Genomic DNA, 284,112 nt, shown 5'->3' with positions numbered 1-284,112 from the left:
CCCGATTTTATCTTCCCCAGTTCGCACTCACATTAGAAGGCTCTCTCAGTGGATTCTGCGTCCTTTTTCTCCCAATCTCTCAGGTTTTGTAAGGTTTCCAATGGCTTCAGATCTTTTCTGTGTGATGTATGGGCGCGAGTGCAAGTATGGAGCTCCTTACTTCTCGGCCATCTTGCCCTCTCCTCTCAAAGCAATTGCATTTTGAAAACGCTAACCTGTATGGCTTTACAGTGAAATACTAACTGCCACAATGTTTTTCACTTGTTCAGCAAGTATTTACTGTATACCTACCATATGCCAAGCAGTGCAGGACACAGGCTGAGCTGACTTAACGACACTATCAATTTTTTCAAAGTGACTTTTAAGCATCAGAGTAACATCTATGAAAAATTAAATATACAAAAAAATACAAAAAAGCAAGAAAGCTTAACCCAAACCTATTCCTCGGATGGACACGATTACGGACATGTATCCATGCATATATATATATATATATATATATATATAGTTAGAGTAAAGCAAGTGGAGGGAAGGAGGGATGGAAGAAAATAATGTCTGTTCAAATCCTCTGCCCGTGTTTAATGATTACTTTTAGAACAGTGTCAGATCTGCAGAAAATGTGAGTAGGAGTTCCCACGCACCTCACCCAGTTTCCCCCATCGATATACCTTTGACCTTCACATTTGTTACAGTTAGTGAAGCAATAATGGTAACACTATCATTAGCTACAGTCCGTCCTTTCTCCAGATTTCCTTCCTTTTTCTCTGCCAGGACTCTGCCTTGCGTTTAGTGGTCACGTCTCCTAAGGCTCCCCTGGCTGTGACAGTTTCTCAGTCTCCTTCTTTCTGAGGACCTTGACAGTTTTGAGGCCTTCTGATCAGGTATTTTGTAGACTGCCCCTCTACGGGAGCTTTTCTCAAGACTAGACTGGGGTTCCGGGTTTGGGGAGGAAGACCATAGGGGTAAAGGGTCACTTCACGACATTCTATCAAGGGTACCAAGTACCAATGTGATTTATCAGTGTTGATGTTGACCTCAAACACCTGGCTGAGGTGGTGGCCGTCAGGTTTTGCCAGGTTATTCTCTTCCTCCCCCTCCCTCCCATACCATTCTCTTCGGGAGGGAAGGACTCAGTGCAGCCCACAGGTAAGCAGGGGGGTCATGCTCCCTGCCTCATGGTGGGGTGGCTACATAAATTATTTGGAATTCTTCTACACAGTAAGAACTCTTGTCTCTACTCATCCCTCTGCCTATTTTTAACTGGGTTATTTGAATTTGTATTATTGCCTTATAAGAGTTCTTTATATATTCCGGATCTTTATTAAGTTTTGATATCACTTTTATTGTAATTTATAAGATACTTTAGAAATTTTTCAACCTTTTCTTTGCTCTGGGAGTTCTGTTCTTAAATAAGATAGGAATTACTTCAGGGGCACCTGGGTGGCTCAGTTGGTTAAGTGTCCAACTTCGGCTCAGATCATGATCTCACAGTTTGAGGGTTTGAGCCCCACCTTGGGCTCTCTGCTGACAGCTCGGAGCCTGGAGCCTGCTCTCCAGATTCTGTCTCCCTCTCTCTCTGCCCCTCCCCAACTCATGCTCTGTCTCTATCTCTGTCTCTCTCAAAAACAAATAAACATAAGGGAAAAAAAGATTGGAATTATTTTTTTTTGCTTCATTCATGTTTTCTACCTCTTCTTTTTTTTAAAAAAAAAAAAAAAAGATTTTTAACTAATCTCTACACCCAGTGTGGGGCTTGAACTCACAACCCCGAGATCAAGAGTAGCGTGCTCCAGGGACTGGGCCAGCCAGGCACCTCTCTGTCTTCTGCGGTCAGTTTTGGTAATTTACACTTTCCCAGTATCTGCCGACACGTTACGATACTGCCACACTGGTGATGGTGACCCGCAGAGACTACAGGGCCACGAGGTGACAGTTAAAGAAGGTGTGGAGCTTGCTGCTCACTAGCGTGCCTGCAATAGGGCAAACCTCAAGTCCTGGTTCTCGTACTTCCTAGTTGCATGACTTTGAGCCACATGACTTAACCTTCCTAAGCTTCGACTTCCTTGTTCACAAAACAGGAAAGACGACATCTACTGTACAGGAAGGCTGAAAATTCACATCGCATAAATGCTTAATCAGCACAGTGCCGGGGTGGTAAGCACTCAGTGTGAACACCTAACACTTTCAGGTTGAGAGGACTTCACGCTTACTTTTCTTCAATGCTGTAAAGGTGTCTGTTTACAAAAAGGGACAGCATTACGAAAAAGTTACAGAAGTGCGATTCTAAGAATCTGTGCATGGCGCACCACTGCAATTAATTCCATTCGCTCTTGCCGTAGCTATAAAATTCAGCACAGCCTACCTACCAAAGACCTGAAATGAGTGAGGTGGTGAGGAAGAAAAAAATTCAGGAAAATGGAAGAGACCTTCCCATCAGGCTCCCCTTCGTGCCATGCACGGAACACCATCTGTCTGGTGGGGGCATCAAGTCTAAAAGAGGTCTGCAAAATGGCACTGAATATTTTCCACGCTAACAGGAAGTTGGGTTGCTAATTCCATTTCCTCCTCTCCATTCGACGTACCTGAGGTTCTCCGCAGATGTCAATACAGCTCGTTCCATTTTCAATACATGCTTTCACTACGGGTTCTCCATAAAATCGATACTGAGGGGAGGGATAAAGGAAACCAGCAGTTAACTCATACTCAGTTAGCTTAAATGAATGAAATGCCACTGTCTTTTGCAAGTAGTCTTGGTTATCAAGACTGAAATATTAAGGGGCACCAGGGTGGCTCAGACGGTTAACTGTCCAACCCGTGATTTCAGCTCAGGTCATGGTCTCATGGTTGGGGAGTCTGAGCCCCACATCAGGCTCTGTGCTCACAATGCGGATTCTCTCTCTCTCCCTTTCTATCCCTCCACTGCACACTCACTCGCCCTCTTTCTCTCTTCCTGCTTGAAATAAAGTTTAAAAATATTAAAATCATAAAAAAGAATCAAATATTAATAAAGTAGCGGAAAGATAAACAGAAAATCACGTGACTGTACTGTGACAGCTCCCAAGGAAGGAGCGATGGAAGCAGGGAAAGAGCACTTACCTCTGACTGGAAACAAAATGGGAAGTTTTCTAGAATAAGTGGTTTATTTGCAAGCATTCTGAAGAACAAGGATTTGGCAGAAAAAAGAAAAATCCAGATAAAGGAAAAAGCATGTGCAAAGGTGTGAGGAAGGACACGTGAGGCACAGGGCAGAGAGGGAGTGACGGGACGGGCTGGGAAGAAACACGATGGCCCGATCCACAAGGACCAGCACCCCGCTAACTAGCCAGAACCCCATCTTTCCTGGGTCACTCGGCCCTCCTGGGGCATCTGAAGTAGGACAGTGGTGTAAGGTTAACAGAGGAGGCGCACCAGTCCGCGTGCTGTCCTGGGAAACAAAGCCCCTGGCTGGTGAGGACGACGAAGGGCTCAGCTCGGGGGGAGGGGGTTTGTGGAGAGGATGCACTAAGCGTGAGATCATTAAAGACGCAGAAACGACTGGGCCTGCTGATGAATCGGACATGGGGAGCAATGGGCATGGGGGTGACTGGTAAATCAGCCAAAATAAAGAAAAACAGGAAGTGGAGAAGGTTTAGGGGGGTAAGTTTAACCTTGGACACAGTACATATTCTGACCTTACATGATTTTGGATCACCCAAATTATAGGCTGCTCAAACTCAAGGAATCAAAGCAAAATTTTTTAAAAATTTTTTTCAATTTCTTTAATGTTTCTTTCTTTTTGAGAAAGAGCGTGAGTGGGAGAGGGCTAGGAAGAGGGAGACAGAGGATCTGAAGCAGGCTCCACACAGTGAGTGCAGGGCCTGACACGGGGCTCAAACTCACAAACCAGGAGATTGTGACCTGTGCCGAAATTAAAGAGTTTGGCCGCCTAACCGACTGAACCACCTGGGTGCCCCCAAAACAAAACTGTTAATGTATAATAACTAATACATCAGAGTTGGTCCCATTTAAAAAGATGCACAGCAAATTTTTCCCTTTTCTCATTCCTAGAAGCAAAAGAATATTGTTTTTTAATTCTAGCCTTTCAGAAACAAGTAAAGGAACACTTAAAGGAAAAGACGGGGCAGATGTAAGGATTGATCTTTTCAAGTAGGTCAAACATGCTATCCTCACTACCTGACTCCCTAAGCATTACCTCCACATCCCCTTCCCCTTCTTAATAGCAAATGATAGGGCGCCTGGGTGCCTCAATCGGTTAAGCGTCCGACTTAGGCTCAGGTCATGATCTTGTGGTCCATGAGTTCAAGCCCCGCGGTGGACTCTGTGCTGACAGCTCAGAGCCTGGAGCCTGCTTCAGATTCTGTGTCTCCCCCTCTCTCTGCCCCTACCCAACTCATGCTCTACTCTTTCTAAACATTAAAAAAAAAAAAAAAAGAGAAGAAGAACAGCAAATGACATTGGAATTACTGGACTGGGATGTCTGTTTCAGTTCTAGTCCCTCCTGTGGCATTAACCATGTAAAATTACTAAAGCACTTAGCTTCTGAGGCAACATGGTACATGGGACAAGTAAGGGCTTTCAAAGCGACCAGATGCAAGTTCACACCTTGAATCCATCACCTCCAAGCTATATGAATTTACTCACAGATCATTTACACAGGCTGCTCGACCGGCATATACTCTAAACATACATAAAATAGGGCGCCTGGGTGGTTCAGTTGGTTAAGCGCCTGATTTCAGCTCAGGTCATGATCTCACTGCTCGTGAGTTCGAGCCCCGCGTCAGGCTCTGTATTGACAGCTCAGAGGCTGGAGCCTGCTTCAGATTCTGTGTCTGTCTCTTTGCCCCTCCCCTGCTCGTGCACTGTCTCTCTCTCTCAAATATAAACATTTAAAAAAATCAAAACAAACATAAAATAGAAATAGAGATTAAAATGAAAGAAATCATGCCCAAGTTGGGGCTTGAACTCATGACCCTGAGATCATGACGTGAGCTGAGATCAAGAGTCAGGTGCTTAACTGACTGAGTCCCCCCGGTGCCCCAAAGCTCTTTTTCATCTTGGGTTAATACTTAAGATCTAAACACATCCTCTTTGAAACTCATTTAAAGACTTTTTGGGGGTTTTCTCTTGTTTATTTTCTCCCAAAGTTTCTTAAGTTGGCCAGGAGTCCACCTGCGTTAAAATCACCTAGATGACTTGTTCAGTATGCTGGTTACCCCATCCTACGCCAGAGGCTCCCCAAGTCAGAGTCTCTGGAGATCGACCCCAGGAACATTCCTTGTGGGTGATTCTTGCGCACACCAGGACTGCCGAATCTCCCTGGAAATCCTACTCTCCTGATGTCAACTACAGCAGGTATCCTGATGACATTCAACCTCTGTCTCCAGAACTGCTAGCAGATGCTTCCGTGTCTTTGGTTTCTGTTAGAAAGTTCAGGACCAACAGGAGCACAGGAGATGGGGCATGATTTGTGCATAAAACTAATTTTACTTTGGCTTCATTTTCCCTCCCCTATTTTGTCTTCACCCTGATTTCCTTGCTTACTTAAAAAGATAGTAACAACTCTGCTATATGATATGTATTTCCTATCTTTATTCAAGAATACTCTGGGGAAGCAGGGCGCCAGCGTGGCTTAGTCGGTTGAGCATAGAACTCTTGATGTTGGCTCAGGTCATGATCTTATGGATCGTAAGTTCAAGCCCCGAATTGGGCTCTGCACTGGCAGCACGGAGCCTGCCTGGAATTTTTTCTCTCTTCCCCTCTCTCTGCCCCTCCTCTGCTCACACTGTCTCTCTCAAAATAAATAAATAAAACATTAAAAAGAAAAAAAAGAGAATACTGAGCAGACATCTCAGTTTCAACATAACCAAAATCAAATTTATCATCTTTCTTACGAAGTCTGTTTCCCTCCACTACTCCGAAACACAGGTGACTAAGGCCTAGCGATTAGAGTGTCAGCGGTGGCTCAGCCCGCCGGGGCCCTACTCACCATTCCTGTCCTGACCTGGGGCCACTAGGGACCCTGAGGAGACAGAACCGTGCAAACGGCTGACGAGCACGGGTGTCCAGAGCTTTAAGGTCGAGCCTGACTTAAGTCCTGGCTCTGAGCCCACTAGCTGGGCGAACTTGGGCAAGTTACTTCACCTTCTAAGCCTCGATTTCTTCATCAAAAAAGATGAATAGTCACAGCACCCACGTCCCGGGGCTGTAGTTAGGATGAAATAGGACAACACAAACAGCTTAGCAGGAGCACGCGTTAAGTGTCCTTGTCTGTCACGATCGCCCGCATCCTTGAGTGAGAGACCCAGCCGCTGTCTTTGACTCCATCTACCCTGGAAGTTACCAAGCTTCCCCTCTACCCCTCCAAGTCTGAGTTCACACCCTTGCCACCTGTCATCCAGTTCACTGCAGACAGTGACTAGTTTTGCTGCAACCAAACTTACCCCATTGCCAAAGAAAAACCAAACTGTTATTCTAAAATAAAAATCTGAGGACACACGTGCTCCATCACACCCCCACACACAGATCATTCGCTAGTTCTGCAATGCCTCTATTCCTACAGCATAAGGTCCAGACTTCTTGGCATGTCACGGAAAGTGCTCAAGCCTCAGGGCATGGCACAGTCCCTTAATCTTTTTGTTCCAGAAGCTCTAAACTCTGTGTTGTTTCTTTGCTTTTTTTTTTTTTAATTAAAAAAAATTTTTTTTAAATTTTAATTTCTGAGAGAGAGAGACAGTGTGAGCAGGGGAGGGGCAGAGAGAGAGGGAGATACAGAATCTGAAACAGGCTCCAGGGTCTGAGCTAGCTGTCAGCACAGAGCCCGACGTGGGGCTCAAACCCACAAACCGTATGATCATGACATGAGTCGGTCAGACACTTAACCGACTGAGCCACCCAGGCGCGCCCCATGTAGTTTCCTAAACACGCAATTTCTTCACCCTCCCTGCTCGTGGCTGCCAGGCTGGCTCTAGCCTCAGCCTCCCAGCCGTGGGGTCACTGCCCCGGCGCAGCTAGCGAGCTGCAAGCGGTCTGCCGCTCGAGTCCTCTATAAGTACTAGCGAGCTGCAGTAAAGCATTAAGGAGTTTTTTTAAATAATGGCAGCTCCTTCTGGAAAGAGCGTGCCCTCCCCCCTTCTCCATGGCCCCCCATTCCTCACGCTGCACTCCAGCACAACTGAGGAGCAGACCTCTGTGCTAACACCCCTAGATTAGTACGTTTTGGGGGTTTTCTACAAATGGACACGCAGTAGTAACCCTTGATCTCGGAGGAGACAGTTCTCCCTAGGGAAGCCGGTGCGCTATGGGTCGCAACCACAATCCTGCTCTTGGGGCTCCACCGTCTACCCCCGTGACCCCCCAGCAGCCACGCTGACCTCTGGGGCCACAGAACCATCCCCTCAGTTATGGAGGTACCAGTCTGCTCATTCGTGCTAATTTCCATAGGAAGCACGAAGAAATAAATGAAGTTTTATTAGCAGTCAGTACACGAAGTGACTCTGGCCGGTTTCCTGGGTCCCGCGTTGAATGGAAGACATGGAAGGTATCCTGAGGGTAGCGTGGGGGAGCTGCCAAGGAACGGGGGCCACGGGACCCCCTGTTCCTTCATGTTCAGTGTGTTCCAGCCCCACGCCTGTTTACACGTGCCTAAGTGGTTTTACAGCTGTCACTTGGGTTTTAACTAAATAAACCTTCACAAAATGGACACATGGGCTTAAAAAATATCTGCAAAGGAACAAGTTCTGAAACGTGTTGAATTCAAAGTTATGAAACTTGAAAGAAACAGGCAAAGTGAAAATAACAATCCAAGTGGAGCCTAGGAAGGAGAGCGGGTGTTTAGGGGACAAAACCTTGAGACGACCACATGAGCCTTCCAGGTGGAAACATCAAGAAGGTGGCTGTGTCTACAGTCCCGAAGGAACGTAGGCATCGTCAGCATACACACACGGCATTCAAAGCCACGGCTTCCTTTTTTTTTTTTTTAAATGTTTATTTATTTTTGAGAGAGAGAGAGAGAGAGAAAGACAGAGACAAAGCACAAGCAGGGGAGGGGCAGAGAGAAGGGGAGACACAGAATCCGAAACAGGCTCCAGGCTCCAAGCTGTCAGCACAGAGCCCGACACGGAGCTCGAACCCACGAACTGTGAGATCATGACCTGAGCTGAAGTCCAACGGTTAACCAATTGAGCCACCCAGGCGCCCCTAAAGCCATGGCTTTTGAAACCTTCCTGACCACAAGCCATGCTAAGAAATTCACTTCACAAAGCAGCCCCTACACAAATGTATCTAACGGAAACAGAAGTCTCATGAGCCAGGACTTATCCATATTATGTGTCATTCACTGGTTCCCTGTTCTAGGCTACCTGATTTTTTTCTTCTTACTGCTGAGCCTCAACTCACTAACCTGATCTGCACTACACTGTTATAAAATACTGGCTCAATACAGGAAAGTTAGGACACACCAAAGACCTCTCTTAAAAAAAAAAAAAAAAAACACCACAAAACACACGCACAAAACAAAAACTGGGGGCACCGGGGTGGCTCAGTCAGTTAAGCGTCTCGCTCTTGATTTCGGCTCAGGTCATGATCCCAAGGTCATGGGATAGACCTCAATGTTGGAGCCTGCTTGTGACTCTCTCTCTCCCCCTCCACCCCTCCCCTGTCCTTGCCCATGTGTGCTCTCTCTCTCACTCTCTCAAAATAAATAAACTAAAAAAAACCTGACCTAGTCAGAGTTTCCGTTTGGGATGATGAAAAGTTTTGGAGAAAAGACGGTAATGGTTATGCAGCGCTGTCATTGTACTTCATGCCATTCAACTGTACACCTACAAATGGTTACAATGGTACTTTTTGTTATGTATCTTTTATTACAACATTAATTTTTTGAAAGCTGGCTTCGAGAGTGTAAACAGAACAGTTTGCAAGGCTCGAGCTCTGAGGCCTCAGGTGCTTAGAGGAAGATGAAAAGATCCCACAGAGGGGAAGGCGGCAGAGCCGGTCGGCAGACGGAAAATGAGGAAAGGGCCAGAAGCCCAATGCAGAGAGGAGGGAGGACGTGAGGGGTGGGGACAAACGCCTGAAAGTGAGAGCGGAGAGATGTCACTGAAGCAGTGTGGCCTACGGGAGCCTGGCAAGGGTGGCTGGGGGGGGGGAGGGGAGAGCAGGAGCCGAGGAAGCGGACGGAGCAAGGAGAGGGAACTCTTTCAAGTTTTGCTAGCAAGGGGGCCCAGAAAAATGGAGTCGTTGGACAGGTGTCCTTTTTAAAATAAGAGACGTCATCACCTATTTGTGTGTGGACAGAAAGAGTACAGCCAAGGGGGAAAATGGGATAGTGAACATGCGCGGGGCACCTGGGTGGCTCAGTCAGTTAAGCGTCTGACTCTCGGGTTCAGCTCCGGTCATGATCTTGCAGTTTCGTGGGTTCAAGCCCCACATCGGGCTCTGCACTGCTTGTGATTCTCTCTCTCTCCCTCTCTCTGACCCTCCCCTACTCACACTATCTCTGTCTCAAAATAAATAATTAAACTTAAAAAATTAAAAAAGAAACACACAGAAACGCGTGGGACGGTAAACAGAAGGTCCCCAAATCCTGCACCCATGAGGCAGTGGGGGGGGGGGGGTTCCTCGTGACGGTGAAGAAAAGGAAAGGAAATGAAATCATCAGAGTGGGGAAAGAGGGACGGGAGGCTTCAAAGGTGAGGAGAGAAGCTGTAAAACTGCTGTGTCGGGGGAGAGGGCAGTCTGGGGCGATGGGGCACGGATTCTAAGGCACAGAAGCCGCCCATGAGGTGTGTGACCACATACTTAAAGTAGGACTGTCATCAAGGGTGTCTTCAGACACTCGGAGGTACTGGCTTACCGGATAACACGGGTTCCTGTTCAGGTCGAGCAAGCGGGGCTGGCGTAACCGGGTTTGGATTTTTCCAGAATTCTGGGCAGGGCAGGGCAAGAAGGCTGCCCAAGGGCATGTCTAAGAGAGTGACGGGAGCCACAGAGCACAGAATCCAACCTAGCCGGGAGTGAGATTCATCTAAACAAACAACTTAACTACAGTTTAACTGATAGTCAGAAAACCTTCCTGCTTTCACTGAAAACATTATCATGAGCCTTCTAGATGCTTAGTTTTCAAAGGTTTTGCCAACTGTGATGGCTTCTTTAGGTCCGTAAATGTCCCCAACATCCCCCTGCTGCACAGGCCAAGGGTGTCCCCCTCACGTAGCGAGAGTACCCTCGGATCCCACCCATTTACCACATGCTGTGCTCCGCTTGCTGGGACCCCTCACCCATCGGCCCCCTACCACCTCTTCTTAGGAGCTGCTACTGCTTTCAACCATTCAGACTCTGCCACACTGAAGAAAATTCAAACCCTGACCTTGCCCGTCAGACCCTCTGGCCTAATTGGCGGGTTCCTCTCCAACCTAACTTCCCACCTTGGCCCTGCTTGGGGCCCCACTGCCCTCCCTCACATTCCTCAATCTTGCCAAATGCACACTCACCTCAGGACCTTTGTACCTGCTTTTCCTCTGGAACATTCTTCTCAAATGCTCCCATAGCTTAACCCCCTCACTTCATTCAGGTCTCTACACCAATGTCAGTTATCACGGAGGTCTTCCCTGACCACCCATCTGACTAACAGTTTATCTCCTTACCCTGCCTTATTTTTCTTCACCGCACTTTCATTACCTACTGAGAACCCTACTTTCTGTCTCCCTCACGAAGGATTTGTAGTTTAGTTCTCCATTATGTCCCAGGGACCTTCACTAGTGCAGTTTGTGTGCAATAAATATTTGTTGAATAAATGAATCCTTTTCTAGTCTATTTCTGTACATGTCTTTAACACATATATTGGTACAGTAATAAGGAATATCATTTACAGGTAAATAAAAAACATGGCAGGGGTACACACGCAAACATTTTTTTTTTTACATAAGAAGCAGACCATAAGAGGGGCGTCTGGGTGGCTCAGTGGGTTAAGCCTGATTTCAGCTCAGGTCATGATCACGGTTTGCGGGATCGAGCCTCAAGTCAGGCTCTGTGCTGACAGTGCACAGCCTGCTTGGGATTCTCTCTCTCCCTGCCCCTCCCCTACTTGAGTGCAAGTATCCCTCAAAATAAATAAATAAACTTACCAAAAAAAAAAAAAAGAAGCATACAGTAAGAAAAAAAAAAAGTTGGCAATTACAGCTGTAACCAGTAACCAAAGCTGCACACATTCCTTGGGTTTGGTGTCAGAGGGACTGGCCTGCCTCTCAGGACACTGTAGTCAGGTCCGTTTGCTCCTCACTGGAAGTCAAAACTCCCCCGGATGGAGCAGAGGCCCTGAACCAATTCTTCTGTTCCCTGCCCTTATGTTCCTCCAGAACATAAAATACCAGATTCTGCTAGAAATGAATAGACTGTTTGTTCTGATACAAAAAAGGGCTGATTACTTACTGGTCCGACACAATTGAGGACAACAGATGCCTGTTTAGCCATTTCATCGAGTGAGGCTGGATTAGTGACATCACAAATTATTATTCCAACTTCAGACGACAGCGTCGGTCTTCCTAAAATAAGAAATAAATCGGTTTTTTTAAAAAATATTTTTATTTATTTCTAGGAAAGAGAGAGAGAGACAGCGTGAGCAGGGGAGGGTCAGAGAGAGAGGGAGTCACAGACTGAAACAGGCTCCAGGCTCTGAGCTGGCAGTCAGCACAGAGCCCGACGCGGGGCTCGAACCCACGAACAGCGAGATCATGACCTAAGCGAAAGTCGGACGCTTAACCGACTAAGCCACCCAGGCGCTCCAGAAATAAATCGTTTTAAACAAATCGGATACAGTATTAGACCTTTTTATAGTCATCAGCAATGGTACGTTCAGTAAATACACTGACAAGATAAAAAAAATTTAAACTAGGTGATATAAAAAAGAAAAAGCTAGGAGGAAAACGGAGTTAATACTAAGAATTGCTAGGAAAACACAGCACTGACCTTAAAAAAAAGAACTACCTTAAGCAGAATGTAGATAACCCTGTGTAAACTGACAATTTTACAATTGTTTAGACACTGAGGACATCACTGTCCTGTTTTCCTCTCCGCCAAGAATTCCATTATGAAAAGTTTCTCATCAACAACTAACCAATTACATACGACAAAACATGGGCGTAAAATGGGGTTAAGATCATCGTAAGGAGAACAAAGAGGACTCTGGGGTAGGAAGTACAGTCTAGGCAAGAACGTTAATGACACGGGGCGCCTGGGTGGCTCGGTGGCTAGTGTCCAACTGTGGCTCAGGTCATGATGTCACGGTTCGTGGGATTGTGGGTTCCAGCCCGGTCGGGCTCTGTGCTGACAGCTCAGAGCCTGGAGCTGCTTGGAATTCTGTGTCTCCCTCTCTCTCTGCCCCTCCCCAGGTCACGCTCTGTCCCTCTCTCAAAAATAAATAAACATTTAAAAAAAAATTTAAAAACGCTCGTGATAGGTTTACAAGTAAATAACTAGAATTAACTAGAATCAATAAAGTAATTCAGGCTCTAGAGGGTCAAGGTGTATCCCCCACAGTAATTCAATCCAGGCATTACCAAGGTAGTTAATCAGGCTGCACTTGGACAGTCTTCTTGAGCAGGAAAAAGAAATGGAAGAAAGCATTTTAATGGTGAAGTTATTTCTTTTGGGAAAAGTTTTCAATTAGCAATAATCGCGCCTCGGATAAACCTCATTGGCTACTATACTGCCACTGCGCAAAGCTTGAAGTTATTTCTTTTGGAAAAGTAAAACAAACAAACAAAGAACACCAACAAGCTCTTTGGTCAGGACACGGTAGATGGTTGGGGCAGCAAAAAGAGCTGTAGGAGAGTTGAGCCTCCGGGGAATCTTCTGCACATAATCACAAACAGAACAGTCTACACCTCCCACCACAAGCAGGCTCAGGGTGGAATGAGAAGGACGCTGCGGTGAAGATTAAACACAAGCTGGGGCGCCTGGGTGGCTTAGTCGGTTAAGCGTCCGACTTTCGCTTAGGTCATGATCTCGCGGTTCGTGGGTTCGAGCCCCGCGTCGGGCTCTGTGCTGACTGCCAGCCCAGAGCCTGGAGCCTATTTCAGAGTCTGTGACTCCCTCTCTATCTGATCCTCCCCTGCTCACGCTGTCTCTCTCTCCTAGAAATAAATAAAAATATATAAAAAACAAAAACAAAAACAAAACACAAGCACGCAGTAGACCCGGACCTCTAACAGGCGCTATGGGCCTGCGCGAGGGGAGGCGGGGGTGCAAAATACAACCAAGCCCTAAATTAGGTGCCTCCCCCACCCCCGCGATCGTGAGGGCAGAGTCCGTGTATGTGTGCAGCCTGTCACATCTGTATCCCCAGCCCTTAAAACGGGACCAGGCACAGAAAAGACCACGCACTAAAAATATGTTGTATGAATGCTGTCAACTAAAAACATGTTGAATGAAATACGAACGGGGCGCATGGAGTGTGGGGAGGGCGCAAGAAAGAGTAAGCCTGCTGGACGGTTCTTACAAGCCAAAAAGAAATTAAGACATGAAAGCCGCAACATCGGTACCAAAAATCTGTTAGGGTTTCCCGCCCGCTTCCGAAAAGGCAAGGCGAGGGGGACAGGACGGAGCACCCCGAAGGAAGCAACGCCCCACTTTCCCATCCGACCAGACTCGGGGAGACCGGCAGCCCCGCCGGGGGGCCCTGCTCAGAGGGACGCGGGGCGCGGAGAGGGCGAGCCGGCGTCCCCGTCTACGCGGCCAGGGGGACCCGCCACACCAGAGGAGGAGGAATTCCACGGAGGAGAAGCGTATTTATTTCTGTATTTCGTCGAGGGAGTGGAACAAAGCCGGGCCACCAGCCCCCCGCGTCGCCTCCTGCGGCCGTGCGGCCGGGCCCGGGGGGCCCCAGGGGCGCCCCCCTGCAGGACAAACGCTCGCGGCGGGCGACCCCCACGCCTCGGCCCCGGAACCCGCCCCCCGCCCCTTTACCCAGCTTCAGGGCAGCCCTCTCCAGCACTCGCTTCAGCTTCTCCGCGGAGCGGCCCGCCACCGCCCAGGGCAGGCGGGGGCTCTGGTCCGTGGCCACCTGCTCCCGGGCCACCTCCTCGGCCACGAACTGGCCGGTGAAGCCCGAGGCGCCCAACACCACCAGGTGGTAGGGCCTCTGCTTGGTCGCCATGACGAGCCCGCAGCGAGCCGAGGCCCGGGCCGGGCGGAGTCCACCGCGCCTGCGCCTCAGGCAGCGATCCCAGTACCGGGCGCAGCAACCGCCTCTGAGGTGGACGCCGCCGCCGCCGCCGCCGCCGCCGCCGCCGCCGCAGCCGCCTGCACGCCGCGCTCCCGACGCCCCGCGCGCGGCACCGCCCCTGGGCCACGCCCACGCCCACGCCCACAGACACGCCCCCGCGTCCCAGGCCCTGGTCCCGCCCGCAGCTGCCGCACCTCCTCCGCGCCGCCCCCGGCCTCTAGCCGCGCTGCTTATCTGTGGCGTTGTCTCCCGTCCCGGGGGCTGAGGGCGCCTGCGGCCGCCAGCCATTATTGTTGTTGCACCGGGGCGTTGCGCAAGGCAAGAGATGCTGGAAATTTCCGTTGCCTGGACGGACCGCACACTCCCAAGAGCTGTTTTCCAAGCACGTTGGCCAAGGGGTGTTCGCGATCCAAGGCAGGTGGAGGGTGAACGGGTTCTGGGGCCCCCTCACAGGTAGTGCCCTGTGCCCCATGCCCCTGACTGCACCGCGCCCCTGGGGACCGCCCCCCCCCCCCACGGTCATGACACAGTTGTTACTGCCGCTGGAGGCTCCCTGGGGAAGTAACTCCCGGCGCTAACCTGCCTTTGAGCCTCACAATGCAAAAGAAAGAAGTTTCTGGAGCTGTTACTCGTATATGTCTAGAAACGCTTTAATATAAATAAATGAGGGAGAAGAGACAACTCTCCCAGTACAGATTTACAAATAACTGTGTCGTTACTACCCCCTCCGGCAGAGGAGCTCAGTGACTTGCGTTAACCTTAAAATAATCCCGCCAGCTGTTTCACCAGCAGAAAAGTGGGTTTATTCAGGGGTAGCAGAGGCTTGCAATACTGGATAAGCGAGCCGTGGCAAAACCACATTCAAGTCCCCAGAACAAAGGAAGGGAACCCTTATTTATAAAGAAAAGGAGATTGGGAAGGATTTTATGAAGAAAAAGTCCATTAGAATAAACCGGAGCTCGGAGCGTAGTAGCTTCTCATTGGCTGATCATTGGCTGGGCTTTGCCAGCGGGGGGAGGGGCTGCGGGAGGAACCCTTCCTTCCTCCCTCCGGAATCGCGTCCACCTGCAAGGTCCCTGCGTCCCTGGTGGGTTGGCGAGAGTGCAGGGAAGCGAGAGCTCCCCCTGCTGGCCTCCCCGCTCCATTCTAAATGAGCTTTCCTTTTATTAATTTTCAGACTTCCTTCCAAAGAACAGACTGTGGAATGAGAGAGGAGGGGATAGCTCTACAATGGAAAAACCTGGTCAACACTACCCAGGCCAAATGATAAGTCATGTTCATAGCACAGAGTTTTTTTTTAATTTTTTAATGTTTTATTTATTTCTGCGAGCAAGAGAGAAAGAGAGAGTGTGTGAGCAGGGGAGGGTCAGAGAGAGAGGGAGACGCAGAATCCGAAGCAGCATAGCACAGAGTTTTGATACGATGTGATAAGAATGATACTTCATCTCTGTGAGCTTCCTCCCCAAAGCCTATAATCTCAGCCTAAGCGTGAGGAATATTCTACAGTCTCCAAAAGCTTCCAAAGGCCTTCAAAAATAAGGGCCATCTGAGAAAACATCACAGACTAAAGGAGCCTAGATATGACAAAATGTAATGTGGTATCCAGGATGGGACCCTGAGACAGAAAAAGGACATCAGAGAAAAGCTAGTGAAATCCGAATAAGGTGGGGCATTTCATTAATAACAATGTATCAATATTTCTCAGTTGTGACAAATGTACCAAAGTAGTATAAGATATAAACAATGGGGAAAACCAGTGTAAAAGGAGTAAAGGGGAATCTTTTCACCTTTTCTGTGAATCTGAAACCATTAAAAAAAAAAAACAGCTTAAAAACCATTTGTATGCCTTTGTATTGGACACGTGGAAATATAGTGTTTCATTTAATGCTGTTCAAGCATTTCCAGTGAACCCACTATGTGTGAGCCTTCAAAAAGACACAGTGATTAATAAGAAAGGTCCTCCCTAATTGGGAGATAAATAGGTTATTTTTATTTTAAAAAAACTAATGCTTATTTTTGAGAGAGAGAGAGAGCAAAGGAAGGGCAGCGAGAGGGAGACAGAGGATCCGAAGCTGGCTCCGAGCTGACATCAGAAAGCCAGATGCAGGGCTCGAACTCACGAACCACGAGATCATGACCTGAGCCAAAGTCTGACGCCCAACTGACAGCCACCCAGGCACATAGGAAGCTCAATAGTTAACTGCAGAACACGTGGTAAATGAGGAAAGAAACTATCTCTGAGGCAGAAGAAATAAGAAAAGACTCTTGTCCTTGATGAGTCAAAGCCTATTGGTGATGCCCAGCCCCATAGCAGGAGCCCCTGAAGAGGGAGTCTTCAAGAGGAACTTGGCCTTGACTCAAGTTAGTAGGGCTTAGATGTAGAAAGATCTAGAGACGAATATTCATTTGTTCATCCAATAAGCATTTATTGGGTGTGTCATATTCACCAGGTGCAGAAACCGGGGCCAGATTTTGAAGTAAAGTGGTATTTTAAGAAAACACCAAGAAGCACTTGATTAGATTTAACATGCGGTCTTGTTTTAACTCTCATTGTAATGGAGAGAGGTGGAGAGAGAGAATCCCAAGCAGGCTCTGCACTGTCCATGTCAAGCCCGATGTGGGGCTCAAACCTGAGCCAAAATCAGGACACTCAAAACTGACTGAGCCACCCAGGCGCCCCTGCAGCTTTCTAATTTAATCGGGATGTACTCAGCTTATTCTCAAATGGGTCAGAACAAAAAGTAATGTGCGATATGCACGTGTGGAGGGAGAGTAATACAATATTACAATGGTGTTGGATAATTTTATACAATTTTGTGCATTGCCTTTGTTCAGTACGAGAGTACTGGAATTCCAGTAAATGTCTCTCCTTGAGCGCATGTGCAAGAGAATAGCTTAATATATACCTCGGAAGGAAAGTGGTTAGCCCTAGAATATACACATATGAGATGTTATCAGTGTGCTTTCTAAAGCAAAATACTAATTTACACTCTCAGTAGGACACGAGGATTCAGTTGCTTCACATCTTTGTCAGCACTTGGTATTGTCCAACTCCTAATTTGGAAGTTGTTTTGTTAAGATTTTTACAAATCTTCTTACAATCAGATTGTACTCCTGATGGGTATACAATGGTAGGTGGTCACGTATTTATTGAGCACGTACTATATGCTAGGCTCTAGGAATAAAATTCTGAGGATACTGAAATAAACAAACGAAAGCCACTGCCCACATTAAAATTTACATTCTAATGCAGTAGAAAATCAACAACAACAACAAAATCTTATGGATATGCACAAGTTTGCAAAAACATTTATGCAAGAATGTTCGTTGAAATATTCTTTGTAATAAAAAACTAGAAACAACTAAAATGTCCACCACCAGAGGACTAGTTTAATGAAGTATGGTATTATACCCATTCAATACCAACTATGCAAGTTAAGATGAGGGAGGCATATATATTGTGGTATGGAAATTGTCCAAGATTCATTGCAACTGAAAACAAGTTTAGGGGTGCCTGAGTGGCTCAGTCAGTTAAGCATCCGACTTTGGCATCAGCTCATTAGCATGAACGCAGGTACTTAAGGTCATTAGGCTTAACAGAAGATGCTCTTCTCATTTCTTTCACTCTGGAAATTACAAGAGTTTTAGGGCCTCTGGGCTGGGGACCAGGGATGAAGACTAATTATTATTTCTCATTATATCAAAAGATCACAGGGGCCCCTGGGTGTCTGTGAGTTAAGCGTCAGATTTATTTCAGCTCTCCTCATGATCCCACGGTTTATGGGTTCCAGCCCCACATCAGACTCTGTGTGCTGACAGCGTGGAGCCCCTTTCCGATCTTCTGTCTCCCCTCTCTCTGCCTCCCCCCCGACTCTCTCTCTCTCTCTCTCAAATAAATAAACATTTTAAAAAAGATCAAATGTCAAAGGCACTTTTCAAAGTGCCAAGGCCAGGACCTGGGGGCCTCTCTGGGCCTTATGTGTGAAGTTTAAGGAGCCATCAAAAAAAAAAAAAAAAAACACTCAATAATCAAAATAAGTTTTTAAAAAACATATATATTCATATCAAAGCAGGGGAACTTGGATGACTTAGTTGGTAGAGCATGAGACTCTTGATCTCCAGGTCAGGAGTTCAAGGTCCATGTTGAGCGTAGAGCTTACTCCAAAAAATAATGAAACAGGGACACCTGACTGCCTCAGTCAGTTAAGCGTCTGACACTTGTACTCTCTCTCTCTCTCTTTCTCCCAAAAATAACTAAACATTTATTTTTTTATATATATTTATATGTATCATATATATAACATATATATTTATACGTATATAAATAAGAAGATTGTAGTTTGAGCAGATGGATGATGGACAGGAGGTCAGAGAGCTGACCAGGAGCTTGGAGGGCAAAGTAAGGAGCCAGACTTTCACTCTGAGTGACACGGGAGTCACTTTTGAGCAGGAGAGGCACACTATTTCTTTTTTCCTCCCAACATCCATTTTAAACACCCGTTCTGACTTCTCTGATGGGAACGGACTACACAGAGATCAAGTGTATGCTCTGGGGGCAATGTTAGGAGGCTTTGCGAGATCGGCTAAGTGAAAGGCGGTGACAGACGGTATGATAGCCTCAGGGCACAAGCACAGGTCGAAGGAGAGGTCTAATGAGCTCGTGAAAACTTCTGTCGGATTCCCTGACTTTCTGCAGTGATGTCGGAAGCCAAGTCTTCCTCTGAGAGGGAGGAAATAGAAGCAAGAATGGAGGAATCGTCTAGAAGGCGGCGGGGGGGGGGGAGCTACTGATGGTCTGGGGGAGTGCGCACAAAGGAGAGCAGGACTGGTCCCCTTCTGGTGTTCGTCTCGGCCACATCCAGCTGCAGGGTTGGTGGTGAGCAGGCAGAGCACCGGACTCACACGGGATGACGGCTCCGAGCAACACGATGAAATGACATCAGGGTTCTGATTACAAGCATGAGCTTGTCTTCTGCTTCATAAAAATGGGGTGAGGTTTTTCTATTTTGCCTGTTGCTCCAAACAGTAGGTAGAGAGAAATTTTATTTTTGTTTCCTTGGGAACCTGGCAAAACATCAGAATTTGCTTTAATTCAAAGTAGCACTGAAGTGGGTGAATGTTGATATCATGTATCTGGATAAAGAAAAGAACATGTGAATAAAATAATCAAGGAGATTGGGGCTCCAGCTCTTTAAAAAGAAAGAAAGAGATAAAAATGGCACCAGCCAGAGAATCAAATTTCTGTTTATGGGGCTTCTGTTATTCCCTGAAGTCTGTATCAGCTCAATCTGGGCACCATTGACATTTAGGGCCAGGGAATTCCATATTGTGGGGGTCTGTCCCGAGCTGTAGCCAGTTAATAGCCTCCCTGCCCCCTACCCACTAGATGTAAATAGCAGAGGCCCTCACATTTGCTCCAAACACAAATGTCCCCAGGGCTGGGGCAGGGGGACAAATCACCCCAGGTGAGAACACTTTGGCCACTCAACCTTTGCCAAAGCTTAGCAAGACGAGGGGCAAAGGGGGATTGGCGAACCCATGTATTTATCCTCGTTGCCGGTACCCAGACTCGGGTTTGGGCCCAGTTGGGAGAAGGGAGTCAGATTCATTGGAAGCTTATCAGGCCGGTATAATCTCTGAGCCAGAATATATCCTTGGCCACGTGACACCTCAGGTAGACACTGAAATCTGTTTTCGGGGTGGAAAAAAATAGTATGGGAAATTTAGGTCTCCCGTTGGTTGGTGTAGTGGTTAATCGTATATATCAACTTGGCCGGGCCACGGTGTCCAGTTCTGGTCAAACATAAGTGAAGAAGTTGTTGTGCACGTAATGGTTAGATGATATTAACATTTAAATCAGTAGACTTTGAGTAAAGCGGATGACCTTCCAGAATGCAGGTGGTGTGGGAGCCCGACAGTGACCACAGGAAAGCGTGGTTAAGGACGCGGGGATGTGCCTGCACACGGGGCTCCCTGCCTGGGCAGATCATGCCTGCAAACAGGATGCTCTGCCAGGAGGCCTGCACACAATATCCAAGTTTAATGGTCCGCTCGCAAACGAGGGAACATGCCCTCCTTAGAAGTAAGGAGAAGGCTGGAGTTGTGGGCAGGCCTCTTAGTAAACATGTTGTGGTCGCTTCCTCCCTTTGCTCCCCCCTGTCCTTGAAATGTGTTTGGCTACTTGCCCTTAATTGGTAAAGGAATGCATCTTGTAGATTTCAGTTTGTATCCAGTTACCGGGGTATAAAATAAACCGCAAGAGGGGTGAGCGTAGAATTGTTCCTCCGGCCGGAGTTGTGTCTGTGTCTGTCTTTTGTGTGTGTCTTGTCTTTTGTGTCATTTCGTCCGCAACAGGTGGGCCTCGCCTAATCAGTTGAGGACATTAAGAAAAAAGACTGAGGTGCCCTAGGGAAGAAGGACTCTGGCCTCCATACTGCCTTTGCACCCAAAACTGTAACATCGACTCTTCCCTGCTCACCTACCCTGTAGATTTTAGACTTGTTAGTCCCCACAAATGAGTGAGCTGATTCTCTCTCAAAATAAATCCATAAATATTTTAAAAAGTTTTTTGGTATTGAGTACCTAGTGTATGTCAAAGCACTGTTTAAGACATGTTAAAATTTGTTTATATATTTATATACATTTTATATGTTTATTTTTAATTCTTAACTTTGGGGGGTTGTGTTTGTACCCTCATTCAACAAAGATGTAGTAAGGACCTATTATATGCCCAGGAGTGTTTTAGGGGCTGGGAACATTGACAGAGCACAATCTGCCCTAAAGACGTTTTCATTTCAGCAGGGAGGGGGGTCAGGGGAGCAGGTGATAGACTAAGAAAACACACAGTCCGCCAGATGGAGGTAAGTGCCGTGGGGGGAAACAGCGGGTAAGGGGGACAGAGTGCCCTCCTGGGGAAGCCTTGCCATCTTACACAGGGTGTGGACGCCAGGGAAGGGCTCACTGATAGAGCGATGCTTGGGCAGCGGCCTGAAGAGGGTAAGAACAGAGGACAGCGAGCCAGGGCAGGTCCCAGATGGTTGTGCGTGAGAGAGGGCACAGAGTGGGTGTGCTCAGACCCCGAAGAGAGGGAAGAGGAGAGGTAAATGAATCCGAGAGCGGTGAGGGGAGGAGGGGGGGTTTAGGTGGGGAAGCCGTTGGAGGGAAAGTCTGCATGTTAACAATGAAAGATCTTTTTAAAACCAAAGTTAGGGCCATTATACACTTTTCCAAAATATTAACCTAGTGATATCCTTGTTCGAAAATTCATGGAATGGTCCAATGTCCTATAAGAAAGCCCCCTGTTTGGGGCACCTGGGTGGCTCAGTCGGTTGAGCGTCCAACTTCAGCTCAGTTAATGATCTCGTGGTCAGAGGGTTCGAGTCCCACATGAGGCTGATACCTCGGAGCCTGGAGCCTGCTTTGGATTCTGTCTCTCTCTCTCTCTTTGCCCCTCCCCTCCCCACACTCTGTCTCTCTCTGTCTCTCAAAAATGAATAAATGTTAAAAAATCTTTTTTAAAAATAAAGCTCCCTGTTTTACAGTGTTATTTAATTTAAAAGTATTTCTTCCTCCCTCCCTCCCTGTTGAAGGCCCTGGGAATACAGAGATGAACATGACAGATATAATGCCCTGATCTAGCGTATTTCTAGTGCAGCAGAGGAAACAGTCATAACTAGCATTTTTAATTACCCAAAGAATTCTGCCTACAATCCCACCGAAGGTTTACAGTAGCTGTTTGAGTTCCCTTCTGATCTTTACCCACACGTGCAAAATTTGTGTGTGGTCAGAACCAGAAAGTGAACACAACTTTAGGCTCTACATTTTTCTTCTTAGCGTTTTTCGATGAGTTTTTTTCCAACATCCTATCAGATTTAAACTTATGAAAAAATTCTACACGGGAATGATGGATGTCATTCAAGCCCAGTGTCCCTGTATAAACATGCGTTGAGGTCCATGTTCATTGTCACTCTTGTAAATAGCTCCATGGCACGCATCTGCGTAGATAAAACTTCTCATTGACCGACGTCAGTGCCCGCCATGGGGCTGGGTCTCACCAACCACGAGATCATGATCTGAGCTGAAATCAGGAGTGAGACGCTTAACTGACTGAGCCACCCAGCCTTCTTTTGCATAATTTTTATGACAGTAAATTTCCAAGCCAAAGATTACTGAGTCAAAAGCTCCTGATACATATTTTCTATCTGTGCTGTGTTTAGCAAGGGTCCCTAGTGGGTATGGTTTGTGCTTACTTACATGTTTCTATAGGAACCTGAACTGCTTTTTTGTAGCCATTGCCAAGACATCTGCCCCAAAGCAAACTCGTTAAATGTACACAGTTTCAAGAATTGGGAGAGGAGCATCGTTTTAGGCATATGGATTGTAGCAACGAGGAATTGGTTATTTAACCTTCCTAAGTGAAAAAAAGATTCTGACTCATGTTGTATGTGGCAGAGAAAGATTTCCACCAGACATTCAGACATTGTTTGAAATTGTCCAATTCATCTGCCTCACTATAGAAAGAGCTGTTTTATTTTATTTTAACATTTATTTTTTTGAGAGACAGAGACACGGTATGAGTGGGGGGTGGGGTGGGGGTAGGGCAGAGAGAGAGAGGGAGACACAGAATCTGAAGCAGGCTCCAGGCTGAGCTGTCAGCATAGAGCCTGACGTGGGGCTCAAACCCACAAACTGTCAGATTGTCATCTGAGCCGAAGTCAGATGCTTAACTGACTGAGATACCCAAGAGCCCCAGAAAGAGCTATTTTAAATAAATCTTTTAGCAAGAGTATAAAAAAAATCAAGATATTTTTATATGAAATTATTTACCCTTCAACCCTTATTTTTTAAATTGTTCAATATTTATACAGTGAACATCCGTATATCTTCTTCATTCATAAATTGTTAATATCTGCCACTTTTTCTGCCTATCCTCCTATATATATATACATATATTTGCTGAATCATTTGGAAGTAAGTTGCAGACATAATATCCTTTGCCCCGAAATTTTCCAGCATATATTTCCAGAGAACAAAGACATTCTTCTACATAACCATACACCATTATCACACCTGAGAAATTTTACATTATTATGATGATATTAGCTAACCTTTGGGATATATTTAAATTTCAAATTGTACCCAAAATATCTCATAGGTTTTTTTTTTTTTTAAATCTGGGACCCAATTGACAATCATGCATTGCATTTGGCTATTAAATCTCTTTAATCTCCTTGAATCTAGAAGAGTCACCTCACTTTTTTTTTTTTTTTAACATTTCATGACATTGGCATTCTTGAAAAGTTCAAGCCAGATGTCATATAGAATGTCATACGTCTGGATTTTTCTGATGGTATCCTCAGGACTGGATTCGAGCTGAACATTTTGGGAGAGTATACCGCACGTTGATTCTGGTAGGATCCCCCAATGACCCTTGCCCTTCTTTAATTCCCTCCCGTTGAGCATGGGCAGAACCTGTAACTATAAGGGGCTGTCCCTCCCGTGATTATGTTATTTTATACAGCAACAGGGATTTTGCGGATGTAATTAAGGTCCCTGGACCTTAAAATCACTGGACTTTAAGAGAGAGAGATATCCAGGGGGCACCCGGGTGGCTCAATCGGTTAAGCGACTGACTTCGGCTCAGGTCATGATCTCGTGGTTCATGGGTTCGAGCCCCACATCAGGTTCTGTGCTGGCAGCTCAGAGCCTGGAGCTGTTTCAGATTCTGTGTCTCCCTCTCTCTCTCTCTACCCCTCCCCTGCTCATGTTCTGTCTCTCTCTGTCTCAAAAATAAAGAAACTATTTTTAAAAATTAAAAAAAAAAAAAGATAGATATCCAAGTGGGTCTGACCCCATCACAAGACCTTTAACTAGAGGAACCCAAGGGCGCCTGCGGGCGCTCAGTCAGTTGAGCCACCGACTCTTGATTTTGGCCCAGGTCATGATCTCGTGATCTGTAAGTTCGAGCCCAACGTAGGGCTCCGTGCTGACAGCTCAGAGCCTGGAGCCTGCCTCCGATTCTGTGTCTCCCTCTCTCTCTGCCCCTCCCCTGCTCACAGTCTGTCTCTCTCTCAAGCATAAACAAACATTTAAAAAACTTATAACCTGGTTAAGGAAAACTTTTCCCGCTGTGATGAAGAGATAATCTTTCATGTAAAACTTGGAGATGGTGTGACCATCCTGTTTCCCAGGGACTTTCTGGTTTCCCTCGGTAGTGGCACCCATCAACGATTCCAGCCCAAATCAGTTATAATATTGGTTTTTGCAAAATAATGATTTTTAATGACTTTCTAACTCCATCATTCCCTTTACATTATTAGTTGGAATTCTCTCATAAAGTAGAGCCATACATTCGCCCATTTAACTTTGTTTTAGTATTACTAAAAATGTATGGATTACATATTCACTGAATATGTCAGAAACCATTTAATTCTTGTTTTTACCACTAAATTGTCCCAAATTTGACTACTGCAAGCGTCTTGAAACCACTTCTATGTGTTCTTATTTTTAATGAGGCAAATTTTATATACAGTGAAAGGCATACATCTTATGCATACAATTTAAACTTAAAAAAAAAAAAAACTTCTGTGACCAACACCCAAATATGGTACAGAACATTTCTATCATCTCAGGAACTTTCCTATTGCCCTTCGTCAGTCAACCCTTTCCTCAATAAGCAACTCCTATTCTGATTTCCTACACAAAGATGCATTCTCCTTGTTCTTTTCATGTATTTCCATTAACGTCTAAGCATTTGCTTCCTTTCTGGCTCAAGGAAAGGTTTCAGGCTCACCTCACACTTTCTCTACCCCAGCCCCCAAATCAGCCATTTCTCCAAGGATCCCTATTCCTTTTAGGGAGATGTGGTATCTAGACTCCAAGATCTGAATGTCTCATTGCTCTTTGGGATGTCACCGGTGGTAAGGCTTTATAGTGCACAGAATCAGGAAACAACAGACTTAAAGAAGGCTTAGAAGTACATCACAAAACCAATTGAAAACAAGTAGCTGACCTCGCATGGCATCACCCTGAATATGCACGGTCACATACCACGTTCATTATTGATCTCAGTCTAGACTCACACAGTAATCATTTTATTCAATGGTTGATAAGCTTTTACTATCATTATTTATGCTGATATTCAAATTGTTCCATATTTAGCCAGTGGGAGCTTCACACTGGCTCCCGTGTCCGTAAAGACTTAAAAAACAAAACAAGAACAAACAAAACTGAGGCCCCAGAGTCTCACCACAATATTATCGATAATTCCTTAATAGAATGTCATATCCGGTCCACGTTCAAATTTCATAATTGCCTCACATTATCTTTTTATACTTTAAATCAGCATCCAAACAATATACATTATTTCTTGATAAACCTTGTAAGTCTCTTTCAGTCTATTCCTTCTACCCTTGTTTATTTATTATTATTATTTTTTTAAATATTTTTATTTATTTCTAGGAGAGAGAGAGACAGCGTGAGCAGGGGAGGGTCAGAGAGAGAGGGAGTCACAGACTGAAACAGACTCCAGGCTCTGAGCTGGCAGTCAGCACAGAGCCCGACGCGGGGCCCGAACCCATGAACCGCGAGACCATGACCCAAGCGAAAGTCAGACGCTCAACCGACTAAGCCACCCAGGCGCCCCTATTTATTATTTTTTTAATGTTTATTTTCTTGAGACAGGGAGAGAGCATGAGGAGGGGAGGGGCAGAGAGAGAGGGAGACACAGAATCGGAAGCTGGCTCCAGGCTCCGAGCTGTCAGCATAGAGCCAGCCCCAGGGCTCTAAACTACAAACTGTGAGATCATGACCCAAGTCAAAATCAGACACCCAAATGACTGGGTCATCCAGGTGCCATTTATTATTTTATTATTCTATTGTTTTTTTTTATTTGAGAGAGAGGCAAACAGAGAGGGCGAGAGAGAATCTTTTTTTTGTAAAATATTTTAATGTTTATTTATTTTTGAGAGAGAGAGTACAAGTGGGAGAGGGGCAGAGAGAGAGGGGGACACAGAATCTGAAGCAGGCTCCAGGCTCCGAGCTGTCAGCGCAGAGCCCGACATTGGGCTTGAACCCATGAATTGTGAGATCGAGACTTGAGCCAGAGTCAGACCCTTGACCCACTGAGCCACCCAGGTGCTCCTAAAATTGTTATTTTCTAGAGATGTGTAGTGAAGTTTTTACAGACAAAATTTAGTATAATGTATGGGATGGCTTCAAAATAATCCAGGACACATATTGACATCCAAAGTTAAAACGGTTTTGCACCGCTGCCTGTAACGGTTATTTCTTCTCATCTGGATAAATTTGTCGTGAAAATTACAATATTCTCAAGAGGAGTAAGGAAGGTTATTTAGCCATGTACTGAGTCCAGCTGATTGCACCCCCACATGCAGGCGTCAGGCACGCTCTTCTGGGGGCGGGGGAGGGGTCTGTCTGCACAGGAGGGGTGCCCATCTCCCAGCAGGAGGGGCCCCAGAGCCCTCTGGGAGGCTGTTAGCTGCTTGATGAACTTCCCATCTCTGCTTTATAGAAATATCAGCAGATACAGAGGAATCCAGGTTCGATCTCTTCCAGACCCAGGCTTGCCTTTGCTCCGTGAGACATCCATTTAGACTTCCTCATTCGTGAATATTCCAGGGCACGGTGGAGTTTGCCGATTTTTGGCTTTAATTTGTCTTGTTGCTTGTATCTTTGGGCTTTCTCCCTTCTCGCCCTAAACACAGGCATTCAAACACGTGCACAAACATAAACTTCATTTCCAACATAGTTTTTATTAATTATTTTAATCAAACTTAAATTAATAATTAGATTAACTATTAATTAACTAATTTTTATTTATTACACTTTCTCTGAACCCCTAATAACGTTGTTTTGTACCAGATTTCCCTTAAATTCTAGCAGGGAAAAAAACCCCACGGTTATTGCAGACAGGAACATTTCCAATAATAAATATTCTATCTTCACAAAGGTGATACAGCATATCGAACCAAGTGATCAGGACCCTGGCCCGTGGATGGGGCTCCAAAATTACTGAAGATTAGTTACTTGCTACTTCTGTTACATGAACACAAAACGTCTCATAGAAAAAGACAGTGCCTCGTGTGATTATGAAACAGCCTCGTGGAATGGGTCCTCTGACCTCTGCTGACCTTCGGCGCTCTGTTTTATCCCCGAGGCCTGGGTTGCCTTCTGGCTCTGACCTGCTGTGACAAGCCGGTCGCCAGAAACAGGACTGGCGGCGGCCGCTAGATGGCGCTCTTCTGTTCCTCCGGCCGAAGGCTGCGTGTTTTGATTGGCTTGCGCGCTCCCATAAAAACACCCCTGGGCATCCTAGTAATAACCCTTTCCGTTTCGGGTATAAATAGTGGCTCTCACACCGCAGTGCCCTTGGCCTTAGCCAGGTTTTAATCCTGTGGGAGCCACCGAGGACACGATCCAGATCTTTGTTCCACTCTCTTCCCGAGACCATCCTCATGCTCGTAAAAATCCACATTTTTAGACCAGCAGAAATAGCAAATCTGAGTCCCGTGAGTCTTTGCCACGTTTCTAAGCACGCTGCCATATGAGGAACACCAAATGGTGGGGCTCCTGGGTGGCTCAGTTAAGCATCTGACTTTGGCTCAGGTCATGATCTCATGGTGTGTGGGTTCGAGCCCCACATGGGGCTCTGTGCTGACAGCTCAGAGCCTGGGGTCTGCTTCCGATTGTGTGTCTCCCTCTCTCTCTGACCCTCCCCCACTCACGCTCTGTCTCTCCCTCTCTCTCAAACATAAATAAAGATTCAAAAAATTGAAAAATAAGCTTAAAAAAAGGAACACTAAATGGGATGGGGGACACCATACGGGCTGCCATTTTTGTTACATATTGGGCACATGTCATTTCATGCGTGTGAGGCAGGAGGTGCCTGTCCTGCCCTCACCCCAGTGGGAAGGGGGTCTCCTCCCATGGGCAAACATCATAAAAACTGAGTAACATCTAGCCATCAATATTAATATGAAAGGGATTTGTCTTCTTGGTGCTCATCTCCAAAGAACCAGGAGTCAGGGCAAGCGGGGAAGTGGCCCCCATAATGGCCAGAATGCAGGCAGCCATGGGAGGTGGTGCAGGAAGGGTAGAGGGGGGAGGGTAGAAATGGAAGAGGGGGCTTCAAGGTACACCTCCAGTCTTCCCCCCCTCCCCCCCCCCCGTGGTCATCTGAGCACCTAAAGGGTGGAAAGTCACCTACGAGGAATAATAGAGAAGTATTTGCTCTGTCTTCCAGCCCTTGGGTGTGTCTTCCGTCGTCAGTGGGTAGGAGCGAGTTCTGAACGCCTTACTCGGCTAAAGGGACACAGTAGGAACGAGAGGCGCCTGCCATTTTCCTTCATTGCCACAATTCTACCAGACCTGTTTCTTTCCTGTTCTTTCTCTCTCCAGCCACACTCCTCAGAATCAAGGCAGAGAGGGGCGCCTGGGTGGCTTAGTCAGTTAAGCATCTGATTCTTGATTTCGACTAAAGTCATGATCTCATAGTTTGTGAGTTCAAGCTCCTAGTGGGGCTTTGAGCTGACAGTGCGGAGCCTGCTTGAGATTCCCTCTCCGCCCCTCCCACTCTCTCTCTCTCTCAAAATTAATTAATCAAGTGATTCAAGGCAGAGAAACTGGGGTTAGTGGGAAGATCTAGAAAAGCCACCATCGAACATGTCTACCCCTATCTTGAGACCTCAGTCGTCCTAATTAGACTGAAAACATCTATTTGTTTATATGAATGAAGTTAAGAGTGAGGAGCAGTGTCATTATCAAGATAGAGTTCTTCCGGCCTTCAGCCCCCTCACCAAAAAGACCAGCTGGGAACTAACCGTAGACCAGACATCGTGTTAGAAATCCCAGAACACAGGGGTGAGGCGAGGCAGCCCGGGACCATAGAGCGAGGAGGACCCCGTTAGAAGAGGAAGAGGGGCGGTTCCATTTCCATCCCCTCATTCCCTCCCCGGACAGCAGAGGGCAGCACCGAGGCCTGCGGTTTCTGCAGAGGGAAAACGAGAGGCTGCGGTGAACACCCAGCGCCCCCAGTGTTGCGGGGCGCTTCTGGGAGAGTCTCACCTCATGGAGATCACAGGGAACCCCTGGGGCTGGACCGCGTGGCTCAGAGACGGAGGGACGGGGGGCGGGGCTTACAGCCACCCGCGCTTCGGTCTTGGAGAGCCAGCTCCTGCCTGCAGGGGCGCCCCCGCCGGACCGCGGCCCGCAGCTCGGCGCTTCTGCAGAGCTGAGCCGGTGGCGCCTCTGGCCAGGGACCTCGGCTGGCATTTCTGCTCGGTCTGGATCCCAGTCAGCTGGGCTGAACCGGGTATGGGGCACCTCCGACCTCCTGCCCGGGCGGGGAAGCACACTCACCAGCCCCACCCCCTCACCCCCACCCCCGCTCAGCATCGCCTCCGGTTTGCCCGGCCGGGAAGCATGGCCACGGATGCCGGGAAGCCGTGGAGGCCGTTCCGCGGCCCACGGGGGCGGGGGGCCAAGCCAGCAGCCCTGCCCGACTGTTGAGCGAGCACTGCAAGCCCCGATGGTGACCCTGACTGACTGCCGAGCGGAGTCTCCAGCCCCCCCCCCCCCCCCCCCCAACTGTGAGGTCCGGTTGGAGGCTCTGGCCACCGGGGAGCGTGGCCAGGAACGTCGTTTAATAGCGGAGCCCGGCCAGTGGCCGACCTGATGGCAAAGGCCGGCGTGCGGTCCCCGCCCCCCAGCTTGAATGTAGAGCGCAGCCCTCAGCGTCGCCCAGACGGGGGCGCAGTCGGAGGCCCCGCCCAAGCAGGGCTGCGGTGGAGGGGGGCCCATGGCCCTGCCCCCCGGTGAGTCCAGTCGGTAGCCGGCCTTGCCAGGGAGCACAGCCTGGGACCCCGCCCAACCACAGGTGGTCACGGAGCCCAGGAGGTGGCTCCGCATGGCCCCAGGGCCCAGCCGGCAGCCGTGTCAAGTCAGGGACACAGAGCCCAGCCAGTGGCCTTGCCCAACGAGACACCCCACAGAAGTCCCACCTGCGTGTGAGTGCGACCAGCTGACCCCCACAGCCCTCCGAGCTGAGCTCCGGGGTAGGCCTTTCCCTGCTGAAACACACCCGCGAAAGCCTGGAGGAGGGGATTATGTGCTCGAAACCACACATACCAGCACGGACGCGGGGATCGCGAGGGGGCCGGCAACCGACCCCACGAAGGAAACTAACAACGGCCCGTGAACCGACCCTAAAGGCAGGAGATCTATGAACCGTCTGACAAAGAATTAAGAATAGTCCTGGGGCGCCTGGGTGGCGCGGTCGGTTGCGTTTCCGGCTTGGGCTCAGGTCATGATCTCGTGGTTCGTGCCCCGCAGCGCAGAGCCCACTCGGGATCCTGCGTCCCCCTCTCGCTGCCCCTCCCCCGCACGCTCCTTCTCGCAAAAGCGAAATAAACATTAAAGACAAGACTAATCCTCTTAAAGAAGGTCAGCAAGTGCAAGAACACACAGACAGCTATGCAAACTTAGGAAAACAGGGCCCGCATAAAATGAGAAGTTCAGCAAAGAAATAGAAACCGTTAACACACACACACACACACACACACACACAAATCCTAAAGTTGAAAAAGACAATGACGGAGATGAGGAATTTGATAGCTCGGCTTTGGGGCCACGGGAGAAAGGGACGTTCCCATAGAACTTCCGTGCCCTGGGGCGCCTGGGTGGCTTAGTCGGTTGAGCGTCCGACTTTCGCTTGGGTCATGATCTCGCGGTTCGTGGGTTCGAGCCCTGCATTGGGCTCTGTGCTGACTGCCAGCTCAGAGCCTGGAGCCTGTTCCAGCCTGTGACTCCCTCTCTCTCTGACCCTCCCCTGCTCACGCTGTCTCTCTCTCTCTCTCTCCTAGAAATAAATAAAACATTAAAAAAAAAAAAAAAAGAACTTCCGTGCCCTGCGTGTTCTTGGGAAAACAGTGGCTTATTTCCACTTGGCTGCGCCCTCACCTCCGGCCGCAGAGCCCTGTTCTGCTGTTGCTGAGCCTCCGCAGTCCTCACCCTGGGCCTGCGTCCTCCCCTCTCCTTCCTGAAGGGAGTGGAGCAGGGAAGGCCGGGCAGCTTCATGTGGGTGTGACAGTATGTGACATGAATGTATGTGGTCATCGCTGCATATGTGCCCGGATCCACATTCACTCTTCCTAGATGACAACTGTGGGGAGTTGTCCCCTCATCTCACACCATTCGCTTAGGAAAGTGGCTCCTCCATCAGCGAACCCAATTTCCTGGTTGTGTCAATTCCATCTGGGCTTTTCCAGGATTCTCCACATTCCCATGGGTCATTGAAAAATCTTTCTTGTTCGACTGTCAGCATTAGTTTCCTCCTGTGAGGCTGGGTACCTCCATGAAGTCTGTGGGGACCTAGACAAGACCCTAGGACCCCAGGAGAAGTTTGCAAAGCAGCAGGCGCTGCTCGCTGAGTGGGGGCCCCCATCCCCTGCCCCCTCCCTCCCCAGGGCTCCTGGCTGGCGCCTCTGAGCCCAACCTGATGAAGAGCACGTCCCCCCTCTGGCTGGGGGAGACCAGACCTTGAGGAGTGGCAAGGGGGGACTTTTGGGGAGAGGTCAAGGCAAAGGGTGGGAGGGCGAGGACGGTGGCCTGGAATGAGCTTCCCTGGGCCTCAGCATCCTCACCCCCTCAGGAGGCCCGGTGGGCGCCTCACCAGATTGAGGGCAGCAGCCCAGAGGCCTGATTCTTCTTCGGATGTGTCAGTCATGTTCGCTTGAATCGGGAATAACAAAATTCCCTGGAACAGGCTGTCAGGTGGGGAGGGGGTGCCCAAGACCGTGAGGTAGAGCGACCCGCGTTCAAATCCCAGTTCAGCCAGCTACTGTTGAGGTGACCGTGGACAAGTCGCTTAACATCTCTGACGTCCGACTTCCTCTTCCAGAGATGGTGTTGCTTCCACCGGGAGGCGGTCTCCCCGCTTTAAGAGCCAGGAGGCCTGAGTTCAAGTTTGGCTCAGCCACTTACTAACAGTGTGTCCTGGGGAGGTCACTGAATCTCATCACCTTCACGATGGGGATTTAAGACCTGCCTGTAGGATGGATGAAAACTGAAATACGGTGATGCTTGTAATCCAGGCCCTGGAACGGAGTGGGCGCTCTCATAGCCAGACTTCTGCCAGAAATACAGTCCAGCCACATACTGCTCACCAACGTTGTGTTTGTGGGTCTGGTCTCCACAACAACATCGTAAACTTCGCAAGGTTGTGGACAGTGTTGCCTAGCACCGCGCATACAGTAAGCACAGAACCAAGAAGTCTCTGCCAAGTAGCAATGCCAGCATTCTCAGACCTTGGCCTCTCCATTGATCTGCCCCTGTTTGAGGAACTGCTGTGTTCCGGCTTATAAATTCTGGGACTTTTCCTTTTAAGGACTTAAACCTTCTCTGCAACAAAGTTCTATCAGCAAGATGCTCCCAGGACCACACAGGAATTCTGTGGCTACTGCTATGACTACTGCTACTACTACGTAACCTTTATTAAATGTCTGCTGGGGGGGCGCCTGGGGGACCCAGTCAGTTAAGCAGCAGACTTTGGCTCAGGTCATGATCTCATGTTCGTGGGTTTGAAACCAGCATTCGGCTCTGTGCTGACAGCTCAGACCTGGAGGCTGCTTCGGATTCTGTGTCTCCCTCTCTCTCTCTGCCCCACCCGTGCTCACACTCTGTGTGTCTCTCTCTCGAAAAGAAATAAACATTAAAAAAATTTTTTTTAATGTCTACTGAGGACCAGACAATGTTCACTATATGAATTTGCTTAGTTAAGGCTTGTAACAACCTTATGGGGTGATTTGTTATTATTCGCATTCACAGATAAGGCAGAGGAAGGGTGAGGAACAGGCTGAGGTCTACGCAGCTAGCCAGACAGTGGGAGGGCTGAGGTTTACATCCGGGTCTTTCCGATGGCAGACCGCTTGCCGGTGGCTACTCTCCACGTTGTCTCCTGGGGGAGCTGACAAGCACCTCCCCAAGCGTCTGGCACGTAACAGCTACTCAGTAAAAGTTGGCTCTCTCCCTTCAGTCAGGAAGTGCATGTAGGGAGTCTAGGCTGAAACAGCTCTAGTGGTAAATAGTGTGGACTCCCTATTACGTATTAAAACTCCCGTCACAAGTTTTAATGTGGAGAGAGTCGGGGATTTTCCAGCTGGGGCTGGAAGTGGGGACAAGATGCGAGAAGGGACATTGCCACTTCTCATCCAAGCATGCAGTGCCTTCTGCAATGATGTCATCATTAGGTATGACTTTCCCTGGAGGCCTGCTTCCCAAGGGAGCACACAGGAAGTAGAGGGTAAGGCAGGAGGGCCACACGAGGATTTGGGAGCTGAACTTGGTGTTCTGAGAGGCAGATGCCTCCATGTCCTCTGTCCCCAAACCCACAGCCTAGGACCCAGGTGCTGGTCTTTGGAATCTCTTGTTTGGGAAAAAAAAATCATGTGAGCCTGCCATGGACCATGTTTATAAAACAAACGCACGGCGCTATTTTGAGCATCTGTGCCCAAGAATCATTATCCCGCCTGTCTAACCAGAACAAGGTCACCGAGTCATCTGGCCAGAGTCAGAAGATGTGCATCTGGGTGGGAGAGCATAAACTCAGGAAGGTGGGAGGGAGCCCTTCCTTGATCTCTTGTTAATCTAGCACAGTACTGGTGGCAAGAGAAGATGTAAGAGAGACAGGAGTTAAGTGGACTGAGTGTCTTCTTTTAAAATTGATAATAATCTGGGGCACTTGGGTGGCTCAGTTGGTTAAGCATCTGACTATGGCTCAGGTCATGATCCCATTGTTCATGAGTTCAAGCCCCGCATCGGGCTCTGTGCTGACAGCTCAGATCCTGGAGCCTGCTTTGGATTCTGTGTCTTCCTCTCTCTGTTCCTCCCTCGCTCATGCTCTCTCTCTATCTCTCAAAAGTAAATAAACAGTTTTTAAAAATTAAAAAAAATTTTAATGTTTATTTTTGAAGGAGAGAGAGACAGAGTGTGAGCAGGGGAGGGACAGAGAGAGAGGGAGACACAGAATCCAAAGCAGGCTCCAGATTCTGAGCTGTCAGCACAGAGCCCGATGCAGGGCTCAAACTCACAAACTGTAAGATCATGACCTGAGCTGAAGTCGGACACTCAACCGACTGAGCCACTCAGGTGCCCTCAAGACATTTTTAAAATAAAAAAAATAATAATGATAAAATAAAATTGGTGATGATATGACCACAAAATAAAGGTAAAGCATCGAGTCCTCTGGGTTTTGTGTTGGTGTTATCAGAGCTGCTGAGGGTAGTCATGGAAACCAGCAGAGGAACTCCTTCCTCCCTCCCCTTCGCCCCAAACCCTCCTCCCCACATGCCTTCTCTTACCCCCACTCCTCTCTGGACACTGGTGCTCACTCTAAGTACCTCCTCCTTCTTGCCAATCCCATACTTTATTTTTTACTGTTTAAAATGTGTTACTTGTGAGGGACTCAGTCGGTTAAGTGTCCGACTTCAGCTCAGGTCATGATCTCGAAGTTCATGAGTTTGAGCCCCGCATCAGGCTCTGTTGCTGACAGCTCGGAGCCTGGAGCCTGCTTCAGATTCTATGTCTCCCTCTCTGTCTAACCATTCCCCGCTCTCACTCTGTCTCTCTCTCTCTCAAAAATAAACAAATATTATAAACAAACAAATAAATGAATGAATGAACAAATGAATAAATAAACGTGTTACTTGCTTTTTGGACAAATTTGGAAAACACACAAAAGTATCCAAAGGAAAAAAGTGGCCTCTCTTTCCACTACTATAAGACCATCAGTTTTAAATTCATTAATGGTTCTTTTAATGCCTAAACTCGCATGTGTGTGTTTGTGTGTGTACACAATATATATCTTCATAAAATTGGTGACAAATTGCATTTACTGCTTTATAATATAATTTCCCATTTAGTAAATCATATACATTTTGTCATAAGATGCTTCCAAAATGTCTATCTTAATAATTGCATAGTAGTATCTCAAAATTATCTTAACCAATCATTATTGATATTTAATGTTTTCTATATAAATCTTTCTTTATAACAATAAATTCCTAGGGGCTCCTGGGTGGCTCATTTGGTTAAGCATCCAACTTTGGTTCAGGTCATGACCTCACGGTTCATGAGTTCGAGTCCTGCGTCAGGCTCTGTGCCTGGAGCCTAGTTCAAATTCTGTGTGTGTGTCTCCCTCTCTCTGCCTCTATCCTACTCGCACTCTCTTTCTCTCAAAAATAAACATTAAAAAAAACTTTCACCTTAAAAAAAGAATAAATTCCTAGAAATATAATTACTGGGTCAGGGGGTAAACATTTTTAAGGCTTTTGTTATTTTATCAAATTATTAGCCAGAGGATTTGTACAAATTTATCTTTACCCAGTTGTGGACATGTTTGCCTTTTCTGAGCACACCCTCAGGACACGCCAGCCCAAACCAGATATTATTGTTTTATTTTGTTGTTTATTTTTGAGAGAGACAGAGTGTGAGTGGGGGAGGGGCAGAGAGAGAGGGAGACAGAAGATTTGAAGCAGGCTCCGCACTGACAGTGCAGGGCTTAAACTCACAAACGGTGAGATCATGATCTGAGCCAAAGTCAGATGCTTAACTGGTTGAGGCACCCTAGCACCTCAGGATATTATTGTTCTGAAAAACAAGTTGCTAATCTAGTTCTATCCCCATATCCTCACCATCTATTGTTTTCTTTACCTCTTCTAATCTGACTTCTGATCTCACAGCTTTCTTAATTCAAAACTCTTTCTTCAGAGCTGCTGCTTCTTGTCCTCTGATTTGCTTGATTTTGTTGACCTTAGGATGCTCTCCGCTCCAGCCCTGGAGCCCGGAAGCCAGAATCCTGCTCTGGGCCCCCACAGCCTTCTAGCGGACTCCTCACTGTCAGCCTCGCCAAGTGAGCTTGAACCTCGGACTGCTGGGGCAGATTCTAATACACCCTACATCTGGACGGATACATGAATGAAAAATGTGTCCTCTGCTCTCTCTCTGGCTTTTCCTATGCCCTCTACATCCCTGCTCTGGCTACGTTACACACCTGGCCCCACCACCACCCACGGCGCGCCCCTCCTCTGCCTCGCCTGGGGCTCCCATCTCTGGGGCGGGGCTCCAAGCCCACTCAGACCTGAGACCTGGACCATTTTTTTTTTTTTAATGTTTTTATTTATTTCTAGGAGAGAGAAAGAGCGTGAGCAGGGGAGGGTCAGAGAGAGGGAGTCACAGACTGAAACAGGCTCCAGGCTCTGAGCTGGCAGTCAGCACAGAGCCCGACGCGGGGCTCGAACCCACGAACCGCGAGATCATGACCTAAGCGAAAGTCGGAAAGTCGGACGCTTAACCGACTAAGCCACCCAGGCGCCCCAACCTGGACCATTTCTGCTGAACATCTCCATCTGGGGGTCTGGCTACCCCAACAATTCTGTCAACAACTCTGACGTCAAGTTCAGGTTTCCCTCTCCCTCTGAGCCCCTCTTTCTTATTTCTTTACTGTTTGTAGTTAAAGTGGCCATGACATAATTCGACTCCTTTTCCACTCTTGCTCTCTACCAGCAATCGTCAGCCAAGCCCCCAGGGGCGCATCTTCCTCGTAGGTTTCTTTATCCACAGCCCTCCTGCCAGCCTCACGGTCAATGCCTCAGGTCTTCATTGCTCTCCTCTGGGCAGTTTTATCTGCTTCCTTCCTTCTGGTTTCCTTCCCCGAATCTCTCCCTTCTCCAATTCAGCTTTCTCTTAGTGGTTACTAGGCTATAGCTGAGCCATCCCCTTGAAGTATTTCTGATCATCTCACGGATCAGCCTAGGACCTCTCCGCACTCTCCCAGGGACTACTGAATCCCAGCCTCAGCCGCTCCAGACTACCTATAAATCCAGTGGATTTTAGCACTGACGTTCCCTTCTGGCCTTAATACCCACTGCACCCCAGCAAAGATCCCACTTTCCATCCCTGGGAGGGCATCTGCCTGTTAATCGAATGCGCCTTCCTCTTCCTCACCTACATATCTTCGGTTCATTCTTTGCATTTGGATTGGCTATCCTTCAGGGACCAGATCAAATCTTACACCGTTCACAATAGTATTCCTTATTCTTTTTTTTTTTTTTTTAAATGTTTTATTTATTTCTAGGAGAGAGAGAGAGAGACAGCATGAGCAGGGGAGGGTCAGAGAGAGAGGGAGTCACAGATTGAAACAGGCTCCAGGCTCTGAGCCGGCAGTCAGCACAGAGCCCGACGCGGGGCTCGAACCCACGAACCGCGAGATCGTGACCTAAGCGAAAGTCGGACGCTTAACCGACTAAGCCACCCAGGCGCCCCTAGTATTCCTTATTCTTAAACAAAACAAAACAAAACAGAACAAAACTAATAGTGACCCTTTCTCTTTGTGGATCCTCACATCCCTTACAGGTAACATTCTTTAACATCCTCGTAGGTTAGTCTGGCCCTGGGGTTGGAAGGGGGTGTCCTGAGATGGATGAGGGGAAATCAGGATGAGTCAGTCACCATACCCTTATGGCCCTTACCACAAAATGCCTTAATAAGAGCTAACATTTTTCGCCAATGACACAAGATAGCACGTTGCATGCATTACCTCATTTAATTGTGAGTGTAGACAACCAATTGGTAGCTCAAAGATTTCAATATAGGAGAGTCTTCAGGGCTGCCATCTAATTGGAAGAGGGAGATGGACGTGCCAGTTAAGGCACTCATTTTTCTTAGGTCTCCTGCCTCTTCACGGTGGCTTTGGAGGATGCTGGTAGCAGTCATGGAGGATCGGCAAAAGCTTCCGCTGAGGCACCGCTTGGGGATGCCAACAGATACAGTGTTATTACTGTCCCCATTGTACAAATGAGGAAACTGAGTCTTAGAGAGGGTGAGTGACTTGCCCAAGGTCACATAGCTGACACAGTCTGGAGCTGGGGCTTGAGCCCAGTCCTTGTGATGACAAAGCCCGGGCTTTGCGGCGTCATCGCTCCTGAAAGCTTATGGGATGTGGGTTTTTACAAGGCTGTTTTTTCCAAATCCATTAGCACATCTTTCCACGTAGTTGGAAGCCAATCAATATTGTCTGAACAGATGAATAAATGACTATTGAGTGAATACAAGAGGTAAGGCCATCACAGTAGCTGTTTGTCCCTCCTGTACTCAGTATCCCCAGAAAAATCCAGCTATCCTATTATCTCTAGAAAGTCCCCTTGTGCCTTAGGTATGGAGTCCAGGTTTGTATGTGAATATACATTGGTGCAAATGTGTGTGTGTGTGTGTGTGTGTGCACGCACGCGTGCGCCCTGGCTTCTCTGGCCAGTATTCAAATTACCTGGATTAAGTAGGGCGGATATGATGATATTCATAGCTACTAGACTTAGGAAGAGAGCATTATTTTTAAAAGGCTACCAACGAACTACTTATTTAGCAGTTAAAATTCTGTAACTTTATAGATTACTCCTTTATACATAACCTTGGCCAACTCTGTCTTATCTAGTTAAATGTTGACTTTGGCCTTTTATAATAAGACTGGGCTGGATGTGTACTAACGGGTGCTCTATATCTAGGATACAGTAAGACCTTGGGATACTGTTACGGCTGAATTGCAGCCTCTCCAAATTCATATGTTGGAGTCCTAACCTTACTACCACCAAACATGACTGTATTTAGAAATAGGGCCTTTAAACAGGTAATGAAGGTAAAGTGAGGTCATGTGGCTGGGCCCTCACCCATTATGACTGGTGCCCGAGGAGATTAGGATACAGACACAGAGGACCGTCTGAAGACAGGGAGAACACAGCCAAGGAGAGAGGCCACCAGAGAAACCAAACCAACCTGGCACCTTGATCGTGGACTTCTAGCTTCCAGAACTGTGAGAAAAAAATGCACTTTTGTTGTATTTTGTACCCCATCTTCTGTGTTTTGTCATGGTAGCTTCAGCGAACTACTCCACATAGCAAGGTCTTGGTGTAGGAAGGGACTCTGGAGAACAACCAGTCAATCCACCTTTAGTATTCTTCTTTTTTAATGTTTACTTATTTATTTTGAGAGAGAGAGAGCAAGTGGGGGAGGGGCAGAGAGAGAGAGGGAGAGAGAGAATCCCAAGCAGGCTCTGTGGACCCTGACACACGGCTGTCTCACAAACCAAGAGATCATGACCTGAGCCAAAATGAAGAGTCAGACGCTCAATGACTGAGGCACCCAGGTGCCCTGTGCCCGTAGTATTCTTGATTTCATTCCTTTACTTACCCCTTCTCTTTCCAGTAGCATTTTTCTCTGAACATCTATCTCCTCTTTGGAGATCGCATCTTCATGGGATGCCTCTTTCATTTCAGGTAGCATTGACTGGTAGAAAGCTCTGGAGATGGAACAAAATCTTTGTCCAGATTCTGAAGGCAGCTCTGTAAATGTGAATAGAATGAGTACAGAGCAGAGAACCGGCACAACATCTTTGCAGGCTAGTTCCCTGGGAAGTAGACTCTGAAGTACTAGTTCATGTGCACGATGGTTATAAAGAAGTGTCCTTAAGACCAACTCTGGGAGAGAGGGGCCCAAAGCAGGAGTGGGCAGGAGAAGTGGGTCTCCAGCGCAGAATCCAGGATGGCCTTGACCAGCCTGCAGGGATCTCTGGAGCTAGATGCTTTGATTCGGGCTGAGATGGCCATTCATACCCCGGCTTTGATCCTTCCCTGAATGTGGGCCACGTTGAGTAGGGCAGGGGTCTCGGAGAGGCAGCTCCCGGAGGCTGAGACAATTCCAGAAGTCTCTAGCCAAGATGCAGCGGCCCACCTAGTCTTTGGAATCTTTTATTGGGGAAACACGTGAGCCTGCCGCAGGGCTGATTTATGAAACAGACTCAGAGCTATCTTGAGGGACCATCCCTAGGGGTCATCGCTGCCCAGCTGAAGCTGGAGCTGGGTCACCAAGTAGAGTCACTGTGGTCAGCACCCCAGCAAAGGCGGCAACGGATCTTTCCTCAAAGGGAATCGCTGCATTCACCCTGCGATCCTGGTTTTATCCAGTAAATGTTTACCCACGCGGCCTGCACCAGGCCATTAGCATATAGACTCACATGCTCACTATTGGCTTTTGATGACCATCCATTAGACCCCTAATTCTTTTCCACATATGCAGATCTCTTTCTAGACAGAAGTCCCGGAAGCTCGGGCAGCTGTAGGACAGTTTCTTAGAATGGAAATTAAATTTCTCTTTATGTTAATAACCTGTATGGGGTTCTCCCCTTGCCCTCATCAAGCCCCCTCAAAATGAAATTTCATTTGCACAAAAATATTAATTGGCGATGACTTGGGGGCCTTTGAGTGGGGGATGGCACAAGATTAGTTTTTTGTTTTTGTTTTTAATTAGGTCTTTTTGTTTCAAGGGGAAATAAATTACATTCAGTGAATGGGATAAGAAACCACTTTCTTTACCCGCAATGTCAGGAGTCCCATGAATATCTGAGTTGCAGCAGAATGTTCTCAATTTATTCTTGTGATGCTTGAGCCCCTTCGCGGCTGGTGACGTGGTCAGCTGTCTGGAGGGCTCTCCGTTAATCTGGTTTTAGGGCAGCAAGGGGAATCTGAAAGACAAGAAGAGCTCCTGCAGACGGAGGACTGCAGCCGAACCACACAGTCCCGAACAGCATGCGCCCGAAGCTGCTGGAACGAGAAAACAAGGGGAACGTGAAAGTCGAACATGTGGCCCGGAGGGCAGCGTCCCGAGGAAGAGCCAAGCGGGACGACCTGGGGCTTTCCGACGCGGGTGCTCGAAGCCCCACCTGCAGGAAGCCACCTGCCTCCTCTGCCTGCACTTTGTTTCCGGGCACACCTGGAGTTCTTTAACAAGAGAACAGCTCTCTTAAATTTGAACCCTGAAGATTGCCCCGTCCTTCCTTCCCTTCGATCCTCTCTTCCTCCTACAAATAACAGGAACGACGCAATAAAGACCTGGAGACCCAGCTCTCCGCGCGGAAATTCACCGCGAAGCTACAGGATGAAGTGAATCCATGTGGGCTTTGATGACAAGAGTGGTCTTTCTTAGCTCGCAGCTTGATTGGTGGATAGGAGTGGGAAGCTTAGCTTTGATTGGCCGGAGGAGGGTAGTGGGAGGGTGTGGTGGTGCAAGCTCTGATTGGTGGAGATGAGAGGGGCGCCTGGCTCTGATTGGCAGGGAACTCTCCCGGTGCAACCTGGCTGGTCTGTGCCTCTGGCTGAGAATTCTCAGGGCCTGTGCCCAAGCTCCTTGTCCCCGGCTCTGCATCCCTCCAGCACGGGGTCCGCCTTGGAAGCTGTGTGGGTGCCAGTCCCCCACCCCCACCCCAGAGGGCACCTGCCGCGGTGTCAGCCCTCCCAGGGTTCCTTAATGTAAGGAAGACACCTTCACCTGTTCAAGGACTAGGGCCCAGCTCACCCCCAGTGATTAGCCACAGCCACCCGAGGCGACCCAGTGACCACAGGAAAGATAGCATGCATTAAAATGGCGTATCAAGGGGGCACCTGGGTGGCTCAGTCGGTTAAGCATCTGACTCTCAGTTTCAGCTCAGGGCATGATCTGACGGTTGGCGAGTTCGAGCCCCGCATCAGGCTCTGCGCTGACAGTGGCGAGCCTGATTGGAATTTTCTCTCCCCCTCTCACTCTGTTCTCACTCTCACAATAAATAAATAAACTTAAAAAAAAAATAAAATGGCACATCAATGATGCTGGTGACAACTTATTTACAAATATGAAAAATAATGCACATCACTCCTCATCACCTTCTCCAGATTTTAGAAACCTTGCCAAGGAAGGCAAAAACCCACTTTCCAGTCTCTGACTTCCCATTGGTTTCACTGACTTTTGGGAAATGCAGCAGTTCCTGTTGAAGACAGGCTCTGTGCCCTTTGCCGCCCTGGCTCCCAGCCCCGCCTCCAGGGGGCCACGTGCTTCCAAGGTGTCTTCAGCTCATCTCAGTGTGCCCACAAAACATTCCTCCTCGTAATTGTGCAAGACAAGAGCTGGAGTCTCACAAAGGCATCGAGGAATTGAAAACTGGTTCTTCTCTCTTGTTAAGATCTTTGATCTGTGCTTCCTAGAAAAAGAAAAAGTTTCTTTTCATATTTACCGTAGTGTTTCATGGGAGAACTAAAAAAAAAAAAAAAAAGAAAAGAAAAAATCCTCCTGAAAATAAGTAGGGAGAAAGCAATACCATTACAAATGGGACCTGGAATAGTTTGGGAGCGAAGGACGAGGAAGAGCTTGTACCCCATTAGCCACCCTAGAACTAAGGCGGTGGCTGACTGCATTCTCCTGATGTAGCTAAGAAACCACACAGCACATGAGGTCACAGAAGGGTTGCTGTGGAAGGTTCCGCAGGAGAATTATCTCTGAGCCTCTGGGGCAAGGGAGATGCAGGTGCTGGGCCAGGGGCTGCTGGCCATGTGAACACTGTCCCTAGGAAGGCTTTTGCTGACAGGTATCCCTCGTCTCAGACCTTGCCCACTCTCAGGCCTGCACTTTGTGATGTTTGTACTTTTACCATTTCAGTGTTTTCCCTTAGTATCTACTGTTATTTAAATTATTGATCCTTTAAGTGTTTATACCTTGCTAGACTGCATGATAACTAGCTAAATGGGGGGACACTTTACACACACACACACACACACACATGCACAGAGTCATCAATATGCATGAATTCTATAATTCTATGATCTTTTATGCTTTTCCCTATGTTTGTACTTGCCTTGTCCTCTGACAAATCCAAATCCTTTGCAGATGTGTCGGCGAATGTGGCATTTCTTGTGTCCTATATGAAAGTCTGCAGTGGCCAAGGAGCTGGGGAGGGGACTTCCCAGGACACACGGAGGCTCGCTCAGCCCAAGAGGCCGGCATCTGTGCACACAGGCTGTGTCTCTGCGGGGACCGGCCTGGCCTGCTCCCCGACCTGCTCTTTCCGCCCCTTTGCCAATGTATCATCCTGCACAGAAGGGAAGAGGCCAGAGGGATTTGGGCCAGAGCTAATACAATGCGCTTCTATTTATAAGTAATCATTTTTAGCAGAAAATGGGGTTTGCTGTCCTGCAGAGAAGGTCAGACCGAGAAGACTAAACCTCTCATCGTCACATGCTGGTCTCATTGGGTGAAAAGAAGAAGGCAGAGGGGCTAACAGTCATTGGTGCAAAGCAGGGAATCCAAAGCTAGGCCTAGGAATCCAGCAAATTAAAAAGGCATCTTTTTTCATGAGGGGAGGAAATGAATAATTTAGTTGCTGCCGAGTACAGCCAGCAGACTTACATCTGGGACGAGGCCGGAATAAACACAAGCTGACCCCGGAACTAACATAGATGGATGGTGCAGGCCGTATCTCGTATGTGCGTTACTAGCTGGTGCCGTCTGGAAAGCGGGCGGAGAACACAATTCCCAAGTGTGGCTCACAGAGCGAGACGTGCACTTACGGACAGAGGGCACCCAAACCCACACCCGGGAGACTTGTCACTTCTGGTGGAAAGGCTCCATTAAGGTCTTTGCATTCCAGCCTAGGCTCTGCTTAAATTCTCACGTTTGGCTCAAGTCACAATCTCATGGTTCATGAGTTTGAGTCCTACACACCCAGTGAACACAGCCCCCCCATCGGGTGAGCCCTGCTTCTCTCTCTTTCTCTCTCTCTATCCGAAACCCCCACCTCACCCCTCTTGGGGCCGCTTTGATCCTAGGTTTATTTCTGACACAACAGAGCAAATTAGTGTTTATACTGTGATTTTACACTGCCAGGTAACACGTATAAGATCTGCTGTGTGGCTAGGCTTTTTTTTTTTTTTTTAAGATTTATTTATTTTTGAGACACACACACACACACACCATGAGCAGGGGAGAGGCAGAGAGAGAGGGAGACACAGAATCTGAGGCAGGTTCCAGGCTCTAAGCTGTCAGCACAGAGCCCGACACAGGGCTTGAACTCATGAACTTCAAGATCATGACCTGAGCCGAAGTAGGACATTTGACTGACTGAGCCACCCAAGTGCCCCTAGCTTGGTTTCTCTTGATTTCCAGGCAGTAGACTGCTTCCCAGGTCACCTCGTACAGGAGCCCTTGTCATAAAGGATATTGCCCCAGAGCACCTGTGGTCGTCTCTCCTCCAGAAGGGGGCGTTGGGCACGGTGAGAACTTCACAGTCTGGATCAACCGGTGTATTCTACTCTTACTTCCATGAACAGCTTCAAAGGACCCCCATCCAACCCCATCCCAACCGCTGCAACCCAACAGCTACAGTCTTTTCTCAACGATGGAAAATGAAATGTTTGGGTAGCCACAATCAGAGTGGTTTGACATTGTTTTAGAAATTACATAGATGAGACAACTGAAGTCCCCATAGCAGGCTGACACATCCCGTTAGTGTCATCTCGTTCATCAATGAGACTCCAGCTTTGGGACCACCTCCCTCCTTCGGCTCCTGTGTAACACCAGCCCATCCTATCCTGACTCTCTTCTCCAGGGTTGACCAAACTACAATCCCCATCCCAACAATTTAGTTTTTCCAATCACGAAAAAATGAAATGGAGCAGGGGGGAAGCAGATTGCCTATATGTGCAGTCACTTTTGGACCAAGTTTCTATCACACCAGAAGCTTAGGCGAGGATCTGTTTCTTCTTTGTTTAGTTTGTATGGATCTTGTCCAACCCCAGTCTTGTATTTGGAAAAGAAGAACCAGGGGCTGTGATTATTCCCGTGAATGATGTGAGCCTTCTCTGCTCCCTGAGTACATATCTCCTTCCTGACCCTTGGTCCAAGGCAATTAAGAAAAGCACTAAAATCACAAAACCTCACTTTTGATCAATGCATTCCGCCAGAGAGAGGAAGATCGTGTTGTCCTTACAGAATATCTATAATTAGATTGGGTTTGGAACTTGGACTGCTGTATTGAGTAGGAAAAAAACAACAACATAGTTTTAACTCACCATCTCACTATTTCAGAAGGAACCAGAGGGATCTAAAAGCCCTGGATAGAAATTAGGAGTGAAATCAGGGCATTTTGAACTAGTGACCTTATTGCAATACTTTATAAGTGGCCACATGAGTAGTTGGGTCTTGTAGAAATGAGGGGTGGTCCTTGGAAGCTGTCATCTTTGCGTCGCCTGATGAACCAACATCAGTGGAAGGGAATAAGGTATTCAGAGAGGCAGTATGGATTCCCTGGCCCCTTGTAACACCTTGAGATGCCATGAAGCCACACACTGCACAACAATGAATTAAAAAACCCCACAACTATATTGAGATATAATCTATACACATAACTGTATCTGTAGAAGTTGTATAAACAGGGGTGCCTGGGTGGCTCAGTCGGTTAAGCGTTCGACTTCAGCTCAGGTCATGATTTCATGGTTCGTGAGTTCGAGCTCCGCACTGGGCTCTGTGCTGACAGCTCAGAGCCTGGAGCCTGCTTCAGATTCACTGTGTGTGTGTCTCTCTCTGCCCCTCCCCTGCTCATGCTCTGTCTATCTCAAAACTAAACTAAAAAAAAAAAAAAAATTAAAAAAAGAAGTTGTATAACCGAATGCATTTTGAAAGATATATATACCTGTGAGATTAATGACCACACTCAAGATATGTAACATTTCCATCCATCCAGAAAGTTGCCCTGTGACTCTGCGGTCCACAACTGCCAACCTTTGCCCCTCAGGGAACCACTGATCTGTTTCTGTCTCCGTGAATTAGTTTGCATTTTCTAAAATTTTATATAAATGGAAACATGATAGGCACTCTTCCGTTGCTGGCCTCTTTCACTCAAATAATGACTTTGAGATGAATCCATATCACTTGTAAACTCACATGTTTGTGTTTTTTTATTGCCAGATAGTATTCTATGTAGTGGTAGGAACTAAGCTGTTTTCATTTCTGGGGCATCATAGATAAAGCTGCCATGAACACTTATGTAAATGTTTTTGTGTGGACACATTTTCATCTCCTTAAGCAAGACCTTAGGTGTGGAATTGCTGAGTCATGCAGGAGACGTGTACTTAACTTTTTAAGAAACTGCCACGCTGTTTTTCAAAACAGTTGTACCATTTCATATTCCCACTAGCTGCGTATGAGAATTTGGTGCTTCCACATCCTCACCAGAATTTATGGTGTCAGCCTTCTCGTGCAATTTAAAATTTGCCTTTTTGACCATCTTTAAGTGTACAATTCAGTGGCATTGCATGCATTCACAGTGCTGGATAACCATCACCACCACTATTTTCAAAACTTTTTCAGCACCGCAAACAAATGCTAAGAAGTAAGCAATAACTGTTTCCCCATTCCCTCAGCTCTGGTAACCACGATTCTACTTTCTGTCTCTTTGAATTTGCCTACTATCCATATTCCATACAAATGGAATCACATAGGGGTGCCTGGGGGGCTCAGTCAGTTGAGCGTCTGACTTTTGCTCAGGTCATGATCTCACGGTTCATAGGTTCGAGCCCGTCAGGCTCTGTGCTGACAGCTAGCTCAGAGCCTGGAGCCTGCTTTGGATTCTGTGTGTCTCTCTCTCTCTGACCCTCCCCTGCTAACGCGGTCTCTCTCTCCCTCAGAAATAAATGAAACATTAAAAAAAAAACAAAACAAATGTAATCACATTATATTTGCTCGTGTCTGGCTTATTTCACATGCTGTGATCAAGCTTCGTTCATGCCGTAGTATGTAACATTTCATTTATCTTACTGTGGTTTCAATTTGTATTTCCCTAATGATCAATGATACTAAGCATCTTTTCATGTATTTATTGGCTGTTTGTATATCTTCTTTAGAAAAATGTGTTTTCAAGTTCTTTGCCAATTTTTCATTGGATTGTTTTTGTTGAATTGTGGAAGTTCTACATATATTCTGGATGCTGAACCCTTAGCAGATATTTGATTTGCAAGTATTTTCACCCATTCTATGGGTTGACTTCTCATTTTCTTGATAATTTCCTTTGATGCACAAAATTTTAAAGTTTTCATGAAGTCAAACTCATCTGTTTTTTGGGGCACCTGGGTGGCTCAGTTGGTTAAGTCTCCGACTTCGGCTCAGGTCATGATCTTGCGGTCTGTGGGTTTGAGCCCCGCGTTGGGCTCTGTGGTGACAGCTCAGAGCCTGGAGCTTGCTTTGGATTCTGTGTGTGTCTCTCTCTCTGCCTCTCCCTGGCTCATGCTGTGTGTGTGTCAAAAATAAATAAATCTTAAAAAAAAAAACCAAAACAGCCACACAGCAGATCTTTTATGTGTGTCCTCTCTCAAAAGTAAACATTAAAAAAATTAAAAAACAACAACAAAAACTTACATGTCTTTTGTTACTTATGCTTTTGGTGTCATATGGAAGAATCCATTCCCAAATCCATAGTCATGCAGATTTACCTTTGTTTTCTTCTAAAAGTTTTACAGATTTAGCTCATATTTAAATCACTGATCCATTTTGCATTAATTTTTGTAGATGGTAAGAAAGAGGCAGGGGTCTAATCTCACTCTTTTGCACATGGAAGTCCAGTGGTTCCAGAACCATCATTTGAAGAGTATTCTTTCTCCCTTGAATGGACTTAAAATCCTTGTCAAAAACCGATTGGCCAATTGATGTATGTATGGGCCTATTTCTTGCCATATGAATTTAATACTTAGATTTTCCATTCCTGCTAAAAAAAAAAAAAGGCTATGGGAATTTTGATGGGGATTGCATTGAATCTGTAGATGGCTTTCAGTGTATTGACATCTTAATAAATATTGTCTTCCTATCTGTGAACACAGGATAACGTTCCATTTATTTAGATATTCTTTAATTTCTTCAGTGATGTTTTGTAATTTTCAGTGTCCAAGTTTTTTTCTTCCTTAGTTGAATATATTCCTCTGCATTTTATTCTTTTAGATTTTTTTATTCTTTTAGATTCTATTATAAATGAAATTGCCTTCTTAATTGCCTTTCTGGAATTTTAACAGCTGGTGTTTAGAAACAACCGACTTTTGTGTGTTGATCTTGTACCCAGCAACGTTGATGAATTCATTTATTAGCTCTGATAGCTTTTTTGTGGATTCTTTGGGATTATATGTATATAATGTGTGTGTGTGTGTGTGTGTGTGTGTGTGTGTGTGTGTGTGTGTGTTCTTCTGCAAAGAGTTTTACATGTTCTTTTTCAATCTGGACACCTTTTATTTTTTTGTCTAATTCTGGCCAGAACTTACAGTACCATGTTGAACAGCGGTGGTGAAAACAGAATCCTTGTCTTATTCTTGATCTTAAGGGGAAAGTTTTCACCAAGTTAGCTGGGGGTTTTGTTTTATAAATGCTCTTTATCATGTTGAGGAAGTTCCCTTCTTTACTAGGTTATTGAGAGCTTTTATCAGGAAAGAATGTTGGATTTTGTCAATGGCTTTCTGCATCAGTTTACATAATCATGTTTCTTTCCTTTTTTGTTCTATTAATGGGATTACTGTATCCAGTAATAGTGTCAGTCTTTTTAATTTCAATAATTCTAGCAGGTTTCTCATTGTTCTGATTTGCATTTTCTTGATGACTAATGATGTCCAGCATCTTTTCATGTGCTCATTAGCCACTGGCATATTTTCTCTTGTAAAGTGTGCAGAGTTTTTTAACTGGATTGTTCATCATAATATTGAGTTGGATGATCTTCACTTATTCTGAATTACAAGGACTTTACCAGATAAATGTATTGTGAGTACTTTTTTGTGCTCCTCACCTTGCTTTTCATTTTCCTAGCCATGTTATTCAGAGTACAGGCTATGTATTATTTTTAAATTTTGTTTGTTCATTTAAGACTTTATCTTTAAGTAATCTCTACACCTAATGTGGGGCTTGAACTCACAACCCCAAGATCAAGAGTCTATTCTACTGACTGAGCCAGCCAGGTACCCCCAAGAAGTACAAGTTTTTATTTTTATTATTTTTTAAATGTTTGTAAAGTTTATTTATTTTGAGAGAGAAACACATGGGCACAAGCAGGGGAGGGGCAGAAAGAGAGGGAGAAAATCCCAAGCAGGGATCCAACCAAGAGTTGGACGCTTAACTGACTGAGCCACCCAGGGGCCACCCCAGGTGTAGAAGTTTTTAAAGTTCAGTTAATATATTGTTTTTCTTTTATGGTTTGTGTATTTTGTGTTCTAAGAAATCTTTGCCTATCCAATGGTTGCAAATATTTTTTTATGTTAATTTAAAAAAATTTTAGAGAGAGAGGAGAGCGAGCATGCTAGCAGAGGGGGAGAAGCAGGAACAGAGGCAGAGAGAATCTTACGCAGGTTTCACACTCAGCATGGAGCCCGATTCAGGCCTTGATCCCATAACCTTGGGATCATGACCTGAGACAAAGTCAAGAATTGTACACTCAATCCACTGAGCCACCCAGGCACCACTCTTGTTTTCTTGTAGAAGTCTCATAGTGTTAAGGTTTGCATTGAGATCCATTTACTTCTAGTTAATTTTATTTATTTTTTTAAGTTTTTTTTTTTTTTTTTACTGTTTATTCATTTTTGAGAGAGAGAGAGTGAGAGCGCGAGCACGAGTGCATGAGCAGGGGAGGGGAGGAGAAAGAGGGAGACACAGAATCTGAAGCAGGCTCCAGGCTCTGAGCTGTCAGCACAGAGCCCGACGTGGGTCTCAAACCTATAGACTGTGAGATCATGACCTGAGCTGAAGTCAGATGCTTATCCAACTGAGCCACCTGGGCTTCCCTGTCCTAACAGTTTCACTGGGGATTTTACAAGTGACCTGTATCCCTGCATGAATTTTTAAAAAGCTTGTTAGCTTCTAAACACTGCTGGCACTTTGTATGAAGAGGCGTCAGGTCTGGAGATCGATCTGGGGGGGAACAAATGTCTTCATATCACCAAGTCTTCTAATTCACCAGCAGATTGCACCTCTTCATTTATTAGGTCTTCTCTTTCTTTCAGCAGTGGTTTATAGATTTCATTGCACAGGTTTTGCACATATTTTGTTAATTTTGAGTCTTTCATGTTTTTGGTGCTATTACGAGTGAAATGAATTTTATTTATTTATTCATGAATTTTATTCATTTAGTCATGAATTTTTGATTTCATGTTCCAATTGTTCATTGCTAGTACATAGAAATACTATTGATTTTTTGTATATTGACCTTGCATCCTGTGACCTTGCTAAACTCGCATACTCTAATAGCATTCTACAGATTCCTTAGGATTTTCTCTATAAGCAATCATGTCATTTGCAAAGAAGTTTTATTTCTTCCTTTCTTTTTATTAAACATTTTTAATGTTTAGTTTTGAGAGAGTGAAGGACAGTGCATGTGACCGGGGGAGGGGCAGAGAGAAAGGGAGACAGAATCCCAAGCAGGCTCCAGGTTCCAGGGCTCAAACCCATGAATTGCAAGGTCATGGCCTGAGCTGAGTATGTTGGACACTCAACCTACTGAGCCACCCAGGTGCCCCAAATTTAATTGTTTTCTAGGAGAGAGTATGAGCATGGAGAGAGGGCTGAGGCAGAGAAACTTAAACAGGCTCCATGCCTAGTGCAGAGCCCAACTCGGGGCTGGATCCCATGATCTTGAGATCAGGACCTAAGCTGAGATCAAGAGTCCGACGTTTAACTGAGCCACCCAGGTATCCCTTATTTCTTCCTTTCCAATTGGTATTGCATTTTATTTCTTGCCTTGCCATAGGTCACCAAGTACAACACTGAAGAGAAGTGGCCAGAGTGGACATTCTTGTCTTGTTGCTGAGCTGTGGGAGAAAAGCATTTGGTCTTTCTCCATTAGATGTTTGGTATTAGCTGTGGGTTTTTCAGAAATGCCCTTGATCACGTTAAGGAAGTCCTAGTTTGCTAAGAGTTCTTATCACGAATGGTATATGAATTCTATGCATTTACTGCTATGGGAATATGGGTTTTCTCTGTCAAAATGGTGAATTATATGGAGTGATTTTTGAATGTAAAGACAACATTGTATCCCTGGGATTAATCTCAGCTGGTTGTGATGCTCTGTTATCTTTTGTGCATTCTGTTTGGACCTAATAATATTTGGTAAGGATTTTGTGTCTAAGTTCATGAGGAGCTTGGTCTTTGGCTGACCCTTCTTATTGTCTGCTTTTGATCTCAGAGTAATATCGGTCCCATGAAACAAAGTGGCAGGCATTTTCTTCTTTCCAAGGTACTTTGTGGGATGGGAGTTATTTCTTACTTAAACGATTGATAGAATTTACTGAGAAAGCATCTGGACCTGGAGTTGTTTGAAGTTTTCACTTGTGCTGCTGTTCGGGGCTCTGCAAACTTTGATTTTGAAGCAGCTCTTACTGAAGAAGCTTTCTGTTGTTGGAAAGCCCACCAGCTATTAATGCCACAATTTCTAACTAGAAATGAAAAGTCGTTAAGTACTGGAACGTGTGCTGTGGAGAGTCCTGTGTACCACACCGCTGTGAAGGAGGCCTAGACAGAATTTTACCTTTATTCCTTATGGTGCATGGTGTCTGGTGGAAGAGAATGAACCCAAGTTTCTACTCCCATGAGAAGCAAGATCCTTAATTTCTGCATTTCGATTCCTCCTTCACAAATGCATGAGACTCGCCAGACACTGTTTTTTTAAAAAAAATTTATTGTGAGAAAAAGAGAGACAGTGCAGGAGGGGCAAAGAGAGAGAGGGAGAGAGAGAGAATCCCAAGCAGGCTCCGCACCGTCAGCGCAGAGCCTGATGCTGGGCTTGAACTCAAGAACCATGAGATCGTGACCTGAGCTGAAACCAAGAGTTGGACGCTTAACCGACCGATACCCCCAGGTGCCCCGTTTGAGCTGATAGGATTTCTTGCTTCTGGAGCTCCAGCCCCCAGCCCAGTTCTAGGCACACACTGCACGCATCCAAATGTCTGACAAGGTACAGTGTAAAAACACCAGTCACGGCTCCGATATCAGGGCAACAGGCAACAGGCTGAATTTGGGAGTAACTCCTATTAGACCCACGGTGAACAGTCCTCTTTTCTCTAGCACCGCAAACCCAGAGACTTCAATCATACTAGAATCATTCAGGAAATTTTTCACTTGCTGTTGCTTTTACAGGGTTAGTGCGTGAGGCTCAACAAATGTTTATCTTTGAGGTTGTTAAAATAGCAGATGGCGCTAGACTTTGAGCCGGAAACCCTAGATCGCTCTCGTTCCCTCGGACGGTAGAGGCGTTGTGACAGAATGGAAAGCAGGCTGGATTTGGGAGATACAAGACTTGCACTGAGGGGTGTGTGTCTCCTGACATAACCATCAAATGAATACACTTGAAAGAGCTATATAAACCGCTCAAAGAAGTACACAAAGGTGTGTTAATAGAACACAGCTCAGAAATAAACCAGAGCTTATGTCATGTCTGTGGGAAGACAAAAGTCAGCCCCTCTGAGCTGGGGGTCCGTGGTGCAAGGCCAGCCTCAGCAAAGCAGGTTAACGGTTCAAGGAGTTCTTTGTCCTTTGCTCACCTCCCCCTTTCCTAGCCTTCCCACAGCCTGCCACCCCGGCATGACCCAAGCCACGCCTGTCCTTTCAAAATAAGATCTACCTTCACATTTCAAATCCTCTTACCATAACACACAATTGTGCAGCTCAGAGGATTTGGATTTTTAGTTCTGAAGGAATAAGTTCGTGGAGTAAATTTCAATTACTGCGGCAAGCTGACGGGAGGTGTTTTAGAACCCGAAGAGCTTTTCCGTAGGGACCTAGCAGACGGCCCCCAAAAGGCAGCCATCCACTCGGGGGACAGACCAATTTCTCAAAGCGTTTTATTGTCACATTAAAGCTGTTTTTCTCAGCACTCCAGGGTTCAAATAAACTCTCTGAGACACTCCATTGGTGTAATTTTAAATTACAAGCTTGATCTGTTACCCTCAAATACAGTCTTTAAGGAAGATTAGTTACAAACGGTTGTCAGTACTTTCCAATGACAGAAAAAAAATCACATTATAGTAAACTGGAATGAATTTTTTTACGTGTGATATAACAAGGTTTTTCGTCACCAGGTGGAATTACTCCAATTCATGCAATAAATGTTACATTTTTTTAAGTTGCCCTAATTTTTCTAGTTGAGATTTCATGCTTATTTTAAGTCAAGATATCAGTATGTTCCTGTGCTCCCCTACCCTCCCTGGGAAGCAGTGAGGACACATGTGATTTCTCTGGAACTGGGTACTGTCTGTGCCTTTCACCTCTGTGTGAGGCCTTCCATGTCGGATGCAGTGGCCCTGGTGGCCTTTAGGTGAATATGACACTATGGATTATTGAGGACTTTGATAGTGACCTAAACGAGGTGAACGGGAGGGAAATTCTGACTTATCTTGACATAAAACTGGCAGAAATCACCATCACTGAATTCCTGTATGCAGAAATCATGAGGGTTAAACAGAAGAGCTTTGTCAATGATGGGGACCCCCCCCCCACAGCAGACTTTGTGAATGTCTCTCATAGAACCACGTGAATAGTACCATCAACATGTTACAGGTTTTACATACAATCTGAATACAAATTCTTAAAATTTATAATAGAACATTAAAATAATCTTCTAATAAAATCAGCCTTAGGTATAACGAATCTAAATTTCAGTATCATGTACACTTCTAAATAAATATCTTTGATCTATAATCCTTGAAAATATTACAGTTCATGGCGATGTGCCAGAGACAAGTCGAACAGTATTATTAAGTGAAAATAAGACATCAATTTAAAAATTAACAGGCCTAAAAATACACCAAACTGAAAGTATAGAAAATCAAAACACTGAGTACATAGCAATTAAATATCTAGCATTGGGAAAACCGAATGCATGCTCAACATACTTCCAACTCATAGAAAAAGCCCTTTAAAATTCATATCATCTAAATAAATAAGCAGAAATACAAAGGGAGGTACTGTACCGGCCAGTAACAACTAGAAAGTAATTTCTCCCTTTTTCTTTCAAATGATCCAGACAATAAAAAAACAAAACAAGAAATAATGACCACTTGCTAAAAAACTGTAATTCATGTGTTTTGTTTCTGTTCAAATGCTGGGATATAAAAAGCCAAAGCAAGACTTTCTAAATGTTAGACCACTGTACCTTACAAAGGGAAATGCCCACCTAACAGATGGAAACAAAAATTAGACGCTTCCCTACTTAAGATAGGATTGATTGAATTTTTGCTTACTGGCCCCGTTAACAGGGTCTAAATCAAGTCCATGATATGAATGCACATTCAAACATCTGAATGCAGGGTTTGTTAATACTGAATTACGTATCATGATTTAATTTCATTTGCCGAAGGGTTAGTTGATTCTACCTATGACCAGAATTGAAGCATCCAGAGCAGGAATTAACATCTTTATCTTTGTACTCTGGTTCCTAGATCCTCAGAACATAATGGCAGGTGTCACCCACCAAGACGGGAGTCCAGCATGCGTCATACGTCAGGGACCAGTGAACCCATGATGGAGCTGGGCACCTGCCACTCAGCGGGAGCTCCTTAGTTTTGATTTTTTACCTTCAGGATTGTGATTAATTTCTGGCCACTTAATCAAGTTAACTGTCACGGATCTGTCACAGTTTCTAATTTCGAGGCCAAGATTTCTACAATTCATCTGTTCCACAGTGAAGCCTTGTATCCGTGCCTGCACACCTACCATCAGGTTAAAGTAAAGATAATCTCTGTGATTCTGTGCTGGGTATTTGCTTGTGATATCTGTCTGAAACACACACGCATGCACGCACACACATACACACACAATCATTTCACAGATGGACAACGGAATGTGGCATTAACGCACGAAGCCTAGATTACACAGCGCCCAAGGTTAACTAAAAAAAGACGATGAAACCGTAAAGTAACTCCTCTTGATTATACACAAACTTATTGCGTGATGGCTGGAAGCAATGTTTTTGGACCAACGAACGGGAACCGAAAGTGTCCTTGGTGATAACCATGAGCTTGAACAAGGCAGCTAAAAATGGCGAGGCTCCAATACGGCTCCTTTAATTCTGCTCCAGGTAGTTCAGCAGGCCAGGAAGTGGCACAGAGGAAGGGACACGCTCTCCAAAGGCCATTCTTTCCATCCACAACACTTAGACCAACATCTGCTCGCAAGGCGGACGATGGTCCTCTGCGTGGCCACTTATAGCTGCCGTTGCCGATGTCCGGGGTACCTCTCCAGGGGAAGGGGGCGCCTGTTACAGAACTCCTAAAATAAAAGCTGCTTAGAAAGGTTCGCTCTTTGATCCTCACTGCCTCTGAGTGCTGCTAGGAGAGGTAGATCCAGTGTTTAAGTTCTGCCATTCCCTGCACTAACTTGGTGTAATAGAAGTCCATGTTGTCCGCAAAGTCCGTACAGACGGGCGACTCCATGTCACCGAAAGTGCAGTACAAGGCAGTCCCTCCGACACTGAGGAAGACCGTTGCTATGCACAGCAAGACCAGCAAAATGCAGGAGCCGCCTCCGACTTCGTCTGCAAGTGTGAGGAGAGAGGAGGGTTACACAGACTCGGAACAGAAATCCTAGTATCTGCGGTCTTCACGAGATGCTTCTGGTTAGTGCTGGCCCTCTACGGGCGGGGTCACTGACAGGAAGCCAGTGCCCCAATGACTCCACAGGCCCTGCAGCAGTCGCCGCAAGGCTACACGCACGTGGAGCCCATCAGCGCGGAGATGAAAGCTAGCTCATTATACAAGGAGTACGATCACTTCCATTACAAAAGAAGAGAAGGGCAGTACTTCTCCGATGTGATCACTGCATTGTTTTAGGGCACAACTTGCAACCTCATTGGCACACTGTCTCTGGAATTCACATCATGAGCCCAGCTTAAAGCATGGTCAATTTGATATTAAACAATAAAAACGTCTTCAGGGGGATCACTTTTGCATCTTAATTACTCAGTTTTACTCTTAGCATTTTGTGGAACAGCAATGAGCTAGCTAGTACAGTGATTTCTTTTTACTTTGCTTAATAACTAGCAGGTTGGTGGCGGGGGGGGGCGGCGGCGTGTGCGTCTGGGTGGCTCAGTCAGTTGAGTGTCTGACTTTGGCTCAGGTCAGATCTTATGGTTCGTGAGTTCAAGCCCCGCATCGGGCTCTGTGCTGACAGCTCTGTCTCTCTCTGCCTCTCAAAAAATGAATAAATGTTAGGAAAAAAATTTTTTTAAAGTAATTGGCAGGTCAGTTTTTAGTGAAAATGTCCACACCAGTCTCTCTATATTAAAGAAAATAACTATCCTTTGGTTGAAAGTCTTAATGATCATTTATGATTAAAGAAATTTTTTTGTCAATTTTGGAAAAAGACTAAAAAGTTATATGATTAGCATGATGAGGGTGTACCAGAACCTTCTTGGAAGGTAATTGGCAGCATCTATTAAAACTTTAAATCAGGGGCGCCTGGGTGGCTTAGTTGGTTAAGCGTCTGTCTTTCACTTAGGTCATGATCTTGCGGTTCGTGGGTTCGAGCCCCACGTCGGGCTCTGTGCTGACTGCCAGCTCAGAGCCTGGAGCATGTTTCAGATTCTGTGTCTCCCTCTCTCTCTGACCCTCCCCTGTTCACGCTGTCTTTCTCTCTCTCTCCTAGAAATAAATAAAACATTAAAAAATATTAAAAAAAAAAACAACTTTAAATCAATTTATCCTCCTGACAGGACATGTTTGCGCCACACACACTTGTGTTTTTACAGGAAAGTTCACTGTGGCAAAGCGTGTTATAACAAAAAGTTGAGAATAACTCAGTTATCCAGTTAAATTATCAGGGAACATTCATATAATGAAATACTATGCAATTGTTTGCAAGGATGAAGTAAATATAGTATGTTCTCTCATAGGAAGATATCCAACATTGATGGTTAAATTAAAAAGAAGTGGTGTAACAGTATATAATGAACCCATCGGTGTTAGAACAAAAATGTGTGTCAGTGTGTATATACATGTGTGCACACATATATACAGAATGTATCTTGCAAAGATTGTAAGAAACTTCAGTCAATACTTGGGAGAAACCCTCAAGGGGAGGTTGGAAGACTGGATAGTTTTACTTCATTACTGTAGGAGTTTTCTCATGATTAGCATGTATTATTTTTATGATGATGAACCCCCCCCAAATTTATAAAACTTCATATAAACCAAATAGACTTTATTTGGAGGGCTTTACAGTAATATGTGAAGATATTCTTCCTCTAAAATTCAAACCCAAAAATATCTAATATTTGTCTCCTAATCAGGCTTATTCCCTTCCTGCCTCAGAGACAAACACTCAAATCTGATGTGTCTCCTTTGAGGTCAAAGACACAGACTTCAGAATCTTTATATAAACAGGATTATTCTTTTTTTAAGTTTATTTATTTTTGAGAGAGAGACAGAGAGAGCGAGCAGGGAAGGAGCAGAGAGAGAGATAGGAAGAGAGAGAATCTCAAGCAGGCCCTGCACTATTAGCACGGAGCCTGATGTGGGGCTCAAACTCACAAACCGTGAGATGATGAGCGGAGCCAAACCAAGAGTCACTTAACTGACTGAGCCACCCAGGCGCCCCTGTATGCACAGAATTATGTAATTATATTGTTCTGTGATTTACAAATTTATAGTTTAATCAGTTTTAATAGTTAATAGGCTTAATAATTTATGTACATATGCAAATATATTTTTATACACATGAATAACTATAATATCATTAATGTATCTCGTTTTTTTTTTTGTTTTTTGGTCAGTTCACTTTTTTCCACCATCTTTTCTGTGTTTTGGCTTCATGCCCTCCCGCCCCCTCATCTATGTTAACAATCTGATGCAGGTACTTTTCCATGTTTTTCTTCAGGATCATATATTTATATATAAACACTTAAACGCAGTATATTTTAAAACATCTGTTTTGTTTATTTTATCAACATGCGTTGAAACTGTTTAGAGCGGCACAGCCACCCCAGGGGCTGTGAGGCACCAACGGAGTGACCTGGTTAGAGATGAGATGGCCACTCAGTGCGGACGAATGTCATCTGCAAACCCAGGGCTCCTCCTGGTAAGCAACGATTCAGTGTCATTTGTGCAGAGAGCTGAGCACTCTATCCGGCGAAGACCGGGGTAGTTACAAGCATAGTGCAGAGGTGAAATGAGGGATGGGAAGAGATTGTTTCAGAGGCTCCGTTATAACTGTAAATTAGAAGTTTTCTACCGTAAAACTCTAGAAACCTCCACTGCTATCCCTTGATGTCACTCAGAGAAGGTGTATGCACATGCTTACACTGTTACTCATAACAATGCAGGTGTTATATAAACTTGAGAAGCACACGGACAGGTTCTTGGCTACCTTTCTTCTCGTATTTTCCTAGGACTTACGTAAACCTAGCAACTGCCTTAAATACAAGCCCAGGAGGGAAAAGTAAATAAACAACAGCAACAGTGTTAACGTGCTGCTCCAGAGGCACCTTCTTCCATAGAGTCAGGAAGAAATCTCCAGAGAATATACTTATAACCCATAAATATTTCTCAGACCTACAAAGAAAGAGTATTAACTGCCACTGAAAAAAAGACCATAGCAGGCTCACTTAAAAAAAAAAAAAAAAGGTATTGGGGCCCCTGGGTTTCTCAGTTCGTTAAGCGTCTGACTCTTGGTTTTGGCTCTTATACACAGTTCATGAGTTCAAGCCCCGTGTCGGGCTCTGAGCCTGCCTGCTTGGGATTCTTGGATTCCCTCTCTCTCTGCACCTCCCCAACTCATGTGTTCTCTCTCTTAAAAATAAATAAATGAGCATTAAAAAATAATTTAAAAAAAAGTATAAAACAGGAAACTGAAATGAGCTCCGACACACTGTCTGTGACACATGGAGATCATATGTTGAATTTTACAACTTGCTCATAAACTGCTCAGGAATGAGAGAAGAGCTTATGATCGTTTGATTCTGTGTGTTCCTTTACAGAATATAAAGCGGTCAAGTACACGTGTCTTTTTACAAATCCTGTTACCAAACATGCTACCATGTCTGACCCAATCTTCCAGGCGACAGTGAGAGCCAGCTCCGTGCTAGAGGGAGCCCCTGGAGCTTTACCTTGATCTAAGCCATCGTCTATTTCCTGGAACCTCACTCTTCGTTTTGATGGTTTCTGCTGCATCTGGGCGGGGTGGCCTACACTGTCATTCCTCTTCTTTAATATAGAGACCAGTCCTTCGGCAGGAACAACCTGTCAGGGAGAGTTTACACGTAGCGGTAAAAAGACTAATTCCATCCAACAGGTATGTGGATTTCTATTACAGGTTCACCCAACTCCTACAGCAAAAACACGTCACAACTGATCATCAGAATCCTATAATAGAATAATGATTTTACTTGGGGCTGATGACTGCCGGACACACATGTCTGAAAGTACAGCCCCTCTCCATAGCCCCCAGCCACCTCCAGGGCGGGCGACCTGATGCCTGGCACAGGGGACTGGGCTGGCCGGGCTCCTAGCTCCATGTCCCAGGCAGGGCGTCTGTGAGGTGATCACTCACAGCCCCTCTCTGCTTGCTCACGAGTGCTGGGTTTTGCTTTAGAACAGAGGCTGATGGTCCAGCACTTTGTGTTTCATTCACCAGCAATTTTTAAGAAATAAACGTGTGAGGGGCACCTGGGAGGCTCAGCTGGTTAAGCGTCCGACTTCAGTTCAGGTCACAATCTCGCGGTTTGTGGGTTTAGGCCCCACATCAGGCTCTGTGCTTACGGCTCAGAGCCTGGAGCCTGCTTCAGATTCTGTGTCTCCCCCTCTCTCTGCCCCTTCCCTGCTTGTGCTCTCTCTCAAAAATAACTAACATTAAAAAAGAAAGAAAGAAATGAATTTGTGAGACTCAAAATCTATTTGATGCCATGAACTCGGGAACCCGAGATTGAGAGTCGTGTGCTCGACTGAGCCAGCCAAGCGCCCCCTGATGCCAACTTTTAACATCAAAATGAGTGTTAAGCTCAGTCCCTCTGCGAAACTATGTTATTTATGAAATTATGCTCTACTGCCCAAAATATTTTAAGGGTTTCTCTTCTGGAATATCTCAGAGCCAGCTCCCCAGGGATGTGTTACTTTGGAGAATACAGAGTTTGGCAAACTATGGGGGGTGGGCCAAAGGCTCCCTGCCCATTTTTTGTCAATAACACAGAATTGGAATACGGTCAAGTTGATTCACCCTCACACTGTGTAGGGCTGCTACGACAGCAGAGCTAAGCAGCTGCAACAGACCCTGCAGTCTAAAATGCTTAATATCTGGAATTTGCTAGTATCTTCTGTCCCCTTCACCACCCCCTTTCTAAGCCGCCTTCTGCTTTTCTCGGGAGATTCGTCTCCTGCCTCCGCCCCACCCCTTATTTGGGCACAAAGATAGAAACAAAAACTCTTGCCATTTAGGAGTTAAAGAGATTCCTCCGCAGGGAGAAGGGGATCAGTTGGTAGAGCCAGACTGGGAAGCAAAGGTGGCCCCCCTCCGAGCAGCAGGTTGGTTCAAAGTTGACCTGTGGGTTGGCCTGCTTGGACAAGCTGTAGGTGATGACATAGGCGGGCATTGTGGGCCTAACACTGCAGATGACAGTGGCTTGCTGCTATCAGGTCACCGGGAGCTGAGGACTGCCTATAATGTCATTTATCTGATCGATGGCATAAAATACTTAATACGATTTCCAGTTCCATCCAGCCATCTCTGCTAATGTGCTATGCATAAATATTACTGATTCTATTCGTTCTTTTTATAACTCAAGGCTTTTAGGGCCAAATAACTCAATATAATCTCTGAGCTTCCCTGAACATGGGTCTACAGAAAGCATTATCTCAAAAAAAAAAAAAAAATCAATGTTAGCAATTTAATCTTTTTATAGGAAATGGGTATTTCAGATGATGTCTTTCTTCTGAGAAAACTAAAGCACTTTAGTGACATTAAAATGGAAAGTACAAATATGCAAAGGAATAGTCTTTCAAATGTTTCTTTAGAAAGAAGCAACATTAAATATCCCTTTATGCAACGTTAAAAGAGCCCCTTTGTACAACAAAGAAAAATGATTTTACAAGTACCATGCTGAAACTGAGAAGTTTCTGAGGAGTAAGAAAAGGAAAATGGAAACTAGTTTTAACGGCCCTATTACTACTAACGATGTATCATTGATATTTTTACTTTTAGTAAATGTAAAAAAAAAAAAAAAAGGGAATTTTCATAGACTCACTATTTTCTGCATAAAATTAAGTTGTACATTTACCAACAGTGAATTCACTCACCATAGATGTTTTCAAGTCGCTTTAACTACTAGGGAAAAAAATTGTATTAAGAATAATTGTGAGGGGGTGCCTGGGTGGCTCAGTTGGTTAAGCATCTGACTTTGGCTCAGGTCATGATCTTGTGGTTCGTGGGTTCGGGCCCTGCGTCAGGCTCTGTGCTGACAGCTCAGAGCCTGGAGCCTGCTTCGGATTCTGTGTCTCCCTCTCTCTCTGTCCTCCCCTGCTCACGCTGTCTTTCTCTCTCAGAAAAAAAAAAAAAATTGTGAGGGGCGCCTGGGTGTCTCAGTCGGTTAAGCATCCAACTTCGGCTCAGATCATGATCTTACAGTTTGTGTGTTCAAGCCCCATGTTGGGCTCTGTGCTGACAGCTCAGAGCCTGGAGCCTGCTTCGATTCTGTGTCTCCTCTTCTCTCTGTCCCTTCCCTGCTCATGCTCTGTCTCTCTCTCTCTCAAAAATAAACATTAAAAAAGAAAAGAATAATTGTGGGGACGAGCCCCCGAGTGGCATTACTATAACTTTTATATCTTTGTGATATGCCTTTTGAATCTGGAAATTCAAGAAAGAGACTCAAATCATAAATCAAAAGACAGTGACTATGAATAAAAGTATGTGGAAAGGCGAGGTGAAACTCAAGGTGACGTCCTCTGGAAAGACACAGGTGTGTGTCTGAGATCCAGCAGCCAGTCATGGTGCATCTGCTGTTGGGCTGCTACCTTGGCCCCTGTATAGTCTAATCAGGGGTATCTGGCTTGGAAGTCACGCAGTTAAGGAACACAAGCTTTCCCAAATTGGTTCCCCCCTCCTTATTTACTATGGGTGGTGATGAACTTTGGCAAGTTTTTGGAAGAGGAAGAAATTACAGTTGTGTGAGATGGCCAACATTTTGTTTGGCCCACCACCCAACCCTTAATTCTTGGCTAAAAGTCTAACCACACCTTATGCTTTCTTTTCCTTTTTCTCTCCCACCAAAACGGTTTCTTTCAGTAGAACTGCCCCCAAGTCTGAAGTGAGGGAGGGTGCCCCTTTCCATGATTTCCTTTCAGGGACCTTCTCCAGGGATCTTTCTTTTCCAATTGCCCTGCAGTCCTATGGTCTACCGACACGGAACAAGGGACAGTAGGACCAAGTTCAAGTTTACACACAGGAGATGCAGGCCAAGGGGGAACCTCTGAAAGCACGCGTGTGGTCCCTTCTGATCTGGCAAGAGTTTGGGGCAGGGGTCTTAGAATCTACCCCCAGCACAGAAATTCTACCTACCACACCAAGGAAGTCAAACACAACAAGTTTAAGAAACAACTTTGGTAGAATTTTTTTTTTTGAGTCTAATCATACAAAGTTGGGGCAACTGGGTGGCTCAGTTGATTAGGCGTCCCACTGCAGCTCAGGTCAGGTCATGATCTCATGGTCCTTGAGTTTGGGCCCTGTGTTGGGCTCTGTGCTGACACCTCAGAGCCTGGGGCCTGCTTCGGATTCTGTATCTCCCTCTCTTTCTGCCCCTCCTTTGCTCACACTCCGTCTGTCTGTCTGTCTGTCTCAAAAATAAATATTTAAAAAAAAAAAAAAAAGGTAATGGTAGAAAGTCAAGTAAGCCAAAATAAGGTCAGGGTCTTGGTTCGGGGTCTCACTCAAAAGACTGCAAAGTGTTTCTAAGCAGGTAGAGAGGTTGATGTAGGACACAAAGAAATGTATCTTCTCCAAACTACCCTAAAAACAGTTTGTATGCCTTTTTTCCCTCTTTTCCATGATGTCAGCATTAAAAGGTTAATTTCTTCATCTTGAAAAAAACAAAGCTTTAAAAACCAATTTAGCTTCCCACTCCAATTACCGAATTCCTTTCCTAGCCAGCCAAAACAGAACAGCCCTTCCACTGAGAACAAAAGGAATGTCTACGCTGTAATTAGTGTAATTGTCACTGGCGGTGCTCTATGAAGAAGTGCAGGATTAAGAACGAAAACAAAACAAAACATCCATCTGGCCTCGTCTTTATATTTGCAAATAAACAGTTCCTCTGCACTTCCCCTCAAATATCAATGATCATCCTGCATAGCATGTTGAGAAAAATAAAATTAATTTGCAACTCTCCTGGCACAGTAAATCCTAATGTGACAAGAAACACATTCAGAAAGGCCTTCCTGTTAGACTTGCCTCCTTATAAGATTAAAGGAGAAAGCAGATACCAAATAATATTCTTTTAATGATATAGGCTTGCTCAGTACAGAACTTCAAGGCTGGTGAATTTGAAGCAGGAACACACAGTTTCCGACTCACTTGAGAATTAACATTCACAAATCATATTATTATATCGTAAGTAGCTTAAGTGCCAGTGATTTCACTATAGAAGCGCATGTCAAATTCAATGCCACTTTTCACTAAAAATAAGCAACATTCCCTTCCTGTTCCTTTAGATCTGGGCTCCGTCATAAGGGCCCTTGTTTTGTGAATCGGTGCACTTTATGTGGTAAGAGGCATAATTCAGTGAGTCTGTACACAGTTAGTCTTCATAACTCTGCTAAGTAGGCGTTATTGGTCCCATTTTACAAAACAAGCCAAGCTCAGACAGTTAACACAACCTGCTTACCTTGTACCACCAGTTACTGGCAGAGTGTGAATGCACACTCATTAAACCTCTTGCCATTTCCTTTACGTGAAAAGATCTTATTTTCTAGGACTATTAAAATTTTGCTCCGTATCGTCTGTTACATACTACACTTAGCATGAGATGAACATGACTTTCAAATAAACCTAATCAGGTTCTTTAATCTTTCCAGAGTACTCTATATCTCTAGCAACAAATCCTTATCTTGCACATCACCCCAATTAAGATACTTAAACTAATGGCTAAATCCATTGACCTAGAGACATGGGGGAGGAGATGGGTAGATGAAAGATCTTTCTCCGGTCATGCAATTAATCTGCAAGTAGATTAATGTCATGGCTTCTAATACAGCAAAGCAGTATAACAAGCCACAGCCGGAGCAAGAGGAGGTGGCCATATGGAGGAGAGCCATCTTCCAGGAAGAACACCACAGTGATCTCAGACCTCACGACATGCATCTTACAACGGTGCGATACAGAGAGAGCAAAAAGGAGTAACAAAATAATATCGAAGTAGGTCAATGCTGAACTTCTAAAAGATGAGTTTAGAAAGGAAAAGGGGTTTTTTAAAAAATAAAAAGACTTTTATAACGTCTCTGAGTTTCTAGATAAGGCACTATCTCCTGTTTTTGTGATTTTTGTTTGCGTAACAGGACGCTTTAATAAGTACAGAACAGGAAAAGAAATGGTAAGAATGTCAAGAACCACTCCACTTTTTAACCCCCAGTCAACTGTTGAAATAAGCAGACTTCAAAACACATGATTTTCTCCCCTCCCAACTGCTGCGCACAGCCCCACCCTGCGTCTACTCCATCAGTGAGTCCTGTCCCTTCTCCCTCTAAAGTGCACCTTCACTACACCCCCCTGCAACCCTAGCCGACCCTGCACTGCTTCTCACCTCAACTCAGCACTAACCTGACCTGGCTCCGCCCCCAGACATTCTGGTCTCCACGGAGCAGCCAGGAAGCAGATGAGGTCACATCTGCTGCTCAAAATCATGGCGTTTAACCTCCGTTTGAATTTAATTCCAGCTCCTTACCCTGGTCTGGAGGTCCTGGGAGACCTGGCTTCAGCCTCCTCTTTCCCTGGAACTCCCTGCCTGTCTTTCTTCCCTGTTCACTGCACCCCAGTGGCGCTGGCTCTCCTAGCGCCTCCCCTCCACCCTGCCCACCAGCTCTGTCTCCCCGTCCCTCACCCTGCTGAGATGACAGCACATGGCCCTTACCGCCATCTGAACCTACGTTGTTTTTTTTTTTTTTAAATTAAAAAAGTTTATTTATTTTTGGGGAGACCAAGCACTAGTGCGGTAGGGGCAAAGAGAGAGAAACATGGAATCTGAAACAGCTCAAGGCTCTGAGATGTCAGCACGGAGCCCAATGTGGGGCTCAAACCCACAAATGGGTGAGATCATGGCCTGAGCCGAAGTCGGACGCTTAACCGACTGAGCTGCCCAGGTGTCCCCTATGTTGTTTACTTTTATGTGAATTTATGTATTATGTGCCATCCCCTCTAGAGAGTAAGCTTCACGGGAGCAGGGACCTGACCTGTGTTCACTGGTGTGTCCTCAGTTTCTAGAATATAGTAGACGCTCAGCAAATACATATGCCAGAGAAAATGAATACACAGATGAACAGTTTGCATATAGACAGTGCCGAGCTTATACTTATTTGGATAACAGATTTTTCTCTTAAAATAATCAAAATTAAAGATGTCTTGAAAGGTTATTTTTCTAAGTAAGCTGGGTTTAAGAACAAAACAAAAGCCTCGTCTGGTGTAGCTGTCTGTTAATTGACAAAACTGTGTTGGCTTTGCAGAAATACAAAAATGCCTGTAATAGGATCCCCACCCTCCAGGAGTTTGCGAGAAGTGTAGAAGACTGTGTGTGCCCTATAATAACAGAGACAGGGGACAGTCCTAGATAGGACTGCAGGAGGGATCACGTTCAAGCCCCCCTCCCTCACCTGAGGAATAAACGAGGAATAAGCACTGAGGAGCTCAGGGATCAAGGAATAAAGGCAGCAGCTAGCATTCACTGAGGACTGACCGTGAGCCAGGCATGGTGCTTGGCACTCTACCCACTAAAAGGGCACAACTTAGATCTTGAGGGATGGGAAGACATAAATATGTAGAAAGAATGGGGCGCCTGGGTGGCTCAGTCGGTTAAGCTTCTGACTTCGGCTCAGGTCATGATCTCATAGTTTGTGAGTTTGAGCCCCGTGTTGGGCTCTGTGCTGACAGCTCGGAGCCTGGGGCCTGCTTCGGGTTCCGTGTCTCCCTCTCTGGCCCTCTTGCTCACGCTCTGTCTCTCTCTCAAAAATAAATAAACATTAAAAAAATTAAAAAATAAATATGTAGAAGGAGGTTCCTTACTCCAGAGCAGCCTAGCACTGAAGGTAAAGATCAGAGGTGAGCAGGCCTGAGCGCATCTGGGATGTGGAGGCCAGATGACCATGGTGCAGGGTGAGCACCAGCAGCAGCAGATGGCACGCCGGGAAGCCGGAGTGGGCCAGCTACCCAGTGTTCTGAATAGCGGGACACATAGGCAACTTTTATGCGGAGCCAACAGAGTTGTGGGAAGAGACTGACAAGGCAAAAAAATCTTCATAACAGAGGTTCCAACCAACAGTCTGTATGTTAGACCCAGGCTGTGCTTGATTCCATCCGTGGAGTTTTACAAAGGTGGGCACCTCCAGACAAGGCCTGGGAACCCCCACCTCACTCTACACACTAAGCCATTCATTTACTTCTATTACTTGCTTGGCCCCTGGGGGAATCGGTTTGAGACCCCAAATTTAGACAGTGCTAATGTGAGACCATTCAGAGGGAGAGAAGAAGGTGATACGAGGGATGGGGAAACTTACTAAGGAGCTATCGCATAAGTCCAGGAAGAGGCAGTAACGACGTAAACTCAAAGAATGATTCCATGGAAAAGAGAGGAAGAGGCTCATCAAGCAAGAAGTGCACTGATGCACTAATTAGGAGGTTTCAAGGGCAGGATAAAAAGGCAAGGCAAAGAGGAGGCCATCTGGCGCAAAGAAAAGGTAGGTCATCCCTGGATAACCCTCGGGAGGCTCTGCAGACGCTGGCATCAATCCTGGACCAGCCACTGTCCACGAACCCTCTTCTGTGGCTGCAAGGCTGCATTTCCTCCACTGCAAGGAAACCCGCTCCCCTCTGGGCAGAGCAGCCGTGGCTGCCGTGTCTAAAACGCTCCTTTGTTCGGGAGCCACGGAACAGCTACCCACACAATTTCATAAAAGGCTGCAGCTTGGTCCTGGCCTCCTATCTGAACTCGGTAAGGAGTTAATGATGGTTCGTCTTAGCATAGCTGCCCCGATGTCGCCGATCTAGCCAAGACTCGGCGATGAGGGCTGCTAAGAGGTCACTCTGATTAGACAGCTTCTCTGAAGATAAACCCAATAGCAATTCTGAGTTGCAGTCATTCTCCCCATCAGAAAGTTCTCCCCTAATTAGTTTCCTGAGGCACAGGTAGACCTGAAGATATTGAAGCAAATGTTGCCAATATGGACAGAACAGGGAACATGTTTTGCTCTCTTTCAGATTAAAAACTTTTTAGGGTCCTGAGCAGTGGGAATGTGGCTTCCTCCCCAGCTACCACATTCTGACATTATTTCTAAAAACAAGTATCAGGGGCGCCTGGGTGGATCAGTCAGTTAAGCGTCCAACTTCGGCTCAGGTAATGATCTCATGATCCGTGAGTTCGAGCCCCATGTTAGGCTCCATGCTGACAGCTCAGAGCCTGGAGCCTGCTTCGGATTCTGTGTCTCCCTCTCTCTCTGCCCCTCCCCCACTCACGTTCTGTCTCTCTCTCTCAAAAATAAACATTAAAAAAAAATAAAAACAAGTATCAGTTGCATCTGAAGCATTTAATATAGTTTTCTGGACATACGCCATCCCTACAAGTAGACTACACGTGTATGATATATTAATGAGGAAAAGTGAATGGCTTACTCTGTTTGGTGTGTCATGCTGAGAAACTGAGCTCCCAAAGGGGATCTCTTGAATGATACACTATGATTATTTTCAATGTGAAAAGACAGATTAATTCTCATAAAATTGACCCAATATTTGATCTGACTGTCTCTTATTCAGAAAACAAACACTTTCCTCACCCCCACTCCCTCAGGGAACAATCGATTACAGGCTGAGTAGACTTTTAGTACCAATATCGGCTTGGATCATGATGTCACCTTGAATTTGAATAACATATTTCTTATGCTGGGAAGAGCTGGAGAGTTTCAAGAGAAGATAATACAACACTCCCAGGTTCTAGAGCCCAGCAAGTCAGTGATTTATTGGCAATGACTTATAGGCTCCTTGGGTGAAGGGAGTTTGGGTTCTGACATTACAATAATCATGTTAGATATTATGGGTATCGCAATAAAATTTCATCTTTTCCCCCCAAACTGAGATAGTCAAATTCAGCAAACAGACAACTCTTGCAGTTGGACAACTGTTGGAATGCAGGCTTTGTACAGAGAGTCCCCATCTGAATTTTTAGCCACCACATCTGCAATGTCATGGACACAAAGAAGTCACAAAAAAATTACTGAGGAGGGAACAAAAGAGTGGATCTCTCTACCTTGTGGACCCTGCACATGTGACAAACTTTTTATGTTAAAAATCTATTAAATGAGCATAAATGTTTTTGAAACTTTTTATGTTTTATTATTTTTTAAAAACTGTTTATTTTTGAGAGAGGGACAGAGTACGAGTTGGCACAGAGAGAGACAGAGCACTAGCAGGGGAGGGGCTGAGAGAGAGGGAGACACAGAATCTGAAGCAGCTCCAGGCTCTTAGCTGTCAGCACAGAGCCCGGGGCAGGGCTTGAGCCCACAAATGGCGAGATCACGGCCTGAGCTGAAGTCAGATGCTCGACCGACTGAGCCACCCAGACACCCCTTGAAGCTTTTTAAAAACAGTGCTGGTTGGGGCGCCTGGGTGGCTCAGTCGGTTAGGCATCCGACTTCGGCTCAGGTCATGATCTCATGGTTCGTGGATTTGAGCCCCGTGTTGGACTCTGTGCTGACAGCTTGGAGCCTGGAGCCTGCTTCCAATTCTGTATCTCCTTCTCTCTCTGACCCTCCCCTGCTCACTCTATCTCTCTCTCTCTCTCTCAGAAATACATAAAATATTAAAGAAAAGGATTTAAAAAAAACAGTGCACGTTGTACTTTTGGTTGTACTTTTCACATAAGAAAGAATATCACTGCTTCGGATAAGCACTAAGCTATCATTTTACTGAGCAAAGTTAATCTAGATTTAAAAATGCTTCTCAAACCCAGAAAAGTTTCATTTATACACGTCTCTACCTTGCTGAACTGAATCAGTGTAGATCTGTTTAGTTCTCTAGAAGATTTTGTGTAAATTACCTCATTTGATGTGATGAACCTAACTGCTTAAAAGACACACAAACACTCCCATTGGGCTGGCAGCGGTTGTCAAAGCCAAGTTCAGTGGCAGCCGGAGCAGGGCAAGGCGGAAGTGGCAAGAGAATGAAAGAAGAGAGACCAGCACAAAGGGAAAACCTGGTGATGAAAAAGGGTACAGCTACATTCCACTGTAGCCAGGGAGATGCAGAGAGTGACGGCAGCGAGGAGATCTGTGAGGGGCAGTCGCTCACGGGAGATGGGTGGCTCGGAGGGGAGAACAGAGGACTCAGGAGGACGGCACAGCAACGCGGAGGGAAGCGGGCCAGCCACAGTGGCTCCGGAGGGCATGAAAGCTACTGTTCTTAAGTATCAGTTAGTTATGGGGCGCCTGGGGGGCTCAGTCGGTTAAGGGTCTGACTTCGGCTCAGGTCATGATCTCGCGGTCTGTGGGTTCGAGCCCCGCATCAGGCTCTGTGAGCCTGGAGCCTGTTTCAGATTCTGTGTCTCCCTCTCTCTCTGCCCCTCACCCGCTCATGCTCTGTTTCTCTCGGTCTCAAAAATAAATGTTAAAAATAATTAAAAAAAAAAGTATCAATTAGTTATTAAGAGACCACGTTCTGGGGCATCTGGGGGGCTTAGTCGGTTAAGCGTCTGACTCTTGATCTAGGCTCAAGTCATGATCCGATGGTTCATGAGTTCGAGCCCCTCACAGGGCTCTGCGCTGGCAGCAAGGAACCTGTTTGGGATTCTCTCTCCCTTTCTGTCCCTTCCCCATTTGCTCTTTCTCTCTCAAAATAAATAAAGTTAAACAAAAATTCAAAAAAAATCCTGTTCTGTATTCTCTACTCACAAAAGTACAGAAGCATGAAAAATATTTTAAAACCGATTCTGGTACAATTACCCAAGTAAGTCACTGAAGGATGAAACCGAAAGTCTACCAATTCTTCACCGTGTCCTCAGCACGTGACTCACAGTAGATATCCTTGATAGAATTCTACTGAGCAATAAATGGTGTTTGGATTAAAAAGAAGTTTGCACTGGGGCGCCTGGGTGGCTCAGTTGGTTAGGCTTCTGATTCTTGATTTTGGCTCAGATCATATCTCACAGTTCATCAAGGGATCAAGCTCCTTGTGGGGTTCTGTGCTATTAGCTTGGGGTTCTGTGCTATTAGCTTGGGGTTCTGTCTTCCTCTCTCTCTGCCCCTCCCCTGCTTCTGTGCTCCTACTCTCTCTCTCTCTCTCTCTCCACCTCCCCTCTCAAAATAAATAAACTTAGAAAAAAGAAAAAAGTCTCTTTAATTAAAGAAGTTTGCACTTACAAGCAAATCCACTATTACCTGGACATTTTACTTGGCCCAAACCTTTAGTTGTAAGATCTTAAAGAAATTGTAAGCATTAGTGATTTTTTTAGTTCTGAAATTTTAAAAACTTGCTGACATGGTAACGCAGAATTTAATAAAGTCTATTCCTCAGAATGGAGAAGGAAATATTCAGAATTATCATAGGAATGCAAATTAATTCTAGAAGTTGTATGTAGCTTTTGAGGTTCTTCAAACAGCACAACATAACGATATAATTTTAGGAAAGGGAACCATTACGTGTGAAAAATGACTTCACAGGAAAGACAACTTTAAAATGTAAATAGTTTCCACTATCCACCAGGTATTACCTATGTAGGGAAACTGACGTTATGAGTTGGAGGAAGGAACACCCCACTTGGTTGTAATACAACATGAATTCAACAGTAACCCCCCACCGTAAGTGTTCTCTAAGGTGGGGAGACGTGGCAGGGCCACTCTGACCCTTCTTCATCATTTATACCTAAAGGTGTACAACTCGATCATCTGTCTTTTCCCCACAGGGTCACCTTGATTACTGGCATGAAAAGCAGCAATCAGAGAAGGGTGACCTTTTGGTATTCTCGTTAGATTTGAATATAGGTGTGATGTCTGTTTTGATAGTTCCCTGTATCAGAGGCCTGATGAAATAAACAAGGGAAGGATCCAGTGGGTCCAGTGCTGTACTACTAGCTCTACTTAATGCTGTTTAAATGAAAACATTTAAAAAATGTTTTTCAATTTTTAACTAATCTCTGCACTCAATGTGGGACTTGAACTCTCGACTCTGAGATCAAGCTTCGCATGCTCCACCAGCTGAGCCAGCCGGGTACCCCTCTATTTAATTTTTTTTTTTAACTTTAAGAAAAAATTGTAGCAGGATGTGTATAATCTAAAATTGCAATTTTAGCAATTCGGTGGCATTAGTTATACTCACAATGTGGTACAACCATTACCAGCATCTATTTCTAAAATTTTCTAAGATTTTCATCAACCCAAACAGAAACTCTGTGCTCATGAGGCACTATTAAATAATTTCAAGAGAAGATTAAGAAGAAAGAATCATATTGACTGTAGATGGTAATAAAAAGATAAATAAAAAAGATGAATAAATACTGGATCAAGTGCTTTACTATTCTATCTAATTGAAGAAAAAATTAAGAATAGGTGATGGGAAATTGACTAGAAGTGGCAATAAACGAAGCCCAGTAATCTAACCGCTAATTATCTTGGAAAGCTTTCGAAGGCTTCCATTTTTGCGTGTATTTTGTTGCCTACTTTGGCTCTGTTGCTTTTCCATTTTCTACTTAAAAGTTCTCCCACCTTCTCCTCAACGATGATGCAATTAGAAAACAATGGGTATAAATGGGACTCAAAAGGTTACTTGGAAAAAAAATATACGATGAAAAAGAAGAAAAGTAGTATCCTACTTTTCAGAGGAGGAAACAGAGACTTAGGTGAACGTTAAGAAACTCTGTAGGCTGGTAGCTGGTGGGGTCAATTCTGTATCTGACTAGAAGACTCAGCTTTTTCCCCTGTAAGAGGCCACCCTCCCAAAGGGTTACAGGTTGGGTACGGCTTTACTAATTTCCTGAACTTTAAAAACTGGTATTATCAAAGGAGAATGGTCATCTCGATCCTCTCCACCATTTTGTTTGTTTTGTTTTGACCAGCTTCATTACTGTTTGGAGAAACTTTGAAACCTTGGATTATTTACAATATTTGACTTTAGTCAAGTAAGTCAAGTCAAGTAAGTATTACGTTTGTTTAAACCTACAGTTTATAAATGAAAACAATCATAAAGGGAAGACTCATGGCATACAACTTAATGGCTTAAAAACATCCAGTATCTTTGTCTTCTTCTATTTTAAAATGTTTCCTTTGTTCTGCTGTAATGTTTTAAAAAATGAAAAAATATATTAATAATAAGACATAGTGAATATGTATTTTATCTTCTAGGTGTCTGAGGAAAAAAGAGATTTTCTTACAAGAATGTAACTAATCTTGTCTTGATCATAATTCCCAGAACTGTCAAATAAAAATCCAGCGGTATAAAATAATGGTGTTCATAATGCTTACTGTACCCAGAGGCATGCAATACAATACGTTCCTGAAGCATAAACATCATTGTCAAAGTCATTTCATTCAATCAAATGAATTAAACCATTGTTTAATCAAAACAATTAAAACCACTAATTATTAAAAGTTTACGTTAAGTCGATTTCCCCTTCATGTCTGAAACCGGGGAAAATTTCCCCGAACCAGGCACCATTTAGCATAGATGTGCTTTTGAGATTTCATTGTGCTTCCATTAAATCCCAAACTTACCTCTGCAATCTGGATCCTTTTTGCGAGATCATCCAGAGAGAGACAGCTCTCGTCAGAAGGCAGATTCTCCTGCAGACTGTAGGAGGCTTCTTCAGGAGAAAGATCTGGAAGGAGGTCCGAGTCTTCCTCTTGGTCTTCACATGACAGGAAGTCTTCAGAATCTTTTAAGCATCCTTGGAGAAAGCTGTGCAAATAGTCTTCTGTTTCCGTACTGACCGGGTCGTCCTCGCCGCCCCCTCCCTCCGGGGCCATGCACGGCTCTAGCAGCCCGGCGGGTACTTCAGTGCGCTCCCGGGGGACCCTCTCGGAGCCCGGCGGCCCCCGGGGTGATTTTCCATCGCTGCCGGTGAGATCAGGTTGCTGCGGCTCACGTAATCCACTGCTTTCAAGTCGGTCCGTGGGCCACGCCTCGGAAGCATCCTTAAGTGGCAAACGGAGCTCCTTCCTTTGAGTCTGTGAGTATCTTCCCTGGGAACTGGGCGCGGGGGGTGTGAGCTCGGGGCCTGGGAAGGTCGAGGGCTCCGGCATCGACTCGCCGGGAAGCGTGGCTCCGGGCTCCGCGAGGCGGGCCGCACCCCGGCCGGCGTCCGTCTGCGCCGGCTGCAGGCGGCTGCCACCCTCGCGGGCGCCCTCGGATGCGCTCCCCGCCGCCCCCGGAGGCTGGGCGCGCAGCTCCGCCGCGCGGTCCTGGCCCGCAGCTACCAGAAGGCTCGGGGGCTCGGCCTGCCTGTCCATCTGATGACCGCAGCCGCCGCTCTCCGGGCTCGCCCTCCCGGGCTCCCCGCCAGGACAACTTTCACTCTCTGCAGACGAAGGGAAAACAAGTTGTTTCAAGGGTCAAAACAACACTTTGCACAGGAGGGAAGAGAAAGGACGCACGAGCCTTACGTGTGGCATGACAAACTCCTAAAATCCTAAACCTCTCCAATGGGAGCTGCGTCTGCTGGAATTAACAGGTGTCCTTAGACACAGGAAATACCCCAACCAGTCAGTGAGGGAGCCTTTACATACAGAAATCAACAGATTGTTCAAAAAATGTTAAGAATATGAACAAATAGCTTTGTCTCCATTATTATTGAGAACGTCCTGTTTCAAAGGCTAAAAGATATTTTTCTGAACTATACTGGGTTTCTCTATTTCCTCTCATATTTACCTTCTGTTGGTAGATAAGATTTATACTGTGACTTTTATTGGTTTTTTTTTTTTTTTTTTTTTTTAGTGTTTGTTTATTTTTGAGAGACAGAGAAAGACAGAGTGCAAGCCAGGGAGGGGGCAGAGAGAGAGGGAGACATAGAATCCAAAGGCAGGTTCCAGGCTATGGGCTGTCAGCACAGAGCCCAGATGCGGAATTGAACCCAGGAACCCTGAGATCATGACCTGAGCCAAAGTTGGATGNGTGTTTGTTTATTTTTGAGAGACAGAGAAAGACAGAGTGCAAGCCAGGGAGGGGCAGAGAGAGAGAGGGAGACACAGAATCCGAAGCAGGTTCCAGGCTATGGGCTGTCAGCACAGAGCCCGATGAAGGAATTGAACCCAGGAACCCTGAGATCATGACCTGAGCCAAAGTTGGATGCTTAACTGACTGAGCCACCCAGGCACCCCTGGTTTTTCAGTTTTAAAGACTACCTACCACGGATGGGGTTCAGTTCTACAGTTTCTATTCCTTTCCCCCAAAGATGTATTATTCCCCCCCCCCCCCCCCGGGCTCCTCTCACTTCCTACTACAGTGCAGCACATTCTGGGGCAAATCAATACTCACGTGTTCACACTGCTACAGCTTCATAAATATTATTCACAACCTACCCACACTGTGCACTATGATACATTTCCCTTTCTCATTTCCGCTTTATTTTTCTTGGTGTTGATAACTGCCTCATTCTTTCAGTGTAAAAAAAAAATCTCTGGGCTGCCTGGGTGGCTCAGTCGGTTAAGCGTCTGACTCTTGATTTTGGCTCAGGTCACAATCTCATGCCTCATGAGGTCGAGCCCCAAGTCGGGCTCTGTGCTGACAGCTTGGGAGTCTCTTGCTCCCCCTCTCTGCCCCTCCCCTGCTCATGGGCACATGGTCTCTCTCAAAATGAGTAAACTTAAAAAAAAAACAAACCCATAACATATCCTTTTCGGGGTGCCTGACTGGCTCAGTTGGTGATCCCTGAGTCCCTGGAGTTCCCTCCCCGTGATCCCTGGAAGTCCCTCTGGCTGTGTTGGGAGCAGTGTTTCTGAATCCCAGGTCCTCCTCTTTATTCTCTGCTGAATTTTTTTAAGGTCCATGGAAGGGAGACTTCAGATTGTTCACATCTAAAAGTCTTTATTCCTCCACCCCTGACTGAAACTTTGACAGGGCCGAGTTTTCTACGTTGGACATAATTTCCTCTCACGGTCGTGAAGGCACTGCTGGGCCGGTTGATGTCCGGCAGGGCCGTAGAGTCTCTCTGCCAATGTGAATCCCAGTCCTTGTCACCTACACTCTCTTCCTGGAAGATTCAGTTGCTTTCCTTTACGTCTGGGGTCCTGCAGCTCTGGGACATTTCTCTCTCTTTGTGTTGGGTGCTTGGTGAGACTTTCAACCCGGAAGCTCGTAACCTTCAATTCTGGGAATTTTCTTGTAAAATTTTCTTTCTTTCCTCTTTTTTTTTTTTTTAAATTTTTAATGTTTTATTTATTTCTGAGACAGAGAGACAGTGTGAGCAGGGGAGAGTCAGAGACAGAGGGAGACACAGAATCCGAAGCAGGCTCCAGGCTCTGAGCTGTCAGCACAGAGCCTGATGCAGGGCTCGAACCCACGAACCATGAGATCATGATCTGAGCCGAAGTCGGACGCTCAACCGACTGAGCCATCCAGGCGCCCCTCTTGTAAAATTTTCTTAATCACTTGTCCCTTGTTGTTTTCTTTTCTTTATTAAGTTTATTAATTTTGAGAGAGAGAGGTGGAAGGGAGAGAGCAGAATGAGCAGGGGAGGAGCAGAGCCAGAGGGAGAGAGAGAATCCCAAGCAGGCTCTGCACTGTCAGCACACGGAACACGGAGCTCAATGCGGGGCTTGATCTCATGATCATGACCTAAGCCAAAATCAAGAGCCGAGGCTCAATGGACTGAGCCCCTTGGGCGCCCTGCCCCCTGGAAGGTGGGTATTGGGATTTGGGCCTCGCGGACTCACCATCTCTACCTTTTCTGCCACACCACTCCTCTCTCTGCCTCTGGACTTTCAGGGACGTTGCCTCAATTCTAACATTCCACCTCTTCTAGTTAATTTTTTCTTGTGGCCATCACACCTTTCAATTTCCTAGAACATTTTCTTTAATTCTCTGAATGTTCTTTTTTAAAAAACTTCTTTTTCTTGTTTTCATATATACACTACTCTAACCTGTGACATTGTTCATTCATTGTTTTAAAAGTTTTCATCTGTTCTCTCCATTCTATTTCCTTTGAGCTTCTTTTGGTTTGTCCGACTGACTTGGCTTCTGTCTTTCCTATGCAAGGCAATGAGCGGCTCTATGGTTAAAGGCAAGTCTTCTCCAGGAGTCAGTCCTCAGTGTGGGACAAAGTGGGTCCGGGCCATTTGCAGGAAAGCCTTCAACGTGAGTATCTGGAGGTTTTATCTCCTGGACAAGCAGGTGCTTTCCCCTAGAGGAAGAGACCAGCTGCCACGGTTCTAGATGCTAACTGCAGAAGGCATGCTAAGGTGCTCGCCATTCAGGTGGGAAGATTTTCATTCTGCCCTCATTTTCTGTAGAATACCCTTCCTTGAGTTGTGCCTCATCCAAGCCCACATTTCCTCTAGTTCAGGTGCTCGAAGAAACCCACCTCAGCCTCCCGTTTGGCAGAAAGGGCATATAAACAAGTGTTTCCTGTAAAGCCTTCTGGCCCAACCTCCTGTTACCAGCCCAGCCCTGCATGCTTGACCTTTGAGACACCTCTTTGTTTCCCACACCCAAACCCTTTCAGGCGGACTTGACATTCTGTCTGTAGCTGCTCAGCTATCCGCCTTCTCTGGTGTAATAAGCCAGTTGCCACCCATCCACTTATTTTCCAGCTTCCAGAACTTTCTGGATGTCACATCTGCTGCTGCTTCCTCACTGATTCTGTCACTGTGGGTTTCTAGATTAAGAATCCCTTTCTGGGGCACTGGGGTGGCTCAGTCAGTTAAGTGTCTGACTTTGGCTCAGGTCATGATCTCATGGTTCATGGGTTGGAGCCCCACGTTGGGCTCTGTGCTGACAGCTCGGAGCCTGGAGGATTGCTTTGGATTCCATGTCTCACTCTCTCTCTGCCCTTCCCCTTCCCTCTCTTTCTCTCAAAAATAAATAAAAATTTTAAAAAATTCCCTTTCTGAAACATTTCAGTGGTGTTTCAAGAAAAAGTAAAGGTAAATGTTTGATCCACTATGTTTAATCTAAAATATTTTCTGAGTTTGGAACAAGTATGCGTTCTCATATAAAACGTATAATGTTAATGTTTCTTTTTTTTTTTTAATTTTTTAAAATGTTTTATTTCTAGGAGAGAGAGAGAGACAGCGTGAGCAGGGGAGGGTCAGAGAGAGAGGGAGTCACAGACTGAAACAGGCTCCAGGCTCTGAGCTGGCAGTCAGCACAGAGCCTGACGCGGGGCCCGAACCCACGAACCGTGAGATCATGACCTAAGCGAAAGTCGGACGCTTAACCAACTAAGCCACCCAGGCGCCCCTGAATGTTAATGTTTCTGTAACACTTAGCACGAGTTTCTGTTGCCTGTGCTCCTGAACTCAAGGATCTGGGGAGCCGGGCCTGTTACTCTTGACTGCATTCGCCTCACACCTACTAATAAAAACGACTCTGATGAAATAAAAATGGAGTAATAGCTGAGTGTGTGACAGATGCTTCATACATACTGAAGTAAAGAGGTCTTTCTAAAAGAAGAAGTTAGACTTAATCTAGGTTCTAATACATAATCTCAGAAATGTCCACATCTCTCAGTTACCCTTTTGTCTCCCATTCCCCAATGAGTTCTCTCTTCCTTTAAAGTTTCATTTATTTTTCTAAGTAATCTCTACCCTCAATACGGGGCTCGAAGTCAAGACCCCAAGATCAAGAGTTGCGTGTTCTTCAGACTGAGCCAGCCAGGCACCTCCCATGAGTTCTCTTCAAGGTTAGGTGCTCGCTTCGGCAGCACATATACTAAAACAAGGTTAAAATCCCACCCCTCCATTCATAATAATAAGACTAAACCATGCAGGAATTAACACATGACTTCTACTTTCTGAATACCTCATTAATTAACCTTACGCACAAACATCTGAGTGGTATCAGGACTGAAGAAGAAATTTTCACAGGACTCTAAAAACAAAAATACTTAAACTAAGTATGAAATGTTGATAATGTACAGCTTCTACAGAGGCGAATTCAAAACTAAAAATGTACATACCCAGTCATCAGGGAAAAACAAGTTAAAACCACAATGATATTCACATCCACTAAAATGACTACAATAAAAAAGACTGACAACAGTAAATGTCAGCAAGGATGTGGTGCCACTGGAATTCTCATGTACCACTGGTGGGCTATCAAATGGCGTAACTACCCTGGAAGACAGCTTGGCAGTTTCCTAAAAGCCTAAAAATGTACCTTCCCTATGATCAGCAACTCCACCCTCAATTCTTTATCCAAGAGAAATGAAAACATATACCCACAAAAAGACTTCAGAGTTCCTAGAAGTTTTACTTATGATATCCCCAACCTGAAAACAACCCAGATGTGTGTCAACAGGTGAATGGATAAACAAATTGTGGCCCAGAAAGCAGAATACTACTCAGCAATAAAAACGAATGGACTAGTCATACATATAACAATATAGTGATTCTGAAAGACAGTGTTCTGATAAATTCTATTTATATCCAGTTCTAAAGCAGGGAAAACCCTCCAATAATAACAGGAAGCACCGGGTTGCCCGGCACTGGAGGTAGAAGGGACTAACTGTAAAGAGGAGAGGGAGGAAGATTCTGAAGTGATGAATATGTGCTACATCTTGATTGGGGTAGCAGTTACATGAGTGTATACAGTTGTTGAAACTCCTCAAATTACATACTAAACATGGGTATATTTTATTGCATGGAAACTGTAGCTCAATAAAGTTGATAAGGGATGAGAAGGGAAAGGTAAGTATAAAAGCCGGGATGGGGGCGCCTGGGTGGCTAGGTCAGTTAAACGTCTGACTCTTGATTTCAGCTCAGGTCATCACCTCATGGTTTGTAGGATGGAGCCCCGTGCCCGGCTCTGCACTGGCAGCACAGAGCCTGCTTGCGATTCTCTCTCTCCCCCTCTCTCTCTGCTCCTCCCCAGCTCACATGCACGCTCTCTTTCTCTCTCTCAAAATAAATAAGTAAACATTAAAAAAGAAAAACAACTCAGGATGATGGTTTTCTCAAGAGGTACAGTGAAAGCAGGAGGCGGAACAGATAAGAACACAAGGGTAGTTAGTTGTAAGAGAAATGACAGTAATTTAGTCCTTAGTTGGGCAGGAGGTTTGCAGGCCCTCATTTAGTTTTCATTATGTAATGCATATTATTTTTTACATATGAAATATTATTTGATAAAATAATTAAAATATAAAATTAATAAAAAACACATGGATTCTGGGGTCAGAAAACCAGGATCTAGCTTTGGGTTTAATGAATTCAATTCCTAGATAAGTCACTTCCTTGAGTTTCTTAAAAATGACTCAGCCTAACTTATATTGGTTGGTAAGAGGAAGAGATGAACTAACACATATGAAAGTATTTTGAAAATATGCAATACTATGTAGATTACTTGAAGACAAAATAACGGCAGATTAATTATAAAAGTTATAAAAGTGATGAAAAACAGAGAACATTAATAGAACACCAGAGGCAGGGGGAGCATAGTGTGGGAAGGAGGAGGAGAAAGAGCAGTGAGCATATATGGAGTTTTTACCTTGTGGCAGGCACTGTTCTAAACTCTTAACATGAAATGACTAAAATTTTTTTAAAATGTTGTTTATTTTTGAGAGAGAGAGAGAGGCAGAGCACGAGTAGGGGAGGGGCAGAAAGAGAGGGAAACACAGAATACAAAGCAGGCTCTAGGCTCTGAGCTGTCAGCACAGAGCCTGACGTGGGGGCTTGAACCCACGGACCATGAGATTATGACCTAAGCCGAAGCTGGACACTGACCCAGCCAAGCCACCTGGCTCCCCATGAAATTACTACTTTAATCTATGTAAGAATCCTAAGAAATTAAGTGCTATTACTGTCCACACTGTTGAGCTGAGGAAAGGGAGGCTCAGAGAAGTTAGGCAACTTGCCCAAGGTCACACAGTTTTAAGTGGTAGAGACAAGATTCAAACCAGACAAATCTGGCTCCAGAAACAATGACTTTATTAACCACTACACACAAAAAAATGGCAAGTCCAAGGAATATGGAGAGAAAGAAAAGGGAAACAAAAGTCTAGTAGTACTACATGTTGGACACTGTTAAAAATGAGAAATGTGAGGTAAAACAAGAATATATTTAATGCCAATCATTTATCTTAATTTTTTAATTAAAAAAATTTTTTTAAGTAAGTTTCCTTCCCAGCATGGAGTCCAACGTAAGACTTAAACTCACAACCCTGAGATCAAGACCCAAGCTGAGATCAAGAGTCAGACCTTTACTGACTGAGCCACCAAGAAGCCTCAAAAATACCAATCATTTAAAGGATTATTTTCCTATTTCTCATTTTCTTACAGTCTTACATTTTTATGCATTTATTCAGAAAATAACCAAACTGAGGAAACTGGCTCTGGGATAGGTGACGTGATTCTTTAATTAAAAAAAATTTTTTTTATTTATTTCTGGGAGAGAGAGAGACAGGACGAGCAGGGGAGGGTCAGAGAGAGAGGGAGACACAGAATCTGAAGCAGGCCCCAGGCTCTGAGCTGTCAGCACAGAGCCCAACGCAGGGTTTGAACCCACGAAATATGAGATCATGACTTGAGCCGAAGTCGGACGCTTAACCGACTGAGCCACCCAGGCACCTGGACTTGATTCTTTAAAAGGTAGTGTTTCATTGGACTTGGCAAGACTTCTCTCCCCAGAACTTCCTGCACACCTTCCTCATCAGATGGAGGTCAGTGAGGGGTCTGCACTGTGAGAGTCTCTGAGATGCAGAAGGATGCTGTGTCCAGTCAGAAACCAGAAGACCCGGGTTCTAGTTGTGAATCAAAGCACAAGCGAGTGACTTAAATGTGGTAGCTCAGCGTCACCTCATCTGCACCACGTTATCTCTCGGCAGACGATGACGTACAAGTAGTGCCGAGCTTGACCTTGAGCCTGGCAACCAGTGCTCACTGGTCAAGTCAGTCAGCAAGTAACACCACTGTTCCCAGACACCAGGCCACGGGGACACATCTACATCCAAACTGGGTGGCTATTTGTGAATTTCTCCTCTTTAAGATCTTTATAAAGCTCGTTGTACTACGATTTCCAATATAAAATGCTCCAAAAAGAAGAGAAAGCCTCTGTGGTATGCAGTATGGAGGTTCCTCAAAAAATTACAAATAGATTTACCATATGATCCAAGAATTCCACCACTGGGTATTTACCCAAAGAAAATGAAAACACTAATTTGAAAAGACGTGCACTCCTATGTTTATCGCAGCATTCTTTACGAAAGCCAAGATATGCAAGGAACCCAAGTGCCCACTGATAGATGAATGGATAAAGAAGATGTGGTGTATATACATAGGAGAATATTACTCAGCCATTAAAAGATTGAGACCTTGCCATTTGCAACAACATGGATGGACCCAGAAGGTACTGTGCTAAATGAAATAAATCAGAATGACAAACACAACTACTGTATAATTTCACTCACATGTAGAATCTAAAAAAAAAACAAAATCAAATGAATAAACAGACAAAAGCAGAATCAGACCTATGAATACAGAGAATAATCCAGTGGTTGTCAAAGGGGAGGAAGGTGGGAGGTTGGGCAAAATGGGTGAAGGGGGGGTGAGAGACACAGGCTTCGGGTTACGTAATGAAGAAGTTGAAGGAACAAAAGGCACGGCACAGGTAACATTGTCAATGGTACTATAATAATAGTGCTGTATGATGACGCATGGTAGCTAGTCTCGCGGTGAACACAGCATAATGTATAGAACTGTTGAATCAATATGTTGTACACCTGAAACTAATGTAACATTCTGTGTCAAGTATACTAAAAAAAAATCAGGTACTTACTTGTAGGATATATGTATTTTTTTTTTTAATATTTTTTTATTTATTTCTAGGAGAGAGAGAGACAGCGTGAGCAGGGGAGGGTCAGAGAGAGAGGGAGATACAGACTCTGAAACAGGCTCCAGGCTCTGAGCTGGCAGTCAGCACAGAGCCCGACGCGGGGCCCGAACCCACGAACCGCGAGATCATGACCTAAGCGAAAGTCGGACGCTTAACCGACTAAGCCACCCAGGCGCCCCGGATATATGTATTTTTTAAAAAAGATCAGGGATGAAAAGTAGGAAAAGAAGTTTGCATTTAAAAATGTAAAATAGAGGGGGTGCCTGGGTGGCTCAGCTGGTTAAGCATCTGATTCTTGGTTTCAGCTCATGTCATGATTTCTCAGTTTCGTGGGTTCAAGGCCCGCACTGGGCTTGGGGTTCTCTGTCTCCCTCTCTCTGCCCCTCCCCTACTTGTACTATTTCCATCTCTCTCAAAAAATAAACTCAAAATATTTTTTAAATAAAAATGCAAAATATAAAATAAATTTTTATTTGGAGAAAAATCTAATTCTTAAAAAAAAAAAAGATGAGGAGACAGGAAGAACAGAGTATATAGTAGGAATGACCTAAGGTAACATCCCAAATTCACCTCATGAAGAAAAGGGGATAAAGATATGGGGGGGAAGGCTTTGTAAAGAGAGAAAGGCAAATTCAACAGAAGGCAGCGTCCTCCCCCTCCCCTGCACCCCCCTCCCGTTCTTCCTCCTTCTATGTCTTCAGGCAACTCCATCAAAACACCTGATGCCGCCTGTTTACAAGCAGGGCAAACAGGCCCAGGGACATAAAGCCTCAGCCCATAAATCAGTACTAAAATCATACTTCAGGAAAAAGAAACACCCCCAAATTTATTTATCTTTATTTTCTAAGTTTTTATGGCAAACATACATTAATACTGTAAGAAAGAGTTCCTGAAAATCTTTTAACTTCTGGCATGAGGCACCAACTGGTATAAAATATATCATAAATACTTCAAAAATGTACACATGGAAATTAAAGTACACCATGTGTTAGACAATTAAAAAAAGGAACTATAGGTGAATTACGAAGAAACAAGAGTTCTTAAAATGTCTAGATTCACAGCACACATTTCTGGTAAAGTATAATAATTGTTGGTTTTTAAACAAAAAAGGGTGTGCAAATATGCCAAAACTAACTCTGTTTCAGAGAATTTTTGTACAGTTTTGTTACAATCTGTTAGATATATACAACTACCTACTGAACACATGGAAATAACTTTATGTTTTTATACGAATTTAGATGTTGTAATTTCTATGACTAGGTATCTAAAAATAGAGTTACACAATATAAAAAAAATTTCACTTTGCAATTTGTCTGGTAAGAGAGGTAAACGCATGCAAAAAAAAAAAAAAGGAAATGCAAAAACAGTCCCTGTAACACTTGTAAACTGTGAGAGGCAGGCGTCCCTCACGTCCCTCTCTAAATGCAAGAACATACCCGGCTCTTTGGCTGTGGCTCCGCTTTCATTTGGATCTTCAGAAACTATTAAGGGAGTAAAGCATTTCCTTCCCAGAGGCTTTTCTATGGCTGCTCTCTAAAGAGTTAAAAAAAAAAAAACACAAAAAAAAACTTTTGGGGAAACTGCTGCATTAAATTTAGAAATTTGAAAATAATCTGAGAAGGGTTTTATTATTTCCCCAACAGTCCATACAACAGACATAGGCCACTTAACATTTTTCCCGTCAATATTTTCGAGGAAACTGTCTCTTACCTTATGTTTGGATAAAACAGGACTGTAGAAGAAAAGAGAAAAAAAAGATTTTTTAAAAATTGCAGCAGCAATACTCTTCCAAACAAATGTCACTGAAATGGCTGTAAAAATAAAATATAGCTTCTCTGGATTCTAAAATTAGTGCAGAACATTTCCACTGCTGAAACATTACCACTGGTTCACACAGTTCAAAGGGCAGCTATATCGTGTGTTAGCTCTTAGATAAGCAAATACTACTGAAAACCCCCAAGGAAGCTGAGATCCCGGGAGAAAAAGGTCAACATTCTGCTAATAGCATAAAGAGTATTTCACACACATGTTTTTCAAATTTCAGTTTATGTCATTATAGTCTGAAATAGGTTATGATGGAAAATAATTTTACTAGCATTACAGGTAACAAAAAAGGTAATTTTGAAAGAATTATTTTAGGGAATACCAGAGATAACAGAAGGGATATGTCCACAGAAAAGGTATGCACAAAAATACAGCCATTTTATTCAAATATTCAAAAATCAGAAACAGTCTGAATGTGTATCAACAGTATAATGGACAAATGAATTGCTACCCATACAGCAAATCCAAACAGGAATAAAACTGAGCAGATCACCAGTAACATGCATCAACATGTAAGGCAGACATAACACAGTGATAGGCAAAGGCAGTTAATACAAAAATCTACATTCTGTTTGATTACATTTTCAGAATTATAGAACAGGCAAATATACTGCCACAGAACTTAGACAGTGGTTACTTGCGGGGGGTACTGACTTGGTACCTGTATGCGGGAGCGTTGTGAGGGGCGGGGCTATTTGGTATCCTGGTCAGAGCAGTAGTTCCATAGACAAATATGTAAATGTAAAACCTCACGGAGCCTACGCACTTCAATGTGTATGGAATTAAAAATCATTTTCTTTTTCTTTTTTTTTTTTTTTAAATGTTTTATTTACTTCTGAGAGAGAGAGAGAGAGAGAGAGAGAGAGAGAGAGAGAGAGAATCTGAAGCAGGCTCCAGGCTCCGAGCTGCCAACACAGAGCCTGATGCGGGGCTCGAGCCCATAGACTGTGAGATCATGACCTGAGCCGAAGTCGGACGCCCAACTGACTGAGCCCCCCAGGGGTCCCAAGAAATATTTGTTTTTAAATAATCAAAACATCTGGGGTGCCTGTGGGGCTCAGTCAGTTAGGCATCTGACTTCAGCTCAGGTCATGATGTTTGATTCGTAGGTTTGAGCCCCGTGTCAGGTTGTCTGCTGTCAGTGCAGAGCCCACTTTGGATCCTCTGTCTCCCTCTGCCCCCCCTCACTCTCTTTCTCTCAAAAATAAACACCAAAAAAATTTTAAATAATGAAAACATTGGCAACACACTAAAAAGTATTAGTTCCATGGGAAAGCAGGGAAAGTGTCTATACTGAATATTTTGAAAGTAAGAAAACAATTTCCTGGGGCACCTGGGTGGCTCAGTTGGTTAAGTGTCTGACTCTTGATATTGGCTCAGGTCATGATCTGACTCGTGAGTTAGAACCCCATGTTGGGCTCGGCTCTGACAGTGTGGAGCCTGCTTGGGATTTTTTTTCTCCCTCTCTCCCCTGGTTGTGCACATGAGTGCTCTCTCTCAAAATAAACAAACATAAAAAAAAAAAAAAAGACAGATTGCCACATGTAGTGCCTTGTTAAATCAAACAAACAACTTCTTTACCTATTTGTAAAGATTCCATTATTTTAAACCTCTATGAAGTGAAAGTTGATCTATTTATAATATGGTATGAAACTGGGTTATAATGCAGAGTCCCTAAAAATACTATTTCAAAGGTTCAAATGAACTGAAGACAACTGTTATCACGAGAGGTGAATGAGCATCATTTCTGAATCCACAGTGATTCTTCAGAGCCTGATCTCCAAAATAATCAGACCCTGAAGCAACTATCCGATATAGGAGCTAAACAACAATTAGTTGGGTCTATTGCATTATTAACAACCTGAGTTTCAGTTTACTCTTTGTGATTCTGGAGGAAAAGGAGATAAAGTTATCAACAGAATGGAACCTTTCAGCTTCTGAATATTGTAACAATTAGTTAAATATTGTACTCTTTCTGCTTCCCACTATTAGAGAAATCTTACAAATGTGTTTTTACTACAATGTACAAACACTGGCAAACAACTACAATAAAAAATCCTAATACATGCTTTTTTCCATTTGAATCACCTAATCTCTTAACCAAAAAGAGACCAAAATTAGACGTGATAATTTACAATTTCTGATTAGAAGGTGCTTTGAACTTATGTAAAGTTGAACTTTCATTACAGGGCTCAGGCTAAGAAACTGAGATGGAAGCTGAGAAAGAAACCTAATCATTTTATTTTACTGTTTTAATTTCTCCAGCTGAAAATATCAACAGAGAAATAAACAACAGATCATGGATTTCAAACACTCAGTGCTACAATCTTCTTCAATACTCTCCTCCAACTCATTCTACACAAACCCTCATGTACTCACTCTTGATGTGTTGAGCAAAATTTGGTAAGCCGTTCAAAATCTTCACCATTAAATCCTTTTTCTGAATTCCTTAGAGATGGAACTGTAGGTGGCTGTACAGTTTTCCATTTTGTTTCTAAAAGTAAGATATTTGTTAATTACTGCCTGTTACAAAACATATTTAGGAGGGCAAAAGTTGTTAGCTGGTGCTGCTGATAAAGATCATCCCGCAATCTTCTCACACAACCCAAGTTAACACTGTTACAAACAGCTAAGTGATTACTTTTCAGGAGGAGTAAATACTATCCTGGAGACGAAATTAGCCACCAGGGCATGCCAAGGCAGCAGAAGAAATGTAGAGTTGTCAGTGTTCTTTTCTTGCCGTTGACAGGGAAAGCAAAATACAAAGAGAGAAATTTTCTCACAGTGGCAGTGATTTGTGGTAAAAATGCCACTTTCTTTGCAACGTGGACTTGACTGGAAACACCTATTTCCTGACTTGCAAAACCAGGTCAGATATGTTAAATTTCTAGATAGGAACATGCTAGATGACTGATAATTGCACATCCCATGTCTGTCTGGACTTACCCCATTCTTCTTGAATGGCAGAGAGATTTGCGAGCAATTTCTCATGATACAGTCGCTCAAGCTGAATGAATTTCATTGCTTTCTCATCTGAATAGAAAATTTGAGGAAAACAAAAATCCGGACTCTTTACATTTAGCCTCATATCTGAAAAAGAATGTCCTATACAAATTGTGAAATTTGGAGCTTACCAAAAAATGAAGGGCCTCTAAAAATTTTTTAAGTTTAAACAAATCTTGTTAAGTAGGGCTTTCTGGTTCTGGAGTAGGTGAATTCTCATACAGTATGGGATGCCACAGCTGCGTGGGTTCCATTCCAGCAGCAAACAGAAACTAGAGGAAGGTTTTGATGTTCAAGGAATGCCTGCTTGTGAACAGATCGCTAGCAGAATCAATCAAAAGTAATTTAATTGGAAATAGGACCCACAGGGAATCCTAGAATCTAAGTGTTTCTCATTTCTTCCCCCTTAAATCACTTTCTGTCAAGCAACTGCGCTACCCTGTCAGTCAAATGTGTTCCTGACTCCAACTCACCTTGGCCCTCTATTTATTTCTCACTGAAGCCTGTTCTCCCACAACACCAAAGGGTTACATGCCTGAACAAGGACAGAGCACATTATATGGGTCTTTTGTAGAAATTTACCCAACTGGCCAGAGTGATTCTCAGAATTGCGTGATTCTACTCTACTTCTGCCTTCTCCATCTGTATCACACACTTAACATAATATGAGGTCGTGATAAATTGTCCAACTGTCTCTCTTTCTTTGGGCCATGTTCTAAATGTTGACCCTGAAGGAAGGAAGGAAGAGAAAAAACTCTCCGTTTAGCTCTTTGCCTAATAACGGAGGTTCGTCCTCGACCTTACACTGGGGATCACAAAGTGGGCCAGGGGGAAGCAGGGTGATTTCATTTCCCTCTGCCCTAAAGTTTACCAATGTTTCTCAAACTTTACTGGGTGTAAACATTATCTGGAAAACTTGCCAGAATGCATATTCCAGGGTCTGATTTCCAGAAGCTCGGATTCTCAGGCCTGTGGATTTGTATACTATGAGGCTCCCCGAGATGTGGGTGCTGGTCTGCGCTGCACTAACAAAGCACTTGTTACTGGGCTGGAAAAGTGTTCTAGCTTCATTTCCACCAGAATTAGATTTCCTTCATACTTGGTCATGAACTGCCACTGTCTGAAGTCACCAGTTTGTTTGATAGGGTTCAGGATAATACTGCTTCTCCCACGATCTGCTCAGAGAGGTAGTGAAAGTCAACAAGGTTAGGAGGAGAAACAAATCACACAGATGGGGAAATATAGGTGACTTTAGGCACATTCTTTCTAGAGAGTAGATACTGGGCCATCCCTGAATAAGAGAAGGCATTTATAAAAAGGCCAAATGGCTGAGGAAAATAGGAAAAAGCTATACAAAAGCTGAGCTCATAGGTGGTCTCATTTGATAGCATTTCTCCTGTGTCTATCACAAATGAAGAATTCAAATTTCCTTTTGCAGCTAAAAGTTATAAGAAGAAAGTCATGAGATTTACCATGTGTAGTATGACCATAGGAATATCACTTGACTTGGACTTCTGTTTTAATTCAGAAGAAAGAAAATCCAGTGGATTTTAAATTATATTTTTCAGCAATGTGTTCCCCCCTACCCCCCAAACATACAAATATTGAAATTACAGTAAAATTGGGCTTCTACATGGCAGGTCAAATTTGGGTGGTTCTAGAGAGAATTTTCTATAGTAGCAGAAATTCTATACATGTTGCTTTCTGAGGTGGTTACATGGGTGGACATAGATTTTAAAACCCACTGAAAACAACAGAAATAAACATTCTTTTGTATGTAAATTTCCATTTTAAAAACATGGGCAGTTCCGTCTGAGTCATATGAATTTCTTCCTGTAATTAAGAAAAGGATACAGTCTTCCTCCTGGAAATACGACTCTGCTATCTGTTAAAACAAACAAACAAACAAACAAAGACAGGAAATTAGATTCATATTTGGATGGAAAAGGCAAAGCTGGAAAAAATCAAGACCTTGACACTCTCAAAGTCTTTGACATCAAACTATGAAAACTCTTATTCACCAGGTGAGAAGAAACCTGCCTGCAGGCATGAGACACATCAATGAGGTTGCTTATCACAAGCAGTGTAAACAGACACATTCTTTAGTCTTTATACAACCTCTTTTCTATTCTATTTCACATCAAAGCAAACTTCACTGATTCATCAGAGTTTAGAAGAACTCTAAAGAATGAGGAAAACGCTACCTAGGCTTATAAAGATACAACACGAGGGAAAGAGTGACTATATATTATAAATCAAAAAGTGAAAATGTGTCAAGTCACATGAGACTCGTTTGTATTTCACAAACTACCCCATGGGACACTGACTTCTGGTTCTCTTTTGATATTTCACAAAAGGCCAATAGTGCTAATGGTTGAGCAATGATGTCAGGAATAAAAGGCCACACGGTATAAAGGGCACTGGATAGGGGGTCCTGAGCCTCAGGATCCAGACCAAGTCAAGGCCCATCAGTTACCAGATTCATTCTAATGCATACTTAAATTGAAAAATTCTTGGATTCTAGGGGCGCCTGGGTGGCTTAGTCGGTTGAGCGTCCGACTTTCGCTTGGGTCATGATCTCGTGGTTCGTGGGTTCGAGCCCCGCGTCGGGCTCTGTGCTGACTGCCAGCTCAGAGCCCAGAGCCTATTTCAGAGTCTCTATCTCCCTCTCTCTCTGACCATCCCCTGCTCACGCTGTCTCTCTCTCTCCTAGAAATAAATAAAAATGTTAAAAAAAAAAAAAAGAAAAAAAAAAGAAAAATTCTTGGATTCTAAAACTGTGGGGATCTTTATTTAGACACGGCATTAATGAATAGAACAGTAAAACTGAAAGTAATCACTGAGAAATATTTGCATAAACTGACTGTTGCCATATTTAGAGTATTTCACATAAATACTTTGCACTTTTAAAACAGTTTCATGCTTACTAAGTCTCTAGTTAAAAAAGGTATTTGATTTACAGATCCCTATCTTCATTTTCCAGCTCTCTGCCAATGCAAAGAGCAATGAAGTCCTTGTCAAACCTATCGTCAAGCAACAAAAAGGAACGTTTCCCCCCAAATCCTATGGTGGAAACAGCATACTTTTAAAGGAAAATATTTGCTTAGCTTAAAATTCATACAATAGCTCTAACATTTTTCTACGAGCAATATACGTAACTGGACTCAATCACTTCTCTGTCAAGTTTTAGTTTAACCTAAAGCTTGAGTCCACACTTATTTTCTATTCTGAGGACTCTGCACAGGATGAACTGCTCATCTTCATTAGCTCAGAGCAACCTAACAGTGTAACAATCCTATTGAAACCACATCAGATTGACTGTATTCGACCATACTTTACTTACAAAACAGGAGTTCCATACACTACAACCAGGAGTGTGCTGCTCCAAGTTTAACCTCTGCCCTTGGGTACCAGGAAGAGCCCTGATTTGTAGCATTTGCTCATTTCTAGGGTGTCAATACTTCCATCACAGCCAAGTGAATTCCCAACAAGATGAACGTCGCTGAATATGGTTCTCACAAGGCAGTGGTCGCTGGGTTACACCTAATAGTGGTGAGCACCGCTGGGTTACAACTAACAGTGATCAGGGACATTTCATGTATCGACCTCCAGGGAAAAATCTACTATCCATCACATCCAACACACACTCTCAGGGTGTCCATTAAGATTAGATTTCTGGCTCTTCAAAGATACTCTCCTTGGCTGTTTGCATTTGTGCACCATTGGCACACAGTCGTTTATGAAAAGCTGCATACTCTTATAAACCAGACTTTCTGGCACTACAGAAATATACATTTCAATGAGCTTGCAGATTTCTGTGACAGTTCCAATACCATAAAAGCAACCACAGAGAGGGGGTCACGAGACCCAATGCCTCACAAGTAAAAGGCATTTCCTGGTGAAGGGGCATCTGGGAAAACACATACACAAGGCATTTCCCCTGTAGAAACCCGCCCCTGGCAAGTCCACAGGCCAAGAGAAGATGGATTTTCTTTGATGCCCCAGGTCTAAACCTGGGAGGCAGCCTGGAGGGGCAGAAAGAACATGAGGTGTGGAGCTGAGTAACCGGCCTGCGTTCTGGTCCCAGCTTTGCTACTGCTGGCCATGTGACCTTGGACAGACTCGGCACTTCATGTCTCAAGCCTCAGCTTCCCTTATCTGTACAGCAGGGACAATAATACCTACAATTCCTCAGACACACGGCTGCTATGCTGCTGTGCAGATTAATGAGGGAGTACGTATTGAGCGTAGCGGCCAGCACACAGCAGTAAGTGCTGAAAATGGTTTTTGAGTCTGAGTGTGAACCAGGAGTGCAAGACGAGAGTAGAACTGTGTGAAGAAGTAAGCTGAAAACAACTTTGGGAGGGCAACAGTTTCAAGTCACTAACCAGGAACTAGAAAAGGGAAGTAGGAAGGTGTATGTTTTGACCCTAGTCACAGAGACTGACTTCAAGGGTCCCAGCAGATGTATTTCCTGCCTGAGTCTGACACCAGCTTCAGTACCAACTCACAAGCACAGAGTACCACGCCTGATGTTTTCCTTCTCACTTCCATATGAAAAGTGTCCAAGTTTATGACTTCAGTTATATACTTAGAGCTAGCCTGCAGTCATATTAACTAAGTGTATGAAAGATTACTCATACCAAGAACACGGATTTTTAAGTGGAATCTTCAAGAGTTTCAAGAGCTAGGGGCGCCTGGGTGGCTTAGTCGGTTAAGCGTCCGACTTTCGCTTAGGTCATGTACTCGCGGTTCGTGGGTTCGAGCCCCGCGTCGGGCTCTGTGCTGACTGCCAGCTCAGAGCCTGGAGCCTGTTTCAGTCTACGACTCCCTCTCTCTCTGACCCTCCCCTGCTCACGCTCGCTCTCTCTCTCTCTCTCCTAGAAATAAATAAAACATTTAAAAAAAAAAAAAAAAAAAAAGAGTTTCAAGAGCTAAAAATACAAGGATATATCTGATGTAATTGCAGTTATGTTTCCAACGGCCTTTAGCACATATTCGGTGATATATCACTTCTAAAATATAACTGTCCCCAATGGACTCTCCCTCTCCAAGACCTCATTTCTGTTCATGGTGCCCCCACTCGCCCAGCCTTGTCTCCTCGTCATGTCTGACTTCTCTCATCCACTTTCGTACCCACCCCAAGTCCTAGTGATTGCCCCCTCAAGAGGACTGCAATCCATCCCTCTCCTTATCCACCACCAAAACCCACAGGCCGTCCTCACCTTCTGTTTCAATGATCAGTGTCTCCCTTCAGTTACTTCATGAAAACTGCTCCTGCCTGTGGTGTATGGAGTCACACAGCCCTATGATATGTGCTCACAGAGCTCTGCCCCTTGCTCTTTTCTCCTTTCTTCGCTAGCAAGCATTTAGAGTTCTTCTGGTTTCTTTTTCTTTTAATCTGTGTCTCCCTAAACATTATGCCTATTTTGGGCATTTCTGGATTTTTCAGTTTTAGAAGATGAGGACTGAGTCTTTTGCACCCCCTGGCACAGCCCTGCAAACATACTCTACATGTACATGCTGTCAGCCTCCCCCGCCCCACACTGTTACCCTGTGGTCACGGGTAGATAACATCTAATGTGCACCTTATCATGAGTCTATGCAGATCGTAAACTCTTACTACTTTTCCCTTCCTGAAAACCGTTTGTTTTCCCTGGAGTTACTTTTTTCTTTCATTTTCCCTCCTACTTTTTTGTTGGGGGAGGCATAGTTTTCCATGCACTCATCACTTAGACAATTCCAAACACATCATCAAGAGTCTAAATCTGCCCTCGATACATTCAGATACAGCAAATAGTCAGAAATAGGAAAAATGATATAGAAGTCTCTCCCCAGACTGTTTGTTCCTCCAAATGGAACTGGTTACTGTCCTCGGTACAAAGCTGTCAACTTGGAATATTCCTTCACTTACAGACTCCCTTCGCCTCTCTCCTAGGCAGGATCCCCAATTTCCACTATCTCACATCCTGCTCCTTGGTTTAGTCCTTGGTTTCGGAGCAGCCCCTAGTGGCTTCCTCAGAAACGGCAGAAGGGAGCCACAGAGGCCCTGAAGTAAGAGCATCCCTGGGCATCTGAGGAGCCACCAGGAGGCAAGCGTGCCTGGAAAGGGGTGACTAAAAGGGAGAGTTCCAGGAGATGAGGTGTCCCACACAACAGCACCACACCGTGCAGGGTCTTGTAGGCCATGCAGGGATTTTAGCTTTTACTCTGATGAGAAGCCACCAGAGGGCTCCGAGCAGAGGACTGACATGATGTGACGCATTTTCTCTGGGTCACAATGACCGCTGTACAGAGGACAACGATGACATGGAAGAGTGAGAGGACAGGGTTTCTCCAGTGAAGGGTTCACTGCAAGAACCAGGTGAGATGCGATGGTATCCTGTACTGGGGAGGGGGCAAGGACAGAGGGAAGAAGGGCTCAGATTCCGGGGATGTGTGGAAAGAGGTCTCCAGCACTTACTGACTGAACTGGATGTAGGGGGAGGTAAACAAAGTTGGCTTCAAAGTATTTGGACTCAGCAACTAAAGGGATGGAGCTGCCGTTTAACAAAAGGGTCTGGAAGACTAGGAAAGCAGAAGATTTGGAAGAAAAATTGAAGCATGATTTGGGACATCTTCAGATTGAAGTGCTCTTTAGATAGGAGGTCAGATATCAGGAGGCTGGATATTGAAGTCTGGAGGTCAGAACTGCCTACTGAAAGTGCTACAATGTTGAAAACAGTAATATTTGGAGGACTCAACAAATGAGCCAGAGAAAGCGTGGCTAGTGAGGCAAGACGTGAAAGCCAAGAAGCAAGGGTCCAAAAGGCAAATAAAGAAAGTGCTTCAAAATGGAGTATGTGATCAACCTGTCAAAGCTTCTCATGCCTCCAGCAGGACGGAAACTGAGGACTGACCACTGGATTTGCCATGTGGAGGCCACCTATGACCTTCAGAATGTCATTTTTGTGGACTGTGGGGACAAAAGCCAGACCGGACTGGGTTCAAGAGAGAAATGGGTACAGAATGTTACCCAAGCAGATCCTTGTCCAAAATGTTTTAAACTGAATCACACCATGGAGAAATAATCAGAAAAATCCTAATTATGGGACATTCTAAAAGAAGTCTTGGGCTCTTCTAAAGGGTCAATGTTATACGAAAGTTAAAAAAAGAAAAGGGGCGCTTGGGTGGCTCAGTCGGTTGGGCATCCAACTTCAGCTCAGGTCATCATCTCACGGTTTGTGGGCTCGAGCCCCGTGTCAGGCTCTGTGCTGACAGCTAGCTTGGAGCCTAGAGCCTGCTTCAGATTCTGTATCTCCCTCTCTCTATGACCCTCCCCTGCTCATGCTGTCTCTCTCTCTCTCTCAGAAATAAAAACATTTAAAAAAAAAAAAAAAAAGAAAAGGAAAAAAGGCAGGGACTGTTTCAGATCACAGAAAACTAAACAGTCTTGACGACCGAATGTAATAATGTGTGGTCCTTCATGGGATCCTGGATTCGGGGAAAACTAGTTGTTTGTGGGACAACTTGAGAATTCAAATATAGGCTGTACATTAAATAACACTGTTTTACCGGCACCTTGTTCCTTGTGGTTGACACAGGTTTCGTAGAGGGGGGTCCATGGGTGGGGAAACACGTGTGCGTGTACTTAGGGGTGATGTGATACAATACCTAAACGTTCACGTGTTTCAGCAGCAAATACATGTCGGTAGGTAATGGGAGACATGAAAATTCAGCAAAATGTCAACAACTAACAACTCCAGGTGAAAGACACAATGTGTGATGCTGGGAGCTGCTGAGGTGGATGAAACGGCTTCCATCTGTCCCCGATTTGTGTCCCCCTTGGGAGGCGACGGAGTCAAGTATTCTTGGGCTGAGGCAGCAGCCAGCAGCTCACTCCTGCTGCCTCAGCATCTCTGCCGACCCCCAGCCCTCACTCCGAGCAGGCAATCTTGGAATTAGCGACAGTGAGAGTACAGTCCTAATGCCCAGTATTTACTTGGCTCTTACTGCGTACCCGGCTCTTTGTTAAGTGCTTTCATGTGCATTATTTCATTTAGCCCTCCACCACTTTACGGAAGAAACTGAACGCCACTGAGACGGTTAGTGGGGGAGTCCCAAGCCCTGCTTTTAAACCACCACCATGTTCCCTAAGGCCCTCTGTCAGGGGAGGACAGATTGCTGAGACACTTAAGAAGCATGACTACAGGACTCAGCAAACTGGTATGTTCCTGGGGGACTAGGGGTGGAAGTTTACTCTGAGACGTCAAAAATTTAAATAAGGGGCGCCTGGCTGGCCCAGTCGGAAGATCACGCGACTCTTGATCTCACAGTCGTAGCTTTGAGCCCCACACTGGGTGTAGAGATTACAAAATAAATAAATAAAGATACAAACAAATAAATAAGCAAAGAAACAAACCTAATTTTTTAAAAAATAATCCTGAGGCCTGATCAAGATCTAGCAGTACTGGAACCGCTTTGGCGGCAGGATACATACCAGTAGAAAAGAGCATTCTTCTTACCTTTCATGTAATAACAGCCCAGTGACATAAACTCCTTGAAAAGATTTGACTACATTTGCTATTTCCTTCTTTACTCCAAATGTCCTTTTCCTCAACTTTTTATCGAAATTCTACAGAAGAGTTCAAAGAAGAGTAAAATCAACAGCCATTTACCTCTCACTAGAACTGTCAAATGTTGACATTTTGCCAAATTTGCTTTCTCTGCCTGTCTTTCCCTCTCTTAAATACTTTTTTCCTACTGAAATGTCATACGTAATGAGAAGTGAAAATATCGTATTATGGGCACCATGTCATTTTACTCCCAAATGCTTGGGCATGTACCTGTCAAGAACAAGGGCGCTATACTGCAAAACCTACAATTCTATTACCAAAAACAAAAAGACAAAAAAAGGGGGGGTGTGCCTGGGTGGCTCAGTCGGTCGAGCATCTGACTCTTGGTTCTGGCTCAGGTCAAGGTCTCACAGTTCGTGAGTTCAAGCCCCACATATGGCTCTGTGGTGAAAGTGTGGAGCCTGTTTGGGATTCTCTCTCCCTCTCTCCCCACCCCTCCCTTGCTCGCTCGCTCTCTCACTCTCAAAAATAAATAAATAAACATTAAAAAAAAAAAAAGAAAAAATTTCTATTACTAGTCTCAAGAAATTAGAGCAATAAATAATATTATTTAACACACAGGCTGTGTTCAAATTTCTCCCATGATGTTCCAAAAACAGATGCTCTGAATGAAAAAAATAAATTCTGACCCCAGAATTATAAGGAGCTTGCTTTGTGAGGGAGTCTCAGTTTCTACATTATTTTATTATTTTCACTTTAAAGAAAATATAAAATGCAGCTCGTATCTCATTTTTCTGAATTAGCTCTTGTGGAAAAAAGCTTCCTCTCTAGTGTCTAGAATGCCTTCCATCAGCTACGCTCTTCTTCTCCTAACTGACCCTCCCAATCATCAGCACAGTTATTTTTCTAAAATTCAAATCTGAGGGGCACTTGGGGGCTCAGTCGCTTAAGCGTCAGACTTTGGTTCAGGTCATGATTTCACAGTTTGTGAGTTTGAGCCCCATGTTGGGCTCTGTGCTGACAGCTCAGAGCCTGGAGCCTATTTTGGATTCTGTGTCTCCTTCTCTCTCTGCCCCTTCTCCACTCATGGTCTCTTTCTGTCTCTCTCTTAAAAAAATTAACATTAAAATTCAAATGTGATTTGGTAGTCCCCTCGTTAAGGACTCCCCATCCCTAAAAGTAAGGCCTCACTGCCCTCCACTATCCACTGTCAATTCCCATCTCTTTTCCATCTTCTACTCCAACAATATCTCAGCCATGCCTTTGAGGGAGCTGCTCTCTCTTCCTGAACGAGTCACCCTGTTGAGCACCTACATACTCTGCAAACCCCAGCTCGAGAGTCACCTTCCCTTCTGCTAATGCCCACGGAACATAGTTAATCACACGTGTTGTGAATCTCAGATATGTGTCTAAACTTAGTACATGCTTCTACAATTGTTTATCTGTATAAGTGTCGCTCCTACTCCACAGTGGCTGTCTAAGGACATACTCTGTGAAGTAACCTTTGTTCCCTGTGTCTAGCAGAGTTTTTGGCATCTAGTTGGACCTTACTAAGTGCTTGCTACACTGACTCTTATTCGTACACAGCTGACTCACCAAATAAAGGAAGTCACTGATTATCTGAACTACGGATTGATCATTCACGGCCAGTGTGTGGCCACCAGGAGTAGCACACTAAATTCCCCACCAACTGCTGACGCAGGACTGCCTCCAGGGCTCACCAACGACAGGTGCGGGAGAATCAGTCACACAGAACTGGATCTTAAATGATTATGAACAGCGAGGCCGGAAGTGAAGGGTGTAATGGAGTACCTGGTGAAGGCAGAGGGGAAGTGCTCTTGAATCCACCTGCTCCACTTCACCTTGGATGAGTGAGAACAGATACTGAAGAACGAGCTTTGGGGCTTCTGCTGGATCATTTGCATTTACTTCCACAGACTCTTCGTCACTGACAGCATGTGCGGAGGCACTCAGGGCGCTGTCATGTGTTAAAGGCGTGGTGTCTCCTGAAGACAGTCCTTTTAAGAAGTAAATAAAATGCCTGTTAGGACATGTTTTCATCATGGTGGAGTATCTTAAGATAACTGTCTCTGTTCATGAAACGATGCTCAGCATCCCTCCTCATTAGGGAAATACAAATCAAAACCACACTGAGATACCACCTCACGCCAGTCAGAGTGGCTGAAATGAGACTCTAGATGCTGGCAAGGATGTGGAGAAATGGGCACCCTCCTACACTGTTGGTGGGAATGTAAACTGGAAACCCCCCCTGGAAAACAGTGTGGAGGTTCCTCAGGAAACTAACAACAGAACTCCCCTATGACCCAGCAATAGCACTGCTAGGAATTTACCCAAGGGATACAGAAATGCTGAGGCATAGGAGCACATGTACCCCAATGTTCATAGCAGCACTCTCCACAATAGCTAAAACATGGAAAGAGCCTAAGTGTCCATCAACAGACGAATGGATCAAGAAGATGTGGTTTATCTATACCATGGAATACTACATGGCAATGAGAAACAATGAAATCTGGCCATGTGTAGCAACGTGGATGGACCTTGAGGGTGTTATGCTGAGTGAAATAAGTCAAGCAGAGAAGGACAAATATCATATGTTTGCACGTATAGGAGGATTAGGAGGAACTTAGCTGAGGAACAAGGGGGAGAAGGGGGGAAATGGTGGGGGAAAGGGAGAGAGGCAAACCGTGAGAGACTCTTGAATGCTGACAAAAACTGAGGACTGATGGATGTGGGGGGAGGGGGGATGGGCATGGAGGAGGGCACTTGTGGGGATGAGCACTGGGTGTTATGTGGAAACTAATTTGACAATAAACTATTTAAGAAAAAAAAAGATAACTGTGCCTGTTGACCATAACATTTTCAAATAAAACCAATTATATGCCAAAAAAAAAAAAAAACCCACCTAGAACCACAAGGATTTGTCCTCATTAAACTGTGCTGTCACCTGAATGCTTCTGTTAGTGCACACACACCATCTTCTTTTTTTAATTTTGCAGAATTATGATTAAGAGTATTAATAAAAAGCTCTAGAGGAAAGTACGTGGGTATAAAACCTGACCTAAAACTTGATTCTCCCAAAGGAAAAATGGATTAGCTGTAACTGGAAGTCCTGGCTTGCTCCAAAGAAAACAGAATTAAACAGGAAGGTAAATGAGCTTATCATATGAAATGGCTAAAGAAGTTAAGCCTTCCTCTTTAAACTCTGGTCTGATAACTTTACAACTACTTCTGGGTCCCAGGAGAACAGCAGGAATTCACATGCTAGATCTAATGACCATGGAAAATTCTTTCATAATAAAAACAAGTTAAGTAACATGAATTTCTTAAAAAAAAAAAAAATCAATCCTCCTCAGTAGATCATAACTCCTGCATCACAGGGATTATTTTATGGGCCATGGTTATTGTAACCATCACCAGCAGTATCTTCAGCACTAAAATTCCAAGTGTCGTGATTGCTAAAATTAGTCACCTACGATGATTCTTTATGTTTTAGAAATTCTGTGAAGTTTCTATCACTTGGAATCTGGAAACACAAAACTTTGTGATGGCCTGGCACTCTGAAGGGACAGTATTTGTGAAAACATGGGTGACTCCTCTGCTTTCTAATTTTCTGATGAAATGGTAGTAGTGACAAGGTGGGAAGAGAAGCTTTCCATAGAGAGCTACTGGTTCTTTCCCTTGTCTCTCCCTCTGCCCCCCCAACCCCATCCGCCAACATACATTTAATCTGATATAGACTGGGATAAAGCCAGCCTCCCAAATTCTATACTTCTCTTTATTGAATTTTTCCCACATAGTTATCAAATATTACTCTGTGCTTCCTCCTTGAAAAAATCCTGGAATTAGATCATGGTCATTTTCAGCAAAGGGGAGTTAAAATAAGACCCTTGAAGAATATTACCAAAGACAAGATTCTCAAAAGTAAAGAAAAAGGACAGATTTTAGGATTCTCTTATATAAAGGAGGTCGAAACTGGGTCCCAAATAATGGAAATGGAAACATGTATTGTGATCACCTCAATTAGTTAGAAAGTGTAGATTCATAATGGTCATGGTTCCACTAGATTCGTTTTCTAAGTTATTTTAACAATTAATGTTATGGATACATATAATTTATAAACATTCAATACTTTGGTAAATAAAATTATGTAGCACTAAAAAAATTACAACAGAAAGAGGAATATTAGTCATAAAACAAAACCAACAAAAGTTCCAAAAACATATATATAAGTCTAAAGATTCCAAGAGCAATATTTAGAAAGAATATAGTATGTTAATCACCAATTATAGGGAGGGAGTGGAAAATAAGAACTAGGCTCATTGGGTTAAGATGTCAGAGAAGCTTGAAAGACTTATACCACAAAAGGATTATCTATCAAGGTTGAAGATCGTGAGTTTTAGAGAGAACTTAATTACAAAACTTACCTCTTAAGATAACATTCTTTGCTGGGACAGAGTAGCATAAATCAAAGAGCACTGGAATAGGAGCAAGAGACATCAGTTCTGTCATTATTTTTCCAAGTGATCTTGGATTAGACATTTTATTTTCTATACTGTAGTTTCCTCATCTTTAAAATGAAGGGATTGGCCAGATAAGACTTAAGATTCCTCCTAGATCTGACCATCTCAAACATTCAAAGTCTCCATAGTGATTCTGTTGTTTAAGAAATGTAGCCAGGCTGGCCACCATGACCCCATACTCTGGGCCAGCTCCCAAGGACCCAGGCTCCAGGTTCACCCTAGCTCCAAGCAACCCCTCACGGACCCAGGCTTCAGGCTGAGTCCCATGTACACAGGCTCCCAGTCAGCACCAGAGTCAGGCTGGCTCTTGCAGAGTGGGTTGTCAGGCCCATTCCCATGGTCCATGGCACCTTACCTACCTCCATGGACCCAGGATCCAAGGCCCACCCACATGCACTCAAGCACCAGCCCCCTCCCAGTGGACCCAGGCAGCAGGCCTGTCTACCTGCTGACCCAGGCATCAGACTGGCCCACCTGAGGACTCCAGCACCAAGCCTTCCCATGGATACCACCACATGGCCCACCCAGAGTCTCTGGCCAGGCTGACTACTGAGGGGTTTCCCTGTTGAAGCCATTCTGTAAAGACTGCTTCTTCAGATGTGCAGATACCAACACAAGTCCACAAGGATCACAATAGTCAAGGAAACATGACATCACTAGAGAAAACTAATGAAGATTTAATAAAAGACCCCTAAAAAATAGAGATCTATGAACTGCTTGACAAAGAATTCAGAATAATTCTTAGAGAAATTTAGTGAACTATAAGAAAAAACGGACAAGCAAACAAAATTAGGAAAATAATGTATGAACAAAATGAGTTTAACAAAGAAATAGAAACCACAATAAAAATCACATAGAAATTCTAGAATTGAATACATTGAAATTCAATAAGGAAATCCAACAGCAGACTCAACCATGCAGAAGAAGGAATCAGTGAACTTAAAGATATGCCATTTGAAATTACCTGGTCAGAAGAGTGAAAAGAAAAAAGAATGAAGAAACCTTATGTGAGCTGTGGGAAACAATTAAGAGAAATGATCCATGCGTTACTGAAGTCTCAGAAGAAGAGAGGGAAAAGGGAGCAGAAAGCTAACTTAAAGAAATAGTGACTAAGAACTCTCCAAATATAAAGAAAGATTTGGACATCCAACTTCACGAAGCTTATAGGTTCCCCAAAAGTATCAACTTAAAAAGATCTTCCCTAAGACACGTTACAATAAAATGGTCTACTGTCAGAATGGTTAACATTAACAACTCAGGCAACAACAGATGTTGGCGAGGATGTGGAGAAAGAGGATCTCTTTTGCACTGCTGGTGGGAATGCAAACTGGTGCAGCTGTTCTGTAAAACTTTATGGAGGTTCCTTAAAAAATTAAAAATAGAACTACCCTGTGACCCAGCAATTGCGCTACTAGGTATTTATCCAAGGGATACAGGTGTGCTGTTTCTAAGGGGCTCATGCACCCCAATGTTTATAGCAGCACTATCAACAATAGTCAAAGTATGGAAAGAGCTCAAATGTCCATCGATGGATGAATGGATAAAGAAGATGTGTATATACACATGTACACACACACACACACACACACACAATGGAGTATTACTCGGCAATCAGAAAGAATGAAATCTTGCCATTTGCAACTATGTGGATGGAATTAGAGAGTATTATGCTAAGTGAAAGACAAACATCATATGATTTCACTAATATGAGGACTTTAAGATACAAAACAGACGAACATAAGGGAAAGGAAGGAAAAATAATGTAAAAACAGGGAGGCGGACAAAACATAAGAGACACTTAAATATGGAGAACAAACAGAAGGTTGCTGGAGAGGCTGTGAGAGGGGGGATGGGCTAAATGGGTGAGGGGCATTAAGGAATCTACTACTGAAATCACTGTTGCACTATATGCTAACTTGGATGTAAGAAATAAATTATTAAAATAATAATAATGATAATAAAATGTTCTAAAATCAAAACCAGAATATTTTAAAAACAAGCAAGCAGGGAGCCTGTTTGAGATTCTCTCTCTCTCTCCCTCTCTCTCTGCCTCTCACCTGCTCACTCTCTCTCCAAATAAATAAATAAACATAAAAAAATAAACCCAGTAAGAGAGGGGAACCTGGCTGGTTCAGGTGGTGGAGCATGCAACTCTTGATCTCGGGTTCTGAGTTTGAGCCGCACACTGGGTGTAGAGATTATTTAAAAAACAAACAAACAAACAAACAAACAAACCAACCAACCATGCTCAGGGGAGGTTTCTAGCTCCCAAAGCTCCTGTAATAACATTGACAAACTCTTCAGAAAATACAAAATAGTAATAATAAAGAAAAAATAGCAAGAGAAAATAAATTCCTCACACACCAGGGAAACCCTAGAAGGGGATTCATGGATTTCAGGGACACTGCAGGCCTGGAGAGAACAGGATAATGTGTTCAACATACTGGATGTCAAAATAATTTTGATGTCATTAATTCTTTTTTTTTTTTAATGTTTTATTTATTTCTGAGAGAGACAGCATGAGCAGGGGGGGGGGTGGTCAGAGAGAGAGGGAGACACAGAATCTGAAGCAGGCTCCAGGCTCTGAGCTGTCAGCACAGAGCCTGATGCGGGGCTCGAACCCACGAACCATGAGATCATGACCTGAGCCGAAGTCAGATGCTTAATTGACTGAGCCACCCAGGCGTCCCATTGATGTCATTACTTCTGATGTCATATGAGACTTACATAAGTTTTCTTAAAAAAAAAAGTGTAACAATATATTATCATATTTAATACCAAAATTCCTTCTGATACACACAAGTTTTCTGGTAAGGATATTTATAGTTAAGAAGGAAAGCCAAATCGGGGCGCCTGGGTGGCTTAGTCGGTTAAGCGTCCGACTTTCGCTTAGGTCATGATCTCGCGGTTCGTGGGTTCGAGCCCCGCGTCGGGCTCTGTGCTGACTGCCAGCTCAGAGCCTGGAGCCTGTTTCAGTCTGTGACTCCCTCTCTCTCTGACCCTCCCCTGCTCACGCTCTCTCTCTCTCTCTCTCCTAGAAATAAATAAAAACATTAAAAAAAAAAAAAAAGAAGGAAAGCCAAATAAAAATATACACTGTGCAACATGTAATTTCATCTTTGATACAAAGTATATGTAGATGGTTTCATTTAAATAAAACTTTCTTTCCCCAGATATGGATCCATACATCTCAATAGGAACATAAAATTCTATTTACTTTCATCTATGAAAGTCAAATGAGTTATAGTTAAAACTCCGCATTAAGCAATTTGATGATACTACTTATAAGCATATGCAGATGGTGACAAATTTGAGGGCCCTAACTTGATACCTGTCAATTTCATCAACCTCCAAAATCAACATCACAGTTTATGTGCACCTACTGAGGGTTTTTAAAAAAAATTATTTTAACTACCTTGAGCCAGAAATTAAAGGAATTACCTTGATTGAGAGACTTCATTCAATTTATCATACCACCTGAATTCTATTTTGATAATTTTTTATTTATTTTAATTTTATTATATTTAGCATACAGAGTCATATTAATTTCAGGTGTACAATACAGTGATTCAACAGTTCTATACGTTACTCTGTGAGCATCATGATAAGTGTATTCTAATCTCTATTACGTATTTCATCCATCCCCGCACCCACCTCCCTTTTGGTAATGGGCAATTTGTTCTCTATAGTTAAGAGTGTTTTTTGGTTTGCCTTTTTTCCCTTTGTTCGTTTTGTTTCCAAAATTCCACAAATGCGTGGGATGCCTGGGTGACTCAGTAGGTTAAGTGGCCAACTTCGGCTCAGGTCATGATCTCACAGTTTGTGACTTCAACCCTCCACATCGGGCTTGCTGCTGTCAGCGCAGAGCCTGCTTCGTATTCTCTTTCTCTCTTTGTCCCTTCCCTGCTTGCACTCTGTATCAAAAAATAAACATTAGAAAGTATATTTGAAGGGACACCTGGGTGGTTCAGTCAGTTAAGTGTCTGACTTCAGTTTGGATCTTGTGGTTTGTGGTTCAAGCCCCACGTCGGGCTCTGTGCTGACAGCTAGCTCAGAGCCCGGAGCCTGCTTCAGATTCTGTTTCTCTCTCTCTCTCTCTGCCCAGCCCCTGCTTGCACTCTGTCTCTCAAAAATAAATATTTTAAAAAAAGAAGGTATATTTGAAGAAATAATAACTGAATATGTCTCAAATTTGATGGAAAAGATGAATGTACACATCCAAGAAGTTCAACAAACTCAGCACAAAACATTCAAGGAGCGCCACATTTAGACACATTATAGGCAAATCATCAAGACCTGGAGACAAAAAAAAAAAGAATCCTTCTTTTTTTTAAATTTAAATTTAGGTATACCTGACAGACAATGTTACATTATTTTGAGGGGCACAACTTAGTGATTCAACAACTGTATAGGTTATGCTTGATCACTGCAAGTGTAGCTACTATTTACCCCATTACGTCACTATCACAGTATCACTGACTTTATTCTTTATGCTGTCTTTCATTCCCTGACATATCTACTCTATAACTGGAAGACTGTATCTCCCTCCTCCTTTCACCCATTTTGCCTATTCTCTCACTCCTCATCCCCTCTGGCAACCATCAATTTGTTCTTTATATTGGTAAGTCTGATTGGGCTTTTTGTTTATTCATTTCTTTTAGATTCCACTTATGACTAGAATCATACGGCATTTGCTTTTCTCAGTCTGCCCTGTTTCACTTAGCACAATGCCTTCTAGGCCCTTCCATTGTCTCAAATGGCATGATCTCATCTTTTATGGCTGTATAATATTGTACTGTATGTATATGTACGTGTGTGTGTGGACACACATCACATTTTCCTTATCCATTCATCTACTGATGGACATTGAAGTTGCTTCCATATCTTGGCTATTGTAAATAATGCCACAATAAACATGGGGGGTGCATATGTCTTTTTAAATTAGTGTTTTTGTTTTCTTTGGATAAATACAGGGTAGAATTATTGGATCATACGGTATTTCTATTTTCAACATTTTTGAGGTATCTCCATACTGTTTTCCACAACGGCTGCACCAATTTCCATTGCCACCCACAGTGCGTGAAGGTTCTTTTTCTCCACATCCTCGCCAACCCTTGTTATTTCTTGTCTTTTTGACTGTAGCCATTCTGATAGGAATGAGGTGATATCTCACTGTGGTTTTGATTTTCATTTTCCTGATGATTAGTGAGGTTGAGTCTTTTTTCATCTGTCTGTTGGCCATCTGTACATCTTTTTTGGAAAAATGTCTATTCAGGTCCTCTGCCCATTTTTAATTGGATTATTACTCACATATATGTATTTTTGGTGTTCAGTTGTATAAATTCTTTATATATTTTAGATATTAACCTTTTATCAGATACATCATTTGCAAATATCTTCTCCCATTCAACAAGCTGTCTTTTCTTTCTTTCTTTTTTATTTTTTAAAAATGTTTATTTTATTTTTGAGAGAGAGACAGAGCATGAGCAGAGGAGGGGCAGGGAGAGAGGGAGACACAGAATTCGAAGCAGGCTCCAGGCTCTGAGCTGTCAGCACAGAGCCCAACAATGGGCTTAAACACCTGAACCATGAGATTATGACCGGAGCTGAAGTTGGATGCTTAACCGACTGAGCCACTCAGATGCCCTAACAGGTTGCTTTTTTGTTTTGTTAACAACTTCCTTCATTGTAAAAACAGCTTTTTATTTTGGTGTAGTCCCCCTAGTTTATTTTTGCTTTTGTTTCTCTTGCCTGAGGAGACAGACCTAGAAAAATGTTGCTAAGGCCAATGTCAAAGAGATACTCCCTATGTAAAATTCCTAGGAGTTCTATGGTCTCAGGTCTCACAATTAAGTCTGTATTTAATCCACTTTGAGTTTATTTTTGTTTATGGTGTAAGAAAGTGGACCACTTTTGTTCTTTTACATGTAGCTGTCCAGTTTTCCCACCACCATGTATTAAAAATACTGCCTATCCCCACTGTATATTCTTGCTTCCTTTGTCATAGATTAACTGACCGTATAATCATGGGTTTGTTCCTGGGCTCTCTATTTGAACCACTGATGTGTCTATTTGTGTCACTACCATACTGTCTTGCATACTACAGATTTGTAGTCTATCTTGAAATCTGGTATTGTGATACTTCCACCTTTGTTCTTTCTCAAAATTACTTTGGCCTTTGGGATCTTCTGTGGTTCCATACACATTTTAATATTATTTGTTCTAGTTTTATGAAAAATGCTCTTGGTATTTTGATAGGGATTGAATTGACTATCTTTCCATTTGTGTGTATCATCTTCAATTTATTATTTTTTAATGTTTGTTTGTTTTTGAGAGACAGAGAGAGAGTGGATGCAAGTTAGGGAGGGGCAAAGATAGGTAGAGAGAGAATTCCAAGCAGGCCCCATGCTGTTAGTGAGAAGTCCGACGCGGGGCTTGATCCTATGAACTGGGAGATCATGACCTGAGACAAAGTTGAAAGCTTAACTGATTAAGCCACCCAGGCGCTCCTTTGGTGGAGTGTTTAGGATATTCTGGGTATAAATATGTCATCTGCATATAGAGTTAAAAAAAAATTGTGAAAGCAGAGAGAAGACTCATAAACAAGGAAATCTTCAATAAGCATCACAGCTAATTTATCTTTCCAAACCATGGACGTCAGAAAACAATGAGAAGACATACTCTTTTTTTTTTTTTTTTTTGAGAGATGATATATTCAAAGTACTGAAAGAAAAGAAGAGTCAACCAAAAATTCTATATCTAAGAGAATTATCCCTCCCTCAAAAATGAAGGAGAAATTAAGAAATTCTCAGACGAACAAATATTAAGAGGGGATGGGACTTGAAGAGCCATGCTACAATAAAAGCTAAAAGGAGCACTTCAGGCTGAAATGAAAGACACTAGATGGTGATTCAAATCCACACAAAGAACAAACACTGGTTACAATAATAACACAGGCAAATAGAAAAGTAACTGTGCTTTTAGTTTGTAACTCCTGCTTTTTCCATGATTTAGAAGGCAAATGCATTAAAAAATAATTATAACTATGTTATTTGGCAAACAATACATGAAGCTGCAATCTCTGACAATAATATCAAAAAAGAGGGAGACTGATATATAAGAGCAGAGTACTGAGTACTACTGAAAATAAGTATTGGTATCAGACTAGGCTGTTACAAGCTTAACATGTTGACTGCAATTCTCAAGGAAACCACTAAAGAGCTAAAAATATTCAGAAAAGAAGGGAATCAAAATGGTACACTATAAAAAATTTCTTTATAAGGTAAAAAAGACAGTAATTGAGGAACTGAGGAGCAAGAAACATGTAAGCCAAAACAAATAGCTCAATGCCAGTGGTGTCTGTGTGGCTCTGTTAGTTGAGCCTCGGACTCTTGGTTTTGGCTCAGGTCATGATCTCAAGGTTTCTGAGTTTGAGCCTCACATCAGGCTCCATGCTGACAGTGCAGAATCTGCTTGGGGTTTTCTCTCACTCCCTCTCTCTCTCTGCCCCTCTTGCATGCTCTCTCTCTGAATATATAAATAAACTTAAAAAAAAATAGCTCAATGCCAGAAGTAAGCCCTTCCCTTCCTTATAGGTAATTAGTTTAAATGTAAATGGCTTAAATTCTCCAGTTAAAAGGCAGGTATTAGGAGAATGCATGGCTTTACTGATGAATTCAACCAAATATTTAAAGAAAAATTAACATGAATTATTTTTACACTCTTCCCAAAAACTGAAGAGGAAGAAATACTTTCTTTTTTTTTTTTTTTACAAATAGTTTATTGTCAAATTAGTTTCTACATAACACTCAGTGCTCATCCCCAAAGTGCCCTCCTTCATGCCCATCCCCCCCTCCCCCCCACATCCATCAGTCCTCAGTTTTTGTCAGCATTCAAGAGTCTCTCATGGTTTGCCTCTCTCCCTTTCCCCCACCATTTCCGCCCTTCTTCTCCCCCTTGGTCCTCCGTCAAGTTCCTCCTAATCCTCCTATACGTGCAAACATATGGTATTTGTCCTTCTCTGCCTGACTTAGGAAGAAATACTTTCTAAATCATTCTATGAGGCCAGCATTACCTTGATCCAAAGCCGGACAAAGACACCACAAAACAAGAAAATAATGACCAATATCCCTTATGAATATAGATGCAAAAATGTTCACCAAAATACTAGGAAACCAAATTCAGCAGCATATTAAAATGATAATACACTGTGATCAAGTTGGTTTTATCCCAAGAATTCAAGGGTGGTTCAACATAAAAGCAATCAATATAATATACCATGTTAATAGAATTTAAAAAAAACCCCACCACCTGATCATCTCAGATAATGCATGAATATTTCACAAAATCCAGCACCCTTTTCTGGTAACAACTCTCAATAAATCAGAAGTAAACTTCCTCAGTATAATAAAAGCTATCTATAAAAAACCCACAGCAAACATTGTACTCAGGTGAAAGACTGGGCGCTTTTCCCCTAAAGTCAGAAATAAGACAAGGATGACCAGTTTGCCACTTCTATTCAACAAAATACTGACGTTTTAGCCAGAGTAAATAAGGAACAAAAAGAAATAAAAGGTATCCAAATTGGAAAGGAAGAAGTAAAGCTATCTCTATTTGCAAATGACATGATCTTATATGTAGAACACCCTAAGGAATCCACACATAAAGAATTATTAGACTATGACACCTGGGTGGCTCAGTCGGTTAAGCATCTGACTTCAGCTCAGGTCATGATCTCACAGCTCGTAAGTTTGCGCCCCACGTCGGGCTCTGTGCTGGCAACTCAGAGCCTGGAGCCTGCTTCTGATTTTGCAAAAGGTACTCAGAAAAAAAAAAGGATGTGGGTTGAACTACAGTTACCTGTTCTCAGGGCCGCTGCCACACTCTGAGACCCTGAACTCCCCTGGTGGACTGTGGGAGGCGACCTGCTAGATGGTCCCCAGTGACTTGCCTCTTCTTATATCCCTGCTCTTGGATAATCCCCTCCCTGTGTGGGCTGGACCTAGTAACATGCATCTAACAAATAGAATATGGCAGAAGTGACAGAATATCACCTTTAAAATGACACTATAAGGGCACCTGAGTGATTTAGCTGGTTAGGCGTCTAACTTTTGGTTTTGGCTCAGGTCATGATCTCACGGTTTGTGGGATAGAGTCCTGCATTGGGCTCTGCACTGACAGCGTGGAGCCTGCTTGGGATTCTCTCTCTCCTTCTCTCTCTGCCCCCATCCCCTACAATCTCTCTTTCTCTTGAAATAAATAAATGAACACTTAAAAAAAATGTTTGAAATAAACTGTGGCTTCTGACTGGGATGCTCTCTCTCGGATGGCCACCCCTGACAGCCGCTGTCATGCTGTATGGCACGAGGTACGGCACGGCGAGGTGAGCCACACAGGAGAGACTGGGGCCTGCCAAGACCACCTGAGTGAGCCCAGGAGCATGTTCTCCAGCTCTAGTCCAAGCCCTGACACAACTGCACGCCTGGCCAACAGCGTGACCCAAACCTCATGAGACACTTGGGCCAGTGGCACCAAGCTAAGTCACAACAGATTTCTGACCCAATGAAGCCATTAAATAATAAATGGTTGTGGTTTTCAGCTGCTACATTTTAGGAAAATTTGTCATACGGCAACAGATAACATCCAGACCATGCAAAATTCTTCAGTTTTCTGCTGTTGTCCATCAAATACCCTTCCCGAGGCTCCTAGAAATGGAGCTGTCTGTGGGAAGGAGCCAGCAGACGACACAGCGCACATCTCTATCATCCTAGCTATGAGGTTAGGATCATCCTCAGACTTAGATGACACATTTCTCCAAATCATCATCCCGTCCCTGAGCTGTTCACTACAACTTTCCCCTATTTCAGTAGCAGTGAGAATGCCCAGATCATACTTGAGCTCATGCTCGCCAGCCCCCAAAGTGCCCTCTCTGCCTAACACACTGAACTTCCTTCAGTTCCATAAACCAGCAGAGCTCCTCCCTGCCCTGAGGTGCTGCTCCTGGCCCTGGCGCGGACTTCAAGCCCTATGCACCCTTGGGATAGTTTCATTATTTAACTTAACACCTGCTGCGCCATTAACCTCCATGAGGGGGTCCATGAGGGGTGTGTCAAGGTCTGCCTTGTCATCGCTACATTTCTACTGCCTGGGAAATATTTATACAATAGAATGTCAATAAAAGTTGATGAATCACCATTATTATCGTTATTATTATCATTATTATTATTTTAAATATTTATGTATCTTGAGAGAGTGAGCACCCATGGGCAAGCTGGGGGGGGGGGGCAAGGAGGGAGGGAGAGAGAGGATCTCAAGCAGGCTCTGCTCTGTCAGCACCGAGCTTGACACAGAGTTTGATCCCACAAACTATAAGATCTGAGCCAAAATCAAGAGTTGGACATATAACTGACAGAGCCACCCAGGGGCCCCACCATCGTGATTACTACTAATCCTATCGAGAGAGCCTCACTGTTTAGTAGGACAAGTAAAACTCTGCTGCACGGAAAACACATTGGCTCTTTAGACACCCTGAGTTCACATCCTAATTCTCCCCCCTCCCCACCATCTCCTGCCAAATAAGGCAGTAGATCAAACCTGCACTTCCTCGTTTATAAAAATTAAGGGGTCAAAAAATATATTGAGGGGTCAGCTTCTGGGCTGGTGAACAGGTGGAGATGTGGGAGTGAGGGCGCCGAGAGGACACAGATGTTCCTGCCCTTTCCCCATTCCTTGCCTTCTGCACCCCTGAGTTATATCCTTTTACAATAAACTGGTGATCTAGTAAGTGAAAAATTTTAAAAATAAACGTTAAGGGGTTAGGGTTGGCCGTTTTCAAGATCCTTTCTAGCTTTCCAAAAGCTACATCTTCAGCCAAGATCACAGTCCTGAGACCCAGACCGACTGCCTGTTCAACACGGCCACTTAGGTGTCTAAGGGACCCCAGACTGGCACATGCCTTCTGACCCTTCTCCCCACACTTGCCCCTTGTCTCTCTACGTTCACACCCTCCAAAGCAGCATTACCACGCATCTGGTGCCTAAACCGCACAACTGGGGGAAAATCCTGGACTTTCTCACGCCTATTCTATGACCTCGTCCAGTCATTCCTCGCCCTTGATAACTCCTAGTCCTCTTCCTTCTTTCCAGCCCTGCCTGCAGAGTACACAGAAGCCCCTCAGGCAGCCACACTGCTTCTAACCTGCTCTCCACACCGCAGATGTAGCCGCCTTTCTAAATCCCTGCAGCTCACATCACACCGTTCTTGTTCAAACCTGCCGGCAAGGCCCAAAGAGGTCACTACGAAACAAACACCCTTTATAACCTGGACCTTGTTGATCTTTTGAGCTTCAATCTCTCCACTGTTCTATTCTCCACTATGTGCCCTAGATTCATTCTTCCCTTTATTCTGCTCCAGACAAACTGAATGTTGGCAGGTGCTGAAATGTGGCTTTAGTCTGTGCTGTGCCTGTCACCTTTGACGTCTTTCCTGTCCCTTTATCCCCATCTCTTTTACTTGGCTAGTGCTTATTGGTCCCTGTCTTGGCTTGGACATCCAAGCTTCCTCCTGGAAGCCTCCCAGAGCCGTTCTAGGCCAGCATTTCCACAGCCCTGTGTTTACTAAGTACCAGTCCCAACTCCCACCTTGCTAGATGGAATCTGTTAGGTACTTGGCTCTCATACTCAAGCATACAAAACTCAAAGGCAGGTTCACCAACTGGCTTATAGTGCCTGGCCTACAACACTCAATAAATATCTGCTGACTAAGTAACCCTGTATGGTTATACAAAATAATGTAAAACATTTTTTATAAGAGGAAGAATTCTGCCATATGAAGTCATCATCTAGTCTATCTTAAAATATTTTCATGGTGGACAGAATAATGGCCCCCAAGGATATCCGTGTCCCAGCATAAACATGTTACATTAAGTCACAAAAGGGAATTGGGAAGCAGATGGGATTAGGTTGTTAGTCATTTGGCTTTAGGAAAAGGCAAATTATGCTATTTTATCTGGGTGGGACCAATGTAATCACAATGGTCCTTACGGTGTGGAAGAACTTGGTATGCCATTGTTGGCTTTGAAAAGGTAGGAAAGGCAACCATGTGGTGAGAAATGCAAATCTTTACATTTTTTTTTATAAAAATTTTTTTACATTTACTTATTTTTGAGAGACAGAGTGAGACAGAGCGTGGGTGGGTGAGGCGCAGAGAGAGAAGGAGACACAGAATCCAAAGCAGGTTTCAGGTTCTGAGCAAGTGTTCAGCACAGAGCCTCACGTAGGGCACGAACCCATCCATGAACCGTGAGATCATGACCTGAACCGGAAGTTGGATGCTGAACAAACTGAGTTACCCAGGCGCCCCCTGGGCCTTGACATTTTTAAATTTGAACACACTTAGCTAGGTATGCACAGTCCTGTCCATCAAAGTTCTCATCAATCCCAGGATCCCAATCCCGGCCCAAACTAGAGTATATAACGGACTCCATTCGGCATTCAAGTTTAGAACTAAAAAGACTCTACTATGGTGGAAGCCAGATATGTAAAATGCAGACTGGGCATTTGCACAATCAGTTATTACTTTAGGTATCAGTTAACCTGCCAGCAGGCACGTTGTACCAGACATTAAAGTGGGGTGGCACCGGAAATATGTTTTTAGGAATATAACTTAGAGGAGCAAGGTCGGGACAGGTAAACCTGAAAAGAGAGTATTAACTAGAAAGATCCCAGGAGACAAGAGAGATCTTGACAAAAGAGGTAAGATGTAATTATAGTCCAATTAAACCAACTGCTTACTTTTGTTGAATGTTGCTCCTGGTCCATCACACTTAAAAATCATCCGCTACATACATAAGGACTACAGGAACCAGTTAGAAGCACCATCTTAGGTTGAGTACTTGATAAAGAGCTTAAATACAGGATGTTCATTCTAAGGACTTTCAGAACTGATAGGATTAGCCTTCTTACAGATAAGGAAATGAGTTACTTTCCTAAGATGACTTAGGTAGGAACAGGCAGGGCCAACCTCTTTGTTCTTTTTACTCTGCAAGCCAGACTCTAGTCACAGATGCATTTCCAAGATTTGTTTTCCTCTAGCTTTCAAAGCCTCTTGGTCACCTCCCAGCTGGAGGCCGCCAGCAGAACAAGTCAGGGCACTGAACAGCCAGTGGCATGTCAGTCTGGAAGTTCTTCTTTCCCTGTTTCCATCTGCTGCCTATCTCTGGCTTCCTGCCATGTGCCGAACTGTTTTTGTTAAACGCTTAAACACTAGGGTGACTGAGTAAATAAAGTATGTTCTATGGCAACCATCAAACACTTAATAATCAGAACTTGTCTTTTTCAGCTCCACGAAATTTACGGGTTAATGCCCGCCGGGCGCTAGGGTGGGGGGAACAGAGAAATGGAGAGTGACTGCTAATGGGTAAAGGATTTCTTTTAAGGGGGAGAAAATATTTGAGAATTAGATACATAGTGTACAACTATGAGAATATACAAAAACCAGGAGGCTGTACACTTTATGATGGTGAATTTCATGGCATGTAAGTTGTATCTCAATAAAAAAGACTGTAGTTAAAACTAAAGGAGCAGAGGAGCGCCTGGGTGGCTCAGCAGGTTAAGCATTCAACTTTGGCTTGGGTCGTGACCTCATGGTTTGTGGGTCTGGGCCGCACATCGGGCTCTGTGATGTCAGCATGGAGACCACTTCTGGTCCTGTCTCCCTCTCTCTCTGTTCCTCCCCTGCTTGCACTCTATCTCACTCTCAAAAATAAATAAACATTAAAAAAAAATCAAAGGAGCAGATATTACCAAGTGCTGGAGAAGATGTGGAAAAAATTATAACCCTCATATGGTGCTGGTAGGAATGTGAAATGGTGTATGCACTATGGACAATAGTTCAGCCAGTCTTGAAAAAGTTAAATGAAGTACTGCTTTATAATGTGTCAATTCTACTCCTAGGCGTACATAACCAAAAAAATGAAGACATACATCCAGATAAAAACTTATACGGTACCAGAAAAGACTCCGAATAGCCAAAGTAATGTTGAGAAAGACAACCAAAGCAGGAGGCATCACAATTCGAGACTCCAAGCTGTGTTACAAAGCTGTAATCAACAAGACACTATGGTACTGGCACAAAAACAGACACATAGGTCAACAGAACAGAACAGAGAACCCAGAAATGAACACACAACTATATGCCTAACTAATTTTTGACAAAGCAGGAAAGAATATCCAATGGAAAAAAGACAGACTTTCAGCAAGTGGTGCTAGAAAAACTGGACAGCAACATGCAGAAGAATGAACCTGGACCACTTTCTTACACCACACACAAACATAAATTCAAAATGGATGAATGTCCTAAATGGGAGACAGGAAGCCATCAAAATCTGAGAGAAAACAGGCAGCAACCTCTTTCACGTCAGCCACAGCAACTTCTTACTAAGATTTTTTCTCCAAAGGCACGGGAAATAAAAGCAAAAATGAACAATTGGGACCTCATCAAGATCTAAAGTTTCTGACTGGGCGGCTCAGTTGGTTAAGCATCCGACTTTGACTCAGGTCATGATCTTGTGGTTCTTGAGTTCGAGCCCCGCATCAGGTTCTGCACTGACAGTATAGAACCTGCTTCAAATCTTCTGTCTCCCTCCCTCTCCCTCCTTCTTTCTCTGCCCTTCCCCCATTTGTGCACGAGTGTGCGCGCACTCTCTCTCAAAAAAAAAAAAAAGATACATAGCTTCTGCACAGCAAAGGAAAAAATCAACAAAACTAAAAAGCAACTGAAAGAATGGGAGAAGATACCTGCAAATGACATTTTGGGTAAAGGGTTAGTATCCAAAATCTATAAAGAACTTATCAGGGTGCCTGGGTGGCTTAGTCAGTTAAACATCTGACTTCAGCTCAGGTCATGATCTCGCGGTTCGTGCATCAGGCTCTGAGCTGACAGCTTGGAGACTGGAACCTGCTTCAGATTCTGTGTGTGTGTCTCTCTCCCCTCCTGTTTGTTCTTTTTCTCTCAAAAAATAAAATAAAAACATGAAAACAAAAGAATCTATCAAACTCAACACCCAAAAACAAATAATTCAGTGAAAAAATGGGCAAAAGATATGAATAGACACTTTTCCAAAGAAGACATCCAGATGGCTAACAGACACGTGAAAAGATGTTCAACATCACCCATCATCAGAGCAATACAAATCAAAACCACAGTGAGACACTACCTCATGCCTGTGAGAATGGTTAAAATTAACAATTCAGGCAACAACGGATATTGGCAAGGGTGCAGAGAAAGAGGAACCCCCTTCACTGCTAGTGGGAGTACAAACTGATGCAGCCACTCTGGAAAAGAGTATGGAGGTTCCTCAAAAAATTAAATATAGAACTACCCTCTGACCCAGCAAGTGCACTACAAGGTATTTATCCAAAGAATATAAAGTGCTGATTCGAAGGGGCACATGCACCCCAATGTTTATAGCAGCACTATCACCAAGGGCCAAAGTATGGAAAGAGCCCAAATGTCCATCGACTGACTGATGAATGGATAAAGAAGATGTGGTATATAAATTCAATGGAATACTACCCTACCCAGTCATCAAAAAGAATAAAATATTGCCATTTTTAACAATGTGGATGGAACCAGAGTGTATTATGCTAAGCAAAATAGGTCAGAGAAAGACAAATATACGATTTCACTCATATATGGAATTTGAGAAACACAACAGATGAACAAAGGAGAAGGGAAGGAAAAATAAGATACAAAGAGAGAGGGAGCAAACCATAAGAGATTCTTAAACACAGAGAACAAACTGGGGGTTGCTAGAGAAGAGGTAGGTGAGGTAATGGGCTAAATAGGTGATGGGCAGTAAGGAGGGCACTTGTTAGGATGAGCAGTGGGTACTGTATGTAAGTGATGCATCACTGGGTTCTGTTCCTGAAACCAGCACTATATGTATGTTAGTTAACCTTAATTTAAATAATAATGTACTCTTAAAAAAACAAAAAAGTACAGTAATGATCCTAGGAGCATTATTCAATATAGGCAAAAAGTAGAAACAGTCCCAGTGTCTATCAGCTGACAAATAGATAAAGGAAATACAGTATATGTGTTGCAGTGGAATATTAAGTGATAGTAAAAAGAAGTAAAATACTGATACATGGAGGTACAACATGGATCAAGCCTGAAGATATTATGCTAAGTGAAGGAAGCCAGTTGTAAAAGACCATATGTTGTATAATTCCATTAATATGTCCTGAAGAGACAGATCTATGAAGAAAGCAGATTAGTGGTTGACTAGGGCTGGGAAGGCCCAACGGAAGATGGGGAGTGACTGGTAGCAGGTATGGGGTTTCTTTGTGTGATGATGAAAATGTTCTAAAATTGATGGTGGCAATGGTTATACAGTTTTGTGAATGTACTAAAAATGAGTGAATTATACACATTAGGTGGAGTGTACAGTATGTGACTATCTCAACAAAGCTGCTAAAAATTTATAGGCTCATTTTCATTCATTTTTAGGATGTTTACTTAAAGCTATGCCAGATTCAACTATAGTGAAAACTTGATGGGATGCAGCTTGAAACTCTGCTTAGTGGACTATATTAAAGAGATTCAATTCTCTTAAGGAACTAGTCTCATAATAAAATGGCAATGGGGGACACCTGGGCTTAGTCAGTTGAGCGTCAGACATCAGCTCAGGTCATGATCTCTCATTTTGTGAGTTCGAGACCCACGTTGGGCTCTGTGCTGACAGCTCAGAGCCTGGAGCCTGGTTGGATTCTGTCTCCTTCTCTGCCCCGCTCCCTCTCATGCTCTGTCCCTGTGTCTCAAAAGTAAATAAACGTTAAAAAATAAATACAGGGGCGCCTGGGTGGCTCAGTCGGTTTCGGGTCCAACTTTGGCTTGGGTCATGATCTCACGGCTTGTGGGTTCGAGCCCCGCATCGGGCTCTGTGCTGACAGCTAGCTCAGAGCCTGGAGCCTGTTTCAGATTCTGTGTCTCCCTCTCTCTCTCTGATCCTCCCCTGCTCACGCTGTCTGTCTCTTTCTCTGTCTCAGAAATGAATAGAAAACATTAAAAAAAATAAATACAGAAATGAAAATAATAAATAAAATGGCAACTGGACTTCTGTGAGGCAGAGTTCAAGGTCTTAGCAGGTTTTTAGAAGTGCTGCCTCTAGGGTATTTATTTTCGAACGCCCACTCTCTATAAAGAGCTTTCATCCTATTCTTACTTTCTGATTTTATGCTCTAATTAACTTTGCCTGCTGCTCATTAAAAAAAAATAGAAATTTTACCTCCAGAAAAACCTGTAAATAATGACATGTCTCCTCATACTATTGCTCCACTTTTTTTCCAGTACTCGCTTTTGGAAACAAAAAAAGTACTACCAATTAACCTAAGTACAAGGGCCCAAGAGTAAATAAAATTCACCTTAATATGTTTTTTTAAAAAGTACTGAGAGAGCGCCCTACTATTGCTGGTTTGGAATGGAGCATCAGGCTTGATACGTCATTTCTCATCTGAAAAGCTGCTGTATTCTTAGAAAAGTGCCTATCTGCAAAATTTTGAGGTTCATGTCCTTGGGATCTTAGGATTTGCCCTAAAAAGAAGCGCCAACACGCCCATGCGTAGACACCTCCGCAGGAACTCTCCGCACTGTCTGCGCTGACACGGGTGACAAGGCAGAGCCATCCTCAGGGGGCTTTACTTCAGCTCAGGAGGAGGGCACTGAAGTGCCGCAGCAGAGAGGGACAGAACAGACTAACCGGGAGCTGTCGGGCAGACAGGATCCCTTGGACCTGGTGACTGGGCACGGAGGGAGAGAGCCGGGCTGGAGCGATCCCTTAGGGTACAGAGACGACTCACTGGCCATCCTGAAGCTGCCATTCCCAGTCCTCCCCAAGTCTAGAAACAAGCAATTCTGTCCTCCTGAGAAGCCTTCCACCCTGCTTAGAATCCTACTGCTCACCCTAATTTAACAACAAAACTTAAAGTACAAATAAAAATGTACCCCTTGCATTAAAAAAACTCAAAAAACCCTCTATAGATACAGAGGTGAGTCACCAAATTTTAATCAAGTTCAGACCATACGACCCCTGTTCGAAACCTTAGGAATTCATAGCTCAGAAGGGAATTTTGTAGAGATATATAGAGATGAACTTCATCATTATAAATTGAGGAAACTGAAGTACAGAATCGTTAAGTCTCACCAAGTGACCTAGAACCAGAAAATCTGAACTTACAATAGTATTACAACTCCTAACTCCGTTTTCTTACGCTTTCAAACTCATTTTACTTAAGATATATAAAATAATTGAGAGCTAATCTATATAAAGACTATACTCAAGTTTTATAAATCACGTATTTCAAATGCATTAAGGGACAGTAATGCCACACTTATATGCTCACTGGATAATAAGCACTGAATAACTAAATAACATAATCACACCTAGGGAAAATGGAATAAGGTCATGGAAGGAAGGAATAAATGGAGCCATCATCTTAAGCTATGATTGATCCATATAAATATGTAACTAGGTCTCAGATCTCAAAAACATCAAAAGAATGTATTAGAGAGGCACAAATTGCTCTTGAATTATAGTTATTGAATAAATCAATCCATATATAAATAGCACTACATACATCATCTGATTTACCTCAGGTCTTTTAAGAAAAAGCTTTCATATCTCTTTTCAAAAACTATTTTAGGAGCACCTGGGTGGCTCAGTCAGTTGAAGCGTCCGACTCTTGATTATGGCTCAAGTCATGATCTCACGGTTCAGGAGTTCAAGCCCCATGTTAGGCTCTGCATTCCCTCTCTCTCTGTGCTCTCCTTCTCTCTCTCTCTTTCTCAAAAATAAATGAATAAACATTTTAAAAAGTTATCACATCACATTATTGAAATAATAAGGATAAATTTGTAGGAAATGGAAAGTTTGATCTTTTACTCCAAATTAAAAAAAAAAAATTACAAGATATGGATAGATTGACTACATTTCTAATCAGCCAAAGAAGCAGAAGATGGGAAGAGATACTCTCCTTCATTGTCTTTTTTTATTTTTAAATTTTTTAAATGTTTTATTTATTTCTGAGAGAGAGAGAGAGAGACAGACAGACAGACAGCCAGCCAGCATGAACAGGGGAGGGTCAGAGAGAGAGGGAGATACAGAATCTGAAACAGGCTCCAGGTTCTGAGCTAGCTGTCAGCACAGAGCCCTATGTGGGGCTCGAACCCATGAACTGTGAGATCATGACCTGAGCCGAAGTCGGACGCTTAACCCAGGCGCCCCTCCCCTTCATTGTCTTGAGCCTCATGCAAAGACCGCTACACTAGGTGTCCCAGCCAAGGGTGTTCCAGATTGTTCTAGTCCCACATGTTTCCGATAAAAAACAACCAGAGGCTGCCTTTTCCAAAGGTGCCTGTGATTCAGAGGGAAAAAGTCCATAGATCCAAATTTTTAACTGCCAAACTATATACCAAATTAGAAATACTCTGGGGTGTGGAGTCGGAAGAAACAGTCTGAATTACTTTGTAACCAAAGCGATACAGGCCATGAAAACTAGATGTTTTATTCAGCACCGATGGATGTGCTAATACAATTATTCACGTCCTGAGCTGGAAAGACCCCATGAAGAATTTTAGACTGTCTTAGCACAGAAACTCACAGATGAGAGAGATCAAAGCCACAGTGAGGACAGAAGGAAATTTTTAAGGCTGATATCGGTAGAAAACGGTCGAATTTATAAAGGAAGAAGACAATATATGTTTAAAGTACCTGGTGTGAAAGCATGAACAAATAAATAATTTCAATTTCAGCACATTTATTAGAAAGTACTGGAAGACCTATAAAGACGGGACCCTGTGGAGAGGCAGCACATGCAGGACATGCCACCCTCCTGGATCCATGTGTGCTACGGGAGAGCCGGCTCCAGAGTCTATTAAGAGAAGTAAGCAAGATGTAGGACAGTGTGCAGAGTGTGGGACACGAGACAGCTTATTTTTAGGTAAAGGAGAGTATAAAACAGAATTTTTAAACTACCTTGTGCTATCTTCTTCGTGGTGCCCCTTTTGGTTCTGGAGCTTCTTCTTCCGGGTATTTTTTTGTCCCTTCCCACGGAGGCCTGCCCATCCTTGGGGCTTTCATAGGGAGTGTCCACCGAGTTCTCACACACAGCCACCTCACAGCTGGGTGTGCAGCTTTCGTTATTGTTGAGACTGTCCTGCTCGCTGGCTTCAGGTCTGCCCATGACATGGGTGTCTGGGCTCAGACCCTCCTGACCGTCCCCGTCAAGCCGATTCTCATTTTCATCAGATGCCGAAGGCAAGCGTGTTACTGTACTTGACACGCCGTCACCAGGATGACACCCATCTTGTGGTTCTATCTGCAGATCATATGTAGGAGTTTCGCTGTCATCCATTAGAGCATCTTTTGTGGAACCATTTATGTTTCATGAAAGTCCTTCCATGTCTACAATGACAAAAGAGAAAAGAAGCTACTTCATTTTCTAAACTCCGGGTTCTCAGTGATTGTGGTCTCTTGGGTTGTTTCACTGTAAGCAGGGAAAGGTTGGAAACGACCAAGGCTCATTCCTACTACTACTTCTGGCTCACAACCCCACCCAGCCTCAACTGGTTCTTGCTGGAAGACAAGGGTGCTCAGCCCTGGCTGCGTGTTTATTACCCAGGGAGCCCGTCCAAGATGGGGCCCTGGTACTGATACACTTTCTAGGTTCTCCATGTTATTTTACCGTGCACGATGCTGGAACTGTCACCTTAACGAAGGTAGTGAAATTACTGGTTAAATGAAGTCATCTGCTGAAGTCAATCACTCATCTATTATCCCTGGACACTTACCAAATGAAACCTGTGTAAGTCTGGATGAACAGCAGCACTGTTTGCAAATGAGCACGTTTAAAGATATTTTAAAAATAAATTGAAAAAAGGTACACAGAAAATTCAAGTAGTACATGCTTCTTCTATATTCTCATTACATCATTTATTTCCAAAAATAAGTCCTGGAAAGTACTGTAGAACTGTCAGCAAATTCCTTTTATACAATCAAAAATAACAAAAAAACAAAAAAACAAAAAAAAACACCCAAAAAACGGAGGGCCACAATTAACTCTAGGCCAGTTTAGACCTGGAAAATCTAAATCTGCTCCAAGGAACCTTCTAACATTTTAAGGATACACAAAATAGATTCTAAGCATTTTATAAGACATGTTTTGTCCCTTCTCATCTTCCAAATGTCTATTACATTTTAAGGAAAATCATGCCAGCCAAAATTTAAAATTTTTTGTTTGCCAATCATTATTTTGAGTTTGAATCAAATACAATATTCCAGCTATCTGAGAAAAAGTTTAGTAATTTTTAAAAAATTCTTCAAATTAATAAAAATGTTTATTTGGTCTTTAGAACCATGTAAGTAAAGTATAATTCTTTTAAAACATGAAAACAAAGTACAAAATAAAACATTAGCCCTGCATGGATTGTATCATATGTTTTCTACATAATTTGCAACTGGAATATTTTATTTGATTCAGACATAAAAGTACTGGTTGGCAAAGATAAAAATATCCATATTTGGATGGTATCATTTTCCTTATACCACATACTTCCATTAACTTAGGTTTAGTCCTAAAATAAATTCTAACTAGAATACAATTTTTAATTTAAAATCTATTATTTTAATGAAGTATCTTTGACATCACTATCATGAGAGAACTCAGCCTTGAATGACTTTTAAAATATATGTGGCCAGAGGAGCCTGCATCACTCAGTTGGCTAAGTGTCTGACTTTTTAGCTCAGGGGTTTGCACTGGGCATGGAGTCTACCTAATAAAAATATAAAAAATAAAATCTTTGTGGCTAAAACAGATCACTAGAACAGGAGAAAGAGCCCAGAAAGAAATCTACATGTGTATGGTCAATTACTCTCTGACAAAATGGGGAAAAGACAATTTCTTCAATAGACAGTATACAGAAAACTGAGTAGTCACATGCTAAAAAATGAAACAGAACCACTTTCTCACACCAAATATACAGAACAATAAATTCAAAACGGATTTTTAAAGACCTAAATGTGAAACCTGAAACTATAAAACTCCTAGAAGAAAACACAGACAATAAATTCTTAGACATAAACCTAAGCATTATTTTTCTAAATTTATTCTGCATTCTGGAAATGCAGTGGTGATGGTTATACAACAGCATCAATGTAAGTAATGCCATGGTGTTGTAGAGTTAAAAATGGTTAAAATGGCGTGTTTCATGTTGTATATACATTTTATCACAATAGTGAGAAGGAATGTGTGTGGCTATAAAGGAAAAATATCAGCACTTAAAGCTAGTAACAGCCTCAGTTGTTTCTAATTTAAACAATCAAGTTATATCTGACATGTATTTGAAAGTATAAAGGTTTTTCTTTTACCTGAAAGAGACACACAGATCACGTGCCAAGGAGGAAGTGGGAGGCAGAAAGCAGTCTAGAGAGCCCCAAACACCACACTTCTGTCTTGCTGAGTCTCCATCATGCATCAGAAACTGTGACAGGCACTTGACACATTTCATATCTAATTCTCCATGCAAGCCTACACAGGAGGTACTCATACTGTGTTTCAGATGAAGAATCTCAGGCTTGGAGAGGCAAAAATAACTTGTTTAAGATCATATTCCTGGAGGGAAGTGGAACTGGATCTGAAACTGGGTCCTTCTCACATGAATCTCGTGCAGTACAGCATTTAAAGGCCAAGAACTCAGGCTGACTGAGGGTCAGATGCTGGCGCTGGCTAGCATCTTCAAGCTCCGACTTTCTTGTTTGTAAGTGGAGAACTATTGTACCCACCTCAGAGTCATTTGTGGGGCTCAGACAACATGGCAGGTGATACACTCAGTGGAGTGCTCAAAGTTAGCCATCATTACTCCCTGAGAAACCTCACAGGCTGGTGTTCAACACGGATAGGTTTATTCAAGTGCGTCCCTAGCCTTACTGCGGCTGCAGAAAGAGCTTTTCCAGACTTCCCAGAAATGATACACTAATGCTACCCAGCATCAGCTGAAAATGTTGTAGTTAAATTCATGATAGGAATATCTCACTTGGTTACTAGAATGCTTAAGTATCAGTTCTGTGCATCCTGATTCAAATGATTAAGCTATCTAGAAATCAGTGATTAAGGCTTCTTGGTAAATATAAAATTATAGATCACATTTCGCAGTTTTATTGAATGTCATGTACTGAGCCCCATGTTCAACTTTTCAGACAAATACTCTTATTCAATTCTCAGAATTACCCTAGCAAATAGGTAACGTTAAGTCCCTCAATACTGATGAAGAAACCAAGGTTCTTATCTCTTCAAGAGTCACTCAGCTAGTGAGTTCAGAAATGGAATATGGACCAGTTATGATACTGAGGCCATACTCTCAATCATTATGTTCTATGGACAAAGAGGGAGAAGCAACGGAAAGAATATTTCACTGCAGCTGTGGTATACCTCAGTGAAGAGACTCCGCCTCCCGCAGGGGCCACAGCTCTAATGACCAAGAAGTTCACGTTCCTGGAAGTACTCTCTTTTCCTGGGAATGGCCGGATGCACACAAAATACCATTTCCTGTACGGCTTGCCTTCTTCCGTTGAGGACTCTTTTGGGCCTCAAGGTATTTTGCTTCCTACGGTTTCGTGATGACGTAATTTAATTCTCAAAAGGTAACTCTGTAAACTCCTTTCTTTTTTTTTTTTTTTATATTTATGGTATTTTCTTTTTTTTTTAAAGTTTATTTTTTTTAATTTTTTTTACAAATAGTTTATTGTCAAATTAGTTTCTACATAACACTCAGTGCTCATCCCCAAAGTGCCCTCCTCCATGCCCATCCCCCCCTCCCCCCCACATTCATCAGTCCTCAGTTTTTGTCAGCATTCAAGAGTCTCTCATGGTTTGCCTCTCTCCCTTTCCCCCACCATTTCCGCCCTTCTTCTCCCCCTTGTTCCTCCGTCAAGTTCCTCCTAATCCTCCTATACGTGCAAACATATGATATTTGTCCTTCTCTGCCTGACTTATTTCGCTCAGCATAACACCCTCAAGGTCCATCCATGTTGCTACACATGGCCAGATTTCATTGTTTCTCATTGCCATGTAGTATTCCATGGTATAGATAAACCACATCTTCTTGATCCATTCATCTGTTGATGGACACTTAGGCTCTTTCCATGTTTTAGCTATTGTGGAGAGTGCTGCTATGAACATTGGGGTACATGTGCTCCTATGCCTCAGCATTTCTAACCCTAACCCTTGGGTAAATTCCTAGCAGTGCTATTGCTGGGTCATAAGGGAGTTCTATTGTTTGTAAACTCCTTTCTAACACTAATTCTTACAGTCTTTCCAAGGTGTGAATGTCCTATAATTATTCCTACAGGATATCTTCTCCCAATTATTCAAGGCCTGGCTCAAAAGCCATTTTACTTTGCCTCCCTGAGGTCTCCATTCCAAAGACCCATGCATACTGTACTGCTCTTTACCACTCAGTGTCATAGACACAGCCCTTCCCGTTCCTGCTCTGCACTATGTATTTTTGCATATGTGTCCTCTGAGATTTAAGCCACTTGAATACCCATAACCCAGCTACAGATCATTTTTATCCTTCATAATATGTAGCCCCGGGCCTTGGACTTTTGAGACACAGTTAACTGCGCAGGACTGACTGGCATATTTTGCCTTTTCACATCATGGTTGTGAGTGCTGCCCAAGTTTCCAGCCTCTTGTGTGAAAACGGCATTCCTAATATGTCCGCTGTGCTAACGCCACCTGACAAGTTGACTCTGTATGGCTAACAATTTTAAGCACTCATATCCAAGTTAGGCTTAGACAAAGCTTGAAAACCCACAAAGCTCTGTGGAAGAAGCTTTAAATAAAGCAATTAATTCAGAGTAACAGGGGCGCCTGGGTGGCTTAGTCGGTTAAGCGTCCGACTTTCACTTAGGTCATGATCTCACGGTTCGTGGGTTCGAGCCCCGCGTCGGGCTCTGTGCTGACTGCCAGCTCAGAGCCTGGAGCCTGTTTCAGTCTGTGACTCCCTCTCTCTCTGACCCTCCCCTGTTCACGCTCTCTCTCTTTCTCTCTCCTAGAAATAAATAAAACATTAAAAAAAAAAAGTAATTCAGAGTAACAGACTAGCAAAAAAAATCTACATTTTGTCAAAAGTACTGTCAATTACAGGTAAAATTTGACTTCACCTTTTGATACATTTTAATGCATTTCTGCTGAGATTAAACATCTGGTGACACTAAAACTAAAAACCTAATCTATAAGAATGGTTAAATACATATTACTCAATTATTTTATTAATATCCTTTAAGGAGATTTTAAGTGACATTTTTCTATAATCCATACCAATTAGGCCTCAATACATACTGTCACTTTTTTTTTTTTTTTGTAATAAGCTCTAGATCCAATGTGGGGCTTGAACTCACGACCCTGAGATCAAGAGTTGAATGCTTTACTGACTGAGCCAGCCAGGTGCCCCTTCTTAAGAATTAAGATGTAACCCCAAGATGAAATTTGATGATTTCATAGCCAAACCAAAATTTGAAGGAAGACAGTTTCCAAACCAATAAGTATTCTATTAACCCCAAGTTCAAATTTGGCTACTATGAGTCAGCTCAGAATTGAGGAAGAAAATCACCACACACATCTACTGTATTTCTATGGGGATTAAGTACTGGTAACTTTACACTTTACCATCTTACTCACTACACATATTCCAACACACTTATTTCTCAGTGCTAAATCTCAAATTTTCTGTGATTAAAGCTTTGTTTAGACATATGTACCTGTAGGTAATATTCAGTATATTAGCAATAAAAAGCATACCTTATTTTTGGATAAGAAGATATGATTCTTCTAAATAGAAGAATGATTTTCAAAAATTTTGCAACCCGGGATAAGAATTTCATTTTTCACTGAGATCCTGTACACACAAATATGTATCTGTAATGGCAACAAAGCTTCCTTGAAGCTGAACACATTCTGACACATTCTATTCTATTCAATACAATTTCATGTTTTAAAACTGTTGATCATGGCGCCTGGGTGGCTCAGTCGATTAAGCGTCCAACTTTTGGATTTGGGCTCAGGTCATGATCTCACAGTTCATACCATCAAATCTCATGCTGGGCTCTGCACGAACAGCGTGGAGCCTGTTTGGGATCCTCTCTCCCTCTTTCTCTGCTTCTCCCCAACTCATTTTCTCTCTTTCTCTCAAAATAAACGTTAAAAGTAGAAAAAAAAATGCTGACTGAGATCCATTAGGTTGATTTCATACCCTGCTAATGAACATTGACCACAACAACATGTTATGAGGTGGTTTCTAGGAATTAATAGTATCTTAACCTGAACTCAACCATCCAAGGACCAGAGAAGGTTGCAATTATCTCCAAATTATTTTCTGAAAATAATGACAATCATATGAAACTCAGACATCAACTTCATTAAAATGTCCCTATTGTTTCAATATCATGATTTTTGCTAATTTATCTCATTCCCCTCACCTTAAAATTTAACTAAAACATTAAGCTTGATCCAGGGTCCCTTAGTTGGCATTTTCAGTGTGAGCTATATTCTATACCTATGCTGTTCAGTGTGGTAGCCACAAATCACAAATGGCTACCGAGCACTTTAAATATGCAGTGAGACTCGGAACTTGACTTTTTACTTTTATCAAATTTCAATTAATTTAAATTTAAAAACAGGTATCAATTCAGTCATTGAAAAACTTATGCATGTTTGGAATAAATTGAGTATGTGAACCTGATTTCTTTTTTATAATTTTTTCATGTTTATTTATTCATTAATAAATAAATTTATTATTGAACAAAGTGGTGGACAGGCACCACTCTGTCAGGGCAGAGCCCTATATGGGGCTCAAACTCACAAGCAGTGAGATCACGACCTGAGCCAAAAATCAAGTGGGTGGACATTTAACATACTAAGCCACTCAGGTGTCCCTGAATCCGTTTTCTCACCGTAAGTTTTAGAAAGACTAAACACAGATCAAGCATTTCCAGTGAAAAATGTGTCCAAATTGAGATGTACTGTATTTGTAAAATACATACCATATTTCAAAGACTTACTGTGAATACGAAGAATGTAAACTAGCTCATCAATATTTTTCAATATTGATTATATGCTGAAATAATATTTTGATCTAATGGGTGAAGTGAACTATTATTAAAATTAATTTCACCTTTTAAAAAGCTTTTTTCATGTGGTTGCTAGAAAACAAAATTCTATGTGGTTCACATTTTATTTTCATTGGACAACACTGGTCTCCAGGACACTGTGTGGACAGTGTCACAGTAGCCCAAGTCAGGGCTCGCGGTAATCACTCCATCCCGGATTCATTCTTGTTTATCCACGTTATGCTGCAGGCATTTTCCGGCTCTAGATGTTGCTATTACTTTGATTAAACAAGGTAAATAGTTACTGAAGGAAATAGACTCTAAATGCTTTTAAAATCACTTTGTAAGTACTTGTCTACATGGATGTTCAGGACGTAAACCCCAAGATTATACCACCCCTTCCTGACATCCAAATTAACTAGTAACACAGCCTTGCAGTAATCCAACTTTGATTTCTATATAATAGTACAGTACAATAGTTAACCAGATTGTTTTAATACTTCTTCAGTAAGAATAAAAAACAATCTCATACTAAGGAATTCATTCTCAATATAGAGACAAGAAAGGTCATAAAAATGTATGCTATAGGAAGGAGAATAAAAATATGACAAAGTACATAACGAAACCACAAGACTATAAAAGAAAACACATGAAAAATAAATGATCAGTTATAGTCAAATGTAAGGTACTGATTCTAAGGAAGAAAATAACAAACATGGATTTTATTTACACAGAGAACGCAGTCTAGACCACAAAGCCCGCGATGCTGGGCCCCAAGGGCGAGCTGGGCGTGCAGGTGGAGGTGGGCGTGGAAGGCGAGGACCAATGCCCTGGAGAAGCAGAACGCGTGGCGTCAATCGGTGTTGGAGCAGATCAGCTCTTGCCTGTAGCACCTGGGGAAGAAGGGCCACCACCACAGCCGCCTCCTGGAGCTGCAGACGTGCTCTGAGTCCCAGCAGCAGCTGGGGGAGCCCCCACGCAGCCCCACCCCTGCCTCCCTGGGCTAGGCTCTGGCCTGGGCACTCGGCATCTGGCTTAGATACCCTCTTGAGGCCTGGCCTCCAGGTCCCCTGGTGGGTCAGCCTGCCTGGCCCACCCTTCCGGCATCCCCTGGTGTGCCTGGGCCAGACCCCAGCTCACAGCATCCCCTCCTGCAAGCAGGTGCAGGGCTGCTGCCCACCCACCTTGCTGCCTGCCCACTTCCAAGGCACTCCCCACTGCCCAGGCCTGGAGTGTCCATATTAAATGGGTCTCCCACACAAGAAGAAAAAGGAGGAGGGAGAGAGGAGAAGGGAGGAAGATGGAGAGAAATTAACTGAAATTATGTGACTCTTAAGCCCAAAACAACCTTGGGGCTGATAAGCTGAGTGAAAGAAAGCATAATTTGTTTAATCTTTCTCCCTTTCACATCAGGCCTCAGTTAAACATGGTTTCCATGCGTCTACAGAGCCTCTGAGTGCAAAATCCATTACATGAATAGAAATGACGGGTCAAGAGGCTCACTGTGGGTGTAGCCAACCAGTGGAAAGACACTCACCACCCTCCTCTTTTGCCTATCTCTCAGACCCAGATATAAAGAAGTTTTACTTAAAGAAAAAAAAATAGAAGCTACTCTCTAAAATAGTATGAATTCAAGGTCATCCTCAGGCATCCAGAAATAGGTACATTTAGCAATGATTTCTAACAATATTTTCATTTAACAATCAGCAGAAATGTTGCCTACCTCAGGGTGTCTGACTTTATGATTCAAGATGCTCTAAGGAATTAATGGCTTCTCCATCATCTGAAGATACAGTTAGGTAAGCAAAATCATAGCATAGAAAGTTATCAGTACTGGGGCGCTTGGGTGACTCAGTTGGTTGAGCTCCAATTCTTGATTTTGGCTCAGCTCATGATCTCAGAGTCACAAGATCAAGCCCCAGTCAGGCTCTGTGCTTAGCATGGAGACTACTTAAGATTCTCTCTCTTCCTCTCCCTCTGCCCCTTTTTCCAGTCCTGTCTCTCTCTCTCAGAAAGAATAAAGTTATCAGTACAACAGATGCATTTTCTTTCGTTTCACAGTTAATATCACACACACAGAGGGAATCACAATTCAGAGGAACAAATCATTTCACTAGGTTCACACCTAAGTTGTGCTTACTTGGTTTTAAATGCTTCTTTACTGTAAAACATATTATAACCAGAGTTTGAAGCCACAACCAACAGAATAAGAACTGGAAAATACTTTTTGGTTCAGACCATAATGATCCCTTAAAGATTTTTTTTACTATTTATTATTGAGACAGAGAGAAAACAAGCATGAGTGGGGGGGGGTGGGGAGAGAGGGAGACACAGAATCCAAAGCAGGCTCTAGGCTCCGAGCTGTCAGCACAGAGCCCGATGTGGGGCTCAAACCCACAAACCGTGAGATCACAACCCGAGCCGAAGTCAGATGCCCAACCGACTGAGCCACCCAGGCACCCCCATAATGACCCCTTTTAAAACAAAAATTATGTTTACTACTATATACCAACTAAATATTTTCAGGGAAACTGTCTTACTAGTTTTTAAACCTAAAGCACTTTGCTACACAACTAGTAACATCAAACTATGTATCTACACTTTAATCATTACATATACACAAGCAAATAGTTCATTAAAACCTTCCTTTAAGAGGCCTGACCAGAGACGCCTGGGTGGCTCAGTTGGTTAGGAGTCCGACTTTGGACTAGGTCATGATCTCTCTGTTCCTGAGTTCGAGCCTTGCATCAGGCTCTGTGCTGACAGCTCAGATTCTGTGTCTCCCTCTCTCTCTGCCCCTCCCCTGCTCATGCTTTGTTTCTCTCTCTCAAAAATTAAAAAAAAATTAAAAATTAATTAAAAAAAGAGGTCTCACCAAATACTGAGCATTACCTGAATAAAATGCTGATTATTACCAGTAATCAACAATTATTGAATATTTGCTAAATATTAGGAAGTGTTTCAGGCAGATATCTATTTATCTATCTAAAATTTAATCCGCACCAAATCCTACAAGGTAGTTCTATATTTAGACCCATACTATACAGAAGGAAACAGCAACAGAAAGATTAAAATAGGCCAAGATCACACAGCTAGTATGTGTCAAAGTCAGCATTCAAGCTTAAAGGTCCTGACTCCAAAACCTATACCCTTAACCACAATAATCATTTTTATATTAATTTTAAAAATCAACTCTTCTCAGATACTTATTTTGTAAACAACAAATTGCTAGCTTAAAGGAAACAGCAGTACAAACAATTTCTCGCATCTTGAAAGGCTTTCCAATTCAGAAAATAGGTGAAGACAAAATAAAACTCACCAATCAGACTGTTTAGACATTGTACTCCTCAAACATTATGATTCGTTTCTTTAGGATTACACATTAATCTATATAAACCGCTGTGAGAGATCATCATTAAGAGTTTGATATGTACCCTTGTACATACAGGGAAACTTCTAGAAGGCAGATCTTAGCTATCTCCTGAACCAACACCACAGGTAAAGAAGAATTCAAACACAAGTCTCCAAACTGTGACAGTAAACCGCTAATGAGCAGAGAAATTCATCACATGTATAGCCATTTGTTCATAACTTACATGGATGCATACTTGGGCTAACCTACATGTATATGCTCACTTTTACATATATGTACAAATAAACATTAAGAAAGAATTGCAGATCTCCTCTGGCAAAGGCAGAGTAGCTCATTTCAGACAAACCCTCCTGCTGGTAACAACTAAGAAAACTGGCAGAAAGTTTCAATTTGGAGGCCAAAAAAGCTGAGCAGAGCTTTTAACAAATTTACAGACCTGGTGGAAAAACTGAACTTCAGGGCTTGCCAAGAAACAGGGAGACTCACGCTTTCACATGAGACATAAAAGGGCTACTCCCTACAAGAAAAGGTGAGCCTAAAACAGACCAGCGTCACAGGGACTAAAGCCCAGCATAAACATCCTCACCTGTGTCTGAATTAGGACGATCTGCTGTAACACAGTTGTCTGCTGGCAACATAAGTAAATCCCTCCTGGAAGAAGGAATCCAACAAAGGCTCGAATTATCTCCACAAGTTTTCAACCATAAGGTCCAGGATATAATTCAAAATAACCAGGCACATAAGAGATCAAGATTAGACAAAAAAGAAAAAAAAAAACTGGGAGAAAAAGCAGTTAGGAGACACATAGTCACAGGAGATCTACATATTGGGAGTTATGTTACAGGAACTTGAAAACAGCTATGTTAAAATGTTCAAGCACTTAGGGGCATCTGGGTGGCTCAGTAGGGTGTGTCCAACCTCAGCTAAGGTCATGATCTCGAGGCTTGTGAGTTCAAGCCCCACATTGGGGTCACTGCTGTCAGCGCAGAGCCTAGAACCTTTTTTGGATCCTCTGTACCCCCTCTCTTTCTCTGTCCTCTCCTGCTTGCACTCTGTCTCTCTCAAAAATAAACAAACATTAAAAAAAAAGTTCAAGGACTTAAACGAGTAACAAAATTTCAAAAGAGAACTAGAATTGATAATAAGTAGCAGGAGCAAATAGTTCAGTTTTGTAATCAAATCATTATATTTGAATTTTTTTTAATGTTTTATTTATTTCTAGGAGAGAGAGAGAGACAGCGTGAGCAGGGGAGGGTCAGAGAGAGAGGGAGTCACAGACTGAAATAGGCTCCAGGCTCTGAGCTGGCAGTCAGCACAGGGCCCGACGCGGGGCTCGAACACACGAACCGCGAGATCATGACCTAAGCGAAAGTCGGACGCTTAACCGACTAAGCCACCCAGGCGCCCCTAGATTTGAATTTTTAAAAATCAACTATTTTAGGGGAGCCTGCGTGACTTAGTTATTAAGTATCTGACTTCGGCTCAGGTCATGACCTCATAGTTCATGAGTTCGAGTCCCACATCAGGTGAGCACCAGCTCTGCTTTGGGTAAGCTGAAGCCTCCCCCCCCCCACTTCTCTCTCTCTCTCTCTCTCTGCCCCTCGCTCACTTGTGTCCTCTGTCTCAAAAAAAAAAAAATCAGACGTTCTATTAGATAATAGATCAGATATTTTAGATCTTAAAAACACAGTAACTGAGAGGTGTCTGGGTGGCTCAGTAGGTTAGGCATCTTGATCTTGGCTCAGGTCCTGATCTCAGGGTTCATGAGATGGAGCCCGGTGATGCTGTCAGTGCAGAGCCTGCTTGGGATTCTCTCTCTCTACCCCTCTGCCATTTATGCTCTCTCCCTCTCAAAATAAATAAACATTTTAAAAAAGCCCCACAGTAACTGAAAGTATTCCAAGTATGGAACTCAAGGGTGTTTTTAACCTTTAATATATATTAATTTCTAAAAGACTTTACAGTGACAAAGAAATGAGTGTGATAACTTTTGAACTGATTTAAAACTGTCTATGAACTTTGTAATCAATTTTAGAAAATTTTTATTTAAATGAGTTAAGGGGGAAAACAAAAAGAGTAACTTTCCTACATTCTATTTTCTGTTGCTTAAATCCAGTCACTGAAACGCACTGGGCCTGGCTGAGTGCACTTGACCATCAAGAACAAATCTTTTCCCACAATATCTACTTCTTGCCTTATATGGATTTATGAATTTTTTCTCTCTCTGCTTATTTAGGAATAAATACTAGACTGAATGAGAACTCATACTTCCAAACTTCTGAGTTATAACTAAGTTAATGTGTATGCAAGATAATAATCAAATACCGTCTTTCACACAAGCACACTGACTATACACTTGCTATATAACTGTACCACTATCAACGGTCCTGGGTAACTTAAGAGCTGATACGTTGCCACAGGGCCCAGCTGTGTTGTTTGGTTGTAACAAATGTCCTAAGACAAGAAACAGAACTAACACTGAATTCAATGATAGCCATGGATAACAAGGAATTATATTCAAAATACCTGGAAAAACTACTTTTTTTTGCCACGTTTAACTTCCAACAAATAAATAAATGTTGTGCTGTACTTTGCAGGGAGAAACAGCAAAACAAAGAGAAGCTGGCTAATAGCTATAATAAAACCAGTGACCCAAATCCTCAATCATTAGTGGGAATCACTGAATCATCAAATGTATCAGTAAGATTCCTCTGAAAGGCTTTTCATCAGAGGAGCGACATGATCAGGTTTATATATGAGAAAAATCACTTGTGTTGATCTTTTAAAAGTTTATTTATGGGAATGGGAGGGGCTGAGAGAGCTAGAGAGAAGCCCGAGCAAGCTCCATGCTGTCAGCGAAGAGCCCAACCTCGATCTCATGGTGAGATCATGACCTGAACCGAAATCAAGAGTCAGACGCTTAGCCGACTGAATCACCCAGGCACCCCAGTCATGTTGCTCTTTAATAATAAACATTTTTCCTTTCTTTTTCCAGGGTGAGATATGGGCTGCCGATAGGAAAGGAAAGGGCCACTGAGAGGGAGCAGTTAAGGGTAACAGGAGAGACAACCCACTCCTGGCACCAAACACAGCACAGACTGGGAGGCGGGATGGCATCCAGGACCTGGCGGGGGGGGGGTGCTTAATGAGGAGAAGGGGCATGTTTCCCGTTGTCCCAGAAGGATGGGGGAGGGGAGAGGGAGTAACACAAGTTAAGTCAGAGACATTTCTAGGCCATAACGCATCTCAGGGAAACAGGACTGGGCTATCTGCTCCGGGGGAAGCACAGAAAAGGTTTAAAATCCCACTGAAGTTCACTCCACTAGAAATCCAGTCTCCAGTCTACCTGGCTGCATATGCTGCCTGCAAGTCAATCTCATGGTGCAAGTAAGCCACAAAATAGCAGCCAAAAGGAGACTGTTTTAACCTAACCTTCTTCACGAGTGCAAAGTATCAAGAGAAATGCTACAATGTTCTCACTGTAATGGAAAGAGATTTCTTCAGTCTATCTCAACACCAATTTTCTTTTTTCTTTCTTTTTTTTTTTTGTTTGTTGTTGTTGTCTTCTCCACTAAATTTATGGCAATTTGTTGCAGCAGCAATAGAAAACCAATACACTAACATATTTCCAATTTTAATACATTTGCCTTATTCTTGAACATTGCCTTTTAATAGCATCCTATTCTTATTTCATGGAATAGTTTTCTCTTTGAAGATATTAAATATGAAGTGTGATGTTTTCTTCTAGTACGTGTATTATTTCTATTTTCTCTGAAATCCTTGTTTCATTTCTTTTTCCTTCTTGGCTTTGTCTTTTATTTTTTAAATTATAGTTGATTGTCAAGTTGGTTTCCATGTAACACCCAGTCAACACCAATTTTCACTGGTGTTCTCATTTTTCAGTCCTGCATAGCTCTGCCACTCCTCTCTGTACCTCTTTACATGGACAAGAAAATGCAGTTTGTAAAACCCTTGCTTCTGGTTTATTTCACTTGAAGAAAATGAATTCTTCGAGTCCTGGCCCACATTGTAACTGTTCTCAGTGTAGACCAGTGCCTCATTCAAATTTGTCCTATTTCTCAGCACAGATTTTCCTGACACATATCCAAGATTAAATTCTTGTAAAACAGTCAACATACTGATATAATGAATCAGGAAACGTGAGTTCTGATATTAGCTCTTTTCCTAGGATTTAAGCTTTCTCTAAGAGTTCTCCGAACTCTAACATTTGATGATTTTAGGTATTAGTTCCCAAGTCCTCTGTTATTTGTCTTTTACTGCTTCAAGTCTAAAACAAATATCACTTTCTGGTTCACTAGACGTGAGCTGTAATAATTTGTTATCTATGTAAAAATTATAGCTACAGGCAAATTCTTCTGCCACTTATACTGCCTACCTTTCCTTATTTTGAAAACCAGTGATATGAGGTTGCCCTTTGAGTGGGAATATGACACTTCTGTCCCACATCTTGGAGGATACTAGTTTTGAACTGTTTACATAACATGCTACTAATTCTTTGTTTCTTACCCATTGCTCTTTGTACCCAAAAGCACACGTTTGGCCCGCGTTGAAAGTTTAGTACCAGGACCCAAAACAAAACAAATCAATCTCCACTGGGGTCTGAACCTTGACCTCAGAAACGGAGTGCTTTAACTGAGAAAGCCTGATGTTAATGTAATCAGCCATGATGGTTTACCGTGACTAAGACACACTTCCTAGATACAGTGGGGGAAGACAGAGACAGATGAGAAACTGTCACCTAAGAGCTCTAAGGTTAGTGCCTAAAATATAAAAAGAACTCATATAACTCAATAGCAAAAAAAAAAACACCCAGGGTAACAGGTAAGTAAAACAAACAGGTTAGTAAAAAAATAATCTCATTTAAAAATGGACAAAAGACCTGAATAGATATTTCTTAAAAAAGATTTATGAGGAGTGCCTGGGTGGCTCAGTCAGTTAAGCATTGGACTTCGGCTCAGGTCATGATCTCACAGTTTGTGGGTTCGAGCCCTGCGTTGGGCTCTGTGCTGACAGCTCAGACAGAGCTTGGAGACTGCTTTGGATTCTGTGTCTCCCTCTCTCTCTGCTTCTCCGCCACTCACACTCTGCCTGTCTCTCTCTCTCTCTCAAAAATAAACATTAAAAAATAAAAAGATTTACTAAAGACCAACAGGTACATGGAAAGATATTCAACATCATTAGTCATTAAGGAATGCAAATCAAAACCATTATCACCTGTTAGAACGGCCATCGCCAAAAAGACAAGAGACAACAAATGTTGGTGAGGATGTGGAGAAAGGGGGAACTCTTGTTCACTGTTGGTGGGAATGTAAACTGGTGCAGCCACAACAGAACACAGTATGGAGAATCCTCAAAAAATTAAAAATAGAACAACCATATGATTCAGCAATTCTGTATCTGGGAATGTATCCAGAGGAAATGAAAACACTAACTTGAAAAGATATCTGCACTCCCTGTTCACAGCAGCTTTTATAATAGCCAAAATATGGAAACAACCTTAAGTGTCCATCTATGGTAAATGGATAAACTGTTACACACACACACACACACACACACACACAAACACACACACATACATAATATAATTCAGTCCTACAAAAACAAGGAAATCCTGCCATTTGCAACAACGTAGATGAATCGAGGAGGTGAGGAGGTTATGTTAAGTGAAATAAGCCAGACACAGAAAGACAGATACTGTATAATCGCACTTATATTTGGAACCTAAAAACAAAACAAAACTCAGAGGAAAAGAGATCAGATTTGTGGTTACCAGATTTGTGGGTGTGGGGGCAGGAGAACTGTATGAAGGCGGAAAAAGGTATGAACTTGCAGGTACAAGACAGAGAACTGGCAAGTCGCGTACGGCACAGAGATGGTGGTTGCCATGTAGGAAAGCTGTGAAGGGAGTAGGTCCTAAGAGTTCTCATTACAAGGCAAATATTTTTTCCTTTTTTGGTTTCTCTTATTATATCCATATGAGATGATGCATGTCAACTAAGTTCACTGTGGTAACCACTGCACAAAATATGTTAAGTTAAACCATTATGCTGAATACCTTCAATTTGTACAGTGATGCATGTCAAGCATCTTTCAATAAAGCTGAGGGTAAGAGTAGTTTATACTCTCATTGGAAATGGCTACCAATCCTATCCTAAACTTCCCTCTCCCCTAAATCTTTGCAGAGAGGAGTGTGACCAATCACAGGCACATTCTTTGAGAATTCAGAGGAAGGAAAAAGACTTACTTGTGGGTAGGGTGTAATGTGTGAATATTTAAGAATATGCTATTACAGGGGTTCCTGGGTAGCTCAGTAGGCTAAGCGTCTGGACTCTTGATTTTGGCTCAGGTCATGACATCGCGGTTCTTGAGTTCAGGTTCAAGCCCCGCATCTGGCTCCTTGCAACATTGCAGAGCCTGCTTGGGATTCTCTCTCTCTCCCTCTCTCTCAAAATAAATAAATAAAATTTTTAAAAGAACTTAAAAAAAGAGAACATTCTAGTACAGAAAATAGTGGAAATAGGGAAGAGAGATGAAACTAAGAATAGAATCAAACAGCTTGACACGCTAGATCCAGAAAAGGTAAATAGAGCATACTTGTGCTAAATATAGACAGGAAGAAATGGAAGAAACAAAGATCACCAAATATTTATGACATCATAGAGGACAGACACCAAATATTCATGAAGGTCCTGATACTCATGAGTTACTCAATCAGCCACCCATTAGTGACAGCCATTTGAGACCGATGCACCCTTTGTCTGTGAAACACATGTGAAATGCATAGCTGCTGCTCCCGCTAACTGGTGGAAGACAGCATTCGTCGGGCACACTGGTCCCTGCATTTGTCCCGCAGGGCGACAGTGGGCTCCAGGAGCTTCAGTCTGAAGAGCTGCCCTGCTCATCCTCAGGTCTGGTCCGCACCATCGGGCAGGAAGTCTGACTCAGGAGAGAGGGCGGGACGTGGGAACACTAACTCAGCTTTCAGGTCTGCGCCTGCACCCTATCCTAGGTGTGCAGAGGGGCACTTTCAAGAAACAAGCATAAGCAAAATAAAAAAGCGAGCAAATACAGGATGTGTTCTAAGAACACACTGTTGGACTTTGGGAAAGGAGGACTGTAGGAAAGCAGGGAGTGAGGAGACTGATCAATGGGGTGGGGCTGTATCACGATGACAACTTCCCACACTACCTGTTGTGGAAAGAGCAATTTTATTTGTTCTTCCAGTAAGCCATGAGTCACTTACTAGAAGGAAAGGAGAGGAGGGAAAAGACACCTAAAACACAAACCCAGAGGCACCTGGCTTAGTCAGTTAAGCATCCGACTCTTGGTTTCAGCTCAAGTCATGATCTCTCTGTTTTTGAGTTCAAGTTCAAGCGCCGCACTGGGCTCCTCACTGACAGCGTGAAGTCGGCTTGGGATTCTCTCTTTCCCTCTTTCTCTACCCCTCCTCTGCTCGTGCTCTTTCACTCAAAATAAACAAACTTAAAAAATTTTTTTTAAAACACACCCCCAGTATTTGAAATTAATTCTATCCAGGTAAAATTTACTCTGTTGAAAGGCCATGGAAGTTTCTGAACACCCAATTTCTTTTTTTTTTTTTTTTTTAATATTTTTTATTTATTTCTAGGAGAGAGAGAGACAGCGTGAGCAGGGGAGGGTCAGAGAGAGAGGGAGTCACAGACTGAAAGAGGCTCCAAGCTCTGAGCTGGCAGTCAGCACAGAGCCCGACGCGGGGCTCGAACCCACGAACCGCGAGATCATGACCCAAGCGAAAGTCGGACGCTTAACCGACTAAGCCACCCAGGCGCCCCTGAACACCCAATTTCTGGAGTGCTTTTTACTGCTTTCACTAACAGCTATCTGGGGGACTGTCACCAGACCAAGGACTGTGACTTGAGCAGCTCTGATTCAGACCTTCTGTGCACAGAACCAAGAGGGCATTAAAGGCCGCTGAACCAGGGGCCGGGGGATGGGGTGGGGGGGGCGGTGAGACCTGTGCTTTATGCAGACTCTCTGATGGTGAAACACACGAGGGACCAGAGGAGGAGGTGAGGGATGAGGTGAGCAGCGAGACCCCCACTTGGGCTGGCCACCTGGAGGCAGAGTTCAGAGTCTGGACTCCTGACTGGACGGGGAAGGTACGAGACGTAGCCTTTGCTGCTGGAGGTCTGGGGGACAGCAGTGGGCTGGAGGAGAGCATGGGGGAGAAGCCGTCTGCTCACCAGGCATGGCCTCTGGCTGCTCTCCCAACACCTCCAGATACAGATCCCTCCTCCCTCAAGGACACACTACAGGGGGAGAAGGTAGATGAAAGACAAGCAGCAACCTTGAAGTTGTGCTTCACTTAAGCTTTTTGATTTTTGTGAAGGCTGTTCTTTGTGTGAAGTCAGCAGATCTATCATTCTCAAGCACAGGTATCTAAAAGTTTCTTCCAAAAAACGAAGAGTACTTATAAAATATTAACAATCTCACTCCTGACAGACATAAAAATTTACAATTATCTTTTAAACTTGAACCAAGAAACAGGTCTACAAATTCCAAAGGTATTAAATGATATTGAGTGCCATTAAAATTATGAAAAGTAATACACACTGAAAAAAATATTCTTGCCTCTGGCAGCAGTATCTCAGGACACTTTTCCTGCAAAACATCTCTCCTTTCTCCCTACAGAATCTGGTTCAGGCACATGGAGGACAATTACATAAGGCAGGCTGCGTAAAGCATTAAAGAGAATCAGCTATTAGCTAAATTGTGTTCCTAACTAACAGAACTAAAGGCCAAATTTATTGAAATCACTTTGTGAAAGCTTGTAAGAGATGTAAAACTGTGAAGTGCAATGTCCTCTTGGGTCGACAAACAGAAAACCCGTTCTTGAAAACTGAGAATATTGGTAAAAGGTGAAATGCTGTTTTATAAGAGCTTTCCCTGGAAAATCCTAGGAAAGGTCAGTTTTTAAGCACTGTTATTATTATTTTTTGTTTTAGTCCTTCTCATATTTCTGCCTTTATGACTCTACACTGTGCTTTTTTTCCCCCTGAAACAGGTTTCTCAGTAATTTACAATTCTACCACAATACAAAAATAGTATTTAAAATCTGTTTCATGATCTGCCCCAACAAAATCTAAAATGGATTTTTTCCTGTTATTCACACCATCTCTTGTTTGATAACAAATTCCTATCAAAACAAAACCATGATTATAGATTATTTCTATCATTCTTTCCCCTACCTTATTTCTCTATTATTTTTTTCTCTCACCATTATCTTTATTATTCTATTAGCTGGTAAAGTTCAGAATTTTCTAACTTCAAAAAGGTTAGAGAAAAGCACACTGAAAGATATTAAACTATTATTTACACCTAGGACCCAAAACTTCAACCGTGGTATGAGATGGTATTTATAACTGACACTATGTCTACAACTAACTTCTAAAGGGAAAAAAAATAGTATTTATTATGGGCTATGAAGGAGAAAGATATTTTGATGAGAAAGGAGAATTCAACAAAACAGAAGAAAAAGAACGTGCTACACATACAGCCAGCCCTTGAACCATATGGGTTTGAACTGCATGGGTTCACTTATATGTGGATTTTTTAATAAATACAGTTCTGTAAATCTATTCTCTTCCTTATGATTTTCTTCATATTTTCTTTTCCCTAGCTACTTAACTGTAAGAATACAGTACATAATATATATCAATATAAAATACACTAATCAATTGTTGAAGCTATTGGTAAAGTTTCCCAACAACTGTAGGCTATTAGCAAAGTATATGGGGAATTAAGACTTATACTGGGATTTTCCACTGTGCGGGGGTTGGCGCGGAGTTACTTCACATGAAGTGCTGTTAGTGGCTAATCTGTACCACTTAGCTAAATAATACTAACAGCTAATACTTATCAAGCAATTTGTATGTGTCAGACATCACATTTTATTAGTTTTTAATGTTAATCTATTTTTGAGAGAGAGAGAGAGAGCACAAGCACGCACGCATGGGGTACAGGGAGGAGCAGAGAGAGAGAGAGACAGTAGGCTCCACACTGACAGCAGTGAACTTGATATGGGGCTCAAACTCAAGAACCATGAGACCATGACCTGAGCAAAAGTCGGACACTTAATCCACCAAGCTCCCCTAAGCGTTGCATTTTATATGCTAAGCACTGTACCTTATATTATTAGCTCACTTAATCCTCAGAATTACCCTGTGAAGAACAAAATAATCCCGTTTTTCTGGTGCAGAAATGGAGACAGAGAAGCTTAAGTAGCTTGATCAAGGTCAGAGAGCTAGCAAGTGACCAAGTCAGGATTCAAATCCAGATTTCAGAGCTCATGCTTTACATGTCCAAGCTACAGCCTTCACACAGGAAAGGTTGTGCATGGATTGTATGTTATAGAGCATTGCATATTCTGGTCAAATTAAAAAGTCATTAAGCAAAGTAGTAAAGAAATCCCTTAATTATTCCCACTGGTAAGTGTCTAAAATTACCTTAAGTTTTTTGGTTTTGATTTGTATTTAAGGATAGCCTGAATTTGCCTCGAGGGATAGAATGAAAAGTTAGAAATAATCCTCAACGGTGTCTCTAAATCCTCTCTGCACATTAAATAAGCATTTGACAAACTCAACAGATAGCTTCTCCTTTATAACAGTTTCAATTTGCATCCAAAGATCACTTAACTATTAGATGTGGAATTATGCATACAAAAGAATATTACTTGACCATAAAAAAGAATGAAATCTGGCCATTTGTAATAACAAAGATGGAATTAGAGTGTAGTATGCTAAGTGAAATAAGTCACAGAAAGACAAATACCATATGACTTTAGTCATATGCGGAATTTAAGAAACCAAACAAGCAAAGGGGGGAAAAAGAAGACAGAGAGAGCGAGAGGCAAACCAAGGAATAGACTCTTAAAGACCAAACTGCTGGTCACCAGACGGGAGGTGAGTGGGGGAATGGGTGAAGCTGGTATGGGGATTAAGGGGCAGACTTGTGATGAGCATAGGGTGACATATGGAACTGCTGAATCACCACATCATACACCTGAAACTAATATAACATTGTGTTAACTAACTGGAATTTCAATAAAAACTTTAATCACTCAACTATTACGATTCTAAAAAATTAGGGGCACGTGGCTGGCTCAGTTGGTGGAGCATGAGACTTCTGATCTCAGGGTTGCAGGTTTGAGCCCCACATTTGGTGTAGAGATTACTGAACAAAATCTTTAAAAAAATTAATCTAAAAATAAAGAACTCATTAACAATAATTATTAAAGAGCTATCTTTGTATGTGACCTTCAAGAATTTAAATAAAGGCACACTTACAATTAACATAGGGCAAAAAAAACACAAAAAACAACCCCTCTCCATAATAATAGAGCCTAGAATAAATCCTGTGATCTTAGATTAGAATTAAAGGGATCAGATGAACTCATGGTTTCCAAGACAGATATAGAAATAAATATATGCGTACACACACATATATTTCCTAGATTTGTGCACTGAAAAATTTTAGAAGTAATGATCCAGTAACAATGAACACACCTAGCACCCAGATCTTAGTTCCTAAAGACCATCTTCCACTCAAAGGAATTATTAATCTTTTAAAGAATGATTGATCCCAAGACTGGGGGGAAAGGAAAGTATGAGATGAACTTGGAATGCTTTGTGGTGCCAGAATGTGAAGAAATCCAGAAAGATGGGGAAATGTTAAAGGGATGAGGGAAATTGCCTGAAGGGGCCCCAAGGGCAAAATGTAGCACAATTTAAGCAGCAAGATAATAGATTATATTCCACTGATAAGATAGAATTCATGGGTTTACAGGTAATATAAATGAATAAACAGATAAATAGGTAAGAAGAGACAACTCCTTCCTCAGTAGAATACCAACTAATAAATATTCAAAGAATGATGGTTATTAAAAAATAGCTTCTTTGCAACCATCATAGTAATAACTAATTCAGGCAAGAATCATTAATGGATGTCACAACAAGTGGGTACAAGATTCATCTGACAAACTCCACCTTGAACAAATGATGAAAGTTAAGAGTACCAAAAATGGGACAAACTGATAATGCCTCCTGATGTGATTCATGGAAAAGGACATAATTCTATTTCTCTGGTGTTCTTGAAAAGATGCAAAGCCTAAATCCAATCATTTGGGGACATCTTCCAAAAAACTGCTCTGTCCTTAAAGCTGTCAAGATCAACTAAGAAGAAAGATGGAGGAATGTTTCAAATTAAAAGAGGCTAAGAAATCAGGAGACTCTAGGTGCTGGCAAGGATGTGGAGAAATGGGCACCCTCCTACACTGTTGGTGGGAATGTAAACTGGTGCAGCCCCTCTGGAAAACAGTGGGGAGGTTCCTCAAAAAATTAACAATAGAACTCCACTATGACCCAGCAGTAGCACTGCTAGCAATTTACCCAAGGGATATAGGAGTGCTGATGCATAGGGGCACATGTACCCCAATGTTCATAGCAGCACTCTCAACAATAGCCAAAACATGGAAAGAACCTAAGTGTCCATCAACTGATGAATGGATCAAGAAGATGTGGTTTATCTATACAGTGGAATACTACATGGCAATGAGAAACAATGACATCTGGCCATGTGTAGCAACATGGATGGAACTAGAGGGTGTTAGGCTGAGGGAAATAAATCAGGCAGAGAAGGACAGTTACCATATGTTTGCATGTATAAGTGGATTAGGAGGAAGTTAATGGAGGATGATGCGGGAGAAGAAGGGGAAAAATAGTGGGGGAGAGGGAGGGAGACAAACCATGAGAGACTCTTGAATGCTGAGAACAAACAAAGGAATGGGAATGGGGGAGAGGGGAAGGGGGGTGATGGGCATGGAGGAGGGCACTTGTGGGGATGAACACTGGGTGTTCTATGTAAACCAACTTTACAATAAACTAAGAAAGAAAAAAATAAAAGAGGCTAAGAAAACACAGTAACTAAATGCAGTGTGTGATGTGTTGGATCTTGGGCTGGGGAAAAAAACTACAAAAGGTATATCAAGACAACTGTCAGGGTGCCTGGGTGGCTCAGTTGGTTAAGCTTCCAACTTTGGCTCAGGTCAGGATCTCACGGTCCAAGGGACTGAGCCCCACATCGGGCTCTGTGCTTATGGCTTGGAGCTTGGAGCCTGCTTTCTGATTCTGTGTCTCACTCTCTCTCTGCCCTTCCCCCACTCACACTTTCCCTCCCTCCCTCCCTCTCTCTCACACACAAATACACACACACACACACACACACACACACACACACACACAAATAACCATTTTAAAAAATTCTGGGGGGTGCCTGGGTGGCTCAGTTAGTTGAGCGTTCGACTTCAGCTCAGGTCATGATCTCATAGTCCGTGAATTTGAGCCCCTGTCAGGCTCTGTGCTGACAGATCAGAGCCTAGAGCCTGCTTTAGATTCTGTGCCTCCCTCTCTCTCTGCCCCCTTCCTTGCTCACACTCTGTCTCTCAAAAAACAGTAAAAATTTTTTTACTAAGAAAAATTTAAAAACTGTCAAAATTTAAATATGGATTAAAGAACAGGTAACAGTCTTACAACATCGCATTTCCTGACTTTGATAACTGCACTGCAGTTATATAGGAGAATGTCCTTATTCTTAGAAAATTCACCTTCTGATATATTTAGAAGTAAAAGATGTCTGCAATGTACTGGAAGATGGTTCAGAAAAAAAGTCTGTTTAAATGTGTAACACAAACATATATACATATACATGTGCACACAGAAAACAGAACACAATGATAAAGCAAAGGGGCGAACTTGAAATAATCAGGGTATCTGTGTAGAGGAAATAGGGGAATTCTTTACACTATTTTTGCAACTTCTCTATAAGCCTGAAACCATCTTAAAAAGGTACCCTCCAGAGGTGCCTGGGGGGCTCAGTTGGTTTGAACGTCCTACTCTTGATTTCAGCTCAGGTCATGAGCTCATGGTTCATGGGTTTGAGCCCCACTAGCAGCACAGAGCCTGCTCAGGTTCTCCTTCTCTCTCTTCCTGTCTGCCCTTCCCCTACGCACATTCTCTCTTTCTCTCCCTCTCCACACCCCCAAAATAACTAACTTTAAAAAGAGTTACCTCTCGAAACCTCCTATGTCTCTAATTTCTTATTTTCTGGGTACCTTTAAAAAAGGATTCTTTTATTTTTCACATTTTTTATTTTAGATCAATTAGTGACAAAATCTAATTCATCATCTTCAATATTAAGAATGCATTTTGGGGGCGCCTGGGTGGCTTAGTCGGTTAAGCGTCCGACTTTCGCTTAGGTCATGATCTCGCGGTTTGTGGGTTCGAGCCCCGCGTCGGGCTCTGTGCTGACTGCCAGCTCGGAGCCTGGAGCCTGTTTCAGAGTCTGTGACTCCCTCTCTCTCTGACCCTCCCCTGCTCATGCTGTCTCTCTCTCTCTCTCTCTCCTAGAAATAAATAAAACATTAAAAAAATTAAAAAAAAAAAAAGAATGCATTTTGAAGTACATCCTACATCTTCTCCTAAAGCTTTTAGGAATGAACTCTTTTCCAAGAATACTCAATTTGTTGTTAATTGGCAGCAGTATTTCAGAACAAATTATTTCTCAAGTACACACCCTGAACATAGCTATAGCTAAATAACTCTTATCTAATTTTAAGGAATTTTTATCTTCCCACACCACTCCTTTGTAAGTATATTCCACTCAGAAAATTCTATTTCCAGTAAAAACTTCAGAAAAGTATCAACACAACCACTCTCATTATATAAAATCTTCCTTGAATTATTTCTATATTAAAAAAATAAACTTCACAGGGTCTGACAGAAATTTGGCAAAAGAAACTGAATTTTAAAAAAGCATGTGGGGACCTGGTTGGGAGATGTTATTAGGAAAAAAGGCACAGACATAGATGATGTACAGGGGAAACTGGGAGGCATTCTGCAGTTTGATGCCACCTTCCTACCTACGAGTTTACAGCCACAATGGAGAACATTTAAACAACCACATACTTTACAAGGACCCGCGATCCGTCCTCTGAGAAATTGTGATGGGGAATACATTATGGAGACACTGATGAAGATGCAGCCAGTGTGGCTGTTACCTATCCGTAGATGGAACTGGTTGAGGAAGGAAAGCATAGAATTACAGGGGCCAAATAGGACAGAAATAGGACCTGAAAGTAAATCACTCAGGGAAGCATCAGGACGTGAATGGGCGTTTTGAACTAAACATTGTTTTCTAAACATTTACTTATTTATCTATTTATTTATTTATTTTGGGAGAGAGAGGGACAGAGGATCCGAAGCAGACTCCGTGTTGACAGCAGAGCGCCTGATGTGGGGCTGTAACTCATGAAGTGAATTCACGAACTGTGAGATCATGACCTAAGCTGTAGTTGGATGCTAAACCGACTGAATCACCCTAGCGCCCCGAGGCAAAAATTTTTTCAGTGCTATAAAGAAATCTTCAGAAAGACACCAATGTTCTCCAAATTAAACCTTTATATATAATATGCTTGAATTTCAGAAAATAGTTGCTCAATTAGGAACAGTAAAAAAGGGACTAAAACAATCCAGCTTCCTCTGGTATGCAGACATCAAATATTTAAAGGCCTATTCCGTGAGAAGTATTGTAACAGTTAATAGAATCCATTCGGAAAGAGAAGGATGTCTGAAAACTGGGCCCTGGGTCCTCTTGAATTAGTTTTGGAAGTCAGAGAACAACTTGTTCCTAACTTTTTGTCCTTTAAACTAAGGTGTGTTTAAAAAAAAAAAAAAGCATGTTGGTAAGTGGCAAAATAATGTCCTTCTGAGTGTGATAAAATGTTAAGGGATTAGTCTTAGTTTACTCGGGAACAGATTTCAATATTTTTATGCATTCATTTATTTTCTCATGAATATACTTTAAATGCTGCAAAAGGCTTCATTTTTTTACATGTCAAGAATGAAATCCACATTCAGGCCTCAAAAGGTAAGCAGTGTTTTTTTTTTTAAATGTAAGGAAAGTATCAATAAAACAGGCAACTGGTGATATTATATCTTAATAAAGGCAGAATAGAGCAAAACGAAGCGATCTTGTGACCTTCCCTCCTCCACTTGAAAAAGCTCCTATACATCTCAGCTGGGTAACTGTCCTCAAATTAGTTCATATAGGAGCCTGGATTTCTTTGCTGTAAGAATGAAATGAAGTGATGTATTGGCGACTTCTAAGGCCATCTGTAAAGATAAATTTCTTTTTAAATTTTAGAGAGAACAGGGAAGGAGGACGGTGGGGGGAGGCAGGGCAGAGAGAGAGAGAGAGAGAGAGAGAGAGAGAGAGAGAGAGAATCCCAAGCAGGCACCACATTCAGCACAGAGCCTGATGCGAGGCTTGATCCAATGATCCTGGGATCATGACTGAGCCGAAATCAAGAGTTGAAGGCTCAACCAACCGAGCCACCCAGGCGCCCTGTCCACAGGGACAAGGTAACACTGCTCTGGTAAATAGTCCCTGGGTGTTGAGACAGTCATAAAATTCTGTGCTCCAATTAAAAAGTCAACTGCCTGATAAGAGATATTTCCTGCCACGTATTCTAAGTGGAAATTGACTTTCATTTACTCTGCTTAGGCCTCTCGTGTGATTTCCGAATTCGAGTGTTCGTGTTTCATCAGTTTTGGTATGTCATTAAAGACAGTCTCTCCCCCACTGACATTACTCTCTCCCTCTGTAACTCCTGTTCATTGTACATTAGATATTCTTACTATGCGATCTACATTACTTAATCTTTTATGGTTTCTCTTTGTATTTTTGTACTGTAATCAGAGGCTTGAGTTCATAATCAAAATGCACAGTATCCGGGTAAGTACTTGTGACTTTAATTATGCATAATTTGCTGATTAATTTGTCCATTTACTTACTTCTGGGACTCTCTTTTATTTCTAGAAGTCATATACAGTACTATTTAAAATGTCTTTGAGGCACCTGGGTGGCTCAGTCAGATAAGTGTCAGACTCTTGATTTCGGCTCAGGTCATGAACGCATGTCAGGTCATGAATGCATGGTTTGTGAGATCCAGCCCTGAGTCAGACTCTGTGCTGACAGGGCGGAGCCTGCTTGGGATTCTCTCTCTCTCCCTCTCCACCACTCATGCTTTCCTCTTTCTCAAAAATAAACATTAAAAAATGTCACTAATTTTTAATACAATCATTTTCCATGTTTTTTATACATTTTTATTTTAAAGTAAAAAATATGCTCATTCTTTCAGATTCTTAGGAGTCTGAATTGTTGTTTGTTGTTTCTGCCGACTCTTAACTCGTGATGATTTTGTAGTTTTACACAATGGGTCCCTCTGCAGTGCGGGGCTTCACTGGTGGGAGTTCTGTGTAGGGTGATTAAGGATCACTCCTTACAGGTTGCTGTTGCCAGGTATCCCTGGTTGTGTTACCAGCCAGGGCTGGATTATTTATTAATTCTCAGGCGAGGAAAACATTCATATGAGCCCCAAACCTCAGGGTTAACAGACCAATGGTTACAATGTGTCAGGGAAGCCTCTCTCCACCACACAACGTCAAAGCAGAAGCAGAAAAATGTATCTCTTTGCTACTAGACAGATTACTGTCCTCACCCTCCAATCCATCAATATTTTATTTTTTTAAATTTTTTTTTATGTTTTATTTATATCTAGGAGAGAGAGAGAGAGAGACAGCGTGAGCAGGGGAGGGTCAGAGAGAGAGGGAGTCACAGACTGAAACAGGCTCCCGGCTCTGAGCTGGCAGTCAGCACAGAGCCCGACGCGGGGCTCGAACCCACGAACCGCGAGATCATGACCTAAGCGAAAGTCGGACGCTTAACCGACTAAGCCACCCAGGCGCCCCAATATTTTATTTTTTAAAATGCTTATTTATTTTTGAGAGGGAGAGAGAGAAAAAAAAAACTGATGCACACGAGCAAGAGAAAGACAGAGAGAGAAGGAGACATAGAATCCAAAACAGGCTCCAGGCTCTGAGTTGTCAGCCCAGAGTCTGACACAAGGCTTGAACTCATGGACTGTGAGATCATGACCTGAGCAGAAGTCAGATGCTTAACCCACTGGGCCATCCAGGTGCCCCTCCATCTCTTTTGAGAACAGAGATCTTCAAGGGTCCTGGCTGTAAATGAAGCTCTCAGCTCCAATGCCCTATTTGGGTTCCTTGGCTTAGTCTTTAACAGCCTCCTTTTCCATCCCCATGTGGCAGTTAAAAATTCAAGCCCATTGGATAACTGCCCCCCACCACCCTGTTCTCCTAAAAGACCTTTTGATCATATGCAGTATTTGTGGAACACTTAATGAATGCCAGGTAGTGTGCTAACACTTTACATCTTATATCTATCCTCATAGAAACTTACTATTTTTCTCATCTAACAGATAAAGACATAAGCAATTGGCTCAAGTTTATGCAGCAAGTAAGCAGCAGAGCTGAGATCTGAACCCAGATCTCTGTGAATTTGGAGGGTGCACTGTTAATTACCATGCACTGCCACTTCCTGGAACTTCTTCCTAGTGCCTAGTGGCTAGTGCTAAATACAAAACAGTCACTCAAGAACTGTTGAATGAATATCCTCCTCCAGAAGTCTGTTACGGGAGACCCTCAGAAAAATCACGTTATTTGGCAGATGACTAAGAGTAGAGATAATGTTGAATGGTACTTTCACTTGTGCTTTATACCTGAATTACAATATTAAAATGCTGGTCTTGTTGACTGTGAAAGTGAACTTTTTAGTGATAGTGAGATTGAATACATTGTATTCAATAATTGTTACATTTGTCACCACCATCAACAGGATGGATTCCCTCCTTGAGAAGAACTCGTAAGCTGGTGAGAGCACAGGTACATAATGTGGTAGACAGCAAGGCATGATTAATGAATATTTAACAGAAAAAGTAAAGAGGAAAGGGATCCTGGGTGGCTCAGTTGGTTGAGCATCTGACTTCGGCTCAGGTCATTCTAATGGTTCCTGAGTTTGAGCCCCGCATGGAGCTGCACAAGGCCTGCTTCGGGTGAGCCCTGCTTCTCTCTCTCTCTCTCTCTGCCCCTTGTGGGAGTCTCTCTCTCTCTCCCTTGCTCGCTTGTTCTCTCTCTCTAAAAAAAAAAAGGTAAGAAGAAGAAAAAGAGGAAAGAGTAAAAGCTGATCAAGGATCCACCACAAAGTCGGGGTGCCTGTGGTTCAGTCGGTTGAGCACCTGACTCTTGCCTTCAGCTCAGGTCCTGATCCCAGGGTTTGCAAGACTGAGCCCCATTGTGTGGACTCTGCCCTGAGAGCCTAGAGCCTGCTTGGGACTCTCTCTCCCCCCCAACCCCCCTTCCCTTGCTTGCTCTCTCTCTCAAAATAAATAAATAAATAAACAAAAAGAAAAAGGATCTGCAAAATCAAAGGATGATTATTGTGCCTTTTCTAGTAACACCAATTCATTCCAAAAATTGAGGGTGGGAGGCAGACACTATTTTTCTGTTAAAAAAGATGTTACAGAGCACAGAATAAAAAAATACAAAATTCCAAAAAATCTTTAGGTTCAAACACGTAATGTCACAGGATGTTTGTCATCAGGAATAACCATCATGACAGAATATGAGAATAAAAGCAAATGTTCATACGGTGCTCATTCTGCTGGGCATATATGTCCTCAAATTTTCACAACAATTCTACTGGGTGGTTATTATCAGTCTCTCTCTTTTATGGGAGGCAAACCCAGGCACTGACAGGGTACACAACTCATCCGAGGCCAAACAGCTGTTGGAATTGGGGCTCGACCCTGGGCTGAGGGTCTCTGTGTGGCCTCTGATGGTCACAGAGAAGGTGGAATCAGAGGAAGGCCCTGAAGAGGAAGTGGCTGGACAAATGAGGAGGAGGAAAGGAAATTGTGAGTCTTTATTATCTGGCCCTAAAAAAGCCCAGTCGTAGTTTGAGATGACAGGTAATAAAGATTTCACGTTATGACATTTTCAAAAATGTACTTTTTGAAATGAACACTGTAGTTTTAAATGTATCCAGTGGATACTGTCCTGTGTTTGCTTATTTGTTGCTTGAGGATTTTTTCACGAGTTATTTCATGCATGCAGATGATTCTAAGTGGAATTCAAGCGTCCGGAGCAAAAGGAAGTGCCACTTATTGTGTGACCCTTACCGCCACACTGCCTGAAGCACACGGCAGGTGTGGTCAGATTAACGAAACTAAAACACAGAACAAGCCTCTCTTTCACTACCTTTTACCTAAGGAAATCAATTTAGAAAAAGAGGTTACATCATGTAAGATGATGTTTAAAATTCACTTGACAATAAAAACCCACAAATATTATCTGGCAGGAAATAGAAATAGAGGAAACACTATAAACAAAGTCTGAAAGACTAAATATGATAAGAACAAGTCAGCAATTCCCCAAAAAAGCATGAATTAATAAAAATTTTTAAAAAGGCAAAAAAATTAAACAGGACTACTATATTTTCTGACCTAGAAAGTTCTGAGTTTGTAATTATAAATTCTTGCTGCTCATGCTATGCAAATGAAGGAATAAAGGTTAAATATTCAAAGAAAATACAGAACTGTTTTAAGTTCTTTCCAAAGATAGAAATAAGACAGATGGAATGAGACCAAAATCAAATTTATTTTAAACTAGCTTGTCCGTTCTTTCTCTTCAACTACAATTTTACTAGAAAGGTTTACCTCCTCACATTCCTGACTGGATTCTCCACCAGAGAAAACCATAAAAGGTCATTCCATGCCCATTTAAAAGGCAAAATGAAAACCTATGAAACAAATGGAATAAAACTGATCCCAAGAAGAATTATGACCGCCCTTACTGAAATTATGACATTATTTTATCCACAAGACTGTCCTAAAATTGTATTTACTTTAATTTTTTAAAAAGGTTTATTTTTGAGACAGAGAATGAGTGGAAGACGGGCGGAGAGAGAGAGGGAGACACAGAATCTGAATACAGAGCCCAACACAGGGCTTGAACCCACGAACCTCGAGATCATGATCTTAGCCAAAGTCAGACACCCAACCACTGAGCCACCCAGGTGCCCCTGGATTGTCCTGAAATTTTAAAGGTAAAAGACTATAAAATAATAGAATAACCTCAGAGGTCCAAGTCTAAGTGAAGATGTAGTTTGAGGATTTGAATAATAGGTATAAAATAGTGGATGGAGTACATGATATCACCCAGACTATTGAGTTTCAGAATCACCTGCGTCCAGACAATGGCTAGAGGCTCTACAGAGAGAATTAGCACAAGGAGATAAAACTAGGCAATAACACGGAGGGGGAGAAACAAGTCCTAACAGTACAGGAAGGTTGGCTTGAACCTGCTCAAACTTTTATTTCATATGAATTATTAATTCTGAAAATGTTTTAACCACAAACACATCTGTACCTTAATGATTTCCTTGGCACATATTTTCTCTTTACTGAAAGAAGATGTCCACTTTAGCCATCTTCAAAACAGCAGTAACCTGGCAAAGTCCCATCAAAAAACAGAGGGCAGGATATTTCCTAAAAAACTGAAATCAGTATTTTAAACTTTTTTAAGCTTATTTATTTATTTAGAGAGAGAACAGGGGACAGGGGCAGAGGGAGAGAAAGAGAGAATCCCTAGCAGGCTCAACTCTCAGCACTGAGCCCAACATGGGGCACGATCTCACAACTGTGAGATTGTGACCGAAGTTGAAATCAAGAGTCGGACGCTTAACTGAGCCCCCCAGGCGCCCAAGTATGTTACTTCACTTGTTCCATGTTAGAACAAGACTTCCAAATGTTTCCACTCTGGGGCTTGTTTGAATTTTGAAGGCTAAGTTTTCATGGCTTCCTAACAGGCAAAGGTAATGTCTTTTATTAGTATTTAATGAGTCCCTACTAAGTATGGACTGCTAGGCTCAGTGCAGTGTGTGTAAGGGCAGAAGGGCAAAGGGTAACAGGATAAAAAATGTTAAAAAGAAAACCAAGACCCAAAATGGTGTCACTTGGGCCAAGTCACCAAACTGGGGCTTGATAACCTAACCTGAGTGCACTTCCAACGTTCCCCAGAAATGTAGCCCTCCCTGGGCAGTCCGTCACATGGGCTCCTCTCTATCCCCCAGAGGAAGATGTGCAATCCACTAATGAGACCCTTCTGTCCTGGAGAAAAGGTGACCTCCTCTGAAATAATCCTTTTTTCTGTTCATGACTTCTTTGTCCTGTCTTTTAAAACCTTTCTCCCTTCTGCACTATATGCTAATTAACCTAAATATACATTTTTAAAAAATAATAAATTAAATAAAAAAAAGAAACATGCAAAAAAAGCAAAACGAACAAACAAAACCCTTTTCCCTTTCTGTTGCCCTTTGGAGCTTCCCGCTACTTGCCAGAGGGGATGCTGCCAGATTTAGGAATAGCTTTATTTATTTTTTTGTTTTTCTTCAAGATTTTATTAACCTCTACATCCAATGTGGGGCTCAAACTCAAGGTCCTGAGATCAGGAATCACATGTTCCACTGAATGGATCAACCAGGTGTCCCATGAATCATTTCATAAAGCCCATGAGATCTTCACATTCACTAAGTTCAATCGGTTTTTAATGTTTGTTTTTTAATTTATTTCTGAGAGACAGAGAGCGCGAGTGAGCGTGCAAGCATGAGCAGGGGAGAGTCAGAGAGAGAGGGTGATACAGAGTCTGAAACACGTTCCAGGCTCTGAGCTGGCTGTCAGCACAGAGCCCAACGCGGGGCTCGAACCCACGAACCGCGAGATCATGACCTGAGCTGAAGTCGGATGCTTAACCGACTGAGCCACCCAGGCGCCCCTAAGTTGAATTGTTTTTAATCAAAGAATTAAGAGGTAGAACCGGTGTCTGGTGTCTGAGACTACTCCCATTTGAGGAGACAAAGCACATGCACAAGAAACAACAATAAGGGACAAGCTCATAGTAACTACTCAGTAAGTAAGAAGAAACAAGTGATAAAGCAGAAAAAAATACCAGGCTGCAAATAGTGAAATCTACATTCGCATGCGAGCCCTGTTAACAACTTGTTTGAAGAGTTCTGGCAAGATACCTCTCTGAGCTTTAATGTCCTCAGCAGTAAAAACACAGGCCCTTTCAATTCTAACTATTTATGCCACCGTTTTTCTTGAAAGGCTTTACTTAAAAAATAATAATTACGACGGTTCTTAAGCACTGACAAATTGTTTTTACTTAGAATCCCATGTAAAGATGTAAAACAGAATTTTTACGTGCTTGTAACTCTAATATGACAATTAAACCAAAACTTTAAAAATAAAGGCACCAAAAACACCAATAAAATTAAAATAGCATTACTTTTATATGATGCTGCTCTGTAAAATTTAGATTTCTGAATATCACTTGAATATGCTACCAACTGTGATGACCCTGAATAACCTTGTATTTTTTCTTATAGCTTATAAAAATGAATATTCTAATATATTACTTATTTCCTTTTTGCACTTCTCTGTATTTTATGCATCTTCTGTGATAAACCTGCATTTTTTCAATTGAGTTTTTAGAAATCAGCTTTATTGAGAAATAATTCACATACCATACATTTTACACATTTAGAATATACAACTCAGCAGTTTTTGGAATATTCACAAAGTTGTGTGACTATGTCAAATAAATTTTGGACAATTTCATCGCCCCAGAAACTCCCCACTCTCATACCAATTTATTAAAAAAGATTTTTTTTTACATTTATTTTTGAGAGACAGAGAGAGATAGAGTGTGAGTGCAAGAGGGACAGAGAGAGAGGGAGACACAGAACTGGAAGCAGGCTCCAGGCTCTGAGCTATCATCACAGAGCCCAATGCGGGGCTTGAAATTACAGACTGCGAGATCATGACCTGAGCCAAAGTCGGATGCTTAACCTACTGAGCCACCCAGGCCCCCGCCCATGTATCTATTAGAAGTCACTTTCCAATCTCTCAGCATTCTCTCCCCCAACTCCAGGCAACGACGAATCTACTTTCTGTCTCTATGGATTCGCTTTTTCTAAATATTTCTTATAAATCGAATCATACAACATATGGTCTTTTATGACTGTCTTCTGTTTAGCGTAATGTTTTCAAGGCATATCCATGTGGTAACATATTATCAATACTTTGCTTCTTTTATCTTCAAAAAAAATTCCATTGTATCGACATTCTACATTTCATCCATTCATCAGCTGATGGACATTTGAGTTGTTTCTATTTTTTGGCTATTGTAAGTAATGCTGCTATAATCATTCGAATACAAGTTTGGTGTGTTTTTTTTTTTCTTTTTTCCTTTTTGAACACCTGCTTTTAATTCTTCTCAGTACACACCTAGAAGTGGAATTGCTGGGTCATATACTAATTTGGTGCTTAAATTCTTGAGAAATCACATTTTTCCACACTTGTCATACCATTTTACATTCCTACAAGCAATGTATAAGGGTTCCAATCTCTTTATTTTGAGGTATGAAGTGACATCTCATTGTGGTTTTGATCTGCACTTCCCTGATAGCTAATGCTGTTGAGCATTATGTGTTTTTTGGACACCTGTGTATCTTTTTTAGAGAGATGTCTGTTCAGATATTTTTCCCATGTCAAAATTAGATTTGTCTTTTCATAGAGTCATACGCTGCATTACTTTTTTTTTTAAGTTTATTTATTTTGAGAGAGAGTGAGAGAACAAGCAGGGAAGGGGCAGAGAGAGAGGGAGAGAGAGAATCTGTGTTGTCATCACAGAGCTCGATGTGGGGCTTGGTCTCATGAATGGTGAGATCATGACCTGAGCAAAAATCGTGACCCAGGTGAGCCTTGCTGCGCTACTTTTATTCTCAGAAAAAAAAACTTTAAAAAGTCTTGAACATATGCTGACTTTTTTAGTCACTAAGAGTGTGACATGGTTAAAATAAAAACTGAGAGTGGTGTTAGTAAAGAAAGCTTCCCCATTCCTGGTGTGCGCCTTTACTCACCTCTGGGGAGGCAGACTGATTTATCTGGTAAATTTGGTAATAACTAAGCTTGTCCCCTTCTTTCTGCCTCAAGCGCGCCTGCCTGCAGAGAACACGGTCTGCTCTGTTGTTTGGCCGGGCAGGCAGCGGGGTCGGAGAAGACATGGAGGAGATGAAGGGTAAACCAAAACATTAGGTAGATGGACAGGACAGGTAGGAGGGGACAGGCACTTCAACGCAGACACAGAAACCAGGGGTTTGTAGAGGAAACCGGGACAGCTCGGCTGGGCGGGAAAGGCACGAGAAGCAGCTGGAGGCCGACTCGAGTTGTCTTGTCCGCTCCTACTCCCCTATTCCAGCTCAAATCCCGACTCCCAAGCCTGCCTCTCAGTCTCTCGGCAACTAGCCTTCTATAAAACCTTCTCCCTGGCTAAATGGGCAATTTATTTCCCTCTAAAATTAACAAGGATTTTTAAAAACAAGATATGTAATGCTGGTAAGGTTCAATGAAATACACATTGACACATGCTGTTCAATTTGAACGTAAATTGACACAACTTACAGAAAGCAATTTCACAATATGTAGCAAGAATATTTTTTAACAAATTGTGTTTAATGTTTATTTAGTTTGAGAGACAGAGTGCGAGTGGGGGGCGGGGCAGAAAGGGGGAGACACAGAATCTGAAGCAGGCTCCAGGTTCTGAGCTGCCAGCACAAAGCTTGATGTGGGGCTTGAACCCACAAACGGTGAGATCACAACCTGAGCCGATGTTGGACACTCCACCAACTGGGCCACCCAGCCGCCCCAACACTTCCTTTTCTTGCTCAATGGAGTACGAGTGATTTTTTTTCTCTTTTGCACTCTTCTGTATTTTGCATGTTTAAAGATATATTTTTATACTCAAAAATTTTGTTAAATTGAATCAAGAACACACATTTTTAAAAAATCACTGGGAATGCTAATAATAATCTAAATACTAATATTGTTCATTTCTTTAAAAAGACAATAATACAAGTAAATACAAGGTTATCAACACAAGTTTAGCAAATTGAAAATGAAACACTCTGTTTACTAAGTGCTTTCTGTATGCTAAACACAGTTGAGGGCAGTCACTTTGACAGGCACTATCTCATGTAATTTTTGGAGCATGTGTTTATCCATCATTTCAGAAGTCAGTCATTGCCTTATTTTCTCTATTTCAGAACCATCAAAGAGTTGCCTGATATTTTCCCAGTAACCTAAACAGGAGTTTCTACAAAGCTAGTTTTCAAGGGGTACAAAGTATAGACCTCTATGGAGGAATATTACAGATCTTAGAAATAAACTCATCTGAAGAGTTACAGAATTTGTTTCTATAGGTTTACAAAACCCTAAGTCAAAAGGCTGCCACTTGAAATTCTGGTAAAATGAAAAAATAAAACTCTACACAATATTTACTGAATTAATTATAAATTATACTAAGCAAAAAAAAAGTTTTTCTATGTATTTTTCCTTTCCTTTCTCAAAAACATTAAAATAACTACATAAAGCTCATGACATTAAGAGATAAAATTATGCATACAAACTTGGGACTTGTGTTTTTCATCAAAGGTTTTAAACGCTGATTTCCACTGCATTTCCGACAGTACTTATTAGAATACCGATCATGTATGGATTCAAACATTAACCATTAAACTGAAAGGAACTAATGCTAGGTTTGGATTCATTCACAAGCCACCATATTTCAAAATTATTCACCAAAACGTGTATGGATGTTGTAATGTGTACCTACACATGTATACTGTAACGTGCAGGATCATATGGATTATTAGTCAAATTAAGGAATGAACCCAACTAAGACAAAGAACATAATTCATACAGGATCAAACGCAATTTTAACACTATTTTTATTTTTTTTAATTTTTTAAATGTTTTATTTATTTCTTTTTTGTTTTGTTTTGTTTTATTTATTTCTGAGAGAGAGAGAGAGAGAGAGAGTGTGAGCAGGGGAGGGTCAGAGAGAGAGGGAGACACAGAATCCGAAATAGGCTCCAGGCTCTGAGCTAGCTGTTAGCACAGACCCTGACGCGGGGCCCGAACCCACGAACTGTGAGATCACGACCCTGAGTCAAAGTCGGACGCTTAACTGACTGAGCCACTCAGGCGCCCCTTAACATTTTTTAAAACACAAAGCCTAAGCCAGGAGTTCTCTAGCTTAGTTTCTATTTTTCTCCTGAACAAGAAGTAAAAACTCATTCATTTCCAACGTTATTAGGAAATTTCAAAATGAGCTTTGGCTGATATATTTACTTTTAATTAAGGCTCTCATCGTTTCGCATGGCCCTTTCAATCCATCCTGCATACACCAGAGCTCGATTATGCATTTGAAAACAATTACCTTTGTGTTTTACAATCAAAACAGTGACTTGATACACCTGTGGAATGAGCATTTTTCTGTGCCTCAAAGTTCCACAGTGACATCCTACCGTCCGGTCAATGTAGTGAGTATCACCCTAGTCGTATGTTGTTACTGGCACCAAAACCGCCTCTTAATCTCAGATGAGTCCCAACATCTCCAACATGCCACTACCAACATCCCATTATGTGGCCCTCACTTCCTATCCTTTTTACTGTCAATCACACACTGCCATTACCCAGTCCAAGGACGCCAGACTCCTGCAATTTTGTCTGAACTAATAGGTAACGTTGATTTATATCTAGAGCATACTGGAAGTTAACTGAAAGGCAGGAAGAGAGACGGGTGTAAAAGTGACTGTGCTTTCTTTAAGTTATTCAAGAGAATGTATTTTGATGGGGTTTTGGGAAAAAGAAAATGTCAGAACAAGGCAGTTTACTCTAGGTAACAATTTCTAAGGATAAACCAATAGAGGAAAAAAAGTGTCCCAGAGAAGGACCCCTTATGGTGCTTTAGAAGATTGCTGGCAGAGGGGAGCCTGGATGGCTTAGTTAAGCATTTGACTCTTGATTTGGCCCAAGTCATGATCTCACGGTTCGTGAGTTCAAGCCTCACATCGGGCCCTGTGCTGATAGCATGGAGCCTGCTTGGGATTCTTTTTCTCTCTCTTTCCTCCCCCCCCCCCCGCTCTCTCTCTCTCTCTCAAACTAAATAAACATTAAAAAAGAAAAGAAGACTTTGCAGCACATGATTTTCCCCAAAGATGTTTTATATCGGTGGCAAGTATTCCCTAATGAAAACATACATGATACAAAGAGATAGTACTATTAAATATACTCTAGTATAGCTTATGTCTGTGCACTCAAAGTATACTTGTACTCAGAATTTCTTCCTGACAAATCTATCAGACATCTGAAGTAGGATGAGAAAGATCAATGGATTTTGACTCAAAAGTAAAGCTCCTGTTTAATTTTAATTATAGAAAAAATATGCATCTTTGAATAACCGTATTTTCCTCAACTTAAAATGTATCTACCTTTTCTTCTCTTTGGAGTATTATTACATTTGTAATAGAGAAGGAAGGTGAGGCAAGAGCGAAGGAGTAAGGTTTGTATTCCTCTGCTGCTTCAGGTTTATAATAGACCATGACCTGCTCTGACTTTTCAACTTTCCAAAGAAGACAGAAGAATATAAAGAAACCAAAAGGTGAGGTAAGGCAGAATAAGCTATAGCAGCAGTCTAGATACCATTTCACATACTCTGAAGAGCTGGAACAGAATAGAAACTCTTCAGCAATGGCTACACAAAATACAAAGTGCTGGACAACTACATGGAAGCCTTTCTTATGAGACAGACATTCTTAGAATATTTGTTTTCTCAGCCTTGATAAGTGTTCCTGGAGCAGAACTTTTGCTTATAAGCTTTTTGCACACGTAGGTATATACTCTTTGAAGCTGTCAGGGAAGGCAAGCCATTCTGACAAAGGTCAAAATCCTGTTGGGGTTCACTAGGGAATCCCTAGGTCCTCCCCAGGTTTACAGCTAAATAAAAAGGGAGGAAAAGCCTGTAGGCATCAAAATTATATATTATATCAAAATCCACAAAATTATAATTAAAGAAGAGGCCACTTGGTATAATTAAGATCTACCTCCTGATTAAATACTCTTTTATTTTAGGTGAATATGAAATAGATCCTCCTTTGCCTAGTGAAAACATGAGCTCTGCTGCATATAAGGCATATGTGATCAATTTTTAAGCTTGAGTTCAGATGTAAGATGAAGAAAACCATTTTCTCTCTCCTCAGTCACAAAACATATATTATATGACTAAAATAAGGAAGTCACCGAACCTTGTTTCTAATTTTGGCTCTTTACAGTGCTTACCCAGTGCTGTAAGCATAACTCTAATTGGCATGACAAAGAATTCCACGACACATTTTTTTTAACTACTGGGGCAAAAGGAAGCAAGTGATGACTTTATAAGCTGTTGAGGAAAATAAAGCCTGGTGTCTGAAGTTAGAGGAAAAAGTCACAAATGGGCATAAAGCCTTTTCCAGGAAACCAAGTTTCAAAATTTCCTGATGAGAATAGTTTCTACAAATTTCCACTCCTCTCTTCATCTGAGCTGAACTTGAGGGAGGAAATCATGGATTCCTGGGTATGAATCCTTTTTTAAGACCTGAGTTAAATAAACCATTTTCATGCTAGACAAGCAGAGGAAAAAGGAACTGAAGTAAACTTTGCTGCTTCATCAGGTACAAAAGAAATGACTCCACTTGGCTTTAGAAAATAAATACATATTCACAAAAATAAGTTTTCATTAAAAAAATCATAAGCAATGTTTTCCAGTTCATCTAAACACTCTCTTTTAAGGTTTAGCTGTAGAGTGGTAATACGTGCAGAAGAGAAAAATTAGCAGGAAAAGCAATGTATGCATAAAATAAAAATGTAAGTGGTATGTTCTCAAATACCCAGGAACAACATCATTCTTTTTTTTTTTTAAACTTATTTATTTTTGAGAGACAGATCATGAGCAGGGGAGAGGCAGAGTGGGAGAGAGACACAGAACTGGAAGCAGGCTCCAGGCTCTGAGCTGTCAGCACAGAGCCTGACACAGGGCTCGAACCCACAAACCGTGAGATCATGACCTGAGCTGAAGTTAGACCCTCAACTGACTGAGTCACCCAGGTACCCCAGTAACAACATCATTCCTAACCTGATCATAAAGTTCACATATTTTAAGGAAATTACTTATTTCAAAATCTATAATATAAAAGATGCTTTAAAACATTAGTTTGCCTTCTTTCACATTAGAAACCCACAGCCACTTAATTCACTGAGTTTTCTAGATGCAACAAATAGAGAAAAACAGCAATTATTTAGTTAGGTAGGGTTTAACAGGAAAAACAGGCTAAGTATTAGGAGCATTTAACAGATAGGACAGTTAGAAAACATTGCTAATTCCTAAAATGTCATAGGTACTGTCATTTCAAATGTCAAAAGACCAGTGTCAATAAAGGTGACAATATTTGTCACATACTGCTCCAGCAATTATTCCTATGGGCAAAAGGAAAAATAAACTTAATGTGTCAGTATTTTGACAGACACATACTATCTTTCCTTTCCACATGGCTAATGATGACAAACAGGAAGTAGTAAAAGATGGCAGGGAGGAGTGATGTGATGGCAAAAAGTTTCCATCTCCAAACATGTCAGCCAATCTCACAACTGTGATTGAAACAATGTAAGAAATCTCGAGCAGTTGTAATATTCAGAAGTTTTGCATGATGTATTTCTTTTTTTTCTTTTCTTTTTCTTTTCTTTTTCTTAGGTTGTTTGGACAGGGCTTTTATTTTTATTTTATTGGGACAGAGTTGACTTATTAGTCAACTAATAATAAGTCCGTACTTCTTCAACGAATTTTACAAATAGATGATTTCAAATGCATGAAAAACAAAAGTATTCCCTGGTTAAAAGGAAACGTAATTTCCCCCAAGGGAATGATTCCTAAATAAAGAAAAGCCTATATTTGTGTGACTCTTCAGGGCCCTAAACTGGAGAGAACGCTCACAGCAGTATCAAGACACAGACATAGTGAGTGTAGAATTTCTCAATAAAAATATAATCCTTGGAGAGGCCACTTAAATCATATGAGAACTTTTTTAAAAAATGAAAATTGCCAAACTCTCAATTATTCTTCCTCAAATTATAAAGACTTGCTAAGACTAAATCGTAGGAACAAAATATATTCTTTCTTAACCAATGAAAATGGTGTCAATGGACAGTCATCTAGAGCTAGATACAAATGAAAACTCTATTTTCCTGCTATAATGTGCACATATGTCCCATGAAACAAGCAACATCCAATCGCTACCCTATCCCCAAGTCTGTCTCTGATCCTTCAATACTCCACACAAGCCAACACTGTGTCAGGTCTATAATGCCTAGATTTTAGAGGGATTTTGCTTACTGAACAGGTAATTTAAGATTTCTTTATACATAAGGATTGGGGAGGAGGCACGCTTCTTAGATTATACCAAAAGTCAATTAGGCCTTCAGGTGAATTTTGACACTGAATTTTAACATTAAATGTAGATGTAAACAATGCAAAGTAGTATTACGGTAGGTTTAATAGGATATACAAGTCAAGAGAAGAACAATGATGGGTCCTATTGACCCTACCGAGGGTCAGCTGTAGGGTTAGTTTTCCAGCAGGGCTATCCTTCGGTTTTAATAGCTCTGAACAACACATGGTGTCATGCAAACCACCACCCCTGTTGCAAAAAACAACTTAAAGCACATACCTAGACAGCATGTCTGTGGTTTTCCATTGAAAGTGCCGTATTTCCTTCCAACTTTATCTAAACCACCATCCATGTGTTACTCGTTTGCTAGCAACCAGGCTCCCTGCATTCTAGAGCCAAAAGATACACCCTTTCTTTTTGAATTTTGCTGAAAAGATTTTTCTCTTTTGACAAGAAATGCCATCATGCAGAGGAGCACATTTATACCCATTCACAGTAAAGTTTACTCTTCCTGTAGGTCTTCAAGTGCTCCCTACTTCCTAACACAGGTAAAGGAAACAGACTCACAAAGTGCCTTGACACATTGTTGACACGCAGATGTAAATAATTGTAACAATGACACCCCAGGAAATGACTGAGCACCCTAGTCATCTTACAACCCTCACCAAACATGCTCTTGCTCACCTGTTCATCCTACTCAGGGTTAGCACAGTCAACTCTAACAGGAAGAGACTTCTTGGAACTTTCTTCCTGCATAGAACTTCTCAGTTTGGGGAGAAGGAAGGAAGAAAGAAACTTCTCAGTTTGACTATCACAGCACTTTAAGAAGAGGATTAAACTTATCCCATTGGATTTCCCCAGACTCTCAGGAAAAGAAGACATCCTAAAAATCATACAGTAATCCTATAGCTATCGGCTGCCCAATAAGATCCTAGCCATTTGCCAGCTGCACGAGGCCACTGACCATTTGAAACGTGGGTAGTCTGAACTCAAATGTACTCTAAGTATAAACATCAGATTTTATAGATTTAGTACAAAAGAATGTAAAATTATCTCATTCTTCACTTTCCAAACTGATTCCATTTGAAACTGTATGGGTTAAATAAAACACATTATTCAAATTAATTTCACTTGTTTCTTTTTTATCTTCTTAGCGTCACAAGAAAACTTTACATTGTTTATGTGGCTTGTGTTACAGTTGGATTGTTACAGACCTATCTTCCCTTACAGCCCTGCTTACAGACCTACAGCCTTAGTGCTGATAGCAAATAAAAACTATCTATCACTAGACATTTCCCAATTACAACTGCCATTTAAAAGCCAAAAGAAAAAGCAGTATTTTCCCTTCTCGATCAACTGAGATTACCAAAGATGACTTAAGTAAGAAGAGTGTAAAAATAGAATCACTTTGCCCTGACACCATTTTAAAGAAAGATCACTTACAAAGGCAAAAATAGCACAGGATGCAAAAACCACACCTCGAAGAAAATAAGATGGGAAATAAGCAAATCATGTTTTTCTAATAAAGTAGATCTGACTGCTGATTGTAAAGTACACCTTTAAAGGGAAATTAACATTTCTTTCATTTCCAGTACCAAGGGCCTCAGAAACCTCAAACGTGTAAGACTGTGTCTTTATTATTCAAGCACCTTCAACCGAACAACCAATAACACCATAAAAAGAGAAATAATTATCATCACCACATGCTCTTGTCCAAACAAGCAAACAAACAAACAAACCCACCAAACCAAAAACCAACGCAAGTCGAAAGCAAAAGAAACATCAGTTTCTCTAGGGCTGAGTAGGCTTCCTTTGGTCCACAAATCTTATGACATAAGAAAGCATATTTTAAAATAAATCTTTTGTACCACAATTTTTAAAAGTCTATTTTAAACACGAGAAATTCAACAACACATTTCTAGAGGCCAACGTTCCTTCTTCTATCATGACATCTTTCTTCTTTATTTGATTTAAAAATATTCAGGTCTCCAGGACTTTTAAGGAAAAAGAAATCCAGTGTATTTCTAAATCTACGAAAATATTTTTAAAAGGGTAGAGGAGGTGACATCTCTTTAAAGAACGGTGGGGAAAAGCTTCCTCGCGTGTTCAGAGCATGCAAGAATCACTTCTAGAAAACTGTCAATGGGGAAACCATATAAAAAAAGGATTTGAGGAAATTTAGACCAACGAGTCCCCACGGCTTCCACAACAGTCGAGCAGATACTTTCTATAGTGTCCTAACAAATTTATCAAACAACAACAACAAAAAGGCCATATTTGCTTCTCAATTTCTTTATCCATTTTGAGATCTATCAGCTGGGTATAATCCTCAGGCTTCAACCTGCCAGGTGATACATTCCTTAGAAACCTTTTTCTTGTGTACTTAAATACCAAGCTCAATTACGCCGCGAGCAGAGTAAGCAGAAAGGACTGTACATATTTTCACAGGGTGTTGATTGGATGCGGTTTCCTGTCCTGGTGTCAAGAGGGACGGGAACATCTCTTTCTGAGCATAATCCTTACACAGGGCCGTCACTCTCAAAGAATCGAGTCTTCCAACACTGCCCGAGAGGTCAAGAGACTGCCAACGTCTCCATGAGAGCATCCTATTTCTAGAGATTTTGGAACTGGTCCTCAAAATCGCATTCCGCGGCAAGTTTACCGAGGGATCAAAATAAGCATCCTAAGGTCGCAACCTTTCTAAGCCTAGAAAGGGATTTAAAGCTTTTACATCGTAATTAAAAAAAAATCAAAACCACCTTAACTTTAAATCTTATCAACACGCGGGTTACCAACGAACAGTAAGGTCACTACTGGCCCAGGAGGAGGTAAGGCAGGGAGACACCGGCGGCGCTCGGCGGAGGCGGGGGGCGCGGGGCGCAGGTACGCAGGCCACGCGGGGCCGCCCGCGAGGGCGCGGAGGCAGAGCCGCGGCCGCGGGCTGCCGCCGGGGGAGGAGGCGCGGCGCGGACGCCCGGCCCGGCGGGCGCAGGGGGCGCGGGGCCACAAGTCGCCGGGAGCGCAGAGGCGGCGCGCAGCGCGGGGGAGGCGCGCGGGGGTCCCGGAGCTTTCCACCCCCGCCGCTGCCCCGCACCGCTCTCCCTCTCCTCACCTGGGAGTCGGAGGCGACCGGAGAGCTACGGCCGCGCGCCGGGTCTGTCTCCAGCCCCGCTTGCTGACATGGCGGCCGAGGCGCTGTCACAGAGTCTGCACCGGTCTCCCGCCGCTCCCGTGGAGGAGACACCTCCTACCTTCCCGCCCCGCCTCCCTCTGCGCACCCTTCGCGGCGGGCCGGCGGGCGGCGGGCGGCCGGCGACCGCGGAGCATAGAGCGCGAGCGGCTAGAGAGGAAGCGCGGGGACAACCATAGAGTAACCAGTCCAGACGCAACCCGGATGCTCCGTCTCTCTCCGCGTCGGTCCACTCACAATCGTCTGGCGGCTGCACCCGGACGGAAGCGGAAGTGAGGGAAGTGGCAAGAAGGAGGAAGCGTTCGCATGCGCAGTTTGTAGCGTCTGGTACCGCTCGCTCTAGTGGGGTGGTAGGCGGGGGGTGGCACGTGGAGTTCCCTGTGCTGTGTTCGCGGACGATGTGACGACCTCGGGCGATTTTTGGGACCGACGTTACAGGGTGAGGATGTTGGTCCCGGTGGCGGGGCTTTCCCCGCGGCTGTTGCTGTCAGCCTTGACCGGCGCTGGTGGAGTTTGCGTTTTGGGGTCCGGAGCGGCGAGGTGGAAGGGCGTCCCGGCGCGGAACCGCCGTGGCTTGTCTGACCTCCGCCCGCAGCAGCTGCCCCGCCAGGGTTTAAAAGACTCGCCCTCGTGGATGCCCAAGAGACGCTCAGAGCCCCGCAGTTACATAACCAGTCCGAAGCTCGCCGCGACCTTGGCGCAGATACTGCTGGAAGAAGACGGAAACCCTCACCAGCTCTTCCTGGAGTGCAATCCAGGTGAGTCCGTCGTGGACTGCATTTCTAATGCCAACCTCTGTTGGTTGCGTACCGGGTGCTGTTTAAGACCTGGCCCCTTAAAGCGGCTTGCGTGGACAGTGTTAACCGTGACACCATGAACTGTCCTTGCAGCGAGTTGCACTTTACACAACATTTGATAATACATGCTCCTATGCTCTTAGATGTTACCGTCTCCTCAAAACACTTGGAAGCGCCCTCCGCCCCAGGAACTTTTATCTTCTGCATAGGTCTCCTGGAGACCGTAGCAGGATGTCAGGAACATAAGATTTATAGATTTTAAAACATACATAAATATAATGGAAGTGCGTGCAAGCAGGAGACGGGTAGAGAGAGGGAGAGAGTGAATATTAAGCAGGCTCCATGCTCAGTGCTGAGTCCCACACAGGGCTGGATCCCACGACCCTTGGGATCAGGACCTGAGCGGAAATCAAGAGTGTTCATCAAAATGCATAATAGAATTACCCACCCAGGGGTCCCCAAAACTACTTTTCTATTTTTTTTAAATCATTATCTTTGAGAGAGAGGGACAGAGGATGAGCAGTGGAGGAGCAGAGAGAGGGAGAGACAGAATCTGAAGCACGTTCTAGGCTCTGAGCTGTCAGCACAGAGCCCAGTTCAGGGCTAGAACCCAGGAACTGTGAGATCTTGACCTGAGCCACCAGGGCGCCCCCTTTTTAATTCTTTTTAAATGTTTGTTTTTGAGAGAGGGAAATAGTGTGAGCAGGGGAGGGGCAGAAAGAGAGGGAGACAGAATTCGAAGCAGGCTCCAAGGCTCCCAGCTGTCTGTGCAGAGCCAGATGTGGGGCTCAAACTCTTGAGCTGAGCCAAAGTTGGTTGCTTCACCGGCTGAGCCACCCGGGCACCCTCAGAAGTACTTTTTTTAAAGTTAATTTTTTACACCCAACGTGGGGCTCGAGCTTACAACCCTGAGATCAAGTGTCTCACAAATTTCTGAGTGAGCCAGCCAGGCGCCCCTGAAAACTACTATTTTTTTTAAGTAGCACATTTTGTCATGGGTCAGTTCTGATTAGGTTTGACAGTGTCTTTCGTGGTTAAAGTGTCTGGGCAGTCAGTGATTAAGTGATGTGCTGAAGGCACCTTTTCCTGCTCGTTTTTCCGAGACGTAAAACATGACGATTAAGAATGCAGGCTTTTCAGGCTTTGACAGAATGGATTCAGAGTCCAGCACAGTTGTGTCGAGGCAAATGATTTTTCTCTAATCCCCAGTTTCCTTACATGTGAACACAGAGTGTACTTTCTACTTTGGGGCTGTTGTAGAAATCAAAATTAAATAATACAGGTAAAACATCTACTTTAGTAAATTATATAGAAAGAAATTGTTTCTTTGGCAAATAAATGTTTCGTTTTGTTAATACACTAGGTCCCGGAATCCTGACTCAAGCATTACTTGAAAGCCAGGCCAAAGTGATTGCCCTTGAGTGTAACAGAACGTTTCTTCCACATTTGGAGGTATACTTTTAGTTTCTAAAAATAATTTATTGTTCAGCTATCTTTGAGTATTTAGGGAAGTAAGAATTAAGCACACACTTTATTTTTTTAGACTCACTTTTAGGGGTCATCCTGTACGTGTATTGTTATCCACAGGGACTAGAGCATAGCATAGTATCAGTAGTAAGTGGTAATATCACAGTATCTACACTCATTGACTAAACGATTGGAGTTCTGAGGCTTGTTCTCTGGGTGTTACAGACTAGCTGGGTGACTGAACAAAGTAGAACTGGTGTCTCTAGGCTTTTCCCCTCATCTCTAGCAGGATATCCCGTGCCCTGCTTTCTGTGAACTTAGAGTCTAATTGGAGTGCTACGATTACGTTAATGGGACTCTGGATTTACGGTTTTATACGATCAAGGAAAGTGTTCACTTTGAAAATGGTTGAGTGAAAGGTGGAGGGTTGGGCGCTAGAAAGGTCATGACACGCAGTATTTCTTACAGGAATATTAATTATAAAATTTCTTTAAACAAACTACAACGTAAGCATAAAATCCATCACTTACTAAATCCAGTCTTTGATTAGACCTAGTTTGTGTTTCAGTTCAAGCTTTTATTTTCTTTCTGATTCCTTTCCCCCCCTCTGCTCAGTACTAACTGAGCTGAGCCCTTAGTACATGTTCTCTCACTCTTACTAACCATCATATGATGGAATGAAAGGCCATTCAAATAAGGTTTGGTGTGAATTCATCTATTTGCCAGAATAAAAGAGAAGGAACCATTTAAATAGAAGTTTTGTGGCCCTAAATCCCTGCTTTAAAGTGGTGGTCTTCACAGACCATGCTTCTAGCCACCCAGAGTTTGCTCCTAAAAACTGAAAAGATTTTCAGGGATGATGAAGGCTTAAGATTCTTATCTTTCTCTCCCTCTCCCTCATAAAATTCCCAGGACTCCACATTAACAGTGTTTCAAGCAGGAGCAGTTTGCCAGTCTGGATGTGCTAGAGATAGACTTTTCAAATTGTATCCAATAATGATAAGTCTTAATATATCTCTATTGAAAGTGGAAACTGTTGAGGCAGAAAGAGCTGTACATGACATACTCAGTTGAAGAGAGCTCAGCTTTTGTGGTAAGCTGTGTGGCATTTCAGCAGAGATGGAATACAGTCTTCAAATCATCCTGAAGGTCAGCCCAGCTCTCACTACCTTTGAGACTCTTAGGCGATTAAGTAATTTAACCTGTTTGACTTTGGTTTTTCTTTTTTCTCTTACATAAAATAGAGACAGTAATACCACTTGTAAAGAATCTTGTTGCAGTTGAAATAAGATAAACTGCTTCCTGTCTCTGAATCTTAAATGCAGTCAACTTGAGTTTTAAAAGGTGATTTCACTATTACTGTGGAACTGAAATTATTTTGGAGTTTTGGCTGTTATTGTCATTACCATTATTGCACGGTAAGCAACAGATGCCAAAACAAACATGCACTTTCAAAATACGAGAGGAGCAAAGTCTCTTTTGTTTGTTTATTTTTGAGAGAGAGACAGAGACTTTCCCCTCACAGAGCTCGAGCAGGGTAGGGGCAGAGAGAGGGAGACAGAATCTGAAGCAGGTTCCAGCCTCTGAGTTGTCAACACAGAGTCCAGTGCGGGGCTTGAACTCACGAGCCGCAAGATCATGACCTGAGCTGAAGTCAGACGTTCAAATGACTGAGCCACCCAGGCGCTCGGAGAAGAAAGTCTTAAAGTGTGCATTCTTACATTCTTATCAAACTAAAATCCGTTAGCTTTTATTAGTTACAAAGATCAAAATGTGACACTTGAATAACTTGTGAGGTTACTTTATTGCTATATATAGAGCAGCTTGTAGGCCTTTCAAGGGAAGCTGTGAGATATCCATCAGTGAGAGTGCTTTTTCTCTGGCTGTCCTAACACCACACTCTTCTGGTTTTCTTCCTCCCATTTTTGCCTTCTCAGCCTCTCATGAGACTTTGGACTAACTCTATCCTCAGGTCTCCTCTTCTGTGATTCTCCCTAGGGGGCCTCCTCTGCACCCCTGGCTTTGATAACCTTCAGCACGCCAGTTCTCACCACTTTATGTCGTTAGCCTGGACCACTCCACTGACCTCCCCACTGAGGCCCACAACTTCCTACCTGGTGTCTCCACTCGGACCGCCTAACGGGTGTCTCAGGACACCCGTGCTCGGACACGAGCAAAAGTGGATGATTTCCACCCCAGGCTGTTCCTTCCACTCATCTCATTCTCAAGGGTGCCTCATTAGAGTTTATTAGAGTCAGAAATAAAATAACATTTAGAGGTTGAAATCAAACACTTAAGAATAGTTAGGTTTGGTTTCTGTTTCAACTCCGGTCATGATCTCACAATTCGTGGATTCGAGCCCCGCGTCGGACTCTGTTCTGACAGCTCAGAGCCTGTTGCCTGTTTCAGATTCTGTATCTCCTTCTCTCTCTGACCCTCCCCTGCTCACACTGTTTCTCTCTCTCTCAGAAGTAAATAAAAACAAAAAAAAATAAAATGCACATTCCTGAAACATTGATATACATCAACAGAACTTTCTGTGCATGAGAGCTTCAGTGTGTGTAGCACATCATAGTGCCCTCCTTGATTTTTTGTAACTTCAGAGTAGAGAAAGTAAAAGGATGAGTAAGAATTTCTTGAAGGTTTTTTGTTTTGGGGGCTTTTTCTTAGTAATATTGTATGCTCATCACTTTTTGGGCATTAATTAATTTCTCTTAATTATGTTACTACATTTTAGGGTACATTTCTTGAAGTAGATCTTTGAATTGTTACCAAGTCTGCATATCACTGAAAGTCTTAAACACGTTCTCTCTGTCTCTTTAGTTGCTGCGAAAAACGGTGAATAAAAATCTAGAAGTGGTCCACTGTGACTTCTTTAAACTGGATCCTAGAAATTCTGGAATAGTGAAACCTCCCATTATGCTTTCTGAAACGCTTTTTCAGAGTTTGGGAATAGAAGCACTTCCTTGGTCAGAAGGTAATTTTTGCCATTCGCTGTCTCAAATACCTTATAGTATGGCACCTTTCTCTGGCAGTACACCTTGTCTGCTGAAGAGATCCGTGTCCGTTAACTTGGTTTAACTCAAAAAAATACGATCTTTGGAAAAAGTTTAAACAATTTATTCAAATATTTTTGCTTGTATTCTTAACAGATAACCCATTAAAGGTAGTTGGAATCTTCCCAGCTAAAAATGAGAAAAAGATACTGTGGAAACTTTTATATGACCTATATTCTTCTACTTCTATATACAGTTTTGGACGAGTACAACTAAATATGTTTATTGCTGAGAAGGAATACGAGGTAGGTTATCAACAAGTATGAGTAGTTTTTGTTTGGAAAGAGTCCCGTGATTTTTCTGTGTAGTCTTAGTCTGTGTGACTTTAATTTGAGCTCATGATACTTGAGAGTATTAAGAATGTTTTTAAATTTCTGTAGAGCAATCTTTAGGTTCGATTTTTTAAAGTGTGTGTGTGTGTGTGTGTGTGTGTGGTTAAATATACATGACCTAATATATATCATTTTAACTTTATAAGTGTGCAGTTCAGTGGTGTTGTCTATTCACATTGTGGTCCAACCATTAACCACTATCTGTTTCCTCTCAGAAGTTTTTTCATCATTCCAGTGCAGAATTTGACATCAACTCTCCACCTCCCCCTTCCCCTGAGTCTCTGGTAAACAGCGTTCTACTTTCTGTCTCAATGAATTTGACTATTCTAGGTTCTTCATGTAAGTGCAATCATAGAGTGTTGCATTTCGTGTCCGACTTCGCTTAGCGTAATGCCTTTCGTGTTCTTCCAAGCTGTAGCATGGGTCAGAAAATTATTTCCTTTTTAAGGCTGAGCAATACTCATTGTGTATTGTATATGTACACATATGCACACCACCTTTTGTTTATTCATCCTTCCGTCAGTGAACATTTGCATCATTTCCACTTTTGGTTATCGTCAATGATGCTGCCATGAGCCTTGGTGTGCAAACCTCTCTTCCAGTCTCTGCTTACAGTACTTTTGGCTCTATATCCAGAGGTGGAATTGCTGGATTCTATGGTAATACTGTTTTTTAATTTGGAGGGGATCCACCCTACTGTGTTCCACAGCGGCTGCGCCATTTTATATTCCCCCCAGCAGTGCACTGGGATTCTGATGTCTCCATGTTCTCTCAACACTTGTGTTCCGTTTATAATACCCGTTGTAATGATGTTAGGTGGTTTCTCTTTGTGGTTTTAACCTGATTAGTGATGTTGAACATCTTTTCTTGTAGACCATTTGTGTATCACCTTTGGAGGAGTGTCTGCTAAAGTCCTTTGCCCTTTTTTGTTTTTGTTTTTGTTTTTTTTTGTTGTTGTTAAGTTTTAGGAGTTATTTCTATATTCTCATGATTAATCCCTGCTCGGATACATGAAATACCTGCAGGTGTTCTCTCCCCGTCCGTGGAGCTCACTGTCGAGTGTGCCCATTGATTCCCAAAGTTTTTTACTGTGATGAAGTCCAGTTTGTCTTTTTTTTCCTTATTGCTGTCTGTGCCTTTGGTGTTGTAGCTAAGAATCCACTGTCAAATCCAATGTCAGGAAACTTTTATGTTTTAAGAGTTTTATAATTTTCAGTTCTTATATTCATGTCTTTGATCCATTTTGAGTTACTTTTTTATTTGGTGTTGGGCGGGGGTCCAAGTTCATTCTTGTGCATACAGAGGTATTCAGTTTTCCCAGCACCTTTTGTTTCCAAGTGAATGGCCTTGACACCCTTGTCAAAAGATCATTTAACCATACACATGAGGGTCTGTGTCTGGGTTCTTTTATTATATTAGGCTATTCAGTGTACCTTGAGATTCCATATGAATTTTAGAATTGTTTTTTCTGTTTCTGTGAAAAAACACGCTTGGGATTCTGATAGGGATTGCATTGAATGTGTAGATCACTTTGAGTAATAAATATTGATAGCTTAATATTGATAAGTCTTCTGATCTCTGAACACAAGTTGACTTCCCATTTGTGTTTAATTTCTTTCATTAGTGTTCTGTAGTTGTCAGTGTACAAGCCCTTCCTCTCCTTCGACAAGTTAGTTCCTAAGTATTTGACTCTTTTTGATGCTGTTGTAAATGGAATTTTCTTAATTTCCTTTTCAGATCGTTTGCCATTAATTAGCTTATAGAAAAACGACTGACTTTTGTGTGTTGATTTTATATCCTGCAACTGAATTCATTTATTCACACACGAATATGTATGGTTTTTAGACTCTTCTCTGAAATTCAAGGGTCTTCTGAAGTTCTTGATAGTGTCTTGAGAGTAATGTTTCTTTTCTGCTCAGAACGCTTCGTGTTATTAATCCTTTAATTGTGGCAACACACAGTGCTTACTGGCCTGTAAGTTATGGGTCAGGATGGTGAAGCAAGATGAGAAAAGGTGGCTTACTCCCTAAGACTTCATAAAGAAATAATGACTGTCCATGGGAAGAATAGGGGACTTAGAACCTTGAGGCTATATGTACATTGTATACATGAAGAAAGAGAAATGGGACGTGCTTCATCAGACTTTATCTTGCTATTAGGAAAATGTTGCAATGCTTCTTTCACTGTGGACCTTGTCACATGTGGTTTGCTGTGTGCAGCCCTCTCACTCGCTGAGGAGATCGGTCAGCCTAAACAATTCTTCACTCAAAATTGAATAGCTACCTGATACATATTTCTAACATACTTGTTCTCCATGGTAATTAGATATTTTTGTTTCATTTTTTTCTTTAATGAGATTTTCCCTTGATACGGGTTATGGGTACAGGAAATCATCCCACACGTTGTATTTTAAGTGTACATGATGATGTATTTCAATGTGAAAGTTTAAAAAGACTTTCTCTTCTTAGAAACGTTACAGTTAAGGTTTTGCATTTAATTCTAGTTTTCTGTAATTTCCAGATACTGTTAATACTTTTAAGATCCAAAACTTGAATTTGATTGATTATAGTTATGTACACATGCAACTTTCTTTTTTCTAGAAACTGGTGGCAGACCCCCAAAGTCCCCTGTACCAGCCGCTGAGTGTTCTCTGGCAAGTGGCCTGTGCCATTAAACTCCTGCACGTGGTGAGTAAAATCTTTCTAGATTGCAACAGAACTTTTTTATTTTTAAGTTTATTTACTTTTAAGAGACAGAGAGAGCACAGGCAGGGGAGGAGCAGAGAAAGAGAGGGAGACACAGATTCGAAAGCAGGCTCCAGGCTCCAAGCTGTCAGCACAGAGCCCAGCGCGGGGCTCGAACTCTTAGACCGCAAGGTCGTGACCTGAGCCGGAGTCGGACACCCAACCGACTGAGCCGCCCATGCGGCCCAGAACTTGATTGTTTTTAAAGAGGCTATATTTTGGGTGCCTGAGTGGCTCAGTCGTTAAGCATCTGACATCAACTCAGGTCGTGTTCTTACGGTTCATGACTTCGAGCCCCGCGTCTTGTGAGCTTAAGCCCCACTTCCTGTGAACAAGAGCCCCAGTTCTCTCTCTCTCTCTCTTTCTCTCTCTCTGTCTGTCTCTCTCTCTCTTTGCCCCTTTCTCATGTGCGCTCCCTCCTCTCAGAAAAAAAAAAAAAGGCTACATTTTTTGACTAGTAAATGGAGAAAAATTAAAAATTAATTTTTTTTCTAGCTGTTGAAGATAATAGAGCAAAGTAACTTAGTGCTTCTGATTTCATCACATGTTTATATTTTCCTCGATCATTAAAAATAATATGGGCCCACTGTAAAAATGGGAGACCTAAGAAAGAAAAGGAAGGAAAGAAAGAAGAATTTTAAAAATCACCACTACTGTTCTACCACCCAGAGGTCAATATTGACATTTGTAGCCTTTTCTTTTTCTTCTGTTTTTGTTTTATTCCTTTACATGGTGGAGATTATATTATTTTGTATCTTTTTTTTACTTAATAGCTAACAGTTAATAAGTTTTTTCTCTTGTCACTAGATATTTTTCCTAAGTTTTTAATGGCCCCTTAAAACCTCACTACAGAGTATTCCCTTTGCGGTTTATTTCTTTAAGCAGATCAGAGATGCCTAATAGAATTGTAATGGGAGCCACATATGTAACCTTAGATCTTTTAGTAGCAGCATTCATAAAAAGTAAAAAGCAGGTGAAACTAATTTTAATATATTTTATTTAACGTTCTCAATCAAAATATTGTCATTTCCGAGTAGCATCAACGTTACGATTGGTTATTACATAATTTGCATTCTTTTTATATGTAGCGGGCCTTTGAGGTTCGATGTATATTTCACACTTCATACCTCTCTGTTCAGACTAGAAAGTTTCACGTGTTCATTGGCCACGTGTGACGCGTGGCTCCTCCCTCCACAGGGTCAGAGTGAAGAAAACACTGATAGCCACTATTTCTCTCATGCCGTAATTTGTCCTTTGTCTTTTTTATTGTAGTGAACTAGAGTTTTTGTTGGATGTATGTTTATGTATTTGATAGGCCCTTGTTCTTCGAAGGATGTGTTGGTTTCATTTTTAAATTTGCCGTGTGTGTCTGTCCCTTCACTGCTTCGTCCAGGAGCACGTTAAACCCTTCAGTGTGCGCACTCGGTTGTTAGAATGTTACCATTTGACTTCAGCTTTTGTTCCAATTGTATTTATTCCCCTCCAGTAGTGAGCTTCTTAGATTGGCTATTTGTTCCTTGTCTTTCATATCTGTCATGCCCTCTGTAGTCCCAGAACTCGTCACACTAGGGTTCACGGCAATGACTCTGCCCTGGGACATTGTAACCTTGGTACTGCCGTTCTTGGTGTCCCTGAAATCCTTTCTTACCTCTGTGATCTCTCATTCTCTTGGCCTTTTACCTGCGCCTCTTCTCTCATCAGGGCTATCTGCTGCTTTCTTCATGAAGGCCTCCCATGACTTTAGCTTTCAGGAGTCTTCTTTTTTGTTGTTCTGCAGTGATTGTTTTCAAAGGTCCCATGTTGACTTTAGCCATTCATTAACCTCAGTGTTGATTTGATGGTCCCTAACCTGATTGTGAGTCTACTACAGAAATCTTAGCTATTAAAATAACTTAAGGGCCTATTTGTATAATGATATTAAGGATGAGCCTATCCAAATAGGATTATTCTCAATATCAGGATAGACTTCGATTTTCCTTCTCTTTATCTAAAAAAACTAGAAGAGGGATGTGTATGATCTACCTCTCCCACATTGTTGTCTTAAATCCGATTAGAATGGTGACTTGAATTGGATTTATTCTGTTCTTTAAAGGCAGTAATAGGGGCACCTGGGTGCCTCAGCCGGTTAAGCGTCCGACTTTGACTCAGGTCATGATCTCACGGTTCGTGGGTTCAAGCCCTGCATCGGGCTCTGCTGAAAGCTCAGAGCCTGGAGCCTGTTTCAGATTCTGTGTCTCCCTCTCTCTCTGACCCTCCCCTGCTCACGCTGTCTCTCTCTCTCTCTCTCTCAGAAATAAAGAAGGCATTAAAAAAAAAAAAAAATAAAGGCAGTAACAATCTGAGGCACTTTGACTACAGAAAACTCAAAGAAATGTTTTGGTTTTATCTTCCCTCAAGGAGCCCTGGTCCTCATTCAGCGTATACAGACAAGACGGGGGGCCGAAGAAGTTGAAGAATAAGGTGAGAATGAATGCGTACCCTTCTCTTTTTTCCTCTAAATGGAACATCTGGTATTCTCTATTTACTTAAAATTTTCTAAAGTAAATTTATTTGTTTTTGAGGGGGGCAGGCAGAGGATCGAACAGGGCTCTGTGCTGCCAGCAGTGAGCCCGATATGGGGCTCGAACCCACACACTGAGATCATGACCTGAGTAAAAGTCTGACTCTTGGTTTTGGTTTGGGTCATGGTCTTTGGTTCGTGGGCTCCAGTCATGTGTTGGGCTCTGGGCTGACAGTGCAGGCCCTGTGTGGGATTCTCCCTCTCCCTCCTTCCCCATCCCTGCTCCCCTGCTCGTGTGTGCTCTCTCTGGCTGTCTCTGTCAGAATAAACCATAAACATTATTTTAAAACCTAATTATTTTTGAAGCATTGTATTTTTCAGCTGATGATACGTGGATCCTAGTTAGCATAGAAAGAGCTTAAACAGAATTTGACTTCATTTTTATCTCTGTTGAAATAGAAGATACATCTCAAATTTGGAAAATTTGTCCATCTAATTTGATAAACTAAAAGTCAGAAAGGTGTAATATTACTACTTATGATGATTGAATTCATGATTATGTGTGATGACCCACCATGGGAGGTGGGGCTTGTGTCTGGTTTTTCCCCTTTCTGAAGAACTGAAGTGATGATGTTCTAAAGCGATCCTCCATTTTCTTTTTATCACGGGTGCTTGTAGTGAAATTGGAGCCAACTAGTTCAATTTAAAAAATAATTTTTGGAGTCAATTCACAAGTTTCACTTTAGGTTCTCTGAAAACAAAACAAAAATTGTTTTTGTTTTTGTTTTGCCTCTTAGGTAAGAAAAAAAAGTTTCGCTTAAGGATTAAATGCTAATGATGCCCTAATCCCAGCCTGTCATTTCAGCCTGAAGTTCCCATTTTTTAATTATGGTTTTTTTCTCTCGCTCTTGACACTAAAAGAAAAAAAGAAAATGATCAGTTTAGAAATGGTCTGATTTTAAGTGCGTCTGGCTGACTCAGTTCGTAGAGCATGTGACTCATAATCTCAGGGTCGTGAGTTCAAGCCCCATGTTGGGCATGGAGCCTACTTAACAATATCTTTAAAAAATTGGTCTCATCTGAGAGTGATATCACCAGTCATTATTGTGATCATTGCGATTTTAGTTCTAATTCATTCCTCATAAGCTTAAGTTTTGTAGCCTCACAAGAGAGAGTAATAGATAATAGTTAATATCAGGAACTTATTCAGATATCCCTGAAATGAACAATCCTGTATATAAGACACTTTGTCCTTATTTCAGTGACAAGAGCAAAAGCTGAAAAGGTTTTTTGGCCTCAATATGAATACATGAACTTTAGGGATGAGGATGAGATAACCAAATGTTAATGTTTCATGAGACAGTTTTATTCAGATAGTCCATGTATGTCTTTGGTATCAGCATGTTCATAATTGCTACAGAGGCACTTTGAGACATTTAACAGTATTTTGGAGCACATTATTCTCATTTCCAGCCAAGTTGTTTGTGATCTTCCACTTTTTTGAAGCCGTGTTGGTTTTTATGCTGTTAGCAGAACTTTTTCTGTAAGCTACAATAACTGTTCATTTGACATCAGGAAAGTGTTTTTCTTCCCCATTTATCAAGTAAGTCTGTATCTGTAACTACAAAACTATCTACTAGGGTGTTTTTGGTTTTTGGTTTTTAATTTTATTTTAAGGGAGCCTAGGTGGTTAAGTGTCAGACTTGAGCTCAGGTCATGATCTTGCAATTCATGGGTTTGAGCCCCAAATTGGGCTCTGTGCTGGCAGCTCAGAGCCTGGAGCCTGCTTTGGATTCTGTGTCTCCCTCTCTCTCTGCCCCTCCCTGACTGGTTCTCTCCTTTCTCTCTCTCTCAAAAATAAATAAACGTTAAAAGATTTTATTATTTTTAATGTTTATTTATTTTGGGAGGGTGGGTCAGAGAGAGAGAGACAGACAGACAGACAGAGAATCCCAAGTGGGCTCCACACCATCTACACACAGCCTAGTGCAGAGCTTGAACTCACAAACCCATGAGATCATGAACTGGGCTAAGATCAAGAGTCAGACACTTCACCAACTGAGCCACCCAGGTGCCTCCCCTTCCCATTTTTTTTTTTTTTTAAAGTAATCACTACACTCATTATGGGTCTGAAACTCATAACCACGAGATCCAGAGTCGTTCACTAGTCTGACTGAGCCAGCCAAGTGTTAAACTCCTAGTCTCTGAGATTATGACCTGAGCTGAAGTCAGTCACTCAACCAACTAAGCCCCCCAGACGCACCCCCGTCCCCCCCCCCTCCAGTTTGCTTTTTGAAGTCACCTTCAAGGGCACCTGAGTGGCTCAGTCAGGTAAGCATCCAACTCTGGATTTCAACTCCGGTCACGATCTCCCAATTTGTGAGTTTGAGCCCTGTGTCAGACTACGTACTGACAGAGAGGAGCCTGCCTGAGATTCTCCCCCTCCCCGACTCTCTCCCTCTCCTCTGCACTCATGTTCTCTCTCTCTCAAAGTAAATAAATAAACTTAAAAAAAAAAAATTGCCTTCAAAGTCTTACGAACAACATACAACTCTTTAACTGTGAGGTTGTCTCCATCCCTAGTAATTAGTGAGCCGTTCCCGTTCCCGCCCCACCAGTCAGCTGTAGGCATCCAAAGTTAGACACTACAGTTGATTGAAGTTTTCCTTTTCAGGCCATTTTGTCTTCCAGAAACATATATATGTTTAAAGTTTGTGGGGGCACCTAGGGAGCTCAGTCGGTTAAGCGTCTGACTCTTGATTTCGTCTCAGGACACGATCTCACAGTTGTGAGATCGAGCCCCACGTTGTGCTCTGAGCCGGGTGTGGAGCCTCCTTACAGGTGTCTCTCTCTCCTTGTGTCGCTCTGCCCTACTTCCCCACACAAGTGCTCTTCTTTCTCTCAAGTGAATTAAATGAAAAAATAAATAAAAGTTAAAAAAATAAAGGGACAGCTAAGTGTCTCAGTCGGTTAAGCGTGTCCAACTCTTTTTTTTTTTTTTTAATGTTTTTATTTATTTCTAGGAGAGAGAGAGAGACACAGCGTGAGGAGGGGAGGGTCAGAGAGAGAGGGAGTCACAGACTGAAATAGGCTCCAGGCTCTGAGCTGGCAGTCAGCACAGAGCCCGACGCGGGGCTCGAACCCACGAACCGCGAGATCATGACCTAAGTGCAAGTCGGACGCTTAACCGACTAAGCCACTCAGGCGCCCCTAAGCGTGTCCGACTCTTGATTTTGGCTCACGTTGTCATCTCATGGTTTATAGGATCAAGCAGCACATTGGGCTTTGCACTGACAGGGCAGAGCCTGCTTGGAATTCTCTCTCTCCCTCTCTGTCTGCCCCTTCCCCACTCATGTTCTCTCTTTCTTTCTCTCTCTCTCTCTCAAAATAAATAAAAATAAAACGTGAAAAAAGTAAAAAATAGAAATGTGTGTGTTTGTGTGTATATGTATATACTTGGGTATGTATAGATAGTTAAGTAAATAAGGGATCACTACCTAATGCATGAGATTCCCAAAGGACCTAAACGGATGGCCTTCTTCCTTTGTAGGACAAAACATCTTACCCGTACATCAAGGCATGTGCAGTTTTTATTTTAATCTGAATAGTGTATACTAGCGCAGGTTGGCCAACTTTTCCTGGAAAGGGCCAGTCTGCAAGTGTTGTAAGGTTTGTAGACCACATAATAATCTCATATTCTTTGTTTTTGTTTTGTTTGCTTTTATTTATTTTTAAAACAATCCTTTACAAATGTAAAAACCATTTTTAGATTCATACTGTATGAAAACCAGGCGGGCCATGGGCCATAGTATATTTTTTTATCCTTAGGATCTGGTGTTGTGTCTCACATACAGAAGAAAGTCAGTACATGCTGGTGTCATGTTTGGGATGTGGTTTTACCCTGCTTACAAGTTAATAACCTGTTAACTCTTCAAAGGATACTACCCCAGGGCAGACTCCTGCATCAGACACAGGACTGTATCTGCCCTCGGGTCCTATGGGGAAATGTGCTGTAGCTCATTTGGATGTTGTACACTCAGAAGTTTGCATTGCAGCTAGAAACAAAGGTCTGGGGGAATTCACTTCTTTTCTAGCAGACTTTAAGCAAGCTGCTCCTTTGTCCTAGAGAGAGACACGATCTCCTCCCTCAAGGCTGCTCACTGCAAACACGCTGAGAAACTGTCCAGGTCAGCAGTGGTTAGGGCCTTGCGTTCTTGGCACAGCCAGAGAGAGCACACCAGAGCACTCCGGTTCTGTGCTGATTGCTCTTCCAGCAGGCAGCTTGCGTGAATAGTTTCCCTAAGTCTTGGCTCTGGCAATATTCTGTAACTAACACAACTTCTTTTTCTCTCTCTCCAGGAGTCATTAGAACCAATAAATAAAAAAATAGGACAAAACATGTGTTTTATTCAGTTGACGCCTCTTCCGAATTTATTTACAGAAAATTTAACGTCTGTGAACTATGATGTATTTTTTCACATGTTAAAGCAGTGTTTTATGAAGCGCTATGCCTCGCTCATGGACCATTTACAGTAAGTCAGAAGAATAAAAGTATAAAGTAGCAATTTAACATAAGAATTAGATTTTCATGTTAGAGGTCCATTTTCTATGTCTTGTGTATCATGATTAATAGACTCAGATATTGTGTTTTCACTCCTGCAGAACTTCAAAACCCTTCCTTGGTCATTGCTGAGCCCACTTTGGATCCTCTGTCTCTCTGCCCCTAACCCCAGTTTTGTGCATGCTCTCTCTCTCAAAAATAAACATTAAAAAAAATAAAATAGGGGCACCTGGGTGGCTCAGTCAGTTGAGCATCCGATTTCAGCTGAGATCATGATCTTGTTGTTCATGGGTTTGAGCCTTGCATTGACCTCTGTGCTGACAGCTTGGAGCCTGGAGCTGCCTCAGATTCTGTGTCTCCTCTCTCTCTGCCCCTCCCCTGCTCGTGTCATCTATTAAAAATGAATAAACATTAAAAAAGAACTTTTTTTTCTTTTTCTTTTTCTTTTTTTTTTTTAAAGAAAAAGAACCAGCCCTTTGCCAGTGGCTGGAATGGAATCGGCATCATTTCTGGTGCACCACCATCCACCTTTTGTCACTGCCTGTCCTTAGTGGTTTTATTTCCTGACCGAAGTCCTCTAGTACTCATGTCCTGGACCCGATTTCATGTTTCTGCCTAAAGCTTTATAAACCTTCTAGCTGTTAATACCTATTTGGTATCTGCAAAACTTTTACATGGGGCTGATGTGTACAATTTGTAAGTTATGCATTGCACCTTGGAATCAGCAGTCCATGGTCATTCAAAGTATTACCAGAGGATGGGTGAAACTCGGAATGAGCTGTTGGTTGAACAATATTTATGTAAAAATAAATGTTAAAACTGGAAATAGGGCGCCTGGGCTGCTCAGTCGATTTAAGAATCCAGTTTTGGCTCAGGTCATGGTCTCATGGTTATGGGTTTGAGCCCTGCTTCAGACTCTGTGCTGACAGCTCTGCTGGAGCCTGCTTTGGATTCTGTGTCTCCCTCTCTCTCTACCTCTCCCCTGCTCGTGCTCTGTTTCTCTCTCTCAGAAATAAACAAACATTAAAAAAAAAGTGGTGGTAGAACAGTTAAAAATAATCTACCCTTTTTCATCTTATCACCTTGTGGTAGTGACTATTTTGAATAAAAATAACAAGAATATAGGATATTAAGCAATCAGTGTGGTAAATGTGTTGCAAAATTTGAAAATCCCTTGGTGATCTCTGAATTGAAAGCATGTTTACACCGGTGACTAGAATTCTGTTCAAAATCAAAAAGTATTGGAACATTGTTTCACCGAAATATTTTATTATAAATATTTACTTGTTAATGTCAAAGGCTCACTGATAGTTCCTTGCTAGGCTAATCTGTAAGGCAGTTTTATGTTTTATAATTTATTCACCTGTAATTTTCATATAAAAAGGGGAAAATTATTCCCTCTTTGAAAACTGCTGGACAGCAGTTTCTGCTCTTTGTACTTCTTGAACTCTTATGTGACCTAAATGTTAAGGATGTTTTTGCAAAGAGAATTAAGAGATGAAAGAGGTAGGTGGAAGAATTTTTTTGAAGGGCATTGTTAAACTGGATTTTTGGGTAAGAATTGCGAACACGTGAAAGCCTAAATCTGCTCTTTTTGTTACAAGTAAGCCATGAGATTTAGAAATAATAGTTAAAGCTCTACATTATATGCAAGCTCTTACATCAAATATGGTTGAGTATATATCATAAGCATTTTAAGTTGGGCGTAGAAGCCATCTCTACCAATATTAACTGTAGTTGTAACGTGGAATTAAGCAGACTTTGTATTTCTTTTGCAGGTCATTGAGTCCAGTTAATGCAGTAGCTATCCTGGAGCAAATGGAGAAAGATGGAGACATGAAAATAACAGATCTATATCCTGAAGACTTTAAACTGCTTTTTGAAACTATAGAGTGTTCCAGAGAATCTTGTAGGTGGCTGTTTGATGACTCTATAGAGGACATAGTCTTGTAAGGAACTGGATTGCCCATGTATTAGCCCGAACGACTTATTTATTTGGAAATTATGGCACAAATGGAAGAGAACTAGATTTGAAAAGCTTACAGGCTTTCAACAGAAGAGAACTACTCTTGTTTTGCAGAGTGGGCACATAATTTCTTCTGAAGTTGATACCATTAATATATTGGATAAAACAATGCTTGCTATTTTATTCACAAAAAAATAAAAGAAAACTTCTGTTACTTGTGGATTTCATCAGATTGGATTTGTTTTGTTTTAAATTGTATCTACTGTTGGTATACTGGTAGTTGTAGGGTATTGGCAGATGAAATTTAGTTTTTGAAATCCCTTTGTCCAACAGTGCCTGGCTGGCCCAGTCAGTAGAATGTGTGAGTTGATCTTAGGGTTGTGATTTTAAGTCCCATATTGGGTGTAGAGCTTACTTTAAAACAAAAAAATCTTTTGGCCAAATATCTTATTACCTTGTATTAATTTAAATATTCCACTTTCACTGTTGATCTTTTGCTTCCTCTTGGCAAAAGACTTTGTACATTATTAAGCTTAGAAAGTAAATTAAAATGATTTAAGTGGTTTTAATTTTCATATTGTTGAATTATATTATCAAGTACTGTACAATGAAGCTATTTCAACCTTCATATGATTTAAACTTTTTTAGAAATTAAAGTATTTTAAGTACTGAGATTTTGAGATATTTTTCTTTTGGTCTCTATCTAATAATATATTAAATTGACCCTAAGCTATTCATTTTAAATTGTTAAGTACAGTCAGTGTGCTTTCAGTGAGTAATTCACTCTACTATGCAAAAAGTGCTTGAATTTTTCTTTTATCAAGAAAGTTCATCTGAAGTTAGACCTTTATATGAAACTAAATGAAATTGAGAATATCTTCTTAGATCTTTGAAAAAGGTACTAGGTTTTAACTGAGACATCACATCTCAGATTTGTTTGCCATTATAATACTTATTAATACCTAAGTCATATTATTACTAAGTAACTTTTTGCAATGCATGTTCTTAATAACATTCAGCCAGACCACTTGTTCCCTACTTCTCTACTATCGTCTTTGGTCTACAATTCAATCCGGCTGGAAACTGAATCCTCTTTTCTCTCTTGTAATTCCTATCCTGCCATTGTATAATCTGCCAAATCATCATGCCATCATGTCTTCCACTCCTAGGCCTTTAGCCTAAATTTCTCCAGAAGCTTCTTAACGAAACTCTAATATCAAGATACCAGGGGCGTGTGGGTGGCTGTTGGTTGAGCGTCCGACTTTGGCTCATTCAGCTCAGGTTCTGATCTCAAGGTTCATGGGTTCGAGCCCCGCGTTGGCTTTGAACTAACGGCATGGAGCCTGCTTCAGATTGTCTTTCTGTCTCTCTGCTCCTCCCCTGCTCACGCTCCCTTGTGCTCTCTCTCTCTCTCTCTCAAAAGTAAACATTAAAAATAATAATAGGGGTGCCTGGGTGCCTCAGTCAGTTAAATGTCTGATTTCTGCTCAGGTCATGATCTCACGGTTTGTAAGTTCAAGCCCTGCGTCAGATTCTGTGCTGACAGCTTGGAGACTGAAACCTGCTTTGGATTCTGTGTCTCCCTCTCTCTCTCTGCCCTTCCCCTGCTCTGTCTCTCTCAAAAATAAACATTAAAATAATAAAAATAATTACATCCCAGAGGTGGAGTGATTCCTGGTGATGGCAAGGCCTAGTACCAGGTAATTCAGGTTAAACACATTTTGCCAAAGGACCTCATGGCTGAGGATAATGGGATAGTCCTCTGGTTCATGTGAATGCCCCAAACCTTAGGAGTTTAGCAGGACGTTGACATAGAATGGTAGGAGCATGGCCTGGTGTCTTTGAAGAAAAATTTTTTATTAGAAGAGTGAAATAGGTGTCCCTACAGTTAACTCGGGGTAAGATCATGGTGGCTAAAGACGCTAGGAGAGGGAAGAGCTTGAGTTATTGCAAGAGGAGACTCTCCGTTATATTTAAGGATCTTTTTATATTTTTGTTTTCGGAATATTGATAACTTTTCAATAAGAAAATAGGTGTTTTTCTCTAGAATATGTAAGAATCCAGTGTATAAACTCAGAGGGTGATTGAGATCAAAATAGGTATGTTCTGTATTAGTAGAATTTTTAAAAGTGTTCTGTGTTTCTGTGAAATAATAACCGTTCTCATCACTAAATTGTAAAATGGCACTTAGGTTAATTATCTGGACCTTGGGTTTGCACGTGTAAGATGAAATGGATGGGACTTTGTGGCCTTTTTATCGGTGATATTCTATAATCATCTGATATTGTATTACCAAAAGTGCACTCCTATAGGGAGGAAAACCTGGAGAATGAAGTCAACATAGAAAAAGCAGAGCTAACACGGAATTAGGAGACATCACTTGGATAACATTCGAGGCCCCTGGCTCCAGCTGTACCCAAAGCCATGTACATGTCCAAAGCCAAGCACATGCCTGAAGCCAGTTTCCTTTATATATAAATACTATCTCAGTAGCACTCATCAATAGCATCTCATCTCAAAACGGGACTCTTCTAACGACTAAAAATTTGCACAATACTGAGGTGATGGCAAGTTGGTGACCTCCAAGCCACCAGCCTGGACTAGAAGGAAGGGGTGTTTTAAGTTCCATATCCTATCAGCATATTACTTGCATCATTCTTTTTTTTTTAACTTTTTAAAAATGTTTTATTTATTTTTGAGAGATGGATAGAGATAGCATGAGCATGGGTGGGTCAGAGAGAGAGGGAGACACAGAATCGGAAGACAGGCTCCAGGCTCTGAGCTGTCAGCACAGAGCCCAACGCGGGGCTCGAACCCACGAACTGCGAGATCATGACCTGAGCTGAAGTCGGACACTCAAACGACTGAGCCATCCAGGCGCCCCTTACCTGCACCATTCTAAGGCTTCAAAGGGGAATTCTAATTACCTGATGAGACACGAAATACAGTTTAAAAAATAATCCTGTAAGTCTTGGTTAAAAGTTCATTTTGTTTATTACTAAAACTGCTGGGTAGTTTTATAGCTACTACTTAATTTACCTCTTCCTAATAAAACAGCGTGTTAAAATTTCAATTATGGTTTATGGGGAATTGAGGCACACTCTTTGCTCTTCTTGGTTTTTATCTGCTCATTAGAAGCAAAGATATGAGGGGTGCCTGGGTGGCTCAATTGGTTAAACATCCAACTTTGACTCTCACGGTTCATGGGTTCATGGTTTTGAGCCCAGCGTCAGACTCTCTGCTGTCAGCGCTGAGACATCTTGGAATCCTCTGTCCCTTCCTCTCTCTGCCCCTCCCCCGCTCGCACTCATGCTCTCGCTCTCGCTTGCTTTCTCTCTCACTAAAAAAAAACATTAAAAAAAAAATCATAAGGATATGAAAGTAGGGGAATATGTAGGGTGAGAAAGCATTGCTTTTTGTGTATTTTAAAAATCTAATTTAGATTCGTGATGCAAACTGTAAATTTAGTAAGAATTCATTGGAAACATCAAATCCCCAAGACTTGGAGAAAGATGGTTTCAAGATCCTACCCAGGATTTCCTTTCCACTTATGGTATAAAAACCTGTCCTCCATGTATCATGAACCTCTCTTAATCCAGTTCTCCTTAAACTTCTTTCACTGTTTTTATACAAGAGAAAGCGCCAGAAGACTATATGGAGTTGCAGGATATGACGGAAGTCCCAGGGATTCTGAGCTTCTGTTTCTAAAATATGTCTAAACCATAACATGGTTCCTCCCAGGCAACTTTAAATAATATTAAGAGGGGTGCCTGGGTGGCTCAGTTGGTTAAGCATCCGATTTTGGCCCGGGTCATGATCTAGCAGTTTGTGAGTTCGAGCCCCACATCAGGCTCTGTGGTGCCAGCTCAGAGCCTGGAGCCTGTTTCAGATTCTGTGTTTCCCCCTCTCGGTGACCCTCCATGCTTATGCTCTGTCTCTCAATAATAAATAAACATTAAAAAAAGAAAAATAAAACAAAAATAAAAAATAATACTGAGTCAGCCATCTTTCCAGTTTCTGAGTGGTCTTTGTATAGCAAATTTGGAACTTGATGCTTTTGATTTATTATTTAAGAATTTGGAAAGCAACAGCCCATTTTACAGTAATTAAATGGATCTCTTTTATTAAGTAAAAAATTTTAACCCTTCTGTTACTGAATATGTGGTTCTCCTTAGAGGATGTTAAACTGTATTATTGTGGAATTGCTTATTTCATGGGTAGGAACAGATCCAAATTTTGTGGGTGCAGGTTTATACAACGTCAGGGAACATGCCCCCCTTTTAAAATTGTGGTTATGGGGGCACCTGAGTGGCTCAGTCGGTTAAGCGTCCGACTTTGGCTCAGGTCATAATCTCGCGGTTCATGGGTTTAAGCCCTGCGTCGGGCTCTGTGCTGACAGCTAGCTCAGAGCCTGGAGCCTGCTTCAGATTCTGTATCTCCCTCTCTCTCTGACCCTCCCCTGCTCATGTCCTGTCTCAAAAATAAAAAATAAACTATAAAAATAAATAAATAAATTGTGGTTATGTATACATCTCAAAATTTACCATTTTAACCATTTGAAGTGTAAAATTTAGTGGCATTAAATACATTCACACTGTTGCACAACCATCACCATTGCATATTTCCAGAACTTTTTCATTATTCTAAATAGAAACTCTATACCCATGTAATACTAATTCCCCCTTCCCCTCTCTCAGCACTTGATAACTGATCTTCTACTTTTTGTCTCTATGAATTTGTCTATTCCTAGAGCCGTACGATATTTGTTGTTTTGTGTCTGGAGTATTTCACTTAACATGTTTTCAAGGTTCATCCACATTATAATGTATTAGAATTCCATTTTTAAGGGTGAATAATATTCCATTGTATGTATATACCACATTTAGTTATTCACCTGTTGATGCACACTTGGATTGTTTCTACATTTTGGCTACTGTGGATAAGCTGCTATGAACGTGGGCGTGCAAGTATCTTTTCTAGTTCCTGCTTTCAAATCTTTTGAGTATTCAGGGACTTCTTTTAAGAAAAAGGATACAGAGGCACCTGGGTGGCTCAGTACATTAAGCATCTGACTTAATGGTCTGAGCTCCGCTTAGGACTCTGTGCTGAGCGTGGAGCCTTCTTAAGATTCTCTCCCTCTGCTCCTCCCTCCCTCTCTCTAATTAAAAAACTAAAATGAAACAATGAATAAGTACAAAAGGGAGTATTTGAAATGAGAAAAGAAGTCACAACAAAGTACAAAATTTTAAAAACCGATAAGTACCACAAATATGAAATACAGAAAAAAATTATCAACTGTAATAGGGCCAGTGATACTTTCCCCCCTACATTTTGGGTTGCATACCCTTTGATCACTCCTTTCTAAGACAACAATTGGGGCGCCTGGGTGGCTCAGTCAGTTAAGCGTCCGACTTCAGCTCAGGTCATGATCTCACGGTTTGTGGGTTCAAGCTTCATGTCGGGCTCTGTACTGACAGCTCAGAGCCTGGAGCCTGCTTCAGATTCTGGGTCTCCCTCACTATTTGCCCCTCCCCCACTCACACTCTGTCTCTCTCTCAAAAAATAAAAACAAACATAAAAAGAGACAACAACTTTGTAATATAAGTTTTTAACAATTTCTTTTATTTTTGTATGTTTAAAAAAATTAAATCCAAGTTAGTTAACATATAGTGTAATAATGATTTCAGGAACAGAATTTAGAGTTTCATCACTTACATATAACATGAGTGCTCATCCTAACAAGTGCCCTCCTTAGCGTCCATCATCCATTTAGCCCATCCCCCCCACCCAAAACCACACTGGCAACCCTCAGTTTGTTCTCTAAGTCTTTTATGGTTTGTCTCGTTCTCTTTGTTTTTATGTTATTTTTGTTTCCCTTCCCTTATGTTTATCTGTTTTGTTTCTTAAATTCCACATATGTGTGAAATTATGTATTTGTCTTTCTCTGACTGACCTATTTCACTTAGCATAATACCTCCTAGTTCCATCCACGTTGTTGCAAATGGCAAAATTTCATTCTTTTTGATTGCAGAGTGATATTCCATTGTGTATATACCTTATTTATCCATTCATCAGTTGATGGATATTTGGGATCTTTCCATAATGTGGCTACTGTCAATAGTGCTGCTATAAACATTGGGATGTGTGTGCCCCTTTCAATCAGCATCCTGTATCCTTTGGATAAATATCTAGCAGTGCAATTGCTGGGTCAGAGGGTAGTTCTATTTTAAATTTTTTTAAAATATAATTTATTGTCAAATTGGCTAACATACAGTGGGTAAAGTGTGCTCTTGGTTTTTGGAGTGGATTCCTGTGGTTCATCGCTTACATACAACACCCAGTGCTCATCCAAACAAGTGCCCTCCTCAATGCCCATCACCCATTTCCTCTCCCCCCCACTCCTCCCTCCACCCTCAGTTTGTTCTCTGTATTTAAGAGTCTCTTATGGTCTGCCTCCCTCCTTCTTAATTTTTTGAGGAACCTCCATACCATTTCCCAGAGTGGCTGCACCAACTTGCATTCCCACCAGAAGTGCAAGAGTTCCCCTTTCTCCGCACCTTTGCCAACATCTGTCGTTGCCTGAATTGTTAATTCTAGGCATTCTGATAGGTTTTAGGTGGTATCTCATTGTGGTTTTGATTTGTATTTCCCTGATGATGAGTGATGTTGAGCATTTTTTTTCATGTGACTATTAGCCGTCTGGATGTCTTCTTTGGAAAAGTGTCTATTCATGTCTTTTGCCCATTGCTTCCCTGGATTATTTGTTTTTGGGATGTTGAGTTTATAAGCTGTTCATAGTTTTGGATACTAACCCTTTCTCTGATATATCATTTGCAAATATCTTTTCCCATTCCATTGATGCCTTTTGGTTTTGCTGATTTTTTCCTTTGCTGTGCAGAAGTTTTTTATCTTGATGAGGTCCCAATTGTTCATTTTTGCTTTTGTTTCCCTTGTCTCTGGCGACATGTCAAATAAGTTACTGTGGCCCAGGTCAAAGAGGTTATTGCCTGTTGTCTCTTCTAGGATTTTGATGGCTTCCTGTCTTATGTTCACATCCCTGGTTCATTTTGAGTTTATTTTAGTGTGTGGTGTAAGAAAGTGGTCCAGGTTCATTCTTCTGCATGTTGCTGTCCAGTTTTCCCAACACCATTCTTTCCTGTTTTGCCAAAGACTAGTTGGCCATGCATTTGTGGTCCATTTCTGGGTTCTCTATTCTGTTCCATTCATCTGTGTGTCTGTTCTTGTGCTAGTACCATAGTGTCTTGATGGTCACAGCTTTGTAACACGGCTTGAAGTCTGGAATTGTGATGCCTCCTGCTTTGGTTTTCTTTTTCAGGATTGCTTTGGCTATTTGGGGTCCTTTCCGGTTCCATACAAATTTTAGGATTGTTTGTTCTAGCTCTGTGAAGACTGCTGGTGTTATTTTCATAGGGATTGCTGGATCCTGGTTTTTAAAAAAAAGTTACAAAAGCCATTCTTAAAGCGAATATACTTTTTACCTGCTAGCATAGACTAATCTTCCTAGGGGTGATGATATTGTACGTCTATAGTGTATTGTTTTTATTCTGAGGAAATGCATGGGACAGTATTTAGTTACGAAATGTTATAATGCATTAGTTATGAGATTTCATGATGTCTGCAGCTTACTTTATATGATTCAACAACACGACAACTTACCTTGAAGAGGTTCAACAGCCATACCTACATACTCCAGGAGAGAAAGTGAACAGACATGGCAAAATGCTAAGAACTGTTTGATCTAGGAGTAGGGTCCACAACAAGATACCGAGGGTGTGTGAACACCATCTCTCCTCGAGGAGCCGCCCCCCGACCGCCGCGCCTGGGAGTCAGAGGCTGGGCCAGCGTCCTGAGCGCCACGCTCCCGCCCGGCTCGCCTCCGGACCCGACTGGGCATGCTCGGAGGCCCCGCCGCCCGCCCCGCCCCCCGGGCGTACGTGAGCGCGCAGGGCGCAGGCGCGCGGCTCCCGGCTGCACACGAGACGCCAGCTGCGGGAAGCGGCGGCTGCCTGAGGTGCTGACCTGCGGTGATGGAGCCGCCTAAGGTGGAAAAGTTCAGCTCCGCCAACAGGGGAAACGGGCTGCGCGCCTTGGCGCAGCTGCGCCCCGGAGAGCTGCTCTTCCGCTCGGATCCCTTGGCGTACACGGTGTGCAAGGGGAGCCGTGGCGTCGTCTGCGACCGCTGCCTCCTCGGGTACGTACGGAGCGCCCTCGCCCACCGAGTCCGGGGCGGTGCGCGGAGACGTGGTGGGGCCGCCGGCCGCTGGAGTCCTCCCGGCCGTGGGGGCGCCGGTATGGGGGCGCTGCCCCGATGCCCAGCGCCGCGCGGTTCCCGGGGGCGCGCGTCGCGGCTGACAGGGTGCTGCGCGCCGGGGGGCTCAGCCTTCCAGCTCTGGGCCGGGGGGTGCGCAGCTGGACCCGAGGACACCCCCGCCCGCCCCCGGGCTGAGCTGGGAATCGAGCGGAGGAGCAGTGTTGTGCTGTGGGTCATTTTCCTGGGGGAACAAAAAGTCTGTGTCCTGGGCGGCAGGCTTCGTCGGCGCGGCCCTGGAAGTCACAAGGAGCAGAGGTCGGGGTGGGCGGGAGCAGGGGTGCATAGACACCGGGCTGGGTGCCGAGGCCCCGCCAGCAGGGGACCCGGCTTGCAGGAGGCGGAAGAATCTGGGTGTTGACGGAACACTTTGCAGGGTCCGGGTTGTGTGTGGCCTGGGGACCCGTGGAGATGGGGCATTGGAGAGCCCTGGAGGGGCGCACGAGTGAGAGAGAGCGTTAATTAGAGCGGGTCGGTGCTGCGGGCGCATGGGCTGCTGAGGTTGCCTGATGCGCTGGGCATTGAATGGCGAAGCCTGAACCCCCTATCGGGACGCGAGAATTCGTCAGCCTGGAAGCCCTGGGCTGATGTAAAGGGCTGTGCGAAAGCGGTTCAATGAAACGTGTTAACGCGCACGCACAGGCATAGGAATTGTAGTCAAGCAGCGAATGCTTCCGAGCTCCAAAGAGGAGAGCTCTGTTCAGAAGGGTGGGAGGACTTCTCCAGGACTGCTCTTCGCCAAGCCTGGGGTTCGGGTGGATGAGGGCGAGGAGGTTCCTGCGGAACCCAGATCAGCAGGTTGGCCATGAATCTTACCAAGGCCTGGGGCGGCTCAGTTGTGCAAGCGTCGGGTTTGGCCCGGGTCATGATCTTGCGGCTCATGGGTTCGAGCCCCGCGTCGGGCTCTGGGTGGATGGGGGTGAGGAGGTGTGCGCGGAACTCAGATCGGCAGGTTGGCCGTGAATCTTACCAAGGCCTGGGGCGCCCGCGGGGCTCAGTCTTTCAAGCGTCCGACTTTGGCTTCGGTTGGCTAAGGTCGTGATCTCGCTGTTCATGGGTTCGAGCCTCGCGTGGGTCTCTGTGCTGACAGCTCTGAGCCTGGAGCTTGCTTCGCTCTCTTTTCTGTGTCTCCCTCTCTCTGCCCCTCCCCCACTCTAAAAAAATAAACATTAAAAAAAAAATCCAAAATCTTACCAACTTCTAATTTGATTTGTAATTGGGGAATTTATTTAACTTTTGTATTTTAAAATTCTAACAGTTGTATCTGTAGCTTCCTGGTGTAACCAAAAGGGCAACAACAACAAAAAAATCTGTTGAGGAGAGAGCACTTTGGAGTTTTTGTAAACTTCAGAACTTACAGAAGTTTTGAAAACAGTTAATTCCTTTCATGATGTAACTATTGAGACACCTCTGTGGCCCAGCAGGTTAAGCATCTTTTGATTTCAGTTGAGGTCGTGATCTCAGGATTTGTGAGTTCGAACCTTAACTCAGACTGTGTTGACAGTGAGGAACCTGCTTGGGATTCTCTCTCTGCCTGTTTCTCTGCCCCTCCCCTAGTCATGTACCCTCCCACCTCCCTTATAAATAAGTAAACATTAAAATAAAAAGACTTAACTATATGCTGAAGTCCCCCACATTGGAAGTTACAGATTAAAAAAAAAGTTCATTTATTTATTTGGTGTGGGAGGGGCAGCGAGAGAGGGAGAGGGAGAATCCCAAGCAGGTTCCGCAGTGTCAGCATGGAGCCTGGCGAGGCTGCATCTTAGGGACCGTGAGATTCTGACCTGAGCTGAAATCAGGAGTCAGGTGCTTAACCAGCTGAACTCCCCAGGTGCCCTGGTTTTTGATTCTTATTCAAGCAGATTAGAGAACTGGGCTCTTCGTACTGCTGAATCGCTTGTGGGTGCATCTAGAGTTTGAGTGCAGTTAGTCCGCAGTAGAGAACTTGCTTGATGGAGAAGGTGCCAGTCGTTTGCCAGTCTTTTCAGACTGGCAAAGTTATTTAGCAGTTGGAATGGAAACATTTTGGAATTAATACATGACAAATTATTAACTGAATTTTCAGAGCTGAACTTGAGTCATATGACACACAGAAGTGTCTCTTTTCCAAAGTAGACCCGTCCTTGGCGGGTGGGATGCCTCTTTATTGAGCATACTATTTCATTCCTGTTGGCTATCACTCCTGTTTCTTATTGGTGAGAAATTAGTTACTAGTAATGCTTGTTAAGCAAAAAAGGAATTAAATGCAAGAGCATTGGGGAGATCTTAGCATTGCTTTGAGGGCTGGAGATACCCTAGTTCTGAAAGTGGGTGGGAACCAAGGAAAGTTCCACAGTCAGGATTACAGTTCGGAAGTAACTGGGGCCGGGGCCTGGGTAGCGCCACTTCCGACGCTGCCTGATAATACTGGGTTTTATGGCGTGTTTTACCAGCACCACTTCCTGGGCCCTGCTGCTGCTGCTGCTTGGGAAACTGGGTATTGCTGGAAAGTTGCTTTCTCACCCACGTTTCTTTGTGGTATTAGCTTCAGATTCAAAATCCTCAGTACGTTATTTGGATTGGCTAAGATTAGGTCACTGCCTGCATCCTAGCTGCAAGGGAATTTGGGAAGGTGAGTATTAGGCCTTTTGACTTTTAGGAAAGGAGTCAGGCTCTGTTTCCACCAGTATTCAGATAGTGGGGGAAATTAGCAAACATAAATGTAGGAAAAGGGGTATCAGGAAATGCCAAGCATCCAAACTAAGACAAAAGGAGTTTTCATGCCAACACACTCATTTAGTAGTGCTCTACAAAAAACACATGTGCGCTTATTTGGATTTCTAGGTATATCCACTTGTGCTGCCGTAGCAGGTGCTCTGTTGAACACTTCCACGTAAGTGGTTGTAGTATTTCTCAAGTGCCTAGTTGGGAATCTCTGTGGCCTGAAAATAGTGTTAGAGAAATCAAGCTTCGGTGCGTTGTTTCATGCAGTCTTCTACCACAATTGAATGACCATCATTGAGATAAAGTTTTCGTGCTCTTTATCACCTTGTAAGTAAAATTGGTTCATCATTAATTGTAGGTATTAGGTATCATATCTTTCAATTTTTGAGGCCCCAATTCCTGATAGATAGTAAGCTTTTAGTTTGTGTTACAAACATCTGGCCGAATTTTCCTCTTGCTGTCCTTGCTCTCTGTCATCCGTTTGAATCAAGAAGTGGAGTGGCACCTGGATGCCTTAGTTGGTTGAGCATCCGACTTTGGCTCAGGTCATGATCTCACAGTTCATGAGTTTGAGCCCCGTTTTGGGCTGTGTGCTGACAGCCCAGAACCTGGAGCCTGCTTCGGATTCTGGGTCTCCTCTCTGCTCACTCCCCCCCCCACCCCCAATAAATAATCATTAAAATAAAAAGAAATGGAATGAAAATATTAGTTTGTAACAGTAACAGTTCCATGTGGGGGTGGCAGCATAAAATAACAGATGTTTAATTACTTTATTACTTTACCTGTTTTCCTTTGGCCTTGGGCTGTTAGATCAGTGCTTTAGTTCTTGCCTATTTATTTTTATTAATAGAGCAACTTGAATTTGCCTCCTGGCTTCCCTTGATTTTTTCCTCTCATTAAGGATTGGTTTTTCAGGTTGTGAGTGAAAAAGAAAATGAAGTATGTAAATTGGGGAAAGAGTAAATGATATGAAATTGTGAAGATTAAATGATATGAAATAATTTATATTATCTTATCCTTTTTCTGCTATTGCTCACCTCTTTAGTTTGCTAGTTGGAAAAGATGGACAAACAAGTTACTTGTGTTTTCTCTTTTGGTAAATGCAGTATGTAAAATTCCATTGTAATTATTTTGTTTGTAGAACCCCCACCCCCCCTTAGTGACCTAACTCTCTCATCTTACATCCTTGGAGCTTAACACACAGGAGATGCTAACTGTTGAAGTTGTGAAGGGATGGTATTTTAGGGAATTTTAAGTCACTGTATGTTTGTTTTTGGTTTTCTAAAGTTCCTAGTCGTCTGTAGCTTCCTATCAAGAACTTCTTCCGACATGCCCTAATGATAATTTCTTCTATAGGGTAAGGAGGATATTATATCTCTTCCATTATTAAGGCTGGGCTTGAGGCTTAGTGCCTCTCAGGAGGATGGAGGATGAATTGGAAATGGAGAGTCCATCCTTTTCAGCCCTGAAAAAGCCCTGCTGAATTATGGAAGAAGGGGGACGGAGGTAGGGAAAACAGATTGTGAGAAAGACATGTTTTTGCTTTTCTTTTTTTTTCTTTTGAAAGCCTTTTTTTCTTTTCTTTTCTTTTCTTTTCTTTTCTTTTCTTTTCTTTTCTTTTCTTTTCTTTTCTTTTCTTTCTTTCATCTCAGTAACCTGATGATCTAGAGTCCCAAGGTCCACTGATTGAGACAGGCACCCTCTCCAGAAATACACATTTTGAGCTTCTTTGTCTGGTCAGTTCTGGGGTTAGGGTGAGGGTGTCAAATAGATGGAGTCCATGGCTGGTTCTGTCAGTAGGGCATGTGACTTGATCTCAGGGTTGTGAGTTTAAGCTTCACATTGGGTGTAGAGGTTACTTTAAAAAAAAAAAAAGGCTCAAAAGGAGATGGCCTTTGGCTATGCTCCTTGTTTGGAATCTCTAGAGGGCTAGCTATGTGGGTTAGTGCTGTGACAACACAGGGTTATAGCACAGTAGAGGTAGAAGGAAGTGGCTAGAATGATGAGCCTGTGGTAGCAGGGGAGGCTGAAATGCTCTCATGCCACTGTGAGGGGTGTGGAGGAGCTGAGGGTCTTGGTGGGACAGCAGGCATCGTAGCAGTCTAGACTGAAGGTCGGGATCATGGATACAGAGGTAGGAGGAGGCATGACATCCCAAAAGTGAGATGGCACCAGTCCAGCCATGGGGCATGATCACTTCTTTGTAGCAGAGCTCAGCGAGGATTCGCAGAGACACCAAGATCTTCTTGCCACCATAAGGATGTCCCTTCAGCCCCATTTGGAGAAAAGTTTACCTGAAAGCAGCTATTTAAACCAGCTCTGATAAGGAGATAAACTTAAATGTCTGAATATTAGCTGGAAGAGACTGAGATATTATCTGGCAAATTTTAAGTTTCTGGCTATTTCCTAGGGGGAGTGTTCATAAGGAAGATTAGATTAATTGTTAGAAAAGACAGCCCTATGTTCATGAGACAGATTTGATCTATTACAGAAAATAAAGCAGCTACGTTAGGGTTACAGTGTGGGTAGATATGACCAAGCAATAAAGGGCGAGAAAGGAATACTGTGTTTGGTGAGATGATGTAATCCATGTTGGCCAAGGACTGAGCCTGGAGGAGTACCTTCATATATTGAGGTAAGAAGAAGAGTGTCAGAGAAGGCAGCAGCGGTGATTGAAAGGCTTGAAAACAGCTAGTGAAGGGACTAGTTTTGCTGTGTGACTCAGTCTTAGAGAAGAGAAAGTTTGAAATATTCTTCTGGAAGAGTGATTGGCCTAGTGTAATAGAGGAGGATAGCTCGGATGTGCTGAGTGTCCACTTAAAACTTGTCTTCATTAATTTAATGTGAGAGCAGTCAGGGGAGTGCTTTTTTCTCACCCCGTGGTCAGCTACTTGACTATGAGAGTTAGGTTTACCCAGGATTAGTTTAATGGATGGAGAGTGGGAGAAGGAAGTTGAAGTTGTAGGCAAGGGAGAGATAATCAGACACCATGATTTTTAAGCAAGGGACTGATGTCATAAGGAGGGGAGAGTGATGGACAGTGGACTGTGATGAAATCGGTGGATTAGGGGACATGATGTGGTCAAGGAAGAGGTGGACTGGCCAGAGTGGGATGACTTGACCTACATAGTATGTAGTGTGCGTGCTGGAGTAAGAGGTTTTAAGGTATGGCAGAAAGTGGCTGAGAAAGGGAAGAAGGTTGTTAAAATGACCAGGAAACGGAGAGACTGAGTGTTGATGAACTTTCTAAGTAAATTACCAGGAATGTTAGGCATTGGAATGAATAGTTTTGGCAAAGGCAGGTTTCTCACATTGGCTTCCTAAGCCAAGTATTAAAGGCCTGTGGAGAGAGAGCCAAGCGGAGACAGGTGAGTGGTCATCGCAGTAAATAATAGGGAAAAGTCATTCTGTGGGTTTTCAACTGATTTTGTGAAATTTGTCAGCAACAGGTGCTGCTGAACTGTTGTTATAGTCTTTTCTTGGGAAGGGGAGGATGGGCTTTGAAGGTTGAAGGACCTCAAAGAGTAGAACCCTGAGAGATGGCTTGAAGTCAGGTTTTGCAGATTCCTGGACACTGGCTGATGGATATACCGGAACATCAAGGAAGGCTGATAATAAGGTGGTTGGGAAAGGACTCTATGGATATAACTTCCATCTTTCCTTTTGAGTGGGAGTTTTAACTCCTGTTTCTTTTGCTTCCTTATCTCCTGCAAGGAAGTTTGGGAAAGGGCTGTATGGCAGAGCCCTGAGCCTGAAAACATTTGGTCCATGTGAATGCCACAGTATAGGACATTCTTAATCAGACAGGATGACCTGCTTTGTGGCTGGCAGTGAGTTATTCTTCAGACAGCCTGGTGGTTGTTCAGAGGACTCATGAACAGGGCAGCTGTGGGGACAGGGATGGAGATTGGTGCCTGGAAATCAGCAGTTCAGATGTCCCCTCACCATGGCCATTGTGGCTTCTGCTGGTACAGAGTGCCCGGTTTGGGATCCTGGGTTCCCCCAAATGACGACACATCTTTAGGACCAGTCAGCCAACTGGCATCAGGTTTTTTTTTTTTTTTTTTAATCATAGACCCTTTTGTCATGAGAAGGATCACTGGTTTGTTCATATGGGAACAGTTTTCTCCCTGCACTTTGATTTGCCTTCTCTACCTGTGGTACCATCTCTGAAACCTACTGACAATCTTCTGTAGAGCTTCTAAGATTGCCTCTGACCATCACAGAAGGAGAATTGAAGCAGTGGGTTAATGCCTGTGGTTTGACTGCTATTGACATATGCTATCATTTGAGGCAACTGATACCGTAGAGCAGTGTTTCTCAAACTTTTCAGTGTCAGAACCCACTCTGAAACATTGGGAAGGATTTCATAGGAGAGTCTTTAAAAAACAGTTATTTAGGGCTGCAGAGGTTTTACTTATGTGGCTATCTCTGTTGACTTTCTGCATAAAAAATGATAAATTTTGAAAATATGTATTTAAACATAATTATTACATTTTACCAAAGTTTTTAGTGAAACAAACTTTGTTAAAAAAATTTTTTTTAGTTTGTTCATTTGTTTTGAGTGAGAGAGACAGAGTGAGTGAGAGAGGGGCAGAGAGAGAGGCAAAGAGAATCAGGCAGGCCCTATGATGTCTGTGCAGAGCCCAGTGTGGGCCTTGATCCCACAACCAGTGAAATCATGACCTAAGCCAAAATCAAAGAGTTGAATGCTTAACTGACTGAGCCACCCACATGCCCTGGATGGTGATGAACCTGGATTATCAGGGAAAGTAAGAGGGCTACCTTCTATTTACTTGTCACCATGGTATGTGACTATTGAATACTATTATTCAGTATCTAATATTCATTACTATTAGCAATACAGGGCATGGTTTTATGCTTTATTTTGTGTATAACTTAAGTCTCAACCTGAAGAAAGTGTCTATTATGTTCCTTATAAACACAAACATGTACTACAGGACATTGATGCACTTGTAAGGAGAGCAATTTTATAGTGCCTACCAAAATTGAGCACTAGATTTTGTTGTCCTTATTTTTGGAATTCTGACAAATACAAATAACAATAGTTGTACGAGGATTCTTAGCATAGCAGTTTGATAATTAAAAAGGGAGAGAGAATTTTAGTGTTCATTAGCAGGAAACTGGTTAAGTTATGGTGCAGCCATATTGTAGAATACTGTCTAGCGTGGTTGAAGTAGATCCATGTGTACAGATGTGGATGGATGCCCATGACACATTGCTGGGTGAATAAGCTTGTAGGACAATGTATGTATTTTCAATAAATCTTTGTGTGAGTGTATATGTACTTGTATGTATAGAAGAAGTTTGGAAGAGCACCGTGGAATTCTAATACTTCTGGAGAATGGGACTTGGAGGCGGGAGGGAAGATACTCTTTTGCACTTTTTATGTTTTGTATTTTTCCCCCAATCAAGTTTGTTTTCATTTTTGTAATTAGAAATTTAAATAAACTTTGAGAAAGTCTTTCTTAGACATTGTTTCATTTGAAACTGTATAAAACAATGTGTGCTGCTTGGGATGAAGGTCAGCTTATGTCCCACTTTTATTTGTTTATTTATTTTTCTAATCACTCAGTTGATTAGACTGAGTGAATCTCTTGCTAGAAGGTGAGTAAGTTCATTGGCTGGTCATTGGCTCTAGAATTTGAACAGAGGGAGGTAGAACATGAGGATTGTTGCCGTCCTCATGATGGTCAGTCCCTGTTCGAGCTGGTTATTTATCTTTTCCTTGATGTTCCTGAGATGTCTCAGTATCTGTTAGCAAACTTTACTCATTTTCCTCAGTGAGCACACAAGATGACTACATTTCTCAGCCTCCTTTCAGTTTGCTTGGGACCCTGTGACTCATTTTTGGCCATGGAGTGTGGGCTGGAGGTTATATAAGCCATTTCTGGGTCTGCCATAAAATATCCTGTGCATTCTTCCCTGCTCTCTCTTAACTTGCCTTGAAGATTGGGAGGCCATGAATTGAGTTAGAGAAACAAGCATGAGTCATGGCTTGGAGGAGACTTGCTCTGATGAATTGCCCTACATACATCAGATTTAGTAGGAGCCAGAAATAAGCCTCTATTGAGTTAAGTCACTTAGAGCAGCCCTTTTGGAACTTTAATGTGCAAGTAAATCACCTGAAGATTTTGTTTAAGTAGATTCTAATTTGGTAAGGCCTGCGTTGGGTAGGAGATTCTGCTTTTCTCCTTTCTTTTCTTTTTCTTTTAATTTTTAAAGTAATCTCTACACCCAAAATGGGGCTTGAACTCACAACCCCAAGATCAAGAGCTGCATGCTCTCCTGACTGAGCCAACCAGGCACCCTGCATTTCTAACACAATCCTAGGTGATGCTAAAGTTGCTGGGTGATTGATCACATGAGTGGCACAGACTTCAAAGAGTTACATTACATGACATAGAGCCCGCTGTAGTACTCAGTAAGCACCTAGCAAATGGATAGGGTAGCAGCCTGCAACAGCACTGAATATGAGGAAAAGGAACTAGGCACTCTGCATTTGTAGTCAAGTGTTTAAATTATTCCTTTTATGTATTGTGGGCTGTGAGTTAGTTTTGGTGTTATGTGTGTGGAAGATGTGTGAAATTAGAACCTGGAGTTATTTTTAGGATCATTTGGAACATTTACCTTTAGACACACCATTTTGGTGTTTGAAATTACTACTTGTTTCTTTAGCTACTTTCATGGAAATGTAACCTCTTCTCATTATAATTTTTTTTATACTTTGGAAATAATTTCAAATTTACAGAAAGGTTGGAAGAATAAGAATGGGACAAAAAAATTATGGATACCCTTTACCCAGATTAAGTTATTAACACTGACCTCGGTTACACATTCCTCTCTGTCCTCCCTTAAGCCCCCATCTTTATCCACATGTACACATGTTCTTTCTTAATATGTAAGTTCCATATATCCTGGCCCTTTATCCTAAATAATAACTATTAGGAAAGTTACATGTGTCAACTTCAGTAAATTTAACATTACCATAATAGTTTACTTTCTGTATTTCAGTTTTGTCAAATGATCAAATAATGTTCTTCATATCATTCCCCGCCCCCCCTTTTTTATACAGGGTCTAGGGTCATGTCTTGTATTTAATGGTCTTATCTTTGGCCTTCTTTAACATTTCAGGACTTTTCTTTGACCTATAACACCGACTCCCCTCTTCCCACCTCCCCATTCCTTCCCTCCCCTCTTCCCCTTCTCCTCTCCTCCCCCCCATTCCCTTCCTGCTCCCTTCCCTTCCGTTTTAATAGATCTTTCCTCATTTGGGGTTTATCTAGTGTTTCTTCATGGTTAGATTCGGGTTGTGTATTCTCAGCTGTGATGCTACATGGTTGGTGTATCTTCAGGGTATCCTGTTTGGAGGTTCACAAGGTTTAGCTGACTTTCATTGGTGGTGTTAAACCCAGTCAAGCTGTTGTCTTGTTTTTCCACTGTGCGCAATCCCCTCCTCTCCTAATTAATAATCTGTGGGAAGACATTTTAAGGCCATGGGAGCATCCTGTTAGTTAACATTTTCCTCTAGATGTAGCATCCATGGAGGATTCTTGATTGAATCTTTGGTATGGCCGTTTGCACAATGCTTGTTTTCTACCTACAGTACTCTGCCCACACTTAGCAGTTAGCATTCAGCTTAGCATTTTACCATAAACAAGGGCACATCCTTCTTCCTCATTATTTGTCTTTTTATGAATTTCCATATTTTCCCCACTGGTTTACAATTAATTGTGTACCTAATTATTTTGGTGCTCAAATTGTACCACATTTTTTTTAGTAGGAAAGCGTTCAAGGTAGATCCTCTATCCTGTATCTTTTTTTTTTAATGTTTGTTTATTTTTGAGAGAGCGAGTAGGGGAGGAGCAGAGAATGAGGGGGACAGGGGATCTGAAAAGGATCCAAATGTGAGGCTTGAACTCAGGAACTGTGAGACTAGATCTGAGCCAAAGTTGGATGCTTAACAGACTGAGCCACCCATTGGTCCCCCACTCTCTCTCTTTTTTTTTTTCCAAAGCATTTCCTTACTTTCTGGTATAACAAATGTTCTAGGTTCATCCTGTAACTGTCCTGATGCAACCCTGGAATCAGTTTATCTGTGAGGACTCCTGGATTCCTTTCGTGAGGAATAATATTAGATACCAAGATTTGATGCTGGGTGTGCTCACTGCTACTGGGATGTTTCTGCTCTTTGACCTTTTTAGCAAAGTTATGAAGTATGCAGGTTCATGAAAATATGTGTACGTACATACATACATACATATACTTTAGAAATATCATGAGTTCACACCAATACTTTAAAGTCAGATTTGTCTCTTTAGGGTTCTTTCCTGCCTTTCCCCTTTCCATAATTATATATTTCTTCTGCCTCAGTGACTCTCTTAATAACATCAACATCAGCCTATTTACTCATTTATTGAACTCTTTATCTCATCTAAAATTGTTTCAGAATTGGGGCACCTGGGTGGCTCAGAAGGTTAAAATTGTTTCAGAATTGTTACATCTACATATAAAAAAAAAAAAAGCCTCCACTTAGTACAGAATTTGTCTGGAGTGCACCCTTTCCCGCTACTCTGCTGAAGACTGAGATACATAGTTAAGTACTGTACCCATTTTGTATTTCTGTTTTTCCCTTCAGTGTATTTACTGGTATTAATTAGAATTACAATTGAGTTCCTTTGCTTTCAGTTTTAGATTTTCTTGCCCCCCCCCCCCCCCCCGCTTTTATTTAGAGAGAATGTGTGCCAGTAGGGTGGGGGCAGAGAGAGAGAGAGAGAGAGAGAGAGAGTCAGTCAGTCTTAAGCAGGCTCCACACTCAGCTCAGAGCCCAACTTGGGGCTTGATCTCATGACTCTGAGCTGAAATCAAGAGCTGGATGTTCAACTGACTGAGCCATCCAGGTGTCCTTTCTTCCCCATTCTTATTGATTTAGTTTTATATTTTGAATATGTAGAATGCTCATATGCTTCCAAAACTTGAACTATAAAATAGAGAAGTGTCAGCCCCTCCCATCTCCATATTGTTCCCCACTCCTTCCCTTGCAGGTAACCATGTTCATTGTTATCTCTCTCTCTCTCTCTCTCTCTCTCTCTCGGTAAAAATAAGCAAATATATGTGTTTTCTTATTTTCCATTGATATACAAAAGGTAGCATACTGAATTTGCTCTTTTGTACCTGTTTTCTGCGTTTAAAATATCTCGTGGAAATTACTCCATATCATAGTTGTAGAATCTTTTTAAAAAAATGTTTATTTTTGAGAGAGAAAGTGTGCGAGAGTGGCGGAGGGAGGGAGGGAGAAAGAGAGAGAGAGAGAAAATATATCTCAAGCAGGCTCCATGCTCAGTTTGATCATGAGATCATGACCTGAGCTGAAATCAAGAGTTAGATGCTTAACTGAGCCACCCACGTGCCCCGAATCTTTCTTATTCTTTTGTGTATGTTCCATAGTTTCTGATTTCCTCTGCTTGGCCATTTATGTAATTTCTAGTATTTTGCATCTGTGAATAATGTTTGTAGTTAATAACCTCACATGTGTTTTTGTACTATTACAGGTGTATATTCAGGGTAAATTCCTGGAAGTGAGATTGCTAAGTCAAAGTGTCAATACCTGTGTTCTTCCCTATTCTCTCCTGCTCAATTTAGGAAGCCCAGTTTGATGGCAGGAGTACCACCTTTATTCCTGGCTTCTCATGGCTAGCCATCACAGAGCTCTTCAAGGAGGCCAGGGTTCCTCTCATGAATAGATTTCTTTTAGCTTGTGGATGGAATGTTTTCTGGATTCTCCTGGGGACGTGGTTAAAAGGTAAGCAGGTCTTATATATTAAATTCACTAAGCTGTGATCTAAGCATCAGATTCCATCTTCCTTAGCATCCAAAGAAGTTCTGACGTTTTACCTTCATTTAGTATAGGTCACCTTAGGGTCCAGCTTTCAGTCAACTAACCAAACTGTTAAGAGTCGTTCCTAGCTGTTTGGGCCACCCTGTTGAATTACCCCCATGTCCATGAATTCAGCTCAATCCAGCCTTACCTTCTACCTGAATACAGTACTCCCAGCGCCCTTAGGGCCCTTTCCCATGTGTGTTCCTCAATTTTTTGTTGATACAAATTGGCAAAATCTTGCAATTCTTTTGGTGTGTAATGAGCCTCCTGATGCATCACACTTTTTAGCTTTGTCCTTTGGGGTCTGCGGGGACTTGACTCTGGTCATAGATGTAAAGCACTGAGGTGGTGAAGGTAGTTCCTGAGGGGGTTCAGCTGTCCTTCACATGGCCCTTACCGCAGGGGGAGACCACCCCCTTCAGAGTGTTTTCACTGGTAAAAGAAATTCAACAGAATTTAGGAATTCAAGGCACCAAGTTTCATGGGTTTACTTCCCAAATTGAGGGTCTGCTCCTTCCCAATCAGTTTCCTAGCTTTATGTAAGAGTTAAAGCATGAGAATTTGGAAATGCAGTTTACTTGCCTTCAGTTCTTGCTGCTCCAGGTGTGGTGTGTGGGTCAGCAGCACCGTTATCCATGGCAGTTTGTTAGCAATCCAGTTTTCAAGATCCCTGTGTAACGTGTTTACTTTAAACTGAGAATGGATTTCTGTAGGTACTCTTAAAGTTCTCAGCAGTCTTGTTATTTGATAAATAATTCCTTTGAAAAAAATTTTTTTTCTAATGCTATGATTTGATTTCACATTTGATTCTGTATACGCTACATCTAAAATTTTTGTTGATCAAGTTTCAGAGGATTTCTCCTTTTCATCTGGGAGTTCCCCACATAGTCTAAATTAGGTATGATGCTCCCTCTGGTGGACATTGGAGGTAAAAGCACAAACTTTTTTCAGTATAGTGAATTTGTTGTCGGCTCTTAAAACTTAACTGAGTGATCATCTTCATGAACCCCCTTTCTAATCTGATATCAACTCCTGACATTCACCATAGCTTTGTTTTGAATTTGAACCATAAAAACAAAATTTTGTCAGATATTTCTCTATAAAACTCACCATAATGAACACTGGCAAATTGATATGGCAACAGTGCCTTATGAATAGTGAGCATGTTACTCATGTTAAAAGCGAAAATTCATCTTTGAAACTAGTAGTCAGATTTGAACTTGTGGTGATCTGGGGAGAATTGTGCCTGTTGATCTAGTTACAGTGAGATTTTTTTTTACTACAAAATACTTTGTGCAGTGACTCCCCCCTTCAGTTTTTGTTGTAATAATTACTTGTTAGGATTAAAATTATAAACGTGATTGTGTGGAATAACCTTGTCTATCATATCGTGTTGTCATCTTATATTCAGATGTTTGCTTTCCCTGAAACACAGCTATATTTCTGAACAGTTCCTGAAAAAGCACATAACTCATTGGATAAACATCTTAGATATTTTATTTTAAAAGTAAAAATTGGGGGCACCCAGATGGCTCAGTTGGTTGAACGTCCAGCTATTGATTTTGGTGCAGGTCATGATCTCATGGTTTGTGAGTTCAAACTCCGCATTGGGCTCTCTGCTGCAACGCGGATCCTGCCTGGGATCCTCTGTTTCCCTCTTTCTGTCCCTCTCCTGTGCGGGCATGCTAGCAGCCTCTCTCTTAAAAATAAACAAACATTGGGGTGCCTGGGTGGCTTAGTCGGTTAAGCGTCCAACTTTCGCTTAGGTCATGATCTCGCGGTTCGTGGGTTCGGGCCCCGCGTCGGGCTCTGTGCTGACTGCCAGCTCAGAGCCTGGAGCCTGTTTCAGTCTGTGACTCCATCTCTCTCTGACCCTCCTCTGCTCACGCTGTCTCTCTCTCTCTCTCCTAGAAATAAATAAAAAAAAACATTAAAAAAAATAAACATTAAGAAAAGTAAAAATTGACAAAGTCATTATTTACTTGTTTAAATACAGTAAAATCAAAAGGTATCCTTTAAAAAAAAAGTTTTCATGTTGATTTATTTATTTTGAGAGAGAGAGAGACAGCATGGCTGGAGAGGAGATAGAGCGTGAGGGAGGGAAAGATTCCCACACAGGCTTCACATTTCCAGGGCAGAGCCTGATGTGGGGTTCGATCCCACAAACTGGGAGACCATGACCTGAGCTGAAATCAAGAGTTAGACACTCAACCAGCTGAGCCACCAGGGTGCCCCAGAAAAGTATCCTTTTTAAAGTTAACTTGTTGCCATTTTGTTTTACACATGGCATATTCATGTGTAATTTTAAACATTTAAATAAAGACATTTATAGTTTTAGGTTAATAGTGATTTTTTCATTACTTTGGTTGAGAATCATAATGTTAGGAAGTCCCCCCCTTTTTTTTTTTAAATTTTTAATGTTTATTTATTTTTGAGAGAGCACAGGCTGGGGAGGAACAGATAGAGAGAGGGAGACACAGAATCTGAAGCAGGCTCCAGGCTCTGAGCTGTCAGAACAGAGCCCGATGCAGGGCTTGAACTCATGAGTTGTGAGATCATGACCTGAGCCGAAGTCAAACACTCAACTGATGGAGCCACCCAGGTACCCCAGAAGTCCCCTGTTTTTTATTGCTTTTGTGCTGTTAGTCTTTGAAGCAAAAATAAGAAAAACCAAATAAAGGGAAAAGGTTAGTTTTTTCAATAGATTTGACTTCTTAAAAGTCAAAAAACATCTGTATGTCAAAGAGCTGACTTATAATGGGAAAGCCAAGAAACTGAGGAAATACTTGCAACATGAAAAGGCACATATCCTTAATATATAGAAATAATTTGTTACTTAAAAAGAAAGCAGCTTGCTTACTTACCTACTTTCTGGGACTTACTTCTTCTTTGTCTCTGAACAGTTCTCCTCTTTAGATTTCTATGGGAGAGATTCTTTTCTTTAATTTTTTTCGATGTTTATTTTTGAGAGAGAGCACACGCTGATGTGCATGAGCAGGGGTGGGCCAGAGACAGAGAGGGAGACACAGAATTGGAAGCAGGCTCTAGGCTCTGAGCTATCAGCACAGAGCCTGATGCAGGGCTTGAACTCATGAACCATGAGATCATGACCTGAGCCCAAGTCGGACACTTAACCAACTGAGCCACCCAGGTGCCCCTCTGGGAGAGAGTCTCTTCTGATTCATTAGTTCTCAGCATTGCCTGCACACTGGGGGTACCTGGGAAGCATTAAAAAATATTGATGCATAGTTCCTGCCCCAGAGTTCTGATTTAACTGGGTTACAGTGTGCTTGACCATGGAAATTTAAAAAGCTTCCCAGGTTATTGTAATGTGCAGTCTGGTTTGACAAGAACTATCTTTCCTTTTCATCCTAATTGACTACTTTTTTTATATCTTTATATTCAGGGGCTGAGGTGAAATTGCCACAGTTGGGTTCATTCAGGCTACTCATGATATCTATAAATAATACTGCATATTGAATTTCAAAGTGGATGTCCACATTAGCATGTTCTGTTCTCATTGTCATATATAGGGCAAACATGTATTAAACTGAATTTTTAATTTGAATGGTTGTAATGTTACAAATAAATTTTATGAATATATCAAAATTTAATTCTTATTAGCATTTTTCAGTTACTGTGTTTACCTTTTGTTAGGAAGTAGATGTTAATTAGGAAGATTTATGTTGTACAGGTGATCAGGAAAAGAATGCTAAAATAGTTAAGTAATGATTTCTATGGGCAATCTAATTTAAAATTTTTTGACTATATAATATTGGATACTCCATTTAGGTGCTGAAAACTAACGACCTTAGGGAAGACTTTTTAAAAGTCTATGAATTACTGTTTTTCACTTTACATGAAAATTTACTTGCAGAATTTTGAAAACTATCCAGATATCTGGGCAACATCTTTAAAGCTCTACAGTTGAAGCTGATGAGCTTCAGATGAAGCTTGAGAAAAAAAAGGATAATAGTGAAAATCAGTGGCATAGATAACAACCTTGGGGGGGGGTAGCTAGTGAGGAAATGAATAGAGGTTCTCCAGTAGACCGTTTGTATCAAGGTGTTATCTGTGTGGGAGGTTATAAAGGAGAAGGTTGGAATAGATTCTGGAATATGGAAGGCCTTGATGGCCAGGCTAAAGAATTTGAACTTTATTTTGTAGGTATTGAGGAGCTCATAAAGATTTCTGAGTAGCAGTATGAAATGCACAGAATTCTAGAAGGTTAGTGCAGAGGTGCTGATTTGGTGAACCTGCTTGGGGAAGGAAAGACTGAAGATGAGGATTCCAGTTGAGACAAAATTTTCTTTATCCCGGGTGTAAAGCAGTGTAGGCCTGTGTCAGGACGGTGCCCGTAGCTCAGCAAGAGGTCGGGTCCTTTGAGAGGAGAGATGACCCGATTCATGCGTGACTTTCAGGTGAGGAAGGAGTAAAGGATGAGTGCAGGGTTTTGAGCTTGAACTGTTGGAATAGTGGTGATACTACTGCTATTTGAAGTCACCGGGGTGGGTGAGATCAGGTCAAAAGCTGCCCAGCAAAAAATAGGCACTGGTGAGGACCCAGCTGAAGAAAAATCACTTCTCAGGGTTGGGAGACAGAAAGCTTTTAAATGAGTTAATAGTTCTCCCTTTATTTGGCCTAGGTTTTACTGTCTCAGTGAGGGGGGTTAAGTAGTTCAGTCCATTGAGCCTAAATTTTACCTGTTTTGAAATGAAGAGGGCTTGAAATAAAGGGATTGAATGATTTCTGACATCCTTTTAAGCTTTTCTACAGTTCTTGAATCATTTATGTATTTCCCACCCTTCCTCCTTTATTGTGACAGCTTTATTGAGATATAATTCATAAATAATACCATTCAGCTATTTAAAATGACACAAAAGTAACATAAAATTTACCATTTTATCCATTTTTAAATGTATAATCCAGTGGCATTAAATACATTAAAATGTTACACGGTCATCAACAAAATTTTAGAACATCCTCATCACCGTCCAAAGAAACCCTGTACCTTAAGTCTGTCTTCTGCTCCAGAGGAAAACGTTAGGATTAAACCCTTGAATTTAGACTCTTTACCACCTGCCTTGTAACCAGATGAGTTCACAGCCATCTTTAAATCACTTCCAGTTCAAATCAGTCCTTGCCATCCTGAACCACTAGATGGCAGTGTGGGACCATCACCGGGAAGGCGGCCGGGGACTCCACCTCTCTGCACAATTACAATAGGTGGTCCACTATCACCTCTATTTGTGGCAGTAGGTGTAGTCCTCACGCAGGCAGCCTCAAAGGACTGCAGGTCTTCCACTTGAAGATTTTGCTAATGCAGAAAATTGTTTTTATCTATTGACCACGTTTGCTAGTCATCCAAACGGATCTTAACATTCCGGTCTGGTTTCTGTCATTTGTTAAATGCAGTGATGCTTAACATTTTCATTGTTCTGATATCTGGGAATCCTGCTCAGTCTTCCAGCCAGTCTTCTCTTCTCTTCTCTTCTCTTCTCTTCTCTTCTCTTCTCTTCTCTTCTCTTCTCTTCTCTTCACTTCACTTCACTTCACTTCACTTCACTTCACTTCACTTCACTTCACTTCACTTCTTGAGAGCTCCTTGGGTCTCTCTTCACTCTTGCCATTGCTCTTCCTTCTTTCTCCCAGCCGTGAGCTATGGGCATTCTCTGAGATAGTGATTCTCACCTTTGACTGCATGTTGGAATCACCTGAGGAGCTTTTAAGAATCTTGATGCCCCAGGTACACTCAAGACGCATTAAACCAGAATCTTTGCAGGTGGGACCCACACATTATAATTTTTTAATTTCTAAATTGCCTTCCAAATATTTTTCTGTTTTATCTTTTATGCAGTCCATAAGAAATGAGCTAATTTTTTTTTTTTTTTACAAATAGTTTATTGTCAAATTAGTTTCCACATAACACTCAGTGCTCATCCCCAAAGTGCCCTCCTCCATGCCCATCCCCCCCTCCCCCCCACATCCATCAGTGCTCAGTTTTTGTCAGCATTCAAGAGTCTCTCCTGGTTTGCCTCTCTCCCTTTCCCCCACCATTTTCGCCCTTCTTCTCCCCCTTGTTCCTCCGTCAAGTTCCTCCTAATCCTCCTATACGTGCAAACATGATATTTGTCCTTCTCTGCCTGACTTAAGAAATGAGCTAATTTAACTAGGTCCACTGTAAGTTTATGCTATTTCAGTCTGGTGTCCTCTACTGTCCCAAGGGGTGCATGAGTCATATCCCCTCCCCCCCCTTTATTGTCTGTTACTAGTTCTTTTCTTGCCTGGAAATGTGTCTTTCTTTGCTCCTTTCCCACTGCTACCAGCCTATCGTAGGCTCCCAGGTCTGTCCGTGCTCTCCAGCCAGACACCACTAGGAACACATTTATAGTTGAACAAGGTTGGTTTATTAACCACAGAGAATTATGGTGTGTCTCAGAGGATGTTTGAAGGGTTTTATTACAGGATTTGGCTTGTGTTAGGTGATTTGGGGGAGGGTTCAAGTAGAGCTTTGCTCTGGATTGGGGGCTGTCAAGTGGTGGGTGTAATTCCATGAGTATCTTAATAAATCCTACCTAGGAGGCTGGAGTGAGATGAAGCTAGAGCTGTGGCTGGTGAGGCAGTAGTGACCCCATTACCTGGGATGGGGGACTTTTTTGTGGCTCAGACGGTGTTCATGTTTTGTCCATGTTCAGACATGATTCCAGAGAGGTCCTGTTTTTATCTTGATCCATCCTGGCCATAGGGTGGTTTTGTCTGACACTGATGCTCTGTGAAATCGTTTGTATTCATCAGAAGGACACCACCTTTGAGCGGTGAGTGGCAGGCAGCACCCGGTACACCCGGGCACAGCCGTAGCGCCTGGCGGCTCTGGCAGGGTGGGGCTGCTCGCTCCTTGAGCCCTTTCTTAGCTGCTCCCACCCTGGTGTGGATCTTGCCGCCTCTGGCAAGCTGTTTCCCAGCGTGCTGCTTAGCCAGACTGGTGTCCTCGGTGCAGCGTCTTTCCTCTGCTTTGGTCCCTTCCCTTGTGTTGTCTTTGCTGGTTCCGTGGGAGCCACGCTGCTTAACTGCTCTGAGCTTCATTCTCTTCATCTTGAACCCTGCCTCTCAGGCTTATTCTTAAGAGTTAAAAGAGGGGGCGCCTGGGTGGCTTAGTTGGTTAAACGTCCGACTTTCGCTTAGGTCATGATCTCGCGGTTCTTGGGTTCGAGCCCCGCGTCGGGCTCTGTGCTGTCTGCCAGCTCAGAGCCTGGAGCCTGTTTCAGAGTCTGTGTCTTCCTCTCTCTCTGACCCTCCCCTGCTCTCTCTCTCTCCTAGAAATAAATAAAACATTAAACAAAAATTAAAAAAAAAAGTTAAAAGAGGTAACACAAGTGAAAACATTTGGTATATGATAGGCACTCATGCTTCATGAGCTTTTCTTGTTTACTTGTCAGTGATTTCCTTCACTGATCGGTGGCATTCGGTAATATTACATAATTTAGCTGTTAGTTTGGTTATTATTAGATCTTGTTAGTTATCTACCCTCTGGTTTTAGCCTCCTTGAAGACAGGGACCTAGTCTTATTTTTCTGTGTGTTTCCACGGCTTAGCACAATGCTGAGTGTACACGCAGACAGTAAATGTCTCCATGGGTGAGATTTGCAGGGTTATCAGAGCACCGGGTCTGCAGATAACATCTGAGTCATGTTCCTGATACTTTCTGAAACTTTCTTCTTCCCTTAGTTACTGTACTTGGTCAGTTTGTACTGCTGATTAGGTGTAGTTTGGGCCACAGGCTGAATTCTTGGTATCAAAACTGTAATTCCATGTAGTCACCAAGAAGTGTATAAAAATAAATATTTATAGATGAGCATTTAGTTCACCTATTAGAAATGACTTGGGGAGTCTGGGTGGATCAGTCGGTTAAGTGTCTGACTTCAGCTCAGGTCATGATCTCATGGTTCCTGGGTTTGAGCCCTACGCCGGGCTCTATTCTGACAGCTCAGAGCCTGGAGCCTGCTTCAGATTCTGTGACTCCCACTCTCTCTGACCCTCCCCTGCTTATGCTGCCTCTCTGTCTCCCTGTCTCTCTGTCTCTCTCTCAGAAATAAAAAAAAATTATAAATGACTTAAAGCTCAAACAATGTAAATTGTAAGTATAGACAATTTCATACCAATATACTTTTACTCTTAGCCTACATGCAGCCAGTTACACACAGAGCATTTTAAAATAATTATTTAAACATTTATTTGTAATTTTTAATATTGGCCTTTTTCTTCTCTGTGTCTCTGAGTGATACAAGATGAGCTTTCACATCACCTGTTATTTGTTAAAAAAAATTTAAATGTGTAAATTTAAATTTAAATTGGAGAGAGAGAGCGTGAGTGGGAGAGGGGCAGAAAGAGACAGACACAGAATCTGAAGCAGGCTCTAGTCTCTGAGCTGTCAGCACAGAGCCTGAAGTGGGGCTTGAACACACAAACCATGAGATCATGACCTGAGCCGAAGTCAGACACTCAAGGGACTGAGCCACCCAGGCGCTGCTGATCATCTGTTGTTTTTATTTTTTAATGACTTTTAGAATGCCAGTTTCCTTATCTACATTTCTTCTGACACTGCTATCTAATAAAGTAAATTTCTCTTCAGTCTTTTTCCTTTAATTGTTTAATCCTCAGCATCTTAATCCATGGGCTTCTGTTTCCTCATTCATAAAGTAAGGATAATATCTATCTCATGTGGTTTTATGAGGATTGATGAAAGAACACATAAGAGTACCCAGGATAGGGTCTGAAATCTTGTGTTGCTTCTGAAAACAGAAGCCACCATTCACCTCTGTCAGGATTAGCTGAGGGTGGGGCTTATGAAAATCTGTTTTCCTGTGCCTCTCAGAATAGCTACTATTTTAGGTCCAGGAAACTACATCCTTTCCAGACTACCTGGGTGATGCTGGTGCCCACTAAATTTTGACACCTGTTTACCTTTGGGACAGGGATGTGTTCCTTTTGGAATGTGTTCTTTGCCTACTTTAATCATCATGTTGGCGCTTAAGTTTGAGAACGCTAGGGCCGAATTCAAATATTACTTGAATATGAATATTTGCAGCTATTCTCAGTAACAGCCTAATTAAGTCTTTTTTTTTTTTTTGTGGTTGCATGATCTTTTACTTACCCAGAGTATTATTATTGGATTAATACAACACCCTATTTTTAAATTTTAGTAATGGTTCCATGATATTAACAGATACAAAAACAGTGGTTTGTAATTCAGATATTCCCTTAGAACAGATTTTTTTCCCCACATACGGTTTTTATTTTTTTTAATTGGAAAATTTAAAGTCTTTAGTGTTTTTTAAAGCTTAGCTCTGTTTTTTCTTAGCAAACTTTACTGTCTTCTGTTTTAACTTTCCTTTTTGATAAAATTTCCTGAACTTGACTTTGTATATAAATGATGCAAATTAAAACCTTTCTTTTGTTGCTTTCAGTTAAGATGTACAACTCAAACTGCTGGATGATTCTGTAAGTCTACTTTAAAATGCTCAGTCTGATTTTGAATTAAATTATCCATGTAATAACTATCTATCATCATTAATTATCAGCCACAGATCAAATAAATTGATTTAAGTATAATTTGGAGCCCGGCCCTTTAATGAGCAGGATTTAAGGAGCAGAGTACTTGCAGAAGATCAATATATTGAGAAGTCAAATGATTCATGTAGCTACTATGCATAGAATGTGGTAAAAAGCAAACAGGTGGAGCCTAAAAATGGAGCGTAGTTTTTCTGTTACAAACTGATACATCATATAACTATTTTCCTTGTATTTGAGGGGCATCGCCTATTTTTTTTCTTTTTCTTTCTGTAAATGAACAAATTATTCAATTTTCTATCCCCTATTTGTTTAGAGCAGAGTTCTCTCTTATATGCATTCACAGTGTACATCTTTCATCCCACTTGCTACATTGTATTTAGTTAATTACAATATATATTAAATGATTTTCTGTTGTCCTTGGAAGCTCTGGATGCAGGGACTGTGTGTTGTAGTTACCAATATATGCCAATTCTGACTCTTCTTCCTGAGTGTAAATTAAATTCCTTAGTGTAGTTATAAGCTCTGTTTCTATCATTTTTCTATTAGTAGAGGTATATAATTTTATTTATTTTGTTATTCTGGAGACTGACTGACCCTCTGGCTTCCTTATGGGCCCAGTAGCTGTCCTTTTTAAACAGTGTTATGCATCTCTAAATCTGTTCTCCTTTCTTTACCTGCTGTAGTTTGGAGAACTGCAGCTCTGCTCTATCTCTAAGGCTGTGATCACTGACGAGAATGAGTATGTGTGGGTTCCTTTTTTTTTTTTTGGGTGGATTACCTTTTTTTGAGATTAGTGTTTAATTAGTATTTATGTATCTATCTGCACGGAGTAGTGAAAAATAGCTCTGTATTGGAGCAAGAAGACCTAGGCCTGAGTCCTTCTTCCATTTTTTGTCAGATTTGTGACTTTTCATTTTCCTCATCTATGAAACAGAGGTGATAATTCTTGTTATTGATGGGATTATAGTGTAGATCAGGTAGTTAATATACCAAAGCATTATATAAATGTGATATATTGTCATAATCATCACCTTCATCCCTGAATTGTTTTTAGAAATGAAAGATAAATTAACAAGTCAGGAGTTGGAATGGAGTTTTGATTTGTCTCTTTTGGATGGAACATTCAGAAGCTAATGTAGTTATTTGTATGAATATCACCTATAATGTCTTTTGGGTAACAAATCTGTGATGACCCATTTTGGAGGGATTTGAACCTATTAATACTTCTGTCATTATCTTTTAAGGGGTTTTCTTGTCAGATTTTGTTTCAGGTTCTGGTTATGCTGTTTACTAATTGTATGAACCTGGAAAGTTGCTTGCTGAACCTGCTTTCCTCATTGATAAAATGAGGGTAATGATAATAATAAATAATAAAATAACGTACCTTTTAGGATTGCTGAAGGGAATAAACATGAAAACCTATGATAAAGTATGCATCGGTACGATGCCTAGGATATTGTTGATGATGATGGTAGTCAGCAGAGAGTGTGATGATTCTTCACACTTACAGAATACTTGCCATATGTCAGAAAAAAATGCCAAGGGCTTTAGTGTGCATTATCATATAATCTTGTAAAATCTTTTGAAGTCTCTAAAGGTGTTCTTACTATTCCATTTTGTAGGAAAGGAAACTGAAGTTTAGATAGGCTGTACATTGATCAAGTTATATAGCTAATTCTTCCTGAATTCAGAGCCCATGGTGTTTATTACTAATTAAGCTTTTCATTCCTGTGGGAAACAGGCATCAGATATCACTACTGCATATCAGGTGCAGTCTGTGATGCAGTAACATTGGTCATAACATAGTTCTCAGAGGTTAGAAACAAGGTACACACAAGGTTGGATTTGGCTACATAACCCTTTCTGGTAATATTTGTAGCTAGTCCAGTAGTTTAGAGATGTAGGTTGAAGTTACGTATTTTTGTGTTCTTCAGTATCTTTAGGATGTTTTTGTGAATGGCATGTATTAAAATAGTGAAAATGCTGGGGCGCCTGGGTGGCTTAGTCGGTTACGCGTCCGACTTTCGCTTAGGTCATGATCTCGCAGTTCGTGGGTTCGAGCCCCGCGTCGGGCTCTGTGCTGACTGCCAGCTCAGAGCCTGGAGCCTGTTTCAGCCTGTGACTCCCTCTCTCTCTGACCCTCCCCTGCTCACGCTGTCTCTCTCTCTCCTAAAAATAAATAAAACATTAAAAAAAAAAATTTTAAAATAGTGAAAATGCTAATGCTAGACTTACTAAAATTTGAAATATTATTTGGAATTAACCATAAAACTACTCAGGCTCTGTTGAAGTTTTCTTTCCTTTTATCAGAAGGGCCCCAAGTAACAGGGTGGATGACATAGAAAAATAGAGATACTGATTACTGTTAGTGTGCATGCTCATGGCTGGCATAAATATGTATTTATGTTTCTGTGCTGTCCCCTCTTAATTGCTCCGTGTTCTTATAAGAGAGCTGATGGTGAGAGTCACAAACTGTGTGATAGAACATAATTACCTGATCACTACTCCTCCTTCCCACAAGCGGTCCCTTAAGCCTGTGGGTCAGCGATAGAGATAACTTAGTGACTGTTCTTCTCAAAGAAGTTCTTCAGTTTCATTTTGGGAGAAAGAAGTCTTTTATTTGCATACAACAATACTTTGGTAAATGTTGTGTATTTAGGTGAAGAATAGGGTACCTTTGGGGGCTCAGTTAAGTATTTTGATGTTAGTCTTAAAACATTTTCTTTCATGCTGTGAATGATAACTTGTGATAAACTGATGTTCTGGGTACCTTAATGGTTGTTCTTTTCATTGCCATTTTAGTCTGACTCATTATGTAATGGTCTTTAATGTTTTGCTTGAATTAATGTGAATGTCTTAGGAGAATACCAGATTTAAAGGACTTATCAACAGCTTAATTCTTGGTTTTATATTAAAGCACATCAGCCAAGGTATACATATCATCAAGGGGGAAATCCTTCTTTGATTACCTTAACTTTGGTAACTTAAAAAGGAACATTAAAAAAAAAGTCATCTGGGTGTAGTAGAAAATTAGTTTTGTTGCTGTGAACACTAAATCCTTTCTAAGTACAAGTGGGTTTTGTTTAGGTTCAAGAGAGAGGCATTCAGATCTACCTGTTGGTATAAGAATGTATAGTCCAAGTCAGAAGAAACTTGAAATTGGGGTTACTACTTGGCTCTTTTTGGGAAATCTACTTGTGTTACCATAGATGGTTGGGGATCTTGGAGGTTCCCTGGTTCTGTTGCTCGTGGTGCAACGTTTTCTTCCCTTTGTCCCTCCTGCCTGTTTTCCAGCATCTTCTGGGACGTTTTCCTTAATGGGAAGTGTACAGCCTTTATTTTTCTGCTCCTGAAATTAGAGCGATACTTGTTCCTCACTGTGTCCTGGGTTATGGTGCTTATAAAACATACGGAACTTGTTACCTTGATTTTATTGGCTAAAGTTATGTGTTTTTAGTAGATCTTTATAAGAAGGTGCTGTCCTGAGATTGAGTAGCTTTTTATCTTCTACTGTGTTCAAGGAGGTGCACTTGTGCCTCTGAGTGAAGGTGGTAGAGAGCCCACCGTGGCTGCTATCTGCGGTGAGGCAGAGGGCTTGAACTTGCCTCTGGTCTGGGCCAGGAAAGGGGGTAGGGTGGTTCATCAGCCATTGTAGCTGTGAAACAAATCTGAGGGATAAAATACCAGCTTGTACCACGTGGATGCTTATGTACATGATGGATATAGGTACATGATGAATCAGTTTATGGAGAGATAAGTGCCTGATGTGCCTAGTCTGTGACACTGAGGTTTAGATCGGTGAGGGGGACCGCTGTAGCTTACCCCCAGCAGTGAGACCATTCGTATAAAGTTTATATACCCTGGCCTGTCCCGTCTGATGGCAAACTAAGAGTCGCTTTGGTGTTATGGAAGAATGCTTAGAAGTTACAGAAGTTTTTTGAGCTCTTGAGAAAGGAGATAGCATATGAGCCTAATAGTATTTGGAGCAGATTTATATTCATAATGCATTTACAGCTCTGTTTTTCCTGTTATTTTATTTTATTATTTTATATTGATAGTAGGCTCCATGCCCAACTTGGTGCTTGAGCTCATGATTCCAAGATTGTGGGTTGCATGCTCTACCAGCTGAGCCAGTCAGGCACTCACCCCCTGCTGGGTATTTTAAAAACTGAGATATAGACTTAGGTTGCTCAGCATAACACCCTCAAGTCAGGCAGAGAAGGACAGATACCATATGTTTGCACGTACAGGAGGATTAGGAGGAACTTAACGGAGGACCATGGGGGAGAAGAAGGGGAAAAATAGTTGGGGAGAGGGAGGGAGGCAAACCATGAGAGAGACTCTTGAATACCGAGAACAAACTGAGGGCTGATGGGGGTCGGGGGGGAGGGGAAGGGGGTCGATGGACACGGAGGAGGGCACTTGTGGGGATGAGCACTGGGTGTTATATGGAAACCAACTTGACAATAAACTATTTAAAAAGAAAACAAAAAAAACCTGGGATATGGAGATATCCCTGGGGTTGGGGGGGAGGTTACTTGGATTACACTGAGAATTGCTTTCACTTTACCGGGCTCAAAGTAGCAGAGGGGAAGGAGCGAAAAAGAAGGTTGGTTACGATGTTTTCTGGTTACAGTGAGTACTCATTGCTAATTAAACTTATTTTTCCTGTGCAGTACCATCTTGTAAGGGAGCTGATGTGAGAGCCACTCTTGTGTCAGAGAACATAAACACAGAATAGAGAGGCGTTTATTAGTCTTGTCTTGCTAAGATTTTGGAAATACTTTAATAGAGTAAAACCTGTTGATAGTTGTTGAAGCTGGTTTATGAGCCCCTGATGGTGCATTATACTTTACTCTTTTGTATGTGTAATGTTTTGTTTTATAAAATATAGTATATATTAATTAAATATTATGTTATTTATATATTATATAAGTATATAATATTATATTTACATATATATTATTTTTATATATAGTATATATAAATTAAAGACACTTTAAACATGTATGATAGAAAACCTCACATGGAGTCTCAGGAGCTAGACTTCTAACTCCTGTGTTAGAGACTTGAACAAATGTGTACAATCAAGATGGCAGAGGGGGTAGTTTTTGCCCCTCCCGACACTAAAGCATTTATTCTGTTTTTTGGATGTTGAACTTTACAAACTTTGTCTGGGGCCCCTGACTTCGGCTCAGGTCATGATCTCACAGTTTGTGAGTTCGAGCCCCACGTCGGGCTGTGTGCTGACAGCTCAGAGCCTGGAGCCTGCTTCAGATTCTTTGTTTCCCTCTCTCTCTGCCCCTCCCCCATGCCCACTCTGTCTCTGTCTCCTCTCTCTCTGAAAAATAAATATAAAAAATTAAGAAAATGAAACTTTATATGTCTGTTTTATATATTTCCTAGTTAACAGAACACTTAAAACATTCAATCCTAGCCAAAAAAAGAAAATAACAGCAACAACAACAACAAAACACAGTTTACTGAATTAAGAAGCCGGGCACTGTGTCCCATCCATGTGTGTAGGAATGGGTGAGTAACCAGTAGGAAACTTACTTTTCCAGCAGGGTGCTTTGTTTTTTGTTTTTTAATTTTTCATGTTTTATTTCTGAGAGAGAGACAGCATGAGCACGGGAGGGTCAGAGAGAGAGGGAGACACAGAATCTGAAACAGGCTCCAGTCTCTGAGCTGTCAGCACAGAGCCCGACCCGGGGCTCGAACCCATGAACTGTGAGATCATGACCTGAGCCGAAGTTGGATGCCCAACCAGCTGAGCCACACAGGCGTCCCTCCAGCAGGGTGCTTTGTATCACAAGTCATTTGGGGAAGTTTTGACTAAATAAATTATTTTGTAGGCTGTAACCTATAGTACTGGAAAATTAGAAACTATTTTTCTTGGTAAAAGTACCATTCACACATTTTAGCTGAAATTTTCCCTAAATCAGGAAATGTCCTAGAAATTAGTATTTGATATTTAGTATAGTAAAGTAATTTTACCTGAATTTTCCTATACCTGGTCCTTGGCTCTTTCTATAAACCATGCTATTTCCTTTGAATAGCAGTTGTTGCTGACTTTTTGTTGTTATTTAAATGTTGTGCTTAGAAAACGTCTATTTTTTAAATCTCTGGCTCTGCAGAAATTCCCATTTTATTTGTAATATCTGCTATAACCAAGAGCAGACTTAAAGTCTAAAGAAGATACATCTTTCCTCAGACTTCACTCCCAACTGGCATCTTTCCTAAATCACATTAGAATATATATAATCTATTCACTATTTATCACCTTATTTATCGCAAGGTCACTGGGTACTAAAGATACAGCAGAAACAAAACAGACAAAACCCTTGCTTTGTTCTTGACACATGCCAAGCACATGCATTGATTGATTGATCGATTTAAATTTCCATCCAAGTTAGTTAGCATATGATTTAGCAGTAATGATTTCAGGAGTAGGTTACAGTGATTCATTGTGCCCATCCCAACACAGGGGCTCCCTCCTTAGAGCCCCTGCCCATTTAGTCTACCTCCTCTCCAGCAACCCTCAGTTTGCTCTCTGTATTTAAGAGTCTCTTAGTTTTGTTGCCCTCCCTGTTTTTATCATATTATTTTTGCGTCCCTTCCCTTAAGTTTATCTGTTTTGTATCTTAAATTCCACATATGAGCGAAGTCATGTGATATTTGTCTTTTTCTGACTTACTTTGCTTAGCATAATACACTTTAGTTCCATCCACATTGCCGTAAATGGCAAGATTTCATTCTTTTTGATTGCTGCATAATACTCCATTGTATATATATACACCACATGTTCTTTATCCATTCATCTGTTGTTGGACATTTGGGCTCTTTCCATACTTCGGCTGTTATCAGTAGTTCTTAAGGACATGAATTTTTATACCTAGTCCACAGTGCCTAGCACAATGCCATATGGAAGGATATACCTTCAATAAGAGTGTGCTAAATGAATAACCTTTTTTTTTTTAATTAATTTATTTTTTTGAGATAGAGACAGCGGAAGCAGGGGAGGGTCAGAGAGAGAGGGAGACACAGAATCTGAAACCGTCTCCAGGCTCTGAGCTATTCCCCAGCACAGAGCCTGGCGTGGGGCTCGAACGCACGAACCGTGAGATCATGACCCGAGTTGAAGTCGGACGCCCAACTGACTGAGCCACCCAGGTGCCCCATGAATAACCTTTTAAAATAAGTGTTTTTCTCATTTGACAGTTGAGGTGACTGAAGCTTAAAGAGGTTACTTGACCAGAGTCCACTCAGCTAGTAGTGGCAGAGCTACTGCCACTTTGCGACCTCAGACCCAGGCTATGAACCATGTCCCTGTCCTGCCTCCGGATAGAGGGAAGGTGTGCACGCGAGCACTTGCATGCGCAGAAACAGGCACCTCCTCACCCACCAGCACTTTACTACAGAGTATCTTCAGTATTTCGTTGTGTTTTAGGTGGAGGTCCTGGATGCAGTTAAATTAAATCCATCACTTAAGCATCAGTTATTAGATACCCTTATTGTGGTTTAAGTTTATTTTTCTTGTTTTATTTTTATTTATTTTAAATGTTTTTATTTATTTTTGAGAGAGAGTGAGCAGAGAGGGGCAGAGAGGGAGACACAGCATCTGAAGCAGGCTCCAGGCTCCAAGCTGTCAGCACAGAGCCTGACGCGAAGCTTGAACCCACAAAACATGAGATCATGACCTGAGCCAAAGTCAGACACTTAACCGACTGAGCCACCCAGGCACCCCTGTTTTTCTTGTTTTAAGCTGTTCTGATCTTTAGTCTTAATCCTTGTCATAATGTTTTGTAAATTATAACTCCGTACCCAGCACAATGTTCTTGTAATAGGTTTTCAACAGGTATTTGTTGGAATAAAAAAGTGGGAGGGCCTCAGTAGCTAATTTTCTCAGTCATCTTTGTTCTTAGTTACATAAGTATGTATTAAGTTATTTGAGATTGACTTTTATGGTTTTTTCCCTCCAGGTACTTGATACTTAATAATTGGTTGTCTTAGTACCAATAGTGTAGATGTAGGCGGTTTTTGTGCTACAGTACAGATATATGCTTTTTTAAAGATCCATTCTTAGTGTGTGAAAAGCACTTGTTATCTCAGCTAAGCAATCAATAACTCCACGTTAGAAATGCAGTGAATGGGTCAGAGGAGAAATCCTGGGCTTTGGAGTCAGGTAGGACTGGACTTCTTCCAGCTTTGTGAGTTATTTTGTTTCCTTCAGCAAGTTGTATAAATTGGATGAGCTTTCGTTTTCTATTTTATAAAAACGGTTTTATTAAAATACCTGTTGCAATAATAACTATGTCTTTGAGTGTTTACTATATACAAAAGAGTCATGACGTAGTAAGTTTTTTTTTTTAATATATATTTTTTTAATTTATTTCTAGGGGAGAGAGAGAGAGAGAGAGAGCGAGCGAGCGAGCGAACGAGCAGGGGAGGGTCAGAGAGAGAGGGAGTCACAGACTGAAAGAGGCTCCAGGCTCTGAGCTGGCAGTCAGCACAGAGCCCGATGCAGGGCTCGAACGCACGAACCGCGAGATCATGACCTAAGCGAAAGTCGGACACTTAACCGACTAAGCCACCCAGGCGCCCCATGACGTAGTAAGTTTAAGTAAACCTGCCTGTAGGTCACATAGTCACTGAAGAGGAATTTGAACCCAGGTCTGACTACTTGCTAAGCTTGTGCCTACTTTCTGGCAGGTGTGCAGTAAGTGAGAGTTCCCTCTGCCCTTTTATTCCAGTGGCTCTCCATGTTTCATAAAGAGCATTAGAATACAATCGTGTTAACAGCTGATTTTAGAATGTGGGGATTTTTTTTTTTTAAAGTCTGGTACTTGTTGGAGAGACCTATTACAGTTAATTTGGTCAGTAAGACTAAATTTTAATTTCAAAATTTAATAAACTCCTTGATTACTTTTCCAGGTGTCATATAAGAAGGAAAAATGGACTGCATAAACCGAGAAAACTCTGAATCGTCCTTAAAAGAGACTATGAGATAATTTTTAGAAACAGTTTGATTTTGATGAAGAGAAATTAGGTTTAAGTATGTTATAAATTAACCAAATTTTATAAAATTTTAAAAATATTTACTTTTGGGAGAGAGAGGAGAGTGAAAGTCGGTGAGGGGCAGAGAGAGAGGGAGACACAGAATCCGAAGGAGGCAATTAAATTAACCATATGAATTTAAATTAATTTAAATTAACCATATTTTAATGTTTGTGTAGATTTAAACAAGTAAATCAGTTTCAGTTCACATCAGAGGTGTCTGTAAATGTAAGAGTCTGAAGCACGTGGTTTTTAATAGAGAAACATGACTAGTTGGAACAATTTCTTTTTGTAATCCCTCCTTTACAAAGTTGCTGAGTGGGAGTAATCCAGAGACAAGCTGTCATTTGCTGCTTTTTGTGGCATATTTGAGAACTGAATAGTCAAGAGTTTCGTGTCTTAATGATGTGTCTGTTTTTACATGTAATGTTCTCAGGCGATGCCAAGTTGAAAAGCTTGTACCTCCTTCCCTCCGCAAAGAGTTGTTTTTGTATTGTATATTTGCATGGGAATAGGAGGAAATGGGTTTTTATCCTAAGAGTGGAAAAAAGGACATTGCACAAATCAAGTGGATTTTAGGTGCGTCTTGAGCCTCGTTGTAAATTGAAACTCTTCACATAGCCTGGTTTAGGATTTGAATTTAGGTTATAAATGCCTTTTTACTTAGGTTGCTAGGTCCTAAGTTAAATAACACACTCTTTTTAGTGCTTAGTTGGGCATCAGAGTGGCTTAGAATCATATTACTAAAGTGTGGTCTGTGGACCAGCAGCACTAGTGTAAATACATACTTTCTGGAAATGTAAAAATCTCAGGCCCAACCTAGAGCAGCTTAATTAGAGTGTACATTTTGACAAGGCCTAGTCTAGGTGATTTGTGTACATATTAAAGTCTAAGAAGCACCAGTTGAGTAGGAGGTTGGAATATGAGCTCTGGAGCCAGACTACCAGAGTTCTGATTCTGATACTTTCTAACTTTGTGACTGACATTGGGTGTTACTTAACCTCCTGTGTCTCCGTTTCCTGATCCTGTAAAACAGGGATAAAAATGGTATAGTGTGCAGTGTTTAGAGGAATGTAGTTAATAGGAAGTGCTCCGTTAGAATTAACCAGATATTTATAAGATGTAGGGTACACTGTATATAGTAGATGTGTAATTACAGGGTAAAATACCCATATTCACTAGCATTCATGAACTCCATTCATTTATAGGTAAAGTTAAATTTTTTTTTAACGTTTTATTTATTTTTGAGACAGAGAGACAGAGCATAAGTGGAGACAGAATCTGAGGTAGGCTCCAGGCTCTGAGCTGTCAGCACAGAGCACAACATTGGCCTTGAACCCACGAACCGTGAGAGTATGACCTGAGCCGAAATCAGACATTTAACTGACTGAGCCACCCCGGAGCCCCTAGGTAAAATTTTTAAAGAAGAGCTTAGCATCATATATTAGTATTTACCTTTCTGTACCCGATTTCTGTATTTCTCATCATAGGATAACAAAGCAAGATCTAGGTAACATAACTTTTGAGCATGAATAAAATAAAAAATTTTAAAAATGTTTATTTATTTTTGGAAGAGAGAACACAAGGGGGGAAGGGACAGAGAGAGAGAGAGAGAAGGAGGCACAGAATCTAAAGCAGGCTCCAGGCTCCGAGCTGTCAGCACAGAGCCCGATGCGGGGCTCGAACCCATGAACTATGAGATCATGACCTGAGCTGAAGTTGGATACAACTGACTGAGCCACCCAGGTGCCCCTAAAATAAGTTTAAGCTATTGCTTTACAGTTAAAACTTTTAATGTGCCATAAATCCCTATAAGATTGAGGTGAGAATTTGATTTTCTTTGCCAAAGTACCAAAGGCAGCACCTTAATTACCCTGATAGCGCAAACGGGACCAGTTTCCTTACTTGTCTCCTGCCCGTCCCAGCTCTAAGGCTTAGCAACTTCCCTCTCACAGTCCCTGACGGAATTGCCTCATGCAGTAGCACTTTTCTGGAGGGGTGATGGGAGAAGGGAGAAGGGGGAGGTGCTGGGAAGGGAGGGGAGAAGGACCTGCCGACAGCACCCCTTCTTGCCTCTCCTTCCCTCCCCTTTTCCCTCCATTTACCTCAGAGCTGCTGACCTCTGCTGTAAATGTTGAACTCCTCTCTACATATCAAAGCTTAGTCCCATTGTTTACATTTTATAATTCTATACATAGATTTATGATTTGCTGTTAATAATTGTTTAGTATGGGGGTTGCCTGTGTGGCTCAGTTGGTTAAGTGTCTGACTCTTGGTTTTGGCTCAGGTCATAATCTCACAGTTCATGGAATCAAGCCCTGTGTTTGGCTCTGCACTGACCGCATGGAGCCTGCTTGGGATTCTCTCTCTGTCTCTCTCTGCCCCCCCCCCCCATATAAATACACTTAAAAAATTGTTTAGTGTGATTTTTTAAAAAGAGTAGTTAAGCCTCATTATTCCTGAATTGTGTAAAACAAATGTCTTTCTTATCTGTGGGGGCTAACTGCAGCCTACAAAGTTTAAGTAAAAGCTGAAAGCACCCTAATGTAGAATTAGAATATTTTGTGTTCTGTTTAGGTATTAATTATGATTAGTTATATATAGGATTAAGTTAAAAATAAGTCCTCAGTAGCACTTTTTTTTTTTGTTTTATTGTTTATTTTGAGAGAGAGAAAGAGAGCTGGGGAGGGGCAAAGAGAGAGAGGGAGAGAGAGAATCTAAAACAGGCTCTGTGCTGTCAGTGCGGAGCCTGATGTGGGGCTCGAACACACAAACTGTGAGATCATGACCTGAGCCAAAACCAAAAGTTGGATGCTTAACCAACTGAGCCACCCAGGTGCCCCAGTCCTCAGTAACTTTTGGTAGGCCTAAGTTGTTGAATTTGAGTTAGCTCTGAGTTTAGTGGCCCTACAGATTTATTTTGTTTAATAGATGAAAATCTCAGCTTTGTTAGTGATAGAATATTAGGAAAGCATGGCTCTTATGTACAGCAACAATCAGTTCATGTAGGTTTGGGTAACAGAGACACACTTCATCTCTTGGCAATGTTGGATAAGCACAGGCTTTCCCTTGAGAGGCGGAACCTGCTCTAAAACTTGACATATGAAGGAGTTGCTCCTAAAAAGAACTGTAACGGGATTGAGCCATGCGTGTCCTGCTTCCAAGACTCACCAGTCCTGTAAGTCATAAATGGTTTTTGATTGCCAGTGCATATGTCCATCTTTGATGAGAGGGGAACAATTTCAGTACATAAAAAATGTTTTTCAAACTCTATAAGGCCTATTAGAACGTCAGTAATATTCCTCACTAGAAGCAACTGAACTTGTGAAACAGTGTTTTTTAGAAAAATGGTTCTGAAATAAGCCTACAGCCGTAATTTACAGAGCTAGCTGTAGGAGACATTTCTTCTCTGAGATGAACAGAATACCCATTGGCAAAAGTAATAAGGAGCCAACTTTTCCCAGTTAAAATGACAACAGCAACAAAGGAACAAAATACATAATACCATAATAAATCAGATTTGTTCTAAATCTATTCTAAACCCAAACTACTAACATAGAACTTATCTCCAACATGTGAAACACGTTAGATCCAGTTTACTTGTTTTCCTTACTGTTGGAACTTAAGCCATGTGGAAAGATTAAGTAAAAAATTAAGATATGTACTAAATAAAAGAATAAAAAGATTCATCAGAAAAGACCAGATCAACTAGAAATTCTGTTTTTAATTTTTTTAATGTTTGTTTATTTTTGAGAGAGACAGAGAGACAGAACATGAGTAGGGGAGGGGTGGAGAGAGAGGGAGACACAGAATCTGAAGCAGGCTCCAGGCTCTGAGCACAGAGCCTGACTTGAGGCTCGAACTCACAAACTGTGAGACCATGACCTGAGCCAAAGTCGGATGCTCAGCTGACTGAGCCACCCAGGTGCCCCTCAGCTAGAAATTCTTGTATGGCTCCTTTGAGGTAATCACACGGTACAAAGTATAGAAAATCTTTAAAGGGAGTGGCCTCAGTCTGTACATTCAGTTACACGTCAGGTCTTATAAGCTGTTCCAGCAAACGTAACTTGACTTTATACATTTCTGTTTTCACTGTAGCCAGCCTTATCAAGCAGGCACATGCATATGGTGACACATAGGTACACATGGGTCTATGCATCTGTATATCTATGCCTGTCTCTCTTTGTGTGTGTGTGTATTTTAAGAGAATGAATGGCTCCGGAAAACTACATGCTCTGTATTTGGGTTTGGGAGAAGTAAACCTAAAAGAGTGTATTCTGTCCTGTTCCAGATGTTGGTATTTACCTCAGAGCAGAAGGCAGGCACATTGATATGTCATCAAAGAAGAGTGAGCCCACTGTGTACAGGAATCTGTATGAGCTTTACTGAGTGTAAATCATGATTTTGAACTTTTAGACCACAAATGTCAGGTACGTGTCCTACATGCACGACTCCTTTTTCTCATTGCAAGCCTCACCAGTCTCCTCTGATATTCTGGAATTGGTCTCAGAATCTTTCTTAATACCTTTCTCCTACTAGTAGGCCATTATCAGCTGAATATAGAATAAAATAAGAAACCCTTTTCTACTTATTATATTAATAAGGGTCCAGGCATCTCAATAGCCTTTAGGCTTCACATATCATCACTATTTTGTAACTCTTAAATTTTTTTTTACAGTTTTGATCATAATTGTAATGCTGTACTGAAGCCCTAAACGAATCCCCCCCGGGGCAGCAGCTGAAATCTCTGTTCAGTTCTTTTACCTTTATTGGGTTGCTTGCAACTTGTCCTATTCATGTGTAGTTTGGGATTCAACCAAAAATGTGGGTAGAGTTGATACTCAGAGTTTGGGGCACACTCTCTCTGGGTCTCTCCTTTCATGCCCCCCCCCTTCATTTTCTGCCTGTTGTGGTTGCCCTCAAACTCTGGTTCTTTAAGCCGCCAAGACTGTTTCTGTCCTATTTCAGCTGTCCCGCATGGCAGAACCAGGGCCTGCCTCCAGGATAAAAGTCATTCACGCCAGCCTGCCAACCAACTACCCACCCAGCTACCAGCCACCCACCCCACCAACCTGCCCAGAATTTCTTCCAGTGCCATTCCCTGTTCAAATGTAACCCCCATTCCCCACCTCCTCACACTCCGGCCTTCTCCGATGAGTTTCTTTCTGCTTTCAGTTGCTCTCCAGTGCCTTTGCATAGTTGCTTTTTATGTTGTGTTCAGAATTTATAAGTTGTTATAGGGGCAGTTACCCAGGACTTTTTTCCTTTTGTGCGACCATCTTCACTCTCTAATTCTAGAGCAGTATAAGCACCTGAAAAAGAAATCCTGTAGCCATTAGGAGTCACTCCCAACCTCCCCTGCAACCAGTAGTATATATTCTCTTTCCATGGATTTGCAATTCTAGACATTCAGTATAAATGGGATGAGATAATATGTAGCTTTTTGTGTCTGGCTTCTTTCGCTTAGGTAATGTTTTCATTGTGTATCCTTATTGTAGCACATGTTCTTATGTCATTCCTCTTTATAGCTGCGTAATTTCTATCTCATAGCTATACTGTATTTATCATTTGATGGGTATTTGGGTTTCTGCATTTTGGCTATTGTGAATAATTGATGTTTACATCTTTATCTGAATTCCATGTCCCTCCACTGACTTCTAGACTCATATCTCAGGTAACCTATTGGTCATCTCTTCTTGGATGGCTCATAGACACCTAAACTCACTCTGAAATTCAAATCCTTATCTTTTCCTCAAACCAATACTGCCACCTCTTATCTTACCTGCTCAAGCTGTAACCCTGGGTATCATCTCTTATTTTCCTTTCTTCCTCATCCACCATGCTCTTAATTCTTGTGGTATAGCTGATACGCAGTTCGAGGATCTGTGTGATTCCTGGATATTGGAGTGTTCAGGGATATATATGTTATAGAGGGAGCCTCTGATCAACTGGGGAAGAATAATAACCAAACTAGATGAACACAAATTAATTAGTTTAAAACGACTCCTAATATCTTCATTACTTGGAGTTATATGGAAGTATTAATTAAGCCTAGAAACAATGCTTTTCACAAAGTAGTTCTTCAGTAACTACTTTTAGGTTGGTTTAAGTGGAAACTGTGAGAAATTTAAGTAAATTAATCTTTCTGTGTGAAGTCCTAATGATTATCAGGCAGCTGGAGTATTATTTAATGAACTAGTTAGAGTTGGTGGTTGTATAAAAACATGAGTTAAAATTAGTCAATTTCATAGCCCTCCTATAATTTTGACAAGGACTTAGTGATATTTATATATTAAATTCTTTTTATCTAAGAATGGTTTGAGATGTTTAAAGCATGCAGGGCACAGGAATTGAGAGATGAAGGCAAATATACAATAGCTTTAAGCTGAGCAGTGTCACTGGTGCATAATAAGGCATCTGAACTCACTGATTTCATAGGGGAAAAACATACTATACTGAAGGGTATGTTTGTCAATTGAAATGATCCTTTGTCTGCATTCATTGCTTGTAAAGACCAGTATATGACTAGGTTCTTTGGAAGGAAAGCTAGTTCGTTAGATTTTGGTGCCTCTCTCTATTTTGTTCCTCTGTGTGTGTGTGTTTTTTTTTTTTTTTTTTTTTTTTAAACTAGAGTGTCTGTCATTGAACAGGTCTGCTTTCTGCTTCTGTTTCCATGTTTGGTTTCTTTGCCTTCTTTTGCCAACTCTCCATTGCCTGCATGGGTATATTTATTTCAACAAATATTTGCTGAGCACTGTTCCAGGTATCATGCTAGGTATGGGTGGCTGGGGGAGATGCGAGGATGGCTCACTTGGCCCAGGGGAGACCTGAGGGTGAAAAGAGATTAGGTGTGGGGGCTCAGTCTAAGGGAACTTTGTACTGTTGCAGGGTAGTGGAGGGAGAGAGACTGGGAAGGAAGCCGAGAATAAGGAGATGGTCATATATGCCAAGAGAAGATAGCTTCAGGAAGGAGGAGTGGCTTACAGTGTGTAAATCCTTTAGGGCAGTTAAATGGAGTGAGAATAAGAAAAGACACTAATTACTTTTCTGGATTTGAAAATCCAAGGGATGTGAGTGATGTGTGCAGAAGCAATTTCGTAGATTGATTGGTGAGGGCACATTAGATTGTTTGGAAGAGGTCAGGGTGTGGAGGGTGGAGGCAGAGGGGAGCTGTTTTGGAAATTCATGCTGTCTGACCTCCTTTCATGGCAGCAGGAGGCAAGCAGGTAGGGTTAGAGTTGCACACTTAATGTAATGGAAATGTTTACCAGGACCGCCTTGCTTCTGTGGAAGTGATGCTGGAGAGGTTGTTTGGAAGAAGCTGCTCATTCGTGCAGCCGTTATTCATGAGTAGTTTCTGTTTGTGACTGGACTGCTCTCTTCCTGCTGCCCTTCAGTTTAGGGACAGCTCTCAAGCTTCAGTCACTGGACCTATAAATATTTTATTGTCTATCTCTAAGTTATAGGACTCTTAAATTAAATTAAATTAAATTAAATTTTTTAAATTTTTAATGTTTATTTATTTTTGAGAGGGAGAGAGTCAGAGTGTGAGCAGGGGAGGGTCGGAGAGAGAGGGAGACACAGAATCTGAAGCAGCTCCAGGCTCTGAGTAGCTGTCAGTACAGAGCCCAACGCGGGGCTCGAACTCACAGACAGCGAGATCATGACCTGAGCTGAAGTCAGACGCTTAAGTGACTCAGCCACCCTGGCGCCCCAGGACTCTTAAATTTTATTAAAATGTTTTTAATTTTTAATTTTTGAGAGAGAGACAGCGTGTGAGCAGGGAAGGGGCAGAGAGAGAGAAACAGAATCCGAAGCAGGTTCCAGGTTCTGAGCTATCAGTACAGAGCCTGACGTGGGGCTCAAACTCACAGATGGTGAGATCATGAGCTGAGCCGAAGTTGACGCTTAAATGACTGAGCTCCCCGGGCTCCCTGAAGTTAGAGGACTCTTAAAGAATAATCAAAACCTTGTTATAACTAAAATAATTACTGTTTTTTAATATGGCTAAACATTATGCACTTAAATTTCTTCAGTTTCATTTTTTGTTCAGATCAGGATGAAATAAGGAATACATTGTAATTAGTTGACATTGGTTTTTTAAACCTTTTTTTTGTTTACCGGAAATTTACATAACACAAAATTAACCATTTTAAAGTGAATGGTTCAGTGGCATTTAGTACATTAATAATGTTGTGCAACCCCTCTTGCTACTGGTTTTTAACTCCTGATTTATTCTATATCTTTTTCTTTTTCCTTTTTTTTTTTGCCTCTAGAATTTCCCCAAATCTGGATTTTTCTGATTATATCTCCATGCTATTATTTAATATGTTCGTCCTTTCCTGTAAATTATAAATTGGTAGCAGGATCTAGGCTTGATCAGTGTCAGGTTCAGTATTTTGCCAAAATATTTCATAGGAGGTTTTATGTTCGATCACATGGCACATAATGTATGTGGAAAGGGAAAACTTAGGACAGCCTTTTCTTTTTTTATAATTTGGACATCTTCTTTTGCTTAGCATGTTTTTAAGTTTTATCCATGTATCAATTCCATTCCTTTTTATGGCTGAATAACATTCCATTTATGCATATACTACATATTGTTAATTCATTCATCTGGTGATGGATGCTGGGTTGTTTCTGCCTGTAGGTCATTGTACATAAAGCTGCTATGAATGTTCGTGGACAAGTTTTTGAGTGGACATATATTTTCAATTCTCTTGGGCATGTATCTAGGGCTGGAATTTCTGAATCATATAGTAATTTTATGTTTAGTCATTTGAGGAGCTGTTAGATTGTTTTTGAAAGTGGTTGTGCTATTTTACATTCCCACCAACACGTACAAGAGTTCCAATTTCTCCATATCCGCATTTGTTTTCATCATAGTGGGTTAGAGGTGTATTTCCTTGTGGTTTTGAGTTGCATTTCCCTGATGGCTAATGTCACCCTTATTCTTGAAACACCTACTTTTCTTGACTTGCATGTAACACTGCACCTTCTTAGTTTCCCTCTTCCCTCCCAGTCTTCCTAGTCGCTTTTGCTGATTCTGCCACTTCTGCCTGCCCATGAAATATGGAGTGCCTCAGGGGACTGTCTGGAGCTTCTGTCTCTCTGTGCTCTTTGCGTAGGTGATCTCATCCAGTGTCATGCATTTAAATGCCTTCCATAGTGGAGGCAGTCCTTCTAGGCTTCCATTTTCCTTGGCTTTAGGTATGATATGAGACTCCCTAAAGGTGATCACCAGGTGACTAAGTTAGAATACAGTTCTAAGGTCGTGAGCAGTTTGCTCATGGTATTCTAGGTGTTGGTTTGAAACTTCAGATGAGTTGTATGTGGTAAGGGGGCCTGGAGAGAGACGGCTTTGGGCATATCTGGTAGCAGCTAGAAATTCTGAGCATTTTTTCCAGAGCACCTGGGTATTTGCTTATCTTTTAGGCTGTCCTCACTGTGCAGAAGATTTGTTTCTTGTCTGACCAAAAGAGCCTTGTGTCACAGGTGAGACACAGACTGCTGAGACTGGCTTACTTTCCCTTCATGTGCTGTCTTTTGCTGGCTATGTGACACTGTGGGACAGTCTTTCTGATCAGGATCCATCCTTTCTTCATCTTTTGGGTTAAGGACAGGTGGGAAGTCCATTATAAGTAAGCTTGTATATCTATATCTATATCTATCTAGTCTGCAAGTTTTCCTTGGCATTCTGTGACGTCAGAGGGTAAAGAGCCTGAGACCGATCTGTTAGCAAGTGTGTGCGCTGATGATAACCCTTGGCTGTCTCTCAGTACACTGCTGATAAACTGATGACTCTAAAGTATGTATCTCCAGTTCTGACCTCTCCCCAAAGCTCCAGGAAACAATAAAACTTCCCTGTGGTGCAGTGAAATCCCAGAATGACTGTTTGCAACATACATTTGGTTCAAGTTAGAAGAGAAGGCCATTATTTTCCTAATCTAAGATATAGACAGAATGAGTAAAAAGTATGTGCGTGCTCGTGCGCGCACACGCATACACAAACATACGCTACACACACAAAACATGGAAGAAACCAGATTCTAAAGGGGGGAATAGTGCAATAAATTGTGATCTAAGTATAAATCAAATTAAAACATTTAGTGTGCTTTGGAGCAATTGGTAAGAGGCAGAAAGATAGCATTTCATTGTGGCATTAAGTCCATTCTTGACATTACCACCATAGGAAATGAAACGCACTCTTAACTAACACTAATCCTCTGCTGAGCAGTGTTTTCAAAGTTAGATTCACAGACCAGTAGTGTCACTGTTACCTGGGAACTCGTTAGAAATGCAGAGTCTCAGGCCACACCCCAGACATAGTAAAAAACTCACTGGGTGATGCCTATCAGTCTGTAGTCTAACAAGTTCTCCAGGTGATTCTGATGCACGTTGCACTTTACTGCTACAGACAGTGCATGCAAAACTTATTATGGCTATATAACGAATTTTAACTCTTGACAGTGTAAAGAAAAAGGTAAAACTGACAGAAGTTGGGGGGACATGCAGAAGAACAGGTATAGCTTCTGACAACCTTATTTTGTGAAGGAGTCAAGATATTTTGCAGTTGATAGAACAAAAAATGAAATTGAGATATATTTTATAGATAACCAACATAATAACAGAAAATTAGTGATATATATTGAGAGTAAGGGAGAAGGGTGTTCATAGGAAGTAGAAGTTGGTTTTAGTGTCCTGTCCTAACAGATAATGTCTCATAATATCTAAAGATAAGGCGTGAAGAAATTGTTGTAAATGTATTTTATTTATTTTTAAAAATTATTTATTTTTATTTATTTATTTTTTAAGTTTATTGTCAAGTTGGTTTCCATATAACACCCAGTGCTCATCCCCACAAGTGCTCTATATTATTTAGAAAATTAAGGGTAATAACTGCCAGAGACTCTCAAAACGAAGTGGTTTAAATCTGATTGCCTTTGGGGGAGCAGGGCAAGGGAGTCTTTTTGTACTCTTTGACTTTGTAACCATATGCTATATATTCTTTGATTAAAACTTTAAAACCAAAATGTGCTTCAATCTATTATGGACGAATGCCCACTCATTCAATTGCAGAAAGGGCTGCTTGTCATTTTTCTGGGCCCTTTTTCATAAGGTTGAAAGCATCTGATTATTATTATATATGGCACTTTTAAAAAAATGTTTATTTTTGAGAAAGAGAGAGTCCATGTGGGGGAGGGGCGGAGAGAGAAGGGGACAGAGGATCTCAAGTGGCCTCTGTGCTGACAGCAGAGAGCCCAATGTGGGGCTCGAACTCACGAACTGTGAGATCGTGACCTGAGCCAAAGTGGGACACTGAACTGCTCAGCCGCCCAGCCACTCCTATGGCACTTTCTGTATGGGTGCCAGGTGAGTGTGTTTGTAGAAATGTGGTGCGTGGCTTTTTAAACATTTTTTTAAGACCTTTTGTGGCTTGTGCTTAGTAATTAACCTTAGTTTGTATCCTTCCCATATTTTTATTACTGAAACATCAGGAATCAGAAAACTAAAATCAGGAATTTCAGTTGAACGCTTTCATTTCTTGAAATAGAATTATTCATAGGAGAAGACATCATAAATAACACCTTCTTTCGGTTTTTGTTCCCAGGATTGGGCTGAATGTCCTCTACTTTCAGTATTTGAATTGTTCTGCCTGGTAATTAGCTTTTAGAGGCTAATGACATTAGGAGGTAGAGTTGGTGCCTGTGCAGTTCTTAACCTAGTTGACTTTAGGAGCAGTCTTCCTATATTTTTATAGAAGTATTTTGTATTCAAATGTAATGATCTATTTATAGATAAGAGATAAAGTGTTTTAATCTTACTCGGGGGATCCGTGATGAGCCCAAAATGAAATCCAACTGAAACAAGCTGAATACCAGTGCATAATTGCTGTGCTAGCTGAAGCTTTAATCCTCTCATAAAATATTTATCTGTGCTTCATATCACATTGATTTTTAGATCTTTTCCATTGGAACATATCTTTTGTTAGCTTGCTAATTATGTTTAAAATTATAGATGAAGTGTAAATGCATTCTTATTTTAAATACGTTTTAAAGTTGGGCAAGCCACTTAAAAAAGCTTTAGTCTGGAATAATTTCAAAATTATAGAGAAGTTGAAGGAATAGTACCAAAAACTCTCATATGTCTTCTACCCAAATTCAGCAAGTTTTAACATTTTGCCACATTAGCTTTCTATGTATTTATTTTTTCTTAAAAAATTTTTAAAAATGTTTGTTTATTTTTGAGAAGTGCGGGAGAGGGATGGGGAGAGAGAAAGGAAGACACAGAATCTGAAGCAGACTCTAGGCTCTATGCTGTTAGCACAGGGCTCAAACCCACGAACTACAAGATCATGACCTGAGCTAAAGACTGATGCTTAACCGATTGAGCCACCCAGGCGCCCTTGTATTTTTTTTCCTTATCTGCAAACACACACAATTTATTTTTTCTAAGTCATTGAGAGTCCTTTGCATACATAATGTCCCTTTACTTAATACTTTAGTGTGTATTCCCTGAGAATAAGGGTATTCTCTTCTGTAACCACTGAACGCTTAATCAAATCTAAGAACTTTAACATTCACACAAGACTTGTATCTGTTCCATATTTCCAGTTTTGCCACTGGTTCCAAATATGTCCTTTGTTGCATTTGTTTCCTTCCAGTTCAGCATCCAGTCTAGGACCCCATGTTTGATGCAGTTGCCATGATTCTTTAGTCTCCTTTAATCTGGAATGGTTCCTTAGCCTTTCTTAATCTGTTACGACGTTAATATTTTTCTGATGTTAATGTTTTTGAAGAATGCGAGCCGGTTCTTTTATAGGTTGTTCCTACACTAGGATTTGTCTGATGTTTTCTGGTGATGAGACTTGGACTGTCCATCCCCAGCCATTGGACTGTCCATCCCCAGCCAGAGTGCTGCGTAAGTGCTGTGTCCTTCTCAGGACGCCAGTCAGGAGGCCTACAATGTCCCTGTGCTCCTCGTTGGCGAACTGTTCATCATCTGGGTAGGGTACTGTCTGGGCTGAGTAGTTGCAAGTTTTCCCCCTTGTAAGTAGTAAGCCAGTCTGTGGGTAGACACTTTGAGACGGTGAAAATCTCAGGTCCTCATCATTTCCACCCCCCACTTATTTAGCATCTGTTTATGATTGGTTTTTGCCAGAACCAATATTTACTGTGATGTTTGTAATATAGTATTTTTCTAACTCCTTTACTCCTTCCACATTTATTAGTGTGTATTTCCTTCAAAGGAGAAGTCCCCCTCCTTTATTTATCTAATTTTTATTGGTATGGACTCATACTGATAGTTTAGAAACAGTAAACAACCTATTTTGTTCAGTAGGTTATAATCCATCATTGTTCTGTTTGTTTTGATGCTGAAATTGTCACAGATTTGACTCATGGGAGCCCCTTCATGTTGGCTCCTGTGTTTTTTGATCTGCCTCCATAATTTCTTGGAACACCTTCTGACTCTCTGGCACGTGAATATGTTCCAGATTTATCCTGTATCTTGTCTCCCCAATCTGGAACCAGCCATTTTAGTAAATTTCTTTTGCTTTTATTAATATACCAACACCAAGTCTGGACTAGGAGATGATGAAATTTGCAGTATTTAAGGCTTTTTCCAACCAAGAGAAATCGTCAAAAAAGTAAAAACATCCAGATTAAAGAAGTAGTTGGTGAGACTTCTCCTCTTTGGGAGGTGGTAGATAGGCCTTGTGGTGATGGTGGAAATCAGATGGCCTGCAGCTAAGGCCGCTCTAGTGGGTGGCTAAGGAAATTGACTACGTATGACAGTGCTCCTTGCTCTTTTTGGCTTATACTTGTCATGCTGCGGTTCCAGAAGTTGCCTTTTGCTCTGGTAATGGACTGTAGAGGCACTGAATGGGCAGTAGGCAGGCAGTGGTCAGGGTATAGGATGAAAAGGCTACCATGTATCTCTGTGGTGCCATCTCTCAGTGGCTAAAGCAGATGACTGTGGTTGTGGACTCCAGTAGTGTTTGGGCACAGGGTCCCGAAAGATCATTTGGCACGGTCAGGGTGGGAGAGAGGGGTTGACTACAAAGGAGTAGTACAACAAGGGAATTTTGGGGATGATGGAACTGTTTTGTATCTATGCATTTTATGAAAAATTACAGGATTGTATATCAAAAAATTAACTGTATGTAAATTTAAAAAAGGCATATTGTGTAGTTTGAAAACTCAGTTTTGTCCAATGTTGTGGGCCTGTCTTGTCCTAAAATAATGGAATGTTATCAACTCCCCATCGTTGTAGCAATAGGTGTTCTTCCAGTACTTTTTCTGAACTTTGAGCTTCTTTCCTTATGTTTTAATATCAGTATTGATTTCCTGTGCCATGGAAGGAGTTACTAGCAGTGTGTTTGGCATAGTTTCAAAAGTAGATGCTGTCAGGTTTTGATCATCTACAGGTGATGGCACTTTTAAGTTTTTCCTGCACATGCGTTAGTACCAGATTTGTGATTTAGTCTGTTTTCCTGAAGTGATTCAAGTCGTTAGATAGAGGATCCAGATCATTTGGTAGAAAACCATCTCCTGTCATATCCTTTGGGTATATGAAACAGATTTTGACAGGAAACCTTTAATTGGTGTCTGGGCGTTCCCCAGCCCCTAACTTTGTGGATAGGTAATTGACATACTGTATAAGTTTAAGGTGTACAATGTGATGATTGTTGGTTGCTGTTGAGGGTATTTTTCTATCATCTTCTTATTACCATCTTGAAGGATATAGCATCTAGAAAACCAAATAAGAGGTTTAGTTGAGAGGCTTTCATTTTATTTATATTTTGTCCTGTATTTTATGTTCCTCACTTTTGAGGAATTGATTTCCTAAAGTAAGAAGATATAATAAATGACAATCTCAAATGCCCCAAATCAAGCTAAAAAAAAGATTATATGACACAGCTACTGTCTTTCTTTGCTTTCACATACAGGATCAAGTAAGATCTTACTACTGACAGATAAATATTCACAGATCCTTGGGGAAAAAAAGGCCACAGAGGACCATTTGTACCTCCATGGCAACAGGCTGGAGGAACTGTGAGAATCTGGAGGAAGCTATGTGGTTCCAGGACGGCTTCCTCAGCCACCACCATGGAGTCACACACAGAGTTGTTTAACCAGGCCCCTTCTTGGAGAGGAGGGGCCCATCCCTCTGCATGGCTGCTGGATGCTCTAGGGCGGCCGTCTTGAAATTTATGCAATAGTGGGTCCCCCCTTCTGTCTTTAACCTGCCTCTCCTTGTCTTCTGTCAGAAATAAGTTAAACAGCGGCTCCTTATCTTAGCCTCACATCTTCTTTTAAGGCTGTGTATTATTGTATGTTATTGTGTGATCTCCTTTCCTTCACAACTGAATTTCTCAAATTTCTCAAAAGATTTTTTTTTTTTTTTTTTACAATGGAAGATGCCATTTTGGTTCCCATAGTAGGCTTACCCTCACCTTGCATCCAAAGGTTAGGAGTTCAGACCTTTTCAGTGCCTGTTTGCGGGCCATCTTTTCAGTCCATATTCTTCCTTTTCCTCTGGATCTCAGGCATGGTTACAGTTGATTATATACATGCAATTCCCCCAACTATATTTTCAGTGTGAAGAGGCCACTCTTGAATTCCAGCCCTTATGTTCAGCTGTCTACTTGATATTTCTACTTGGATATTTCAGAGGTACTTGAAATTCAACCTGTTTAAAACACTGTATATTCTTAAACTTTCTTCTTAAATTTGCCTCTTCCACTTTCTTCCAGTGATTGGTAATACTGTTTTGCCCTTATGAGAAATCTGGGGGGCATTCTTAATGTCTTCTCTCCTTCTTCCTGCCCCATCAACCTGATGGACAGCAGATCCCACTGGTTTTAGCAATGAAATATTTCTTAAGTATGTTTATCTCACTGTCTCCACTGTCATCACCCTACTCCAAACCATCGTTCCATCATCCTATAGCCTCTTGCCTAAATTTCTTTCATAGTTTCCTGACTCATCACCTGGTACCTGTTCTTAATTCCCTTCTGGCTATTGTTTGTAGTTCAGGGCTTAACTATGCCCAGATATCCATCCCTGCCTCATCTTGAACCACTTCTTGACCTTTTTTTCTCCTCTCTTTCCAGCCAGTCATCAAGACCAGCTAACTTTACTCTCTGTGTTACTAAGTTTATCTCGAGTTCTCCTTCTTCCATGTCTCTTCCCACTGTCACTTCCGGCCTTCATTACCTCACCTGGGTACCACCCCATGCAGCAGCTTCTGACAAGAGACTTTACTCGCTCCTGATTTCTTATGCACCAGTCTGTCCTCTGCCAGCCATCAGAATGAGCTTTTTGACATTTCTCTGGATCCTGATTTCTTATAAAGTCCAAAAAGGATCATAAAGTCTGACCCTTTAAAAAAGTTTTTTTTTTTTTTTTTTTTTGATATTTATTTTTGAGGAAGAGACAGAATGTCTCTGGGGACGTTCTAGGGGAGGGGTAGAGAGAGAGGGAGATATGGATGCTAAAGCAGGCTCCAAGCTCTGAGCTGTCAGCACAGAGCTTGATGTGGGGCTTGAACTCCCGAACAGCAAGATCAGGACCTGAGCCGAAGTCGGATGCTTAGCCGACTGAGTCACCCAGGAGCCCCAAGTCTGACTATTTCTTTAACTCCAGGCTCACCTTGTCTCTGCCCTGAACTTGTTTCAGCTGCGCCAGATTGCCTGGAGGTGGCTCTCCCGCCCTCCTGCACACTCAGTGGGCTGGTTCTTTTCTTCTTGGCTGGGCTCAGAATGCCAGGCCTCCCTGCGTCTCCACTCACACCTTACCTGGCTGCCTACTCCCCTTTGTTTTAAATTCATTTCTTTCATGGAAGCCTTCCTTTCTCTCCCCACAATACCACCCCACCCCACCCCACACCATATGAGATATTCTTCTCTGTTGCACTTTCTAAATTAAATTATAGTTAGCTTTATGTGTTTGCTCTGTTTCTGAACTGTGAGTGCCTTCATCTTTATGTTCCTAGAATTAGATATGCAATTAATTTAGACTAAATGAGAATGAATGCTCATTCATTCATTCAGGTGTCAAGAATGAACATGGATGTTCTGTGAAGCTAGAAGTATGTGCCACTGAGAAAATCAGATAATGGCAGTACTTTCCTTGTGGCAGAAAAAAAAAATATGAGTACATTTTCTCCATTTCAATTTTTTAAAGTTTATTTATTTATTTTGAGAGAGAAAGAGAATATGCACAATAGGGAGGGGCAGAGAGAGAAAGGGAGGGAGAGAAATCCCAAGCAGGCTCCATACTGTCAGTGGGGACCCAGGCACAGCGCTTGAACCATGAACTGTGAAATCATGACCTGAGCTGAAATCCAGAGTTGGATGCTTAATTGATTGAGCCACCCTGAGGCCCCCTCGATTTCAATTTTTTACACATATTTTTCTTCACCTTTAGTCACAAGCTCCTTCCTAACCAAATGGATGAATAAGTAGCACATATATGTATATGTTTTTGAAAAAAAAAACATGAAAATAGACTTCCATGCTTTATATGATAGATTTTTGTTTTTTTGTGGGAATGTTCTTGTGACATTATTTTCTGCCGCTAAAATTGTCCTAAGTTTTTATGATGGATTTTAACATGTCACTATTTCATGACATTCCACATCATTTATGGCATACTGTGTAATTCCTAGAGTGGCATATACTGAGTGTTCAGTAAATATTCTTGCAGACTAATGTACCATAAGTTCTATCTGATAAAGATTGGCAGCCATTAAATTAGAGAATAAACATGTTTGAATTCATTTTCCTTGAAATGAACTCAGATTCTTAGGCTCAAGATACTTGGAAAATACAAGAAATATGAGAATATGCCCGAGGCTTATTTGATGGATTATTCTCACAGTTTCTTCAACTAATGTTTTTCATAAGTTCCTTTAAACACTTTAGAGTCACTGTATGCCTTTAATAATATTTGAACATAGCTATCTTCTGCCTCATGGTCTCTTTTTTTCCAGGCTAACTTGTCATTTCTTGTAGCTGAATAGTTAACTCTGATGATGATTGGGTTTTGCTTGGTCAGCATTCATTGTAAGTATGGCAGAAATTTACTAAATTTATATGTAACTAATTAAGAGTTTATAATAATTCTGACATGCTGATTTGAACTTTCTCTGTACTGTTTAAGGCAAAGAGAAAAGGATTTGCTTAGCTAATTAAAACTAAACAAGAAAGAACATTTAATCTACTTGGGGCAAACGATAACTGTTTTTAAGTATGTAAAATCAACACAAACTAAGGATATGCCAATTAAAATCATTTTTTATTAAAGCATTAATGGATTCTCTAAGGCACAACTTTTGTCTGCCCTCTTCATTGGCCTTTGTTGAGGTTATTAGGAAACAGGGACCCATTGGTAGTTTTAAAATTCTTTGTTTGGGACTTAGAAATACATACTACATTGTTATCCAATACAAACACACATGTAACTGGAACAAAAGTTGTAGAAAACAATATTTAACCTTTCCTTTTTATCTCTTTTTTTATACTCTTATATTTCAAATTTTTAAAAAGTGGTTCTTGGGACTGAATAAATTGATTTTACAACTTGGTCAAGACCTGTGGTTTGAAAGAAGTCCTTATGCCACATTGTGAACTTGAGTGCAGGGACTCTCTGTTGCCAGATGCTAGCAGTGTCTGGTGTGAAGCAGGTAATCAGTAGATATTAATTGAATAAATTGGTTGGAAGAGGAGTAAGAAATGAAATAGGAGCTATAAAAGGAGTAGATGTTTTTGGCAGCGTGGTGCTTGGATGTGATGAAGGCAGCAGAGGCAAAGTACTTGTGGTATTCCTGTTTGGTTTAAGAGTTTTTGTTGTCAGGTAATGGAAACCAGCTTGGAGCAAGCTTAAGGAAAGAGTATATTAAAAGAATTCATGGTGTCTGTCAGGGCTGAAGGGCAGGGGGTACATCTTATGACTTGGGAAAGGATTGAAACTAGGGACTGGAAAGCCTTCAAGAACCCAGGCATGTTATTCTGCGTTTTTTTCATCTCTGCTTCTCTTTGCTTGGCTGCTATTTTTTTTTCTTTCCCTTTCTTGCTATGGAATGGTTCCCTGTGAAGCTCAGTCCATATGACAGACAATTTATGTCTAAGGCTCCTGACTTTATATTTCAGTCCAGGCTTTCGTGATTTGTATATGATAGAATTAGTAACTTAGTCTTTTGGTATGTATTATATGCTGGGTGTTAGTAATCGCAAGTCACTGGTTTTAGACTAGCTCTCTTCTGTCATTCTGCTCTGAAGTTTAGTGTTTCCCATGGCTTTGTTTTACCTTGTGGATCATATGAATACATTGTGTGCATGTGTACGTGTATGATCATTGCTTGCAGAAGTGTTAATTCAGCACAGTTTGTAGCATGCATTCCTGTACTAGGTTAGGTTGTGGATGGTTGGAGATGAATGTGGTGTATTTTTTTTTTTTTTTTTTTACAAATAGTTTATTGAATGTGGTGTATTTAGAATGGTTTTGTCCTTTGAAGGTTGTTAGCAAAATGGGTCACGTCATGCACAGATGAGCTGAATTAATGATGTTAGTTCAAAACTAGTCGTCAGTTTTTTCCATACCCAGTTTCCATGCCGTTTGTCACATTTACCTATGTCCTTATCTGTGATGAAGACCTGCCTTGACCTTTCTTCACTTTTTGCTTCACTATTTGTATTCTCAATGTGGGCTCGGCCTTTATTTCAGTATCCGTTCTTTAACCTGATCCGGGGATCCCTATAGCTGTGAACTGGCCTTCAGGGAGTTTTCTGGCATCTTGGGCCCGTCTTGGATCAACTTTAGAAGAATAAGACAGCTGGACCAGAAATCATGGTTTTTATCTACAGGAAACACAGACTGATGGAGGAGGTAAAATCATAAAAGTTTTTAATACAGCACTATAACCATCTTAATGCAAGTTTGACCGAAGTGCTCTAGGATTGTTTATGCCAGTGCCTGTCACATAGTGGGGCCTCCGGAAAAACTTTTGGAAAGAGAAAGCAAATGCACGGGAGTTTTCTTCTGCTATAGCCTCATTAAAGAGGCCATCATATAACCTTAATGATAATTGAGCAGACTCTGTAAAATTTGGATGTGTATGGGTAATGGGTTGAGCATTTTTACTATAAGAGCAGCTTATGTACAAGAATCAAGTTGTGGCCTGATGGAGAGCACTTGAGCGTGAATTAGGGTAGGAAAATAGCTGAAGGGGCTGGTCAGAACCAGGATGAGAGAGGCCTTCTGGGTCATGGTAGAGTATTTGGACTTGATTCTCTGAGAGCCACATGAGAATTTCATGAAGGAGTAACAGTGGAGATTGGGTCTTTTACAGGTAACACTGTGGTCAGTCTCAGCCTGGAGTGGCAAGATATGGGCCATGTGGACATGACTTAAGAAGCTCTTTTAGAAGTCTAGGCAAAGGTGAAGGAGGTTCCACCTTAAGGCTGTGGCAGTGAGGGTGAAAAGAGCTTAAATTCGGGGAAATAGACTTTTCAGGACTGTATGGCTTCAGTGCAGGGTCAGATTTCATCAGTCGGGTCCACTTCATATATGGGGTGGAGGCTAATAAAGCTAGGCCCTCAGTACACCATCCCCTTTCTCGGTGTCCTTCATGACTCCGATCCTGTGTCTCTCTGGTTAATCATTCCTTAGCCGTGTCTCCGGTTTTCCAATCTTTTAGTTACCTCTTAAACCTGACTATAGAGATTTGGCTTTGGGTTATCACCCACCCTCATACCAGTCATATGTGGATGCTTTGGATGCTAAAATGAAACAAACAGAAAGCAACTACCCAGTCTTTTGGGGGAGGGGACAGGCATATACACAGTTACTATAAATCGCGTTCCATGCTTTCCTGGAGGCCTGGACAGAGAACTGTGGAAGGGAAGAGGAAGGACTGCCTGCTATTCCTATGGTCAGTTAAGGGAGGGGAGGAGAAAAAGTTCTAGCTTAGTGCTGGTGGACGAGTGTGTCAGCTAGGAGAGAACTTGAGGTGTCTGTGGGATGTTCAGGTGGAGATGGTCAGGAGAGGGTCGGAGTGAGGGCTGTATGTGGAGGAGCAGGAGGCCTGGGCCTTGGCTGCTCATCAGAGAAACTAACAACAAAACCATGCCGTCACTGCACGTGGAGTCTGACTAGGGACCCGGCCGAGTGTGTCCTAATGACTGAGGTGACAGTCATTTGAATTCAGGGAGAGGTTTTCTTGGAGACAGTGGAGTATAGGTGATAGCTGAAGCCTTACGTGTAGATCAGTTTGGGAACAGGGAGAATTAGAAGAAAAAAGAACCAAACAAAAACCATTAGGGAACCCTAGCACAGTGGTTGGAGGCAAGGATGCACGCCAGCCAAGGGGAACCTGCAAGCACAGTCCCTAAATCTCACTTGTACCCTGTTTTAATTCAGGTTATTAATGTGTATTTTACATAATTTTTCTTTCTTACGATCCAGATTGGAGTTTGTATTGGGATACCTTTAAAGCCTGATTCATGTATATGTTTTAATTGACAGGCTGATGAAACTGATGAACATTAGTCCTTTTATCACTGATGTGGAAAATCATGACCTTTAATTCTCATCCACAGCAAATACCTGTATCTGCCTCCAAGTTTATTTAGAAGAAGAATGCATGAAAGTAACACTTTCCAAGAATCCATTTTATTTTCTGAATTCAAAGTCACCTGTCATTTTTGCCATAAATTCTTTGAGGCATGAAATAGCCTGCCAGTTGTCTATTGCTCTCAAAGTTAATGAATGGTTATCAATTTATCATGGGTAATAACCTAGCTGCAAATTGTAAAGAAGGCATTCTGTCACTTCCTCGCATTTTTGCCTCAAGGCTGTATCTGCCTTTTGTACACGATTTGGAGGCTCTGTCTCCCTAAAGCTTTTAACAGCACATTTCTTACTTGGAAACCTTTATACTCACTAATAGTGCAGTGAAATATTAGCTGGTTATATGTTGCTTTGTGTGATAGATTTTGTGTAAATAAAATTTCTCGATGTAGGATGCCGTAAGTTTACATCGAACCAATACAGCATTTTAGGTTTAGAGATACTTAATTTTTATTTCCAATTCATTATTCTGCTCAGTTCTTATAAGTAAAATGTAGTGGTTTTCCAGCTCTCTAACTTCTTGGTTAGGTAGTTAATGATGGGAAAAACAGAACTGTTTCAGGGAAACTTACTTTTTTTTTTTTTTTTTAATGTTTTATTTATTTCTAGGAGAGAGAGAGAGAGACAGCGTGAGCAGGGGAGGGTCAGAGAGAGAGGGAGTCACAGACTGTGAAACAGGCTTCAGGCTCTGAGCTGGCAGTCAGCACAGAGCCCGACGCGGGGCTCAAACCCACGAACCGTGAGATCATGACCCAAGCGAAAGTCAGACGCTTAACCGACTAAGCCACCCAGGCGCCCCCAGGGAAACTTACTTTTTAAGTGTAATTCCTCCCTCCCCCCCCCCCCCCCCCCTTAAAAAAAAGAGAGAACTCTGTAACTGAGATCAAGTACTTGGACTTGGCTGTATCCGTATTTAAAAACAGCAACAACAAACTGGGTCCATGTCTCAGTCAACTTCACATTTCAGGAACTAAGCAAAATATGATTCAGTACATGTTTGTTGAATTGAATTAACGTGAACTGTGACCATACCTCCATCGTAGGTTTGTGGTGTGAAGTGTCCTATCCTTAGGGAGGGCAGTGATTTAACCCCATATGTTGCTTTTGCCCTCGAAGGATAAATAGACGTGACCACGTAGCTAACTGTGGTTCCTTTCAGTTGCAATTTAAGAATTTTGGTTCCAGTTCTTTCCTTGGTAAAGGGCTGCCCTCAGAACTGGACCTGTTGTTTTATGTAGGAATTCTTTGTGTATTTTTATCTGTTTCGTTTTGGCTCCTATAAAGGAGTCACTTTGCATAGTGACTTGTGTAGGACAGTGGTTAAATTAATTAGTGACTGTGCTTTAATGAAGCAGGAGAATAAATACTGCTGAGATTTCTTTGAGGTTTTAGTGTGTTTTCAGTAATCTCTGATTAGTTATTACCATTGCTATAGATTATTTATTTCTTTATACTTAAAAAGCTCCAAATCCTTTCAGCTTCTAAAAGTTGGAGGAAATTAAATTCTGCTCTGATTGACTGCTTTCTGAATTCTCATTCCTAAAACATATATGGGAAAGTAGAGAGATCTTCTTTTATTAGTTTGCCTTATTTTATTTCATGTATTGCTTTGTGTTCTCTTTATGTGTTTATTCTGTCTCCCCAACCACATAATCAATGTTTTCCTTGATGGAAATGTATCTTACATTTCATTGTAGTTGCTGCAGAGAGTTGTACTCATAGTAGGAACTGTGAAAATTGTTGACCGGTTGCTTGGCTGACTGAGAAGCTGTGGGGTTCACCTTATACTGAAAGCATTTAACCTATCAAAATGCACAGCAGTTTTTATGGATGTGTCTCTGTCCTATAAAAATATTTCCTAGAGAGAACTGCAGGTTCCCTTCTCAGCTCATTTCATAGCTGAATGATCCTTACCTTTCAGGGAGCATATTTCTGTATTTCTTCAGGATTTCTCTTTTTGCAATGTGAACAGTTTTCTCACATGTGACCTAATGGGAGTCAGCTGGGCTGCAGCAGCTCTCTTCATCCGGGCATTAACTGCTCAACTTTAGTCAAGGTCCTTAATAGAACAGGAGCCAGTGAGAAGCTCCTCTTGTACCTTTTAGATTTTCCCCTTCCGTTTCTTTGTTTGGGAAGTTGGTGCTTTTTCAGGCAGTAAACATGTGCACTGCTGTGTCAGCACCGTTGGGGCTTACTAATGATTTGCCGAAAAGCTCCTCTGTGTCCCGTCCGTGCTCTTTGGCTGGTGACACAAGACATTACGTTTGTTGAGGGCTGGCCTTAAATTGGGCATAAACAAGTTATTCACCTGAACCAGGTAGGTGGGGGAGGGGAAGGGTGGGTCTTTTCAGGCTTGGTTTGCTTCCTACTCTTGAAGTTGGGTGGTTGAGGAGCCCTTTGAGTCTTTTGAATACCTCGCTTCCTATTCATTTGGAGTTTGTATTCACTGATAAACTAGGAGAGATGTAAGTTTTTATTTAAATTGGAACTGCATTGCATTCATTGGTAAACTAGCAGAGATGTAAAGTTTTATTTAAATAGGAACTGTATATTTCTTTTTAATTCCAGTTAGCTTTTTTGTCACTAGTATAAAGGGCATCTTTATTATAAGTATATTTTCTAAGTTTTTGTTGTTAACATATCAAAATACTATTGATTATTTACTTGATTTTTTGTAACCAACCACTCTACTAAGTTCTTATTTCTAACAGCATTTTGGTTTCTTTCCCCTTGGGTTTTCTAGCTACAGTCCTAACATCTGAATGTATGGATACTTTTTCCTTCTTTCCAGTATAGAGGTTCAGGTAGCCTGGTGCTGAAGAGCTCGGGCTCTCGAACCACTCCTGCCTGGGTTTTTATCTCACCTTCTCTAACTCACTAGTGTGTGACTTTATGTCCTGCCATCTCCCCATCTATAAAATGGGATAACAATAGTACACTTTATAGGATTGTTAGTGAAGATTATATGAATTATTTCATATTTATAAAGTGCTTAAAACAGTGTCCGGCACATAGGAAGCACCATACAAATGTTTGATTAATAAAAGGACATTTTTTTCCCCTTGCATTGGCGAATACTTCTAGATCAAAGTTTAAAAATGGTGGTGAGGGTGCCTGGGTGGCTCAGTAGGTTAGGTGTCTGACTTGATTTTGGCTGAGGTCATGATCTCATGGTTTGTGATTTAAAGCCCCACATTAGGCTCTGCGTTGACAGTGTGGAGCCTGGTTGGAATTCTTTCTTTCTCTGCCCCTTCCCGACTTCTGTGCATGTGCATGCATGCGTGCCTCTTTCTCTCTCTCAAAATAAATAAACTTAAAAAAAATGACGGTGAGCTTTCTTCATTCCTTCTGATGCTTCATTATTTTAATGTTTTAGTCATATCTTCAGTGAAACATTACAGTTTTGGACTGGTATAAAATTTTGCATTTTTCGATTATATTAAAGAAATAGTCATCTATTGCTGCTTTGCTAAGTGTTAAAAATCAGGAATCATTAAAAAATTTTGTCTTATGCTTTTTCGCATACACTGAAATGATCATTGACTTTTCTTTTTTCTATTTATCTGGTTATTTGAGTAAATCTATTCAACTACTCTTGCATCAGTGGAATGAATATGTTGTGCTCATAGCTTATCTTTCATTTAGAACACTTCTGAGCTCTTCTGGTGTTATTTTTAAGGTTTTTGGATTAATGTTCGTAAGTCAGATTTGACAGTAATTTTTTATCTGTTCTTTGTCAAGTTTTGGTGTCTGTGTGATGCTGTAGTATTTGACAGTTTTCTTTTTCTATACACTAGAAAAGTTTACGTTGTAATTATGTCTTTTTTTTTTTAAATTAAAAGAGTGTTAAATTAGGGAATGAGAGATTTAGTCTAGTTGTCTTAATGTTATAGATGAAGAAACTGTGGCTTGTTTATAGCTACTTGATGGTAGCTACCTGGGCATTAGCAGTTAGGGTTGTGCAGAGGGTGTGAAGAAGTAGCATTTATTGAGCATAGACTTAGGCATTTGAAAGCAATATCATACTTTTGATGTACCTGTTAAGTGTAGGTTTGCTCATTTGAAATCTATAGTCAGAGTATAAAATCCTATTGATTTTTTAAAAAAATGGACTCCTCCCCCCATGAACAGTTCTAGATTCATAGCAAAATTGAGTGGAAAGCACAGAGAGTTCCCTGCCCCTACGCTTGTACAGCCTCACCCACTGTCAACAGCACCCCACGAGAGTAGTACATTTGTCACAATTGATGAACTTACATTGACACTTCATTATCCCCCAAAGTCTGTAATTTACTTCAGGGTTCACTCGTGGAGTTGGCTGTACATTCTGTGGGTCTGAACGATGTATGATTGCATGTGTCTACCAGTAGAGCAGCACAAAGAATTGTTTCACTGCCCTGAAAATCTCGTGCTCTGCCTATTCACCCTCCCCCCGCCTTTCCCTTAGCCCCTGGAAACCGCTGATATTTTTATTTTCTCCATAATCTTGCCTTTCCAGAATGTCATACAGTTGGAATCATATAGTGTGTAGCTTTTTCAGATTGGCTTCTTTTACTTAATAATATGATTTAAGTTTTCTCTTTTTAATGGGTAGCTCATTGTTTTTTTTAATTGCTAAATTATATTCCATTGTCTCAATAAAATTCTTATGGTTTTAGATGGCTGAAAGACTGTAGCTCAGTCTCAGACTCAGAGTCTCATCAGTCAGCTAACAAATATTTATTGAAATCCAACAAAGTGCTTTGTTGCTCTCCTGTGCTGTGGTGATACAGCAGTGATCAAGACAGACATTAGCTCTGCTTGTCCTCATGGAACCTGGGTTACTTTCTAGAACCTAACAGGTGCCTGGTTGAAATGTGTTTTTGCTCATGGCCCTTCAACTCATTGTAGATAGAATCTTTGTCTGGTTTTCAAATATGGTCATACACATCTACTTCCACTAGGTGGTGGCAGAGTCATGTACCCAGATTGGTTTGCACCGTAATTAAGTCACTAATTGTTTGCTTGTAAATACAGTTCTCTTTATAGTAAGTAAAATTTAAATCTATTTATATTAATTCACTCGAATATAATCAGTAATTAAAATAAGAACTTTTAACACGTCTTTCAGAATGAATCCCAATAATAAAATTTCTCAAAATTTTAAGTTTGTCTTTCTTTGTGTAATAAGGAAAATGTATTAAGATTTGGCTATGTGGAGAGAAGGACAAATACCATATGTTTGCACGTATAGGAGGATTAGGAGGAACTTGACGGAGGACCAAGGGGGAGAAGAAGGGCGGAAATGGTGGGGGAAAGGGAGAGAGGCAAACCATGAGAGACTCTTGAATGCTGACAAAAACTGAGGACTGATGGATGTGGGGGGGAGGGGGGGATGGGCATGAAGGAGGGCACTTTGGGGATGAGCACTGAGTGTTATGTAGAAACTAATTTGACAATAAACTATTTGTAAAAAAAAAAAAGAAAACAGTAATAAAATTTCATATTAATAGTAGAAAAAACAAAAAAAAAAGATTTGGCTATGTGGTAGGCATTCTGCTAGTATAGGGGATTTGGAGTTGAATATGATTCCCTTTTCATCTTTGGTATGTTAGAATTTAAAGAGGGAAAAGAGATCCAATAGCTGTAGTGAAATGTATATGTATTAAGTGAACCATTAGATGAGCTCTGACAGATGCTACGCCTGTGTAACCCAAATCCACCTTGAGTTATAGATCATTACCATTTTGGGGTGGCTATTTTTAAGGGTCCTGTGCAGGCTGAGTAAGCAGAGGAAGCCAGGTGAGCGATAAATGGCAATGATCAAACCAAGCATTTACTGAGAGGGTAACCTGGTTTACTTATCAGTTCAGATTCAGCCCTTGTGAATCCTGGATGTACTTTGGTTCTGTCCCTGAGATTTTACATGAGCTGGTTTTGGTGGTTTTCTTTCACTTGTAGCCAAAACCGTATATCCATGCTAGAATGCCCATCCTTTACTTTCTAAGATGAAGGACTTGGTCCTGTACTCCTAATAACGTAATTTAAAAAACAAGCAAATTGAAGAACAACTCCCAAACCTCATGGCAAAAGGTTACTGAATCATAGGAATCAGTGTTTCAGTGGTGAAAATCATAGCCTACTCCAAGCAGCTAACTTCACTGAGCGCTTACTCTGTGCCAGGCATTGTTCCTTTTTGTGGCCATCATCTCTTTCCAGGACAGCCCTAAACTGTAGGTGGTTAATGTTTCTTTGGTTGGGAACATCAGTGAGGAAACTCATGTTCAAAGAGATTATAGAATTTGCCTAACGTCATAGCTAAAGGAGTCAGAGTTTGAAAGCCAGGTCTTTCTGCTTCTAAAGCAGGAGCTCCCCACCCCCAACTATACCATTCTGTCTTGGAAGGAATATTTAAGTCAGAATAAAAAACACCACAAAAATAAAATGAGGATTTTGAGTTATTTTATCCTAGTTGTGGAAGAAGATAAGACCATCCAAATGAGAACAACAGGTGGCTGTTTATTCAGAGCTTGGTGGAGTAAGGGAGTGAGCCATCATCACTTTCATTCAACAGAGATTTGAAGGCTGGCAGTGGAGTGGGAAAGCTTTATAGTGGAAAAAAGGGCGGTTCAGGTATGATTGGGGCTGTTTGCATGAGGAAGCTGGAGACTAATTAGAAGCAGGACATCGTATGTGATTGGTTATTGGTGCATTTTTTATTTTCTATATTGGTCTTGAGTGGAAGTAGGGGCAAACATGAGGGAAGCTGTCCGTTATTAATACATCCTGATTATTTGGGGCCGATTGTTCCAGAAGTTATTGATCAGCTTCCTGGACTGGTTGTGAGAGATTGCATTCTGGCTTCCTGTACTGGTTACTGTTGATAATGGGTTGGCTCCCTTGGCTGGTTGCTGTAAGTTGTGGTTCATAATTCTATTTTTATAGATAGTCTGGCCATCATCCAATAGTGTATGTGTTGGGGATGGGTATTTCTTGCTATAGGATTGATTATATAATATATATTCAAATATGTTTTCATAGGGTTTGACTTCTGGAAAGGGAAGAGTAGAGGAAGAAGAGAAAATAATTTCTTCCATGTGTTACATGTGTTTTATCCCCATCTCCATGAATTGGTTCTCACAGTGTGCTCTCAGGGGCAGCAACCTGATGGCCTCTTGGTCTTTGGGCTCAGATCAAGTGTAGGAGCAGCAACCTCAGCATCATGTGGAATTTGTTAGCGGGGCATAGGGTCAGCCCTCATCCCAGACCCACTGAATCAGAAACTGGGACTGGGACCCAGCACTTTGTTTTTTCACAGGCCTACAGGTGGCTCTGATCCATGCTAAAGTAGAGAGCCACTGCTTTGTACCAAGGAATCCTAATAACCCCGGGCAGGTTAGACTGTAGCCCTGTTCCGTAGTTAAGAAAATGAGGTTCAGATTGGCACCTGGCTCTGCGAGTTAGGGAAATTGTAGAGGCAGGAGTGGAATCCTGGCCAGCGGGACCACGAAAACCCATGTTCAGTCAAGCTTCATGTTACGGGAATCTTGCCTCCATAAAAAGCAACCAGCCAACAAAAAACTGCATTAGTTTCATAGAGCTGCCTTAATAAATTGGCTTAAAAGAGAAATTCATTCTCTCAGAGTTCTGAAGATCAGAAATCTGAAACCACTCTGTTGGCAAGGCTTTCTCTGAGGCTGTAGGGAGAATCCTTGAGCCTTCTGAGCCTTTGGTGGCTCCCCGCTCCATGGTGTTCCTCGGCTTGTCATTGTACTCTCCAAGCTCTGCCTCTGTTGTCACATGCTTTCTTCCTGTGTGTCTTCTCTCTGTGTTATTTTCTTATAAGGACACCAGTCATTGAATTTAGGATCCACCCAATGTAGTATGACCTCATCTTAACTAATGAGATCTGCAGAGACCCTGTTTCCAAATAAGGTCACATTCACAAGTTCCTGGGGCTAAGATGTGTTAGTATCTTTTTGAAGGCCGCCATTCAACCCACTATAAGAACATGCTCAGTCCCCTGCTTGAAAAATTATTACTTTACAGTAAAAATACAAAACCAATCTTGTTCACACGCCGAGTATATGAGAATGTCCATTCTTTTTTTTTTTTTAAATGTTTTTTTTTTATTTATTTCTAGGAGAGAGAGAGAGAGAGACAGCGTGAGCAGGGGAGGGTCAGAGAGAGAGGGAGTCACAGACTGAAACAGGCTCCAGGCTCTGAGCTGGCAGTCAGCACAGAGCCCGACGCGGGGCTCGAACCCACGAACCACGAGATCGTGACCCGAGCGAAAGTCGGACGCTTAACCAACTACGCCACCCGGGCGCCCCTGAGAATGTCCATTCTTGACTGATCTTCTGACAAGTAGCCCCAGCTCACTGGAGTCTAGCCACACTATCTTTTTTCTGTTTCTGAAACACCCAAAGCAGGCTTTTTGCCCTGTTCCCATTGCCTGGGTTTCTCATCCTCCAGATGATACAGGCTATTTCCTCGACTGCACTTGGGTCTCTGCCCAGTGTCATCAGAGGGACGCTCTCTAAATTATGTATACATTCTCCATCACTATGCTGCTTTATTTTTCTTGTACGCACTTACCACCATCTGATATATTACCTAATTATTTTCTCTGGCTGTTATGTGTCTCCATAAACTATAATTTAAGCCCATGATAGTAGGGATTCTGTTGTTTATTAATATATCCCCAGCACCTAAAAAGTATCTGGCACATGATAAATATTTAGCAGATAGTTTTGAATTAATTTAAATGAACGAGTGGGTGATTTTCTTTAGTAGAGAGATAACCTTTAAAAAAGGAGATGACTTTTTAAAACACATCGTATTAAAACCCAGCAGCTTAAAGAAGTTCCTAGTTGTCAAGTTTGGGACAATTTGAATATTTGACTGTAGCATTTGGAATAAGCAAAAGTATTTTGGTCTGTAGTGGTACTCAAAAGGGATAGTGGATTGGGAGGAGGAGGCGGGGAGAGGAACAAGAAGGAAACCTCTGCCTTACAGAAGAATACCTTCTCATGAGTATAGATGAATGATAGAAAATCACCACTTTGAAATATTCTTGCAAAAATGTTTCACTTGAGGGGCGCCTGGGTGGCTTAGTTGGTTAAGTGTCCGACTTTCGCTTAGGTCATGATCTCGCGGTTCGTGGGTTCGAGCCCCGCATCGGGCTCTGTGCTGACTGCCAGCTCAGAGCCTGGAGCCTGTTTCAGTCTGTGACTCCCTCTCTCTCTGACCCTCCCCTGCTCACGCTGTCTCTCTCTCTGTCTCCTAGAAATAAATAAAACGTTAAAAAAAATGTTTCACTTGAATCTAATCACTCCTGATTCAGACTTTCAAGGTTTTAGGAAACACAGGGGATAGAGAAAGAAGGTAAATGACCTCAAGAGGAAAAAAGTCATATAAGTTCAAAATGCATGATATTTAATAAGATAGTTTTCTGGAATGTTTTAAAAAGTTATTGGTATAAAAAACTGTGTGTGTGTGTGTGAGAGAGAGAGAGAGAGAGTTTTCTAGACTAGACTAAAGGAAACTGTAGAGACATAATTACCACTTGTGATGTATGAGTTTAGACTGAATCCAGGTTGAAGGGGAAGTGATAACATTCTTTCAGCAGTTGGAGACATTTGAACACAGATATATCTAATTACTGTTTATTTTCTTGGGTGGGATAATGTGATCATATTAGAGACGCTATTCTTATGAATCACATGTTGAAGGTTTTGGGCATGGTTATGATTTCTGCAGTTTTCAAATGGATGAGCAAAAGAGTATACACATGTATGTACATTGGGGAGATGGGACAGACATGGCAAATTGTTAACAGATGTTGAATCCGGGGGAGGGCATATTAGTGATCGTTGGATTTTTTTCCCTTCAACTTTTTTTATCTGAAAAAGTGGGAGGAAAATAAGGAAGAAGGGTCTCTTAGAAGGCTGCTTGTGAAAGGGTGCTGAGGAATCCAAGTGGTGATCATGTGGCAGCTAATCCTCAGAGGAGGTGAGGCTGCCCTGGACTGGGGAAGAGTGTTGAGTGAGGAATTGACTGAGCATGACACTGGCCTGTCCACTGTGATTTATGATGTGTACGTGTCCTTCTAGCTCCCCATATGTGGGTATTTCTCTAGACTATAAGCTTGAAAAATAAATATTGGAAAGACCATCGTCCTTGTATGAGAGAATCCATCTTAAAGGACAGGTGAAACAACTTCAGGTTTGTGGCTGTGAGTCAGTCTCTCTCTTCCTGTCTCTCTCCCTGTCTGTCTCTCTCATATATTTGTGAAAGAAACTTCAGGGGTTAGGTTTGTTTGCAAATATCAAATATTTTTATTTTTTTGCCTTGTCATAAGCCTAATATTTTACTCTGGCTTTGCTAGCCAATAGTCAGTTTTTCTGTTTTGAAGCTATCAGTTATGGTATTGATTTTACAAGTATTCTTTTTTCCTATTGCATTGTGTCATTCAACACTAGGGAGGTTAATGGGACCAAAAAATCTGGTGCACAGTGTAATTCACTTATTTAATCACCTACCTAATTTCTCAGAGAAAGGCAAAACATCACAGATTACCTTACAATTAAATCTAGTTTCTAGAGGAAATGATATGATGATTATAATGCTTTAAGCACTTAAATAACATTTTTATTTGTAGGACTTGGTATTGTTTCTTGAAAACTATATGTCTTAAGATCTAGAGATTGCTCTGAGTTATGGTGTGATAAAATTAGCGAGGAGGCCATTTCTAAATTACTCTTACTGCAGTAATAGAAAATTCCTTTTAATAGTGCAGGGTCATCACACCACATGCCTTAACTTAGAAAAGTTGTAAAATTTGTTCCCATATGGTACCAGCCTAAATCATAGTTACGTCTTAATTGAAAATAATAGAACTGAAATCTTTCAGAGGCAGAGAGCCTTTTGTAGACTCAAAGAGCCGGCTTGAATGGATTTAGAAAAACAGTACCTGTTAGATCATATCTGTAATGTGAAAATTCCATTTACTATGATTAGCACATTTTCTCTCCCAGATCACAGTTTATTGGATAATATCTTTTTTACTTATGGTATTCTTTGGAGGATTATGTTCATTTACATAGTAAATTGTTTCCCCTTATTAGAGAAATAGAATTATTTCCAGAGTTGCCTTTAGAACACAGGTGGTAACACAGTACCTTATGGGTGTAGCAGTGTGTTTGCTTATTTGCTGTTATAGTACTTCAGGTAGTATCCTACTTTGTCCAGTAGTAAAATAAGCCATGATTTTGGGCTGCCGTATCTTTTTCACCATTTCATTATTTGTTTTTAGAGGCAGTTGATGTAATTGAGTCTTTTGATTTACCTTTGTAAATGGGGGGGTATAGATTAAAAACCAAACCAGTTCTAGCAAAGTTTGAAATGGAATGGAATTAACTACTTATAATCTTGAGTGAACTTGATCTGTGGGGCCATTCATTGGTTATATGTTCATGTTATTCAGTCTTAACAGATGTCTAGTATTATCTTTTTTATGAGTTATTAAAGGAATGCCTTCATTTCTGGAAATTTTCTTCTTGCTTTTTTTGGATGTCCACTCAAAGGCAAAGCTCCAGGCATATTTCAGAAGTGAGAATATTTGTGATATTGAGTCTAGGTCATTCAGGCAAATTAAGTTCTTATCTGCCCTAAGCTCTCCCAGACAAATGACTGGAAGCCCCCTCCATACTTGTGCAAATTAAATTCCTAATCTCTTGGTTTGCAAAAGACTATGTCTTACCACCTGTAGGGGTTTTCTAACTCAACTCTCTAGAGTTCATTTCCTTTGTAGTTAACCATGTCGTATGCTGTTAGACTCTGGGCACCTTAAACAATTTGAAATTCAGATAAAGATGTGTGAGTGGCTTAAAAATAGTAGAATTTTCTTAGTGCTCTTTATCCCTTAGGTGACGAGTAAGAAGGGAAACTATACTCTTCCTTAACTGTGGTCTGATTGGGGTTAGATTCATGGAAGGCAGTTGTAGACACATAGGACAGACTTGTAATTGAAAACCGTATATTTCCATTTTGTCTGAGTTGACTGTTAACAATTTTTTTTTTTTGGTCCTCATAGCCCAAACTTATTTTGGAGAGAGAGAGACATAGTGTGGGGGAGAGGGACGGTAGGGTGTGGGGGTAGACGGAGAGAGAGGGAGATTGAAAATCTTTAAAAAATTTTTTTAATGTTTTATTTATTTCTGAGAGAGGGAGAGACAGCGTGAGCAGGGAAGGGTCAGAGAGAGAGGGAGACACAATCTGAAACAGGCTCCAGGCTCCAAGCTGGCTGTCAGCACAGAGCCTGACATGGGGCTCGAACTCATGAACTGTGAGTTCATGACCTGAGCCGAAGTCAGATGCTTAACCAACTGAGCCATCCAGCCGGCCCTGATAGATTGAAAATCTTAAGCAGGCTCCATGCTCAGCATGAGCCCAATTTGGGGCTTAATCACATGACCCTGGGATAATGACCTTAGCTGAAATTAAGAATCAGATGCTTAACTGAGTGAGCCACTTAGGTGCTCCCAAAATGGTATCCCTAGGTCTTGTAAAATAAAGTTACATATATATTTTTGTGTGTGTATTGATGTAATAGTGGGTGCTTTTGTGGGTGATGGCATTTTTTTTTTATTAGTTTACAATTTAACACTTTCCCCATTCCCCCTAGACATGACTATTTGAGTGAAAGCTTTTTTTTTTTTTTAAAGAATGCTGTTGAAAATCTCCTAACTTCCTGCAGAAATGTTTAACTTGTATGTTAACTATACTTGGGTTAAAATTAAGAAAAAAGGAAAAAAAAATGATTAATTTTTTTCAGCCAAGGTAAATTGAGGATTACCCCCTCCCCCTACTTTGAGGTAGGATTGCAACATGTATGGGTGACATTTGATGTTTGGGACAGTTAAGTTATTCATGGGAAAAATGTAGTATTATAGGATAACTGATCATCATAAACCTCTCCCAAAATCTATTTTGAAAAACTTCTAAATTAGGTTTTTAGCTGACCGAGGTCACATTTTTATTTCCCATGAATTATATTTGGGTTAAAAGAAGATCAAAATCCTGGCTTATCCTATAGTGATGAAATTTCTATCAGAATTTAAAATTCAAAGTACAAAGTGGTAACTATTGTCTTCATGTTAAGATATAAAAAGTTTTTGAATGTGGGGAACCTCGGGTGTCTTGGTTGAGTCTCCGACTTTGGCTCAGGTCACAATCTCAGTTTGTGGGTTTGAGCCCCGTGTCAGGGTCTGTGCTGACAGCTTGCTCAGAGCCTGGAACCTACTTCCGATTCTGTGTCTCCTTCTCTCTCTGTCCCTCCCCAGCTCATTTCCCTTTCTCTGTCTCTCAAAAATAAATGAGAAATAAATTAAAAAAAATTTTAGAATTCATGGTCACTTTGTTTTTAGCATTTGTTAGTGTAGCTTTAAAATACAAATTGTACTTAGTAATAATAGTGGGAAACTGTATTGTTGCTTGAATAACTTAAAAAAATCTCTTGTGTGGAGAGATTAAACTTAAAAGTCAACCCTTTCATTTTCATGATATAATTCAAAAAATGATAGTTGTAGATTTTGAGACTAGAAGCATAATAATTGTGGTGGAGGCACTTAAGAAGCTTGATTTCTTAAGCAGGTTTCGTATATTCTTTGTGTATCAGTTAACTCTTCATAGTTAGATGATTGGGGTGAGCTGAAGTTTTTCCTTGGGTTATTATCAATTCCAAATAAGCAGAACTGGAGAAAATGAAATTCCCCCAGACCTAAGATATACTGGACCTTTGACTTTATATTTGAACCCATACCCAGGTGTCTCCCCTTACGATAGGGTGTGGTGGGAAGGACAGTGGCTTGGCCATTAGGAGGCTCTAGGTGCCTCTAGAATTAACCTCAGTAACCAGACAACTCTGATAATGTCTTTTTTTTTTTTTTACTTTTTAAATAGTGGTGAAATATATATAGTATCAAATTTACCATCTTAACCATTTTTAAGTGTATAGTTTAGTGACACTAAGTATAATTGCATTGTTGTGTGAATGTCACAACCATCCATTCCTTTTCATCTTGCAAATCTGAAACTTTGTGCTTATTAACAATAACTTTCACTCCTCTTTCTGGCTCTGGATTTGAGTACTCTAGGTACCTTGTATACAAAGAATCATATAGAATTTGCCATATGTGACTGGCTCATTTCCCATCACATAGTGTCCTCAAGGTTCATCCCTCTTGTCGCATGTGTCATAATTTCTTTTCTTTTTAAGGCTGAATAATATTCCATGGCATATATACAACATTTTGTTTATCCATTTATCTGTAGATGGTTACTGGAATTGCTTCCGCCCTTTGGCTCTTGAGGATAATGCAGCTATGAATCTGTTCAAGACCTGGCTTTAAATTCTTCTGTAAATATATCTAGATATGTAATTATATGGTAGTCCTCTTTTTAATATTTTGAGGAACTGTTATACTATTTTCCAAAGTGGATGTATCATCTTATATTCCCATCAACAGTCCATAAGAGTTCCAGTTTTTCTTCATCTTTGGTGCAGGCAATTGTTATTTTCTTTTTTTTCCTCATTCATTCTTGTTCTACCTGTGTGTCACGGTGTAAGTTTTTATGCGTGTATATTTCACAGTGTTTTTACATGCACTGAATGAACTAGACTGCTGGTTCCTAAACGTGCTGGACCATGCAGTTTAGCTGGAGTAAGATTCCTTTCGAATCAGCATCTCGAGGCCTGGAAATTTATGTGTTTGATGAGCACCCCAGGTAATTCTTAACATCCAAGCAAATTCGGAAAATATCGATTATGGCTGTTTTTCATGATCATTGGTCAGATAGATTTTATTTATTCATTTATTTATTTATTTAATGTTTATTTTTGAGACAGAGAGGGAGAGAGAGACAGAGCACGAGCAAGGGAGGGGCAGAGAGAGAGAGGGAGACACAGAATATGAAGCAGGCTCCAGGCTCTGAGCTGTCAGCACAGAGCCCTACGTGGGGCTCGAACTCACAAATTGTGAGATCATGACCTGAGCTGAAGTTGGAAGCATAACCAACTGAGTCACCAGGCGCCCCTGGTCAGATTTCATAAATTTTCCATAATCTTCCTCAGAACAAACTTTATTAGCTTATTAAAGGAGATAAGAAATTTTCCTAAGAAAATTTTATGTCTATTTAACCCAGCATTTCCTGGCTTAGCCATGAGTACCCCGTTGGTAGCATATTTAAATTTTTTTGCTTTCCAGTTAGTCCTTAAAACATAGTTTGGTAAATACTGGTGTAGAAAAATGTTTCTTAACTTTCATGGAGGAATTTTATCATTCTGAAAGTTTTACTGCTGAAAAGTCTTAGACTTAGTAATTTACAGCCTTACTTAATATATTCAGGCCTTAAGTATCAATTCCCTGTGTGAAAGAGGTCTCTTATTTTCTGTGTACATACAAGCAGCCTGTTTGCCTATAATTAATGAGGTATTTTTTTTGTGGTTTCTCTAGATTGTTTTAATTATTTTAGTCTTAAATTTATAGACTTAATGCAGTCTTTTGATACTAATAAAACAGAAGGATGGTTTTCAAATCTGGGGAAAAAACATCTAGAGATCCTTGATTCTTGTGACTGTAGTAGTCACTGTGAGTCAGGTGCCTCAGAAAGTTCTGGGAGTAACAGAAGTGAAGCAGAACTTGTCTGCAAAGCATAAAATGCTAGGTGTGATCTAGAACTGCACTGTCCAGTACGGTAGCTAGTAGACGCTTGTGGTTAATTTAATTTAAATACAGAAATTGAGTATTTTAGTTACATATCTAAGTGCTAAGGGTCCACTAGCCGTATATGGTGAGTGGCTTTTGTACTGGACAGTGAAGACACAGACCATTTTTACTGTTGCAGAGAGTTCTTTTGGAGGTATCCATCTAGAGGGTCCAAAACGTGGTTATGATTTATTGTGTGACCCCCATAAGGTGTGTCAGAACCGCCGTGTGTCATTTGTGAGAAGATTTGCTGAGTAAAACCATGTAGCCAGAGAAGTTTTCTTTGGATTTGAAGATAGAGATTTAGAGTCAGAACATAAATGTATCTCAAAAACAAAACAAGGGGCGCCTGACTGGCTCATTTGGTGGAACTTGCAAATCTTGATCTTGGGGTTGTGAGTTTGAGCCCCACATTGGGCATAGCGATTCTGTAAAAATAAAATCCTTAAAAAAATTAAAAAAATGAAAACCAGACCAAAACAACAGCAATATCCTTCATAACTCAAAATACCCATACAAGGGATTTTATATTTAAAAAAAAAAAACTTTTATTGAACCATTTTATATAGTATATAGTATATATATAATATATATACAGCCCCTGTAAAAGCATATGTTACAGGTTGATGCATTTGTACAAACTGCACACCAGTACCACTGGCACCCCATGTGTCTTCCTTTGTGTTGAAGGAGTTGCAGAGCCTGCTTATTAATTAAGGAATGTATTTTTACTTGTAAATACTGAAAAGTTTGAGACACTATGTCATAAGAAAATTCTTTATTATTTTTAAAAATTTTTTTTAATGTTTTATTTATTTCTAGGAGAGAGAGAATGACAGCGTGAGCAGGGGAGGGTCAGAGAGAAAGGGAGTCACAGACTGAAACAGGCTCCAGGCTCTGAGGTGGCAGTCAGCACAGAGCCCGACGCGGGGCTCGAACCCACAAACCGCGAGATCATGACCTAAGCGAAAGTCGGACGCTTAACTGACTAAGCCACCCAGGTGCCCCTTAAGAAAATTCTTTAATATGAAATAAAAATTAAATCTTGATATAAAATGGAATTGAGATTGTATTTCCAATCCTCTGTAGTTAAATACTGTCTCCAGTTTGTGAAACAAAATTAAATATGAATGTAAGAAGTATCAAAAGCACTATTTGTGAACATTTGAGAGAAACTTTTCTTTTTTGATGTTTCTTTATTTTCAGAGAGAGAGCTAGTGTGTGTGTGCACACCTGTACACACGCACGCACGAGCGGGGGAGGGGCAGAGAAAGACGGTGGGGCGGGTTGCCTGGGGGGAGAGAAACCCAAGTATCCTCCCTGCCCAGCATGGAGCCTGACATGGGGTTTGATCCCACGACTGTGAGATTATGACCTGAGCTTAAATCAATAGTCAGTCTGCTAACTGACTAAGCCGCCCAGGTGCCCTGTGAGAAACCTTTTTGAATATTTAATCCCTACTGTTCACTGGAGGAGCATTTGCACTTGGGACTCATGAGGATCACCAGTTCTTGTGTGAATTGCCAAAATTCCATTTCATGTGCACTGTGGAAGGGGAACCCACAGACTCACTTCCGACTTACGATTACAGTAAATATTTAGCCAATGAATGTAATAATTTGGAGTGATTAAACTCTCCTGAACAGAATGCTTGCTTTGGCAGTGCATATATTAAACTTTTTCAAAAGGGGACAATAAAAACACTAGTTTTTGTTCCAGTTGTAAAGCAGAGTTTGAGGTTTTGATGATGATGAAAACCAAAGCATGGAAACTGATTGTTTTCTAGACTTTTTGTTTTCTACTTAAATATTTAATTCCAAAAGTGGGAAAGTTAGTAGGAAAATAATAGTCACGTGAAATTTTTTAACTTTAACAATTTATTTTATAGATATTTCACATAATCTTCAGATGCAATTTCTTATGGGCTAATAAACACGTAATTCTTTAATCCTATTTACTGAAGAAGTTAATAAATAGATTGTTTTAGATCTATGGATTGTTTTTTTTTCCGTTTCTAGATTTTTAACTGAAGTATAGTTGACAGAGTGTTAGATTGGTTCACATTTATTTTAATGTTTAGTTTTGAGAGACTGAGCGTGAGCTGGGGAAGGGCAGAGAGAGAGGGAGACAGAATCTGAAGCAGCCTCCAGGTTCTGAGCTCTGAGCCCAACGCAGGGCTTGAACACACAAATTGTGAGAATATGACCTGAGCTGAAGTCGGATGCTCAACCGACTGAGCCACCCAGGCGCCCTGGTTTCATATGTATAACATAGTGATTCCATAGTCACAAATTATGAAATGCTCACCATGATAAGTGTATTATAATAGTAAACTATATTCCCTACGCTATACTTCTCATCCTATGTATTGTTAATGGTCTGTAGCAGAGATTTTTACTCTTGTAGACTTTTTTCAGATTTTGTTTTGACTAGAAATCATAAAAATGTATTTTATATCTTGAGTTAGTATAAACACGTGTATGTTTATAACTGAAATCAGTAAATAACACCTTCGTTGCTGTGATGTGGTATATATTTTATTCCATTCATCTTTAATCTCTTGTTTGGCTCACTTAAAAAATGCCCTACTAAATTGATTTTACAGCTCACTAATGGGTTGCTCCTGTCTACGCTGAAAATCCTATCCTCATCTCGTGTCGAAGCCAAAGTTTGGCAGTTGCTAATTACTAAGGAACCCTGCTTTCCAGCATCTGCGTGTGGGACTGGGGGCATATTTGTTGCTCCCCGTGGCCACTGTTGACCATCCAAATTCAGGCCTGCCCCCTCAAGCAAACACATGAGCTCCTACGCCTTTCCCATCTCATGGCTGTTATTTTCTAATTGTGCCTGACTCGTGTCTGTTTAAAACTTTGACGGTGGCATAAAGTGTGCCCAGTCTCCTGGGTCTAGGTGTTTATTGTGATCCAAGGGAAGGGCCACAGTTCTTCTGAGAGGGTCTGCAACCTGAGCCAGCGCTCCTTCCTCTGTTTTTTTTTTTTTTTTTTTTTTACCCATTTTGTAAAAAATTGAGATAAAATCCATATAACATAAAATTCATGTTAGCCATTTTAAAGTGCACACTTTTTTTCTTTAGCATATTCAGTGCTGTGCAAGCACTATCTAATCCCAGAACATTTATATCACTCCAAAAGGAAGTGCTGTACCTCTTAATTCCCGCCCCTCCCCCCCCCAGCAACTTCTAGTCTTTTTCCTGTCTTTGTGGATTTGCCTTTTCTGGACAATTCATATCATTGAAATCATACAATATATGATCTTCTGTGACTTCTTTCACTTAGCCTAATGTTTTCAAGGTTCATCCATGTTATAGCGTGTGTTACTACTTTTAAAATTTTTTATTTCATTTTTAATTAAAAACTTTTTAAATGTTTGTTTATTTTTGAGAGAAAGACATACAGAACACAAGTGGGGGAGGGACAGAGAGAGAGGGAGACACAGTATCCAAAGCAGGCTCGAGGCTCCAACCTGTCAGCATAGAGCCTGACATGGGGCTGGAACTCACAAACCGTGAGATCATGACCTGAGCTGGAGTTAGACACCCAACCGACTGAGCCACCCAGGTGGGCCTAGGAAACATTTTTTTAATGTTTGTTTATTTTTGAGAGATTTAGAGAGACAGAGGGTGGGCAGGGGAGGGGCAGAGAGAGAAGGAAACACAGAATCGGAAGCAGGCTCCAGGCTATGAGCTGTCAGCTTGAACTCACAAACTGTGAGATCATGACTTAAGCCAACGTCAGACACTTAACAAACTGAGCCACCCAGGTGACCCTATTTTATTTTATTTTATTATTTTATTTTATTTTTTATAGTAAGTAGGCTCCATGCCCAAAGTAGGGCTCGAACTCATGACCCTGAGATTGAGAGTCGCGATCTACCGGCTGAGCCATCCTGCCACCCCACATGTGTTAGTACTTAATTCCTCTTTTTTTTAAACTAAGCTCTAATTGACATATAACATTATATTAGTTTCAGGCATGCAACGTAATGATTTGATATTTTGTGTATATTGTGAATTAATTCCTTTTTATGGCTGAGTAATATTCCATTGTATGAATATACCACCACATTTTGTTTATCCATTCATCAGTTGATAGACTTCCTTTTCCATTTTCTGACTATTATGAATAATGCTGTTAGGAATATTTGTGAATAAGTGTTTATGTGAATATAATGCTTTTATTTCGTGTGTGTGTGTGTGTGTGTGTGTATTTGGGAGTGGAGCTGCTGGAGTATATCATAACTCTGTCTTTAATTTGAGGACCTGCCAAACTTTTCCATAATTGTCCACATCCTCAACACTTACTTCCATTTTTTTTTAAAGAGTTATTACAGCCATTCTAGTCTCTCATTGTGGTTTGATTTGCATTCCTCTAGTGATAAATTATAAGCATCTTTTCATGTGCTTATTGGCCATTTTATATCTTCTTTGAAGAAATGTTCAAATCCTTTCCCCATTTTTTAATTGAGTTATTATCTATTATTGACTTGAAAGAGTTCTTTATATAATCTGGATATTCTTTATCAGATATATGAATTTTCAAATATTTTCTCCCAATTTGTGGGTTGTCTTTTTACTTTCTTGATGCACAAAAGTTTTTAATTTTGATGAAGTTCAGCTTATCTAATTTTTTTTTGTTATTTGCATGTTTGGTGTCATATTTTGGAAGCTGTTATCTAATGCAAGGTCACTAAGATTTATACCTATATTTTTTTCTAAGAGTAATAGTACTTCCATTTAGTTTTTGATTCATTTTGGGTTTTCACTTACGGGGTGAGGAAAGAGTACATTCCTTTGGTTGTGGAGATTCAGTTGTCCCAATACCATTTATTGAAAAGACTTTTCTCCCCACCCACCCCATTCTTTTTTGAGGCCTGTCTACACCTCTGTATATAGAAAGGAGAATGGAATTATTTGTAGATTCACTCATTGATTCAGTAACATTGGATCCAGTAATATTTCTCTTTTTTTCTTAAACATCTTTATTATAGTATCATTTAAATACCATGAAATTCACCCATTTAAGATACGTGTACAATTCCATGATTGTGAGAGGAGACAGAAGGTAGAGACACATTCAAAAAAAGAAGCAGACTCCGTCGTAGAATGCTTTGATGGGTATCACAGCCTGTAATTGTAGGTATGCCCATGAGCATTTGACTCAGGAGACAAAAAGTGCTGCTTCTTTCCTAAAAGATATGTGCCATATAACTTGTTTTCTTGGAATATTTTGATTGTTTCTAAGGTAAAGATACAGGACCGCGCTTCTGAGTTTTTACATAAAGCAAAGTCCAAGGAAACTTGTGAATTGTTGGCTGATACTAGGGAAGCAATTTCTCGGGCCCTGAGTGAGCTACGTTTTTCATGTCTTGCTCCAGCTGTCTCTCATCATTCACCCCTGAACTTGTGCTTGTGAAGTCCTCTCCATGGCTGAAAATTCATTTACAATGTGTGGTTTTGTAGTAGAAATCTGATCATGTATTTGCAGGAAGAAAGTTATAAATAAGAGACTGTAATTTACTGACTTGATTTTATTTTCCCATTGTTGACATCTTTTATATTTTGGCAAAAAGGAGTTGGATCTCATATAGAAACATTTTTCTTTGAACATTTGCCAGATTCAGTTTACTGTCATTTCTAGTTAAAAAGGTTTTCTTTTTTCAAACTTAACATATACCTCCTTTTTGCATAGCAGATGGGAAAGATCTGTGAGCTGCTACAGAGAATTACAGGTTTTTCCCCCCTCTGTTTTGATCTTTGATCTTAAGAAAGCTTTTAACCCTGTAGTAATCTCCCGAGAGATTTGGGGAAATATTTTGTAAAACAAAATTATGGGGACTATGAATACATAATTGTTGTTCTCAAAGCATTGTGTCAAATGTAACGTAGATGCTTTTAAGAAATCATTTCAGCTGTTATGCGTTTTTTATTAGGCTGAATTCCCAGTGTAGTTTATATCTAGCAGCATTATTGCAACTTAAGTTTTGAATTTATTGTTAGGGAAATAATGAGACTTTTCTTGATTATATCAGCAGTTGGAAAAAAAAAATCACATCAGTGAACAGCCAAAACTCTTTAATTAGGTTTTAAGACTGAAAACTGTATTAGAGTATTTTAATTTGGAATTTGGAATGTTGCTTTTATGTTGACTTTTCAATAAACTTTAAATTTGGTTTCATAGTCTTATCCTTTAGCGAAGAAGTTCAGGCATTAATAAAAACAAAATTGTGCTGCAGGGAAAGCATTGCTGTTACCCTTAAAATATGACACAACGAAATTAAAAAGGGCTAGACAACTGCAGATTTATTATTGTTTTGGAACCCATCAGAAAGTAAGTTACAGGCAGCCAACTAGGTTGAGGTCTAAGGAGAAACAGATACCTGCAGGGAGAGTCATAAGCACTTGCTTACCTGGGCGGACACAGCCGGGTACTGGCAAGAATTTAGCAAGGGCAGGGGCACCTGGGTGGCTTAGTTGGTTAAGCGTCCGACTTTCGCTTAGGTCATGATCTCGCGGTTCATGGGTTCGAGCCCCGCGTCGGGCTCTGTGCTGACTGCCAGCTCAGAGCCTGGAGCCTGTTTCAGTCTGTGACTCCCTCTCTCTCTGACCCTCCCCTGCTCACACTCTTTCTTTCTCCTAGAAAAAACAAAACAAAACAAAACAAAAAACATTAAGAATTTAGCAAGGGCAGTTAAAGGAATGATGGGTGCTGAGTGAGGGCTGGCAAGAAAATGTTAAGTCCCTGGAGGCTGCACGTATAGGGAGAGTTTATATCCACCAGCAGGCTTATTCTCTATGAACTCTACCAGCTCTTCCCAAAAATGATAGGTGAGATTCCCGAGAAAGTGTCTGTTGGTAGTGTAGAGTTTGGGGAGAACAGCAGCTGCTACAGATGGAGCCAGAAATTCTGCCAGGACCCTCCTTCCTTACCTTCCCTTTCTCTTGTACTGAATGAAATTAGGGGGAAAAGGAAAAAAAAAATCACTGTTGCCTTTAGGGCACTGGTAAAATCCCATTGCATGTGAGGTTAGGGAATAGAATCAAACCTACCCATGGGTGGTGTGTTGGGTCCAGAACGACAGCTGGGTAAGGGAAAGGAGCACGGAGAAGGACCTATCACTGAATCCCAAGAATTCAGTGACTAAGATTGATGCTTAATCAGAACAACAGAAAATCCCTATTTTCCTACCTTCTGTTATCACTGTGGTCAGCATCAAGTAACAAATAACAGTGGAATACTGCTGGGTGAATGGTCAGACCATGTGGAGAGACCTCCTTTGAGGCATAGCACAAACAGAGGACCTAAAGCTGAGAGTATAGCAGACATTGAGAGAAACCTTGGAAAACCTGCCCTCCCTCTGAACACAAGTTACCAGCAGATGCATTTGAAGAGTGTGTGCTAAGGGCAACCATATCTGTAATAAACCTTAAAGTCAGCCTGACTTCTGATGGGACTAACTTAAACCCATACCCTAAAGGGAAAACAAAAGAAAAGACATGTCTATTCCTAGGCATAAAAATTATTATCTCAAGGGCACCTGGGTGGCTCAGTTGGTTAATCGTCTAACTCTTGATCTTGACTCAGGTCTTGATCTCAGAGTCATGGCTTCAAGCCCTACATTGGAGCTCCCATGCCCCGAGTGGAGCCTGCCTGAAAAAAAAAATTATCTCAGTCCTTCCTTTCGTCACAGGATGTTTAGCTTTCACCAATCAGGAGGTCTAAAATAGGTAACAGAATACCCACAATACTGTCAAGAGATAAAGCAATCAACAGAATCAGATATGACACAAATACTGGAACTGAGAGAATTTAAAATAACTATAATTACTGTATTAAAAGTTCTAATGAAAAAAGTTAGCAGCATGATAAATGAGCTGGGTAGTTTTAGCAGAAAGAAACTATAAGAAAGAAATAAGATTACAAGTGAAAAAAAGCAGAAATGAAGAATATCTTTGGTTTTCGTATGAGTGTTTCTGACACAGCAGCGGAAAGAATCAGTCAACTTGAGAGTAGGTGAATAGAAATAACTGAAAAAGAGAAAAAAATCACAAAAGAAAAAAGGGTAGGGAAAAGGCGCAAAGCAGAACAGAGCGTCTAAGAGCTAGGGAACAATACCACATGTCTGAACAAGCACGGTTGGAGTACTGTAAACCACTGAAAAATTAAACTGGAAAAGGCAAAACTATAGGAAGGCAAACCAGATTAGGGGTTGCCGGGGTTGGAGATGGGGACGGGGTTGGTCGCAGTGGGTAACAAGAGGGATTTTATTTTGGGTAACGAAGCTATTCTGTAACATGAGGTGTGTAGAGGCCCTCTGTGTTCTTCACCTTCGCTCAGTGACTTCTCTTGGGGCTGTGTTTCAGGCTCCCTGGGAGATTAATATACATACCTTTGAGATGCCCGCCAAGGGCACGCCTGGGGGGCTCAGTCGGTGAAGCGTCCACCTTTGGCTCAGGTCATAATCTTGCAGTTCATAAGTTTGAGCCCTGTGTCGGGCTCTGTGCGGTCAGCTCTGAGCCTGAATCCTGCTTCAGATCTGTGTGTCTCTCTCTCTGCCTCTCTCCTGCTCATGTCTGTCTCTCTTTGAAAAATAAAAAAAGAGAAGAGAAATGCTGCCAAAGCTGGGATGGAGGGAGGCTGGTTTTTGCTTCCCAAGAATCAGTCAGAGATAACATAGTTCTTGCCCCTTCCTGATGCACAGCTGGTGCCGTAAGATCTAATTAAAGGTCGGCTGTCAGGTGCATGCAAGCCCTTTCATCTCCGTATAGTGCCCTCCTGCCTGTCCCCTTGCTCTGCAAAATCTGGGAATTAACATCTGGATTTTGCAGAGAATAACTGTGCAGCTGCCTTGGGTGGTCCTGCACCCAGTCCCCCCATCAGGAAGTTACCCCCAAATAAAACTCTGTATCTGTATGGAGTGGCCTGTTTTATTTTCTGGTCTCAAAGTGCCTTCTTGGCTTGGGGGATACTTTACTGTCTCTCCTCCACCTTTTAACAAGTCTAAACATGCTATTTGTCAAAACGTCAAAGAGTAAATTTTACTCTATGTAAATTAAAAAATAAAAAGCCCAGGAGGCACTTAGGTGACTCAGTGGGTTGAGCCTCTGACTCTTGATTTTGGCTCAGGTCATGATCTCTCACTTTATGAGTTTGATCCCTGCATCATGGTTCGAGAGTTTGAGCCCCGAATGGGGCTCTGTGCTGACAGTGTGGAGCCTGCTTGGGATTCTCTTCATTTCTCTCTGCTCTTCCCCTGCTTTCACGTGTGCATTCTTTCAAAACAAATAAATAAACTTAAAAAAGAAAACCCAGAATGTGAAGGGAAACCCAAATAGAATACAGACTATTAGTAATGAGCCTGACCGTGTTACAAATAAGTAGCATAACTTCACTGAAGGGAGTGGGGGAGAAAAGGACTAGCTTAATTAATGTGGGTTATTGTTAGGCTAAAGACAAAAAAGAGCTGCTCAAAGTACAGTAGTCTATTTCATAAATTTGTTTCTCACAGAAGTATGGATTAGCAATTCTGAAACTATGTGTTTACTAGTGTTGAAAAAATAGATATAGTAGATAAGGAGAGCCAGACAAATTAGAGAAAATTAGAGAAATTGCAAACAAGGGAAGGTAATAGGTTAGAATGAACCCTATGGTGTTAGATTGCAACCAGAGATATTAGTATGAATTCATTCTGAATATTTTAGCTATACATGTACATGGAATACAGAAAGAAATTATTCTCTATAAATAAAAGTATAGTGTATGCACAGGCTAGTATACATTCATATACTTCTTATCTCTGCTGAAAGGCTCTAGAAGCAGAGATAGCCCAGGAAACACACTTGGTCGCTATATCTTGTGTTCTAAGTACCATTCTCCAATTAAAGGAACCAACGTTCCTTGAGGAAGTGGTCAATTCCATGGCCAGGTTGGAGATATACAAGATAAGCCTGGAGCATCTTGTTTTGCTACAACTAAGGAACGTCTTAAAAAAAGAATGGGACAGGGCACCTGGGTGGCTCAGTCTGTCGGTTAAGTGTCCAGCTTTGTCACAGGTCATGATCTCCTAGTTCGTGAGTTTGAGCCCCTCCTGAGGCTCTGAGCTGATGCTGCATAGCCTGCTTGGGATTCTCTGAATTTGAGAAGAAACAGGATATTTACAGAATCTCAGAGTACCTCTTCCAAAATCTTAATTACAAGCCAGAGTTACTTTATAGTGGATAAACCTGGTAGATTCCAAGAGATGAGAACATCACGTTTATGGTATTCTTGCCAAAATGCATAACCTCAATGTAATTGTGAGAAAACATCAGATAGACTCCAGATATTTGATTATTAGTCCTCAAAAGTATCAAGTGTCAGAGACATGGATAGATTTAGGGATTGTCACAGATTGGAGAGACTAATGCATGTCAAATGCATCGTAGAATTTTGGTCAGAACAAGGATGTTAGGGGAAAATTCACTTGGATGAAATCTGAGTAAATTGCTTCAGTGTTTGTTTCTTAGTTTTGATAATTAAGGTATGGTTAAGTGAGATGTTAATATTAGGGGAAGGCGGGTGAAAAGCATAGGGAATTCTCTATAGTATGCTTGTAACTTTTCTGTGTTTTTCTTTCAGTTTAAAGTTGTTGTACTTAAAAATTACTTTAAAAAGTTAGAGGGAACAATTATAGGCTTTCCCCCCGCCCTTTCCCTTCTCTTCCTCCTCGTCCTTTTCTTCCTCCATCTCTTCCTTCTTTGCTGCTTGCTGTCTGAGATAGTCTATAAGAACAAAGCTCCTACCCTTAATTACTGGAGATTTAAATTTAAGTTTTAGTTCACATTAGGAAGACTAAATTCCTTTTTTATTTTTATTTATTTTTTTTTACGAATAGTTTATTGTCAAATTGGTTTCCATGTAACACTAAATTCCTTTTTTAAAAGATTTTATTTAAAAAATTAAAAAATTTTTAATGTTTATTCATTTTTGAGACAGATGGAGGGAGGGCGGGAGGGCGGGCAAACAGAGGAGGGGCAGAGAGAGAGAGAGAGAGAGAGATCAGAATCTGAAGCAGGCTCCAGGCTCTGAGCTGTCAGCACAGAGCCTGACATGGGGCTCAAACTCACAGACTGCGAGATCATGACCTGAACTGAAGTCTGGCACTTAACCGATTGAGCCAGCCATCGGCCCCAAGGAAGATTAAATTATTTTTCAGTCCCCTACTATTATATAGTTTCACTAAAACAAGGAAGATTTCATAAATTTCTCCTGAAATATTTTACTGCCTTCACATTATCTCCCAGTGTTGTGAAGGAAATTTGAACATGTTAACTATTATACAAGCTTCAAGTCTAAAAATGTTTAAAAACTTGACACCTACTTCCAACTCTTAATTGCATTATTGATTCATGAAATGTTGGGTAACGACTGGTGACGGGTGCTGAGCTAGGACCTATGTTACAAAGACAATTAAGGTAGGTCTCTTCCCTGGACACATTTGCAGTAACTTGGAGATTGTTAGGAATACAAACAAACTATAGTGAAGTTTACTATCATGTGGGACGTCCTAATCTGTGTGGTTTTACTGAGCATGTTTTCTCCAGTTTCCTTGTACTGTCTGCTTGAAATTCTGCTGTCATTTAGAATCTCAGTTCCATTACTCCCCCAACACCCTCTGCGATTAAAGCCACTTTGGAATTCTCAGTAGTTCCTGAAGTTTCCTAACACGGAGAAAGACACTAGGTCTTGTCCCGGCTGTACCTTATCCAGTGTTCCAGCTACTCAGAATACTTCCTTGTTTAACACACTGCTTTTGCTGAAGAAACTTTGGAGTATAAATAAAATGCCTTTACTTAAAATTCTGCTTCTCTGGGGTGGCTGGGTGGCTCAGTAGGTTGAGTGTCTTGATTTCAGCTCAGGTCATGATACCCAGAGCTGTGGGTTTGAGCCCCTTGTCGGGCTCTGCACTGAGCATAGAGCTTGCTTAAGCTTCTCTCTATCCTTCTCTCTCTTTGCCCCTCTCTCCTGTTCACACTTTCTCTTTTTCTAAAATACATAAAAGGAGGGCACCTTGGTGGCTCAGTCAGTTGAGCCTCTGACTCTTGATAGCAGCTCAGGTCGTGAGCTCGCGGTTGTGAGATTGAGCCCTGCGTTGGGCTTCATGCTGTGTGTGGAGCCTGCTTGAGATTTGCTGTCTTTCTCTCTCTGCCCCTTTCCCCTGCTCACACACTCTCTCTCTAAAAATGAATAAATTAAGAACTAAAAAAAATTCTGCTTCTCTGTTTTGTTTATCCCATGGTCTATTCATGGAACACTAGAATAACTTACAAAATCTGGGAACTTTGGAGAAAAAAGTAAATACACACCTTTGCAATAATCTTAGATAATTAGGTCTCAAGAAGCTTATCAGTTGACCCTAGGTTAAGAACCATGTTTTGGGGGCAAAAATGAAGTATCAGTGTATCTCGCTACTTGGTTTGGTACTTAATCACATTAGTAAATAATTTTAGTGGGGTATGAGAACTCAGACAGTGAAAAGTTATATAAAAAAAAGCCATGTTATGTTCTGAAATGCTGACTGTGAGGACGTACAGCAAGATCATCGTACAGTAGCAGGCGGCCTTCGGAGGAGGAATATGATTTGGAAACGAGTCTGCCATCCATTAAGCAGCCAAGAGCAAGCAGGTGATGCCCTTCTCTTTCCCCCATGGAAGTGAGCAAGGGGTAGAGTCTCCTTGAAGTATGATAGTCTCGGAATCTTTTACGTTACTCTCGGGTCTCCCTCGTGTTACTTCTTCCCACTCCATCCCTGATGTGTTCCATTCGCCCTAATGCTGTTGCTGTGACATCGGTCTCCTTTGATGTTAAAGGTGAACCTTTTAGTTCTCCGTGTCAGAGAGGTCGTGCAGAATTCAGATTCCAGGTGTTTATGAAATGTCTGCCATATGGTAGACTGCAAAATCCATTTTCATGTCTTATTTCGTTCGATCTTACTTAATTAAATGAGGTTTTGAAGTATAACTGGGACACACTGACATTTTATTGCATGGCTGAATTGTCTTGAGAGAAGAAATATGTGTGAAACCTGAATTAGTATTTTTTTAAACGTTTGTTTTTGAGAAGGAGAGAGAGTGCATGTGAGTGGAGGAGGGGCAGAGAGAGCAGAAGACAGAACTGAACCGAAGTGGGGTCTGTGCTGACATCAGAGAGCCCTCTCCGGGGTTCGGCACAAAAACTGTGAGATCATGACCTGAGCCAAAGTCGACTGCTTAACTGACGAAGCCAGCCAGGCGCCCCTGAATTGGCATTTTAAGAGTTGCGGAAGGGAGTGGAAGAATGGTGTGAAATTTGTACAAAGTAAACCTACAGAAAGGCCAGTAAGACTGTGGAAGATAAGGTTGTGTGCGTGTTTTACCAGTCACCTCTGACACTAAATGCTAGTGATAACACCTTTGCCTATCGAAAACCGTCATGATTTATGTTTTATGATGGAGTTTTCATCTGTAGTAATACATTGACTTATTCATGAATCCAGGAGGAGGGAAATGTATGCTACAGTGTAGCACATACATGGTTTACTTAATGATCAGTAATGTCTTAGGTTCTACTATATGAAACTTTTCTTATTTATAGTTGAACTTGTAACATGTTTGAGCTAATTTGGAGCTTTGTTAGTCATAAATTGTGATTTTTTTTTTTTTTTGCCTTTAGAAATGTTCTAAGAAAAATTCCAGAGTAGTTGTTTTATTTTGTAGCCAAGTCTCACAGCAAACTGAAAACTAAACCTGACGCAGGGCAATGGGTTTTCTTCTTAAGTAAACATGAATAGACTCATTAAAGAGAATCTCTTACTGTTTTTTTTGACTCTATGCAGATTACATATTTTGAGTTTTTGATAAACTTTATTTCCTGGATGATCTCTCTTGCTGAGTGCCCTCTAATTAACTTTTTAAAAAGCACCAAACAGTGCCACCTCCCCACTGCTTTAAAATCTTTGTGAGAACAAGAATGATTAACTTTCTAATTGATGTATGGTGGCATAGCTATCTAAAATACTTTCATTAAAGTGACTTAATGTTTTAAAGATAGCCAAGTTAAATATGTAATCACTCTCCAGAGTAATTAAAACGAAAGAATGAATATAATTAGAAATTGTTTTTTTATAGGGTGTCACGTAAATGATAGTTGTGCTATGAACATGCAGTTGATAATAAATGGTTCTGGTAGTTTCCTTGGAGAAGCTGGTAGAGGACTAGAACTTCAATACATCTAGTCCAATCTGAGTTTAGTAGAACTTCTGTATTACTCTGTGCAGCTTCTGCAAGTGACTCAGGTCAAAAACATATGTGTGGCTTGTATTGTCTTTTCCTCCCACGGTAGAGCCAGAAATAAGGGTTTTTAGGAACTGATTGATTTTCTTAATTTCAAAAGTAAAGGCAATTTTTGAGTTTTTTAATGACTCCTTCTATTATAGAAATTAAGTTCTTTTTAAGAAAAGAGGGACTGAATAAAAATAAAGATTGAGCCTGAACTTTGGGTGCCTAGAGTCAGCTTGAAGAGACTGTGGCAGAGTTGGTGAGTCGTTTGTGTGGCAGATACACATAAACTTGCCCCTATTAGTGGTCATGCAAAAGGCGCAGCCTTTTCGTCAAATTTTTCTGAGCAGTGTTTGCCAGATTTTTGATCGGTTTCTTTTTCTAGAAAATTTAGCATTGTGATTAAAATAAAAGATTTGTTTGCTCAAAATAACAAGTTAGCTATGCTTGTTAAATTTGAAGGTCTTTTTATGTGTACTTTACAGCTTTTCCCTCCCCTGAGGATAAACATCTTGGAATTGGACCCAGCGCATCCTTTTCAGATACTATTTTCCTTTCCTTCCATCTGATGACTTTCCCTGTCCATCTGGGTAACTTCCACTCAGCTCAAGGCTAGTTTTTTCTGACCTCCCTGAGTGTATCCCACCCCTTTTCCTGCCCCTCCACTTAAACCGCTCCCAGCCATGTCATCAACAACCAGAATCCGACGGGATAGGTTTTGCTGCTTCTCTTATTTTGTCCTGCTATGAAATCTGTCAGTATTGGCTTATCTCTTCTTTAAAAAGCTGTTTTTCTACTTTCCTGATTTTCTTTCTATTAATATGGCTGCTGCTGCTCATTCTTTGTGAACTCCTCTTCTGTTCAGTTCACTATGGTAAGTTCTTTAGGCTCCTTTCTTTTATTTTCTTTCTTTTTTTTAAAGTTTTATTTATTTATTTAGAGAGAGTGTGTGCAAGTGCACACTTACACTTGTAGGGGAGGAACAGAGGGGTGAGAGGGAGAGAGAATGAGCAGGGGAGGGGCAGAGAAAGAGGGAAGGAGAGAATCCCAAGCAGGGTCCACGCTGTCAGCACAGAGCCTGACTGGGGCTTGAACTCATGAACTGTGAGATCGTGACCTGAAACGAAACCAAGAGTTGGACACTAAACTGACTGAGCACCAGTGCCCCTCCTTTCTTTTCTTATGTGTCAGATCTTCTCAGGAAGATGTCTTTTATTCTGTAGCTTCAAATGTCATGTGGGCCAGTTGACTCCCAAATAAAAATTCCCAGCCCAGATCTTTCTTCAGGATTCCTGGCTCCTATCTAGGTGGCTTCTGGGTAGTTCAGTGAGAAAAGTCACTAAGATGCCACATAAGCCCTTGAAACCCAGTGTGTCCAAATAAGTCTTTAGCGATTCCCCACCTCCTACCCCCTTTTCTGGTCCTGTCATTTTTCTGCTTGAAAATGTCTACTCTGCTTGCTGACCGCATGCTCTGGCCCTAATTATATTTCCAGCCTCATTTTCCATTGGGCCATATTTAACCTTTGCTTTAGTGAATCTAAATGACTTGGTTTTCTACCATCATGTCCCGAACCTGCCTATATCCCTGTGGTTTTTGCTGGCTTCATGCCTCCCTCTCTGAAACAGATTCTCATCTCTTACAGATGCTCACACAGCTCCCTGCCAGCCTGATACCGGAACTCTCCCTGATCTAGGGAAGCCACATTCCTCTTTCTCTGTGGTGTGCTTTCCTTTTTGTAAGCTTCTTTGTTTCGCTGAAACCCATTTAATGACATTACCTCATTCTGCTACTTGTATAATTATTCGTACTTTGTTTCTGTCTCCCACGAGTCTGTCATATCCTGGAGCCTGGAGGTAAGACATCTTCCCTCATAGGACCTGAGCCCTGGGCCTGACGCAGGGTGGGCATTGCCTGACCTGATGTGGTGTTTGTGGTGGGGCTGGAAATGGTACTTCTGACCGTTCTTTCAGCCACTGTTTATGTTAAATTCTGGGCGCACACACATTTCTTAGCCTGCGTGTGGAGTCAGACTAGACTCGTGCTGGATATATGTGGGGAAGTGGTTGTGGGGCTTTAGAGCTCTAGCTGGTGGCATTTACTATATTAATTGACTCTAAGATGAACATTTCCCCCCACATTTCAACATTCCTGAAATTATGATGCATTTTTACCATTCATGGTCTCTTACAGTGATAACTGACAATGTTGTGTATACTGTTTGTATTAGTATCTTTAATAACAGCATGTCATATGATCCGTAGCATCTTAAATTTGATGCACTTTAGTAATTTAGTGTGTGAGGTGACATGATGACTTCCATTCGTGGGGTCATGTCACCCAAGGGTGTGATTGGTTGTAGTGGCCATTGTGGTTTCTGATCAACACTCTTTCCAGCCCTGACACATAACACAGTAGTTGTGCAGGGAGGGTACACTGGGCTCCCTTCACTCTGCTGTCCATGCTGGGTTCCCACTGGTAGAGATAACTCAGGGCAACCTCACTTCCTGTCTGCAGTGTTTGGTTCTGTGCTGAACAGTGCCTGCGTGTGTCTGATTAGAGTGAGACCTGGGGCTTTTGCTCGGTGGGAGGTACTTTGTCTCCTTTTACAGAAGAACAAGGTGGTAGTGTGTAGCCCCAGGAGCTACTGGCAACCTTGATACCTGAGGGACTGAGCCTGAGCTTCTGAGGAAGAGGGGGGCACCAGTTCAAGTGGAGAGAACTGGGCTCAGCCTGGAAAACTGGGAAGAGGCAGCGGAGCGTTTGCATTAGGAGTGCAGCTCCGGACGATTCGTCACGGGCCCACATGCCAGCTCGGCCACTTCCCCGCTGTGCACCCAGGACAAGTGACACCACCTTCTCTGCTTCCTGGTTTGTAAGAGAGTATGGTCGGTGGTATATGGAAATATGATTGCACTCTCTGTGAAACTATCAAATAACCAGCATCTTACACTTTTTAAAAAAAGTTCAAGTAATCTCTACACCCCACATGGGGCTCAAGCTCACAACCCCGAGATCAAGAATCTCATATGCTCCTTAGACTGGGCCAGCCAGGCCCCCCCAGCATCTTACTTTCGTAGGGAAATACTAGCGCTGTTCCCACAAAGGTCAGAAACGTTGTACTGGGGGTGTTAACAAACGCATTGACGAGGAAACAAGTGGAGGCATCAGCATTGGAACACTGTGTTCTATTTGCAGCTGATGTGGTATTTGACTTGGAAAACTCTAGTGAATCACTGGTAAGACTGACTGAAAACAATGACCTTCATGAGCACGATGCTCAGTGAAATAAGCCACACACAAAAGATCACATAATTGTAGAATTCCATTTGTTGGAATGTTCACAATAGGCAAATCTATAGAGAGAAAGTAGATTCATGGTTGTCCAGGACTGAGAGGTGGGCATGCAGAGTGACTTTATATGGGCACAAGGTTTCTTTTTGGGGAGAGGAAACTGTTCTTAAATTAGATGGTAGTGAATTGGGGAATCGCTATATTGTACACCTGAAACTGTATGTTAACTATACTGGAATTAAAATTAAAAAAATTAGATTGTGGTGTTGGTTATATGACTGTATAAATATACTGAGACCTGTTGAACTTACTTTAAAAAAAATTTTTTTTTAGTGTTTATTTATTTTGGAGACAGAGAGAGAGAGAGAACATGAGTGAAGGAGGGGCAGAGAGAGAGGGAGATACAGAATTGGAAACAGGCTCCAGGCTCTGAGCTGCCGGCACAGAGACTGAGGCAGGGCTTGAACTCACAAACCACAAGATCATGACCTGAGCTGAAGTCGGACACTTAACCGACTGAGCCACCCAGGCACCCCTGAACTTACCTTTAAAAAGAGTGAATTTTATGGTATGTAAATGATTTTTTATGAAGTGTGTATTTTTTTTTAAGTTTCTTACTTGATAGAGGGAGAGAGCGCGTGAGGTGGGAGGGTCAGAGAGAGAGAGAGAGAGAGGGAGAGAGAGAGAATCTCAAGCAGGATCTGCACTTTAGGTGAGGAGCCTGACATGGGGTTCGATCCCATGAAGCATGAGATCATAACCTGAGCTGAAATTAAGAGTCAGACACTTAACCAACTGAGTCACCCAGGCCCCCCCATGAAGTGTATTTTTTTAAGAAACTAACTCAAACAGTAAAATAATTCAGTAGGGCAGTAGGATATAAAATTAACATACAAAACCTGTAACCAGTTAGAGCAAAAAATGGAAGAGAAAATCCTATTTACGATTAAGCAACAAAAAAGGTAAAGTACTTGGGAATTAAAGTTAAGACATGTGCAAAACTTGTGTGAAGAAAACTTCAAAACACTCCTGAAGGACTTAAAGGTAAAGCTGCACAAAACTAAAGTCCTGCCTGTTCCAGGATCCAGTGACAACACTCAGGTTGTAATCACGACTCGGGTGCAGGGAGCATATTTGGGAGTCAATCCTGGGAAGCCCCTGCGGGACCGTGGGCTCCTGGCAGCGGGGCGAGGGAGTGATTTGTTCATTGTTTTGTTCTTTTGGGTTTTAGATACAAAAAGGGAGGGAATTAATTTTGTCTTTGTCTTCTAGAACAGTACCTGTCCCACATTATGGATTCAGTAATGTTTGTTGAATGAATGGGTGAATGAATGAATGAAAGACTTCAGTTCATTAAGGAAGTGATGGTATAAATTTTGGGGATTAAAAAAAGGTATCTCTGTTCTTAAAATTATATTAAATATAAGGTGCTTATGAGTTCATTGTGTGGAAATCTTATAGCCCGTGTTACTAATTCTACAGCTGACCATGACAGATTAAACTCTAAGCCTAATAAATAAAGAAAAGGGGTTAGGGGAGTCCCTTCCAACTATTTTGTGTGTGTGTGTGTGTGTGTGTGTGTGTGTGTGTGTTTGTGTGTGTGTGTGTGTGTCCACTTAATTATTCTAAACAGGTTTTTAATGAGGTCTTCTTTAGTCTTCTTTGCAAAAGTCCATTGTAATCAGGTTAAATATCCAGTAGGGAGATTAATTCGGCCCTTTTCCTGTGCAGATAACCTTTGCTGGTTTTCTGTTGCCCTAGAATTCTTTGATCTATGGTCTGTCATCAAGTGACCTTTACAGCATCATTCTGTCTTGTCTCCAGTATTCTTTATCGCCATCCCTTCCTGTGTTTCCTACTCTCTATCCTATTTATTCTACATATTTTTTCTCTAGTTGTTCCTTCTATTAGGAATTCCTGCCTCCCTTTCCTGTTTATCAAAATCTTACCTGTCTTTCATGTCTCACATCAAATTCTGTCTTCTTCGGGACATCTTTCCCAGTGCTCAGAATTAAATGACACTATTTCTTTTCCTTTTTTTTTTTTTTTTAATATTTTTATTTATTTCTAGGAGAGAGAGAGAGAAATAGCGTGAACAGGGGAGGGTCAGAGAGAGAGGGAGACACAGACTCTGAAATAGCCTCCAGGCTCCGAGCTGGCAGTCAGCACAGAGCCCGACGCGGGGCCCGAACCCGTGAACCGCGAGATCATGACCTAATCGAAAGTCGGACGCTTAATCGACTAAGCCACCCAGGCGCCCCTAAATGACACTATTTCTTAATCTCCTCCTTTTTCCTTTGGAGGAAAGTTGACCTTTCCCCCGTGTTGCGTTCTGTTCCTCACTTTGCACCTGATCGCTGAGGCTTTGCATTTGAGCTTTCCTTTTCCTGAGTGGCCGCCTTGGCTGTAGGCCTTTATGAACTCTTTTTTAGTCTTAACAATATCTTTTCTATATTATTCCTTTTAATCATCCTCTGTTATTTTCAGATACCTCTAAGTTTTTTTTAATGATTGTTTTTACTATTTTTTTATTTAGCATTTTAAGTCCTATACGATTGTATGTATTAAACAGACCCTGTAGCCATAGGACTTTCAATAAAATAGAATCACATTAGGACTTCAGTTTTAAGGTCATCTTGGTTTTTTCTCCAATTTTCCTCATGGATTTGAAGGTTGCCTTTTCGATTTTATCACTTTATGACATTTTATTGCCTACAGTGTTTTTATACAAAGGGCCTCTCTTGATATCCTTTTGTTCAAGTTCTTTTAATAACTTTTACTGGTTTTCAGCTATCAGTAAAGGAATCTTTCAATAAGAAAAGGAATTCACCAAGTCATCTACTATTCTTCATTGTAAGGTAAATAAAAATGTACATCTATTTTAGCTTTGTTAATTTTGTTTGGTTAATAAAGTCAAATATTGAATATAATCTTGATATTAAGAAGCTTCTTCCTATAAATAGTAATTTAGATTACTCCTTGTCAGGTAACGATGCAGGGTTGACCCTTGTCTGTCACATATAACAGTGTGAACATTAGAGAAGAATGAATATTTGAATTTAGAGTTTATTTCAGTATATTATACTTTTGCAAGACTGTGTCCTATTTTTTTTTTTAAGTTTATTTAATTTTGAGAGAGAGAGAGAGAGAGAGAGAGAATCCCAAGCAGGCTCTGCACCGTCAGTGCAGAGTCCAGTGGGGGGCTCAAACCCAGAAACTGTGAGATCGTGACCTGAGGTGAAATCAAGAATTGGACACTTAACTGACTGAGCCACCCAGGTGTCCCCAAACCATGTCTTAATAGGTAGTTACTGGACTGTCTTAAAACAAAAAAGAAAAAAAGATCTCTGCCATATAAAAATAGGCATACTCCAAAACCTAGACAAAGAAAATGGTAAAGTTTATCAATTTCTGCATTCCTACCAAATATGGCTTTTTGTCTTTCCAGTTGATCATTTTTCTTGTTCTCCATCACAGCTTCTCTTACCTAACATATGTGAAGCTAAGATTTTAGTGGGCTCTACCATTCCTGTTACTACTTCATTTCTATTTCAATACTTTTTCTGGAGACTTGTTACGTGGAAAACTTTCTGTTAGTGGGAATTTGGTATGTCAGAATAAATTGATGGATCGGATATTTTTGAGCTGCTGAAACTTTTAGCTCCCCAGGAAATACTGCCAAGCATGTGAGTATCTTCTCTCTCCATTCACAAGACCAGCTTGGATTGGGTTATGGATTCTTGGAAATAAAATTCTTCACATATCCTTTCCAACCTGTTAAGTTACTTATGAATGAACCTTAGATGATGGTGATTCCAAATTGACTATAATCTGAATGCGCACTGACCATAGTGCACTATAGGAAGTAGGTGCTTAATATATGTTTATTGCATGGTCACTCTGCCTGTTATGGTTCTGTTCATTTCTGGTGCCAAACTTTAGGAGCAGTCTCTTGCATTCTGGAGTCAGATTTTCTGTTTGTTGTACTTCTGAGAAATTTCTACAACTTTGTCTTCTAACCTTTTTATTGAGTTGTTCATATGTTAGTTTCCTATTGCTGTTACAACAGATTTCCACAGATTTATGAATTTAAGGCACTGTACATTTATTAATTGAAGTTTTGGGGGTCAGCAGTGGCTCTCAGTGCGCTAAAGTCAGGTGTCAGTAGATTGCTTTCATTCTTGAGGTTATGGGGAGAACCTGCTTCCTTGCCCTTTGTACATTTTCGAGGCTGCCTGCATTTCTTGGCCTAAGTCCCTTCCCCCATCTTCAAAGCTAACCATGGAGCATCTTGAAATCTCTGACCTTCTTCCTCCTTTACCTTTTGAAGGTCCCTTGTGATTACAGTGGGCCCATGGGATGTAATCCAGGAAAAGTCTCCTTATTTTAAGTCAGGTAATTAGTAATGTAATTCCATCTTCCTTCTTCATTCGTTCTGGCAGTGTGGCCGACTCAGAGGCTCCAGGCCTGGGATGTGTCTTTGGGGGCTGCTCTCCTGCCTACTGCAGTTCCTTTCTTCTCTTGGGCTTTAATTTCCCAGAACCTTGGTTTTTTTCAGTTTTTTAAAACGGAGATTGCAGTAACTTTTCCCTAAGGATAATGACAGGGTAGTTTTTTGTTGTTCTGTTTTTAGTCTTTGTCTTGCAACAAATACTCAATAGAAGTACATTGTTTTAAGTTTTTTGGTAGCAGCATTTGAAAGAAATAGGTTAAATTAATTTTGATAAAATATTAAACTAGAATATCAAAAATAATATTTCCAGCTTATAATCAGCATAACAGTTATTGAAATGTTTTACATTTTTTCTTACTAAGTTTAAAAAATACAGTGATTTTTTTTCACTGCCCATTAGAGACCAACACAGCAGCCAAAAAACCAAATATAATTTTTGGGCACGAGCCTTTTCTGAATCTTCTAAACACAACTGAATATATTATGATTTAGTAACTTTAACATATAATCTGATTTTTTAAATATAGTTTTTATTTATTTTTGAGGCAGAGGGAGACAGAGCATGAGTGAAGGAGGGACAGAAAGAGAGGGAGACACAGAATCTGAAACAGCCTCCAGGCTCTGAGCTGTCAGCACAGAACTTGATGCCGGGCTTGAACCCATGAACCATGAGATCATGACCTGAGCTGAAGTTGGACGCTTAACCAACTCAGCCACCCAGGCGCCCCTGATTTTTTTTTTTTTTTAAGTTTATTTGTTTATGTTGAGAGAAAGAAAACACAAACTGAAGAGGAACAGAGAGAGGGAGACAGGATCCTAAGCAGGCTCTGTGCTGTCAGTGCAGAGCCTGATGCAGGGCTTGATATCATGAACCGTGAGATCATGACTTGAGCCAAAATCAAGAGTCGGACGCCCAACCGACTGAGCCACCCAGGCGCCCTCATGATCTGAATTTTTATATAGAATGTTTATACAACTTATAAGATAGCCTTGACTCTGAACTTTGTTTTAAAATGATTAAAAAATGCTTTACTCTTAATTGCATATGGATTTGGTTTATAATACTTCAAATCGTTTGTGAGAAGAACAGTGTTAATGACTAACAGCAGTATGTTTTCTTTAATAAGTGATTTGTTTAAATCGTTTTTGACAACTACTACTATTGTTGTTGTTGTTAAAATGTAAGTAGCTGGTGATAAGGTTCTTGGGAGGAAAACATGGTTTAAGTTTTCGAGGCCCGGAATCGTGCCATGGAATAAGCCGTGAATACATATTTTTCACATGGATGAACCGTAAAGTATAAATACGTGTATCGTTATCCTTACAGAGCATCTTAACTCAAACGGTCTACCTTCTAATGCCGAGGAGCCACGCGTTGCTGCGCGGCTGCCGTATGGGACCCCGCAGGCCGGGAGGGGCTGGGGGCAAGCCTGGCTGTGGGACGTGCGGCTGGTCAGTGGGCCCAGAGGCACACGGCACGTCCATCCGGCCGCCTGCTGTGGGAGCACAAGCCGGCCTGCCACTGCTCTGCGACTCGGGCAGGGAGGGTGGGCGCTCAGGACGGACTCCCCCTTACTCAGCCTGGCGCCCCTGCCTGGTGCCCCTCGAGGTTTGGGTCGAGGGTCGGTTCTGCCTCTGCAGAAGCTGCAGGGGTTGCTCTGGGACCCAGTTCTTTGTTCCTCCGGCAGCTCCGGAGCCCCCTTTCGGGGTGCTTCTAACATCCTGCCCTGTCAGGGCTGCAGGGCCCGGGTGCCGCCGGTCTCTTGTTTCCTTCCCCTCACGGTTTTAGATTTCAGTGTCCCCCCTTCTAAATGAATCTTTTAAACTCAGCTTTTACAATCACTGTTGTTAATCTTGCTATTTTTTAAGTTGTTCTCTATTTATGCACATTTCCCCTCCTCCCCTTAAAAATTTTTTTTCGTTACTTTATCAGAATTGTGAGAGAGCTGAAGGAGATGCAGGTATTCACGTGGCCGTTTCCCCCGGAAACTGCTGTACCTGTCTCTCCCCGCAGTCTGTGCCCGCCAGGACTCCGCCAGGACTCCGCCAGGACGTGGTGGTAAACGTTTTCTCAGCCCTGCGCCCTGATCCCTCATCTCCGCACCGAGTCCTCCTTGTGTTCCGAACCCTGCTGGCCCAGGGATGGATGTGACCCAGTGTTTGTGTTTCAGGTCTCTGGGGCGAGCAGCGGGAGGAGGAGGCTGTCGAGCTTCCTGGGGCAGGTGGCCTTCTTCCCCTGCGCGTCTGGTCCTGGGGCCTCAGCATCGCCCGTCTCATTTTCTTGTTCTTCCCCTTTTCATTCTTCTAAGACTTCAGTTTGCAAAGCGTCACCTAAGTCTCCTGTTCCGGGTCAGCTGGCTCCTTTCCCAACTCACAGTGTCTCCAA

General features: G+C 42.0%; 4 protein-coding genes, 1 long non-coding RNA gene and 1 other non-coding gene across 9 annotated transcripts in view; 2 read left to right on the top strand and 4 right to left on the bottom strand.

The window, feature by feature from the left end:
* Positions 1–2,549: 2,549 nt before the first annotated feature.
* On the bottom strand, positions 2,550–14,509 carry LOC120235284 (saccharopine dehydrogenase-like oxidoreductase). The gene is made up of 3 exons (XM_039237509.1): positions 13,963–14,509; positions 11,428–11,540; positions 2,550–2,663 (listed from the first exon to the last, which is right to left on the bottom strand). Exons 1-3 carry the CDS (start codon positions 14,507–14,509, stop codon positions 2,550–2,552), a joined length of 774 nt encoding a protein of 257 aa, XP_039093440.1.
* On the bottom strand, positions 12,587–12,721 carry LOC120235286. Its single transcript, XR_005529363.1, has one exon. It is a non-coding gene; the product is annotated as a U4 spliceosomal RNA (small nuclear RNA).
* Positions 14,510–40,528: 26,019 nt separating the features above from the next.
* On the bottom strand, positions 40,529–42,506 carry LOC120235272. Its single transcript, XR_005529359.1, has 3 exons — positions 42,411–42,506; positions 42,060–42,293; positions 40,529–40,805 (listed from the first exon to the last, which is right to left on the bottom strand). It is a non-coding gene; the product is annotated as an uncharacterized LOC120235272 (long non-coding RNA).
* Positions 42,507–52,921: 10,415 nt separating this feature from the next.
* Positions 52,922–165,508, bottom strand: CNST (consortin, connexin sorting protein). Of its 4 annotated transcripts, none has more exons than XM_039237475.1 (12): positions 165,225–165,508; positions 120,256–120,684; positions 100,128–100,178; positions 97,495–97,700; positions 88,982–89,012; positions 87,071–87,157; positions 86,504–86,618; positions 84,011–84,032; positions 83,737–83,833; positions 73,033–73,835; positions 59,199–59,331; positions 52,922–55,631 (listed from the first exon to the last, which is right to left on the bottom strand). In XM_039237475.1, exons 2-12 carry the CDS (start codon positions 120,632–120,634, stop codon positions 55,426–55,428), a joined length of 2,130 nt encoding a protein of 709 aa, XP_039093406.1. In that variant the 5' UTR covers positions 120,635–120,684; positions 165,225–165,508; the 3' UTR covers positions 52,922–55,425. The 4 variants fall into 4 exon arrangements, with proteins under 4 accessions (XP_039093406.1, XP_039093407.1, XP_039093408.1 ...); XM_039237476.1 differs by lacking the exon at positions 165,225–165,508 and adding an exon at positions 122,647–122,705; XM_039237478.1 differs by lacking the exon at positions 52,922–55,631 and adding an exon at positions 58,059–58,302.
* A 66-nt stretch (positions 165,509–165,574) lies between these two features.
* Positions 165,575–182,945, top strand: TFB2M (transcription factor B2, mitochondrial). The gene is made up of 8 exons (XM_039237479.1): positions 165,575–166,060; positions 167,463–167,551; positions 170,390–170,543; positions 170,719–170,867; positions 173,555–173,641; positions 176,096–176,158; positions 180,558–180,730; positions 182,538–182,945. Exons 1-8 carry the CDS (start codon positions 165,748–165,750, stop codon positions 182,710–182,712), a joined length of 1,203 nt encoding a protein of 400 aa, XP_039093410.1. The 5' UTR covers positions 165,575–165,747; the 3' UTR covers positions 182,713–182,945.
* Positions 182,946–190,712: 7,767 nt separating this feature from the next.
* SMYD3 (SET and MYND domain containing 3) overlaps positions 190,713–284,112 on the top strand; it is a 695,636-nt gene continuing 602,236 nt past the window's right edge. The window contains exon 1 of the mRNA XM_039237506.1: positions 190,713–190,937. Within this exon, the coding sequence (XP_039093437.1) occupies positions 190,774–190,937 (164 nt within the window). The 5' untranslated portion in view covers positions 190,713–190,773. The remainder of the gene's footprint in view (positions 190,938–284,112) is intronic.

This window comes from Hyaena hyaena, unplaced genomic scaffold (genome assembly GCF_003009895.1).
Source record: "Hyaena hyaena isolate Hyena2069 unplaced genomic scaffold, ASM300989v1 scaffold_127, whole genome shotgun sequence".
In the NCBI taxonomy this organism is placed as follows: domain Eukaryota; kingdom Metazoa; phylum Chordata; class Mammalia; order Carnivora; family Hyaenidae; genus Hyaena; species Hyaena hyaena.
The sequence above is the reverse complement of the archived record's forward strand: the minus strand, read 5'-3'. Positions and strand labels throughout refer to the sequence as shown.

Coding starts and splice junctions, on each gene's coding strand:
- LOC120235284 (XM_039237509.1), bottom strand. CDS start 14,509: ATGGCTGGCGGCCGCAGGCGCCCTCAGCCCCCGGGACGGGAGACAACG. Junction 11,541..13,962: donor GAGGGCTGCCCTGAAGCTGG/GTAAAGGGGCGG, acceptor TTCTTATTTTAG/GAAGACCGACGCTGTCGTCT. Junction 2,664..11,427: donor TCCTCAATTGTGTCGGACCA/GTAAGTAATCAG, acceptor CCCTCCCCTCAG/TATCGATTTTATGGAGAACC.
- CNST (XM_039237475.1), bottom strand. CDS start 120,634: ATGGATGACAGCGAAACTCCTACATATGATCTGCAGATAGAACCACAA. Junction 97,701..100,127: donor AAAGAATGTTATCTTAAGAG/GTAAGTTTTGTA, acceptor ACTTCTTAAAAG/GACTGTCTTCAGGAGACACC. Junction 87,158..88,981: donor GTATTTCCAGGAGGAAGACT/GTATCCTTTTCT, acceptor TTTTCTATTCAG/ATGAGAAAGCAATGAAATTC.
- TFB2M (XM_039237479.1), top strand. CDS start 165,748: ATGTTGGTCCCGGTGGCGGGGCTTTCCCCGCGGCTGTTGCTGTCAGCC. Junction 166,061..167,462: donor CTTCCTGGAGTGCAATCCAG/GTGAGTCCGTCG, acceptor TTAATACACTAG/GTCCCGGAATCCTGACTCAA. Junction 170,868..173,554: donor TTGCTGAGAAGGAATACGAG/GTAGGTTATCAA, acceptor TCTTTTTTCTAG/AAACTGGTGGCAGACCCCCA.